This window comes from Spermophilus citellus (genome assembly GCF_964194105.1).
Source record: "Spermophilus citellus genome assembly, chromosome: 6".
Taxonomy (NCBI): domain Eukaryota; kingdom Metazoa; phylum Chordata; class Mammalia; order Rodentia; family Sciuridae; genus Spermophilus; species Spermophilus citellus.
The window spans coordinates 151,060,658-151,323,257 of NC_138187.1; the positions used below are offsets into that span (position 1 = coordinate 151,060,658).

Sequence of the window (262,600 nt, forward strand, 5' to 3'; positions counted from 1 at the left end):
GGGCTGGGCCCCTCTTCCTCTTAGGGAGGTGTCCGCAGCTTTCTCACCTCCTGACCCTACTGGGTACTGGGGCCTCCTTCCATCATCTCATTTTGAGTCTAATGGAAGTGGAGCTGGTTGAGTTCAGATTTACCAAGGGCTGGAATGTTTACTTGAGGAGTAAATTCGCAGGGAAATTTTGAATCAGATTATTAAAATTTGGTAGCAACTTTTGAGAAGTTGCTGTCCCTAAAATGACAAATGGGGTAGGAAAAGCTTTTAGAAATTCCACTCCTAACTCTGACACAGTAAAGGATTTACATTTGCATCTCAGACCCTGCAATGGGGGGGGGGGGGGAACCACCCAGGTAAAGAAGGGTAAAAAAAACTAGTAACTAGTGCCTTCTAAAGCTTCCTCCCAGGAAGTCCGATTAGAGTGTTCAGGTTCTTCTTTACAGGTACCATAGCTATAACAATTTATAAGATTGGGAAAGTGGCAAGGACGCACAGAGACCCAGGGCAATATGCAGAATATTGAAGAGCAAAGGGAAGGGCTCTGCAGGCCCGGAGCATTCCTGCTGTCTCTGGCTCCAAAATGCCTCCTCGAGTTTCGGGTCACTTCAGGCAGGTCCACCCTCTAGGAGGGTCGAGGTACGATGAGCTGCTCTGGGCCTGTTTGGGCAGCCCACTACTTTTTCCTTTTATTCTGTCATAGGTTTGAGAGTGTTTCCAGTCTTCTAAAGAAACTGTCTTTAGCTGAACACATGTGTGCATGGAAAGGTGGAAAGACACATTTTACATGCATTTACTATTTCAGGTAGCCTGTCATTAAACATAGATCTCAGTCATCATGTATTGAGACTAAACCAGGCGTCCAGTGAACTCCAGCCCGCAGGCCCCTGACCTGTTTCTGTGAGCAGTTTTACTGGAGTACAGCCAGGCTCATGTGCTGACATATGGCCTAGGGCTGCTTCTGTGCTACAAGACCGAAACTGAGGGGCTGCAACACAGACTGAATCTACAAGCCTAAAATACTTACTGTCTAGCTCTTTTACAGAGAAGTCTGCCAACTTAAGGACTATATTGAAGTATCCCAATTTAAAGAAGGTATATACAAAAAAAAAAGTCTTAGATTGTTCTCAAGAAAAGAGTTCACCCAAAGACACAACGAATAGTTTTTCATTCATCATATCTTTAAGAACATCTATATATCCCCAGTACCACACTCAGGCCACACCAAATTGAGGGTTACAAATATTCAGATTTTATTATAAATAAAATACTGTTCTTTTTTTTTTTAAACATAAAAAATGCCAAGTGTTGTGTTTTTATTAACCACCCTGGAGAGCATGACTGTAGAGATTAAGGCAAACAGCTAAAGTGAAGGCACATACAAAAGGCCACAGTTGGAATCAAAAGGGAAAATTCCAGGGAAAAATAACAGTTTCTATCCCCTGTGACACCCAGCAATCTGCAGCAGCCATCTGTCCGTTTCATAAGACAAAGACAACTGCAGCGATACAATAAAATAATGGCTATATTGCAGGAGTGGAATTAAGGTATTGTCTTGTAAAGAACTTTCATTTTAAAAATAAAATTCTGTTTAAAAATATACCACACAGATGGAGGAGAAAACCTCTCAAACAAACCAAAACAACAACAACAAAACCCCACCATGGCCTAAGACTTGCTGGAGTGAACCTGTCCCAATTGTCCTTTCAGTCCTTTCTCTGCAACTGTGACCAAGATGCACAGGTAAAGTTGTGGCCACTTAATAAGAGGAACCAGCCGGGAACCACTGATGGGAAAACCTGGCAAGAAGGGGCCATCCCTCTGTGGTAACAGAATGGGCAGAGGAGAGCAAGAGTGAAAGTGTGGGCAGGCCCAGTCAGGACCTTATGGGGGAGTGTGGTACACCCCAAGGAGACGGAAACAGGAAATGGGACCAAGAAGTGTGCACACCACCCCTCCCGCCTCCCCATCAGCAGCACGGCCCCAGATGCCCTCCAAAGCCCGTCATAACGCACTCCCTTATCAACGCCTTGCTAGAAAGGGCATTTCTAGCTCATTCCTGGCTAACTAGATAGATCCCCCTTGGCAAACTTTCCTGATCCCATGCATACTGGAACGGGAATTAAGAACAGTGAGGGGTCCTGGGGATGCCGTGGAGGAGGCCCGACTCCCTCTATGGAGGAAAGCGTGCTGATGTCGATGTTAGACAACGGACAAGCTGCAAACACGAGGCGGAGAGCAGCGTCTGGGACACAAATACAACCCAAGGAAGTCTAGATGGAAGGAGAGGCGGCAAGGCAGGAATGACAGGCCGGTGAAGAGGAAAAACTGAGCCAAGATGTGAACAGACAGTGCTGTTCTAGAAACAGGACCAAGCATATTTACATAAATTCCTTACTTTATAATCATGATAAACGAAAAAAAATTCACACAAAAATATAAATTTGAAATAATTAATAGCACCAGTGTGTCAGATAATAGTTTCTTTCCCCCCGCTACACAAAGTACAAAGTTGCATAGTGTTAAAGGCTATATGTGAATCTCAAAGGCAGGTTGGTAGGAGGGAGGGGGCGTGGTAGGGAACTGTCACACTGTGGTCTTAGAAAACCACAAAGCTGAGGACCGAAGGCTGAGAAGCCCACTAGGAAACTCCACACAAGGTTCTCCCCTCTACACCCACAGGGGAGGTCTACAGTGGGTGAATCACAAAGTGCAGGAACTAGGGTGTTGGCTGATGCATGAAACAGTGCAAGCATTTGCCACCAGGATTTGGCAGACAACAATGTGTTCTGAGGAATTCCAGAAGGCGGAAAAAGAAGAAGACTGGAGCTAAGGGTCAAATGTTCCATCTCTCTCCAAAAGAAGGAAAAAACATGCACATGTGAGGTCCCGACACTATAGGTTCCACCTACGTTTCATCCCTCTGCTAGAAAAGACTAGGACGAGGAGGTTGTTCTTGTGTTTGTCAAGATCTTAGGGACCAAGTGCTGTCTGACAGGTATTTTAACACTAGTTCCAAGAGTAACATACTAAAATAGCTCTGGGATGTTTGATTTTGAAAGAAACTTTAGTGGTTATCATCTCCCTGTTTCTTCAGAGTAAGGTCCATTTATAAGAATATCAGAAGAGGTCTACTGGTCTAGTGGTGAGTGCAAGCTGCCCATCCAGATTTAAATTATCAGCTGCCCAAAGATCTGAAAAAAAGCTTATCTTCCTAGTCAATTATTAACATAAGAGAAAATCTTCAGCCTTGTCAGCCACGTTCTCCTGGGACTCTCATAAATAACTATACCCTGACCCATGGATGGCTCAGTTCCTAAACTTAAACAGCGAGCAGGACTGATGGGATGGCTACCCACATTCTAAATGACCAGTCCCTTTGGCACAGGATATTTATTTCCTTTTGCTTATAAGGAGGAGGTCAGAAGATGCAGACGCACTTTCTTCATCCGTGGACTGGGTATACTGGCCATCACAATGCTACAACTAGTAGCCAGACTTCTCCTTCATAGAAACAAGAGTACCGAGACTGAGGAGCTCTGCTGGTGTCGATGCAAGAGGGGAGGGATGCTGCCCTGGCATTCGAGCATTCACAGGACACCAGTGCAGGATGTCACGTCCTCCTGCAAACTGGAAGGGAAAATGTGGGTAAGGTAGCAACAGGAGTGGAAGAGAGACTTTATTAGATAGAACCCTTTGTTCCCAGTTCAGGATGTTTTAATTGCTTCTCTTTAAACTCTGACTTTTCCTGGTTCAAAAGGACAGTGATGAAGAGCAGCAGAGAAGTGGGGGTCTGAAAAATGTAATCTTTGTGTCAAGGCACTCTGTGGCCTCACAAATGGTCCCCCAGCAGGGGATGCTGTCTTCTAGCCCTCTCGATGCTAGGGCTTCTCGATGGACGGGGTGTTGAAGCAGCCGGACGGTAAGGTCTTCTTGATATCCTCCAGGTTGTGGATGTCCTTCAAGATCTCCTCGATATCGCGGGTGTAGTCCATGATGGCAGCCTCCTGCTTCCTGGCTTCATTCTCCAGGTCGGACACTTTCCTGTCAAGGTCACTGGCCTTCATTTCGTCTTTGGCTTTGTTCAGGGTACCTTCAATCTCATTGAGCTTGTTCAGGTCCACTGTGTCCAGCTGACCTATAGGGCCAGAAAGCATAGAGAAGAGTACAGACACCTTCAGCAAGACCTAGAACCTCACTCGGGTACCTCCGGGAGCCTTTCTCAGCATTAACCCAGCAGCTGCCACCACACCATGGCGGCCCTGACCTGTGGGTCATCATTGTGTACAAGGGCACAGACACTGCAAGCCAAGCACAAACACTGACCCGGCCCAGCAGAGGTGGGTCAGAACTTATATAAGATATTGGGCCAGAAGCTTTTTTCTGAGAAGACAGTTCTTTGCAGAACATTTTCTCAGAGCACAGCTACAGTGTTCTGTACCCTACACTCCAAGTGTGGTTCGGAAGGTCACCTGGTAACATTTAATGCCCTTTCCAGGTTTCTACAGGTAGTCTGTGTGTCATTTTAGTGCCATCTGAAGAATGCAAAAATTCCAAGGCAGGGAGAGCCTGAGCCCTCAAACTCCTAGATTCCAGGGAGGATGGGCTGGCTGGCTGGGGCACTGTCTGCTTTGGGGAACTGGTCACTGTTGGGAACCTTCCTATGGAAAATGGCCAAGGCTGAAATGCTGACATAATTTCACCAAAACCTCACTTTGAATGAAGCAAGAAAAAAAAGGCTCTGTAACAAATGAAAGCAGATACAAGTGACAGCACTTCAGGCATATTCCAGCTGATCAAGTTCTCATAAGACCATTTACCTCAGTGATTCTCAGATATTAAATAATTTGCCCAAGTATGTATAACCTATTGGCCAAAAAGATTCTGACCCAAGTCTGACTAATTTTAAAGTCCAGCTCTTTCTTCCACGAACATCTCTCTCTTCTAGCTAACTTTCATTTTAAACCCACCAGCTGACACATTGTTTATTATTCTTGACATTTGAGACATTAAAAAAAAAATTCCCCCTCAAAGGGAAAAAAACAAAACAAAACAAAACAAATAGCACCAAACAAAACACACCAATCTGTAAAGGCTAGCAAATTAAAATACAATGCCTCACTCTGAAGAGTCCAGGCTAGAGTACTGCCACCTTGTAATGGAATTTGGTGACAAAAGTACATCTGTCCAAAATGAAGGATGCTCCCTATCAAGATGGGAACAAGGTTTCCATATGCTTATCTTTCCTTAACAAATCAAGTTTCTCTCTCTCTTTTGGCATAAAATAATTGTGCTTTAGTCGGCAAATGAACAGAATTCCAGGCAATGAAGTCATGCCCAGTTTAAAGTATTCTTTTATTTTATCACTGAAATTCTTTTAAAATTCCTCAAAGACATTCTGCTAATGGAATTAGCTAAGAAAAAAAAAATACTGATTAATTGCCCCATGAACCTGGACCAAAAATGAACCCTACAAGCTGGCAGTGTCTCTTCAAAATTTAAAGACAGTCCCCAGACTGTACTGTTTTCTTTGGATTAGGGTCCATAGAATGCACCTAGTAAGCACTAGTGGATTAATACATCTGAGTCATAATTCATTTTGCTCTTTAAAGTTGATGAACATGTGAATATTATAATTAATAATTCAGGTTGCTCTTAAAGGTTCCCTTGTGCAAGACACATACTTATTTTATATGGCACTTTTAAATAAGCAAGAACTAGAAGAAGTATTCATAATTCAATGGGTGATTTTAAAGGGATTCATATATTAGTCTGCCTTTGAGTGAACGATATCCAATCCCAGGTACAGTGTGACTTGTTCACACAGAAGAAAAGGACTGCGTGTGGTCACTTACCCAGTTGCTCCAAGAGGTCGTTGATCATGTTGAGGAGGCTGTTCACTGAGTTTTTGGCCTTTCTGGCGTTGATCTCAGCTTCCTGAGCAGCCTGGGAAGCCTGCAGGGGAAAAGGATAAGCCATACAAACAGCTCTGACGCTATGTTTTTTTTTTTTTTTTTTAAGTATTTATTTATTTATTTTAGTTTTTCGGCGGACACAACATCTTTGTTTGTATGTGGTGCTGAGGATCGAACCCGGGCTGCACGCATGCAAGGCGAGCGCACTACCAATTGAGCCACATCCCAGCCCCTGACGCTATGTTTTCATCTTCTTTGGGTATATTCTGTTGGCCCAGTGAGCCAATAAATCGAATTTTCAGATGCTTTCCCCTTCTCTGATCATGAAATAATGACCTCTCCCTGTAGGTTTTTGCTTTCCTGGGACCACATCTTCAGGTTGAGGGTACTGCTAGTTCTACCCCATGGAACCATCACCAAGAGGCAGTCAGCATGCCTACACTCGTATTTGTATTAAAAAACAACAACAACAACAAAAAATCACTATTATCCTCTCCTCTCAGGTTCTCGCTTGAGAACACAGGAAGGTGTATTCATTATAAAACCCATCACACAGAACAAGTTATTTTTTAAGGGTGAGTGTAAAAACTCCATTTTAGAACCAAAACATGTCCTTAAGGGCACTCTTAGGGACTTGATTATTAGAAACTACCTATTCTTAGAACATTTTCATTAGCAACTGAAGCTTTTCTGTAAATTCCCCCTCAACCTGCAGCCACCCAGCCACAGCCACACACTCCCACGCTCATTTACTGGGACAATACAATTTACATCTTCAAAACCAACCAAACATTGATATTTGGGAAAATTCCATGAAACCTGAACAAATACACTGAGCATGAGTCACAGGAAATAACAGTGGAAGAGGAAGTGTCTCAATATCAGAAAACAGATGCTCTCACAAATAAATCCAGTCAAGATAGAAATGAGTGGCTCAGAGCTCCCTGGTTCACTTTTCATAGTTTTCAGGGTCGAAGTATTAAAACACTTTGGGATCCATACAATGTGAAAATTTTAAACAGAAAAAGAAAGCAAGGCAAAACCCCCTCCACAAACACATGATTAATCTCTGCTCCGAGGGCAGCTGTTCTCACTGAGCCGCACAGGCTTTTCTGAATGTGCTAGGAGGAGACAGGACCCTGCTGTGGCCGCCAAGAGCAATCGCATCTGTCCCGTGGGCTGCAGCCTCCTCTCTCAGGAGCCACCTCAACCTTCAAGCTTCTGCTTTACAAAATATAGTTACAGACCCAAACAGTACTAGCTAAGTGCTGGCCTTTCAGACTTGATAGGAACACAGCGGGATAGTGTACCTGAGGGTTGTTTATGTTACTCAGAAGTTATTTACCAAAAGTAACAAAAGACGGATCTTCTTTCTATTCTTTAAACTAAATCCATACCCTTTTCTGAAAATGTAGTGTCTCTACGACCAGATTAAAAATGAAATCACTGACTCTCAGCACATTATGAGAAATCCCTATTTTTACCACATGGGAATTTCCACTTGAGCCACTCTGTCTCACAGAAAATTAAAACAATCCAAACAAAAAAGGAAAAAGTACAATAAAATCAGGTGTTTTCACAGAGATGCTTCCTGTATCAATTCTTCAGGCCTTGTGTTCCTCCTTCCTATCCCAAGGTGAAAATGACCCACAGTGAGATGCCCTGTTTTTCTTTAGCATCAGTGAAAGAAAGAGTTCCTTCCTGACACTGAAAGTATATAAGTCAACAAGTTCCTGAATATCATTACTGTGACTGCTACAGTCAACTGGGCAGGAATATTCCCACTCTGTGTCTTAAAGTCTTCCTGAAGCAAAATACAGCACAGAACAGAAAAATGGACCCTAATTCCTCCTTGTTCCTTGGGCCATGTGTTCATAAATCAGTTTTGTTGCCAATGGTGTTATGTACACATGTCCTTACAAAAAATAAAAAAGTTAAACTGAACATGAAGCTGGTGTGTTTTGGTGGGGTGATGGTAAATGCTACCTTCAAATTTTCTTATACGAAAGAAATTGATCTTTGCCTCCAGGGAGCCAGCCATGGGAAGGACTAAGAAGGGAACTGACTTTTCATTGCATTCCCTTTTATCCCTTTTGATTTTATACCACTTATGCATTACTCAATCAAAAATATAGACATTTTAAATGTCCTAAAACCCCAAGTGTGTAAAACAAAGTTTTGTTTTTAATTAAGAGCAGTTTTGGGACAGGACCATTGTGCAACAGAAGTCCTGGCAGAAGACCCAAATTCTTTGTCTTCTACGTAAGCTACTAACCCAATTCTTGACCAGCAGATGCAATGAAAAACAGACTCTGTATCAAAGACACTCTTCCCCTCGAGATGGGGATCTTTACTATTGAACACCCTTCAACTCTCTACCCACTCACAAGTGTGCCAAGCCTCTTACCATCCCTGCCATCATCATGTCCTGGTCGGCATCGTCTTGTTTTCTCTTCAGCTCTCTCTCTGCTTCCTGTAGCTGCCTCAACATACCGTTCACCTCGTTATCCAGATCTGTAACTTCTGCAAAAGTCCTTTCAGCTTCTGCCTTGGTGCTGGTAGCATTCTAGGCACAAGATAAGCAAATTGCTAATTTTTAAAAGCCTTCCCTTATCCGGAGTATGGCCCCACTCCTTTTATAATTTGTAAAATGTTTCAAAAATATAATTCAGAAAGAATAGCACAGTGATTTCTACCAAGGCTTCTACTGTATCACCTAATAACAGTTATTAAGAAAAACATGAATACCTAACAAAACAGCATTTTAAATTTTATAAAGTGCCTTTCTTTGCATTCTCTTTTTCAGTTTCTGAAGTTCCCTGTTACTGCTATTTTTAGTGGAGGTCACAGAGCTAGCAAATGATAAACATTTTATAGAGTACATTTCCAACCACACCGGGTCAATTAGATTCTTTCCCTTGGATACATTTTAAATTCAAAGCTAGCCTGATTCTTCTTGGCAGTTGATTATAATGTACAAAAAGGCCTCCATCCTGAAATATGAGTATATTATAAACATACTTAATTAAAAATCTTCTAACTGTTCTAAAGAAAGACATTTATGTGACCTGAGTTTTAGAACCAGCTCCAATCTTGCCTTTAGAGAGGATAAAGCCAGCAGAGAGAAATTACTGTTATGAATATAAAGGATCCCAGTGCAGCAGCTACGGAAAGTCTATACAGGGGGACTTGGGAATGACGATGTGCTCGAAAGGGGCAGGAAAGCTGTGTTCATACAGCACTCTACGGAACAGTGAGAAAGATGTCACCTGTCCGGGTTCAGGAAGTATGTATGTCTGGGAAGTGCGGAATTTTTTGTAGAAGGGCTCCAAAGCCCTCAGCAGCTGTCCCACTTGGACAATTTGGATTCCACACTGATTTACTATAGAAATTTTAAAGGGACCTTTTTACTGATTCTTCCTTTTCAAACAACATGGTTACCTACTCTAAAGCCTGGTTAAAAAATAAAATAGGGATGGGTCAGGACAGATTTGCTGGAGCTGAGAAAAGACTCTGCACAGGCCTGAGGGCCTGGACAGTGGCTGGAGAAGGTGTGAGGGGCTATTCTGGCAAGGAGGAAGTACACACCTGCTGGACGGCGCTGGCGATCCTCTCAGCCTCGTGGGCCTTGTTCTTGGCCTCGGTGGCATCTGCTGCTGCATTGCCCAATGCCAGCTGCACTTCCCTCGTCTTCTCGTTGGCTTCCGCGATGGTCTGGTTGATAGCGGGAATCCTCCTCAGTGCCTCCTCTGCAGCTGTCTTGTTATCGTTCACACGTGTATCAAAATCTAAAAGGAGTTCAGGGAAAGCATCAGAACGCAACTCCCAACAAGCAAAAAGGAATTTTTCAGGGACCTGCAATTATTTCACAAGCAATAAAAATCAGGAAAAAAATGAAAGAATGGCTTGAGTTGAAATCTTACAAAGCCAAGTACATGCACATCTCTACATAGGTTTCCCAAGAAAAGTTGTAAGGATGTGCACCTGTTTCTGGAAAGAGAATTCTCACTTGAAAATCTGTTTTGATGCAGAGTGTTTAGCATACCATTGCTACCACCCTGGTGATTTTACTATCAGGACAACTGAGCTAAGAGTTCTGAGTACCTGTGACGCAGGTGCACCACTTTTAAAAATAAGAAAAAAGGATGACAAAAGAGGTCAACGTGTGGAGCAGGACTCGAACCCAGGCCTGCAGACGCCACACCAAAGCCCATACTTACAACTATTATCCTATAAATCTTCCTTATTGAACCTATAATTTTTATCAGCAGAGAATCCATTGCTGTGCCGTAAATTGGGCATATTTCTTTTCTATCCAGGGTGAAGAATGAGATGTCAGAGAAAATGAAAGATGACAGCCTTCATTTACCAACATGGGTCAGCTAAAAAGGCAGAACTTGGTTATCAAGTAAGTCATTCTCATGAAAATAAGAATTTTCATTCTCAAGAAAATGCTTTTTGTTTGTTTCTAAATTGAAGTGTGCAGGGGTAAAATGACATGAGCATTGGGATTTTTCTTGGAAACACTTCAGCATAAAAAAGTAGTGTGTCAGAGATGAACTAAGTGCGGTGACAACTATGGCGACTGCTGAATCTAGGTGATGAGTAGATGGGACTCACTATGCTACTGTCTTTCATTCTGCATGTTTCCAGAGATTATCATTCTAAGAACTGAAGGAATGAAATGGCCCAAGTGGAAGAAATGTCCCAAGAGCCCCATCATGCATGACCTCTCATACCTTTCAGGTTGTTGAGAATGTCATTGGCTTCTTGTAAGGTATTTCGTCCTTTTTTAGCAGCTTCTTCAGCAAGAGCCTTGGCAGCATCCGCTCGGGCCAGGAGTTGATCGGCAGTCTGCAAATGCAAGGCATATCAGAGGACAACCTGCCAAAGCCACCCCTTCCCTCTACTAGCAGACAAGGTGCCTCAAAGCTTCTGTCCTGAGACGCTGCAGCATAGGGCATGCTAGCCGCCAGCTGGGACCAAGAAGAAGGTCCTGCACTGAACACTTTATGGTTTGCTACCTCTGCTGCTATTGGACTCAGATGACACCTGGAATGTTACAATGTTGCCTCCAGAAATGAAGCAACCTACAAATCAAACTGACCTGCTGTTCAATTTTTCCATTCTCCAGAAGGTTCTTTACTTCAAGCTCCTTCCCTCTCATGTCTTCTCTGAGGTCTTCATAATCCTTTAACTTCTGGTCAATCAGACGTTCCAGGTCCGCAGCTTCTTTCTTTATTTTATTTGCTTCATTCTGTGAAAAGCAAGGAAGATGACATAAGTGATATTTTTAGAAGAACAGCCCAAGTCAAGATTTTGTCAACCTTTTTAAAATTTAAAATGAGACACACTTTTCACCTAGTGAAATTCACAGTGCTTACATAGTTTCATGAGTTTTGACAGATGTAGTTACCTGTGTAGCACCACCTCAATAAAGATACAAAATGTTTCCATCACCCAAAGAAGTTCCTTTGTACCCCTTCCCAGCCCCTCCACCTGTCCCTCCCTACTATGGCCACTGTTCCAATATCCTCACACATTCATCAAATTTTGTGTGCACAGACAAGAGAGTACATGTATGGCTGCAGAGATCTAAACCTTCAGCTGTCAAGTCAACACCTCATATACAGAAAGAGAAACAGTGAATTTCAAGTTCAATGTAAAACACATGTTTATCTAGGACTTTGAGAAAGCATGATTAGAACACAGATATGAAATAAATACTGTCAATTCCCAAATACCTTTCATGCCCAGAGCATCCTGACACAGTGCTTTCATTAAACCATTACCTTTTGTTGCTCCTCATATCTCCATTAGACAGTGCCTGGGAGGAAGGGTCTAGGCATATGGTGCTTTAAGTAACTGAAATGTGCTATAATTTACATTTATATGAAAGATATAGAATGATTATTCATATCATTAAAGTAGTCTGCTATTAAACATTTATAATCAGAAGACTCTTCACCTTGATAAGATCTATTAGTGCACTTAAAATAGAACTTAGCTGTACTGGTGAGTCAGGGCTGAGGAGGGAGGAGTAGGGCAGTCACAGGCTCTTCTACAGACTAGAGGGGACAGCACTGGCAACCACATCATGCGTACCTCCAGAGCCTCTGAGTCCACGGGAGCTAGCTGAGCCACACTGGCGTAGATCTCCACAGCTTTGTCTCCAGCACGCTTGGCCTCCTCGTGGACTCGGGCGGCTTGCTTTTCTAGATCCTGTGAGATGTTCTTTGCTTGTTCATACCTAAGGAACAAATCATGAAATTTAATAAAAACAGCTCCTTTTAGCATTTTAATGTTAACCAGATTCAACACAGTTTACACCACCAGGATATCATTCCCAAAACCTCAAAGGAAATGCTACATTAAAAATGCTCTCATTTTAATGCCAACGTTTAGCTAAAATTTAATTTTGTCATCACTTTCTATTTATAACATAGTTCCTATAAACAGTTTGAGTATTCCTAATCCCCAAATCCATAATTCTCCAAAATCAAACCTTCTGAGCACCAACATAACCTAATAACGTAACAAATGAAAAGCTTTACACCTGACTTAATGTGATGGGTGACAGTCAAAATGCAGGCACACTGAAAATATGTATGACATTTCAGGCTATGTGTATGAAATGTATATGAACATAAATGAATTTTGTGTTTAGGTTTGGGTCCCAGTCACAAGTATGTCATTATGTAACTGCAAATATTCCACAATATAAAATAATCCAAAATTCAAAACACTCTGGTCCCAAGCATTTCAGATGTGATTCTCAAACTTGTACTTTCTTATTTAAGACCCCTTTAAAGATCTACAAGTATATTCTATTTGCTCTATTACATTTTCTCCCTTCTTTTTCCAGTTAGTATGTAGAATTTTAAGTATCATGACTAGTCTTATTATCATTCTCTACAGTTACAGTAATTGGATCAAACAAAATCTCTGTGGCTGCACATCCCCTGCTTTAATTACTCTGCCATTTCAAAAGCTCAATTAACAAAAGAAATCTTACTGCATGAATGCACATCCTGAATCCAAAGCATTTAATTCCTCATTGAATTGGTGTTATTTACAAGAATATTTGAGGGTCTGAAAGCCACTGTTAAATTATACTCACTTCCTATTAAGCTCTTCAATCTCGACTGCTGTCTGATTTTCTCCTGCCAGTGTTCTCAAAAGCAGATTATATGCCTCAGTTGATGTATCATTGGCTGTTTTTGCCACTCGTACAATGTCATCAGCTTCTTGTTTATGGCTAGACACATAAGAGAGAGAGAGAAAAAAAATCAACCACAGAAGAGACCATCTGACAGGAAAAGAAGTAAAATTTGGGTAATGCTTATTTGATTATATATGCGTACACTAATGTGGGTTGAGATCTCCAAATATTGGAAAATCCCATTCATTTGGAATTTTACAATCATTTCAGTGGGGCTAAGTTTACAAAAAGTGTTCTATAAATTGAAAAAAAAAGCGGGGGGGAGAGTATTTCCCAAGATGATTAATGATATAAAATTTATAGGGACAGTAAAGGGAGGTACGGGGAGCAAATATTTTCTACTGAGATATGAAAATAAAGCATTTTTGTTGTAAAGTTAACATGAAAAGAATTTAAAAATTGAATTCTACTGAGCTGCTTAGACTCTATCAACTTTAAGACTCTGAAGTTAAAAATCTAAAAAAGTATGGGTTTTTTTGAGATATGCAAATATAATCTTGCTACAAACCATTGTATTCTAACTCTTCAAGTGACCACTCTAACTTCAAAGTAGAAAGAAGAAGATGGTACACAGAGCTGATGACATCTCAGAAGGGAAAGTAAGTCTTTCAGAGGGACCCATCTGAGGGGTGGTTCAGAACACCCAGCTACACCCTGGGAAGCTACACCTTAACCACTAAACAGAATTACCGTTCAGCCAACTTTCGGGCCTCTTCTGCCAGAAGAGTCATGTTGTTTGGATCCCCTGTAGACTCCGGCTGAATGATTGACTGAAGAGGAAAAAAAGCATTTATTCTCAAAGGACTGAAGTGCTTAAATTTCAGAAAGCAAGTGTCAAAACTAAATTTTTGTTAGTGTTAGAGAGAAAAAAGACTACTTCTTATTTTCAGAGATCTTTATTAAATGATTTTACAAATGATTTCTATTTTCAGCAAAGGAAGATTAAACTGCCAGTGGCAGAGAAAGAATAAAGTGAGAGGAAACACAGGTGTCCCTTGTTTTTACCCAGTGGGTACTGTCTCGAGACAAGGAGGGACATGGCTTTCTGGCTCGGGGGAGCAGCAGGGGAGGAGCTGAAGAACGCATCACTGCCCCTAACACACTTGCCACAGTTTTCCAAAGGGCTCCCCAATCTGCCCTCCACCCCTACCTTCCCACACACTCACCACATTGGCAGCTGCGATTTTTGCTTTCTCAAGTTCTCTGGAGGCAATTTCAATCAGCCGCTCCGTGCTCTCCACTCGGGCCCGTGCTTGTTCAGCCAAATTTCCAGTCTCCTGGATGGTGTTCCGGATGTTCTGCAAACGGCCGATTTGGCTATGCAGAGTGTTATTCACCCTCTGAAGGCGATCCATCAAGTTCTGGTCCACATCTGTAATGGTATTGCAGAAGAGACACCATCAATGATCTGAAGTGGGCATGATGTCTCACGAGAAAACTGAGGCACTGTGTATCTTGACCCTTCCAAATCCAACCTCTTCCCGACAAGCTTCCCCACAGCAGAGCTGAGCAGTCTGTACCGCTGCCATCAATGGGTCTCCAACTGCCTGCCCGTGAGTCCCACCTGACTTCAAGGCCCTCTTTCCCACTCACCACTATATCCGCAGCCTTACAGAGAGGTTGGAAAAGAGAAAGCAACCAAGGATTTTTTTTTAATATTTATTTTTTAGTTATAGGTGGACACAATATCTTTATTTTATTTTTACGTGGTGCTGAGGATCGAACCCAGTGCCTCACGCATGGTAGGCAAGTGCTCTACTTCTGAGCCACAACCCCAGCCCACCAAGGATTGTTTGATGAAGGAAAGAAAAATTGATTTTGATATTCCAGCACAGGCCAAATTTAATCATAAATACACAATGTTGTTAAAAATGCTGCTAGTCTTGGAAGCTAAATGTACTTCAAAACTTGGGGAAAAAATTGTGTTTAAAAACATATCGACATACGGCATATTCAACTCACTTTGTATTTTGAATTAAATAGACTGTTGCTGCAACCCTTTCCCCCTTGTACATACGTAATTCTTTTAATTGGTCTCTGCTTTTAAATAGCTCTTTAAGTTGCTCTTATTAATAATACTCAACTTAATACCTGGATCCTAATAAACCAAAAGATATATATAAGCCCATGCAAACATAAGCCTCCCAGTATTTGAGGTTATATTAATACACAAAAACCATTGAGTAGCTGGGTGCAGTGGTGTATGCCTGTAATCCCAGCTGCAAGGGAGGCTGAGGCAAGTGGATTGTGAGTTCAAAATCAGCCTCAGCAATGGTGAGGCACTAAGCAACTCAGTAATACCTGACTCTAAATAAAATACAAAATAGGGCTGGGGATGGGGCTCAGTGATTGAGTGCCCCTGAATTTAATCCCTGGTACCCCCCCCCTAAAAAAAATCATTAAGTCATACTCAAAACTGACCAGTGAGGGGAACAGAATAGAAAGCAAGAAATAAACTCCACAACTTCAGCCAACTGCTTTTTGGTGAAGTTGCTAAGAACACATGTTGGAGAAGGGACAGTCTTTAATAATGGTGCTGGGGAAACTGAATATCCACATGCAGAAGAATGAAACTAGAACCCTACCTCTCATCAGTTACAAAAGCAACTCAAATGGATTAAAGACTTAGAGGTAAGACCTGAACAATGAGACTCCTAGAAGAAAACACAGGGGAAATGCTTCAGGACATTGGAATGGGGAAGAATTTTTTGGACAAGACCCCAAAAGCAGAGGAAACAAAAACAAAAATAAACCAATGGGATTAGAGCAAACTCAAAAAGCATGGCAAAGGAAACCATCAACAGATTGCACAGAAAACCTCCAGAATGGGAGGAAATATGTGCAAACTATCCATCTGACAATGGCTTGGTATCTACAGTATATAAAAACTCCAAAAATTTAATAGCAAAAAAACCCAAATAACCTGATTTAACAATGGGGACTTGACCTGAATAGACATTTTCAAAAGAGACATACAAATGACTAACAGGTATATGAGAAAAAATTCAACTTCACTAATCATGAGGGAAATGCAAATTAAAACCACAGTGAGGGGCTAGGGATGTGGCTCATCGGTAGAGTGCTTGTCTAGCATGTGCAAGGCCCTGGGTTCGATCCTCAGCACCACATAAAAATAAATAAATAAAATAAAGGTACTGTGTCCAACTACAAATAAAAAATAAGATATTAAAAAAAAAACATAGTGAGACAGCATTTCATCCCAGTTAGAATGGTTATAACCAAAAGACCAAAGATAATAAATGTTGATGAGGATGTGGAGAAAAGGGATCCATTACACACTGTTGGTAAGAATGTAAATGAGTACAGTCATTATGGAAAACAGTATAGAGGTTCTCCCCCAAAATTAATAACAGGCCTGCCATGGTGGTGCATGCTGTAATCCCAGCTATTCAGGAAGGCTGAGGCAGGAGGATCTCAAGTTCAAGGCCAGCCTAGGAAACTTAGTGAGGCCCTAAGCAACTTAGCAAGACTCTATCTCAAAAGAAAAAAACAAAAAGGGCCGGGGATGTGACTCAGTAGTAAAGAGCCCCTGGGTTCAAAATATAAATAAATATAAATAAAACCAGATACATAGTGCAGCAATGTTTATCTCTCTAACAAAATAGAAACCAGTATGTGTAAGAGCTGTCTGTGTTCACCATGAGTAAGAGATGGAAATAAGCAAAATGTCTGTCAACCAATGAATGGACAAGAAAATATGGTATGCATAATGGAATATTATTTGGCCATAAAAAGAATGAAATCTTGTCATTTGCAACAACATGGATGGAGCTAGAGATAATTATGTGAAGTGAAGTAAGCCATGCACAGAAAAACAATTACCACACAATCTCACTCATATGTGGAATGCAAAAACAGTTGATCTTGCCAGGCATGCTGGTGCACACCTGTAATCCCAGCAACTCAGGAGGATGACAAGTTTGAGCATCTCAGTGAGACTCTGTCTCAAAATAAAATAAAAAGAGCTGGGGGTATAGCTCAGTCATGGAACACTTGCCTAGTATATGCAAGGCCCAGGGTTCAGTCCCCCAGCACTACAAAAAACAAGAATAACGTTAATCTCATAGAATGGTAGTTATCAGAGGATGGAGAGAGTAGTGGGTGGGGGGAATAATGGAAAGTTGATAATGGGTACTAAGACATAGTTGCCTGGGAGCAGGAAGTTCTGGTGGGTATAACAAAACAGGGTGGCTATAGACAACAATAATGTGCAGTACAGTTCAAAAAGCCAGAAGAAAGGATTTTGAAAGACTTTACCCTAAAAAATAATAACATGTTTGAGGAGACAGAGAAGTTTAACTTGATTTAAATACCACATCATCTACACATATATCAAATAATTATATTAACCCATAGTATGTACAATTTATATGGTTTTAATAAATAAATTTAACTTTAAAAAATGAACCAGTTCTTACTTCAGCATGATGCTCAGTGTAAATAAGAGGTCAAAGTTAAAAACAAATGAGATTAATAGTTTTAGAAAACAGCATTTGAAGCAGGGCCACCAAATATATGTGCAAAGGTGATCCATTGCACAACCTTGGCCTAACCACACACAGGGGTCCTGCCTGGAATGTCACTTAGGCAATTCCTGAACAATCTTAAGAAAGTACTAAGAACACAAGCTTAGATCAGGGAAAATCATTTAGATTTAGGAGGGAGATGCAACCAGTAACATCTGAGAAGCCCCTTCCCTTTAGACCTTCAAGAATGCAATAGTTCTTGATCTTTTTGTCCAGTTCTTTACAGAAACAATAATATCTGAAAAAGGAACAGATAACCTAACTGGTAGGTTTGCTTCAAATGCCTTCCAATTTCAAGTGTCTACTTGCCAGACTTGAGGCATCGTATAATCTCCTTTTAAATTTGTACAATAAACACTAGGTTCAACTACAAATGAATACTAGGGGATAAAAAAGATAAATAATTACGAAGACACTTTCATTCTTGGCTAGTTTGAACCTCGGCAGGCAAGGGCAGCCAGGAACTCTGTTCATAACTAAGATCTTAGGGAAGGTGACACTAGCCCCACCTGACTAGGATGCTTCTAGAGCTTTCAGACGCAGCAGCCCACTGTACTCTGGCTCAAAGAGGTATGATGGCTCCCATCAGAGTTTCCATCCAACTTAATCCCCTTCTAGGGCAGAGGAAAAAAGGTAGCAATTGGAGCCAAAGAGAGTTATGGATAGCTGGGCTGCATCAAGATGCTTGGAATGTAGGTGCCCAAGCTGGGTCCCTTCCTTTCTTGCTCTTTGACCTACTCCCGTGGTTGCCAGTGCTGCACCAGAGCTGAGTACTAGACCCCTGCTCTTTGCTGGACTGATCAGCACTTTGGATATAACCCCATATTCAATTTCTCATATATATGACAAGATAGATGTGAATCAGCTGTCCTATCTAAAACCAATACGAACATATAAACACTTTATGTTAAAATAAGCTATTGACCTCTCATTATATTTTCAGTCTCTAAAAACTGACCTATGGAACAAAGTCTGGACTCTCATATTAAAATCAAACTGGCCCAAACGAGATACACTCAATTACTTCCTCCTCTTATCCAATAATCACATAAAGTAAAATTTCTATACATTTAAAATATTTAAGAGAAGAAAGGAGAAACGTATTGTTTGTGTTGACCTATGAAAGGAAGGCCTCTTCATGCAACTCCAAATGGACAGATTTATAAGCTCAATGGTGAAGTCAATCATTGCCGTCTCAAGTATACTTTTAATGTACATTTATTTTGTTCATCTGTGAACTCTTGCATATCAGCGATGGGAAGCCCCATAACATAGCTGGCCTGATGGAGCTGGGTCTTTCTATCTTTTCATTACTGGTGTGTTGAGCAAGTGCCTGGATTACTATGGTATTCAAAGAGTGCAAAAAGGACTTGCCTGAGTTTGAAAATGCTTAATTCAGGGCTGGAGTGGTGGCTCAGCTCTAGAGTGCTCATCTAGCATGCATGAGGCACTGGGTTCCATGCTCACCACCACATAAAAATAAAAAAGATACTGTGTTTACCTAAAACTAAAAAATAAATATTTAAAAAATGCTTAATTCACAGAGTCAGAAACAAGAACAAGACTTTGAAGTGATTTTTTTTAAAGCCAACAATCAATTATTCAAAATACTTTAATGTTTAAAAAACTAAGTTGTCTCTTAAAGTATATAAAATATTTTAAATTGTTTCCTACATCTTAAGCCCATCTCTTCTTTGTTATCAATCTCATCAGATAATGTGCAAATGACTAATTTAATTGCAAAGGACCTTAACGATAACATAAGATGAAAGCCTATGCTTTTCTATAATGTTACTAGTACATCTGTTTGCTAATCAAATGAAAAATTTCCTAAGAAGGCACTAGTTTGTAATGTTTACTAACTGTTGCATAGTCAGTAGCTAGATATTCAGTCAATGCTTAAAGATCATGATTTTTTTTTTATGAGCGTCCTTACTAAGGAAGTAGTACATAAAAAAAAAAAATTAACTTACAGGAGTACTTTAAACATTGAGCTTCATCTCCAGTCCTTTTTTATTTTGTTTTGAGACAGGGTCTTGCTAAGTTGTTGAGGGTCTGGCTAAGATGCTGAGACTGGTGTCAAACTTGTGATCCTCCTGCTTCAGCCTCCCAAGCAGCTGGGATTACAAGTACGCACCACTGTATCCAATTCAAACTACATTTAAAGCCATGGTGTAATGGAACAAATCTATGAAACATTTAAATCTGAATAGCAAATATTTTTGATACATTGGAAAATTACCTTCTATTATATCTTTTTTTAATATTTATTTTTTAATTGTAGATGGATACAATACCTTTATTTTATTTCTTACGTGGTGCTGAGTATGGAACCCAGTGCCTCGAACGTGCTAGGCGAGCGCTTTACAGCTGAGCCACAACCCCAGCCCCCTTCTATTATATCTTAAAGCATTAAATTGATGATTGTTTTTTGAAATACTATTCTGTAAAAATACATATTGTACAAGTAGTTTAAAAATTGAGAAAGAATTTTATAGAACCTTACTAATTAAATGAACTAGGAACTACATCACAAATTTACATTTAATTATGTGTACCTTTGACATCCTGGGCCTCACGAAGGAGGTCCATAACCTCTCTCTCTGCTTCCTTTAGCCTATCCTCAAAGGCTTGATCTGTCACCATCTCATCCCCAGTTCCAAGGTTTGCTATGAGACTCTCTAATTCCTGGAGTTTCACTCGATGATCAGCAACCTGAACACGATGGAAGAGAAAAGGGAATGAGCTCCACTGTACTTACTGCGGGAATTTCAGAGGCACTCTGTGAGTATGTGTTAAATAGATGTGATGGGTACTTTTCCTTTTGTTTCTCTGGCTTCAAAAAGAAGCCTTCCGGAGTGTCACTTCCTGACTTTAAACATCACCTGCAGACAGTTCTTCAGTTCTGTCCTTTCCCGAGTGGTAGATGATCTTCTTGATTTTTCCACTTACCTCTGACAGTATCTCGAATTTAACATCCAAAACCAGACCTCTAAATTCTGTTCTCCCTGAGCATCTCAGTGTATAGCATATCTAGCTACCCTAAGCAGAAGACTCAGGATCCATCCTTGAATCTCCTCTCCCCCAGTCATGCCCTTAACGCAGGCATTTATGCAACAGGATGGTGGTTCCTCTTCTGCCCCCCACCTATCACCATCCTAATCATAGTAGTCAGAGTGCTCCTCTTCAAATGCAAACTGGATTCCCAAGCTTGGAAGAGTTTTCCAGTGCCTTCCCACTGGATTTGGAATAAGGTGTGAACTCTATTCTAGGGTCACCATGGTCTTACATAACCTGTCCCTACCAAACACTCCAGGCTTGTCCCAAACTACTCTCCCTTCAATCAGGAGGCACCAGCTGCCCTGGCTTCCAGGCCCTCCCACGCCAGGTTCCTTTTGTTGGGAATAACCTGTGATTACTTGGCTTATTCCTTTTCACTTATTCCTTCGTACTTGGCTCATTCCTTCTCATTCTGAAGCTCTCACTTCACAGGAATTTCCTGAAAGAGGTCTTATACAAAGTAGTTTCCAACAGTTATTCTGTTTATATTCTTTCTGGCACTTATCTCAATATGTCTTGCTTATTTTTTAATTTTTTATTATTTCCCTCCTGACTAGAACATAAGCATCTGAGAAGAGGGATTATGTCTATGTTGTTTACCACTTTTTCTCTGGAGCTGTGTGTGTGCTAAGTTTTCATCCAACATCTGCTGAATGAATGAACGAACGAATGAACACACTATTGACAGCTTACCTTATCCTTTACCAGCCGGTAACAAGCTGGACATTCCTGGCAGCCAGGCCAGGAACGATTGTAGAAATAGTTCTCTTCGCACTGGTCACAGCGGTTTCCCACAAAGCCTTCTCTGCATTCACAGCGACCATCATCTTTGCACTGGAGTGAACGAGACCCCTCAGGATGACAGTCACAAGCTGCAGTACGGGAAACAGTACATAATAAGCAAAAGGAGGACAGGAACATTTCCTTAACTCAGACTGGTAACAATAAGCTAACTCTATTATGATTATAAGTCGACTTTGTTTTACAGACCTATTTATGAGAAACTAAATGGTTAAGTCCACTTATCAGAGAAGACAGATAATTTTATTTTAAAGTAAAAATAAGCCTTAAAGTAAAAAAGAGGTCAAAGTTAAGAACAAATGAGATTAATTTGTAAACATGCATCCTTTAGGACATGCTTCATGTTATTTAATAGTTACAGAAATTATTAAACTAATAAGTGCACCTTTCACGCACTTCAAGAATTCATCTATCTTCACCTCTCCACTGCCTAACATTTCTCTGAAGAATGAGAAAACCCAAATGCTAATGCTTCTCTTGCATTATTTTATAGTTTGTTTACTCACTTTGTTCTCTGAACTTAGTCAGTGACTTATGCTACATTCCACAGGAGAAATGAAGGAATTCCGAAAGCAAAAACACCAAATTTTTCCAAGGCCTAATTCCAGGCAAGTGTTTATGCCAAAGCGAAGCAGATGTTTATATGCAACCGTCCCAAAAGGGGCCCCAGGGTGGGAAGCAACCATGGCCAGTAAGTCAATGAGCACACTGCGAACAGGATCCTTCACTGTTTCACTGTCGGCACTAAGAATGGGACCAATAAAAAAAGCTCCACTAAACATAGTGAGCAAGCTCAGGAATCCAAAAAAAATAAAATAAAATAAAATAAAAGATTGAAAAGAATAAAAAACATTTAAAAAGAAATATGAATAAGGTAGTTGCAAAGAAATCAGGGACGTCCTTAATTTCTAGAGTTTTAGACAAGGAATATTCATGGAATAAAGCATCTATGATGCTTTAGGAATGGCCCTGACCATAAACCAGGGGGCTGAACAGAGGCTTGTTAAAGTCCTTTCTTCTCTCCTACTGGAATCAGGGGAGACTTGGCATTACATGCCACCAACATGTCTTACGTTTGCAGCCTTCAGGTCCAAACCCAAAGTGATTGACCTCACAGCGCTCACAGTGCTGACCAGTGATGCCCGGCTGGCACTCACACTGGCCGGTGCGGATGTCACACTGCCCGTTGGTGGAACCCAAAGCATGGCAATTGCACCTGAAAATGAACACAGGACACTCCTAAGGTAGGAAAAGCAGACTTTAAACAAAACTTTGTGGCTTTGTTTCAGGATAATATTGATTCAATCTGTATGTTTAAAGGTTGTTAAGACAGAATGTTAAGGGTTACTAAGCCCCCAAGGTTCAAGTTATTTTTATGAGAGCTACTTAGAACCTCTTTTTCTAGCTTAACCAATACCAGTGGCTCTCCACACTGGTACTGCATCAGCCCTGCCCAGGAGCTTTGAAAATAGGAATTCCCAGGTTGCAACCCTGGAGGGTTAGATTCTAAGTTTCACAGAAAGAACCTGGTAATTTATAACTTTATTAAGACATTGCTCAGTTGATTCTGACACAGCTGGGGCCACTTCTTTGTCCCATTAGCCTATTGACAACTGTTCAGTATTACCCTTAAGGGTGATTTTCTGTATCAGGCACTCAAATCATTCCTGAATAAAATCAAGCCATTATTAATTATAACATAAAAATTCACTTCTTAAAATACAAAAATAGCAAAGATGACTTCCACCTATCACCGATGCCTCACCTCTCACAGCCTTGTCCACTCTGTAGGTTGTAGAAGCCAGGGTCACAAGTACCACAGTCCCGGCCGGACACATGAGGCAGGCACTCACACTGACCGGTCACAGGATTACAGCTGCTCTGCTGCCTCACAGTGCCATATGGATTGCAACTGCAAGCTAGGGAAGGAAGAGAGAGAGCAAAGGATGGAAATCACCTGAGAGAAATACCAAATACAGAGCCACTCAAACGGCTTCCAATATGGAAGCTGCTGGGCACATGTGGCTGTTGAGCACCTGTAACGCGTGGGTGGCCAGTCTGAATGGAGAGGTGCTGTAAATGTGAAAACATGCTGGATTTTGAAGACTTAGTGTGAAAAAGAACATGTATCTCATTGATGATTTTTTATTAATTATTTGTTGAAATTATAATTGTTGGCTACATTAGTTTAAATAAAATATATTAAAACTGCTTTCTCCTGTTTTATTTTTAAAAATTAAAAAAAAAATGTGATGGCTAAGGGCTGGGGCTGTAGTCAGCAGCAGAGTACTTGCCTACCACATGTGAGGCACTGGGTTCGATTCTCCGCATCACATTTTAAAAAACAAAAACAAATAAAGGCATGTTGTCCATCTACAATTATAAATTTTTAAAAAAAAAATATGATGGCAGAAATTTTTAAATTATGCAAGCGGTTTACACTGTATTTTATTGGACAGGGCTGCGTTAAACCAAACAATTATGTGTATTTAAAGAGACACACAACGAATCTGCAGAACAAAGGTGTATACCCGTGACAGGATTTGACCAATGGCTGATTACCTTTGCATTTGTCTGCTGGATTGGGAGCCAGGGGATTTCCAAAGAATCCATCTTTGCACCGGTCACAGTAGAAGCCCGCAGTGTTATAGATGCATTTCAGGCACTCTCCTGTCGAGCGGTTGCAATTTCCCACAGCATTGGGATCAATGTTGTCATTACACTGGCAGAGGCGGCAAAGCCTCACAGGGCCATTTCTACCCAAGGGGTCTCCAAAGTAGCCATCATCACAGAGCTCACATCTCTTACCTGGGGATAAAACAATCTGATGTTATGATAGAAAGGTCTGGTGCTCAGTTACCTGGTCACAAACAGTGTAGTCTAGCTATCAGATGTGAGATGATATAGTACAGTGGGGGGTAGGAGCCCTGGGTTGCAGCCCCAGCACTGGGCCAGATCAGTGGAGTGACCCTGTGCACATCTCCACTTCCCCATGAGAAAGACAGGCTCTGGTTTGCCTGCCTCACTACAAATGTTCTGATAATTAACCAAAATCATATATTAAAAAGTGCTCTGTAAATGAGTCAGGCCCAAGGATTATGAACCTCTCCAGTCCCAAAAGATGGCAATGCATATATGTCAGTCTTGGCTGACACTACTAAAAAAGATGGAGTGCCACTCTCAATACCCTGGGTGTCCCAGATGACAGGTTGAGGAGGATCATCCTCTCAACATATAACAGGCCCTTGCTGTCTCTAGTTGAGCAGTGTCAACTAATAAAGAATCAGAGATTTCTTGAAGAGAACTTAGAAATCATACACTGCCACCTGCTCCTATGAGAGCTAAGGGCACAGACAGGTTAAATAACTTGCCCACAACCAAATAAATGACAGAAAGAGAAGCAAAGCCAGAAACGGGCTCTTTCGCCTGATACTAAACTCCCAGCTCCTCATTCTTCTTTTTCTAGTTTCTGACCATCATTACTCAGGTATTAAAAGTGCAAAGGCTCTTTCTATCTTTGTATTCAAAAGGGTCTAAATGAGCCTAGAGGTTTTGGAGAACTGCATGTTCATTTATTCAACAAATATTTACAGAGCATCTGCTGTAGGCCAGCATTGTTCTAGGTTGTCAGGACGATGCGAATGAGGCGGTCCTTGCTCTCCTGAAACCTGCTGCAGCTGGGGGAACCAACACCCAAACATCCAAATAAACAAGACTATTTCAGATAGGGATAAGCATAAAAAAAAGTTAAAAGAGCGCAAACAAGATAAGGTGATACAGTAAGAGTGACAGTGACTTTATATTGGATAAGAGGAAAGTCTCTTTGTGAGGAAACACAGGGATGAAGATGGAAAGTCAGAGGGAATAGTGTTTCAGAAAAACCAGTCAAAGCAGAAGCAGTTAAGAACCAACCCATGCAGGAGACTCTGCAATCTGGATTTCAATTTAAGTGTAGGGAGAAGCTCCTGGGGTTTTAAAAGTGCTGTGATCTGATTTACACTTAAAAAGGATTATTTGGGCCTCCACATGGAGAATGGTTCTTAGGGGAGCAGGTGAAGCAGGGGAGGCAATTCCAGGTGAGAGATGGCAGCAGCTGGAACCAGGATGGTGGCAGGGGAGGTGGTGAAAGTGATCAGATCTGAGACAGTTAAGACCTGCAGGCTGTTTCTGGGAAATGAAAGACAAAGGATCAAGGACAAGCCCTAGGATTTTAACTTGAACAACTAGGTAGATGGTAGTATATTTAATGAAATGAAGAAGATTAGGAAAAGAACAGGGTTGGGATTGGAGGAAAAAAGAGACAAAGATTTACCTTTAATTTGTTTACTTTGGGGATTCCTTTAGCTATATGAATCAAGATCACAGCAGAAAATAGTTGGCACATTCAAATTAGCAAGACTTGGGCAGAGTTTAATAAAGGTGCCATTACAGAGTCTGGGGAGTGTTGGAAGCCACAAGGATAGTGCAGCACCTCGAACAGGCTCCAGAACCTGCCTCTCAGGTGCAGATAGACCAACCAGGCACCAGAGCCTAAAGATAGAGCTGTCTGGAGAAGGCTAGCTGCCAAGAGCTAAAAAATTAAGTTTTGAGTCACCAACACAGAGGACCCCACAGAAAGGGGGGCTCAGAATGAATACCCTGCCCTCACTCTCCTCCTTCTCTTTGATCACCTGTATGTGCTTTCTGCCGTTTCTGAACGCTAATGGAAACTGGCTCTGATGTAGTACATACAGGTCTCATCCATAGGGGACAGAGAGTGGATATGAAGGGACAAACAGATGCGTCCACCCCATCAATCACCCAGGCAGGGATGGGCAACAGGTAGCTGGTGTTCAGTGCTAGAGATACAGAATTTACAGTCATAGGCTTTTGAATCCCAAAGAGGAGCTCTGACCGCCTCCAGGTCAAGCTAACATGAAAGCCCCTGTTGAGAAACAGGGGGGAAACAAAGGATACACAGAGGAAAGGAAGGAAGGAAAACAAGCAGTGATGTGGCATGGAAGGCAGGAGGGGACAATGTCTGAAGCAGAGGGTGGTCAATGGTGTCCAGCACTGTTGGGAGACCAGGTAGGATGAGGACTGAAAACTGACCCCTGGATTTGACAAACACCAACTGATAAGCTGAACAGAAAAAATGTGGGTGGAGGTGGGGCAAGAGGGGAAGCCATGTGGCCCTGAAGTAAACAGCCACCACACTCCTACTCAGATCCATCTCCAGATCAGCCCCAGGCAGCAGGCATTCCAGTTATGCTTCTCATCAGATAATTTCGCTATTTCAGATATGACCCGTATTTTAAAAGTTTTGAAACTAGATTTGAATAAAACTTAAACTAAGATTATGTGGAAAAGCTAAAATAGAAATGTCTAGTAGTCTGTGAAAACTCCAAAATACTCTCTGGCAGCTACAACTAGTCAACCTTATTTTTTAAAGTTAGCATCCAGGTTCAAGTTCTAACTGTATGACTTAAATCTGGGCAAGTGATTCACTTTTCTGAACCTCGATTTTCCTTATCTTCCCTCCCCTAGAGAGGAGAGGTGTCCTTTCTTCCCCCACCACTCTGGTGTACGCTCTTTTATCTGAACTAACTGTGCTGTATTCAATTATCTGTTTTCCTCCATAAATTTAGCCTCTGAGGAATAGGAACCATCCTTTCCTCATCTTTGTATTTCTAAAGACATGCACTCAAGTTTGCAGGAAAAGGGATCATTGCTATTTCTTTACCTCTGAAAACCATGTTAAATACTAAGTCACATGTAGAAGGATGCCACGTGTGATTTTTAGCAGCCAGCACACTTGAGGCACTAAAAGAAGCCCAAGAGGTCTGGGGCCTAGAGTGCAGGTTCAAGAGTGGGTGCTGGGGACTGAAGCCAGAGAAATCTGTTGGGTCATTTGCTTAAAAAAAAAAAAAAAGTAAGACACTGATGCATGTGTGCACTCACACATACAAACACACTGAAACTCACATGGTACCCTATTAACATATACAATTTTAAGTGTGCATTATCAGTTTGAAATAAAATTATAAAGAAACACCAGAAAGTCAGAAATATGAAATTTGACACTCATTTCCCTCATTTGCTCAATTGCCTTAAGCAAATGAGTAATTATTCTGTGCGGCCGTTCCCATGGTGCAGAATGAGTGTAGCACAGAAAGGTGCCATGTTGTGATGTTTCCTGGTGATACAGTGGCAGTATTTTCTAGAGGAAAAGCCTTTAACAGGGTCAAAGGCTGTGCCAGAAGGCTGGCCAGAACCTCTCCATTATGGTGCTGGTGGAGTGGCAGGGCAAGGGGAAGGCCTGAAGTGAGCCTCAGTCTGCCCAGCTGGTCAGTATGGGCAGTTGTCTGAGTAGCTCTGTAAGATAAAGTTTTATAATACTTTGAAAACAACAACAAAAACTAAACACATAGACCGGCAGAGGGACCTATTCAAAGCTATAAAATGCAAATATATTTTCTACCAAACGTGGTGGCACACGCCTGTACTCCCAGCCACTTGGGAGGCTTGAGGAAAGGAAGATGATAAGTTGGAGGTGAGCCTTGATGACTCAATGAGACCCTGTCTCAAAATAAAAAATAAAAAGAGCTGTGGATGTGGCTCAGTGGTAGAGTACCACAGGTTCCATCCCTAGTACAAAAAAACAAGCAAACAAACAAAAAACTCAACCAAATGTAAAGGACTCTGATGTATTAATATAAACTATTTTAAGGAATAATTTTAAAATCATCTCTTTATATCAAGAATTCCAGGACAATCAAGCAAACTAAAAGTCAAGTTTGACTTCTCATCTTATAAGAGCGAGTATGCTATAGTGATCATTATCTCTGGAGCAGGACTGCCTGGGATGGAATCCCAGCTCAACCACAACTGGCCACGCAGCCATGGACATGGGACTCCATGCCTCCGTGCCTCAGTGCTCTTGTCATATCATGGGAGGAATGGTAAACAGTTATGGGGTTTAATGAGGAGGTGTGTGTACGGTGCTTAGAGCAGCTCTTGGCCACAAATGTTAGCCGTAATTAGTAATCTGATGTGCATTTTATGAATCCACAATCAACCTGATTTCTACAAAACCTTTTCCTATGAGGAAAACCACAATCACCGAACTAAACAAAATACTCCAAAAACGGGGGGGGGGGGCATCCCCCACCCCTCAGAAGCCCTTTCCCCCAAGTCTTCTAAGATGGAACAAGACAAAAAGCACAGACTTACCAGTGGTACCAGTCGGACAGTTGGTGCACACTACCTCCTTTGTCTTGGGAACAACAGCACAACTTGAGCCCCCAGGACATGGACAAGGTTGGCAGTCAGAAGACGTGCCCACAGTCGAATCTCCGTAGTACCCATCACTACACTTCTCACAGTGGGGGCCAGCAGTATTGTCTCTGCAGTTACAGACACCTATTCAAACAGCAAGTGTGAGAGGACAGGCAAGAGTCCAAGAACATAAGACAATGAGCATTTCCTCCCCAACCACCAATGAAAAGTCAGGCCCAGCAACTGTCAATCATTCTCTCACCTGTCTCAGGGTCACAGGTCTCACTGTGTCCATTGCAGGTACAAAGCACACAGGGACTGTATGGTCCGAGACTCGGAGTTTCTCTTCTGTAACCCGGGAGACACATCTCACAGAACTGCCCTCCATAACCCACTGGACAGGTGCAGGTCTCCACCCAAGTTGCAGGGACCCCAGGCCCAGGACGAGCACTTGCCAGGGTGACATCATCCAGATATCCAGCACCTGTGTATACGGTGTGGAAGAGAGAATCACTGAAGTGCTTTCCATTCCCCAAAAGATTGTGAAAAGTCAAGTCACTCAAGAGTAGCCAAATTCCAAAGAAAATTGGTCACTGGCTTAATTTATCTGCTGAAGAAGATAATTAGAAAATAGCATTCAGGACAACCATGTGGTACTGGGTGCTAAATTTAGTTCAACATTTTTTAAACACACACACACACACACACACACACACACACACACACCCCACAGATTTGTCAGATTTTTGAGTTCTCCCAATCACTAATGTGAAAAATAAAAGCACTGAACAATCATTTGTGGCAAAAAGAGATTCAAGCAAGAGTGTAGAAGGAAAGAACAGTACAAGTCTATAGCAATTAAGTAGTGTTTTGCTCTTTTGCCATAAAAACAGGCAGAAACTACAAATTCAAGGATAAGAAAGAAGGGAAGCAACTGTACAGGTACATTAGGTTGTATTTTTTGCCCTCCATAGAATAGTAAAGATCAAGTAAATTAGGTCTAATGTGCACAATCATTCCAAAGCCAACATGCCATATGCTGCAATGCCTTCCCATTTTCAGAATGAAAACAGAAGCAGCCTTAAATCAACTGAGACCAATGTTCACGCCATCTGGCAGTGTCTCTGGCAGCAATGCTCTTTGGGCAAAGTGGGCCTTGGTGATCGCCACTCAGGTTCCACTCCACTGTAGCCTTCAGCAGTCTCTGCTCTAAGTAGGTTTTTTTATTTCCCCCATCCAAGTTACAAAAGATGGCTTGCTATTTACATAATTCACTTGGAAACTGACCACCTAAGGTTGAAGCACACCTCTTATATTACTGGCTTAATTTAACCTTTCATACATTTATGGCTTTTTTGCCCAGTCAGATCATGAGATAAGCCTCCAACTCTAAACATTCTTAAGTCTCCCTATTCTAAAAATACTCTCTTCAGTCTTGTTCCTACTCCCAAGTTACAGTGCGGCTCTTTCCCTTCCCTTACAGCCAAACTTCTCTAAAGAATAGTCTTTATTTTTCTTCTTCCCTTCAGTTACTTTTCAAAGCACTGCAATCTAAATTTAGTTTCAACACTTCTGAAAAAAAAATCAAAACTACAATCGACAAAAAGTCCCTTGCCAATGATTCCTTATTCAGCCAATCTAAAACCCAGTGGTGCTATCATCTAACCTGTTTATCCTCTGTAAAATTCCTTTCTCCTCTGGGTCTCAGAGCATGGACCTTAATTAACAGTGTTTCCAGGACTCCATCCTCTTTCTCTTTCTATATTTTGTATCACATTTCCAAATTTAAAAATTATTGCCCATTTGTTGACAGACTTCTAAATCTAGATCTATTGTTCTAACCTCTTCCTGGGGCCTAGGTTCATATTTCTAATTACTCCCAAGCGATTTTCATCTGGATATTCACACAAGCATCTCAAAAATCAATACGTCTAAGCCACTGATGGCACTGTCAACGTCATCCCACCACACTGACTCAATCTCCTTCGAATAGCTTCACCTTCCTAGAGAAGTACCTCATTAAAAAAAAAAAATTAAAGGAAAATAATTTAAAACATTATTAAATTCTTATTTAAAATTACAGCAAATGATTACTGAATAATCTATAATTTTTCATAATTTAGCCAATGATTCAAAAGACTTGATAATTACAGAGCAGCAAAAAAAAGAAAATGAAGAGTAAGCATCTTGAACCAGTAGAATTATTAGGTTTTTAAAGAAAATCTATATTTACAATAACTTCAATTGACTTACTAGTGACAAAAGAATTCTACTTATTAATTTTAGTGAATTTTCTCTAGGTCCATGAAAGTAGGTTAAAACTATATTATTTTCTATATAATTCATGTGTAATAGGGTAGTTTATACTGTTTCTTTATAATCAGTGTTACAGTAGTATAAGAGAGAAACTCTACATTATCAGGAATCCTTCTACCCAATTGTCTTAAACAATTCTTCTAAATGACATTACAACTCACTTCTCTCACTGTATGTCCCACGGATCTTGATAGAAGTCAAGTTGTTTAGTAGCTTCTGAAATTCAAAAGGGGAAAGAGCAGGCCTCCAGGGGTAATCTGTTGCTTCATGGAGCCTGGGGAGATAGAAAGAGCTGCCTTAACCTTTGAAGGATAACCCTGGGTGCCGGGAAAGCATTTCTCATTCATCTTATCCATTTATACCACCAACAATGCAATGCTCTGACAATCTTACCGAATCAGAAAGGAGATTGTTGGTTTGACAATACAACTGGAGGAGGGAAAGATAAACAAAGGAAAGCTCCCTTCTTCAAAGTCTCCTTGATCATCCAAAAGTTCTTTAACACACACTGGGGCGGTGAGTATAGATAGAGAGACCGCTTTCACAATGCAGGTCACGCCCGACTTTACAAAGAAGGCAGCCTCACCTGAAGATGTACTTCACAGTGGTCTCGCTTGGGTAGGAATTGCCCTGTGCAATCAATGGCACGGACACTCTCAAGCCGGCTCCCTCCAGCACCAGGTCTTCTGCAGAGAGGCGAGTGTCTCGTCTATCCACCCGGAAGGAGAAGGAGAGGTTCTGACCATAACTCAAGACCTGGTTGCCCAAGAACTTTGCTGGAAAGCAGACACAATGGTGGACAAGAACATGAGAATGAGGTGAAAGAGATGCACCCAGCAAGTCACACTGCTTCCCAGCCTCACTTACCAGGGGCAATGAAGTATCTAGGAAAGTAGCTATCTGAGATCACGGCGATATCTTGCCTCTCAGAGGACCACTCGAGAGATGCTTCAGAGCCATCCCTCTGCTCCACGCGCCACCCGTCCTCATCTGCAGACAGGATGAAAACACAAGCACTGTTACAAGGCAAACATCCTGAACCAGGCCCTCTATAATCCCACACGCAGGTACGGCTGCACCCTGCACACAGTCATCAATAAAAATTTTCAATGAATGTTTCCTACAATAGTACCTATGTATGCTATGCCCCTTAAGCTATATACCACTATATTATTTATGTAACGTTTGAACTCACTGCTCACCACAGTAAACTCTACAACCATATATATATATATTTTTTTTTCCTATTAAAGGACCAAACAAGAAAAATCATGCATGTTAAGTAACATGGAATGTTTCCTCCATCAAAAACTCTCAAAGAGGAGGGTGAAGTGGCACATGCCTATAATCCCAAGCACCTGGGAGGCAAAGGCAAGAGTCTCTCAAGTTCAAGGTCAGCCTGGGTAACTTAGTGAGACCCTCTCTCAGAATCAAATATAAAAAGGGCTGGGGAGGGTCTGGGGCTATAGTTCAGCGGTAGAGTGCCTGCCTAGCATATTCGAGGCCCTGGGTTCAAGCCTTAGCATCACATAAAAATAAATAAGTGGAATAAAGGTATTGTGTCCAACTACAACTAAAAAATAAATATTAAAAAAGGTAGGGGGGCTGGGGATATAGCTCAGGAGTGGAATATTCCTGGGTTTAATCCCCAGTACTGCAAAACAAACAAACAAAAACCCTTAAAGACTTACTAATTCAAAAAACAAAAATATATTTTAAATTACAGTCTCAGAGTCCTAGGGATACTGGGGGATAAAGTCTAAATTACCAATATGAAAGGTAGAGGATATAGAATAAACACTGTAGCCGATTGCATTTGTACAGACAGAAGAGTGCCCAAAGCAGAAGCAGGGGGTGCAACCCTTAGGATTAGATGGTTCCAGATTAAAAAATCCAGGTTTGCATCTGAAAAAGATTAAAATGCAATCAGTTATTTTTTTTTTACTTGAGATATGAAAACACAATAAGAAAATGATACAGCTAGAGAAAGATGGGCTACCTCTCACAATTGAAGCCTTCCACGTTGTCTTTGCAAACACACCTTCCTGTTTCCACGTTACATTCATCTATGCTGCCAGAAGGATTACAGGAGCACGGCCTATTCGATGGAAAATAGAATAAAATCATAAGAGAAGAGAAGGAAGGAGAGACTTCACCCTTAAGTCAACCTTTGCTTTACATGTTAATCAATTCTACACATGGAACAACATGAACTTCTAAAGTCATCTTTCTGTTGGGTTTGGTTTCAGTCCAGGATTTTATCAACTTAGAATTGAAACTGCTCATTCTGTATGAACCAAACTCCGAGCAGATAGCTCATCACCACTTCTAGTCTTGAATCTTGTTGATGATTACCATGGGGAAAACGTTCACACTGCTGCCAACAAGTCACAGATCTACTGTTATGGACTGGCCATATATAGATTCTGCCCCGTCTCTGTTTTGTTTTGTTTTGACATTTATTTTTTAGTTGTAGTTGGACACAATACCTTTGTTATTTATTTATTTTTTTATGTGGTGCTGAGGATGGAACCCAGGGCCTCGCACACTCTAAGCAAGCACTCTACCGTTGAGTCACTCACTCCGACTCCCCATCTCTACCTTTGAGAACATTTTACCTGCATCCTGCCTCCGTGAGAGAATGGAATCCAGGCTGGCATCGGTCACACTTGTCACCCATCACTCCTGGCTTACAGCTGCATCTGCCGTAACTATCACACTGTGTGCTGAGAGAACCTGAAGTTTAATGAGTTCACTGTCAACCACCAATCCAGATACGGAAGTAAAATCAATGTGTCAAAAGAAAGACAACTGGTAACTAAAAGAAATGCCTGACAACTGAAGTGTGATCTCTAGATGATCTCTCAAAATCCCACCCTTTTACTCCCTGACATTTAATCTTCCAGACATACCCGAAGTTGATTCTACTCACTTACGAACCACTCTGCCTGCCACGGCACACCTGCGCAAGACCTGTCACTTCTCTGGAGGTGAGCACAGGCCCTTTAAGGCTCGTGCCTAGAATTTAGATATGTACAGGAACATACAACAAAATGATTGTTAAACTCCTGAAAAGGTGCAGTGGACTGGATGCTGTGCACCTCTAGATACACACCAAATGCTGAAAACAGTCTGGCCCCTGAAGGAGATTAGACTAAACAAAATCATTAACAAGAAAGATCCTTTTACAGTCAAAGTTCAAATGGTCTGCATGACCCAGTTGCTAATTATTTACAGAACCATTGCTTGGGCCACCATGCACTTTCCTACACATCACGAGAGCATGCGAAAGCTCAGCAAGGTTAACGACAGTGAAGGTAGGGGGTAGAGGCAGATTCTGAGTTGTTACATGCTACAGTAATGTGTGCACCTCCGCTGATGGTTGTTCAAATGTGCAGGAAGCCAAGTTTTACTGGGCATTAGGGAACTCTTGTCTCTCAATCCATCAGGGTGAAATGGGTCCCTGCTGTCACCTACCAACAGGACTGCAGTGACATGGTGAGCAGGCTTCATTGTTCCCCAGGCGGAAGAAGTTCTCCCGGCACCTCTCACAGTGGGCACCATCAGTGTTATCCCGGCAATTGGTACAATGGCCGCCATGGCCCGTGGAACGGTAGAGCTCAGGGTCAAAGTAGCATTCCTGCGATCGGCCACTGCAGTCACAGGCTGTCAAGCAAGACACATGAGTAGTGTCAGATCCATGTACTTTAAAGAATGGCATTTTAAAAGATGTCAATAAAATCAAACGATAACTTCCCACATGTCTGTGAGAGATACGTGGTGACAGAATAAGAATGACCACCAGATGCATTGTTCCTTGGAAATAAAACAAAAAACCAGTATGTCAACAAAAAGTTTATATAGCCAGATTATCAGCTTACCAAGAAATATTCATCTTTATTTTTAAAAAATAGGGTTATCATAAAATATAAGGAATTCCCATGCTCAGAAAATAATTTGCCTCCAGGTAGCTATTCATATACAGGTAAAAGCCAACTCAAACTACAATTTTCCTGGCTCTTTATGCTTCATTTCCAATTCTAACTCCAAGAGCAAGGTGCCAATTTACATACAAGCACCAATTCTACCTTTTTAGACCTCAGGCAATTTAAAGACATTGAGACATTAACTTTCCAAGTGCCAGATTACTTGCATATCCATTCTGGGAAACCTGAGGTGCATGGACCAAGATCATTTCCTCTGTGGATGGAGCAGAATTAAAGGGAATATATGCTCCTGACACATCAACCTCCCAGGAGCCACAGTTCCAACAGGGTTGTCTGTTAAGTACAACCATATTTTAAGAACAAGTGTCTTTAGTCACAAAGTCTTTGCGACATTTATGTTAAGGTGATTTTTCTCCCAATTATTGATTCTGCCCAGAGTATATAGTAGTATCTTGAGTGCTAAATAAAGTTTTGTTTGATTTCTAGATAGAGCAGGACCTGTTAACCTTTTAAAAATATTTGAATATTCTTTTTTCCTTCCCTTCCATATAATCAGTTCTTTTGTGGTGTTGCAACTGAAAACATTTTTTTTTCTTAAGAAACTTGAATCACGGCCCAAAACCTATAATTTGAGTTTTGTTGTTAGTCGTATAGTTCCCTTTCCATCTTCTATTGCTCCTTCTCTTCCCTCAAGCTGCCCAATTACCCCTCAATCAGTCCACCCCACCTACGAGGTCTGCTGCTCTGAGACTATGAAGCAGAGCAATCTGTGTCCACACTGATCCAACCCAGAGCAAAAGCAGATCTGTGCCTCCCTCAACAACAGCTCGTATGAGAGAAGGAAGCTACCATTTTCTCTTCCCTAGCTTCAGCATCCTGACAGGACTGCAGTCCTATCCCAACTCCCCAAAACTTCACTCTTTGAAGCACCACGGTGTTGAAGAGAGACCAAGGAGGAAAGCAAATTGACTTACTTCTTCATTGAAAGTTCTTAACTAGAGCAGCCAGTTTGCTGGCTGTGGTAAGCTGGCAGTGTTTCATTTGCTTTTCTTATAATTTCCTGCGTGGACTAAAAATATAATACCATTAAGAAGAATACTTTCCAAAGCTATGAGGATTTCATTTTTGTCTTTTGCCAGCCTTTATTATATAGCTTCCAACACTGGGTACTTCAATACAGTGATGGAATTAAAAAAGCTCCACCAAGTGCACAGAAATGCTAGAGGAGGCTGTGAATTTTATCTGTAAGTCTGGAATTTGTTTGAGGGAAAGAAAAGATGAATAAGAAAATCTGCTCCAGGCACATCAATGAAAATACTCATGAGTCAAAATAAACCCTTCCCAAGGTTTCTGCCAATAATTTCTGCAAGTTCACAGTGTCTTCTTTCGTATTACATTTATTCCCAAGACAGTATGATGAAAAATATTTGTAAGGGCAAAAGAACATCATGGCTGTCTTAAAAGTTTGTTTGTGTTAATCCCTTGGCAAATGATGATTCCATGGTTTCTTTCCTGGGAGGTTTCTTTCTCTATCTGTTCAGAATAAATCATAACACTATAAAGAAATAAATAACGTTATCTTTTTCATTTTGCCTTTTTCAAGACTACAGAACCTACTCTTCCTCCCAAAGCTACCAGTTCTCCACAGTGGCAACGGGAAAATTTTCCCCACTGTACTTGTTAGTGAGATAAAGGAAAAACAAGTTTTGAGAAATAATCTTTTGATTAGTCTAGAATTCACTGTACCTGACACATGCTAATCAAGTTGTCTTTTTTGAGTAAATTAAATTAGCATTGATAGGAAGAACAATGTAATAAGCCTTCTGTATCTGTGGGTTCGAAACCCAGAGATTCAAACAACTGCCAATCAAAAGTGTTTGGGGGGAAAAAAAAGTGTCTGTATTGAACACATACAGATCTTTTTCCTGTCATTATTACCTAAACGATCCATTATAAGAATTACCTATACAGCATTTACAATGTATGGGGTAACAGAAGTAATCTAGAGTTCATTTTAAAAGCATATGGGGGGGTGTGCGTAGCTTACATGCAAATACTATGCCATTTTACACAAGGAAGTTAAGCATCTGCAGATTTCAGTATTTGAGGAGGGTTGTGGAACTGAATATTGAAGGAAGGTTGTATTTTAAAGGGCATTAAGGAAAAGAGTAGCATATTTTAGTGGGACCTGTATGTCCAGTATTTCAATCTAAGCAAATTTCCAAACCCCGATGCTGCTGCTTCTGTGCTGGTACTCACGAAGGAGACACAAATGAGCCCTGTTTATCTTCACAGCCAATTGCTTTTGTCTATGATTTTCCTCTGACACACATGCAATTTGCTACTCTCAGACTGCAGAAAGGATACGCCTTTCACAGTTTTCCTTTCTGGGAGGAATAAAGAAAGGCTGGTTCCTCCTTCTACCTCTGGAAGTCCTTAAGACAACAGGCAGACAGCCCAGGGGCACTCACGCAGGCACTCGCTGGCACTTTCAGCAGTTGCCCTCCTCCACGGCCGGTCATTGAAGAAAGGCAGGCACTTTTCACAGTCTACTCCATACGTATTATGTTTGCAATTACACACCAGCTTGTCAAATTCATTCTTCACACACTCGCTGGCATGTCCGTTACATTTACACCTGGAAAGAGAAGAGACGTCCCCAAGAATGAACTCCTGCAAGTTCCCAGAAATGATGCAGAAAAACTATGTATACAGAGAACCAGAAACAACCAAAGAATGCTTTTGAGTTTTACTGTTCAAAATGTAAACTAAGGAAATGAGCAAGACTAAGTTAAAAGAAAGAGTAGCTTTATTTAAAAGGGAAAAGGCCTTAACCAGGTGTGAGAGGAAAGCCCCTCACAGTTGCTGAGGACACCTGTAGGATCAATTCCTGAACTCAGGTGTGTGTTGAGAGGCAGCAGGGTACTGTGGTTAAGAAGGCTACAGTGGTTAAGAAGGGCAGGGAGCAATCCCAGCAACTCAGGAGGATTACAAGTTTCAGGCCAGCCTCAGCAATTTAGTCCCTAAATAAAAAATTTAAAAAGAACTGAGGATGTAGCTCATTGGTGAAGTACCACTGGGTTTAATCCTAAGAACCACAGCAATGTAAAAAAAAAAAGCTCGTGGAGTAGGAAGTCAGGCTGCCTAGGTCTGAAACCCCTGTCACTCACCAGAGTAACTGAACCTCACCTGTAAAGCAGGGATGACGACAATGTCTACCTTGCAGGATTATTGTGAGGATCAAGGAGTTGCCTCATTTATGTGCTCAGGATTGCACAGGCACATATATCATATATTGCCAATAATCTGGCATACTGATTTCAATGTGCAGGTGGTGAGACACTAAATTAGATATGTCATCCTCCATGTGAGTACCCAGGAGTGAGAATATTCCCTCAGGCTGCATGGGACAAGACTCCTTGAAGGATTCCCGAGATGCAGGTATGGTCATAAACTGGCACCCAAGGGCCCTCGTGAATACTAACTGCATGGTGGAGCAAGGACACTCCCTCACGAGTTTCCTTAAAGACTGTGGCCAGTTTCATAGCTCAACTATCATTTGAAAATACATGCAAACACTCTGGAATCATCTAAAGTGTGCCAGGATGAGTCACAAATTCAGATTTCCTGCTCTCGTCCTTCCCCTGAGCTGTTCTCCTTGGTTGCTGCACAAGCTTAGATGTCTACTGTGACCTAAAGTTTTACTTGTCTACAGCTAAACTCATCATCTCCACCAAATTAGCCCATCTTCTTCACTCATTGTGTTAATGATAGTACTTTTCTCCTAGATCACTGAACCTTAAAATCATTTTAGACTAAGTCTTGACAATCAGTCCTACATAAGAAAATGGATCTGTATATTCTTTTCTATTCCATTGTCTCCAACACCTGATATCAGGTATGTGTTACCTAACACTTGACTATACAGCATCATAACAGAAATATGAATTCTCTAATTATATCCTACATTCACTCTGCTTGATACTAATCTCCATAATCCACTGTTTTGATATCACTGCCTATTCCAGAAAGTATGCCTGATATCTCATTGGTTACAGTTTTCATTACTTTCACTAAGCATCATTACCAGGAACACAATGTGCAAAAATGATGTTTCTGCTCTTGATATGTCATAGGCTCATACAAGGTAAAAAAGTACAAGATTCTTGACGTCCTATCTAAGGTCTTGGGCCACTAAATTATCATTCAGGTTAATAGTTCTACAAACTTATATAAGACATTGTTATGGTTTGGATGTGAGGTGTGTCCCAAAAGCTCATGATGAGCCTTAACATAGTTGATGAATTAATCCCCTGACCAGATTACTGAGTAGTAACTGAAGGCAGGTGGAGTGTGGCTGGAGGAAGTGGGTCCCTAGAGGCATGCTTTTGGAGTATATAATTTGTATTTGGCAAATGGATTCTCTCTCTGCTTCCTAATCCTCATATGAGCCGGTTCTCTCCATCATACTCTTCCACCATGATGTTCTGCCTCACCTCAAGCCCTGAGGAATGTCTATGGACTGAGACCTCTAAAACTGTGAGCACCAAATAAATTTTTCCTCCTTAAAATTGTTCTTGACAGTTTTAGTCACAGCGGCAAAAGAGAGCTAAATGAACTAAAATGAACATTTTTCTTACTTCAAGTAGGTTTATACTCTCCCATCTCTGACTTTTGCTCCTGGCCATGGCCATCCTCCTGCACCCAGTCCAGATGTCTTTCCTCCTTATCCAAGTCCTACCCATTCTTCAAGGCCCAAATAAGATCCTCCTGCTCTTCTAGCCTGACAGTTCTGGGTCATTCTTGATATATGGCATTTTTTCTATTGCTGCTTGCTATTTTTATACTTAAAACATGTGACCATACTAGCACAGGTAGAACATTCTTATCCCTTGGGATGAGAAGAGTTTGGGATTTCAGATTTCCACAGATTTCAGAATGTCTGTATACACATAATGAGAAATCTTGAGGCTGGAACCCAAGTCTAAACATAAAATCCATTTAAGTTTCATATACACCAGGGCTGAAGGTAGTTTTATGTCACATTTGAAGTGTGCCTGCATTTTGACAATGACCCATCACCTGGGATCAGGTGTAGAATTTTGCATCATGACAGCACTCAAACAGTTTTAGCTTTTGAAACATTTCTAATTTCTGGATTAGGGACTTTCAACCAGTATTTAAATTTCTATGCATTCATTCATGACCTGCCGCTTTTATTTGGAAACTTCTAGAAGGTGAGGCCTTCTCAGAAGGCCAGTCTTACTCTTCCTTAGCAGTCTTGCTTGCCTGTGCTGGGGCTCTGCATTTAAATGGTCAGTGTGTGCTAAGGTATTGGTTTGACAAGGTTTTGTTTTCTCTGGAAACTAATCACTTAGTTTCCAGAGAAATATTCTAGGTTGCTGCCTGTCCTTCCAGATATGTATTATCCCTATGTCCTGCGACTCTTGCTGTTAGTAAGGAAAAAAAATCTAGCAACAGCATGGATGCAGCTGTAAACAAGGCGCTACAGTCACTTCTATAGCAGAGCACGTCCAAGGCAGATTTAATAGTTTGCTTACCTGCCACCCACAGCGAAATCAGAGATTGCATAATAATAGGACTTGAGAACTTTGGGGTCATTAAACACTTCATCTCCAAAAGTGTTCAGGCGATTGAGAGTCACTCTGATGTCAGTAGCTGTTACCCATTCCTGTCAGGGAGCAAACACAGAAATATAAGAGAGTACAGGAACTCTGATGAGAGACATAAAAGTGATGACGTTTTCTCAGTAGTTCATGTATAATCAAAGGTTTGTCCTTTTCTAGCACTAAATCTATTAAAATACTCAATGACTCCTTAATTTCCTGATGTTTTTCTCCTCCTAGATTCTTCCCTTCTTTGATTGACACTGTTACTTTAACATTCAGGCTAGAAGAAGCAAGACTAGTTTCTTCCACTAGACTGTTCAAAGGTTTAAGTGAAACACATATTTAAAAGACTGGTGTACGGGCTGGGGGTTGGCTCAGTGGGGAAGTACTTGCCTAGTGTGTGCAAGGCCTTGAGTCCCACCCCTCGTACCACAAAAATAAATAAAAGGCTAGCATATATTAGGCGCTCAATACATGTGTCACTTCTCCCCATTCCACATCTACAACCCAAATGCAGAGACCAGCTCAGAGGTCACAGACCACCACACTGTTCTAGATATGCCTCCCTATTCCTGTTCTGTACCATCTATCCCTCCCCTCCTGGACCCAATCCCTACTAACAGATCTGGGGGAAATACCCACGTGTGAACTTGGCATTGGTTTGGAACAATGAAATGTGGCCTTTTGTCTTGACCTTTCCCACAGCATCACCTTTTCCATGAGGTCTTCCCTGGCCACCCTATCTAAATGGCTATCCCTCCCCAGCTCCCTACTTTCCTTTCCTGTGCTATTTGTATCATCTGCTCCCACCATCTGACTATAAGCACCAGGTGGCAGGCAGTCAGTGTCTGTTTTGATTACTGTGTTCAGTGAACAGTAGGTATGCCAAACGAATAAATGAACCTGAAGAGCCCACGTCTGACCACGTTGGAACAAAGGTTCCACAGCTTTCCCCCAGGTTTCACCAGATCTGAGCCCTGACACCAAGTGCCCCTTCACTGAACTGACTTAATCAGACATTTATGTGCGTGGTAGACTGGTACAACAATGATCCCATGAATCCCGCCTGCCAGAACCTCGCCCTGTGCTGACATTTTCCACACTGTGCTTGTGTGTCTGGCTGGTTTGGGGGAGGAGACATCAGCAAAGGTGACACCAACAGGCTCGTCTAGCATTTACACACAAGGACCTGCCCTCCCGGGACACTTCCTCCCCTGCATGGGAAGCCAGGTCCTGCCTTCTGAGGACGGAAGATGACCTGCTGTGTGAGTGAACCCAGGCCAACTAGAATCACGGAGAAAAATAAACCACAGATGTTCAGAAACATTATGTTTTGGGATGGCAGATCATGTGTGACCACCCAAAGGTACCATTTCTGCTCTAAGTCCTGGGGACCTTCCTAGGCATGACAGGTCAGAGTCACCTTCAGAGGTGTAATGAGCAAGTGCAAAGGTGCAGGCACCTATGCTTCCAGAAGGCTCCATGTGAGTAGGGTGACACACCTCTGCTTAAGAACCACTGCCTTAAACTATGCCAAATTGGCACACAGAGCAACATGGAGAGCTCATAAAAGCTAATCTCTTTGACACTTTGAGTATAATTAGAAAGAAGAAGAGATGATGACTTCACTGCATCCAGTCTTGGAATTCCACAACAACTCCCACTCGCGGTCACAACAGTTGGAATTTGTTAGTTGTCTGTAATGTAAATAGCTAAACATACCCCTGCTTAATGCTTTTATAACTTCTACCACCTGCACCTTGATCACAGCTCTCCATGAAGGAGGGCTGACGCTAATATTGTTTCATCATGAGCATCTTAAAAAGAGCAGACGCTAGAGCTGGACTTCACAGGGCCTGAATCTCAATTCTGCCACTTAAAACTGTGATCTAGGGCAAGTTATAAGCTTTCTCAGCCTCTGATTCCTCATTTGTAAAATGGAGATAATGAAAGCAACTTACGGAGCTATTATGAGTTAAAAGAATCACTATCTCTTAAGAGCTTGGATTAGCACTTACCACATTATAGCACAAGTGAGTAATAAATGCTGTTATTACAACAATGTATGCTTAGAAATGCTTCTGTACAGTGAAAGCAGGAAGGGCTGCCTCCTCCATCTGGGAGCCTGCAGCTTCTGGAAGGAGAGGACATCTGTCTCTCTCCTCATGTCAGACCAGCTGACAATCCAGCCCACTCTCCTTGGCCATGGGACATGCGGACCACAGCTCTTACATCCAGAAACACATAATTAAATGAAATGACCAAATTATGCAGATGCCTATAGCATTTTTACCACATGCATTCTCATTAGTTTCTATGGGAATAAATAGCAGCAGATGAATTTCTACAGCAGGGGAAGCTGCTCAAGACACGTGACACTAAGACACATAGTTAGCACAGGCACCAAGAACCACAGCCACAACTTCATTACACATCTCTTGCCTGCTGACCACACTGTTGCCCGTCCAGGACAGGAAAACACAGCAATCTGCTGCAGGAGGAAATGAGGCTGGCAAATGCTTCCTGGTATGGCCTCCCCCCAGCGTTTGATCTTCTGCTTTTCCATCTATCCGAATCAACTGTTCTTTCTGCCATTCATTTTGAACATGGCCTACTCCCATTCCAAGAAACATTTTTCTGAAAGGCCTCTGCAAACATATTCACTGTTCACCATAACTTCAGAATTTACCAAGTACTTTCACATTCGCCATCTCCCAGCAACCCTCAAAGGAAGGAGGGAACTAACTGGACCCACCGAGACACATACTCTTTGATTCGGCACTGTTCAAAACCATACAACCAAATTAGTGAGAGTCCTTGAACATAATAAATTTCAGAGAGGAAATAATGAGAGAACACTAAAGTTTTCAGAAGACTCAGAAAAACAGCAGGATTTCCTATTTAGAAATCATAACAGGTTTTCATAAAATGTACCCAGCATTTGCAAATCCACATCCAGTCTTCCTTGTCTCAGTCGATGAACACAGGCCACCCCAGCTAGATGATAACCGCAGCCACATGACAGTAGTGTCTCCAACTCTGTGTTCGTGTGCTGAGACAGGCACAGGGCTCAGAACTCTTTCCCATTATCCAGCTAGATCATACAACAAGTTTACAGAAATCTAAGTAATAGAAGATTCCAAATCAGGGTACACAAGGAAAGCAAATATAGAATTGGTTAAAAAAAAATCTTTAATTTCTTCTGCCATTAGACAGGGAAAGGTTTCTATCATAACACTTAAGTGCAATACCATGGGTACCTAACTGGTACCTCCACTAACACCCATCCTTTCAGATGATGAAAAATTCTTATAGTGATTGGCAGAAGAGTTAGACAAGCCCAACCAAAATCTCCCTATGTAATAATGGAGGAAGGTGGCATTCTTAAGTATCTTGCTTCAACTGTTCCCCTTTGCTAACTTAAAAAAAAATGCTTTTTATTTTTGTCAAATCAAAGAGGTAAGAAAAGATGCAAGAGTACTTGGGTAGATTAGGTCCCATTATCTTCTTCCAAAGGTCAGAGGCAGAATATTTCTGCCTCAAGTGCACAGACTAAAATCAGACTTGTTCAACTTGTTAAAAACTTGTAGTGTCCATGCCAGGGTATCTTTGCAAGTACATAAGGACGTGAGAACAAACCAGGCGGTAGTAAGAAAATAATTTCCCTGGCACAAACAGCAGAAAACTCAGCTGTCCATCAGAAGTAGGTTCCACTCTGATCCCCACCTCAGCAGTGGGGCTCCAGGCCCACTACCTGACCTTCTAGCACCTGGTACGTGGAAGAGCTACCTGGTCCCCCCGCCACGCTGAGGCTACCTACCTGCAGCACAGGACTATTGTCAAAGTTGTAGGCACTGGGCCTGCCCTCCAGGGTCGAGAAGGCCACGTTGCCTCCGGTGAGGGGAGAAATGTCACTGAACTCATCGGTACACAAGGCCTGCTGCTCATCCCCTCCTGTCCTGATAAAGCCACGGCTGGCCTTCAGGTAGGTGTTCTCGCAGGAGCCACTGTAGTACTGGTAGGGGATCCAGGGCCCATCCTCCCGCGTGCGCTTGTAGATGGCGAAACTCTCGGGGCGGCTGGTATGGAACTTGAGGCGCACGTAGGTGATATCAAAAGCTTTCCCTGTGGGACAAACACACGAGAGTTCATGAGCCCTAGGAGTGAAGGCCAGGAAACCCCTCCATTCCTAGTTTGGTCTGGAGGATACAAATCTCCTGTGCACATTAGACCAAGACAACCCCAGAGCACACCACATGCTGGCTATGTCAAGTAGGACATCCTAAAACTGCAAGCAGTGTACATTTTCCCACAGAATGACAAAGTACAGATAGGTTCAAACATCAGCTCGTAAAGACCTGTTCATGACATACATTGCTGAAACTCTGTTTGCAATGAAAACTGGTTGCATCAGTACTTTAAAAAAAAAAAAAAACTAAATTAAAAACATTTATTCTTAAATCTGGTGCTTCAACAAAAGCTTAATTAACAGATACAAAAATATTTGCTGACTTTCTAAATGGTCTACTTGTAAGACTTTTAAAATCTCATTCTTTATTAAACATTAATGTCATTCTTGATGCAATACTATTTACTTATCCAAATTAAGAAACAGAGATTTTAGGAAGGGAAGTAGTGTATGGGAGATGGAGCAGGAAGTAGAACAGGAAAGAAGAAAAAAAAAAGCTCTCCTTCAGAAGTTCAACAAAGAGATGGGAAGAAAAGAGGCTTAAAGATTGTACTTGGATGTGTTCAAAAGAGAATACATGAGTCGGAAACTCTGAGAAGGGCAGGAAAAGGGAGGAGTCGATGGGCTGCCACCCCTCTGGAAGAAGAGTCACTAGGTCAGACAGTTCCCTGCAATAACTAGTGCACAGTCTTATGGTCAGGATGGCTTGGCTGCCAGCCAACGCGTTCAGATGGGTAAAAGAAAGAATGTGCAACTGTGTTTAGTCACCATTCACTCACACACTGGGTCTTTTTGTTTCTATCAATATCGCTATTTTGTTACTTTTATGTTATAGTACAGATCCCAATTTGGTCAATAAGTATAGTTGGGCAAAACTAACACATTCGGACCTGAGCCATATACTGGGGGACAGGAGAAGCTTATTAAACTTGAGACAGTCTTCTCACAAGTGAATTAGCTACTCAGGAATAACCATCCCGACCTCTCTGGCAATGCCCTCTTATTGGTGATAAGGAGATTCACGGTGTCTGTTCAGGCCACGCTCTTTAAAACTCAGCTTTATCCACAGCAAAACTGATATGATGAGCTAAATCTATTTTTCAACTGGATCATATTTCTGCTCTTGCCATTTTCTCTTCTGTAAAAATGAGGATGATAGTACTGGCCAAATTCTATTGTTATATTGTGTGCATGTATGATAAGTAACAACAAATTCCTCCATCATGTACAACTATAATACACCAGTTTTTAAAAAAAAAAGTAGGGAAAAAAATTAGGATGATATTCCCTGCTCCACCCACCTCAAAGGGTTGTAGGAAGGTCAAACTAAGACCTTGCATGTGCCTGATGAACTGGAAAACTTGATACAGATATAAAGCATTATTATGGTAAGATATATGGAAAAAAATATTAGACTAGGCCCCTGGATATGTTCACACATAAAGACTTTGCTGTAGCATGGACTACCAGGGTACAGGTGCCAAAGGATATATATGAATAAGGATCTGGCACCTAGGATGTAAGACAAGGCTTTGCCTGGACACAGACCACCTACACACAGTTAATGCACCTCATTAAAAGAATGCAAGTTTAACCTTTATTGTATCTATTGTGTCAAAAATGTCAAGCCCTCACCTCTGAATGAGACTCATTATCTCAGACATTCAAGAATGGTAAAACAGTCTAATTGTATGCAGGAGCAGTTAGCTCAGGATGTTCAAAGGTGTCCTCACTAATCTGTGGATTACAGATTACCTTGCTTTTCTATTCTCTCTCTTCCTTTTGGACATCCTATTGTTCTTTAGCAAGCTGACTGCAGCTGACTGGGCCAAAGGAGAGAAGGTAGAAAGGACCAGGGGATCTGTGTTCCAGATCAACTTCTGCCTCTTCAGGGAGGGGCCAGCAGCCCAGCTGAAGTCCCCCTCCACTGCACCATTAAAAAGCCATATTCTGAAGTAAATGGGCACATGTGGCCACTCTCACCGTGACCACATCGCACACCCAGGGATGGCAAAACATCCAGAAAGTAATTCTGCCTGCATCAAACTCTGGGGCGGCCTAGCTCACGGGCACTGGCCTGGCCTGGCCATCTCTGAGCATGTTTCGGAGCTGCGGTTTCCATTTTACCCTCTTGCACACGCTCTGTGGTGACCTCAGTGGAGGCTGCTTCCTCACTTCCCCCCAAGACAGCCACAGGCACTGCCCTCAGAGTCGCAGTCAATCCAGAGTGGACACAGACAAGTCCAATTCTGTGGTGATTCTAGAATAGGGGAAGGGAAGCACGCAGGGGGACCATGGAGGAAGGTCACCCAACCCAGTGCATGAGGTCAAGAAATGTTTCCTAGAGGAAGTGGCACCTAAATCCAAGACCTGAGGAATGCTTAGAGTTAGCTAAGCAAACAGGGGTCAGCTGCCCAGACAGATAAAATGCCCCGTATGAAAGTCTAAAGAACATGAGGCATGATCCGGGAAGAATAAGGGCTGCTCAACACATCAGAACAAGAGAGAGGCTGGAGGGAGTCAACAAGAAGCAGAGCACGGAACAAACTCGGTGCAAGGGTAATGGCCAGCTTCTGAAGGGCAGACACCAGGACACAAGGCCACATTTCATGCTGTGGGCCCAGCGTGGATATTAGAAGGGATGGAGCTGAAGACAGAGGTTAAGACAATGTGGTGGTGGGGGCAGGGGCTCAGGGGTAGAGCGCTTGCCCACTATGTGTGAGGCACTGGGTTCCATCCTGAGCAGCACACAAATACATAAATAAATAAAATAAAGGTACTGTGTCCATCTATAATTTATTTATATATATATATATATATATATATATATATATATATATATATATATATATATATATATTTAAAGATGATGATGTGCTGGTGCTCCAGGGGAGATGGCAGAGGCTGAATTTAAGGCAGGGACACTGGAATGAAGAGAAGCAAAAGGATCTCAGGAGGGGTAGGAGGAAAGCCCAGCTGAAGGCCCCCTCCACTGCACCGTTATCACTCTGCTTCCCTCAGCCGCTCTATCCCAGTCCATGAGGTGGAAAGATTAAGAACAACATTCAGTTCTCTAGTTTAAAAACAACCAAATGGAGAGTAGCAGCATTCACTAAAACAGAGAACAGGGCAGGGTAAGCAGGCAGGGATGACGATTTGGGGTGACTTCAAGTCACCTAGACAAGAGGAGATGAGTAGAAGGGAGCTGGATGTGGGTGGTCTGAAGGCCCAAGAGACTTCTGAAACACACAGCTTTGGGGGCCATTAGCATGTCAATGGATACTAAAGATCTGGGCAAAGGGATGATTTTCCCCATCACCCAGGCGTAAGAGCCAGCAGAGCAAGCTACAGGAGCAACCGTGGGTAAGAGAAGCCGAGGAAACTGACCAAGGAGCATCCATTGGCTGAGCCACAGAGAGGCCAGTGCTGCACCTGAAGCAGTTCCAAGCGCAGGAATCACAGACCCTGGAACGGAGGATGGACAACAGGAAGGTGCAAGATGCGTGGTCAGCCTGCTCTGGCACTGGGCCAAAGGGCAGCATCAAGAAGGGATGAAAATGGGGGGAGTTTCCTTTTCCCTTTTTCAATGCGCTTACTGCTGCTGTGCTGGGGTCCGCAGAGAAGGAAGTGCTGAAATACAGGCTGAGAAACAAGATTCTTTGCTAGTTGAAGGATGGTACTCACAGAGTAAATGTGCCTCTTCACTTTCTGGGTGCAAATGCAAGCAACTTTGTAAGTTTTAATGGACAGAAGTTGAAAGAGTTCTGATAACTTTCTTTTTTGGGGGGTGGGGGGTAACTGGAGATTCCCAGGGGCACTTAACCACTGAGCTAGATCCCCAGCCCTTTTTTATATTTTATTTAGAAACAGAGTCTCACTACATTGTGTAGGGCCTTGCTAAGTTACAGAAGCTGGCTTCGAACCTGTAATCCTCCTGCCTCAGCCTCTGGAGCCACTGAGATTACAGGTGTGCACCACCACACCAAGCTAACTTTTTCTTTTCTTGAAGTAAAAACAAAGGGCACCTGCACTAAGGGTTGAGGAAAATCTGGGGGGAGGGGGGGAATATTTAGAGAGTGTAAACTTTCTAATAGTCAGTAGAGATCAGCAAAGAAAACTCACTAGAGAAGAGGAGCCTTATTGTGCAGGTAGACAACCAAGAAGAGGCCATCCCTGGGGCGGTGTGGTCCTCACAAGAGCATTTAGCACCCCTTGCCAGTGACATGGAAAGACAATAAGACAAGGGGGCTGAAGTCATATCGAGGGACTTAGAATCTAGTCTGAATTAATAAGAAGAAAATACAGAAAAACAGAATGAGTTATCTGTGTTATCTGAGATGACCTGTAACCATGGATCATCAAGAACTGGAAAACTAACAGGTGCCACTGAGAGCTGCATGTCCTCTTTCTCTCCCACCCTACGTCCCTACTCTTCAAATGTCCATCCTACTCTTTCCACAGGTGACAAAATAAGAAGATCTGGTGTGAATCAGGTGAACAGAAAACAGGTCCCATCTTCCAAGAGTGACTCTCTAATTCTATCACTACACTTTGGGAGCAAGTAGTCGACAGTGTGACTTTGAGGTAAAGCAACCAAGCCCAACAATGAAGGAAATCAGTAAGTACAATCCTGGGAGGAATTCCAGCAACTCTACGAGTAGAACATCTTCCACTCCTCACCTCATGTTCACGCACTTGAAGACTAACATGGATGTGTACGCCTTGAGAAAGTACTTAGCTTCTGAATGTTCTACTGTTCTCCCCTGTCCTGCCTCACTGCTTCCATAAATTAAGAAAAAAAAAATCTCAAGTGCAGCCGTTTAGAATGAAGCACACAAAATTAACTAATATCTTTTGCTCAGCATCCCACTGTTCATGCTGGCTGAGGGAATGAGAAGGGCCTGACTGAACAATGAGAATCTATCCATTGTTCAAGCAGGGCCAAGCCAAGAATTCCATGTAAACCTCCTACGTGGGGAAGTATTTCTAATCTCTGAGTAGGAGCAAGACTTCTGCAGGATTGGATTCAAGTCCTGACTGCTGGGGAACATAAATGCTTCTCTGTTATGTGCAACTCAGAAAAATTCCATGAGAATCTTGTGACACAGCCTCTTTTACATTTTAGTAATGAATGACAAGAGCCATGCAGAATTTTACAAAATTTCAAAATGCCCTTCTATGGCTTGAATTAGAAGAAAATTAGCTCAATCTAAAATATCAAATTAGGAGTCACTGGTTCACCCTTGTTCTTCTATGCTAATTCTATAGAAATCTTTCATGCTGACTCTTTTAGAAAATGGAAGTTCTTCCCGCAGCCAGACTTAGGAATATAAAACTTAAATAAAGTTGTAGTACAAAGTCAACTGGAGATGGTGTATGTTTAGGCTACTAAATAGGATTCTCCAAACAGTTAACACAAACAGTAGACACAGAAAGCAACTATTTGAAAACGTTTTCAATTTTGTTAGCATAACTGCTGGCCGAAACAAGAGTTCCCAGGACAACATGTCCAGCTGCATACCAGCTGTTATTGTTCCACCTCAGCAGACGGACTGCACAAATAGAGCCTCACCAGTCAAGATGACCCAGAGCCAAGTTAATGCTGCAACTGGGATCCTCAAGCGGACCCGGGCAATCAGAACACCAAGAGAACAACTGAGCAAACATGGGAAGGCCCGAGGTGATCTGAGTACAGTGCAGCCTTTCCAACTGCGGGAAAACTCACCCTAACTGCGGGTTGGAGAGCTGGTTTCTACTGCCCCAACCCATCCTCAAAACCGAATGCTCTAAAATCTCACCCTGTTCCTTTCCCCTAAATTTCAGTGCTTCTTGTTCAAGGTCTCTCCCTTGTCAATCAGCCAAATGACCACAGTGCAAGGGGCTAAAAGTACACAACCATACAAATGACCAATGAAGACAAGTTACCTTTATAGCTTATTTGAGTTAATTGTTATAATTATGATTACAGCAAATGTAATGGAACTTATAATTTAATAGTCTCTCTAGAATCAACAAAAGGCTGACAGCCATATTTTTAGTACAAGCAATAAATACTTCCATCAACGACACAAAGACATGCTGAGATGAGCAGAGCTGGAATATGGAGAGACTCAATTCTATGTGGCCTCAGTGATAAAAGAAAAGATAAGCACTTTAGAATTTTTTAAAGCTAATAAAATCCTATACACCAAAGGCTCTTTATAAAAATAATGGTATGGTTAAAACTAAGGCGTCACAAGGAAAACAAGTTTTGAAACAGACTATGATTTTGGAGAAGATAAATCCGTAATCTCTTATGGAAACTAGATTTTTCCATAAAGATCAAATTTAAAGTTTAAGTCCTTTAAAGAATACACTTCTAATCCCTCTCTATTGTTCCCAAAATACCACTTGATGCTATCCTTCAAAAGTACAATCTTTCCGCTTGCATTACCCAAATACAATCTCCAAAAATGCCATATGCTCTTCAGCAAACTGAAGGGCCAGAATTAACTAAAGATGAGTTCACAGGACATGAGAACAGAGAGAATATGAACACAGAACATTCTTAACTGAATCCAGAATATCAAACATGCTTGGAGGGTAATGTAAAAATGGATGCAAATTAGTTAGAGGCTACGGACATTTTCTATTATCTAGACGTAAGGTAAATCTACCCCAACATACATGTTTTTGACATTTTACGTGATATTTTCACTGAAAGAGACAAGACTGCGAAGTGAAATTCTAAGCCAAGCACTGAGGAATAAGCCTTTTTAGCCCAAACCTCCCGCTCACAGGATTTAATACCAGCCCTAATTCAGGCCAGTAGGTCACAGACGCCTGCCATCCTCCAGCCAGGCAGGACTGAGGCTGCCTCCTCTCCCACTCACACTAGCTGAGCCGAAATCCCACACACCACCAAACACAGCCCTAGCTATGGTAACTGACAGACATGCAGGACTTGAGGTCACGCAGGACAAATACAGTAACACCAAGGAAACAAAACACAAAGGCAATGACACAGGAGCTATGTAAGTAAAACCTACATTTAAAAAAATGTATAACTGTTAAAATACAAAAGAAAACGACGCCGAGTTTTATAGAAGCTCTTTCATATTCTGCAACATTCACACACACAATTGATAATGGATTATAGTTTGGCTGGAGTCCATACAGGAAGGTGAAGAATGGTAAAAGAATGCTGAGAAAAGAATAACCTGATGAGAGAAAAAAAAGGTTTAACATCTGATCATAATAGTAAAGTAACAGACCAACTCTAATCACACACAAAATGCTGGTTAATAGTGTGCCTTTTTTTTTTTTTTGGTGCTGCTCGGGATTGAACCCAGTGTGTTGTGCATGCTAGGCAAGCACTCTACCAATTGCGCTATATCCCCAACCTTAATAGCATGCTTTTAATCATACAACGATTATTTGCTAAGAGAATCTGCCTGAAAGTCCACTGTGGCAGTACCATGCTCCTCCAATCCCTCGTTTTGTTCGAATGCCTTCTCCTCTCTAGATTCTTGAGCTCCTAATAAACTTGACCCTTCATCCCACTAGATCCATATACTATTTGCATCTTTCTTCAAAAGAAAAAATAGCTACAAACACCATTAGCTGTTTTAAATATACAAACGGCTCTCTTAGTTTTCACAGTGGCGTGTTGACTTCTCTAACGCCTCCCTCAAGCTCCAAGGCCAACAGCCATGATTACTCTTGATGACTGCTCAGTCCAAATTCTTCCATTCATTCAACAAATATTTACTGAGCACTGCTATGCCAGTCTGTCACCGTTCTAGGCACGGGGGCCACAGCGGAGAATAAGATAAGGTCCCCAACTTAGTAAGCTTACAGCCCAATATGGAGAAGGGTTGCATTAAGGGATGAACAAATTAGTAAAAATAAAAATTTTAGGTGTTAGATGATGGTGAATCACAAGTTGGGATAGACAGTATGGAGGAACAGTGCTATTCAACCCTGTGTTATCAGAGATGGCCTCCTTGACATGGATAAGGTGACAGCTGAGCAGAGACCTGGAGAAGGGGAGCACTGCACCATCTCAGAGGGCATGTTCTAGGAAAGACAAGTACAAATGCCCTGGGGCATGAGCACGTGGGGAGGTCCCTGGAAGTAGTGAGGAGGTCAGCCTGGCTGCCTCAGAGTGAGAAAGGTGGAAAGCATCATGGGAAAAAGTAAGAGGAGCAGGGCAGGTGAGGGCCTGCCAATCATCTGGGGCTTTGCAGCCCACTGTAAGACCTAATTTTTACTCTGAATGAGGTGAAAATCCACTGAAGAACTTTGAACAAGGGAATAACATGCTCTGGCTGCTGTACTGGCTAAAGACAACAAAGGGGACTGTAGAGAAACAAGAGGACTGGTTTGGTTGCAATAATTCAGGCAAGAGAAAATGGTAGCTTGGCTAGAATAGAAGTGGTGAGAAGTGGTCACACTCTAGTCCTACTTTGAGAAAAGAACAGATCTGTTTTACTGATAGAGGGGACACAGAGTGTACACTGTGGCTTCTACAACTGGAAAGACAAAGCTGCCACTTGCTGGTACAGGGATGGAGGGCGAGGAAAGCGGGAGTTCAGTTGTTGGTATAATAAGTTTGAAACATCTGAGTTGAAATGTCAAGTCAGCAATTAACACACGTAAGTCCACAGTTTAGGGACAGGTTCAGACAGGAGAGAGAAATCTGGAAGTCATCAGGACAGAGTTAGTATTCAAAATCAGGGGTTAGATGACAACCATCCTTCCTCAGTTTAACAGACAAGAGGCAGGCCAGGCAGGTCTTAGGACATATCAATTTTTCGAGTGGGGAGATAAGGAGGATCCAGCAAAGGAGACTCAGGAGAAATGGCTACTGAAGCAAAAAGAGTATGAATGAATTAGGCTCTCCCGAATGGTTACTTTGACTTTCCCGTGTCATGCATTTCAATGTAAAATGCATTGCAAGTGTCAAGTTTAGGCACCAACAGTAAACTAGAACAATAGTCCTCCATCTATCATCTTCTTCTTTTCTCCTTTTTGGCAATAATGGGTATTGAACCCAAGGCCTCATTCATGCTAAGCAAACATACTATCACTGAGCTATACCCCCTGCCCTATTTTATTTTATTTTTAGACTTGGTTTCAATAAGTTGCCAAGGAGAACTTCAAACTTGGACCCTCCTACCTCAACTTTAGAGTAGGTGGGATTACTGACGTGCACCATCATGTCTGACTGCAGTCTGTCTTAAGTCATGTACAGATGTTAAACTCAACAGGGGTCTGGCATGACTGAACCCAAACTCCCCAATGTTTTTCTCCATGCCAGTTTCCTCTTATTTAACTTAAATTCTCAAAGTCCTACTTCCCAGGCACTTAAAACTATACATTTGACTTTTAGAATACTATGCAGGTTTTCACAGTGGTATTCTTAAACCTGCAGATAGTGGTCAAGATTTCCTGCAAACCAAATCCCCCATGCCCTCTGGCCCCTGTCCTCCCCACCCGCAATTCCTAATGTGTTACAAAATAATCAAGGACCACTAGCAATTCTCAATGGTAAGGGACAAATCTGAAAGCAAAGAGTTAACTTCTGCTTCAGCACACTCAAAAAGATAAGAAAACACTTTTTCTTCTTTGTCTAGAAGCCTAGACTTGTTTAATCCCAGTCTGTGTCGGGTAGTGTTGGCATTTTCAGGGAGGGAGTTACACTCTCTGGGTTAAATACCAGTATAGAAATATTTATGTTCTAGAGAAGAAATTGCAGATATTTTAAAATATCATATGTATAGATGTTGTATATGTGTACGTGTGTAAACAGGGAAATTAAAGAACAAAGTACCTAATGCTTATATAGATGATAGAGAAGGAGGGGGAGGAGAAGCAGAGAGAGAAAGGAAGAAGGGTAGAGAATGAAGAATTAAGAACATTCTGGAAGCCCAGATTTCACATCCTGGTTCTAAGTTATTTCACAACATTCACACCTCATCTACAGGACATCCTCTCTTCCCCTTTTAGAAACACTTTGTGTCACTGATCCCACCTCCTTCTAGACTCAGGCCTCAGGATGCACCTTCAATAGCTGGGATCTAGGATGAAGGCATCCAACTTGTAGTCTGCCTATTTCTGTAAGTGGAATTGTACTGTACAGAGCCACATCTACGCACTGTCTAGGGTTGCTTTCTGGCTGTAGGGGCATGACTGAGCAACTGTGGGAGGAATGCATGGCCAAGAAGCCTAAAATACTTACGACGCAGCCTTTCCCAGAAAAAGCTGGCTGATCCCTGACCTAGGAAATCAAAGAACATAAGAACAAAGATCTCTACTCAAACGTCTTCTACCTCTCATCTGTGGGGCCCACTATTTTAAAAGTTGGCCCAAGAAAATCTGAATTTTTCTTCTATTATCACATACACCACTGAAGAAAGAAGTCTATTCAGAAATTTTACAAGATCAATGACAATTCAAATACACATGATACCCAGAATTACCTATTATTTCATAGAAGGGGGAGGGGCCTCTTTTTTGCTGGCATATAAACAGGCAAAAAGATTAGCAGTTAAATGGAGAGGGGATAGAGATTTGCATCATTGTAAAAATCAAATCTGTAATAATATCCTTTAGCTCTTATACAGCTTATGAAAATAAACCACTCAAGCAGAAACCCAAGGAAAATAATACTGTTGGAAAAAATGGCACCATCGTTCCAGTGATGCCCCCCTCCCAGGCCACCCAGAGAAGCAGCAGAGAAAGGAGGGAAACATTCGACCCAGCAATCATAGCTGGGAGAGCGGGAAAAATGACACGCTGAAAACTGCAAATAAAATGGAAAATGCAAGCAGATCTCATTTAGATCTCTAGAACCTCCCTCCCTTGTCCTCTGGGTAGGAATTCAGTCCTCCACACAAGGCCTTCTTGTCCTCTGCTCTTCTGAGCGGATGGACGATTTACATCACGAAAATACCCTGCCAGCTGGCACTCTCTCTACAAGCGACTGATTGTGAGCAGATGCCTTCATGAGATAAGTATAAACGAATACAACCCCTTCTTCATTTCTCATTCATCCACCCTCTCTGCAGAAGAATGGGAACACACACTACACACACTCCTTCAGAAACCAAAGTCTGTGCTCTCACATCCCGTCGTCTCTCGTGAGCTGTGCTTGGACTTGCTGTTACATTCCTGATTAAATTATGCCCCTGTCAAATACCTATGATGTAGGCAAACTCCACAGACTAGAGGAAGAGAATCTGACATTCCTAGATGCAAGCGTCTGTTTACCATTTTTCTAATGGCTTGGTTTAAAAATTGAATAATTTCTATTATAACCTCAATTTAGAACATTTGATAATCTGCTACAACAAAGAATCGAGGCTTCCAACTGAAGGTTAATCAAAATTATTGATGCAGTTAGTGTTATGGGTTCTACAGTCTTTTAAAAATATTTTTTTCTAGTTAAATCAATCACCTTCCTGTTGATGTGCACTAGCATATCAGAAACTATTAAATTTCTCTTTAACTGGATAGTAGTAAAGAGTTTATCAGATATATATTAAATAGCCCTTTTCAAAGCAAGGAGAAACTTTCTGTGATCACTCCCCAAACTCCTTTATAAATTATGTATACCAGATTCAGTGAGGGTGTGTTGAGGGCAAAGAGAAGGTCACCTGACAAATTACTTACACAGCCTATTTCAGGTAGATTCCCAGTACTTCAAAAACATGAGCCCTTTTTATCTGCTTTTCCCTTGGCATGAAGAGCAAGCCCTCAGCAGTGCTATCAGAAGAAATGTTCTTCCCATCTTCCTTTGTGATATTTCAAACAGACAGCACTGCAGCTCCTCTCCCTGGGAGTATCGCACATGCACCAACAATGGGACCTGTTCTACCTTTCTATTTACATTCTGGAGAACAGCCAAAGTCCTCTCTAGCTCACTTTGATCAGATGCCAGAGACTTGGTATCCAAAAACCACCTAGAAGGAATTCCCTTAGCCCATGAGCACAGGGGAGTTAGGATGGAGATGGAAAATATTCTATAAATTCACCTTCTATGGTATCATGCCTAGGCATCAGAATCCTTGCAAGTTACCTGATCTAATACAAACTCTCAGGCATGTGAGTGCAAGGCATCCATAAGCCTTGGATTTTCTATCTCCAAACCATAATCTAAAACTCTCCAACATAAATCAAAACCTCTGCTGCAGTCTTGCTACCTTCATCATCACACACCAGTTCTCGCCTACAAGCCATTCTCCAGCTCACTCCTTCCAAACCCCCACCCCCCATGACTTCAAGTATCATTGATCTCCAAGGGCTTCTAATTTTATTATCTCACTTTGTTAAATACACAGCACTTATCCTTCAAGCCACACATTTCAGTACTTTAGTATTCAAGAGTTGAACTTATTCAAGAGCAAGAAGCCTCTCTATAACTTTTGGTATCTTCTACAACAGTTATTTGTCAATAATGTTCATCACACATAGTAAAAACCACACGTCATATTGCAGGCCTGAGAATGAACATACACACACAACAGAAACTCAAATTTGACAAAAAAAAAATACTATTTATGATGCCATCTGATAGTCATTGTATTCTCTATTTCATGTGTTAGAAACTGTTGGTCACAGACCACTTAATTATTTGGTGGCATTAGGGAGTTGTAACCCACAATTTGAAAAACACCACTCTATGATTCCTGGGGCACTGCCTTTAGTATAACCAGGTGCTCAGTAAGTGTTGGGCAAGGCTGACTTGTGCACCACATGCAAGAGGTTGGAGTTTTACCATGAAATGCTTTCTGGATATCAAAATAAAGCTGGATGAGCATGCCTTTCGAGACCTTCTTCCATTGATTTTTAAATTTTTTTTTTTAGTTGTCAGTGAGCCTTTATTTTATTTATTTATATGTGGTGCTGAGGATCAAACCCAGTGCCTCACACATGCTAGGCAAGCGTTCTACCACTGAGCCACAACCCCAGCACCTCTTTCACTGATTTTTAAAACAGAACAACTAAAAAGAGAACTTTGATATATGACAACCTTTAACAAATCCAAAGATGATGTCCTTCCTAAAGCTAAACTGCAAAAAATCCATTTACTAACACAGCATCCCAAAGGGGGCCTGAAGCCTCCAACCCTGCATTAATTAATCTTTTCAAATAAGTTGTTTTTAGCAACTCTGGTTCCCACATCTGCTTCAGCCATGAGCATGTGGTAAGCCTCCACGGCAGTAGCAGGATTTCCTCTCTGTGGGATAGATGGACTGATGCCCGATGCTTGGGGTTAGATTTCTACTGAAGTAGAGATATCTGGGTATTTATTGGGGAGTTCAATTCCCCATGTCTTGTGTTCATGACACTTTTTTCAAGGGATTATCAATACCTGTATTTTTGGATGTATTTATCCTTTGCATTTAGTGTATGTCATACATATACAACTATAAGATTTAGAGTTCCAATACTCTTGTCCTGTCTTCCTGCTATCTCTTTGAGATATATTTTTGTTGCCTTTTATAAGAAGAAAAGGTCTGACTTATAAAATAACCAGCAACCCAGTGGGAAAGTGAACCAAATTGAATCAGGTTTGTTGCTAGATACATTCATTTTATAAACATACCCTAAAGCTTACTGTGTGCCAGACAGTAAATTGAGCCCTGAAGACACATGAATAAAATATGAGTGGGTCCCTGCCTGAAAGAAATTCCAATCGATAGGTGAAGGGAAACACAAATAATGAAAATACAAATGAAAGAAGTACTATACCAGGAAGTAAGGAGCAACTATACCTCTGCTTTCTCATATGTAAAATTGTTTACACAAGTTGAATTTTAATGAATACATTAAAATGTTGATCCTACAATCTTACTGTCAGGATCAATTCTGAGAATACCTCCTCCACCAGATTTTTTCAGTGTTTTCCTTTTTCATAGTAATGTTCTAAAGAAATGCCATAGGAACTGATTTGACAAAGATGAATGGCATCTAAGACAATGAATATCAGCAGGTTTGCAATGAAGATCAGTTCCTTAATGACTTAAATAATCTTAAGAACCTCCACAATGCTTTGCCAGTATTCTCTGCTCAATCAAGTGCTACAAAAGATAACAGAAGGTTCTATTTTAAAAGGCAAGATTTTCTAAGTGACTGAGCACAGAGTTCTCCAACAGTTGCTTCAGTATTTGAATGAGAAAAAGATAACTCTTTTCTTCTATATCCATAAAAAATCACTCTCCAGCCTCCCAACAAATAAATGTCTCTATTTACATTCAACCATGAGGGACAAGTGACATGCAATGCTTTGGAATAAGTTCTTCAAAAGCAAGAGAGAATGGATTTTCTGCTCTTGCTTCTATTGCTTAAAAAGTAAATAAATAAATAAATAAATAAATAAATAAATAAATAAATAAATAAATAAATAAATAAAAATAAGTTCACCCAATCTACAAAACAGGGGACCTAAACTGAACTTCCTCTACTACTTGGCTCACACATCCTTCCACAAGTTTGGAGCAAAGACCCCACTGACTTTCGCATGTAGGTGGATTAGAACTGCAACTCGGCCTGCAGCACATCACTGCAGTGATTCCACCCTGACAGGTCCAGCTATGCCTCCCACTCTCCTTCTTTCCACAGAAGTTTAGTTTAAGGCAACCACTTAATATAGTTGTGCAATTTAGCACAGAACAGGCCTACCTATGTATGTTTTAAAATAGACCCAGCATTCTGGTTTTCATCTGCCCGCTCATACTCACTGCTCTTCCCAATCCATCTTAGAGCGCTCCTAAAAGGCCAGACTAAGTGGACACAAATGCATGTTAAGAGCCACATACTCCAAGTTCTTAAATGCCCAGTGAGAACCTAAAAAGAAAAATATGACTGAAATGAAAGGCACAGGAGAAGGGGAAACAGGGCCAAGTGGCAGCAGAGCACCACTTACAGTTTGATAAGGTATGGAGGTAGACTAATTACCAACAATTTTCTGTATCTTTAGAATTTCTAAAGCACATATTTTTTTTTTTAGTAGCACTTACTTCTGAGTTTAATTCCCAAGCATGCACTGAATGCCTACAATAATGGAAATTGTAAGAAGGACAAATGCACTCTCTGCCATCAAAAAGCTCACAACCCACCAATAATAATAATAATTATATATATATATATATATATATATATATATATATATATATATATATAACACAGTATCTTAGCTTGTATTACTATGGGGCCACCATATATAAACAAACAGTGTCTTAGCTTGTATTACTTTGGGGCCACCAGCCCATCACTACAAATGACTTCATGTCACTTTCTCTATTATTATGATGATGCCCTTTGAGATCTATATGCACAAAAGAAATCATGTACAGTAAAAAATAAAGAAGGATTTAAAAAAAATTCATAACCCACCAGGCACAGTGGCCCACGCCTGTAATCCCAGTGGCTTGGGAGACTGAGACAGGAGGATAAAAAGTTCAAAGTCAGTCTCAGCAACTTAGCAAGACACACTCTCTAAATAAATAAATAGGGATAGGGATTTGGCTCAGTGGTTAATTACCCCTAGGTTCAATCCTCAGCACACACAAAAAAGTTTACAACCCAGGGAAAACACCAACTAAGGTGCAACTGAGAGCAGGGGTGCTGAGGGTTAGGAAGGGTACAACAGGGTGAGCTGCACACAAATGGATTTCACAAACTTTTAAAAAGTAGTTGCCATCAAATTTAGATTTCTTCTTCCGAGTAGGTAATGAAGTATGAGTGGGTGGCTTTGACACAATGGAACAATACAACACACACCCTCAATGGCATTTTCTTACAGTGCTTCTCCTGATGTTTTAGTATATGAATTTTTTCAGAATATTTGCATTGAGCAAAATGCCTGGTATTGTCACTCTTAATGCCAGAATAAAAAAAGGCAGCATTGTAAGAAACCCACAAAGAAATTATAGGAACATATGTACAGATAAGAACAGAGACCAACACTAAACACCATATGTTACATGAATATAATGAAATACTTTCTCTCTTAAAATATCCTTTAAGAGAAGAGAGAGCTGCTCTGCTCTGTCTTCCAGTTCTTATAAAACTCCCCAATTACTTCATTTTAAACCACATGTTACCGTGGAAATCAAGTTAGCTTGAAATGACCTCAAATAAATAGAGGTTTTGGAAGTTTATATAGCTTGCATCGTAGAAGGGTTTTGGTTTTGTTATCTTTTAAGCGGCAAAGAAATGAATTCATTTATGGAATTACTCCTGGGTAATATGGCTTTTAAATTTAAAAGCGCTGAAAATTATAAATAATAAGCCTTTTTAGAATATAAGGCAGGGCAGTAAGTGGTTACATTGTGAAGGCCCCACATATAAGTTTACAGGGATTCCATGTGAAAACTAACCAACATTTAACTAGCAGCACCTACTCCAAAGTTCTAATCTCAGAAGACACAGGCATTGTGGGTAGCAGGCCAGCCACTCGCCCAGGAATGCTCTTACTGTTCTCAGATAGAAGTTGCAAGTCACCCAGGGGAAGGATGCCTTGCTCAAGATGCTTCTATCCCTTCCCACTTTATTCTTTCTTTACAAAAGGAAAGTCATCTTTAAAGACAGATCAATCATCATTGACACTAACACAATCAAAGAGCATCTCTACAGAGCAGCAGTGCAGAATCCATCCTGAAAGTCTCTCGGTCTCTCCCTCCCTCCCTCCCTCCCTCTCTCTCTCTCTCTCTCTCTCTCTCTCTCTCTCTCTCTCTCTCTCACACACACACGCACACACACACACACACATGCACATCAATTTTTTTTCTTTATCTGCCCTGCATCAATTCAAAGAATGACTTAACAACTTTCTTCAAGTCCTCCCACCTGCACAAGTCATGGTGAAGGCCAAAAATGTTGAAAAAGTTATCACAGATAGCAGGAACAAGACCATTTGCCTAACATAAAGCTGTGTTACCAAGGCCAGAGAGCCCTTTCCACTGCATCATTAACAGTACAAATAAACTTCACAGGCATTTGTGTCCAGAGTCACAGTTTTCACTCCAACTCCCAGCACTGGGATGTGGCTGCCACATAGTTAACAATGATCCTAAAAACCCTAAGTTAAGCCATCTTTTACCAGGGATTGAACTCAAGGGCACTTGACCACTGATCAACATTCCCAGCCCTATTTTGTATTTTTATTTAAAGATAGGGTCTCACTGAATTGCTTAGTGTCTGTCTGTTGCTGAGGCTGGCTTTGAACTTGTGATCCTCCTGCGTCAACCTCCTGAGCTGCTAGGATTCAAGCATGTATGCGCCATGGCACAGACAAGTTAAGCCATCTTTAAAGGCCCAGACATATACCAAAAATAATAGAGGTTTTACATCATCAACACTAGTAAACAAATAACTTCAATGATATAATAACATTGACGTGATTCCATTTCTGACAATGACTGAAACATAAAACAGTTTCTGGATGAGCTGCAGTAATTTTCAGAATAGAAAATCTTTGGTAAATCCTTACCCTTCAATCCCCCTTTACTAGGTCCCCTGTATCATCCCTCATATGCACACATACATACACATACTACAGTCATATATCACAGGAATGCACTTTACCCTGATCCTTTGAACTTCATGTTTCCTTGCCATGTTGATATCCCTATAAGGAAGTAATCAAAACACATTTAACATACCAACTTCTTTAGGATTCAAAAGCATTACTACTCTTTCATTACTAGTGGGATACAAAATGGTATAGCCACTTTGGAAACCAATTTTACAATTCCTTACTGTGTGAATATGAGGTGCCCCAAAGCTCCTATTAATACAGGAATATCCAAGGCAGATTAGTCCATCCTCATTTGAATGAGCCAGTGGTAACTGTAGGCACGAGGGGTACAAACAGAGGAGGTGGGTCATTGGGGGGCATACCCTGGAAGGGTGAATCTTCCCTGTGGCCTCTTCCCTACACACACACACACACACACACACACACACACACACACACACACACATTCTCTCCCTCTCAGCTTTCTGACCCTTCCCCCATGCTGTGCTGCCTCACCTTGGGCCCAGAGCAATGGAGTTTGTCATCTATGGACTAAGACCTCTGAAACTGTGAACCCCCAATAAACTTTCCCTTCTCTAAGCTATTTTTGTCAGGTATTCTGCTCACAGTGACACAAAAGCTGACTAAAACAGAAATTGGTACCAGGAGTGGGGTTGCTGCTGTGACTAACTTGATCATGGGGTTCAGAAATCTTTCAAAATGGTTTGCAGAGGAATTTGGAAGAGTGTGAAAACAGACTGGAAAAGCCTTAGAATGTAGTAAGTAGAGATTAATGGGCAATTCTGGTAGGAACTCAAAAGACCAGGATGCCCATAGGAGTGTAGACTGTTTATAAGGTTTCAGAGGGAATTGAGACCTCTACTGGGAATTGGACTAGAGACCACTGATGTATGCTTTGCCCCTGTCCCACAACTTTGTCTGAGGTTGAATTTAAAAGTTATGGACAAATTAATTTGGCAGAGGCCATTTCAAGGCACCACAGCATTTAGTCAGTGGCACAGATATTACTGGCAGCTTCTATCCAGGCTTACTGTGAGAAATAGGAGCAGAGAAAAGAGCTAAAAAATTTTTAAAAACATGGAGTTTGGCCAGAAAAGTTCATATAAAGCTGGATCCAAGGAAGGGATGCTTGTTACAGAGATTACAGTTGCTAAAGAGATGCTAAGTACATTGCACAGAAACAAAAGGAAAGATGCTTCAATAGCATCTAGGAATTTGCAAGACCACACCCATTACAAGCTCCAGGGTACAGGAAGAGAAAATTCCTTTGAGAAGGGACCTTGGAGGTGCCTTGTTTGAAAAGGGTTGGCGGGGTGCTAGAAGTTGTTTCACCATGCTGAGCCATGCAACCACTCAGAGGCCACTGCAGTCATGATGCCAGTAAGCCCAGGTATTGTGTAAGCTGGCAACAGACCCTGGTATCATCCACATGGTACTATTTCTGCAGAAACACAGGATATTAGAATTAGGTAGTCATGGAGTCTTCCACCAAGATTTCAGAGGAAGGCCTGGGAAGTCAGGCAAAGTACAGCAGGGTTGGAGTCCCTGAAGGCAGCCTCTGAGCATGCAATATATTAAGTTGTGAAGGTGATACCAAAGCTGGAATAGAGACCCCAGGAATTAAGAGGTGCCAGTAATGTGGATGGTGGACATCCCCCGCCCCCAAAAAAAAGAAAAGTTGCTGGCTGCAAAGAGAGCCAGGCTAAAAGAGAGCTCCTGGGCACAGCAACCAGCAAGACCAAATGGGCAGGGCTGCCCAAGCCTCTTGGAGAGCACATCACCCAGCCGTGTGACATAGATGTTGTACATGGAGTTTCAGGACCCATTTGCCCAGCTGTGTTTCAGTCTTACTTTGGACCCATCCCTCCTTTCTATACCACTTTTCCTTCCTTTTTGAATGGGAATGTTTATTCTATGCCACTGTATGTTGGATATATGCAACTTGCTTTTGATTTTTACAGGGGCTCACAGCCAAGAGTTTGCCTTGAGTTTCACAGGAGACTTTGGACTTGGGCAATGCGTAAGGGATTCTTGGGGATGGACTAAATGCATTTTGCAGTTTGTGATATGGACATGAATTCTGGGAGGCCAAGGGCAGAGATGGATATGAGGTGTCTCCAAAAAGCTACTTTTAATGCAGGAATATTCAGAGCTGAAATTATTGACTTATGAGAACTATAACCAAATCAGTCCATCCTAGTTTGAATAGGTGGTAACTATAGGCAGATGGGGCATGGCAGTAGATCACCGGGCGGGGGGAGGGGGGGGGCGCACACCCTGGAAGGGTGGGACTTCCTGGTGGCCCCTTCCCTACTCTCTCTGTTTCTTAACTGCATCATAAGCTGAGCAGCTTTCCTCTGCTGGGCCCTTCCCACATGATGTGCTGCCTCACCCTGGGCCCAGAGCAATGGAGTCAGCAGTCTATGCACTGAGCCACTGAAACCAAGCCTAAATAAACTTATCCTCCTGTAAGTCATTCTTGTCGTGTATTTTGGTCACAGCAACACAAATGCTGACCCTTCTGATTCAGCAATCACGCTCTTTGGATTTGCCAAAACTTATATCACCACATGAACTTATACATGGAAGTTTTTAGAGAAGCTTCATTCACAACTGCCAAAACTTGGAAGCAACTTGTCCTTCAGTAACTGAATGGATCAATAAACTGTGGTGCACCTCCATACAATAGAACATTAGTCAGTAACAAAAACAAAGAGGTCATGGCAAAGGAAACAATCAGTAGTGAAGAGACAGCCTAAGGAACGGGATAACATCTTTGACAGCTATTCATCTGACAGACAATTGTATCCAGAATATATCAAGAACTCAAAACATTAAACAACCAAAAAACAAGTAAGTCAATGAATAAATGGGTAAAAAAACTGACCAGATACTTCTCAAAAGAAATTCAAATGACCAATAAAACTATAAATACTCAATACCTTTAGACATCAAGGAAATGCAAACCAAAAAAAAAAAAAAAAAAAAGGAGTAAGATTCCATCTCACCCCAGTCAGAACGACCATTGTCAAGAAAACAAAAATAACAAATGCTAGTGAGGATGCAGGGGGAAGGAACCCTCATACACTGTTGGTGGCAATGCAGATTAGTACAACCACTATGGAAAACAGTATGAAGGCTCCTCAAAAAACTAAAAATAGAACTACCACATGATCCAACTGAACACTCCTGCGATCACCGAAAGGAATCAAAGTCAACATAAAGATAACTGCATACCCATGATTACTATAGCACTATTCACAAAGATCTACTTTAAGAACCAGCCTAGATGCCCATCAACAAATAAATGGTTAAAGAAAATGTGGCATATATACATAATGGAGTATTACTCAGTTATAAAGAACAAAAAAATCATGTCATTTACAAGAAAATGGGTGAAAGTGAAAATCATCATGCTAAGCAAAATAAGCCAGACTAAGAAAGATAAGTATTTCATGTTTCCTCTCATATGTGGACTCTAGGGCATTAAAGACACTAATTAAATGACAATAATGATAATAGAATGGGAAATTAGTAGAGAAGAGCAAGCAGATCAGAGGAAAGAAAGTAGGGAAGGAAAGGGAAGTCACTAGAGAATAAGGTTGATCAAATTGTGTGCATGTACAAATATGGCATAATAAATCCAGTAAAATTATTAACTATAATCAAGTACAATTATTAAGCATAATTATACTGTACTAATGAAAATGTATAAAATGTTATATGCATGTGTGAAATTGTCAAAATGAGCCCCATTATTATGCACAATTAATATGTGCTAATAATTATAATTCTAAAAGATTCACCAAGTCAAAAATAATTAATATGGTATGTTCAGTAAGAAATTTTAAAAAATAAATAAGCCATTAAGCACAAAAATATGTGGAAGAACCTTCAATGCATATTACTAAGTGAAAGAAACCCATCTGAAAAAATGACATACTGTATAATTCCAACTACATGATGATCTAAAAAAGCAAAACCATGCAGAGAATAAAAAGATCACTGATTGATAGAAGTTTGGGAGGACAGAAGAATAAACAGGTGGAGCTCAGTGGATTTTTAGGAAAGTAAAAACTCACTACTGTGAATGACATCAGACTGGTAGATATTCGTCATTATACACTTGCCCAAATTCACAGAATGTACACCACCAAGAACAAATCCAAACCAAGGGTTTGGGGGATAACAATGTGTCCATGGTTTATCAATGTTAACTGCAACAAACAGCCCTCTCTGGTGGGGGATGGTGATCACAGGGGAGGCTGTAGGTGGGAGCCGAGGAGAGCTGTCAGCACTTTCAGCTCCATTTGGCTGCACATCTAAAAAGGCTCTCAAGTCTACTAGTTTATAAAAAGAGCATAACTAGGTTTTACTTAAGACTTGTTTTAGGGGGCTGGGGTTGTAGCTCAGTGGTGGAGTGCTTGCCTAGCTTGTGTGAGACACTGGGTTCGATTCTCAACACCACATTAAAAAAAATAAAGACATCGTGTCCATCTACAGTTAAAAATATTTTTTTTAAAGAGTCTTGCTTTAGAAGTCAAATGAATTTTGTTACAGCCTTATAAAGGCAGTTTGCCTTCAAAAATATTAAAATCAGAGAACATTAGTACTGTCAAAATGTTGCCCTAAGGCCAGCTTTTAAGTCCAAATAGCAAATGCTAAGAACTGTGCAGAAAAAGACAACTAAAAAATAAAATCTTACCACACATTCTAACAACCTAAATTTCTCCATTTAACACAGTATGAAAATCTCTAGCATTGGGCTAAGGGTGCACCTCCAAGGCAGAGAAGGCGCTGAGCATATGTAAAGCCTGGGTTCAATCCCCAGCACCAAAAATATCAAAGGAAGAACCACTAGCATCACACTATAATGGTTAAGATTCAGCTAGCTACCATATATTAAAAAAAATAAATAAACAGGAAGAAACAAAACACCTGACCTCCAAAAGGCAGGACTCAACCCACAGACCATGAAGTCCAGGGGTGTTACCAAAAGTCCTAAGGCTCAAGACTGCAGTCCCAGGAGGTGAGAGGGATCCAGGAGGCCTTAGCTTCCTTTGGGAGGACCAGGGCAAAGTCGTGAAGGTGAAGGCAGTGGTGCTGAGCTTCTGTGGACTCCAGGTATCCCAATCTGCAGCCCAACCCATCCCACCTCTTTAGCAGCAAATCAAAAACAGGTATCTACATCTCCACTGTCCCCTTCTCTGGAAGTGGATCATGGATGAAGCCTAGAAATTGTATCTTGATACCTTAAATATCATTGGTGGGAGGAAAAAGCAAGTAAAATTAAAAAAAAAAAAAACACACATTTTCATGGCATTATCATTAGTGAGATATCCTGTCATTACAAACTGACTACAGAAATAAAAATCTTTTTCTTTCTGTTTGGCAGATTCTGTGGCATCTATTGTAAAGACTGGTAACACTGGTTATTTATTTTAAGTAAAACTACCTGATCAACAGCTTTGAAAATTCAGAAATTCACTTTTATCAATGTCTCAAATGCTGATTACTCTACAGAACTGACTTGTGCTAACTAAACTCAACCAAGCTGATTGTTATGACATAAACAACTCCATGTAAGTTTCCAGCGAAAGCTATTTTTGTCAAAATAATGGGAGCAGATATCTGCCCAGGGCAAGTCCTCACTGAAGACCAAACTGCAGATCAGAAAGCTGCTTGTCTTTAGAGAACTGAAGCAAGTGAGATTCCAGCATTCTTAGGCAACAGTTCTACCAAATAATGGCAAAATGCCCTCCTCTGCTCTAGCAATAGTTCTCTAAAAATAATCGACTAAAATTAGAGCAGCCTCTCTCCCAGAGAGTGGGACAGAAATGAAAATTTTTATTCTTCATTCTCCATCTTTAATACTCCTTACATATCTCTCAAGCTCATTTTTACAGTTCCTTACATTAATTACATGCCATGATCCCCTTCATCTCACAATGCTGCCTTGAAACATTTAACAGTATAAGGATGAGTTAAAATTACTCCATCTATTAAAGGTTTAATTTTCCCATCTTGGCACCAGACTTTGGGATTTGAGGGTCCTATCTCATTAATTTAGCTTTGTGGCTTAAGTGTATTTTAAAAAACACAACTAACATTCCAATGTGATAGATATACACCTTTCTAGTTAACGCCTTATCTCCAGATGTAGAAAATTATAGAATCTATAAGGAATAGCAAATTCCTATTATAAATAACCTTTCTGAACCAATATCTTTTATAATTTCAATGTGTATAAGACACCAAGGAAAAAAGTACACTAAGGCACACACACACACAAGCAAACAAAAAGCAAAAAACAACTCTTAAAGATTAACAAAATGACCCTAAGTACATGTTTAAAAAATTTTTTTAAAAAAGTTACACAAAACACATTAACTCCATAGAGAAGACTGGTAAGCACCAGTCAACAAAAAAACAGTGCTGAGAAGCAACTTGACTTTCAGGGAAGAGGCTATAGGAAAAAGGCATTCTTACAAAGTTGCTACCACAGCCTCCCAGCTCCAAAACAACACTCGATTTTTCTTTGGGGTCACAGTGTAAAAAGAAAATGCTATTGAAGTATTCTGCCAGGTACTTTAAAGAAATCCCTACTTCTGTAAGATTTAAAGCAAATGTACATACTTTTCAAAAATCTAAGAGACGCACAGGAGCAGTCTGGGTTTGAGACTATTTTCATTACCTTGTTCTTTCTTCTGCTTTCTCTAATTAGGTAACCATAACCCTCACTATGCTTCAAAATGTTTTTTTTTTTTTTTCCGTTTTGATACTGGGGATTGAACTCAGGGGCATTCAACCACTGAGTCACATTCCCAACCCTATTTTGTATTTTATTTAGAGTCAGGGTCTCACTGAGTTGCTTAGCACCTTGCTTTTGCTGAGGCTGGCTTTGAACTCACCATCTTCCTGCCTTAGAATCCCGAGTTACTGGGATTACAGGTGTGCACCACTGCGCCTGGCTCAGAGTAGCTCTTAATTATGACAGTTCCCAAACGAACTCACGAAGCACCCTCTGGGTTACTTCTAAAGACCTTAATGAAAAGGACAAGTCACCAGGTAACAACTAAAGTCAACAGGACCTTCCTCATCTAGTTGAGTATGAAGTTAAAATATTTTTCTGTGTTTAAATATTTAGGGTAAGGTATTAGAGGATGAGGGGCACACCAGGGAGTCTAAGAGAAAAGGTGAACTTTTTTTGCACATGTACAAGTGATTTTTGCAAATGCCAAATGATTTTCCATGAAATTTTTTTTTAATCAAAGCTTCAACAGTTAATGGTAAAACCCACAATATTACCGAGTATCCACATGATAAACTGACAACTGAGACACTGTCTAATCTACTGATTCCAGATGTCCCTGGTGCCAAGAGGCTCAAAAACTGTTACTGAGCTGTCAGAAGTAATACAGCACAAGGAGGAGCATTCCCTCACATCTCTCATTCTTCATAAAAAATTAAAAATTAAAAAATTTTAAAAATCCCATGACAGCACTCTTCTATTCCTTGTTGCTAAAAAATAAAAACAACAAAGTTCAATAAGGTAAAATATCCCTCTTCCCTGGTCAGGGGCAAAGGCTAATCAATGAAAGGGAGCTGAAAGCCTTAATTAATATGAAGAGTGCCTACAAGCAATGCAGCAAGGGCTTCCAAAGGGTGGATGGATTTCTCACTTCCATCCGGATCTTCCACTAGGAAGGCATATTTATAGGTGCACCCACGGAGAGGAGCTGCTCAAGAGAGAAATTAAAGTTTCCTCTTTACTCGCTACTGTAAGATCTGGTAAAATGACAGAATGAGGCTTTATCATACATTGCTTATGACAGCTGAACAAACTTTTATAGAAATTGGCCAGACAACATGATGTCAAATCTACCAATTCCAGATGTCCCCATGTGCCAAGAGGCTCAGAAACTGTTACGGTGTTATCTGTAACTCTTCCTCTCCATACGGGAGGCGCTGGAATTCACAACCCAAATGTCTCAAGCACCCAGAATTTGAGGATTTGTTTGAAAGGGAATGAAATTTTTGAAAACTCTCCCAGGATATGAGAGCACTTTCCTCCATCAAGTGCTTGTAGCTATTCCTTCCAATCCACTGTACCACACAATTAACCACATGCCTGAAAAGGCTAACTCTGGAAGACACAAACTCCCTGTCCCTCAGGGGAAAGAGAAGGGAGGAGTCCAGATCACTGGTATCCACAATGAAAAAAATTCCACCAAGCAAATCATGGTTGAACATTTGGACCATGTCCAACTCAGGCAAAAGTTGAGGACTTGTAGATATCTGATTCAAATAGAGCACATGTATCTCCTCCATGCTCCTCTACCACACAAGAATCTAGATTAAACTCCACAATCAGTATTTTTAGTTTGACACCATCTAATCCTTTTTTAAAGTTTTCACATATATTTGATTCTTAAGTCTAGTATAGAAAAAAATGTGTTTCAGATAATAGTAAATGAGACAGAGAAAGCATAGATGAAAAGTGAATTTAAAAGAGCAAAACTCCAGTTGTAATGCTATTATAAGAAAATTCTGCACAATGATGTCACAAAGACGTCAAGCTCACTCTGTCCTCTCATCTGCATCACTCCAAAGATATTCATTCCCCCACACATACTGTCCCACACCTCCTAGTTCTAACAATAACATGAAAAGATTCTCTCCCACCATTTCTCAGCTTCAAGTGAGACATTCCCTCTGGAAATGACCATCCCCATAAGGGTTTCTGCAAAAGGAATACAATGTCAAAAGCAAGTGGAAGAAAGGACTCCTTACTGTCCACTCAGGACCTCTAAGTGAAGCAGAGATATACACAACAGTCAGCCAGGACTTCTGAAGTTCAGGGTATTCAAAGAGCTCCCTGGAAATCTTGGAAGGCCTACTTGAATCAAATGTCCCCAGACCCCACAGTCTTTGGAATGTGCTGTAACAAGATTTCATCAAGGTCAGTTTGCTATGGTCAGTCACATTATCACAAATGGTGCCCCTAGAAAACAGACTTAAGAAGAGTTCAGAAAGTCTAAACTTTACATTAAAAAAACAAACTAACTATGTGCTATTATTTGTTTTAACCTACAAGCTAAATAGTTCCTTTAATTTTCAAGAGCCAATTTTAAAAAATATACTTTAAAAAGCATAAAATCATCCATGTTCACCACACCTCTTAACTATGACTAAGAATTCTATGACTAAGGATCTTTCTCTCCCCCGCCCACCCCTGAACTTCCAATAGAGAGCCTTGAGACAGGTTTCCTGGATCAGCCTTTTGTGAAACAAAATAACCAAAACCAGCTTCCTGACATATAAAACACATTTCCTAAACAGCCATCTTTACATGTACTGTTACTTTGTATAGTGACACAGCAGGTGGCAGGCTGGGATGCAACAGGAAATGAAAATGAGTGTCTCCCACGCACTTGCAGACCACCAAGGGGACATAGGAGCGCAGGATTCCACATCTCCCCCATCCCACGGCCATCATCTGTAGGACTTCTCTTCCTTTAATTCACCCCTGCCCACTCTCAGTTACCCTTCCACCTGTCCGGCAATTCTTTATATATTAATCAAAGAAATTTGACAAGAGTGACATTACAGTGGGGGAATGGAGAACTATTTTGAGAACGACCCCATTGAATGCAAGTACAAAAAAGAAAAAAAACTAAAAACTAAATCTCCTTCAGCCTTAAATAAAAAATACCAATAGTTCAAGGGATGGTTAAACTCTCCTTTCCTAACCGCTTCCAAGTAAGATATAGATATAATACTTATTCTAGTTTTTAAAATGCAAATCTGGTCATTTCATTCCCTTGTTCAATAATTTCACAAAGCACTTTGGGGGAAAAAAAAAAAAAGATGGCCAAGTCTAAGAGCCTCTTACCTAATTCTCTACACACCCCACCATCCAGAACCTCCGTTTATCTGTCCGCTCACCACTACTTGAACAATTGTTGATGGAGGGTCCTTGTGCCTGGGCACTGTGCCACCCCACCAGGCCATTCTCTTCTGGGGCTCGGTACCTTTGCCATACTGTCTACCTGGAATGGCCCCATGACTTTTCTCCTCTTCCAGTTTGATTTTCCACTGGTGGTAGCTACCTGGAGAAGTGCTCTACAAAGCAAGCTATCCCAGGAAGCAATACTGAGACTGGCAAAGACCTGACATGGGTTGGGGTGGTGCCAGGAGCATTCGGCTCTCCCCTCAAACTCAGAGTGGCTGCTGCAGCTGGACTTACCCAAACTCTCTGGGATCTATTTCTATAAGCTGGGACATTCAAACTCTCAAGGCAGCTGGATTATATACTCACCTTCAGAAGGAAGCCGTCCCCAACACATGGGACCCCAGATCTCTCCCCAGGCTTCCTAGGTAACCTGTCTTCCTCTCTTCCTCCAAACCCCACTGGAACAACACAATAAACAGAAGAGTATGCACCTCCAAAGGAACTGCAATCTGCTTGAGGACGACTGGACTTATTGTTCTGGAACCTCCCACTGCACAGTACAGTGGGACATTAAACTACATTTTTAAGTGATGAGGTTTCTAAACCTTGACGAATAGCCACCATCTGTCTTGCTTTGAACATGCATTAGCACAAGAGATAACAAAACACCATGTTTTTGGTTTCCACACATATACAAAAAGATTTTGTAAATATGACAAAAAACACTAGTTAAAATGCCCATATGTCAGTATACAGAAGTACCTGGAGTCCTGACAATGAGCCTAAAACCACTCACTGAGCTGTTTAGAAGTTGCTGTAATATGCATTACACTAGGTATAGGCCAGTTTGGGATAGGAAGATACATACAAGTTTTAAAAATACATAAACTAGGGCCCATGATGTTCAAAATTAAAAAAAAAAAAAAAACTTATCATGAGTTCAGTCCCTAAATTAAATCTTCCTAAAATGGGAATAATTTTAACCTTATTGGTTCAAGCAAACTTTATTTTTCCTAAAATTCAACCAGTAAGTGGTAAGGTTTACTAGCAATTTGATCACCAAAGAGTAGCCTACCACCTGGGTATCATCTCAAGTACTCCAAGCACCACAAGGCTGACTACCACATTTACAGCAAGTTACTCCTGGAGAGGGCTTTGCTTTTGGGGTTGAAAGATAGTAATGTCTAAAATTAATAATAGCTCAAGATTAAGGTTACCCCATTCTTGAGTGACACAGAAGACATCCAAGTCCCTAACACCCTAGAGTCCTCTTTTCCCTCTCAATAAGCTAAACCTGAAGCTTCCCAGGTTTTTCCGATTACAGAAACCCACACTTTGGGCTGGAGGCCTGGGTAACCAGGGATTGAACTCAGGAGCACTCAACCACTGAGACACATCCCCAGCCTTTTTTTGTATTTTATTTAGAGACAGGATCTCACTGAGTTGCTTAGCACCTCATTGTTGCTGAGACTGGCTTTGAACTCGAGATCCTCCTGCCTCAGCCTCCCAAGCTACTGGGATTACAGGCATATGCCACCATGCCGGGGTTCATGCTTTACATTTTGACAAACCCTTGAAATATAATTTTGAAAGCCTTTTAGGCCCAGCATAGGCATTATCAAAGTAGAACTAGCATAGTGTTGGATTCATTATTTCTCTCAAACATTTTCAGTCAGCACAATGGCTCTGAGACAGTATTTTCCAATTGTTGTCTTCAAGGGAATCTTTCATTCCCTTCAATATTTTATAAGGGTCCTCCAGAGGTACAGAACTAATAGGATACATACACAAAAATAATAAGGAATTGGTTCATGAGATTATGGAGACAAGCAAGTTCAAAATCCACACGATGGGGCTGGAGTTGTGGTGGCGCACTTGTGGGTTCGATTCTCAGCACCAAATAAAAATAAGTAAATAAAGATACTGTGTCCACCTACAACTAAAAATATCCACAGGGTAGTCCCTTAATTGGAGACTCAGACCGACGTGATTCTGCAATCTGCATTTGGGGTAAAATTGGGAGTTCATAACCCACTTCAATCTAATGTATGAAGTATGATATGTCAAGAGCTTTGTAATGTTGTGAACAACCAATAAAAAAAAAATTGGAGACTCAGGAAAAAGACAATACTACAGTTCAAGTCTGAATGTCATCTGCTAGCAGAATTCTTTCTTGCTGGGTGTGGGTGGGGAGTCTTGGTAAGACCTTCAATGATTGGATGAGGCTCATCTATACTATAGAGGGCCTCTGATTAAAAAAAAATACCCTCACAAAAAAATCCAGCATAGGGCTGGGGATGTGACTCAAGCGGTAGCGTGCTCGCCTGGCATGCACACAGCCAGGGTTCGATCCTCAGCACCACATACAAAGATGTTGTGTCCGCCGAAAACTAAAAATATATATATTAAAAAAAATTCTCTCTCTCAAAAAAAAAAAATCCAGCATAATGTTTGATCAAATATCTGGGTACCAGGACCCAGGCAAGGTGACACATAAAACCAACATACCTAAGAGTAGGACTGCTGGGTCATACAGTAACTGTTTAACTTGTCTGCCATCCTATCTAAGAAAACAGTTTTCCAAAGCAGGTGCAGTATTTTACGTTGCTGCCAACAGTGAAGAGGGCTGCACTTTCCCCACACCCTCATCAGTGTCATCTTTTTGATCACAGCAACCTTATTGGGGGTAGTGTGAGCCTCAGTGTGGTTTGGACTTGTGTTTTCCTAACGACTGAAGCTGAGCATCATTTCATGACCTTGCTGGCCATGTGCATATCCTCCCTGAAGTAATGTCTACAAAAATCCTTTACCCATTTTTAAATTGGGTAAAGGATTTTTAAATTTTTTAATTACCCATTTTTCTTAAGTCTGTATATTCAAGGTTCAAACATACCTGTTAGTGTTGTCATATATTCTGGATACTAGGGATCCTTCTTGTATATATGATTTACAATTCTTTTCCAATCTGTGAGCTATCTTTTCACTTTTTTAAAAAAATTTTCTTTTAGTTGTAGAAGGACACAATATCTTCATTTTATTTATTTATGTGGTGCTAAGAATCAAACCCAGTGCCTCACGCAGGCAGGGCAAGCACTCAACCACTGCCCCTCTTTTCACTTTCTTAATGGTGTCCTTTGAAGCAGGATAGTTTTTAATGTTGATGAAGTCCAATTTATCTGTTTTTTCACTGGCTGCTTGAGCTTTAGGCATCTTACCTAAGAAAACACTGCCTGATCCAAGGTTAGGAAGATTTATTCTTTTGCTGTCTTCTAGGAGTTTTATAATGTTGCCTCTAACTCTTAGGCCTTTGTGGTGTAAGGAGTCCATCTTCAGTCCTTATCACACGCACGAGGATATCTACTTGTCTAGCACTCTTGTTGAAAACACTATTCTTTGCCCATTGGAGAGAACATTATTCTTACTACAGTGACCATGGTGACCTGGCGGTTTTGAAACCACTGGTCCGGGAAATCGGGATGGATATAGGACACAATGGTGATGTTACTGATGAGAATTCTTATCATTTTTAAATCAATGGGTCATTTAAACATTAATCTTCTTAGCAAACTCCTACACATCCCTCAAGAAGTTAAACCTTTTCTAATACCCCTTGGTATCTAGAGGTGTACTCTGAACATTCTTCTCATTGAACTCATCCAACTGCGTAAGAGTTCCCCATACAGGAGCTTTCTGGGCTTAATCCCTGGAAGGCATATATATTCAGAGCTTCCTGTAGTACCTGGCACATACCTAGCTTTCAGCAAGTATCTACTCTATTAATGAATATTCAAAAATCATGTTGAGAATAAAGTTTAAGATCTAGGAATATAGGGCTGGGGATGTGGCTCAAACAGTAGCGCGCTCGCCTGGCATGCGTGCAGCCCGGGTTCGATCCTCAGCACCACATACAAAGATGTTGTGTCCGCCGAAAACTAAAAAATAAATGTTAAAATTCTGTCTCTCTCTCTCTCTCTCTCTCTCCTCTTTCTTTAAAAAAAAAAGAAAAAGAGAAAGATCTAGGAATACAAATACTTTTTTTCACCTTTGCTAATTCCTACTCTCCCTCTAGGAATTGTTTTTTTAAAAAACTTGGAAGTTACCTTTTGCCAGTTATTCTTTCCATTATCTGAAACACAAATATTCAAATGTATCATGATTGGTAACAGTAACAAGAGCTAACACTGGGTCTGCATGATGTGTCAGGGACAGTTCTAAACCCACTGCAAGTATCTCTTCATTTAATCCCTCCTAAGAACCTTCCAAAACAGGAAGTATTACATTTTAAACATAAATACTGAGAGGAAAGCTGGACATGAACCCAAGAAACTGGGCTGTAAAGCCCTCAAAGATTTTTCCCCTAAGAATCTACTCTGAGTTCTGTCAATTTTTCCCATTCAAATCCAATCAAGAAATCGAATTCTAATTACATTTAAATATGGTCCAGTCTATTCCCAAGGAAAACACTATCAGATATGTTTTAAACCTTGAAAAACAAAGTAACATGTTAAAAACTATATTGTTTCCATATACAATCTAATAAACATGTACCAGTTTACTGTCAACGAAACTATGTGGGCATTTTGTGAAAAAGAGACAAAGAGATCAAACTAACAGTGGAAACTAACAGTGGAAATTTTCTAATTAAATACTCTCATGGGCTGAGACCCTAAGTTATAAAGAAATTTTGAAAGTATGTGGAGTAGGAACAATATATGTAGAAAACAACAAATGTAAATTTTATCCACAGTACTGAAATTTCTCAATATTGCACTAAGACTGGGTCAAGATGCATATTAATATAGATGGAAAATGATGAAGTGGGAAAGCCAGTACTGTTCTGTCCCAGAAATTCAATGACATATGGGAAAATCAGACACTGAGGTAACGACAAAAGGTAGAAAGAGAATGAAATAACTTGTATGTATCTCCTTATTCCAGAAATACCATATCTTGTGCACATGCATGGCAAATATGTTCAGAAGATTATTTTTCAATGTTGTTACTTTCATAACTGTAAAAATAGAAACACTGACCCATAATCCCTTATCCTCAAATCTGAAATCTGAAAAGTTCTATAAATCAGGCGATGCCGGGTTCTATTTTATTTTTTTTCTTTTAAATTAGCAGCAAACTCCTTTGGCAGGAAACTCATTTGTAGCCAAACCTGACCTGAAACAACATGGAGCTATTTATAGTCATTATCTCACCTAAGTGTGGATTTTTCTATACCTCACTGTGGAATGAGTCATGTGTTCAATTATGGGTGCTTGGCTAAACACTGCTGGGGGGTGGAGAACACAATACAAAGTAAACACCTTCCATCACTGTTCTAAAAATCTAAGAACCTATGAATTTTTGAGATGCATTTTGCTCCAAGAGTGTTGGCTACATGACTACAGACCTGCAATAATTAAATACCCACTTTATTTAGCGGTTGTGAGGATAACGAACATTCAGTACTAGCACAGTGTTTGCACACAGTAGGTCTGCATGAGGCATGAGTGGCTGCTGCTAATCCTCCCAGACAGATCTGAGGAACACTAATATCCCTAAACCTTTCTAGGTTTGATTTCTTTATTCCCACCTCAACGGAGGTAGTTAACCTACTCCTTTGCTTATATACTATAAGTGAGTGCTTGCTTATTATTTTTTTAAAAGAATGAATTTATGGTATGTGAATTATATTTCTTTTTACCTTATTTTTATTTATTCATTTTTTTATGTGGTGCTGGGGACTGAACCCAGGGCCTCATGCATGCAAGGCAAGCACTCTACCACTGAACTACAACCCCAGCCCGGCTTATTATTTCATACCTTTGTAATATCCTAGGTGCTACTTCAATTTACCTTTACACTTCAAAGTCATTTAAGTGGATGAAACTAGGACAACAGTACTCAGTGTCATTACACACACACACACAAAAAACCTTGGAATGGGTTACCCAGGAAACTGTAACATCATCTTAGGCAAAAAGGTGTAGCAAAGCCTTTCTTGAAAAAATATATCCCATTTTCAATTTGGTACTAAGAAACTCAGTACCACCAGATACTCTTGATCCAGCTCCTAAGCCTCTTGAAGGTTCCTAGGAAATAATTCCCATATGCCTTGGGAGCTCAGGTTAGCAGCCTCCAATCCACTCACTTTTTGGGAGATTCATCCGACGCAACAGTGACAGTGAAATCTCTGCTGCCATTCATCTTATCATATCACCAAAAAATGGATTTTCCAAAGTCCTATCATGATACTACCAACATTGTAAATATTAATAAGGTCAATTTTCAAAAAAGATAATTTCAAACAAAATTGAAATATGTTATAGATCAAAGATTTTTTTTCTTTTTGATTTCTGAGCAAAATCCCATAGCAAACCAGAAACTCATCAATAATTAGGGATTTCACAACTAGGACCTTGCCTAAGAGTATGATCTGCCTTAAAGCTTTTCTAGGAAATACTGTTCCATTTCTAGAAAATACTGTTCCATTTCAACAAACAATGGTATCAAAACAAGAAAGGAAACTCACCATGCCCTCTTAGAATGTACTTAACAATAACCCATGACTTCAGAAAAATTACCTGCCAGTGACTAAAGCACAATAAACCAAACACTGTTCCAAGCTATGCTTTTTCAGGACACTTTAGTTAACCTTCACGCAGCCCCCTGAGGTCACAATATCATTCATATTGTTGAGTTGTTCAATTACAATATTCCTTTAAAAAAGGAAGAACAAATTAAAAGATGCTAGACTTTTATACCATTTTCCCCAATAAGCAATGCCAAGTATATTCAATAGTACACTTGTACACAAGGCCATAAAATGAAAATGACAGAAAAGAAATAAGAAACTAAAACATCGTATAAATATAAATCTATAATAATCAATATGATAATGATAGGTTACCATGTAAATGCCACTATATTTCAGCCACTACAAAGGAGTTCTGCAAGCATTCTGTCATTTAATTATTAAAGTAGCCTAATGAAATAAAACTTCCCTTTATTAACATGGAAACTGAGACTCAGGTTTAAGAAATATGACCAAAGTCACACAAATTATAAATGGCAGAGCTGGAATTTGAGCCCAAATCGCCCAGCTCCAAATCCTTGGCTCTTTAAATAGCATCTGTCATAGTAAGTAAAAACTTTGTATTCTTTTAAAGAGCTCTGACCTTCCACAGACATCCACTGAACGAAATTTAATTTTTAAAATATTTGCTTAAAATCTTATAATTAAAAATACACTCCGTAATAGCTAATCCTATGGATCATCTTGGCTAGGATATGGTAGTGTCCAGCTGTTTGGTCAAACAATAGTTTAGATATTGCTGTGGATGTCTTTTTAGATGTGATGAGCACTAAAATCAGTAGACTCTGCATAAAGCAGATTAACCTCCATAATGCAGATGGAACTCGTGTAATCAACCAGGGGCCACATGAGCAAAGATGGAGGTTCTGGAAGAAGGATTCCTCTGTGTTCCCTAAAGGTCCATGCGTTAAGCACCTTGTCCCCAGCTTGGCACTATTGGCGGGGGGTGGAATTTTAAGAAGTGCGACCTAGTGGGAAGTCTTCAGGTCACTGGAGAAGTGTCCTTGAAGGGGACTGAGGGACTCTGGTACTCACCTTTCTCTTGCTTCCCAGCCATGAGGCAAATGGTTTTGGCCCGCCATGCATTCCTGCCACCATGCACTACCACAGGCTCAAAGCAACAGGGCCAAATGATGATGGGCTGAAACCTCTGACACTGTGAGCCAAAATAAACCTTTTCTAAGTTGATTATCTCAGCTATTTGTTGCAGTGAATGCAAGCTGACTGGCACATGCCTCCAAGTGCAAAACAAATACTGGCCAAGTTTTCAGACCCAAAATGGCAACATCCCTAAAGATTTGCCAGCCCCCAGTCTTAAGATTTATCTCAATTCCTTAAGATAAATATGTATTACATACACACACAAACACACACACACACACAGTTTCTCTAGGGAACACTGACTAATACACACACTTAATACATTACATATAAAAAATTAACCACCAAATACATTCACTTGCACAGACAAGTCTGCTTTTATGTAGACCTGGAAAACCTCTTCATCTCTGCAGTATATCTGAACTTATTTAATTAGGTAGGTCTTAGTTCTGCTTTGTCTTCATGCGAATTCAGTTTGGGGCATGTTCTCTTGTTTAAATTTTATTTTTATTTTTTTATAGTTGTAGATGGACAGCATGTTTTATTTGTTTATTTTTATGTGGTGCTGAGGATTGAACCCAGTGCCTCTCATGTACAAAGCAAGTGCTATGTCACAGAGCTACAGCCCCAGCCCACTTGTGTAAAATTTTATAAGCACATCATGATTGCTACACTTATATGCCACACTCAAATGCCAGGGAAGGCTCAAACACACTTGCTCACCTGAAACATGCACCTACCACAGTTAAAGAGTCGATTCTACAATAATAAAGTTTACCCATTTTGCTTTACAATAATTGAATACAGATTTCAAGTTTCAGGCTTCACTGTCTTTTTGTGCTTAAAACTTGACAATAAAAATTTAAGTGCTTTTAAGTACTTTTTCATTCAAAGTAAACTGCCATATCACAGAATGAGCTACAGGAGAGGCAAACATTATTCAAAGAAAGAAAAAACTGCATTGAACATGATGAATGAGCAAACTATTATGGAAATAAAATTAATAGCATTATCTCATTATACCACCCAGGGAAGATTCCAAGAGAACCCTGCGCATTTGATAAGTCAATTTCAGACATCAAACGAACTTAACTCTTTATAATGATTCGATTGCCCTGATGAAACAGATGTGCCTCTATCTTGCTTGTTTTTTTACCATGTTTCTGTGGAAACAATATAAGGGAGATTTATAGGTTATTACAGCAGACTATCTAAAGCAATGCTAGGAAAGATCACGGGGGTAGCACAGGCCCCATCGGAGCATCTGCTGTCAGCATCTTCCAAATAGTAACAGAAGATGCCAGAGAGCTGTCGGTTTCACTGAGGCATCTCTGAAGGGCTTGCCTTCCCTAGTATCTATACCCATAAACACTCCTACATTTTTTTTAATATCTAAGTTTACTTGTTCTGTGGCAATGTGCTCATTTGAATATTTATAAGGAGGTTTTGGGTTAATTACTATTAACTATCTCTGAAATAAAATACATATGCATTAAGTTACCTATCTTGCTGAATAAACTCCAATCTCACAAGGCTAAGGACTGCAGAAAAGTGTCCATTGGACTCAACAGTCAAAACAAATTTGACTATTCCAAAACTTTGAAGAGCTGACAAACTTTTGATATTAAATAACCAAGAACGTCTTAAAATATTGTAAAGTATATTCAAGAACTGTTTTCTGCCAAACAATACTGAAACTGGATACGGAGGCACTCACCAATCCCTTGCCTACTTCTCAAAAAGAACTTCACTAAATAACATACACATCAGTAGATACAAGTAACTTTAGAACAGAATTTCCTCCTAATTATCTTTCAAGTTTTCTGGATCAGGGTAATCAAACACTGCCCTGAAATTTCAAAACAAGCTACTCAAAAACTTATTATTGAAAATTTTAGCATGTTCTGACAAGAATAATAATACTGAAGCAGCAAAGAAATCCTATTAGAATTCTGGTAACTGTGTGACTTTGAACTGTGTGACTTTGAAATTTTGCAAATCAAATATACAGAAATAGGTCATAAGATGACACTTGACTACAGGCTGAAACGTGACTCTTAGCCTCGACTTCATGTGCCAAAAGCACACAACTGAACACCATCCTCGTCTGTTGTATGTGATGGAAGCCTGATTTCACGGGATGAAGGATTCTGTTCCCAAGAAAGTGTGGGAAATGTGTGTAAATGTGCAGCCAACTGGCACCACCATCAGAAAAAGACAAAGAATTCCTTCTCTGCCATTTCCTAGTTATGCACATAGAGACAAATTAACTGCCCAAAGCCTTCATTTCCTCAGTAAAGTTGATTACTAATTTACTTTACCTGCTGGTGTGAGCATTCAAAATAAATAATTTGTGCAAGGCCCAAAGCTGGGAGAAAAGCCACTTATTAGCTTTCCTTCCTTTTCGTTCATGGCTTGTATGTTTTTTACCTCAATACTAAATACTAAAGAACTCATTAAACCATGTATTTTTCAATGTGGAAACTTACAGAGCAAAACAGATTTCTGATGAGAATCTGACATTTTTCGTAATCCATGGAAAAAGACCCTTCAGGAAAATATCAAAGGAAACATAAAACTTTAAAAATGTAGGCACTAAAAAAAATAAAATAAAATAAAAATTAAAAAAAACTAGGAAAAAAGACCAAGGTGCTATTTTCTAATAAGCACCATCCACAAGAGCCATGTCACAAAGCCATGTTGTAACAAGACTATAGGAACATCTTGTAAATGCCAAAGAGAACTGACAGACTATTACCTGAGTTTCCTTCTGGGCCCACAGCCCAAGAGAGGAGCCTGGGGCAGGGTGCTGGGGAAAGGAACTACCACCAAAACAAATTTCAAAAGACAAAAGTTATTCTGGAAAGAACTTTTATTCTTTAAAAATTAGAGTAGACAGTTTAGGATTTAATGGGCAGGACATGACCTTTGAAGGGGAAGAGAGGTAAAATTCTTGGCAAACCAAAACATGAGAAAACTGAACAAGAACTAGTTTGCCAGAGCTTGGCAGCAGCTGTCCAAAATACATTTCTTCTTGCCTTTCTGATTGACATTACCCAAGTCCCAATCCCCGTTAACCCATATCTGGTATTACAATACTGTACCCAGTATTCTGGGATCCAAACGTTTCCTCATTCCAGGCCCCCCAGACCCTAGACTGAACTCCTGTAATTCTGCTATCAAACCATGTCACTTCTCTGACAAAGACTCTAAAATGGCTTCCCACTGAGGTACATCTCAATCTTCTACTTCATTCAAAGCCTGCCAGGAAGTGATCACCTCTCCCTAGTCCATCTTACACAAATCTCCCTCTCAACATGAACCTTCTTTCCAAACTGTCTCATTCCTCCCATCAAAGTAACTAAGTGTGCACCCTCATCTTTGCTCCTGCTATACACCGACTTAGGATAACCTCTATTCTGCTGCTTTTCACGCAATCAGACAATCATCCAGTGAGCACCTACTATATGCTTGGCACCAACCTCTAGTAGCAATACAAAGGTGACTAAGGCCTAGCCCTTGTCCCCAGGGAATGCAATGGTAATTAAATGAGTCAGACATGTAAACAATTTGTTAGGACACAGCTTGGTAACTGCCCTACACTGTGTACAGGGTGCTATGGAAACACAACAGGAGTGGTGATTCACAGGAGGTAAGAGACGGCAAAGCCTGCTCCAAGAGACTTCATAGAAAAAAATGAGATCCAAGTAAGTCTTGAAGGGAGACAAATGGCAGGTGAGCATAAAAGGGGCAATTGCCATGTAAGACAAAAATGCACATTCCAGAAACTGCAGGAGATTCAGCATAACTGGAGTACAGTATGCAAAGTGGGAAAGGTATATCCCAAAGACTTAAACTTTTAGAGAAGCCAAGGGTAACTTTCAAGCAGTGACATGAGGGCATGTGAGGTTCCTAAGGGCTTATTCTAAAAGGACGCACCTCTCCAAGTCAATGGCGCCCTCCCTGCTGTTTCAGGCTTGTCTTCCCTCCTCACATCCCTCCCTGCGCTGGGGCTCAGAACAGTAATGGCTGTATTATCCATACTTGCTGCAACCTGGGCACAGTGACACACACTTCAGACATGTCATCTCATTTAGTCTTTACAACATCTCTAAGATAAAGGAATTCATTCAGAGAAATTGATCATCTTGCTACAATGTCACACATTTTCAAAGTGATGGATGGCATCAAAACCAACTCCGGATTCCAAGAGCTCTTTCCATGATGCCACACACAATCCTACCCTGCACTACAACCCTCCCTGTCCTCTCTCTGGTCCACCTTTGCGTCCCCTCCATTTTACCTATCTTGTAAACTGATGACGAGTCTCTAAGCCCAGGGCTGCCCTTAATAAGCTGCTCACTTACACTGGCCAAGACTTAACCTGGCTATTACCTAAGATGAGATGAAGAATGAGATCAAGTGGCCTCTCAGATCACTTCTGTTATCTCCTGCTAAACATTCAGGGTCACTAATACAAACCACAAATGCTGGTGCAGAACTGGGCAAGAGGGCTGCTCCAGCCCGGGATGTCTGGTCCACCGTGACATAACTTATTAACAGCCCATCCACTGGCACGTATTTAGAACCTCTCTCAAACCAGGAAGCCAAGCGTGAACTAACGAAATAATGCACCACGGAAGCCTCCCCTCTCACGTCTGGTTGGCTTCTTGCTCTGCTAGCACAGCCTCCTTGAAGCAAGCATATTTGGCTTGTGAAGACTTGAACTAGAGGCCGATTCACTACCAGGTGAGTCTAAGAAAAGACACAGGTGAGGCTGCAAGGAACGCAGTGAAAGCAGTTACCCAGGTTACATTCATGGTAAACTGAGACACAAAACCTCAATAAACCCTGCCATAGTATAGCTACTTTTCAAGAAAAATTTTGGGAGTATTTTTTTCCAATGAAATTATATGTTGCAGAACAGTTTGAAGCTGATGGATTTTACCCTTTGAAAACAAAAGCATGTAAACATGAAGGTATCTTTTTGTTGGTAGCTTTTTGCAAGATTTTTTTTCTCCTCTATTAATCATCTTCTCTCACCTGCCAGGGAAACCAAGTAGGTGGGCAAAAATTCCTGGATGCTTTCTGGAAGGTACTTAGAACACCCACACCCTCAGACATAAGGATCACTTCCAGTCTACATAAACAGTCTCAGGAGGGAATCTGGTCAACAAAGAACATCAACATGAGTGAAGATAAAATATTTACCCAAGTCGGCGTTACAGGAGAACTGGAAGAACATATCTGAACTAGAGAACCCTAACCTGAATCCTTTACGATGTATTTGCTAATACTTCTTCACATGCCAGATTCTGAAACCACCAAATCCATCATTCAACACTAGTATTTTCTGGGGACAAAAAAATCACTATGGGTTTCTATTATGAAGTAACTGCAGAGGAGAAACAAGACGAGACTCAAATATAGACCTGATAAGCATATTAACATAGCCACAGAGAAATCTTTATCACAAAAAAAAATGATGTGTTTATTTCAAGAAGCAGACAGACATAAAGATGTAAAAAACTGCAAAGCATCATAAAACTAAATTGCCCCAATATGCCATGCCATGGGCATGGAATAAGATGGACCAAAAACTCCTATCCCTTCACACACATGATCAGCAGGCCGGAGATAAAATCCCTACGCTGCCTCTTTCAGTACATTTCCAAGAAATCACATTTAGAACAGAAATAAAGCAGCCAATAGAGGTAGACTTTTGGAAAACTACATCATAGACAAAAAATAAATGTACTCCCGTGTTAAAAGAATGGGAGACAGGCTCTTTTTAGACGGCTCAGATATATTCAATGACATAAACTGATGGTTTATTTTCAGAAAGCAGTGAAGCCTGCTATTATTTGCCAAACAAAAGAAAATCCTTCTAAGGATGACTTTTGATTATGATTCAGTTTCTTATGTGTCGAACTGCATATAAAAAAACATGAAATGTTTAATTAAGACACATAATATTTACATAAGAAACAAAATAGAAAAACTTCAATACAGATTAAGAGAAGGTAACACATATAATGGACATTTTTAATTCCCAACCCTGCCAGCTTGGGCTACAGTTTAGCAGCTGGTAAAATTTTTAAAGAAACTTCTATATGGTTTGGAAGTGGTTCAGGAAGCTTCCAGAGAGACAGGCTGCCCAAACTGGAGCCTTGCCTGCATCACAAACAAAACCTGTTCACCCATAAAGATGGCTCAGTAAGGGGTAAGGAATGAGGATTGACCAAGTAAAGTCCCTTGCCACATCCAGAAACTAGAAGGTGGGCATCATTGTGGCTCTGATGTATCAGTAAACACATCTGCTACTAGCAAACACCTTTTCTTGGCATGACGGAGAGAACAAGCTAAGAAAAACCAGCTTGTGTTTCTCTGAATGTCTCCTTTCCATTCCTATGAGAAACAAGGGTGACAAACTCAAGAACTCAACCCTGCTCCAGTCTCTGTATCCGCGGGTTTTTTGTTGTTGTTGTTGTTGTTGTTTGTTTGTTTGGTTTTTTGGTACCAGAGATTAAACCCAGGGGCACTTAACCACTGAGCCACATCCCTAGCCCTTTTATTATTTTGAGACAAAGCCTCGCTGAGTTGCTGAAGCTGGCTTTGAACCTGCAATCCTCCAGCCTCAGCCTCCCGAGCTGGTGGGATTACAGGTGTGCCCATGGTGCCCGACTCCCCAGAGCTGTCAAGTGTTCCAGCCGGCTATGGGCTCCCTGGAGGTACAGACTCTCTTATGAAGTTCACAGCAGATGCTCAGTAAATTATGATTATTAATCTTGTGTTGTGGATTATAAACAAAATATTATACTTACCAACTGAAGTAAAACAGGTATATAGCTTGTGAGCAGGATGCAGGATGCAAACCCAGAAGAGGATCTCTGTGCCATAAGGCACAGGTCTCTGTATATAATCTCCTGTTTCTGGGATTTGAGGAGTGTATCCATGTGTATGTGTGTGTGCATATGTGTGTGCATGTGTGTGTGCATGTGCACATGCAAACGCACACTCACGTATTCTTACTGGCTCAAAAGGAGCCTGGTACACAGGGTGGTAGATAGAACACTAATTCAGAAGCAAGAAATCTGACCTTAGGCAATCACACCTCCCTGGAGATCAGTTTCCCAAAAGAGATAAAATTAAAGTGGTAGGTTAGATGACTCCAGAGGTTTCTGGGGACCCTTTATGCTGCCTCACAGGGCTGCTATGTACCAAAACAGCAGTGGTGCTACAGAAATTCAGGCAGAAGGTCAAGGTCAATGAGGAAGATGGGGGAACAGGAACTGAAGGATGGAGATGGCCCGAATCAGGCCTTTGAAGTTGTCCAGCATACAAAAAATACACCATATTTTGTATGATTTTCCAAGGGAAAAGGATCTGTATATGAACCATAGGTACCAGAGGAGTGTGAAAGGAAACCGAGAGTAGGTCAATAGTGGGGCAAGTCCTATCAAGACTCTTCTGTGTTCATATCTCATTTAATCCTTACAATTCTATAAGGGAAATACTATACTATGGCTCACTTTTAATACCAAGGAAATTAAGGAACTCGATACCCAAAGAGACCTGTCAAAGATCACATGGCGGCAAGCAGCTAAAGCAAGACTGGCATGAGGTCCATTTGCAGATATAGCCTGTGCTCTTGCCACCACATGACATTGCTCTTTCACAACACTGGGCAGCCATACGAATGACTAGAATATAAAAATATGACAGTACCTAATGTAGTATATTTTTAAATTGTTCCCAACTAGACAACCAATTGTATTAAGATCATTAAAAATAATCAGAGATGTTTGTTTTGTACCAAACACCACACAAACACTATTAATGTATTTATTACATTTAGTCCTCCCATCAAACCTATGTACTGGGTGCTATTATTGCCTCATTTTTGCAATGGGAAAACCAAGTGTTAAAGAGACTAAGTCACCCTCAGCAAGTGTCCAGAGCTTAGCTCAGTAATTACTAGTAAATGGCTGGACAGATCTGCCACGTCACTTCACAAACTAGTGAAAGGAAGGTTTGAGACAGAACCCGAGGCCCTCAATAAGCAAAGGAATGAGATGGTAGAGGAGGCAGCCAAAGCGGAGCACAAGGAAGCAGGGTCTGGAACCTGGGGGAGCCACTCATGGCCCGCTCATGTCCCAATCAGTAAAAGGGAGGCTACACATGAATTTCTGTAGTTTCAGAGCCAGTTATGGTATCTAGCACAAATAAATAAAATGTTCAATGTCTTTCAACCAAGAAAACTTCAAGCTCTGAGAAACTTCAGCAAGACATCATATATGATAATACAAAGTAGAATAACCTTGAACCCCTAAGCAACACCATCTACTAAAATATCAAGAGACGTATTTATCTTCGATTTATTCCCAATATAATCCTAGAATATCAACATCAAGTTTTGGTTTAGCATCTCTGTCATTAGAATGCTGGAAATGACCCCAGATTTTAGGAATGAATAATAAGTAGCATCAGTCCCCAAAGCCAAGAAGAGCATAAATGCATTTCACAGGAAGCCTTTTATTCTAAGAGAATCACAGCCTGCTACAGAGAATGGCTCTGTGTCCAAACCCTAAGGTACACATCCTATCTCCCTCCAGACAGATGTGTGACCTCTTTGTGCCTCAGCTTCCTCCTCTGTAAACTGGGAACATTCACCATCCTAGATGGGTCATTCTAAGTATTAACGTAAGAAAAGCAACTTGGCACCACATATGACACATAACTACTACTCAATAAATGTTAGCTCTTAAGTGCTGGTACTAACAATGCTAGTGCTTTGAATGCACCTAAAAATCAGTGACTTGGAAATGAAAACTGGAGGTAATAAAATTATTTAGGAGAAAACAAACCTAAAAAATAAATAAATAAGTCTGCCTTGGGGGCAGTGCTTTGACTTTGTTAGTGGTCATGATGAGAAACAAAAAGCTCTCCCTGAACAAAGACGAAAGAGTCCACCCACTTTATAGTCCTTCTTAACAAGAAAATCTATGGTTTTCGTATGACAATTTTGACTTACATGATGTCTTCATAAAATGTGACTGTTCTGACCAGAATCACACACCAATGCAATCTTTAAAAGCACCCATTCTCCCCAAGATGATTAGTCTCAGAATCAAATCTTTAGCACATCAAACATCTACCTCAGTATTTTCAATTACTTTAACCTAAAAAAGAAAAGAAGGTCAAAACTGCATTTAAAAAAAAACTAAAAATTAGAACAGAATAAAGAATAACAGGTAAAATAACAACAAGTCTTGACTTGAGAAACTTGTTTGTTTACACGTATTGACCAGGTGGCAACGTGAAACGTATGTCATGGTGGGCCACAGTAAAAAATATCTGGAGCAAACTCATCTATTTCAGAAACCAACTTTTCCAAGTTTTTACATCTAATGTGCTATAAAAGCTTAACAAAAGATTTGATTTACAGCATTTTTGTCCCATAAATTTAAACAAATAAATTCAGAAGTGACCGATCTTCCCCTTCCTGGACAGGAAGCAGGATTACAGAGAACCCCAGCCAACACTAGGAAGAACAGAGCAGCCATTGTGTGAGTCCCCTGCTCTTCTACCTGTGTTTGCATAAGGAAACCCACAAGCTCTCAAGGCAATTGTTCCTTAAGTTCCCTGCCTCTGTGCACATCCTCCCAGAGAATATTTATGTAGGTTTTTTTTTGAAAGAAGAAAACGCACATATAGAAAAGGTTTCTACTTAATCCAAATAAGTTAATGAACACTCTTACCCATTATTAATGAATAAGACCTTTTGTGTCAAGCTGTTTATAATCTACTAAGGGATATAATATATGATACACACCCCAAAAGCCAAGCAGACTGTGCTCAATATGAGGAAGGACAAGGGACAAAGAAATGAAAGATTTTTTTAAAAAAGAAAGAAACTGAAACGAACCTTTCAGTATGAGAATAACATTAGTACAGTTTGGCAGAGACTGGAGGAGTGGAAGGTGCAATGCTTTGGAAGGAGGAAAGAAGAGTAAGGAAAAGGCATGGACGTGACACACCCATGGACAGGGGACCAGTTCACAGGTGGAGCACAAGAGAGCTCAGGCCCTGGTGGCCACAGTGCAGAGTCTTAGGCAGCCACCTGGACACCAGCATTCTTGTTGACAGGTAATGAAAGAAAGGTTTTTGATTAGGGAGAATGGCAGGAACCCATGGACACCAAGAATCTGAACACAGCTTGTTTCCTTGGTTACTCTACTCCCGGCTCTGTTTGAGATCAACTTGCAGATGGGTCTCTGTACCTGTCTCCCATTCAGAAGAAACAAGGTATTAGCCAGAAGAATCAGATTCTTATGATAGTAAGAACAGATTCCTATGATAGTAACTCAGTTTGAAATTTCTGCCAAGCTCCAGTCTCACACAAAAATGCATAGCCTCAGGATACCTCTCCTCTCCCACGGCTCTCTAGCTGAAGCCAAAGGGAAGTGCACCTTCCGCTGGAAGACCACAGGTTCTTTTCCAGCAAGCACTCCTGGAAGGAATAAAGGCCACTGGGGGGGGGGGGTAATAACCCAAGCCTCCAACTCAGTAACCCAGACACTCCAGCGCTGTTTTAATTTTCAATCACTGCATACCAAGCTACTCCAAAGTTAAGTGACTTAAAGCAAACACCATTTTAATATCTGATGATTTTGAGTCAGGAATTTGGGGAAGGCTCAATTGGGTGACTGCTGCACTCGCACAGCACAGACTGATATCATCTGGTGGTATCCGGCTGGCAGCTAGGCTGGTCACGCCTAGTGCCTACGTGGGGATGGATGGAAGACTGGACACAGCTGGGAACACTCTTGAGCATGCCCACCCGTGTCCTCTCAAGCATAGAAACTCCAGGAGACAGACAGAAGCTTGCAGTCCACTAGAGGCTCAGCATGGAACTGTCCCACCCTCACAGCTGCTATACCAGGTCCACGAAAGAACTGCAGGCCAGAGAGTCCACAGGCACAGGGAGGAGTGCCCAGAAGCATTCCTAGCCATCTTTAATGCATCACAAACACCAAAAACCAGAGCCACATCCCAGGCAGCCATGACTTGCCAACTACTGAGTAACTTGAAAACTCAGATGAAGAAAAATTAATTTGACTAACCCACATTATAAGGAGAAGAAAGAAACTTTCAGAGCAAAAGATATTCTCATATCCTGCTACTCAAAGTTTAAGACTGTAACACCCAAAGGCCTTAAAAATATTCATCCTTTTAATTCAGTAACTCCATCTTTTAGAATTCAATTTAAGAAAGCAACCAGAAAGATACATAAAAGTTAGGTAAATATATTAAATAATTATTTACAATAGTCATAATGTAAAAGGAATTTACATTTCTAATAAGGGATGGATTAAATGTATAAATACAGATTATAAGACTAAACAACAATGTAAAGTTTACATGGAGATGAGCAGGTAGTAAAACCCTATACAATGCAACTCTGAAGCCTGACTTTTGATAAAAATCAGATGGTAGGTAACACCGCCTAGAGTGGGGAGTTGTATATGTAGCACTTAAGATGCTACAAGCAGTAGGCAAGGAGACGGAATTTAAAAGAATGATGTGCAGAAACACATAAAATGCCTCTCACTATAGATCCAATTTGCTGTTGATACTTCCCAAACTGTCCCTGTTACACCCAAGCAACTGACACAGTTTAATAGATGGTCCAGAATAATGTCTTTTTAATTTAGTGAGGATGGGAAAGTCTGGTACTTAAGGAGATAAGAAACAAATTCCCTCACCAGGAAACAAAAGCAAAAACAGACACAATTAACCATATTTTAAGTTAGAGAAAACAGACACGACACGTGCGCACGCACACACACACACACAAAAAAAAAAACCCTCAAAAATATAGTGCTAACATAACCTTTTTACATAAACTTAAAATTCAAGACTTCTTTTACCTCCATTAAACAGATTTTTGAAGAAGAAGACTTCTTCCACAATTTATTCTAATACAACAACTTCAATCTGACCGGTATAAGGCCTTTCCATTTCTAGGTATCTTCTCTAACTGGAGGGGATATAAATGTTATTCCAACAAGACTAATATTAAGATGATATCCACTGAGGAGATCCATTTAAAAAGCAGTTGTAGGGGCTGGGGCTCAGTGGTAGCACACTTGCCTGGCACGTGTGAGGCACTGGGTTTGATTCTCAGCACCACATATAATCAAATTAATAAAATAAAGGTCCATCAACAACTAGGGAAAAAAAAAAGAGCAGTTGTAGGCTGCCTTTTCCTCTGGAGACAGCCTCCATTCTCCCCTGAATGCTATTTCTCACTTTTCCCTAAAGGCATCTCTCGAGATGGCCCCCATTCTCCCTTAAATTTGTATCCACTTCAAAAATAAACCTGTCTGTGCCTTTGTTTGGCTCCTGCTGAAATTATTTTCCATACCAAGAACCCTCCCTGGTCCTGATAGAGCTCCCCCTCCCTTCTGGGAACTCTTTGGCCCCTTCTCCAGAAACATCTTTTCTGTGGCAATTCTTGGTGGCCAAAAGGGGATTTTCAGAGGCATCAACTTTGGTTAACAATACAGAACATGAAGACTTTTTTGCCACTTTTCCCACACAAAAAAATTGCAACCATTCCAGGTTAAGAGGATGGCAACTCAAGAATTCCAATCCATCGCCACTAATGAGACCAGTGTCTGTCTCCTTTAGATCAATCAGGATGAGACTTGTGATCCCAGACTAGGGAGGATAATCACCACTTGCCAGCCTGAAGCAGCCACAGAAGATGGATCTTTATTCCTCACCAACCCTTAAGATTAAGGGATGGAATTCTCAGAGGGGCAGCAGGGATATGAGACAAGGATTTAGGATAGAGAGAAAGAGATACTGACTTAAAGGAAATGCCCACAAGCCATTGAGTTGCAGAAAGCACAGCTGTAAATCTTGAGTGACATGGCCTTGACCCATGCCCCTATAAAATGAGGGAAATGCGCAAGCAAAGGGAAGAGGACTCAAAATTGTCTAACCCCACCCTCCCCCTCCAGGCCAGGCCTTTAACACTGGCCCTCTATAAATATTAACACCCCACACCAACGGGTTGCCATCTCTCCCTTCAGACACAGCCAATCTGCTCCCTTGAATGCGTTCGTATTCCTTACTTTACCAAAGGTGTCTCTCTTTCAAGACCTTCTGCATTCTCCCTTGAATGTGTATCCACTTCCTAAATACACCTCTGTCTATGCTTTTGGAGGGGGACAGTTATATACAACAAACACAGTATTTAGTAAAAAAAAAACAGATTTTTCTCCAAATTTAGTTTCTACTCTAAGGGCAGGCAGGTAGATTCTTAAGAATATACTGGATACAAAAAACTATGTTATAATGGAAATACAAAGAAATCCTGGATACAGTCCCCACCTACCATGTCTCCTGCTGGCCCAACAACACATACATCAAAAAGTTAATCTGAGATAACACATTATTGTTTAGGGACAATAAAAGCAATCTAAAGCAAGACTAACATAAGATCCAGGATTGTGGATTCCTGGGTGAGAAGGGTGTGAAGAAACACTCCCGAAGTCACTTGTCTACTTTGTAGGGAGGCTTTTATTCCATAATTCTGTTCCATCAACTTGTGCGCTATAAGAGAATGCATGCAGAACACTTTACCTTTACCTTGTATTTACCTGCAAGTACAAGTCAACAATTAATACTAATCAAGTTTATCACCTATATTAAAAAACAGAAACAAACTCCTGAGACAATTCTACTTGTTACTGGTAAGTGCCGGAGAACCATCAGCATAGGTAACTAAGATTTCCCCCTGAGGAACCATCCTTGGGTTTACTAGCAACCAGCATTAAGAATTTACCGGGAAGTGGGCTGGGGATGTGGCTCAAGCGGTAGCGCGCTCGCCTGGCATGCGTGCGGCCCAGGTTCGATCCTCGGCACCACATACAAACAAAAACGTTGTGTCCGCCGAAAGCTAAAAAAATACATATATATTAAAATTCTCTCTCTCTCAAAAAAAAAATTTTAAAAAAAAGAATTTACAGGGAAGTATTACGTTGTCATTACCTTCCGATGACATGAAGAAAAAGGTTTTAGTGTTCCTTATTTAAAAAAAAAAAAAGTATTTGAACACCAACTTCATAGGGCCCTTGTGTGCATGCACTGGGGACTGATCCCAGGGCCCCACACTTGCTAAGCACACACTCCACCACCAAGCCACACTCCCAGCTCCTGAGAATTTCTAGTTGGTGAAACAGAAGCTGTTCAAGTCTCAGACTGAGAAACTACTAAGCTAAAAAAAGAAAGATATTTAACTTGGCATTGTGGGTCCTGGAAAGAGACTTCTTTTAAAAAAAGAAAAAAAAAAGTATGGTTGGTTTCAGCTATTTTCTTGTTCTCAAAAGAAAATCCAACAGGACAAACAGGCAGGTCTTCTATTATAACTGTCCACAACAAGGAGGATGGCTTCAAACAGCTCTGTGGACTTCCTCCAAAGCTCAGAGAATGCAGCTCTTTCACACACTTCCAAAGCCATGCTTGGGTCATATTTAATTGTTGAATTATTAGCCCTGTGCTTCTCTGTCAAGTTTGCAATCAATTCTGATTCATAAAGACAACCAAAGAATATTCAAATGCCTGTCACTTCACAGGTCAAGTACCTAGCTCTAAATTACTGAACTCTTGGTTTAAAATATGGCTCCTACCTCCAATGAGCTCAAATTTAAAAAGATAAATACACATTTAAAAGATTCCAAAAGAAAACAGAATGCTCAAGTGACTAACAAGTGGTACAGTAAGTACTGCTCTATCACTGTCTAGAATGTGTGGAAGAGTTTATGGAGAAGGAAATTTCCTTACAAGAGAAACCACAATGCTAAAGCCCAGAGGACACCGCAAAATATTCTGAGCAAAGGATGATAGTAAAGGACTCTGAGAAAATAGAAAATGAGACTGACCAAGAAAGAAAATAGAAGTCAATTCAAGATCACAGTCATTTAGAAAGAATCCTCAATTTGGGGGGGGGGGGCTGGGGTTGTGACTCAGTAGTAGAGCACTAGCTCTTCTGAACACCCAGGGACCCTGAGAGTTCACAGAGGGCACATTTGCTATTGCCTCAGGTCCATTTCTAAAACTGTTAGCCACAGAATGGGATCCTCTGAAGAAGACTCTCCACACAAGACCAAAACAGGAGAAACAGGACTTGATGGCACAGGAGTGAGAACTCACAACGCCAGGGCGGAAGGATTAGTGGGGCAGAGCCGTGTGCCCAAATCTGTTCTTCCGTCACTGTAACAGACAGACAATACAAATAAGGTCTGACACTTCAGGTCTGCCATAACGTTTGGGCACACATTGCTCAACAGTATGCTCCTATATGGAGCATGGAGAGCTATGCCCTGGTGGCTGTCAGAGCCGTCACAAGCTCCGGAGCCCCAGCCTTTCTGTACGGAGAAGAGTTACCTTTACCTGCTGCCCTGAACGGCTTCCCTCAGGACTAACTCATGAAAGAAAAGCAAATGCCAATGCTTTCTGAACTAGTTTACTGTTGGGGCTTTTTGGTGCAGTGGCTCAGTCTTTACCCAACAAAACTAGTTCCCATTCCACCCATCCAATTCCAACAACCCTATGTAAAATGTTTTCCATCTTGGGAAAACCTAAGCAAAACTGCTGTTTCTTATACTTACTTCACAGCAGTAGAAATTCATTCACTCAGCAAATTCTGTGGGCTTCTACCACCACATAAAAGTACTATGCTATACACCAGAAGCATAAAAGACAGTGGGAGGGGAAAGCCAACGCAACCCTACCTGCTCAGGTCCTCTGCACTGTATGCCTTTTACCCAGAATGTGAGCTATGGTCTTCTCTACCTGTCCCCAGCACTTTGCAATGCCTTTTGCATAACAGGCACTCAATAAATACCTGTTGGATGGATTAAGAAATCAGTGAACCTGTCTCGTCCTCAGTGAATCCTGTACAATGGGGGAAATGGAGAAAACAATCCAATGAAGCACCTCCTCACACACAGGCACACAGTGTGCCCACTGAAATTCAAAAGTGGATGGGTGAGTGCTGGGGTTGTGGCTCAGTGGTAGAGCAGTGCCTAGTAGGTGTGAGGTACTGGGTTCAATTCTCAGCACCATATTAATTAATTAATTAATTAAAGATCCACTGACAACTGCTGTTTCTTATACTTACCTAAACAGAAATCCAGAGCAGAGGAAGGCACCCGCAAAACTCCTTGGAGTTTTGAACACTGCTGTTTCCATGAATTAGGCCCAGCACCCTTATCCCCAGCATTTCTATCACCCCTCATGCTTCATGTGAACTGCTGTGAGCTTGGACGTCTCCCTTCTTTACCTTCCAGATTTAATCTTCATTTTTAGATCTACTAGTTTCAGGAAGCCCTCTGCCATACAAAGAATCTCAAGATGGGTGGGAATCCTAAAGGTCACCAGATGAAAGTGGCGGGAGGTGCTTATCTTGATGGATCAGCTACAGTCCTTTCTCTTCTGCAGGCATGGGCTTTCGCCCTTCCCTCCCAGCTCTCTGCACAGAGCCTCGGAGTGTGCCTCGGAACTCTGAGGACCCACAGTCCTGCTCTCCCACTAGACCCTGGGCTCTTTCGAATGCAACCTACACATTCTTAGTCTTACATTTCTCCAGTGCTCAATAATGAAGACTCTGCATCTTTTGATCCACCCCTCCGCTCTGGCAGTCTCTGTAAACTCCACAGTCAGGATGAGGTGCTAGGGCCCCCTCCCAGACTGCAGCACAGCCTCTGCCCCATTTTTAACCCCAGTGCCACATTCTTTCTTTTTTTTTTTTCACCTCCATTTTTGTCTATTCTATGGATTAGGGGTTAATAGTTCAAACATTTCTTCACTGTTTAAACTTTCAATAAAGTTTTTTAAAAAATCTTTGGGACAAGTTTCAAATAAACTCTGTCCCCTTTGTGAGCCACAGAACGTCTGCATCTCTGAAGCCATCAGACATTTCCCTGCAGATGTTGTCGGTCTCGAATCATCAATGGCCTTTCCTGTCCCATCTGTTGTTCTTCTGACAAGGTTACTGTGCTTCCTCAAGACTTCCTGTTTGAATAACCACCCACTTGGGTGTTCAAACTCCCATGTGTCCATTATTCACCATAAAAGGGACCCGAGGAAGGAACCAGCCAGTTGAACACAAAACGACGTATGAACAGAACAGCTGTGTGCAAGCAGGACAAAAAGACAGCGGGAGCTAAGCAAGGCTGCAGGTTTCAAAACAAGCTCTATTTAGTCGGGCTCGGTTAAAAGGCTGCTGATCCAGAGCATTAGAGGCCCGTTTTGTAACTGGAAATCACTGGAGATGTGAATAAGTCTCTTTTTAGTTACTTCAGAGGTCACGCCCAATGCCACCCCTACCAACAGCCTCTCTCAAGGAAACAAAGCGGCCTCTCCTTCCTCTCACAGAAATGTCAATACCAACTCCAAAGGCTTCTCCCCAAACTTAATTATCTACTTTATTTCCCAGCACAAAAAGCAGGTTCCTCCCCACTTCCCCAAGGGAGCCATGAGAGTAAAAACAGAGGAAAGCACAAATCGACACACAAGAACACACAGAAAGCAGCGCAGAAAGCAAAGGAACATTCTCCAGACATCTGGAAGGTGTGCTCATTTCCAGAATCAGTTCCTATGGGGATGGCCAGGATTCGCCACCGACTCTGTGCCAGGACATAACAGCTTTAAAGTGAACATAAGTTTAAAACCAAAACCTTATTAGAATAACCACAAAACTAAATGACTCCCAAGTCCACCAGGAGTTGATGCTAACTTACTCCTTGCCATGTGACAAAAATGCTGAAAACAGCAATAAACAAGAAGGCGAGAGCCTTTAAAGCAATCCTGATAAAGTAAACAAATTTATTACAGCTGCATTACAGATGTTCCCACCAACTTTCATAATCTGTAGAATTCTAGGAATTTGTAGTCTCTAGCAGACTTTCTATCCCATGAATTTATCTAAAATATTCACTATAAATTCAAAATTATGTACAGAGTTCTTCTGAAGGTTAATCCCAGACACACAAGCCCACCAAACACAGTCCTTTTCCCAAGCAGAGGCAAGCACGCCCTCAAAGCAATTAAAGATACTGCTGTTCTTCTGGTTTTCAAGTCCCCTCCTTCCCTGAGCTCCTTGCTTCTCATCTCCAAAAAGAACATTTTCAATGAAAATTCCAGAGCGCTCACCTGTAGCAAATTGTGACCTGGCACGAAATAATAGTCCAAGGACTTAGCAAAGGTGGTATCACCAGTCCTATCAGAATAGTGTCCCCAACTCGCAGGAACCACAGGGAGAAGCAGCACAACTGCTAACCTAAGCAACTACGCCTACCTGAACTTCTTGGTAAGAGATTAAATCGTTTAAACCAGGACCCATCCTGGAAACATTTTTTTCTTTTACATTTTAAAATTTACCCTAAGTTTCTTTCAAACTCCAAAATTTCATGATTTTATTATGCTAGTTAGCCGATGTGCTAGTCCATTTTACACTGCTATCACCAAATACTACAGACCAGGTAATTTACAATGAACAAAAACTGATGTGCTCACAGTTTGGAAGGCTGCAAAGCCCACGAGCCCAGTGCTGGCCTCTGGGGGGGCCTTCTTGGTGTGTCCTACCACAGGGAGGGCATCACATGGGAAAGAGTACCCAAGCAAACAAGAGGGGGCCAAACTCACCTTCACAACAAACCCACTCCCCCTAACAGCGAGAACAGACCTAATCCCCTCTTCAAGGTCCCACCCTCAACACTACCTCTGGGGATCAAGTTCCAGCACCTGAACTTGGGGGGGGACACAATCAAACCATAGCAGCCTCATGTTTTAAAATGTCCACTGAATGCCAATATTCCCAAACACTAAGGGACTCGATGTTGTAAGGGATAGGGGCAGATAGCTTGAACCCCAATCTTGATCCAATCTTTGTATGTTACCAAATTAATCCAATTTAGTCCTTAAGAGCTTCTAAAGACAAGGAGGACATGGGCTTGAAGAACATGTGGGTCAACCACTCCTGCCTCTAATTAGGACTTGTGCTGCCAGAGCAGGAAAACACCGCTTCCCTATTCCTGCCAGTGAACAGAAAACTCAGAGAAAAAGAAGCTCAATTCACTTCATCAAGCTGTCCCTACCCGCTTTCTGAAAGCTGTAAAGTTCTTCTCTGAGAAATAGTGAGGATCTTGTCATCTTAAGAAAATTGATGGAATCACTTGAGAAAATAGTACATTTATGTTTCTATATTTTATCAATGTGGGGGGCAGAACCAGGGGGGGTTAAACCTGACCTCCTCCCTCCAATAGAGCAGCAGGGTGCATCCCACCCAACCTCCTCACAAGCTGGGAAACCCAGTACAAGCATTTAAAAATCCTCAGGTCTCCCTAGGCAATGTGTAACCACATTCATCACAGAAATGCATAAAATACATATTAAGCAGGTCTTAAAGTGTGAAAGGCAGAAGGACAGTGACAGTGATACCATAATCAAGCAGCAAACTCACACCTGTATAGGTCTAGGGAGTTTTGCTTTATTTTATTATTTTTTTTAATGTTAGGTCCTAGAAGTAGAGGTAGAATTGGTGGGGAGAAGCACAAAATAGTAAATACACTTCCTAAATGGGGACTCCTTTGACAGATAAATAAAAAGGGAGGGAAAATGCATGGGAAAGACTCAAGGAGTGGGTGTTGACTAATTGATCGATCTGTATACACAGGAATCAAAGTGAATGGCGCCACTTCTGGGTCTGAAAGTTGGAAATGGTGACAAAGAAAGTTCTTGGGGCCACAGCAGTTATCTAGCCATCAATCGATAAAAGGTAGGTTAGACCTATTCAGTTAGCAAATTGACTAAGAGCATTAAAAAAAAAAACACTATGTAAGGGTTTACTCAGAGCAGAGAGGAGGAAACAAAATAGAATCTGGAGATCCACTCTTATCTTTGACGATGTCAGATTAAGTAAGCAACTGCATTGAACCCAGCAATCCTCAACAACCAGAAAGCAGTCATGGATAAGGCAGAAAGGAGATAAGGAGGGAGAGTCCCCTGTGTGGCGTAAGCACTGACCACCCTTCAAGACATGGGGTATGGCAGTTTTCCTATCAGTACACACTGACAAAACCCAGGGCTTCAATCTGAAATTCAATAAATTCCTTAGAGATTTCCAGAGGCATTAATGCTGAATAATACACAACTAGAAGAAGTACCCAGAACCTAAAGTTCTTCCCTTGAAAATAGCCCTCTGTCTTTCACAAATATGTGCGAAGCCCCTTCTGCAGGCAACTCACCCTATGGCAAAGTCCTCCACCCATGTCCTTTACATCTCATCAAGACCCAGGGACCTTCGGCAGGCTATGCTCAGTCCACACTCTACAAGGTGCTCTGTGAGAATTCCCTGCGCACTTTAAAAAGTTCCAACAGTATTATTTTTCCTATATGTGAATGTTTTTATCTTGTCTCCTCAAATACATTACAAATCACCACAGGATAAAGAAAATGTCTTCAATAACCACTGATTCTCACACATCCCATTTACAATGCCCCAAAATGAAGAATTTTCTCCCCAGCTACCTTATTTATATGACATCTTTGTCCGCTAATTAGAAGCCCAATGCAATATGCTCATCTCCTCTCCAGAGGGCAGGTCTTTTCACACAGGTACAGAAAGCACCATAAGCTTCCCCAAGAAAGCCACACAATTCAAGCTTCAGACTTATTTTTTTTTCCAAAAGGCTCAGTGAGAAGTAGCCACTACCTGGTACCTATTAAAGGAATGAAGACGGTGTCCTCAGAACTTAGACTGAATCTGTGGAACACTTAGGTTTTATTTCACCAAATAGCAAGTTATAAGACAGACACTGTGACCATAGCACAAGCCACATTCTTAAAGAATTCTCTATGCCTGCAGCAACAACCACAGCCTTGCCATTCTGCCACATCAAACCATGAAGCACTGATCCAAACCACTACCTGCTCTGAGTAGGTGAGAAGAGCCAAGATGACTGTGCCTCCCGCAGGCTCCCCTGGCTGCCTCTGCAAACTCCACTGCTACTTCCACTCAAACAGCGGACAGCTCAATTAGACTCAGCAGGCTTACTTGTTGGCTCACTCAACAAATATTTGCTAATGCCTAGTAACACCAGAGACTTCTGGTAACGAGGAAAAAGATGGTTTAAAAAAAAAAAAAACTTGTCTGAGATGTGTAAGCCTCAGGTTCTGTGCTCTCCTACATTCGGCCAAAAATCATACAATAAATAATCAGATCCCTTACATATTATTTTTTACTAAAGTGTCTTAATTCCCTTTTGAGGAATAATTGACATGCAACGAGATGCATGCAAATACATATAGCTCTGAATTTCTCCAGATCAAGATGCAGAGCACAAAATCAGAACCAAGAACAACAACAACAAAAAGACTAGCCCCTAACCATGTCTCTGGCAGCACTGACAGACTGTTCATCACTGCCATGGATAATCATCTGGTCAGCAGAGAGCTTCATGTACATTGTGATTTATCATCATGAAACAAAAGGTACCGAGTCCCTAACTCTACGCAGGAAGGACCATGTGCCAAACTCAAAAAATTCAAATTAAGAAAAAGAAACATGAAGGCTGATTTTATATAAAATAAAAATCCAAAGAATAACAGTTCAGTCTTTCCTTTAATATAACAGGAAAGAGCCACCAAGATGGAAACAGAAGGTAAAGGAAGAGAGCTGAGGAGCTATCATCCCTAAAGTTTTAAAAGGAAGTAAGGCAAGGCCCTAATTCATCCCTCAGACTCTCCACAAGGTCCTCCTCCCACAAGAGATCTGAGTGCCATTGTCCAAGACAGAGATAAGTTGCTTTATTTCATGAATATGTAGCTGCAGAAGGCACCAGACTGACGGGGGCCCAGTTATTTTCAGCTGGCCCTCTGGAAGGGTACATGGAAAGAAAGTCAGACACTCTTATTTAGTGTCGCCAAAGTCTGGAGCCATACTCTAAAACCTCAGGGACATTTCCATAAATGAGTTCTCTAATAGCCTCCATTAGCAAGCCATCAATTGAAGGCCCAAATGAACAAACACCTAATTTTATTATAAGAAAGATGCTTACAAATGCCAGCAGGGCCCTCTTACAAATCTTAGGGCAAGAAACCCCAGTGCACAATCATCTTGAAGTTTTACCCTCTGAAACTGTTTAACAGACAAATTAATCCCCAATTTTTAACTCTTCCCAGGAATCTGAGTAGTAAAAAATAAACAAACAGCTCTGCTCTAAACTTTGACACATTTCCATAAAACCCAAACAGGACAGCAATGGAGCTGTCAATCAGGAACAGCTGGCGAGGAAAAACAACTAAAGAAGCATGTTGGGCATGAGTCTGTTAAAGCTGGACAAACAAGATGACACCCGGCTCCCTGCTCACCTGAGTGTGGGCCACAGTGGCAACCTGTAACCCATGCTTACCCTCACGTCCTGAAGACAGGGCATGCCTCGGTATGCACGTCTTCTAATTCTACTCCTAATAGACTAAAGAAACTAAGAAAAGATGCAAATAAGACATTACACAAAAATCTTCCTCCCCAACTACTTAACAATCCCCTTAAAGAGTCTTTTCCAACAATGAACATATACATTTCCAAAAAACTTTCTTACGACCATTTCTAAAGAAAAAGGCAAATTAACATTAACATTTCAGTCATACATATTTACAAGTGTGAACTTGTGAGTTTTCTCATAAAATTGATCTAAAATGACTTTAATCACATTAACAGTCTAATTTTTACTCAAAATAGTCACGGATCTTTCAATTTCATATCACTTTCACAACTTACTCAGTACTTTTCTAAAAGCTATAAAAAGAAAACCACCACATACCACACTTAATATTAGCTCCTACAGTGGTGCATACCTCATGAAATGGAGAGATGGCACCGATAAAAATAAACACAAGTCAAAGGTATGGCTTCAAAGAATTTCAGTTAATGGGCAATGTGCTGGGACATTTATAATTCAGCTATTGGCTTATTCACTCACACTACACCGATTTAAGAACACTCCACCAGACGTACTGCTAAGCACTAGAAATACAGCACCTCCCACCTCCACCCAAATGGTAAATTTAGTGAATCTTCTCTGTCTGCATTTCTCACTTAGAAATTATATGAGCATTCTAGTCAAGAGCAGAGGTCACCAAACTTGTGCACTGAGGGATACATAGTAAGTAGTTTAGCCTTTGTGAGCTGGGACATAAGGAATCTGTCACAATTACTCAATTCTACATGTGTAGTACAAAAACAATCATAAACAACATGTTATTCTATGGGCTTAACTGTGTTTCAGTAAAGCTTAAGATTTTTGTTTTTTTGTTTTGGTACTAGGGATTGAACTCAGGGTCATTTTATCACTGAGCTGCATCCCAGCCCTTTTTATCTTTTATTTTGAAAAAAGGTCTCACTAAGTTACTGAAGCTGGCCTTGAAGTTTGATTCTCCTGTCTCAGCCTCCCAAGTCACTGGGATTACAGGCCATTCATTCAATTTTCAAGTGTCACACAATATTACTCACCTTTTGACTTTTTTTCAATTAAAAAAAAATACTACCATACCTAGCTCCCAGCCCACACAAACAGGTGGCAGGGCTAGGCTGAATTTAGCCAGGGGGCCATGATTTGCTACCCCCAAATCTAGAGACATAAATTTCATTTGACCTTATCTGTTATGGTTTGAATATGAGGTATGCCCCCCAAAGGCTCATATGTTCAGCAATGAGTGTTCAAAGATGAGATTATACTAGATTATAAGAGCTGTAATATCATGATTGGGTGAATCCATTTGATGGATTAATAATTTGAATAGACACCTGGGTGGTAACGTAGGCAGGTAGGGCATAGTTGGAGGAAGTAGGTCACCAGGGCATGGCCTTGGAGATGAGAACTTGTCCCTAGCTCCCCCACCTGCTCTTTTCCTGCCTCACAGCTACTATGAGCTGAGCAGCTTTCTACCAACCATGCCCTTCTGCCATGATATTCTGCCTCATTTTACGCCCAGAGGAATAGAGTTCGCTGTCCACAGACTAAACCTCTGAAACTGTGAGCCCAAAATGAACTTTTCCTCCTCTAAGTTGATCTTGTCAGGTATTTTGGTCACAGCAAAGAAATGCTGACTAAAACATCATCTAAGCCCAAGGTCAGGGCAGCATTCTATAAATCACTATCCATCCAAGAATCCACTTGGTGCCAAGGCACAAAAAGCAACAAATTAAGTGTTAATCATGTTATACTGAACTCAAAGTTGACTAAATCCCCATCCTGTCTTTAACCCAGGTTAGCTGAGTACAGTGGTGTGCCACTCAGCATACTGAGGCAGAAAGACCCCTTGACTTAGGATTTACTAGCTTTACAATGATGTGAAAGTGATACACATTCAGTAGAAACTGGACTTTGAATTTTGAATCTTGATCTTTTCCTAAGCTACCCAGACACAGTACTACAGATTCAAGTGATGCTGGGGTACTATAAAGAACCACAGCTCCCTCTCATTCACAAGAGTTAACGGATACACTAGCTGTGTTGCTAAGCTATGATGTTGGAGAGACTGGGGATATAACATTACAATGTTTTCAACTTAAAACAGATTTATTGAGACATAACCCACAAGTTGAGAAGCATCTGTATAAGGAGCAAAACAGGAGGAAGAAGACTACCAGACAGGAGGCCACTGCAGTAAGCTAAGGCTGGGACAAAGAAGATGGAAAGATAAGCATTTAAGAGCCACAGTGATAGGAATAGGAAGCAAAGTATATTAAAGATGGGTGGGAAATAAAGGAATGGAGATACAGCCGACCAGCCTCACAGCGGTCACCCTATAAGCTCACCAGAGTAATCTTTCCTGGTGAAAGCCTGTCAAGCATGGTTCTATTTCAGAGGTGACTTGGGAAGAACTGGTTGAGAGCCTCAATGTTAGACAGTAATGCATTCCCTGATACAGAAAATCCAAAACAGCTTCAAGTTAGGTGAGACAATAAGGAGTGAATTTAGTTTCGATATGGCCTGTGGACAAACCCCAATTAATCATATACAACAAGTCTTTAGGTCTGCAGAAAAAAAACTAGAAATACAAAGTACAAATTGAAAATCTATAAACAGTACATAAACCTTGAGATTAAAACTAATTCATTCAGGGACAGGGACAACATGAAAACAGGACCATAGGTACAAAGGAACAGGCCAAGGAACGTCAAGGAAGATAACCAAAGGAGCCTGATGTCACTGAATCAGGGTGTACATAAACTTTTATTTTAAAGTTGCCACGGAATAAACTAAACATTCTTTTGAGAGATGAAGCTACAAGCTGCAGGAGCTACTGTACTCAACTACAGAGCAAGACCTACCTCCACTATGACTTTTGGCAAATCCCAACCACAGGATCCTCATCTTTGCCTTCACTGAGTTATAAAAAATCTAGTCAGTGATAAACTGGAGGCTTTATAAACTTCAAAATATTATAAAGATACCCTTGGTTTATTATTGCAATAACATTACAACTGAGTGTGTAAATTCCACGTAGCAGAGAATAAGCTCCTGAAAACAGGGCCTTCAATCTTCTACATCTTTCTATCAGGCACAGTGCTATGTATTTCATAGATATTTTTAAAACATTTGCGGGGTACTGGGCAGAGTAACATGAGAATGTATGCAGGGAACAAGGAGTGCATAGCAAAAGGCATAACCAACTTCCTAAAAGGGTTTAGAATTGAAGTGATCAAATTTTATTCCTTCCACAAATGCAATTAATGACAAACTGATGGGATAAAGGGGATGCCTGATAGTTCTGACTCCTCCTCTAATGTGTGACTTTTTTTTTGAGTGCCTTAGAATGGGAAAGGAATTTGCAGAAAAAGCAGTGAACTATAGGATAGGAAAAACAGCCAGCAGCAACTTTTATAAAACTGTTCAACAACTACTGGTCATTAAAGAACATCTCTTTAACTTCTCAAGTTGAAACCTGCAAAATGTAAATCAGGCCTTTGTGAGACAAACTAAAATAGTGTCCCCTCAGGGTGCACAAATACCACAGTGAAGTCACCAGAGCGAGCTACTCCCTGACACAGTCAGAGCGTACCTTGTAAAGATTTTCCTGAAGAAAAAAACTGCTATTCATTTCAGGTTAAATACACTCATCAGAGGACCAAACAGAATAAAATGCTATAACCTTATGTGTCAATCTTCCTAATTTATACACACAAAAGGAAATCCACATATGAAGAATTTTGTTTAATCGCAATTCATTCCTAAAGTTTATAAGGAACTTGGAAACTAATCTGGTCTCTGTTAATTTTGAGTTCCATAAACTTTGATTTGAGTTGATTTTATAAGCACTCTTTCCTTAACCTAATTGTTTCAAGAAAGAAGGAAAGCTACCTTTCTCCAAGTTCAAGAACCTGTCTGCCAACTTTGTATCCATAATGTTTATCAAATTAATAAAAGGGACTGTTTAATAAAAGACAAATCCTCAGCTACACTCTTACAATCTTACCCTTGCATACTGATAAAACTTATAACTTATTAATATAAGACATAAATGTCAAACTTCCGAAGAGCAATTGAATGATCCATACAGAATTTAGAAGGAAAACAAAATAAGAAAAAATTATTTTTAGAAAAGGATACCTGGCTGAGCAATTTAACTATATCTGAAGATAGTCTGCACCCTGGATTACTGTATATGGAGCTTAAGACCTGATAGCATTCAGAATCAAGGCTGATTTTCCTGGCTTTTGTAACAGCAAGTGATGATACTAGTACAATGATCTAATTTGTTCCTGCCAGACATTAAAATATGTCTCTGCCACTTCCCAAAGAGGTACCAGTTAAAATGATCATATAATCTGATATGTGTATGCATAAAAAAATTTTCTGAAGGGTTACATAAGAAATCATAAACGGTGGTCTCTGGTTGCTAAGCAACTGGAGACAGACCACATACTGTATTCACTGTTTGAGTATACCATGTCATGTTTCATTTTTATAACAAAAGGTGACTTACGACCAATGCCAAAACATGTGTTTCTTAAAACTACTTAAGTGTGATATAACTAGGCTTATTTTACAGCTTACTGTGTTTAAAGTTCAACATCAAAAGAAGGCTAGCACAGTGGTGGCAAGACCTAGTTCTTTTACACTGCTCACTTGGAGTTTCACATGCTCTGTAAGGGCAGAGCACAATATGCATCACTTGTTGAAGGGTATGTGAAATTTGAACTGGGTGGGAGATTTAATAGATGCACAAAACAGTCATGGTACTTGAATTCATGGGAAATAATTAGTTAGCTAGAGCCCAAGGAGTAACTGAAGTTAGGTAGTGAATATGCTGAATACCAAAACACACACTGATAAATAAAGCCTTGCCCACTTACCACAAATTGTTGATCATAACATTCATGCATACATATGTCCTTGTCATCAAAAAGAAAGTGAGGAGAGAAATGAACATCAACCCCACTACCTACAAATCTCCCTCCCCCTTCCACCTCCTCCATCACACACAATTTCCTCTAGGACATCGCTTCTGATCCAAGAACAAGCACAGTAAGTTCCAGTCAACTTTTATATAAACCAACTAAAAAGCTTAAAGTACAAATGATAAAAAATTATATCAAATATTTCAAATAACTTAAGATTTTAAATCTATAGTTTTATGAATGCCACTTAGCAAAGATATTACCAACAACTTAAGAATATTACATCAAAAACAAGTCAAAGCACAAAACATTTTTAGAGTTAAAAAAAAAAAAGAGTCCTAACTAAATGTACCCTGAAGATCTCTTTTGAACTCGTTATCATCATGATCCAAAGTTAGTATCTATCTGCCCCCCAGCATTAGCAAATTAACTTGAATGATACTCTCTTACTCTACCACATTGTCTCTGCAACAAAGAAGTGAGCATTGAGTACTCCATCTACCTCTGCAATCACCTGAAATAAATGTTAGCTGAAGCCTACAACAGATTGACAACCTATTGTTCAGGACTCAACAACTGAATCTCAGGCATTCAGAAACATCAAGGTAATGTCTTTTCTTTGAAATTTTTTAAATTTGAAAATGGATAATGTAAGAATTCAAGAGTATTCAAAGGTGAACACAGGAACTTTAACAAGCCAAAATTCAAACAAAAGTAATTGGATATAGGGCTTGGGTTGTGGCTCAGCGGTAGAGCATTCACCTAGCATATTCGAGGTCCTGGGTTTGATCCTCAGCACCACATAAAAATAAATAAAATAAAGGTATTGTGTTCAACTACAAGTAAAAAATAGATATTTTTTAAAAAGTAATTGGATATAAATTACAAAACTAATGTTGGCCAACTTTAAAAACATAACACTTGGGAGAGACAGTTAAGACAGCATCCCTTCAAGATCTTGGGAAACCCTGAGTCTCTTGCAATGCCTTTAGATAGGTACTTTTCCAAGACACCACTGCTTCTATAAATTTCCAATACCTTTAAAAAACTGAACTCAAAGTAGTTTATTTCTTCAACAAGTTGAAAAGCAGGTGCCACATGGATTCATTCATGAACTTATTTCCAAAAAGTTTCATCTTCCCAATGACTCATCTACAAACAAAACCTTAATTACAATAAAGGTGTTAAATACTGCTTTTCTAAAACTTATTCCACTCACAGTAATTTAATTACACTTCTCAAGCACTTTCCCTGTAAGTATTCCTTCTCTGGAATCTTAGTAACTTATGCAAAGTTTAGTGTGCTAGAGATCAGTACAAAGGAAAATACAAAACCATGATCAAAAGAACTATTTGCCTACAAAATGTCCCTTTCAAACATCTCCCAATGATGTTATGAGTCCTATAGAATCACCCTGCTTTGACAGAAGAATGGCTTGGGGCAGTCTGTTCTCAGGAACTTCATTAGTACCAGCTACTGGTAAAATCAAGTCTCGAAATGCAATGAAAAATTGAAGCACTATAAATCAAATGTCAGTTTCACATACATGTTACTTTGTTAAACACAATGAAATTTTTTTCTGCTTGTTTCTATATCTTGATAATGAAGGAAAAATTACCAAAATCAAACAGAATTTCTGATACTTTCAAATGAATGTCCTTTCTCATCCACAGCCCTGCCATGCAATTTTCTAAACATCCCTTTCCCAATGTCTAAAAAGGTCACTTAGGTGTGTTTCGGCACTTGCTCTGACTCAAAGCAAGAGGAAGACAATGTGGAGAACCTTTATACAAGGGGACAAAACTGTTCCCAGCAATTAGTGAGTAGGTCACTTACTTTTGTTTTCTCTCTACCAGGATTAGCAGTGAAATAGCTTCGTGGCTCTTAATTAAGGCTGAACAATAACTTTTAAAAGTGAATTTCTATTTTAATTACACCTAGGCAATATAGGCAGTAAAGGTATTTGCTCCTCTCTAATGCCCCTAACAAACAGCAGTCATCTTCAATTCTGGAGAAAAAGCCACATTTAAACTTTTTAAAGGCAAAAGGTGGATCTTCCTTTCTCTGATCCAAGCATTCAACCATGCCTTCAGATGGCCTCGCTAGTACAGCTAAAAGGAGAATGGGTGTTTTTGATTAAAGCTTCAGAAAAAAAGGGATCACAATCCTAACTGCTGAAATGGCAAAGAATTCCTTGAAGAAGCAAGAATCCCTTTAAGTTAGAAATAATAGGAAAGCAAAGAGACGCAGCTGAGAGCATCTCGGCCCTCACCGGATGTTAAGGGATAGATCAATTATAGAAGTTGGAGAAAGGAATTTGTGTGGTCCCCGCTGGGGAGCAGAGAGCCAGCACGCGGCGTTTGGGCCCCTCATGCTGGACCAGGGAGTGGAGACGGCCCGGGTGCAGAGTTGTTAGCGAGCAGTAGTAAGGGACAGGGCTGTCACCGCTTACCCAGGTGCAGCGTGAGGTTGATGGAGTTGGGGTACTGGACCCCGGCCAGCATGGTCTGGCTTTGCCACCAGGTGGTGTCGGCCTGGTTGTTGTAGTCGGTCAGGAAGGCTGCCCCGTGCTGCAGGTGGGGCTGCCCGGCGTCGCACAGGTGACAGGACTTGGTGACCCCGGTCACCCCGGTCTGCACACAGTACTCCTCGGGCGGAGTCCCACACGTGTTGGTGGCCACCACGGTCACGTTGAAGGCGGCGTTGACGAACTCAGGCATGCAGCGCTGCGGCCGCCCGCCCTCGTCCGTGCACTCGTCCATGGCTGCCCCGGCACAGCCCGCCGCGGCTGCCGCCAGCACAGCCAACACCGTCCAGAGCCGCCCCCGGCGCCTCAAGGCCAGCGCGGCCCGCTCGCTGCCCCTCATCCCACCGCCCGCGCGCTGGGCCACTGCAAAGGCCAGGGCCGGCGCGTTCCCCTCGCCCCACGACGTCCCCGGGAGGCCGCTCCGCGGGCTGAGCCTGGGGGCCCCCGAGCCGGACTCTCGCGCGGGCAGAGGCTCGCACGGGAGAGACTGGCGGGTGGGCGCCCCTAGCGAGGACTGTGCGGCTCCCTGGCCACTGCCCCCGCGCACCGCCTCTGCGCCTCCCTCACCCACCCTGGGAGCAGCTCGCACTCTGAGCCGACCCCCGACTTCCGAGCGCGCACCCGAGCGCGCGCTCCGGGAAGGAAGGAGCAGGGGGTGGGATCGGCCGGGTGGGGTGGGGTCCGGCTGAGGAGAAAGCCCAACCCCGGCCTCCTCTCAGCACCGCGGCCCCCGTAGCTGCTCCCCCGCCCTCAGCGCGCCAAGGACTGCGCGTCCGCCCAGGCGACTAGCGGCGGCGGCGGGGGCGGTGGCGTCTCGCGCTCAGGCCCGCAGCGCGCGGTCGGCGGGAGGGGCGCGAGGGTGGGCGGGGAGCGGGGAGAGGGGAGGAGGAGGGAGGAAGAGGAGGGAGGGGCGGCGGGGCGATGCATGCCGGGAGGCAGGGGAGGCCGTGAAGACCCGGCAGCCGGCACCGGTGGGGCGCGGGGTCCGCGGCTCTGCGTCCTGGGGAGACGCTCGGTTGGGTAGGGAGCGCCTAGGAGGAGCCCTTAAAGGGGTGACGCGGGTCCGTGAGGTCGCTCGGGGTTGGCCTACCGGCCTTAAGGCAACTTGGGCCGCGAGCGGCTGGCGATTCCCCGCCCTGCCAGGTGTCAGTCCTCGAGTCCACCGCCCCGAGGCCATGTCCGGAGGGACGCATCAGTGGGGCTGTCTGCGTGCCCCAGCTCTCGGGTGCGGTCCCGGGGAGTGTCCTCTGCTGCGCGGGACCCGGCTCTAACCCCCTACGAGGAGAGAGAGGTCCCGGGTGTCTAGGGGCCTGACACGGTCCCTGGAGAGTAAAGGGCCTGGTCGCAGCATCAAAATGAGTTTTGTGAAGCGATTTCCTGCCGCTAAATTAAAGTATAACCAGTCGTTTAACCCGAACAAGGAAGGAAGCGAAAAGGCTGGGAATGGAATGACATTTTTCCCCTGGGTGCGCAGACCTACTGTGAAATTCTTCCACTGTGTTGTTTGTGTTCCCCAGCTTGCCTTTAAAAGACTTGAAATTATCTGGATTCTGACGTCCTCCTTTTCGGGCCTGCTGAGTCACGGAATATTCTCAGTGCCAGAATGACTCAGTTCGCAGAACCTGAGCCAGAAGATCATGAGTTTTAGTCCCAGATCGGAACCCAGGCACTTACCCAGTGCTGATAGGGCAGGCAAAGAATGGATAGGGCGGGTACCTTGGTTGGACCAGCCGAAGACAGCGGATTTTAAACCCCCAAGTGGATGCACCAAATAAAACTTTCCAGGTCCTTAATGACAAAATGACAGTAATACACAATTTTAGACTCAGCTATCCCCTTAAAATAGGGACACAGGATTTCTGAAACAATAAAATGTTAGGTGGTTAGGTGATTATGATTAGGGTCAGTGCTAGCCCCACACAGTTCCTAATTAGGAGGGTCCTAAGGATAATGATCTATGGGGATGAGGATGAGAGCCAGTTTACATCCAATACACAATGTTCCTTTTTTTGATGAGACAAATGGAGTTTTGCATGGTTAAATGTCTCTAACTCCTCACTCCTGGCACCTTCTCTTTGGAAGAAAAAGGGGGGCTAAAAATAATGTTTTAATCTTTCATATTTGAGTTGAAGCAAAATAAATATATTCATTTCTACCTAGAGAGGATGATATTCTCTCAACGTTCTAAATTTGAGAACTAACAAGGGCAATATAGGTCACAGATAAGGATGTAAGTTGTCAATAAAGCTACGGATTTTAAGAAGTACGTTAATAAATATATTAATGCATTTGCCTTATTATAAATTTTCAGTACTTTATTAGATATTGATAGACAATGGATGGATCTCATCTGGTTTTCTACTAATAATCAAAACAGATGAAAGAAGACCCTAAAGGCTGCAAAATCAACCTAAATGTGTTTCCTTGTCACTGCTCTCAAAGTTAATTTCAAGCCATTATTTATGCCTGCATGCTCCATAATTTTTTTTTTACCAGAACCTCATCTGATATTTGCAAAGCACATAAAGAGACCTTGAGTGACTCTCTAAATTTTATTGTTCATGGGAATGTGTTACAGCAACAAGGAAGTACCTATTTGAAAAAAGGTAAAATGTAACCAACCAGTATGCTGGATGATAAAAATTCTATTCCATTGCCTGGCCCTGGATTCAAACAAACCAAAGATTTTGTTAATAGAATTGTAAAGACAGTTCAGAAAATCTTTACACCAGGTATTTGATGCTATCAACAAATAAAATATTTGTTGGAACCTGGGGATACCATAGTTAACTAAACACACCTGGTATTTGGGGGGAAAAAAGCAATGACAAAGTGTGAAGGTTTTGTTGTTTGTTTGTTTGTTTACTGTAGTTACCCTGTTTTTTAGAAAATCCCAGAGCCTTTTAAACACATCTTCTTAACTGCTTGAAAACTTTTATCTACTATATAGATGTGGTGTTCAGAAGAAAAATATGAAGGTGTGGGGAAAATTGGGTTCAGATCTCTCAAAAGATGGTCTTAGTGGCCAATCATCAATGCCTCCGTGCCACAGACAGACAGGATGAGGTTATGTGGTTGTTTACAAACAGGAGAGCCCCAGTTTTGTTTTGTTTTGGAATCAAAATTTTTTTTAATTTTTAAAAATTTGTTCTTTTTAGTTATCCCTAACAGTAGAATGTGTTTTGACATATACATACATGGAGTAAAACTTCCCATTCTTGTGCTTGTACATGATATGGAGTTATACTGGTAGTGTATTCATTCATGAACATGGGAAAGTTTTGCCTAATTTATTTTACTGCCTTTCCCATTGAGAGCCCCAGCTTTAAAAAAAAAAAAAATCCATTTAGAACTCCAAAGAAAAGAGGATCAGGATCTATATGGATTATTTCAAGGAAGGATGCTTATTGGTCTGGCTTTGGTTTCCTGCAGATCCCTGAGCATATCCCGCATTAGAGGTATGAGATTGTCAGTCCACCAGAATACTGGGGAAAGCAGTTCAAAGAAAAAGCCGCTGTTGCCAGGAAGGAGCAGGTTACAAGGCAGAAAAAACAACAGATGTCTACTACATCAGGACTCAGAATGCATGATATAATTAGAAAAATTGTTTAAAAGTTTGTATAGACCTTTCAAGATTACAACGTTGTCCCTTTTTAATCTTTTGTGGTTACCAATTTGTTTATTTTTCTGTTTTTTAGTCTTTCTGACCTCATTTCCCTATATTCTTCCCAAGCCCAAGCACTAGGATATTATTATATGCTTCATCTTTCATATTTAGAAATGCAACATGTAGTTATTATTAAAAATATAAAATGTTTGCCTATGTTTACATATTATTTTTCACTTTTCAAAATCAGACTGAAGCAGGGGATGTTATTGCCTATATTGACTTTTAGAAACTAAGGTTCCAAGAAATTAGCCTCTGTAGACTAGTGGGAAGCAAAGCCGGACAAGAGCCTGCCCTTTCTGGCTGCCTGTCCATAACTGTTTCCTTCAGTTGTGTAAAGGTCACTCATGATAGGGGAAAGGGTAAAGAAGAGCTATCATATACTTCCAAGGTTTTTAGGCCATCAAATGGGAATTTTAAATTGGTGAAAATTAGTATAATACTGAAAAGAATTATAATTCCCCTCTTCAAAGTTACAGTAACTATGCATGCTACTTTGAGTTGGGTTTATAGATCCTACTGAGTCCTTGGTACAAGTCCAAACATAACAAGATAAGATATCTTCTGTGGCCATGCTCAGGTAAAGACAAGATTCCTCTTGCATGAGGTAAAGGTCTTGCTTCCCACTCAGCCCAAGTGCAGGCCATTTTACATTGTGATACTAGTTTTAAAAGGGAGGGAAAAAAAAAGGACACCTAATTCATAAGATTTAAAACACAACTTCATTTATTCCAATATACAAATACAATAAAAAAGAGGTATTTCCAAAAACAAGTAGCAAAACCCACCCCCATCCAAAATCTTCCCATCCAGAAAAGAGAGAACTTTAGTTCTCAGGCATTTTTTTCATTTCAACTAAATGTGAACTACATCTCAACTATAGAAAAAAAGAGATTATTTTTATATGCAGAAAATATGATTGTATCGTGGGGACTCAGGATATCTTTAATAAATTCTTGACCCTAATGGTTAGTTGCTGTTAAAAAGAAAAGAATTCTTTTGGGGGAAGGAGGTACTAGGGATTGAGCTCAGGAGTTCACATCCCTAGTCCTTTTTTATTTTTTATTTTGAGACAGGATCTCCCAAGTTACCTAGGGCCTTGCTAAATTGCTGCGGCTGACCCCTGATTTGTGATCCTCCTGCCTTAGTGTCACATATTGCAACAGGTTTGTTTTTTGTTTTTTTTAAGAATATGCCTGGAAGTTATGTTGTTTCAAAATTAGAAATTCATAGCTCTTTTAGTGATATTCTTTTGGGAACTGTGGAGGAAGATTATAACAACAGGTTTAAATTTTTTCCTACTGAATTTATTACAATTCCTGGCAGAACTCTGGCGGGCCCACAGAACTCATGGGCCTACATCTCTAGTTTATATGCATATTTGAGCAAATGCTAAATTAATTTTCCTCCACCTGTATTTTTATTGTAACAACCAAATTAAATTAAAACAAGATATTTTAATTTTTAAAGCATAATTCTGCTACACTAAAATGACTTTTCATTTATCAGAATTACTCTCCTGGGTTAACGGTATAGCTTAGTTGGTAGAGTGCTTGCCTCTTATACACAAGGCCCTGAGTTCAATCCCCAGTAACTCACACACACACACAAAAAAAATCCTCTCCTAACCCAGATAATTCTTTTTTTCCCCCTTTTTTTAATTCTTATTTTATAGTTGTAGGTGGACAGAATGCTTTTATTTTATTTGTGGTGCTAAGGATCGAACCCAGTATCTCACGCATGCTAGGCAAGAGCTCTGCTACTGAGCTACAGCCCCAGCCCTTGTTCTTTTGGTACAATAGGCACATCTTATTGAAATATGATATACATAAAGAAAAATGCACAAAATCAAGATATAGTTTGATAGATGAGATATCACAAAGTGCACACACCTGTGCGATCACCACCCAGGTCCAAAAATAGAGTTTCCCTAATCCAAAATTCTTGTCATGTCCCTTGCTGATCCATACCCCCACTTCCCCAAAAGTAACTTCTACTCCAGTGTTACAACACATTATTTCTGCTGTTTTTTCGATGCCCCTTAATTGAAATCACATAGTACTTTGTGTGTAGGTGACTTCTTTTGTTCAAAATTGTTTTTGACTGTGTTCATATTGATGGATGTAGCAGTAATTCAACTGTTTGTTATAGCATATTCTCATGTATAAATAAACTACAATCTATTCATTCTACTGTTGATCAGGACAGTTCTGGAGTTTCTAATTTGGAGCTATTCTGAATAATGTTACTATGTTATTATCATCATTCTCACTTGGCCTTTGGAGATATATTTTACACATACACACACTCATACACACATTGTGGGTGGGTAGATACATTGGAATGGAATTACTGGGATATAGGCGTAGGAATATATTCAAATTTGGCAGACACTGCAAAACTGTTTACCAAACTAGTCATAACAGTATCCCCTTCCACCAGCTATGGAGGAGTTGCTTCATCACATCCCACCAACACTTGGTATTTTTAATCTTAGCCATTCTGGGTTAGTGTGGGTTTTTCTTTTTCTTTTCTTTTTTTTTTTTTAGTTGTTGATAGAACTTTATTTTTATTTACTTATATATGTGGTGCTGAAAATCAAACCCAGTGCCTCACACATTCTAGGCAAGTGTTCTACCACTGAGCCACAACCTCAGCCCCTGGCTTAATGTTGTTATGGTATTGTTACAGAACTTAACATCCTCTGGCTCTACTTTGCTTGTATCAGTGGGTGTGTAGTATTGAATTGTGACTTTAATGTCTAACTCCTTGGTTACTGATTGGCTTCACCATTTCATATATTTATTAGCCCTTTGGGTGCTGTTTTGTTTTTGTTAATTTTTCTATTGAGTTGTCTTTTTCTTCTTGACTTTAGGAATTCTTTATACATTTCAGATATGGGCCCTTTTTCTGGTTCTATATCTTCCTTCACTATGTGGTTTCACTTCTCCCACTTTGATAGTGTCTTTCCTTTTTAGACTTGTATCATGGGAAAATTCAAACATAAACAAAAATTCAGAGAATCACGCAAAGAAATTCCAGCTTCAACAAAATTCATGGCCATTCTTATTTCAGCTCTGCTCTCTTTCCTGTCCCCCACCTTATTCCAAATACCACTTGATTATTTTGAAGCAAAATCACAAATATTGCACCATTTCACTTAATGGTGTTCTTTTTTTGCCCAGATGGCGGGGTGGAAGTGGTGGGAGGTAGTACCCAGGACTGAACTCAAGGCACCATTGAATCACATCCCCCAACCCTATTTTGTATTATATTTAGAGACAGAGTCTCACTGAGCTGCTTAGCGCCTTGCTTTTGCTGAGACTGGCTTTGAACTCCAGATCCTCCTGCCTCAGCCTCGAGAGTCCCTGGAAATACAGGCATGCGCCACTTCACTGGCTTAATGGTATCCTTTGATTAAAATAAATCCCTCATTTTAATGTAATCCAATCATTGCTAAGGTTAGCAATGTTTCTATTTTCATTTAAGAAATCTCTAATGTCATTAATATATTCTCCCTCTATGATCTGAAAATTTTATCTTTCACATTTAAATTTGTTTTGGCAAGAGATGGTGTCTCACGATGTGCCCAGGCTAGCCCTAAACTCCTGGGTTCAAGTGATTCTCCTGCTTCAGCCTTGCAAGTAACTGGAACAACAGACACACACCACCACATCAGGCTACATTCAAATCTTTAATCCAGAATTGACTTTTGTGAATGGTGTAAGGGAAAGATCAAGGTATATTTTCCATGTAGCTACCCTATTACCAAATCATCTGGGCTGAAAAGACTGTTCTTTCCTCCATTACTCCATCACCTATCCAGTATTAAGAGGTCTGTTTTATTGTTACTCTATAATAAGGTTTGATATCTAATACTAGTACAGATTCTCCAGCACCTTTTTTTTTCTTCAAACCCATCTTGGCCCTTTTCATTTCCATATAATTTTAGGATTAGAATTAGGTTGTCACTTTCTTTTTTTTTTATTTTTTTATTGGTTGTTCAAAACATTACAAAGCTCTTGACATATCATATTTCATACATTAGATTCAAGTGGGTTATTAACTCCCATTTTTACCCCAAATACTGATTGCAGAATCACATCGGTTACACATCCACATTTTTACATAATGCCATATTCGTGACTGTTGTATTCTGCTACCTTTCCTATCCTCAACTATCCCCCCTCCCCTCCCCTCCCCTCCCATCTTCTCTCTCTACACCATCTACTGTAATTCATTTCCCTCCTTGTTTATTTTCCCATTCCCCTCACAACCTCTTATATGTAATTTTGTATAACAATGAGGGTCTCCTTCCATTTCCATGCAATATCCCTTTTCTCTCCCTTTCCCTCCCACCTCATGTTTCTGTTTAATGTTAATCTTTTCCTCCTGCTCTTCCTCCCTGCTCTGTTCTTAGTTGCTCTCATTATATCAAAGAAGACATTTGGCATTTGTTTTTTAGGGATTGGCTAGCTTTACTTAGCATAATCTGCTCTAGTGCCATCCATTTCCCTGCAAATTCCATGATTTTGTCATTTTTTAATGCTGCATAATACTCCATGGTGTATAAATGCCACATTTTTTTATCCATTCATCTATTGAAGGGCATCTGGGTTGGTTCCACAGTCTAGCTATCATGAATTGTGCTGCTTAGGTTGTCACTTTCCACCAGAAAAACTACCCAGCATTTTGCTTGTGATGGTATTCAGCCTATATATTAATTTTGAAAGAAGTAACATGGATGTAATATTGATTCCTCCACCTCCTAATATCTGCCCCTTTTACTTAGGTCTTCTTTAGATTCCCTTGGTGATCTTTATAGTTTGCTTAGAATCTTTCATCTTTTATTCATTTTATTATCATTTTATTCATCTTTTATTAGATGCTTTGCTAGGTTATTTGCTTTTTATCTTATTTTTTGTTATTAGAATATAAAAATACAACTGGTTGTAGATATAGGTCTTATGGCCAACAATCCAATAACCTGCAAAATTCACCCATTATTCCAATAGTTTGTAGATTCTTTTAAAGTTTTCATCTACACAATCAGGTCATTTGCACATAAGGACAGTTCTTTTTTTAATATTTATTTTTTTAGTTATACATACTGAGGATTGAACCCAGTGCCTCACGAATGCGAGGTGAACGCTCTCCCTCTGAACCACAATCCCAGCCTCAAGAACAGTTCTTTATCTTTTTTTTTTTTCAATTTAAGTACCATTTAGTTTTTTTTTTTTTTTTTTTTTTTTTTTTTGTCTATTTGGCCCTGCTTAGAATAAAAATGGTGACAGTAGACACCATTATCTTGTTCCTGATCTCAGAGGGAAAGTTTTCAACACTTCGCCATTAAGTGAAATGTTTGTTGTACATTTTCTGTATTTACCTTTTATCAAATTAAAGAATTTCCCTTATGCCCCAGTTTGATAAAGAGTTTTTTAAACTATGAGGAATGTTGGAAATGGTCATGATTTTTCTGCATTTGTTGAAATGTCCATATGATGTTTTTATTATACATATCATATATTATTTTGTTAATGTGGTGAATTACACTGATTAATTACTAAATGTTAAACCACCCTCATTCCTAGAACATACCAAATTTGCACTGTTATGTTTTAATCTATCACCAGACTTTGAGTTTCTAATCATTTATTTAGGACTTTTTCATCTTTGCCAGTGAGAGAAATTACCTTCTAGTATTTCTTTTCTAAAAAAAATAATAAACATACCTATAAGGATTGAGCATGAAGATTATGCTGGCCTTCCTTACTATTTTCTGGAAGAATTTTTAAGTGTTATTTCATCTTTAAACATTTGGAAGTTTTTGTCAGTGACACCCATCTGGGTCTATTTTTTTAAATTTATTTGTGATAGTAGATTCCTTTTTTTTTTACACAAATATAGTACTATTAGAGTGCTCTTCTTGAGAAGAAGATCAACATTAAACAGGGATGAGAGGTGGGAGGGAAAGGGAGAGAGAAGGGAAATTGCATGGAAATGGAAGGTGATCCTCAGGGTTATACAAAATTACATATAAGAGGAAATGAGGGGTAAGAGAAGAATAATACAAGTGGAAGAAATGATTTACAGTAGAGGGGGTAGAGAGAGAAGAGGGGAGGGGAGGGGAGGGGAGGGGAGGGGAGGGGAGGGGAGGGGAGGGGGGATAGTAGAGAATAGGATAGACAGCAGAATACATCAGACACTAGAATGGCAATATGTAAATCAATGGAAGTGTAACTGATGTGATACAGCAATCTGTATACAGGGTAAAAATGGGAGTTCATAACCCACTTGAATCAAAATGTGAAATATGATATATTAAGAACTATGTAATGTTTTGAACGACCAACAATAAAAAATAAATAAATAAATAAATAAAAGAGTGCTCTTTAAAATTTTTATTTCTTCTGAAGTTGGTTGTTGTTATTGTTTTCATTCATTTTGTGGTTGTTATTTGGTAATGGGGATTGTACCCAGGACTACTCTGCCACTGAGCTACGCCCCCTAGCCCTTTTCATTTTGTATTTTGAAGTATGATCTCTCTAAGCTTCCCAGGCTGGCCTTCGATTTTCAATAGTCCTGCCTCAGCCTCCTGAGTTGCTGGGATTATAGGAGTGCACCAACAACCTCAGCCTACAATCAGTTTTAGTAAGTTGTATTTTTAAAGGAATTCATCGATTTCATCTATATTTAAAATCTACTGGCACAGAGTTATTCATAATAACCTCTTACTTTCTTTTTAACAATGGTTGGAATCCTCTTACTTTCTTTTTAACAATGGTTGGAATTTTATTCATTCTGGACATTGGTGTTCTCTTTTTCACGTATTAGGGTTTATAAGTTTTATTAATCACTATAAATGACCAACTTTTGGCCTTATAATTTTCTCTATTATTGGTTTATTATATCATCCATTTCTGGTTTTTTTATCATTTCCTTTCTCAGACTTTGAGTTTGATATCCTGTTCTAATTTCTAGACAAAATCATAGATGATTAATTTAAGCCATTCATTTAATTCATATACTTATGAATAAAAATTTCCCTTTGAGTACTGCATTAACTACATCTCCTAAATTTTTTGTGTATTATTATTATTATTATTATTATTATTATTATTATTATTATTATGGACCTGTGGTTTGAGCAAGTTGGGAATTGAAGACTGGCACCAGCCCATGTCTAACCACCACACTGGGCTCTACTTCAGGTGAAGTAATGGGTTTTATAAAGCAGAGAACATTCATCAAAGTGGACCCCTTGAGACTGAGTAAAGATTCCTGGACTTACCATGACATGGGGACCCCCCAAAAGAAAGACATTCTTATAAAATGCAAGATGGACGTTCGCAGTCATTACTACTAAAAATATGTAACTCTAACTTATTCTCCAAGATGTTGAAACAGGATATAACATTTTTCATTTGTATCATATTTATCATTTCATATTTCTTTCACTCTTCAGGAAACATGTCCATGGTTTGGTCTCCCTAATGTGATAATATCCATAGCTATTGTTCACTCAGTTAGGCCCTCTCCTAAGCATTTTGCCTGTTGTTTCAATTAGTCCTCATATTTGTTACTATCTCCATTTTCAGTTGAAGAAACTAAAACAGTACAATATTGAGGAAGTTGACCAAGGTCATTGGACTCCTGGTGAAGCCTAGATTCAAACTCAGGATGTCTGGCTCTTTGCTAGCTGGTGACCATACCTAGACTTGCTTTCCTCCAACACACCCTTCCGCCATGATGTTCTGCCTCACTCAGGCCCAGAGCTATGGAGTTGGCCCATCACAGACCTCTGGAAATGCCTTCAAACAAGCTAGAAATAAGGGGGATCCAAAGATAATGTTTCACAAGAAGTATCATGGCTGTATGTGGTACTTGTGTACTGGTTGTTCTTTTGAGAGTTCAGTTAAACATAATTGGGGAAATATTTTACATGCACAGAACAGCATTTGGCCAAAAAAAAAAAAAAAGGCACAATTTTTCATGAATTTCAGATTCCAATACCAGTGTTTATCAAGTATTCCACACCTCCTTGGAGACAGCTGACAGAATTGATCAATGTCAATAAACAAGTTATGCAGAAGATTTTAGAAGATCCAGATTTTAGTATGGTTTTGAACACCTGTTTAAACTGAGGTTTTAGTAGACTTCTAGACAACAGGGCTGAGTTCTTTCAATGAACAGATTATGCAACATGGTAACTCCATGAATAATCTTTCCAGTGTCAACCTGCATTTAGCTAAAATAATCCCAATAATAAATGAACAAACAGATCCATTGGGTTTGCAGTGAAATACCTAGTCATTTTGCTCAGAATCTGTTGATGATGGAGCAAGTGAAAGACTTTGCTGCTAACATGTACAAAGCCTGTAGTGCCCCTCGCAATTGGAGAAACAACTTTTCCTTCAAGAAAAACTATAGTGGGATTCACTTACTTTTTAAAAATACATGGAATAAATCAACTATACCTAGAGTGACAGTTTGTTATGAAAATGCCTAATAAAAATACCTTCTTAACCAAACTCAGGATGTCTGCCCACAGCCAATGTTCTTTCACACTGCATCATAATAACAAGTGCTTATTTGATATTTTCTACATAGCAATACATTTTAAGTGTTCTGTATACATATTGCTATACCCAATCTCTGCAGTAATCCTATGAGTAACATATTTTTTACTATTATTCTATTTTATAGATGAGAAAACAGAATCAGGGAGGCTCCATACTTCACTCCAGATCACACAGCTAGCAAGTATCAGGCTGAGACTAAATACAGGCAGTCTGGCTATAGAGTCTTAGGGCCTCTCAACCTACACTGACTCATCAAAGCCCTGACAAGTGTCAAACATCAGTTTACATGGATCCCCATCCAATCATCACAAATGAACATCACTTAGGTTTGATAAACAAGTCAGAAATGATGAGACATTTATTTCTACCTGGATGTTTTACTTGCCAATAAGATCTTCATAATTTTTAAATTTTAAAACATATTTTACAAAATGGATTGAAGACCTAGGAATTAGGCCAGAAACTATACAACTCTTAGAAGAAAGCAGAGGGTCAACACACCAGCATAGAGACATAGGAAATGTCCTTCTCAATAGGACTCAGAAAATAATGCCAAGAGCTAATAAATTGGATGGTATCAAAGTAAAAAGTTTCTGCACAGCAAAGGAAACAAGTAGGAATGTGAAAAGAAAACCTACAGAATGGGAGAGAAATCTCTGCTAGCTACTCTTTTGACAGAGGATTAGTATCCAGAATATGTAAAGAAATCAAAAAATTTGAGGGCTGGAGATACAGCTTAGTTGGTAGAATGCTTATCTAGCATGCACAAGGCCCTGGGTTCAATCCCAAGCACCACCAAAAAAAAAAAAAAAAATCATAACATCTAATCAAATAAGCCAATTAATAAATGGGTAAATAAATTAAGCCAGTACTTTTCAAAAGAAGAAACACAAATGGACGACAAATACATGAAAAAATATTCAACATCAGTAGCAATTAGGGATATACAAATCAAAACTACACTGAGATTTCATCTCATACCAGTCAGAATGGCATCAAGAACACAAATAATGGGGTTGGGGTTGTGGAGCACTTGCCTGGCATGTGTGAACCACTGGGTTCAATTCTCAGCACCACATGAAGATAAATAAATAAAGGTATTGTGACTATCTACAACTAAAAAATATAGACACTATTTTAAAAAATAACAAATAATAAATGCTGGAGAGGATGTGGAGGAAAAGGAGCACATTCACACTGCTGGTGGAATTGTATATTACCACAACTACTATGGAAATCAATACGGAGGTTTCTCAAAAGACTAGGCATGGAACCACCCAAGACCCAGCTATACCAGTCCTTGGTATTTATACTAAAGAATTAAATTCATCGTACTGTAGTGTACATGCATCCCCATGTTTATAACAGCACAATTCACAATAGCCAAACTATGGAACCCATCAACAGATGAATGGATAAAGAAAATGTGGCCAGGTGTGTTGGCACATGCCTGTAATCCCAGCAGCTGGAGAGGCTGAGGCAGGAGGATGGCAAGTTCAAAGCCAGCCTCAGCAATAGCGAGGTGCTAAGCAACTCAGTGAGACACTGTCTCAAAATAAAATACAAAATAGGGGTGGAGATGTGGCTCAGTGGTTGAGTGCCCCTGAGTTCAATCCCCAGTACCAAAAACAAAAAGAAAATGTGGTATATATACACAGTGGAGTTTTATTTAGCCATAAGGAAGAATGAAATTATGTCATCTGCAAGAAAATGGAGGAATTAGAGATCATTATGTTAAATGAAATAGGCCTGATTTAGAAGGTCAGGGGTCATATTTTTCTCCTGTGGAAGCTAGAGATGAAAAAGGAAAAGAAAGGTAGGGGACAGGGATCTCATGAAAATCACAGGAAGATCAGTAGAGGAAAAGGGACAGGGAGTAGGAGGCAGAGAGGGAGGGGGAAGTGCTTGGGAGAGATATTGACCAATTTATATCATTATACTGTGCGTGTACGACTGTAACAACAAATACCATCATTATGCACAACCATAATGCACCAATAAAAAATATGGACCCAGGTGCAGTGGTATACTCCTGTGATCTCAGAGGCTCGGGAGGCTGAGGCAAGAGGATCGAGAGTTCAAAGGCAGCCTCAGCAAAAGCGAGGTACTAAGCAACTCAGTGAGACCCTGTGTCTAAATAAAATACAAAACAGGGCTAGGAATGTGGCTCAGTGGTCGAGTGCCCCAGATACCAAAAAAAAAAAAAAAAAAAAGGAAAAAGAAACATAGTTTATAGATATAATAGAAATAATCTTCACACTATAATATTGACAAATATCAGCACCACATAAAAATAAATAAATAAAGATAAAAAAATTGATAAATATCATTACACAAAATATTCATTACTTTCTTGGTTAGTATTTGTGACAAAAAGAAATGACTGTTATAGATAAGATCAGCTGAGGGAATGCAAAATTCAATTTATGTTAAATTATGCATACAAATTATTATTTATTTTATGATTGCAAACTGAAGTAGTAAAGTTAAACTTTAATGTTAAATGCTAGAGGACTTCATAAATATGCTGTGGTGCCAAGGCTTTCTTAGTATTGATTCCCAGTGAAGCAAAATGTCTCCATTCTCATCCAAGTTTAGATAGAGCGCTGCCTCATAACCAAGTCCGTTTAATAGCAGCAAAGCCAAACAATCCTCTCCCCCCACATCATGTTTTTTGAACTGTCTAGTAAATTGTGCAGTAACTGAAGTCCTTAAATTGTAATAGAAAGCTCTTGCTTTTCAGTTATTTGTGTGCCAATTTTAGACACAGGACTTCAAATCCTTTACCCAATCATTTTTGACTAGTGATAATTTTCTACTCAACTTTCACCTTTTATCTTTGATGTGTGTTCACTATATCCATTTGTAGCCACGTAGGGTATGTTCTTCCAAAGCAAGGACTCGTACTGACTCAAACTGATTTTATAGAAACCTCATAACAGGAAGTAATTGGACATCGGAGAACTCACGGAATACAAGAATGACATTTTCTCCCAAAGAGCTGGACGGTCTTGGGGATGTCCAGTTTATACAAGGGTCGGTAGCACTTTTCAGGCGTAAGGCACCTTGTTTATCTTTTAATAACATCTGAATGTTAGTGCTAATGGCAGCATTGATGACTTATTCTGGATGAGTTATGGAAAGGATAGTCCTAATAAAAGAACCTCGATGACATCGTTGCAGTTTTGGCCAAGAAAATAATCCAGTCAATAAAATAGGAATATTGTGCAATCACTGTAAAAAGCTAGTAAACAAAAATATCTCATGAGTTTTGAAATCTTAAGCAGAAAAAGAAATAACCACCTCTAGTCGGGCATAGTAGTGAACACCTCTAATCCCAGAGACTCAGGAGGCTGAGCCAGAAGGATAGAGCAAATTCAGGGGCAGCCTCAGCAAGTTAGTTGGACTGTGTCTCAAAGAAGAAACTGTTTTCTAAAGCCTGAGGGTATATAGTTCAGTGGTAGCGTAGCCCTGGGTTCAATCCCCAGGACAAGAAAGAAGAAAGAAAGAGAAGGGAAAAAAGGAACACCCCCCACCAACACCAAATGATTTTTCACAGTGTAGCACCAAAAAGAACCCATGACACTCAGCAAGGTCACAGCAAATAAAAAACTCTTTAAATGACTGGACTGAATGTTTGTGTGCCCTCGCCATGTGTTCAATGTCCAACTCCCAATATGATAGCATTTGGAGATGGGACTCTGGGATAGTAATTAGGGTTAGATGAGGTCATGAGGGTGGGTCCTAGTCTGATGGGATTGATGTCCCTGTAAGAGAAGATCAGAGAGCTGTTTCTCTCTGTGTTCACAATGTGAGGACACAGTGAGGCTGTCTGCAAACCAGGAAGAGAGCCCTCACCAAGAACCAAATTGGTTGGTACCCTGGCCTTAGAACTTCCAGTCTTCAGAACTCTGAGAAGAAAATTTTGTGTTGTTTAGGTTACCAGTCTACAGTATTTGTTATATGGCTCAAACTGGCTAATACAATTATTTTTTAAAAATAACTACCTTGCAAGTTCAGGAGCCAAAGTGAACCTGTTACATCTCAGAATTGTGACTCTGTGTGTATTAAAGATGAGCCTGCTTTTTTCCTTAATCAGTTGTGAAACATAAAAGTAGAAGTAATTAATCTTAATATGCCACAGTCTGTCACAGCCTAATACTCCTTGCCCTCTAATATACCAATAAAAGTTGTAACTCAGTAAAGCTCAAGTGATTATCACAACAATAAATCAAAATACTGTGTGCCTTTAGCTCTAGGTAAGCTTCATCTCTGAATCTTCTGGTTTTAGGTATTTGAAGTTTAATTTTAGTAATTGTAAGAATGACTTTCTTTGCCCAGGATGTATAAATTCTATTTTTTTCCATACTTTTCTTGGTGCGTTATAGTTGTATATAACGATGGGACTTGTTGTTACATATTCATACATACACACAATATAGTGATATAATTTGCTCAATTTCATTCCCTAGTATTTTCCCTTTTCCTCCCCACTTCTGATACTTAGTTTCTTCCCTCTCTCATACTGATCTCCCTGCAAATTTTCATGAGCCCCCACACACACATCTTTCTTCCTATTTCCTCTTTAACTTCCACATATGGGAGAAAACACTTGACTTTCTAAATTTGAGTTACTTTACTCACCATAATGGTTTGACGGTCAGGATGTACAGACTTAACATTGTCATGCAGGTGAGGTATATGAGCTCTGAAAAGTACTTTTTCTTCATTATAAGATCATTTAAAGCAATAAACAGTTTTATATTATTCTGAAATACTGAAATATTTCTTATTCTGGAACTTCCTTCTTAAGATACTCATTATAAAAACATCCTATCAATGTCTGTCAAGCGTATGAAAGAATCATTCACTAGGCTGCCCTCTCCATCAGTCTTATCCCCTCATCTGCAGTATATAATTACTTGGTGGCTCTGAAGCTACAGAAAATGGAATGCTTTCCATCCCTGTGGTGAAACCGCCAAGGGAAAGGTTCCCTTGGCACAGACAGGGCAGGGCAATGACCAATGACATCCAAAGAATAAATTTGCCAGGATGCCTAATTTCATTCACATGATATGTCTCAGACTCCACAAGAAATTTGGTGTTTGTTTTGTTTTAAATATTGATAGTACAGAGAGGCAGGAGAAAGGTTATAAGAAAAAAAAATAAGCTAAATGAGATCTCAATGTTAACTTATTTCTAATAAATAAATGAAGTTTACCTGGACTGTTGCAGGTTTTCAGTAAATTTAAAATAACCTTAGAGACACTTAATTTTCTTCTCCATTTTTGGTTTTCACTCGTCTTAGTCTAATAAGGATCTATTAAATATGATTGGGTCATTAAAAAATGCATCTTGAACTAGAGCTCATCAAAACTAAGACAATGAACACTATGCACAGTATACCTCTGACTCAAGTCCCAGAAGTCAGACCCAAAGTTCATTTCAACTCCAAGGCAGAGCAGGATCCATTCCAGTGTCTAACTGCAGAGCATTTTCCCATCCATGTTTCACACTCACAGTCTGACTGCTCTAATCCTGCCATCACTATTACTAAGGGATCTTTGTATGCAGAACACAAGTCTAGGAGCCTGGTGCTTAAGGGAGTGGGGAGATGCCAGCATTTCACATCACAAAGCTCCTGGTTCCAATTCTAGTGGAATTTACAGTTCAGTCAAGAAGATGGAGTATATAAACATAAAAAATATTCTAGCATATTTACAAAATAATATAAAATTCTCAATGATGTTATGTAACTCAAATAGAGGTAGGCAAGAAATAATATGATGTGTCTCTTTCCCCAATAAACGAATACATAATGAGCCCTGGATTTGAATTTTAGAGTTTGCAAGGGCTATAGGTTGGCATAAAGAAGGGAAAGACCATTGCCAGTAACAATTTGTACTGATAAAATGCTTCAGAATGTGTTGAAAGTCCATATTTGCTTGAAGATATGTGGTTGCTTATCTGTTCAGTAAGTACCTATTGAGCACCTACTGTTTTCCAGGTATTCTTTCATCCATTCATTCAATGAATATTTACTTACTACCTATTGTATGTCAGAAGCTAAATATATGGGGTGGGGTTGTAGCTCAGTGTTACAGCGCTTGCCTAGCTTGTGTGAGGCACTGGGTTCAAGCCTCAGCACTGCATATAAATAAACAAAATAAAGGTCCACTGACAACTTTAAAAAAAAGATAAATATATAGTGGTAAGCAGGCAAGACGGGGCTATACACTGAACACACTTGAAAACTAATGGGGAGGATAAAAATTTAAATAATTACAATAAAATAAGATGATGTATGATATAGAAGTATAGAGACTACTATAAATACAGAAACTACTGAAAATTATTGAAGAGAATATTATATACTAAATGACAAAGAAATATTTAAGCATGGAAGTAATGTGTTAATAGTTGCAAATTTTAAAATTAATTTCCCTTATTGCAGAAAAATAAGGAATCACAAAGAAGCAGTAAAAGAAGCCCATTTAGAAGGCTCATGACTGCCATCCCAGTAAGAGAGAGAAAATGCTGGATACAGAATGGAAAAACTTGGCAAACTCAAGACATATTTAGGAGGCAGAATAAGAACCTCCTAGGTATTTCTCCCCTGAAGAAGCTTAAGAGAACAGTAAGAAAGGTGTTTCTGAAATCAGGTTGGTGGTGACACCATTAATTGCTAGCGGAAGCCCTGGAAGGAGAAGTTTTAGAGATTAAACTTGAAGGATACTGAGCTCAATTTTCAACAAGTCCTGTATGGGTCGTAACATTTTGTTAGATGCAAAATAAGGTATAGCATCTGAACCTGAAAGCTCCCAATACAAGAGAAAAATACATTATCATAACTAAGTATAATTAAAGGTTAAATACAGACATGTAACATGTTGAGTTGGTACCAATAAACCCCACAGCTCAGTGGTACCAATAAACCACAAAACAAGTTATCTCAGATAGTTTATATTTTGCATATATGCTGTCTAATGCAAGTTCAGAGAACACTCCAGAGCACCTCCCCCACCGTAGTGTGTTTCGTTCCATTTCCGTTGTGTGGTTTTGCTCCTATCACCAGACCTTCCTAATTGCCAATAGCAGAAGGGAGTTGGAAGTTCATGTACCAACTCTTCAGGGTTTTGGACAAAAATGTCACAACTTGCTTCCACTCACAGCTCTGACCAGAACCAGCCATGGTGCTCTACTTCATCAGAGGGCAGCTAGGAAATATGGGGTATCAAAAGATCATTTAGGGGCTGGGGCTGGGGCTCAGTGGTAGCACACTTGCCTGGCATGTGTGAGGCACTGGGTTTGATTCTCAGTACCACATAAAAATAAATAAAATGAAGGCCTATCAAATATATATATATATATATATATATATATATATATATATATATATATATATATATATATAAATTTTTTTAAAAGACCATTTAGGGAGGAACAAGTTCCAGCCACATGGTAATCCCAGCTACTCAGGAGGCTGAGGCAGGAGGATTGCAAGTTTAAAGCCAGCTGGGACACTCAGTGAGACCCTGTCTCAAAATAAAAAAAATTAGAAGTGCTAGGAGTGTAGCCCAGTGCCCAGGGCTTGACTAGCCTAGCATGTGTGAGGCCCTGAGTTCAATTCCCGATACTGAAAAAAAAAAAAAAGAAGAAGAAGAAGAAGGAGGAGGAGGAGGAGGAGGAGGAGAAGAAGAAATGAAGAAGTCTCTGCCACAGATGTGAAATGCGAATGATTACTTATGTGGGGGCATCAAGATATGTGTCAAAGAGGCCACATGTGGGCTAGGATTTGAAGGACACCTCAGGGGTTAGCCACATGATGAAGACAGAGGCAGGACTCTGCAGGCTAAGGGAACATCACATCCAAAGACACTATAGGCAAAGGTAAGTGACCGGTGCTTTTAGGGGATAATAAATAATTTTATCAAATTGGTGAGGGAAAATAACCAGAAACAGGAGCAGCGAATCCTGCAAGGAGACAGTAATATTGTCCAGGCAAGAGGTGGAGAGACAGCCTGCAGAAGAGGCCATGGAGCTTAGGATGTATTATACATGTTGATACCCTAAGATTTTCTACTTAGAAGATAGGATGGGCATATGAAGAAAGCCACTGACCTAGGACAAGGAGGGTAATGAGCAATGGAAAAGGAATTTGAGATTTCTAGCTTGGTCATTTCAATGGATGGTGAAGCAATTAACAGAGGTAGGAAAAACAGTCATGGAACAGATTTAAGAGTAAAAATAACTGTTTCTACAGTTAGAAATTCAAGCACCTTGGATCATCCTTTGTTGAAGTTGTTTACCAAGAGCTTATCTATGACTATGTTGTAATAATATTTTTCTTTTATAAAAAGAAAATCATTGTCTATGGAAGAATTGACTGTTATTAGCTAAAAAAACACCCCCTTTCTTTGAGTTTTAGCCCAGTTTCTCCTGTCTACTAGATCCAATGTGGCGTGGCTCATGGAAGCATCTGGAGCAGCCACATTTCCTTATTCAGGCCAAAACAAGTTAACTCATCTGTGGCTTATCTCACATCCGCCCTGTAGATCTCATGGGAGGATACAGCCCTTATTACTAAATAATGTGTAGAAAACAAAAATAGCAAGGAAAGAAGCTTCTGAACATGATATGTAGAGTCGATTTTCAAAATAATTTACTCATATAAAATTAACATAGTGAATGCTTTGTGTTTAACTCTTGCTTGTTTTTCATAAAGTGTCATCATGATTTTTAAGAAAAGTTTGGTATTCTGATGGGTATTAATTTAGCTTTGGAGGGATCATTTTTTGTAATAAAAACGGAAGCCCCTAGATTGTTTTTTTTTTCCCATCATTTACTGACTTTATAACTTGTAATAAGTCATTGGACCCTTGGACAATTAAGTCCTTGATTTTGAAACAAGGAAAATAATGTTTAACTCTCTTCCAATTGGATTTACTCAACCAAAGGTTTTTAAACAATACTGTGCCCTTGGGGGAAGTATATTCCTGCATACTAAGTATGAATAATTACTGCCATTTACTTTGGGTCTAATAATTCATTGGTCCATATTAATGGTCCTCTGTTTTATAACCTAGTTACTGAAGATAAAAAGAGAAATAATAATGGTTCCTACCTTCGAGGAATTCCTTGTTTTAGTAGAGGAGATTAACAATGAGATCAAAAGGTCAGCAAAATGGAGCACATTTCCATGAATGATCAAGTGAACCACCGGAAGAAAAAAGGGAAAGAGGAAAAGAAAAAAAAAATCAGAAAGATCACCTGAGCTGGCTCTTCTAAAAAAACTTCAAGAATCTTGGTTGGCTGTTTTCTCAACTACCAACTTGTAGTAATTTCTGTAGCTTTCCCGGGATGGCAAGCTGTTTGAGGCAAACCTTGTTTTTCAAGTTAATACCTCATTTATCACAAGGAAGTGGTTAGGAGAACTGGCCTGGATCTAAACCACGAGTATTGTAATTGCCGGTATGTGACCTTGAGCAAGCTTCTGAGTCACTTAATGCCACAGCTTCTTTATCTGTTAAATGGAATAATGATGCAACACCTTTTAGAGTAGTTGAGGTCTAAGCAAGTTATACATGCGAAGTGCTTAAGTGATTGCCACAGTCAGCTACAGCCTCGCTGAGAACGGCTGTACTTGGCTGGGGTTTAGCAGTGTTTGATGTGGAGCGGAGATGACAGAAATCCCTTGGTATTATATAAAACAGTGCTTCGCAATCCGATTAGACCCAATGCCCCCCTTTTTGGATAATTTTGGTAGTCTTACCATAAATATGGTAATACCCCCTTTATTATTCTCAAATGAAATTCAGTTAATATAACCTACTCATATACATTATTTTAAAATATATTTTCTTAGTTTTCAATGAAACTTTATTTTATTTATTTATAGGCGGTGCTGAGAATCGAACCCAGTGCTTCACGCATGCTAGGAAAGCGCTCTACTACTGAGCCACAACCCCAATCCTCACATACATTATTTTTAATTGGCAGAACATCCTAACTATAACATATAGAAGAAATGAAAGTATTATTTCAATAGATGATTATTTAGGCACAAATCTACCAGAAAATACGACAATATGTCTGCATCAATATATAGAATCACCTTGACTATACCATCTCTGGATGCAGACTGATACAGATGTGTTCTTTTGAAGAAAAACTTTTGCAGAATTTGTTGCAGTCAATGATGAAATTTTTTCCCCAAAATGATGAGACAACTAGATAAAATTCTGATCGAAACAATATATAGATACCTTTATTTAATAACTTTTGCATTCCAGAAAATTTAGTGTATATTTAAAACTCGAAGAACACTTTCTATTTATATATTAATTGATGTTATAGGGTCTGGGTTCAGATTATTATAAGCAGATTTTTTTTCACGGGAAACCATATATAGTGGACCTCTGGACAAGGGAAGGGATATAGGACAACTCTTTGTTGAATGAGTCTCTTCCCATGAATTGTAAGACGTTTCCTATTCCAAGCCCCTGCCAACAAATGCTAAACAACATCTCTAGTCATTGTGATATCCAGTGTCCCTGCAGATTTCCAAAATTCCCTCAAGAAGTGACTCCATCTCAGGACTCTTACAAATAGGAAAGAACAAATCAAAAGACCCAGGCAGCTGGGTATGGTGGTGCACACTTGTAGTCCCTGCTGAGGCAGGAGGATCACAAGTTCAAAGGCAGCCTCAGCAAAAGCGAGGCACTAAGCAACTCGGTAAAACCCTGTCTCTAAGTAAAATACAAAATAGGGCTGGGGATGAGTATCAGTGGTTGAGTGCCCCTGAGTTCATCCCTGGTACCAAAAAAGAAAAAAAAAAAAAAAAGACCCAGGCATGCAAGGACATTGTACTTGATTGTTAGTATATGACCAGATCAACAGCCCCCTACTTGGTCCTCTCAGGAAGTCCCGAGGGATATTTCCTTTACTTGGGTATGAAAAAAAGCTTAAGGAGAAATTACTTTGGCTCCTCTCTCCTCTGAGAGGGAGTAACTGTCCTTTCTAGGCTAAGAGTGAGGGAAGGAGACCCTGCTATTGAAATGAGCTTCCTAATGTCCCCTGGGCTGGTGAGATGCTGCAATGGCAGAGCTAGCTGGCAGCAGTGAACATCAGAATGGGCTTAGTTGTTGTCGAGCAGCGGGAGGGAGGGATCATCAGAATGGCTGATTCTCAGGGGACTTTCTTAATTCACCATGGAGTCCTGAGGATTAAAGAGCTGGGCAGCCCACCCAGGTCCTACATGACCTCTCTAACCAAGGCACATTAGACCACCAGAAAACACTTTAGGTCTAATGTACAGAGCCTTATTTGAGATAACCCTATTGTCATGACCCCTCCCTGTTAATACTGCTTCCGACTCAGAGCTCCTAGCTTTTTCTAAAAGGCCCTGTGTCATTTACTGAGGCCCGGTGTCACTACTGTGCTGTTTACTGGGGAAAAAGAAAAACACCTTCAAGGGATTATTGGGCACTGGCAGCGCTATACTGCTGAGAAATCCTGGGAACTGAGATCATTTCCGTGGTCATTTGATTGAGTTAGACTTAATTGGAGTCAGAGGGTCTTGCCATGATTACTTCCTGTATTCCATAGTGTATTACTGAGATCACATCTCAGCAGCAGGTAGAAGTCTAGCACTGGCCAGAACTCAAGCAGTGAGGGTTATAGTAGAAAGGATCGGGAAAAGGGCCCCTCCCAATAGATACGGAAAATCAAAAACGATCTGTTTTACTGGGAGAATCATAGAAATTAGTGCATGAAAGGGTTTAACAGACTTTAAAAAAAAATCATAATCCCTGTCTTTTTCTGTTGAATTTGACATTGACCCATGCCAAAGACATACAGGTCTTGGTATTATAAGAGCTTAATCAGGAAGTTTACGGCTGCAGCTATGATCTCTTTACTGGATCAAATCAACAAAATACCATATGTTGCAAGCAGCTGTTTATCTGATAAATGCTTTTTTTTTTCTTTCTTAATAAGTAAAAAAAAAAAAAAAAAACACTAGAATGAACTTACTGTCACTAATGGAAAAACCATAACACCTTAACTATCTTGGTGAGTGATATCACACCTAAGTGACATAAGAGTACATGGTCCTGCCTTGTCAGACAAGTTTCTTGGATTCAATGATTCGAGTCATATCAAGATATCTCCTCCAAAAGGAGAGATACCTTGTTGTGCTTTGCAAAGTTACTCTGAGAGAAAAGGCACAATCCTTGCTAGGACTGCTTACATTTTGAATGTGCCATAATTGTGTGTACAGCTTTGACCCTTTTTGAGTAACTATAAATCTACTGATGTTGAATAAAACCTACTAGAATAAGAAGGCTGTCAGCTAATTCCTGCTGTATGAAAGTTCTTGGTCCTTGAGACCCAGAGGACACAATAGTGATTGACGTACGTGTGGCTAATTTGGAATGTGGCCTAGGAACCTGTGGCAGGCCTTAACAAGAGAATCATATCAAAGCCCCCTTTGAATTTTATCACAAAGACATTCTCTCTTCAACAAATAACTACTCTCCTTTGGTAAAAAAAACCTCTTAACTTGTAACTGAATCCTGATAGAGACTATATTATATGCCTGACCATAGGACATGGATTGATTAATTAGCTTGGTTACTCATCACAATCCATGGCTGGTTTCTTATCTAATGCATGATAGTGTAAAGCTGGGCATGACCCACTGCATTCCATCATCAAGTAGAAGCAGCCACTGAGAGCGTGGTATGAAGTCGGTCCTTAAGGCACAGGCAAGTGGCGCTTGGGTCCAATGCACCCCTCAGGCTATGCACTGGCTCCCCTCCCTCAATCCACACATATGGCTTAACAAAAATCCAGTGTCACTAGTTAACTGAGGAAGAAAAACTAAAGATTGACTTACCAAGGATTCTGAATTTTATCACAAAGACATTCTCTCTTCAACAAATAACTACTCTCTCTTCAACAAATAACCAGCACTGGCAAGTTGACTGATATCGAGTTAGACCTCCACCCCAAAGTGTCTGTGAAAGATAATCCTCCTCCTGGTGGGAAGAACTCTAAGCAGCAATAGGTTACCTGCTTGGCCAGGAAAGATGGATAGCCAAAGGCTAAAATCAGCAATGATTTTGGGGGCACTATCCAATGGTTTGGTTGAATGGCCAGGGACTTGGGAATAATGCCCATTGGGAGGATTAGTAACAAGGAAGTTTGGGGAAGCTTTGTACAGTACATGAACTTCTCAGGCCAGATAGATAATCTGAGATTATTTGTGCCCCTATGTGAATGATCATCTAATTCCCTACCCCAAAGAGAAAGCTATAAATAATCAGGTGAGCATCCTGCTTTGTGGATGTGAGGCAAACTCTTACCCCAGCCCTGTAGTGGATGTTTAATTGGCTCAAACAAAATTAGCTATGATAGGAATAATGGAGATTGTGTATGGGCTCAACAAAATGGATTCTCCTTATCAAGGCTGGTTTGTGATCCCCTCTAAGTACCTGTACAGGTTAGGTTACAATTAGGTTGAAATTACAGTAGCGTAAACAAGGCAAAAGAAATAGGAATTTCATAGTGTATTTCTTTCTCCTGTAAAAAATCCCAGTAGGTAATATCGATTTATATGGCAGTTTTAGAGTGTTAGGGGTCCAGACATTTTCCTGCTGGTTCTTCTGCCACTTTCCTGCTTACATTTCTGGATTTCATTTTGTAATTCAAGGTGGCTACTCCAACTCCCACACCCAGTTCCACACGTTAGCCAGTTTAAATTAAGAAAAAGGAGAGGGGAAACCACTACTTCCCTTTAATGGCACACTGCTTATGCTCATGTCTTATTTGCTAGGACTTAGCTGTGAGGTCAAACTGCAAGGGTAGCTGGGAAATGCAAACTTTATTTTGGGAGTGATATGAGTAGGTCAAAATTCTACTGTTGTATAACCAAGGCAAAACACATTGGGGACAACTGTGTCTACCAACGCTGAGTGCTGCAGAATCCAACTCTCAGATCCTGAAATGACCCACTCTTGGGGGTCCAACCATTGAGACCTTCCACTATGGTGAAAATGAAGGTATACCACGTTCAGAACAAATATGGATTTCTCTTCAGTATCTAGCCTGCTCCAGCCGGCAATGCTATCTACACATTCCCTGGATATCTTAATCCCCATCATGGTATCCCACACAACATTGCTTCTGTCCAGATAATTCATTTTACAGTCAAAGAAATAAAACAATGATCCTGATAATTTTTCGATAAGGTTATCTCACCATGTATTTATTTCCCTCAAAGCAGCTGACCATATAGAATAGTGGAATGAACTGTTTAAGATTCAGTTATCTCCAAACTGGGAGATAAAACTTTTTAAGCTTATAATACACCCTCCTCAAAGTGATGTGTGATGTGGTTTCTCCCACAGCTAGAAAACGTGGCCTCAGAAACCAAGAAGTGGTAGTGGCACTTGTTACTGCACCAAATGAGTCACTTTCAAGGTATTTGTTTCCTAACCTCACAACTCTGGACTAGGTTAGAAGTCTTAGTGGCTCAAAAGGAAAATGTTTACCTCAACAGTTCCATTACACAAGCTCATGAGATTCTCACCTGGTCACGTAGGCTTTTTCCTGCCACTGGATTATAGACAAATAGGAGAGTTAGTTTGTTAGTTGAGGCAATTATAATTATTGCACACTGGGCCGGGGAAGAATATGTCTAGAACACAGAGCGTCCTCTGGCATGCCTCCTGGTACTACTATGTACAGTTCTAAAACTCAATGGAAAACCAACCCCCTCAGTATTGATAGGACCCACAGAAGTTCAGACACCTCAGGAATAAAGATTTGTTCACCCTCCCAGGGAAAAACCTTCAACCAGCATGAGAATGACTGAAGTCACAGGAACTTGGAATGCTTATGGAGCAGATGGTGGTGAACATTAATTATTCTTCATAATCAGTTACAAATATTGGGCAGTAGGGAAATGGATGGCACTAGAGCAGATTATTCTTAGTGAAGCTAGCCAATCCCTAAAAAACAAATACCAAATGTCTTCTTTGATATAATGAGAGCAACTATGAACAGAGCAGGGAGGAAGAGCAGGAAGAAAAGATTAACATTAAACAGAGACATGAGATGGGAGGGAAAGGGAGAGAAAAGGGAAATTGCATGGAAATGAAGGGAGACCCTCATTGCTATACAAAATTACATATAAGAGGTTGTGAGGGGAATGGGAAAATAAACAAGGAGAGAAATGAATTACAGTAGATGGGGTAGAGAGAGAAGATGGGAGGGGAGGGGAGGGGGGATAGTAGGGGATAGGAAAGGTAGCAGAATACAATAATTACTAATAGGGCATTATGTAAAATTGTGGATGTGTAACCGACGTGATTCTGCAATCTGCATTTGGGGTAAAATTGGGGGTTCATAACCCACTTCAATCTAATGTATGAAATATGATATGTCAAGAGCTTTGTAATGTTGTGAACAACCAACAAAAAAAAATATTGGGCAGTAGTACTTTTGTAGATTTTCCTATGTACATATTTTTATATAATGACAATTTTCCTTTTTCCTCATTTCCACATTTTATGGAACATGAGTTTATTTAATCCACGCGTCACAGGTTATTAAAGGGGAGGATCAATAACTAAACCAGAGGAGGAAAGAACATCACTTAGAGATGGTTGCATGACCAAGAAGATTTTGGGTCTCCTTTTTGGGGAAGATGATGAGGATATTTTCATTTATACAACCTTCTACTGTACTTGCATTATGTTTAGTGGAATATCTTGATGGGAGTTTCGACATAGGAGGAAGGTGTATATGGATATTTGGTAACTAACAGGGCTGTGGCACGTACCATGGAATAGCATACACAAAACCTTTTCAACCTGTCTCAGAGTGTCTTCCTGTAATTCAGAAACTGGAAAGCTGAAAATCAAACATCCCAGAATCCCTTGAAACAAAGTTTCCGGATTCGGATTATTTGGATTGAGCCAAGCAGATATATTCTTGAAAATTCAATTTGGAACTGAGGGTGGAGACATATAGACTGGGGACAAGTGATATGGTTCTAGAATGGCAGCTGTGGGTAAAAGCATGCTGATTCCCAGACATCCTTCTGCTTTGGCAGGAGGATTTCAATTTGCAACCTCTGTTGTAGTAGTGGACTGGTTCTGGTGCCAGCCATGGTGGAAGCAGGTTTCTGACTCAGTGGCTTCCTGGCTTCCTGATGGTGGTCCCTTCCTTGACAGGGCAGTTCTATGGTGTGGCCTTGTGGGAGGTACTGGAAGCTCCACCTAAAGGCTCTTCCTTGAGCTCTTTTAATGATTGTATAAGCCAAATAAATCCCTAGTGAATCTGTCAAAGAACCATCCTTTAAAACATATAAATCAGTTGTATACAATTTATTCATTTAGTTTTAATAATTTCTATGCTCTAGAAAATGTTCAGAAATATGCTTAAAAAATACATGTTTAAAAAAATCTTCTGACACATTCTATCAACCTGGTATTATCACCAATTTAGTTTTATAATATAACTATAGCACACCAAAAAATAAAATTACAGGCCAATGTCAGTGCCTATAATGTCAGTGTCGTGACATTGTTCAATGTCATGAACAACGTTGTGAAAATGCTAAATAAAATAGTAGCAAATAAGATCTGCAGTGTATGGAGAGATGAATGCATTTTGCCTAACTAGTTTTATCCCAGGAACTTTGTAGAATCTAAGCATGTTATTCACTACATTAACAAATTAGAGGTTAAAGAATGGTTCTGTCAAAAAATAATACAAAATAATTTAATAGAATTCCACACCTGTAAATACCTTTATTGAGTTAAGACTATAACTTGATAAAAGTAATATATTAGTCTTTATGGCAAACATAATTTTTAATGGTAAAATATTTAGTTAAATGTAAGTTGATCCCACACAAGGCAGAAAAAAGGCAAAGATTGATGTTATCAGCGTTGTATTAGTGGTCCTTTTTTTTATTGGATGTTCAAAACATTACAAAGCTCTTGACATATCATATTTCATACATTAGATTCAAGTGGGTTATGAACTCCCATTTTTACCCCAAATACTGATTGCAGAATCACATCGGTTACACATCCACATTTTTACAAAATGCCATATTAGTGACTGTTGTATTCTGCTACCTTTCCTATCCCCTACTATCCCCCCTCCCCTCCCCTCCCATCTTCTCTCTCTACACCATCTACTGTAATTCATTTCCCTCCTTGTTTATTTTCCCATTCCCCTCACAACCTCTTATATGTAATTTTGTATAACAATGAGGGTCTCCCTCCATTTCCATGCAATTTCCCTTTTCTCTCCCTTTCCCTCCCACCTCATGTCTCTGTTTAATGTTAATCTTTTCCTCCTGCTCTTCCTCCCTGCTCTGTTCTTAGTTGCTCTCATTATATTAAAGAAGACATTTGGTATTTGTTTTTTAGGGATTGGCTAGCTTCACTAAGCATAATCTGCTCTAGTGCCATCCATTTCCCTGTAAATTCCATGATTTTGTCATTTTTTAGTGCTGCGTAATACTCCATGGTGTATAAATGCCACATTTTTTGTATCCATTCATCTATTGAAGGGCATCTGGGTTGGTTCCACAGTCTAGCAATTGTGAATTGTGCTGCTATGAACATCGATGTGGCAGTATCCCTGTAGTACGCTCTTTTAAGGTCTTCAGGGAATAGTCTGAGAAGGGCAATCGCTGGGTCAAATGGTAGTTCCATTCCCAGCTTTCCCAGGAACCTCCATACTGCTTTCCAAATTGGCCGCACCAGTTTGCAGTCCCACCAGCAATGTACAAGAGTAGCCTTTTCCCCACATCCTCGCCAGCACTTTTTGTTGTTTGACTTCATAATGGCTGCCAATCTTACTGAAGTGAGATGGTATCTTAGGGTGGTTTTGATTTGCATTTCTCTGACTGCTAGAGATGGTGAGCATTTTTTCATGTACTTGTTGATTGATTGTATGTCCTCCTCTGAGAAGTGTCTGTTCAGGTCCTTGGCCCATTTGTTGATTGGGTTATTTGTTATCTTATTGTCTAATTTTTTGAGTTCTTTGTATACTCTGGATATTAGGGCTCTATCTGAAGTGTGAGGAGTAAAAATTTGTTCCCATGATGTAGGCTCACTATTTACCTCTCTTATTGTTTCTCTTGCTGAGAAAAAACTTTTCAGTTTAAGAAAGTCCCATTTGTTGATTCTTGTTATTAACTCTTGTGCTATGGGTGTCCTATTAAGGAATTTGGAGCCCGACCCCACAATATGTAGATCGGAGCCAACTTTTTCTTCTATCAGACGCAGAGTCTCTGATTTGATATCTAGCTCCTTGATCCACTTTGAGTTAACTTTTGTGCATGGCGAGAGAAAGGGATTCAGTTTCATTTTGTTGCATATGGATTTCCAGTTTTCCCAACACCATTTGTTGAAGATGCTATCCTTCCTCCATTGCGTGCTTTTAGCTCCCTTATCAAATATAAGATAGTTGTAGCTTTGTGGATTAGTCTCTGTGTCCTCTATTCTGTACCATTGGTCCACCCACCTGTTTTGGTACCAGTACCATGCTGTTTTTGTCACTATTGCTCTGTAATATAGTTTGAAATCTGGTATCGCTATACCGCCTGATTCACACTTCCTGTTTAGAATTGCTTTTGCTATTCTGGGTCTTTTATTTTTCCATATGAATTTCATGATTGCTTTCTCTATTTCTACAAGAAATGCCATTGGGGGGCTGGGGATGTGGCTCAAGCAGTAGTGCGCTCGCCTGGCATGCGTGTGGCCCGGGTTTGATCCTCAGCACCACATACCAACAAAGATGTTGTGTCCGCCGAGAACTAAAAAATAAATATTAAAAATTCTCTCTCTCTCTCTCTCTCTCTCTCTCTCTCTCTCTCTCTCTCTCCTCTCTCACTCTCTCTTTAAAAAAAAAAAAAAAGAAATGCCATTGGGATTTTGATTGGCATTGCATTAAACCTATAGAGAACTTTTGGTAATATCGCCATTTTGATGATGTTAGTTCTGCCTATCCATGAACAAGGTATATTTTTCCATCTTCTAAGATCCTCTTCTATTTCTCTCTTTAGGGTTCTGTAGTTTTCATTGTATAGGTCTTTCACCTCTTTTGTTAGGTTGATTCCCAAGTATTTTATTTTTTTTTTTTGAGGATATTGTGAATGGAGTGTTTTTCCTCATTTCTGTTTCAGAAGTTTTGTCGCTGATATACAGAAATGCCTTTGATTTATGTGTGTTGATTTTATATCCTGCCACTTTGCTGAATTCATTTATTAGTTATAGTAGTTTTTTTGTAGACCCTTTTGGGTCTTCTAGGTATAGAATCATGTCATCTGCAAATAGTGATAATTTAAGTTCTTCTTTTCCTATTTTTATGCCTTTAATTTCTTTTGTCTGTCTAATTGCTCTGGCCAGTGTTTCGAGAACTATATTGAATAGAAGTGGTGATAGAGGGCATCCCTGTCTTGTTCCAGATTTTAGAGGGAATGCCTTCAGTTTTTCTCCATTCAGAATGATGCTAGCCTGAGGCTTAGCATAGATAGCTTTTACAATGTCGAGGTAAGTTCCTGTTATCCCTAGTTTTTCTAATGTTTTGAACATAAAGTGATGCTGTACTTTGTTGAATGCTTTTTCTGCGTCTATCGAGATGATCATATGGTTCTTATCTTTAAGTCTTGTATTAGTGGTCCTTACCACTGCAATAAAAAATAAAATGACATACAAATTTTGAAAAACTAGTCACTACTTACAGATAATAAGTTTCACAACAATTACTCAGAAAATGTAATGAAACAAACAGTGACAAAACAATTAAACATGCAGAAGCTCATGTAAAACCAAAGATGAAATATATTAAGACAGGGGCTGGGGATGTGGCTCAAGCGGTAGCGCCCTCGCCTGGCATGCGTGCGGCCGGGGTTCGATCCTCCAGCACCACATACAAAGATGTTGTATCCGCCAATAACTAATAAATAAATAAATAAATATTTTTTTTAAAAAAGAAATATATTAAGACATGAGTAAGACCCTATGTGAAGGTAGCTACACGATTTTACTCCAATCCAGGAAAGACAACCTGACCCATGAAAAATGGCTCATGTTCCTGGATAAGAAGACAAAAAAATCATGAATGTTCATTCAAAAAAAATCTATAAACTCTATCAAAGGGCATTTATTTCCAAAATTTCATTCCAAGTTAAATTTCATATGTCTCTGTGAATATTGACACGATCTATTGCTGGTCTAATTATCTTTCCTTTTTAAATAAGTGCTTTTCTTTCTTGAAGGATATAAAATTTCTTTATCTTGATTTATAAATTTTTGATATATTTCTTTATAACGTTTTTGTTGTTTATTTTTACTTCTCTTCATTTTTTTGCTTCATTTTTTAAGAAATTAAATTACTTACATCTACACCCTATGTTTTACCCTTTTATCTAATTGTTTCCACCAGTCTTTTTGTTCTCCATGATGAAAACACTGACCAAGACCTAATTTACACATTTAATTTTTCATAATTTTGGGTTTATTTAGTTACCTTCTATTTCAACTGGGCTTATTTGGAGTGTATATTTTATCTTTCCTATTCTCAAATTGTTCCCTCTGAGCAGGGGCAGAGCCTGTCACTGTATAGACTGAAATCTCCCTGAAGCAAATCTCCAAGCAGCCTTCCTCTTTTGTTGAATGGTTTGAGAGCAGAACTGGGCTTGTCCCTCCCTGGGGGCAGACTATGATGGCACTTCCTCCAAGGTGGGAGGCTAATAAGTATTTATGAGCCAGCCAGTTCTCATAGCAAGTAAAAAGGATGTGAGTCAAAGCTATCCTTCTTACCTTTTCCTGGTAGAAATGGCTTAAGATACATCACTAGTAGTTTGGCTTCTTTCTCCCTTGTTAGCTCAGTGAAAATCCTTGAGTCTTGAGATATATAGGTGAGGTAAGTCTTTATGTTGTAAGGCAAATTTTATCCTCTGTAGCAGGTACTTGGAAAGAGAGGTTACCGAATGCCTGGGCTTAATTTACTATTCTGGCTTCATCCTAGAAAAAATTTGCCCATATCACATGATATTAAATAAAAAATAAAAAAGATGTGCAATTGGAAAAACAGTAACTCTGGTTTATTTTTACTTTTTTGTTGAAGTATATCATACATATTATAAGGTATAAAAAAAATCTTAAGTTTATCCCAATTAATTTTTTACAGCATTAACACACCTGTGTACCCATCATCCAGGTAAAGAGGCCATTAAAAGTGTTGGCTGTGTTCTTTGTTTCTCTGGGAATCCAGCCATCAGGCTGAAAGAAGCTTAGGCTAGACTCCTGAATAATGGCGCTCCATGTAAGGGTTGGGGTGGTGTAAATGGAGGAGCCAATGATCAAAGACTTCTTGGAACTTCCAGCCCAGACTATAGCTGAATGCAGCTGAGCTTGGACCTCAACGTTTGCTACATGGAGCACAAAACTGTTCACCTAAGTCCCACCTGAATTCCTGACCCAGAGAATTATAATAAAGTCGCATTCTTTGTCTTTGTACATCATTTAATTTTGATACCATCTGAAACTTAGAGAAAAGTTGCAAGTTTGGTATTAAGGACTTAAATTTTAATTTGAGAGTAAAGTCAATGCCCCATCACTGGGACAACTTTATGAATTCATAAACCACACTACCACCATCAAAATGGCTAAATTGACACTTAAAATCTCCATTATGAACAATGGGTTCAATCCAAAATAACCTATTAAATTTACTTGTGATGTCTCTTTACACTCCTTCAGTATCCAACAGTTCCTCAGTATTTTCTTGACTTTCATGGCCTTGATATTTTTGAGAATTACTGGCAAGTTTTATTGTAGAATGTCCTTCAATCTGGATTTGTCTGAGATTGTCTCCAGAGTTCAAAGATTGTTATCTTTGTGAGAAACATCACAGAAATCATGTTCTGCTTCCGTGCATCCACGAGTACAAAATTTTTATTTTTTTTTTACATTTAACTCTGATCATTTGGCTAAAGTGATGTCTGCCAGGCTTCTCTATTTATCAGTTACTCCTTTTCCCTTCATCATTAATAAGTATTTTGTAAAGTCACACTTTGAATCTGAAGTTTCACCAAGTCTTCAATGTGTTCATTTATTAATTTATGTAGGTATTGTCTCATGGATTTATAGCCTGTTACAAGTCTGACTTACTGGGCTGTTCAACTAGTCCTTATTTTTGGCCAATGGAAACTTCCTGTAAATGGGCTTCTGTGTCTCTTTGACATGTCTTCATCTTTTTTTTTAATATCTTTTTTAGTTTTAGGTGGACACATTAGTTTTATTTATTTCTTTATTTATTTAATATGGTGCTGAGGATCGAACCCAGTGCCTCACACACGCTAGACAAGCACTCTACTGCTGAACCACAGCCTCACCCCTGTTTTCATCGTTTTTGAGTGTTTCCTTTCCTTTTGGCACAATGAAATCTTCCAGACTCACCTTGTACCTTCCCTGTACCAATCCAGTAATCAGATACTTTTAGAAAGAGTCCTGGTTCTTTTTAGTGGAAAATGGTATATAGAGGAGGCAACTTCGGACACTTGGGGTTCACCGCTATCTGGGAGTTACTGCGGCACACAGGAATTAGGGGAAGCATGTATGTTAGGTCTACATTTACTTCTATGTAGATCTGAAATCTTCAACTTGACACCAATACTTCTAATTCAGTGTTGGAGTTTTTCCCTTTTTGTAACTCTGACAGCCACAAAGCTGGCACCCGTCACCATGAACATGTTGTTATTTGGTGGATACCCTGTAATGCAGCCATTCTGCATTACCTCTACCGCGGGCCTAGTTTGCTCCAGGAACAGAAGGAGCAGGAAAGTGAGGGGAAATGAACATGTCACTAGTATTCTAATATTAAATCATCTAACAGGTATCATATAAGTGTTAGGTAAATTTAACTCAAATGAAAGGTGATTTCTCACACAGGCTTCATCTCTACGCATGTACATTTTCCTCTGTGTTTTGTCTTTTTTAAATTATTCTTGTCTTATTCATCTTCATAATACATAGCAACTACCCTGTACACTTTTTATTATTTAATTGAAATCTAAAATTTGAATTTGTGCTTTAAAAGCATAAATGAGTGATGTTTATTTTCTACATTGGTATTTTGACTGATTTTTTTTTTCATAAAAGGACATAATGATTTGCAATATGATTTGCAATTCAGAGGAAACTGGCTTATTTTTATATATTCTTAAGGTTTTCTTTTTTAAGCATTCTATTGTTTTTGAATATGTACCTTAGGCTCTTAAAAATAACATTTCCTTCCCCTAAATACCAATGTATTTACTTTTTTTTTTTCCTATTTGGCAAACACCAATTTAAGGCTTCCAAGGTTTACAATAGAACTAAAATCCACCTACATCATTCCTGAGAATTAAAATTAAAACAAGGGCTCTCTTTTCAGAACTAGGTAACATCTTCTTAATGCTATAACTTGTTGAGAAAATGTATTTTGTAGAATATAACAATAGCATTCAGTCAGGAAATGGAAAACACCCTAAGAATTAAAACAAAGGGACTTAAATACAAGGAATTGTTTCTGTGGGTGGCAGAGGAACTGAGAAGCATGTATCCTGGGGGACAATGTGGCAACCCAGGTGTCAGCAGGGGTGACGTAATGGGGAGGCCAGGGAGTAGCGGGGACTAGTGAGGGTTGCCTAGGGGATGCTGGGACCCAGCAGGAGAGGCACATCCAGCAGGCACAGAGAGACAGTGACTGCTGGAGATGGCACCTGAAGTAGGGTGAGAAAGAGGAAAGTCCCTCAGTTTCTCCCTTCTTCCTGCCCTCTGGTCTTTTACCAGTGCCTCCCACGTGGATGAACCTCAGTGGTCAGCAAGGGAGCCTGGGGAATGAACTCCCTGTGATACAGAACAGAACAATGGAGAGAGAAATGGACACGAGAACTAACAGCAAACCTGCAGATCGGGGCATGGCGTTCCTAGCTTTGAGTATACCCACTATGGCTAAGCAATGATTAGGGTCACTACTGACCACTCTGAGGCAGGCAAGGAGCAAAGACAAAGGAAGTGACTGGCTGAAGGAGGAGAAATATATGGAAGAAAATAGAAATTGGGAAAGAAATAGATATTGATACATTCATGTATTCATTCATCCATTGAATTAATAAATGTTTATCAAACCCCAAGGGGTATCCAAGCTATGCTTAGAGGTATGAAAACACAAAGCAAGCTAGCCATGTACCTGCCTGCCTACCTACCTGCCTATCAGGATGATGATGGGATTCATTATGCCATATTTACGCAAGTTCATAATTGATCAATCTCATCCCCAGGACCTTCCCTCTTCTCTCCTCTGATCCACTTGCTCTATTGGTTTATCTTCTATTCTTTTTATTTAGAGCATTATAATTAGATACAAAAATGAGATTCATTGTGGTGTATTCATACATGGACAAAGCATAATTTGGAAAACAATATTCCTTTAAATCTTCAATGTTCGCACAAGACAGGACAAAAGACCCTTTTGCAGCCTGCCATATGAACCAGATTCTGTAAATGGAAAGATTCATTTTCTCCTGGAGAGGTACTTGACATACCACTATGGAAGCAGTCATTGGATTTAAAACTCAGAGTCATAAAACAGCAATATCATTCCTAATTCTAAGATTTTTTTTTAATATTATATAATTTGTCCCCTGTTCCAGTCCTTACAGTGTTCTCAACACTGAGAAATTTAAAGGTAGCTCTTTCTCTTATAGAGGAAAGAATTCATGAGCTTCTTTGCAAACAATGTTTTATAAAATATGCTAATTTCACGAAATTGTAAAGTGCCAAAAAGCCAAATAAAAGAGGAATCCCACCATTCTCAATCATTATTAATATACTGACATAGAGCCTTCTGATTTCTTTTATACTCATAAATTATATTTTAAAAAATAAATGTGAGATGTTCTATATTCACGTTTTGTAATCATCAGTATTTATTTGCTAATAGATCAACAACTTTGCTATGTAATAGAACACTTCACACAGCATGGGGCAGGGAGAGGCCAACTTTATAGACCATACTTAGAAAGTCCAGGTAAAAGCTTATATTTAAATTAATCTACTAATATCATATTGTAACAAATGTTGAGTGGATACATGTTGGTGAGGAGACTTTCCCCTTAATTCAAGATGATCCCTGATTTTAGAATTTGCCTTAAAAAGAAAAAGACACATATCCATCGTTAGCTTTTTAGTACACTGGATTCTAAGTTCCTGCTTACTTGTCATAGGTCTGTTCACCAGTTCTACCCTGTGTCGAAAATGCCCTGGGAGTGGGGACAACATTGTAATAATATAGCCCCATTTCTAGGACAATGCTTAGAATAAATAATGGGGAGGCCATTATTTATTATGCTCAGTAAATATTCACAGAAGAAATGAATCAAGCATTTCACTGTTGTCAGTGCAAAAGGTGAGTCGACAACTGAGTTCCTGTTATGCCCGGTGTCGCATTATGCCAGCTTCTGGGGATGAGAGCAGGACTGGAGAGATAAAGGAACTGTATTTAAACTGCAACTAGAAGGCTAAAATTTGTGCAGATAGAAAATGAACATATAACGAGACGTTTCATTGAATCTGATCTAATATGTTAAATACCCACCACATTCAACAAGCATTTATGGAACACCAAGTTCTAATAATGTCTTTTCTCAGTTTTTCACTTAGCCTACATGTTATTCCACGTGTTCTTATTCATCTAAAAGTGTTTTCCTCACTTTCCAAAAATATGAATTAACTGGCATGATTTGTTCACTGAGTAGAAATCAAGGCATATTAAACTCATTTTCTTTCTTTCTTTCTTTTTTTTTTAAGTGCTATTCTTAGTAGTGAGAATAAAGGTGGGCATGCCTGTAATCCCAGTAGCTTGGGTGGCTGAGGCAGGAGGATCATGAGTTCAAAGCCAGCCTCAGCAACTTAGCGAGAGCCTAAAAAACTCAGTGATATCCTGTCTAAATAAAATTTAAAAAGGGCTGAGGATGTGACTTAGTGGTTAAGTATGTCTGAGTTCAATCCCTGGTACCAAAAAAAAAAAAAAAAGAACAAGTAGAAGAAGTAGTAATGTTAACCTGAAAGACCATCCCTTGCAAAGATTGAAGCCAAGCATCGAACACCCTTAAGCCCTGAATGAACTTCCCCAGCCTCCACACTTGTCAGAAGCAAAACAACACTGCGTATAGGAAAAGATATTATCACCCAGAGCCTTAAACTATCTTTAAAATTTTTCATACACAATATCTGGCATTCAATCAAAAATAACTAGACCTACAAGCCAAGAGAGGTGAGCTGGCATTAGAGACTCTTGTTTGTCATAATGCAACTGTTGACTATGAAACCAAAGTAAGAGTTGACAGGCTTCCCCCAGGTAAAAGGTAAATACAATGAAAAAGAAATTCTCAGAATTCCAGATATTGAATATAGTGATTCTACTATAACTGATATGCTCACAGAATTAAATAACAAGAAGGAAAAAATTGGCAGAGAGCTAAAAAGTAAAGATTGCAAAGAATCAAATAGAATTTCTAGAACTAAAAAAAGTTGAAATTAAAAAAAACCTGATACATATACATAATTGTATATTACTCAGCCATAAAGAAGAATGAAATGATGGCATTAAATGAAAGGAACTGAAGACTATCATGTTAAGTGAAATAAACCAATCCTAAAAAACAAACAAAAAAAAAGTTGAAATTAAGAATGAAAAGGGTATATTTAACAACAGAATAAACAGATTCAGAGAAAATTAGTGAATTGGAATATAATCAGAAGAAAACAGAAGATGGAAATATTAAAAGAAGGAAAAATACCAAAATGAGCATAATAAACTTATGAGACTCAGAAAAAGTCTAACATGCATAAATGTGGAGATTCAAAAGGAGAAATAGATACAGGGAGTGGGCAAAGGTGATATAGTTGGTCCTCCATATCCCTGGGCTCTGCATCCATGGATCAGCCTACTGCAAACTGTGTCCTATCTAATCAGGCCTGTGATTGTTTTGTTTTGTTTTTTTTTTAATATTTATTTTTTAGTTCTCGGTGGACACAACATCTTTGTTGGTATGTGGTGCTGAGGATCGAACCCGGGCGGCATGCATGCCAGGCGAGCGCGCTACCGCTTGAGCCACATCCCCAGCCCAGGCCTGTGATTGTTGTATCTGTGCTGAACAAGTTCAGACGAGTTCTGGTCCCTCAACAAGACACTATAACATTTACATACCATGTACATTGTATGATATTAGTAATGATTTAAAGTATACAAGAGGAAGTGCATAGACTATGCAAAACCTATGCCATTTACAATAAAGGACTTGAGCATCCACAGATTTTGGTACCCACAGGAGGTCCTGGAACCAATCCTCTGTGGGTATTGAGGGATGACTATATTTTTGTTCTATCATCATCATCATCATCATCATCATCATCATCATCATTATCATTATTAGAAAAGCAGAAAGGGCTTATTTAGTAAAATGAAAGTCATGCTCTGAGGTTGGTGGATGGGCAGACTGCCTCCAGGAGAGGAAAATGGCCAGGATGGCTATATTTAGAAAAGACAGCAACTGAGGATTTTCTAAAACTGTTGGGGAAAAAAATTAAGCCACAAGTTAAAAAAAAAAATAGAGTCCTTGGCTAGATGAATACAAAGAAAATCACACCTAAGCACATTGTAATACTATTGCCAAATATCAAATACACAAGAAAGAAACCCTTAAAAGAAGTCAAATAAACCCAGATGTCTGCAGGAGGGCAATAACAGGACTGATGACAGACTCACAATGGAAAAAAATGGAAGTTATAAAACAATAGAATGATGTCTTCAAAGTGATAGGGGAAGCCTGCCAAACTAGAATTCTATATCCAGTAACAATGACCTTAAAAACAAATGTGAAATAAGGACTTTCCTCCCACACACAGGCACATGCATGCCAAGAAACCAGTAGACAATGCTAAAGGATATTCTTGTTACAGAGGAAAGATGATGGAAGACAAATTTCTAAACGAGGGAACAAATTACAAAGCATGGAAAGTGTAAATGTGTCAGAAAATAGAAATCAATACTGACAGAATGAAATCGTAAAAATACCCTGAGGGATTTAAAAGCATATCTAGAAGCACATCATATAGTGATAGCAGCATAGAAAGCAGGAAGAGGGAACATGGAGGTCAAGGGTTCTGAGGGTTTTTGCCTATCTTGGAAGAAGTAAAAGTGATGATTTGAATTAGACTTTAAAAGGTCAAATAAGGTTCATCATCACTAATCATTAAAGAAATGTAAATCAAAACTACAGTGAGAGTCCATTTTGCTCTCATGGGGATGACCATTACTAAAAAAAATACAAATAACAAGTGCTGGCAAGTATGTGGAGAAATTGGAAACTTATACATCACTGTGAGAATGTAAAACAGTGCTGCCTATGGAAAACAGCATGGAAATTCCTCAAAACATTAACTGTAGAATTACAACATGATCAAGCAATTCCTCTTCTGGGTAGATACTCTAAATACTGGAGAACAGAGACTTGAAGACTTGTACACCCATGCTCATAGGGATAGTATTCCCAATGACCAAAAGGTAGAAGGAACATAAATGTCCATTAGAACAGTATTCACAATAACTGGAAGCAACTGACATGCCATCAACAGATGAATAGATAAACAAAATGTCATCCAGACATACAGGAAGAGCTTGTCAGCTTAGTAAGGGAGGAAATTCTGACATGTGCTACAGCCTGAATGAAACTTGCAGACATTATGTTAAGTGAAATAAACCACCACGAGAGGATAAATACAGTATGATTCCATGTGAGTGAGACACCTAGAGTTGTCAAACTCATGGAGACAGAATATAGAATGCTGGTTTTGGGGGGTAAGATGAAACATTCTAGAGATAGATAATGGTGATAGCTGCACAATAATGCATAGGTACTAAATGTCACTGACCTGCACACTTAAAAATGTTTCAAATGTTACATTTTATACTTTGTGCATTTTACATAAAAAAGGAAAAAAGTCAATAATACACATTGTTAATTTCTAGTACAACCACTAGAAGAATAAAGGGGATATAACCAGCAAGCTACTTGAGAGATAAAAAAATTTTAAATTCATTTTTAAGTGTCTATGTATAATGCAATAAAAATATATTCAGGTGAAAATATACTGAAATGTTAAACTAAAGTAAAAGTAAAGATTGTGTCAGGACATTGATATTGTGGGTGATTTGTTGGTCTCAGTTTTCTCAATTTTCTATACTATGGCTATCAGTTAATATATTACTTAGTCATAAAACTGCCTTTGTGATGTAAAAAGTCATGCTTAAAAAGTAATTTATTATTTCAAGTAGAGATTGGATCTGAGATTCTTGTGAAACAATTTTTAAAAGATCTACTCATGAACCCCATCATTTCTATTGCCTTTTGAAACAGGTTATCCCTGTTTCTTCTAATCACGGTTTGGAGTATGCTTCATTAAAAAAGTTGTATTTAAGCATTGTAGATAAAAGTAGGTAACTCATTTGGGTAATTTACTCATAATATGCTCACTTTTCATTTTCTAAAAATGTTTAACCAATATATGATCAGTACTAGTGGAAATTCAGTCCATGTATAAACACATTAGACACAAAAAGGCAAATTCCTCTCTTGTCTGTTGTGAATTCTCTTATTTATTTGCAGTTACAACACAAATGTTCAATTTGTTTAAGAACAAATCCTACTCTATGAAAAAGCATGTGTTGATTCTCTTCTAAAGACTGAAAATGGTAATGACCCATAATAAATGATCTGAAGTATATTATTTTATGGGCCTTTTTCCCTCCTCAATCTAATTCCTATCTTTTATAATAATGTGTTTTGATTTTACTTTAAAAAACAAAGGCTTCAGGCTGGGGTCGTGGCCAGTGGTAGAACACTCACCTTGTACATGAGAGACCCTGGGTTCGATCCTCAGCACCACATAAGAATAAATAAGTGAAATAAAGCTATATATATATATATTTTTTAAAAGTAACAGATGTTTAAACAAAAACAAAGGCTTCTTTCACTTGCCCAAATACCTGAATGCTATAATATTTCAAATTATAAAGCATAAGTGAAGGGAACAGAATAGAAAAACCAAAAACAGATTCATTAATATTTGGGAACTTGGTATATACTACGAAAAGCTATGTAAATTAACAGGGGAAGAAAATGATGAACTACTCAAAAAATGATCTTGAAACAATTATATAATTCATATGTATTTTAAAAACTATTAGATCTCAACTTTAAATCTTTTTTTAAGTTGTAGATGAACACAATACCTTTATTTTACTTATATATTTATTTTTATGTGGTGTTGAGGATCGAACCCAGTGCCTCATACGTGCAAGGCAAGCCAAAATCCCATCCCTTAACCTTAAATCTTACACAACATCAGTTCTAGAAGATTAAGGTTTAAATATGAATGGTAAAATCTTAAAACATTTATAAGAAATTATAGAAGAAAATTTTTATGACCTTAGAAGAAAAAAGTTTTCTTAAACAAGACACCAGCACTAGAAATCATGAATAAAAATGTCCATGTTTGACCATCTAAAAAGTAAGAATATCTATGTGACAAAAGACATCACAAAGTTAAAACACAAGTGACGGCCTCAGAGAAGACTCAACTTATGTGAATAACAAACTATTAGTATTCAGAACTTTTTTAAATTTTTTTTTAGTTGTAGATTGTCACATGTCTTCATTTTTATGTGGTGCTGAGGATAGAACCCAGGGCTTCATGTTTGAGGCAAGTGCTCTACCTCCGAGCCACAACCCCAGCTCAGTATTCAGAATATTTAAAAGCACACCACCCAATAGAAAATTAAGCAAAATACCTGAACAGCCAACTCATAAAAAAGGAAACTCAATGATCAATAATAAAGATAACCAACCTTACTTGTAATTAGGACAATATAAATTAAAACAATAACAAAACCAACAGTCTCCAATCTGGATGCACCAGGAGGCTTTCATTTCATACCCTGTTTTTGGTAAACTCCAACCTCATATGAGCCACTGGTCCCCTCGTCCAATATTATATTGTTCCTTTCCCTTTATCTTTTGTGCTTGTGAATTTATGACTTCAAAGTTCATACATGCATGTATATATTTTTCTGTCACTCCAGTTTGAGAGGAAACAAATGCAATCCGTTATTTAAACTCATTTAACTAATTAATTTAATTAATTTTTACCCCAAAGCAAACTCATTTTCAATGTGCAAATATTTTAACATGACCAAAACACTCTTAACACACATAAAAATACTTAATTTCTTAATATCATAATATACTATCATAACTTAGTATTCAAGTTTCCAATGATCTTACTATTTCTTTAAAAACTTTAGTAGTTTTGTTGGAATCAGAATCTAAATAAGGTCCATCTATTGAAATTGGTTGAGATATATTGTAACAGTCTTTGAATTTATATTCCCCTAACATCTCTCATTTCTCCTTTCCTAGTTTGTAGTTGCCCTTTTTGATGGAAAAAAAAAAAAAGTTGCTTGTCTTTTAGAATTTTCTCGGATGGTATACCTGTGATGTACGTGAAGCTTCTCCTCTGCTCCTCTAGAGGTTTCATGAGAGTTAGGTTCATTGTCTTTTAGCTTGAAAGACATCAGTTTGTGTTCTTCTATTGGGATGCACATTATGTCTGATTCTTTTTGTGAAGTTAGCAACAATTGATGAGCAATGCCTAAACTCATTAATCTATTTCAAATTACAAGATGAATTTTCCCATTTCTTTGTCATTTATTCTCTGTTATACTTCATTTACTATTTGGACAACAGTAATAGTTTATGTAAGCAAAACTGGATAAGTGTATTTGATGTGTTTTTCAATCCACTGCAGTAATTATCCTTACAGATGCTCAAACTTTCCCATCTTTGCCCATGGGAGCCTCTTCAAGTTGGCTTCTGTGTTCTTTAGTCTCAATTCTAGCAGTCCTGAAATCTTCCTTGCAGCCTTCTAGACTTATCCTATATGTTATTTGTCCTATAACCAAAATCAGCCCTTTTTCCAGAGAGTTCTTGTTCCCTTCAGTAGGAAATGGTACCTAGAGCCCATAGTCTGAATACTAGCAGTGCTTATTAGTACTGAGTTGGTCAATGTATTTAAGCTTATTAGTTGGGACCAAATTAAGTGTGTGTGTGTGTGTGTGTGTGTGTGTGTGTGTGTGTGTGTTTTATATATATATATATATATATATATATATATATATATATTTTTTTTTTTTTTTTTTTTTTTTTTTTTTGTACCAGGGATTGAACTCAGGAGCACTTAATCACTGAACCACATTTTGATTTTATTTAGAGACAGGGTCTCACTGAGTTGCTTAGGGCCTCACTGTTGCTGAAGCTGGCTTTGAACTTGTGATCCTTCTGTCTCAGCCTCTGGAGCTGCTGGAATTACAGGTGTGTGCCACAGCGCCTGGCTTAAGTAGATATTTTTTTTTAAATACTTTTTCTAGTAGATGGACACAATGCCTTTATTTTATATTTATGTGGTGCCAAGAATCGAACCCAGTGCCTCACATGTGCCCGGCAATTGCTCTGCCAACTGAGCCACAACCCCAGCCTGTAAGTAGCTATTTTTAATAAAATATTTTATATGCATCAAAAAGCATGTAGTTTAATGAATATATTTTATATACTTTTTTAAAGTTGTAGATGGACAAATACCTTTATTTATTTATTTATTTTTTATTTTTATGTGGTGCCAGGGAACAAACCTAGTGCTATGCAAGCACTCTACCACTGAGCCACAGCCCTGGCCCTGTTTAATGTATATTTAATAAACATATATAGTTTAATCCTGGAGCATTCCTATATGCCCCCAAATAACATCCCTTTTCAATTTTTATCATTTCTTTATTTATATACACTTAAATAATATATTGTTCAGTTTTTCATTTTTTGAACTTTATGTAAGTGAAATTACACTACCGGTATTCTTCCCTGTTGTGGTTGATGCTTGTTTTGGTCAACATAAACTTGGGAAGTCTACCCATGTTGAAGCATTCATTTTTGCTACTGTATACCATCCCTTTCTAAGAATATACCACAATTCATTTGTCCATTCTCATTAAGATACAAGTTTGGATCATTTGCAGTCTTTTGTCCCAGTGACCAAAGCAGTTATAAGATTCCTTTGTAAGTTTCTCTTGGTGCCCTCATGTAAGAGTTTCTCATTTGCTATAAATTAGAAGTAGAATGTGTGGGTTACAGGTTCTAATCCAAATTCTGTCCCTTCAACTACACGGAAACACCCTTGTCAAAGCTGGGCTCCCAAACAGTGTGCGATACAGCATTTCCCTCCTTGGGACACACCTGTGCCTCCAAAGGCAGCTCCACCTAATCCCTAGCTCAACCATTTCCATGACTCTAGGTACCATTTGTCTTAGATCCTAATTTTATTGCTCTTCAGTTTTCTTCACTGGACCCCAGTTGTAGAATGAATTGCTTAGATGACTCAGTCATCTCAAACTTAACATGCTTGAAGCGGGATTTTGAAAATTTCCCACAATATGCACAATTTTACAATAGTCTTCCTTATTCCAGTAAATAGCACCATCTTTCTCTCAGCCGCTATTGCCAGAAGCCTAGGACTAACTCTCCATGTCTCCCTTTCCATCACCCTACCCATCCAATCTGTCACCATGTCCCGTTGGTTCCACCTCTAAAACATATCCTGAAACTGATCACCTGCCCCCACCTTGGTTGCTACCACCATAGCTTCAGCTACTATCGACCTTGACCTGGGCCTCTCCACTTTTCCCATATCTGGCCCTCCCACTTCCATTTTTGCAATCCTTCCATCCATTCTTCTTACAACAGCTAAAATGACCTTCTCATCAATAAGTCATGTTTCCCTTTCCTTAAAGACTTACAATAATTTCCCAAACTTTTCCCACTGGCCCACAAGAACCTTTATCTACAAGAACTTTTTTTTTTTGCAAAAATCCATTAGTTAGATAAGAAATCAATTTAGTGGGTAATATTCAGCTTTAAAAATGAAATTATAGGAGCTTGCGTTGTGGTTCAGCAGTAGAGCGCTCGCCTAGCACATGCAAGGCCCTGGGTTCGATCCTCAGCATCACATATAAAATAAATAAAATAAAGGTATTGTGTCCAACTACAACTAAAATATAAAATATTAAAAAATGAAATTATAGAACAGAATAGAAAATATCATAGGCATTACACATCATGAGGGTAGGGTTTTTTGTGCAGATATTTTGTTTTGAATACTAAGACATAACATATATTTCCCACTGTGAGCCATGGTCAAAATTTTTCAAGAGGACTTGAGATGTAGCTTAGTGTAGAATGTTTGCCTAGCTAATCAATCTCCAAAACAGTAAAAAATAAATAAATAAATAAAATTCTGCCTGTGTTGTTCCTCCAACCAGCTTTTGGATGGCTTCTTTTAATTTTTCAAGTCTTATGTTGAAATTTCCCAACCCAGAGAGAACTTCTCTGACCACCCTATTTAATTAGTTCCCCTGTGTTATTTTCTATTTCCTCTAAAACATGAATAATAACTTGTTTAAAAAAATCTATATATTAAAAATATGTTTGCAGTTGGCCTCCTCCGTCAGAATATAAACCCCATGGGAGAAAGAGCCTACCATGCTTTTTGCTGCTGGTTTGCAGCATCTTACAAAGTTAAACTTGATGTTTAACTTCTCACAGTGAACATCTGCAGGCCACGGAAGTGGCTCTTTGCAGGTTTCACATCACTTCAGTTGGTGAGGGAAAGACAATGGAAAAACCAACATTTGATGTAGGTATCAGTCCCTAAAAACTTGACTGTTGTAAATAAGATTCACATCGCATCACCAGATATGCCAAAAAATGAATATGGCCAGGCGCAGTGGCACATACCTGTAATCCCAGTAGCTGGGGAGGCTGAGGCAGGAGGATGGCAAGTTCAAAGGCAGCCTCAGCAAAAAGTGAGGTGCTAATCAACTCAGTAAGACCCTGTCTCTAAATAAAATACAAAAAAAGGGCTGGGGATGTGGCTCAGTGGTCCAGTGCTACTGAGTTCAATCCCTGGTATGGGGGTGGGGGGTGACTATGTATGTTGTAATGTGGTAATGGAGGTGACTTTCCTGATAAATTTCTACCAGACTCAATCTATCTTGTTGATTTTCTTTGTCAAGAATGCTTGACCAGGGCTGGGGATGTGGCTCAAGCGGTAGCATGCTCGCCTGGCATGCGTTTGGCCCGGGTTCGATCCTCAGCACCACATAAAAACAAAGATGTTGTGTCCGCCGAGAACTAAAAAATAAATATTAAAATTCTCTCTCTCTCTCTCTCTCTCTCTCTCTCTCTCTCTCTCTCTCTCTCTCTCTCTCTCTCTCTTTAAAAAAAAAAAGAAAAAAGAATGTTTGACCAAAAAGAAGAAGAAGAAGAAGAGGAGGAGGAGGAGGAGGATGTTTATAATGGCTTCCCAAATGCCATTAAAGCCTTGTTTAAAATTCTATCTAACCTCTTAGCTTGGCCACACTGCACTGATCAAAGTTCAGTCCTGAGGAAATGAGGCAATCCTTTTATTTTCTTGGCCTGGAGTCCATCTGGACATCCACTAAGGGTCTCCTTGGTTGGGCAGTTCAGCTTTATGAATGAATAGCCCCTTTACCAACAAACAATAGCAGAGACCTGGCCATCAACCTGTTGTGAGGTGTTAATCTCCTTGCAGATAATTATTTCCAGAAATCTGGCAACTATTAGAATGTTTTGATTCCTACTATTTGTTACCAATTTAAAACACAAGTCAATGTTTTAAAAACTCTTTAAATATTGTGTGATATTTTTTCTGTTGTGAACTTTTTAGTTTCAAAAATCATGGTTTCATATTGAAATTCTCAAAGTTATAAATATTTTCCTTGTAATTATTATGAAGATTTAGAACCTAAGAGCCTGATTTCATTCATAATTTAATTTGCTTTTAACTCTAAATCAATCATGGGGACTGATACATAGATCAAATGTGGAGTTTTCCACTAAGACCTTTCTCTCCAACTGAAAATCCACAACATAAAAGCCACACCGAGGCCCCCCTTGCTGTGACCTGCAAATGTTTACTTCATGAAGCTAAACATCAGACTTGAACAGGGGTTCGTCTGCAGTTTATTTCTAATAGCTTGCTGACAAAGACAACCCTATTCCACATCTTTCTAAAAACCACTGGTTGGTTCCCATCACTTCGTGGTGAAAACAGCAAGTGTGCCTTCCTCAGTATCCCTGCAAACCATGGAGTCACTGAACACCAAAAATCAACTTTAGGATGAGAGAACAACTTTTCAATTCGACACCCCCACCCCAGCCTGTAAACCCAGGCTCCTCCCCCACACCTCCTCATGAATGGGAGCATTTCACAGTGAGTAAGAATGTGCTGGTAATGAACCACGCTGGCTTTAGTCCCTACCTGAAAAATACCACAACCACTCTCAATTGTTCAATGTATTTACTTTCTGGTTAGAAAGAATTTCCAAAGAATTTCTCTTTCTCTGTCTCTCTTTGTCTTAGGCTCTGGACTTTTGTTCACAGCGGTATCACTGTTTATGTGGGACTACAGTTGGTTCCAAAGCCGTAAAGGCACAATTAGATTTATCTAAAATATATCATCTGAAAATACTATTCATATCTTACGGGGTCTCGAATTCATCCCAGTCCATTTTTAGGCAAGATTTCTAGCAAACTGATTTAATGTTTAAAACCTCCTAAGACCTCAGATTAAAGAAGAAAAGATAACAAAAAAAAAAAAAAAAAAAAAAAAAACCCTAGCAGCATGTCATTTCTGATTTAATCTTGTTACCATTTAGATACTAAGCTCTTGTCCAGAACAAGACTTTACATTCCTTGGCAGCATCTGTCAGTATTCCATTAAAGGCCTGAGCTACTTTTGGTTTCCTCGGTTGATCTGCAATTTCTCTTCTGGTGATAAGCAAAATACAACTGCTGAGCTACCCACTGCCTTCCAACACTGATAGAGGGACGGCCTGAACACTCTCCTAAGGCGTGCCATGTCTAATATCACTGGCCCGGAGCATCCTCCAATAGGTTCCGTGATTGGTAACATTTCAGTTTGACATTTCCATTTGCATTTATGTAATCATACACTTTAATTTTTAAAAATTACATAAGTCAATATAATATGAGTGAAAAGAAAGAAAGTGTTTTGGTGGAAACTCAATTGAATGCTTTGGAAACAATCAACTAAATCACTTAAATTTGCTATTTCGTTTCACTGGGGAAATCAATATGGAGGTTCCTTAAAAGACGAGGCATGGAACATACTATGATCCAGCTAGACCACTCCTTGGTATTCATCCTAAATGACTAAAGTCAGCATACTACAGCATTACATGCACGCCCATGATTATAGCAGCACAATTCACAATAACCAAACTATGGAGCCAACCGAGGTGAGTATGGATGGATGAATGGATAAAGAAAATGCAGTGTTTACACACAATGGGGTTTTATTCAACCATAAAGAAGAATAAAATTATGTTATTTGCAGGAAAATGGATGGAATTTAAGACATTATGTTAAGTAAAATAAGTCAAATTCAGAAAGTCAAGGATCATTTGTTTTCTTTCTTATGTAGAAGCTAAAAATAAAAAGAAAGGTATGGGGGAGAATTCAAGGGAGATTACTTGAGTAGAGGAAAGGGACCAGGGGAAGGGAGGACAGGAGGATAAAGGGAACTAGTGGAAAATGGTGTTGGTCAAATTGTATTGTTACATTGTGTGCCGGAATGAATGTGTCACAGTGAATCCCACCATTATGTGTAATTATATTGCATAAATTAAAATACGGAAAAAAACAATTATTAATCCACTGATGGTGTTACAGCTCTTATAATTTAATCTTTTCACCTCTGAACAGTCCTGTTGTTCAGGGGACGCCTCATATCCAAACCATAATAGTTTCTCTGTTGGAGAAGCAGAACTCCCAGGCCACAGATTTCCTAGAAATAGCAAGAATGATCCAAAGATGCTGGGCAGCCTGCATGCCTATAATCCCAACTACTCAGGAGGCTGAGTCAGGAGGACCACAGGTTCAAGGCCAGCCTCAGGAATTTAGAAAGGCCCTAAGCATCTTAGGGAGACTGTCTCAAAATAAAAATAAATAAATAAAAATAAAAGGGCTTGGAATGTGGCTCAGTGATAAAGTACTCCTGGGTGAAATTCCTAATGCCAAAAAAATAAAATAAAAATAAAAAGCCTCCATCAACGATTTTCAATTTTCAATGGTATAGCTATACTTTTAGCTATACTTAGTCAAATTCACCTAATGCAGTACTTATGATATCAGAATTCATCAATTCCACGTCCAACATGTGACTTCTCATATCTCTGATTTCTCCAAAAGAATATAATAATTTAGATCATGAGTGATTATATGCTTCTCCTAATGATGAAGAGCAAGCTTTCTGGAATTGGACTTTCTGGAATCAAATCCCAGCTTTGCTACTTATTAGCTCTGTGAACCTTGAGCAATTTAAGCAACCTTCCAATTTCTGCAACTGTAACCTGGGGATAATAATGGCAACACTTTAATTTGGATATAGAATACCCCCAAAGGCCTGTGTGTTAAAGGCTTGTTCCCCAGGATAGTGCTATTGGGAGGCAGTAGAAATTTCCAGAGGTGTGATTTAGTGGGAGGTCTCTAGGTCTTTGAGAACCTACCCTCCAAGGGGTTTTTAGGACCCCAGTCTCTTCTTCTCCCATTTTGCTTATTGATTCATGAGGGGACCATTTTTGTTCTACTACATTCTCTCTGCCATGATGTGCGCCACCCCCCAGGTCCAAAACAACAGGGCCAACGATCATGGACTAGAACCTCCAGAACTGTAAGCCAAAATGAACCCTTTCTCCTTCTGACAATCTCAGGTATTTTGTTATAGCAACAGAAAGCTGACAAACACAGTAGCCAACCTCACACCACTGTTAGGGGTTTTAAATGAGTCAACACATGCAGAGCTCTTAGCTATGCTTCTGTGAATAAGGGTTATTGTTATGGGTGGTGAACAAATATTCTCAGGAAATGGGAATGGGCTGAACATATATATGCCCGGTATAACACCTGCAAAACTCACAGATGAAGGCCCAGGAATGAAAGATTTGTGATCTTTGCCTTCAATGAACTGGAAACAGTGTGGAAGACAAACACATAAATAACTATGACAGAAAACAGCAGTAATTGTACAGCACTGGCACACATAAAATATTATGGGACTATTAAGAATGGTAAGATTTTGCCAGGCACAGTGGTGCATACCTATAATCCCAGTGGCTCAGGAGGCCGAGACAGGAGGATCACAAGTTCAAAGCCAGTCTCAGCAACGGTGAGGCCCTAAGCAACTCAGTGAGACCCTGTCTCTAAATAAAATACAAAATAGGGCTGGGGATGTGTTTCAGTGGTTGTGCGCTTGCCTAGCATGTGTGAGGCACTGGGTTCAATTCTCAGCACCACATACAAATACATAAAATAAAAATCCATCAACAATTTAAAATATTTAAAAAATATATAGGGCTGGGGATGTGGCCAAAAAAAAAGATAAAAAGAATGGTGAGAGGGGCTGGGGATGTGGCTCAAGCGGTAGCGCGCTCACCTGGCATGCGTGCAGCCCGGGTTCGATCCTCAGCACCACATACCAACAAAGATGTTGTGTCCGCCGAGAACTAAAAAATAAATATTAAAAATTCTCTCTCTCTCTCTCTCTCTCTCTCTCTCTCTCTCTCTCTCTCCTCTCTCACTCTCTCTTAAAAAAAAAAAAGAATGGTGAGAGTCTTTTCTACAGGACCTCGTGGGACATTTTGGAATAGTCAATTTGAGTGATGCCTTAATAAAGATCATAAATTTGATATCAGGGACAGGGAGAGGAAGAGGATGTTCTAAGCAGGAATGAGGCAGTTTGAACAAAAAGAAAAGCCCAGAAGTAAGGGACAGTATCAAAGAAACCAGAGGACAAGGTGAGAAAAGGAAGCGTTGACCACCTGGTGACGTGCTCTACCTGCTACCCCGGGAGATGCACCCAGCTGTGAACTCCAATTACTTGATGCCAGGAGTCATCCTGATTCATTCTACCACAATCCTTTTTTTCCTGGTCCGCTAGTGACCTCCGGATTCTAAGCTCTTTGGAAAGATTCACTTCTCAAGGCTGCACGATGCACTGAATCACGTCTGTCATACAAACTGGAACCTTCTCTGAACTGGCCTTGATTGGGGCTTTCTTGTCCCCCTTCTTATGCTCCTGCCTGAGCTGACTAAAGGTGGCTTTGGTCATCTCCACAGGCAAGAGCCAGTTTAAAACCATTCAGTGATTCGAGTTTCCCAGCATTTATAAGGCAAAGACATGACAGCTCTTTTCATTCCCTCTCTTCTAGAATGCTTCTTTCCTCTTACTCCTGCTCTCTGAGATCAAAGAGAAGGGCATGGAGGGATTATATTTGAGTCAAGCAGTTCCTTATCTAAAACGTGTGCACTTCTCTTGTCCTTAGTGGCAGGTATGTTCCCTCCAGCAACAAATCGACAGCAAAAAAAAGATGGGTGCGTGACTCCTTGAACAGCGCTTGTTCACCTAAGTTCCCTGGACTTGAGTTCCTCGGCCAGGCGGGGTCTGGCAGGAGTCCCAGTCTTGCCCAGCGCCAGCTCTTCCCTCTCTTGGTGAGCCTTCCAAGCCTGCAGCCAGCAAGGGGACTTGAGCAATGTATTCACCACCAAACACACTTACGCCCAGACTTCTTTTTTTTTTTTTTTTAAAGAGAGAGTGAGAGAATTTTTAATATTTATTTTTTAGTTTTCAGCAGACACAACATCTTTGTTGGTATGTGGTGCTGAGGATCAAACCTGGGCCGCACGCATGCCAGGCGAGCGTGCTACCGCTTGAGCCACATCCCCAGCCCCCGCCCAGACTTCTGAAACATAGGAAATGAATCTGAGCTAAAGAGCACTCAGAGGGAAATAGGATTTGGACTTGTTAGTGATAGGGAACAAACGTGCCATTGTAAGGCCTTGGTGAGACTCTGCATAAGTCCACGCTCCATCAATTTGGTTCTATGACTGAAAACCAAAGTAGGAAACTCACTTGTTCTACCAAATACCTGGCTGCTTTACTAGTAAACACAATCTGAATAGTCAATTATTTTTTTAAAAATAGAGGGACTCACTGGCCCACATAATTGCAGAGTCCAGAGGGCGGGCCCAGCTTCAGGCTTGGCTGGGTCAGGGGTTTGGCTTTCCTTTCTTCCTACTCTATCCATGCTGGTTTGTACCCTGCTGCCCACCCTCTTGGTTGCAAGAGGGCTCTCAACAGTAGGGCACTTTTTGGAAAATGATTTTAGGCTTTACTGTAGGTTCAGTGGATTGCTTTACTTTCTCCTCTGAAATCCAGCAAGTGCTGCGTTAAACACGGCGGGGCTTTCCACAATTGGTTCTTCAAAGAATCAAGGGCTGAAGCACCGAACTTGTGGTGCAGGACAGGAAGAGAGGGTCTGGTCACTGTGGGTGCTGGGGCTGTCCTCCCTATCCAAGCTGATGTGCATCCTAATTCTGGAAAGCTCCGCTGGTCCCATGTCAGGGCAGCACCTGTGCCTTTGCTTATTGGGGAGCCCTGGCAGAGGACCAAGATTTCTTGGATGGCCACGAGGCCAATTCTCTTCAATCTCCTTAGCTGCTATTATAGACTATTTTAAAGGGTTTGGATAAGTAAGGCACTTATTAATCCACTTATAGGCATAGAGGAAGCCTAAACAATACAGTGAAAACTTACCTCTTACATGGTGGGGGGGGGGGGTACTGGGAATGGAACCCAGGTGAACTTGACCATGAGTTATGTCTCCAGTCCTTTTCATTCCTTCTTTTGAAACAGTGTCTTGCTAAGTTGCTTAGGGCCTCGCTAAATTGCTGAGACTGGCCTCAAACTTATGATCCTTCTGCCTTAGTCTCCCAAGTCACTGGGATTCCAGGTGTGCACCCCAAAACCTGGCTTCTAACATCTCATTTTAAAATGTGTTTCTGTATTTTAATATGCAGAGTTGCTCTATTCTGAGTCCAGTTGTTACTGAAAGAACCGTCAAGGCTTGCCGTAGGAGAAAATGCTCGTTTATTGAGGAACAGCTCTGCATATTTATAGAGCTGGGGGTGGTTTGACAGTTGGCATGGGGTGCTTTTTTATTGATGGGTAAGGATCAGGTGAGCAGCAGGGCTAGTCTGATTGGTGGGTAAGATCAGGTGAGCCAGCAGGGCTAGTCTGATTGGTGGGTAAGGATCAGGTGAGCAGCAGGGCTAGTCTGATTGGTGGGTAAGGATCAGGTGAGCAGCAGGGCTAGTCTGATTGGTGGGTAAGGATCAGGTGAGCAGCAGGGCTAGTCTGATTGGTGGGTAAGATCAGGTGAGCCAGCAGGGCTAGTCTGATTGGTGGGTAAGATCAGGTGAGCCAGCAGGGGGATGGGGAAGTTAGTCTTTGGAGCCAGGGCGATTCCCAACAGTTACCACACTCACTGATTACCTGAAACAGCACTCAAGAGGTTCTCTCTATGGTACTGCCTGGGTTTTCAGTGAGTCCATCTATGTATGTGGACTATGTAGAAGGGGGAAGGAGGTGAGAATTCAGTTCTGCTACTGATCCAAACAGAAGGTAACACAAACAAAGCACCCCGATGTGCCAGACACAATTTTAAGTTCTTTACACATATTATCTAATTTAGTTCTCCTAACTACCCAATGATGTAAGTTCAATTATTCCCAGTTATGGATACAGAAATTGAAGTTCAGGAAAACAGACACATCTCTCAAGGCTGCATAGTTAAAGAGGGCTCCACGATAATACAATTTTGTCTCCACAGCCTGGTGGATAAACTGCTAGCCTGTACTAGCTCCCACAATCCTTTGCCCTAAGGTGTACTGTCTGGTACTCCCTAATAACAGGACACAAGATGTCTTCGGCCTCCAGGTGCCCCCTGGAAGCCTTTTCCCTGGAAATTCTATGGTCCTCTAACTCAATATCTGGAATGTAAGAGCTTGCCTAAGGCTTCTTCCCTTCAGGAAATACTTCATTTCCCAAGGTATAATGGCCCTCTTCCCTTTCCATATAATCCAACAGGCTTCCAGGCTTAGACAAAGGGTTACTATTTGATTCTTTAAAATATATTTTTCTGGGGCTGGGGTTGTGGCTCAGTGGTAGAGCACTTGCCTTGCACATGTGAGACCCTGAGTTCAATCCCCAGTACCACATAAAAATAATAAAGATATTGTGCCCATGTATAACTAAAAATTTTTTAAATATTTTTTCTGATTGTAAAAGATATGCAAAATTAAAGTTTTTTTTTTTTAAAAAAGGCAAATTTGGAAATATGTAAAGAAACACGTAAAACTTCCTAACACTCCTGAGATAATAACTGTTACCTGTGTCATGCATTTTCTTTTAGCCTATATGGTTTCCTATTGTGTTTTCTTTAAACAGCGATGTGGCAAATATTCTTCCATAATTCTTGAAGGCAACAATTATGTGTATCTGACCAACATTATATTTTCATGGTCCTGCACAGCACCTCGTATAGAACAATTAGCACATAATTAGTCCTACTTAATTATTTGATTTAGTGGTTGTTGAATGAATGGCTAACATCATGTTCTTCCAGAATTTTTTAAAAGGTCACACAATTATGAAATCCATGAAATACAGCGTACTGTGAAATCACATTAAGATATGTGTAACTCATTTTTGGAAGTTTCACCAGAGTAAAGGACAACATGATGCAACAGGAAGAACTGGAGCAGGAGCCAGACAGGCAGGCTCCGGCTTAACTCAGCCCTAGCACACACAACAAAGCCCTCTCCATTCCACTTCTTACTGCCTCAGTTTCCTCTTTCATAATTTGAAGGAGTTGATCAGACTGCTTAAGATTCCCTTCTAAAATGGGCATGGTGGTGCACACCTGTAATCCCAGCAGCTCCGGAGGCTGAGGCAGGAGGATCACAAGTTCAAAGCCAGCCTCAGCAATTTAGGAGGGTACTGAGCAACTCAGTGAGATCCTGTCTCTAGATAAAATATTTTTAAAAGGGCTGGGGATGTGGCTCAGCGGCCCTGGGTTCAATTCCCAGTACCAAAAACAAACAAACAAAAAATCCCTTCTATTTTTACATGAAATCATCACTCTTTTAAAGGGTTCTCTTGTTTTTTAAAAGTCCAGAAGTTGTACACAAATATAAATGTTATGGTTGGGATCTTAAATGTCCCCCAAAAGGTCCCCCATCGGTGGGGGATGGCAGGACCTCTAGGAGGTGGTGCTGGGTAAGGGAGCTAGGTCATTGGGGACGTGACCTTGGAGGAGATACTGAGATCCCAGTCCCTTCTCTCTTTGCTTCCCAGCTGAAACCATGAGCCAAAACAAATCTTTCCTATTTTTAAGTTGGTTAGTTCAGGTATTTTGTCACAACATGTGAAAACTAACACATAGATTAATTTAAAATACTTAAGTAATACAGAATTATATAGGTAAAATATGAAATGCCCTTCTACAACCACCTCTGCTCCAACACTACTTCTCCTTTGCAAAGATTACAGCTGAAACAGTTTGCTCTGTTTTTTCTTTCATCCTTCTTCTTCGCTTGCTGTGTATGCCCAAATTCAAATATATAATTTTTAAAAAAACAAATGGGATCATATTATATGTATTATTCTGAAAATTGCCCCCCCACCATTTCCCCAGATCTTGTCTTTGAGGGGCTCTTTCCAAGTCAATGTATCCTAGGTTAATTTCACTGATTATTTATTCCAGTAACAAAAGACATAGGTTGCTTCCAGTTTAAACCTCTATAAACGATGTTATAATAAATACCTGTACTGCGTAGCATGGTACTTAAGAGAATGAACTTTAGAATCAGACTGTCTGTATTTGAATCCTGGCTCTACAACTTCATAAATGTGATTTCACCTGTTTCTGCCTCAGTTTCCTCACCAACAAATAAGGACTACCAAGTTTGTCTTAGACTTAAAATCAACCTATGTAAAACACCTGGCACATAGATAGCATCACTAATTATAATCATTATAAATAATATTTTTGTGCACATGTGGCAGCATTTCTGGGGAACTGATTTCTAGAGGTGGGATGGCTGGATTGAAGTTAAAAGTTTTGAAAGTTTTTGCCAAATTTCCCTCCTAAGGGCTTTTAACAGTTTCCACTTGTACCAACAGTATTGGGAGCACCTGTTATGTATCTCACACTTTGCATCACCTGTTGCTATCCATGTTAAGTGTTTACCCTATTGTTTATGAGATTTTTATTCTCTTTTCAAATAGCAGGCTAGTTAGCTGCTGTCAGTCATCCTTAGTGTCCCTTGCCTTGAAGGTTGAAATGCAAAATCCCTTAGGCCATTAAGCTTAGGCCATTAGCTTTTTACCTCCGGCTTTCCTCAGAGGTTTTAGGTTGTGCCTCCTCCTCCTACCCTCTCCTGCCTCTCATTAGTGGAGTTCTTGTGCTCTTAAACCTGGTTGGAGATTTTTTTCTTTCGTGTGTTTATGTAAAGTAAAATTAAAATCCTGTATTGACCTCAAAAAGAGCTAAGGACATAACAAGTATGAAAGGGTTGGCACACCTCGTTAAAGGCTGAGGATTCAGCAGAACATAAGGCTGGAGTTTAAGGAAAAGTTACACCTTAGATAGATGCGTCCGAGCTTGTCCCGGGGCAAGGCGCTGCTCGGTCGGCTGGGGAGCTGCTGGGGCGCAGGAAAGCTTCAGGCCCCGCCCAGCCCTTGGGGACCCGGCCGCGCCAGCCAAAGCTCTCCAGTGCCCCCCTCTGGCCAAAGTCAGGAGATACATGCTGCAGAGGTCAACGTCCAATAGGGGAGGAGGAAAAAAATAGTGTCCCAAGAGAGAAAAATAAATTATTAGAGAATAAATTGCTGGCTGGAATGTTTGTTAATACTTATTTGTCTGTTCCATTGAGGAAACATTAAAAAAATTAATTAATTCACAGCATCCTCTTGTGTGTACCTGCAAAATAGTAAAAACCAAGTCTCCACCATACAAAACTTGAAAATTCCTAGATCTTCAGGTACACTCATTTAGTGTTTTCCAGCCAATGTCGGAAAACTTCCTTAGGTCTTTGCCACATAGAGAAAGATGGAAATAAGATGTTAGTTGGCATTTACTTTATAAAATGTAGTTACTCCTTATTTGCCTATGTTCCTGATAACTGAACTGCCCTTTAGGAACCATTTGCTGATGGAAAAATACTTCACTTGAAGCTGTCCAAGTCCAAGAGTTTCTCTGAAACTCTTTCCCATCTTCATTTAAAGTCACCTTGTGGGTGAGAGCTTCCCCTCCCTACTCTACATAAAAATTGTTATTCCCAGGCCCACCCTCCAAAGCAACTCCCCCATTCCTGCTCTGCTCCACCCCCTCTGCATTTTTATCCTTCTGCAGGGCTCTCAGCATCATTCAACAATACTATATATTTAGCTTTTCAAATTGAGACATAAGGCGCGTAGGTCTAGCACACTACTCAACGCTCTCTAGTTTTCAGAGTCTTGCAGTCATCATCACAATAAATATAATCTATTCTCATCACCCCAAAAAGAAACCTTGGGCCCATTAGCAATCATCTCTCATTTCTTCCCACACTCTGTCCCTTCTCCCTCCTCAATACTCAATAGCCCTAGTCAACCACTAATCTATTTTTGTTTGTCTGTTCCAGACATTTCATATAAATTGAATTATATATTATGTGGGCATTTGGGACTGACTTTTCTTACTTGACATGTTTTCCAAGTTTGGCCGTGTTATAGAATGTATCGATATTCCTTTTTAGGACCAAATAATATCCTGTTGTATGACCATGGCTACATTTTACCAATCTCTTTGTCAGTTGATGGATGTTTAGGTTCTTTTTTGATTGGGAGTTATTATTAATAATGTTGCTACAAATATTCATGTGCAAGGTTTTTTTTGAGGGGGGATAGATACAGGGATTGAACTCAGGGACACTCAACCACTGAGCCACATCTGTAGCCCTTTTTTTGTATTTTATTTAGAGACAGGGTCTCACTGAGTTGCTTAGGGCCTCACTAAATTACTGAGGTTGGCTTTGAACTTGAGATCCTCCTGCCTTGGCCTTTTGACCCACTGGGATTTTACATGCAAATTTTGGGGTGATACATGTTTCCATTTTCTTCACAATTTTATGGGCTTCTAAAAATACATATATTTATTATCTCCCCTACAGGAAGGCAAGCTCAGAGCATTTTATGTTTTGCTATACCACCAACACCAAATACCATACCAGCAGAGTAGGTGCTCCATACACATTTGTAAATTAAATTAACTGTTGTTCTCCTTTCTCCTCTGTGAACACTCAAGCTTATTGTTGGTAGGATCCTTCAGTTTCTCTTAATTCTGGTCCTAACTCTTTACCTAAAGCCATTTTGGTAGTCATCAGAGGACAAAAGGAGAGGTTATCCTCCAGGCCCAGGATACTCCCCAATTCTCCAGGATACTCTCCAATTCCAGATCTAGTTATACAACACTCTGGTCCTGGATAGATCCACATCAAGTGGATCTGCTTTGCTCCTGACCTTGAGTCCCTATTGTAAGGAAATTCTGTGTCTAGCTAGATCTCTGAAATGCCAGACTCATCTAGTTATTTCTTTTGGGATTTGTTTACTTGTTTTTGTTTTTCATAGGGTCAACTGTTATTACTTATCAGAGTCTTACTATTTACTTCTAAAGGAAAAAAGATCTTGAAGAGTTATACATTCACCAGGGAACTACAGGGTGAAAAAAATTTACAAGCCTACTTTTTGCTTCGCAGTGAACTAGGAAGAAAAGAAGTTTTCTTCAGAAATATTTTTTCTGGTAGACAATAATGAGTTCTGAGTTTTGAATAAGGTTTTGTAACTTGTACCATTTCTATGTTGCAGACAGTCTATGGATTTAATCAGAGCTCCACCAGATACCTCCTTCCCCCAATATATACACACTGATCTGTAGAATTTAGTGTACATATGTTGACATGCTGTGATGTGACAGCCCTGAGCAGAACTTGATACCTGTCAAGAAGGTAACAATCTGGTAGGAGAAGAACAGATGTACATTTCTATCCAAAAGTTGAAAAAGAGGGCTGGGGTTGTGGCTCAGTGGCAGAGCACTTGCTTCACACGTGTGAGGCACCGGGTTTGATCCTCAGCACCACATAAAAATAAACAAACAAAATAAAGATTTTTTTAAAAAAGTTGAAAAAGAATTTTTGGTACTTACTGTGCCCTATTGTTATCCACAGCTTAAAACTTTCACCAGTTAAATTCCAAGCATTGTGTTAAGTATTGGGGATAAAAAATATAAATGTCCCGGGGCTGGGGATGTGGCTCAAGCAGTAGTGCGCTCCCCTGGCATGCGTGCGGCCTGGGTTCGATCCTCAGCACCACATACCAACAAAGATGTTGTGTCCACCGAGAACTAAAAAATAAATGTTAAAAATTCTCTCACTCTCTCTTTAAAAAAAAAAAAACTTTAAAAATATATATATATAAATGTCCCTGCAGTAGAAGTGTTTCCAGCCTGCTCTAAGAACATTCTGAGAACATGGAGGAGGGAAAGGTTAATTTTGATTAGGGCCATGTATTGGAAACTGGCCCAGAAGAATTCTGACAGGTGGAAACACACAGGAAGGGCATGCCATGTGAAGAAAACAGTGCGAGCAAGGTAGGAGCAAGGTAGGACAGTGGCTACTGGTCAGATCCCTGAAACAAGAGATAAAGACTCCCAGGGCCTTAGAATTCTTACATTCAATTCAGCAAAAACACAGCATCCCAATCAAGAGCCTTCTGAGAAACAAGGCCAGACCAGGAGGGTGTTGTTTGTTTGTTTTGGGGGGTACCAGGGATTGAACTCACATCCCCAGCCCTGCTTTGTATTTTATTTAGAGACAGGGTCTCACTGAGTTGCTTAGTGCCTTGCTGTTGCTGAGGCTGGCTTTGAATTTGCGATCTTCCTGCCTCAGCCACCTTAGCCATTGGGATTACAGGAGTGGGCCACCACGCCTGTCCAGACCAGGAGGTTTTGGCCACAAAAACCCAATGTGCAACTATCCCACAACTGCAGGGACTCAAGAGTCTCATGTTGCTTGTAGGCCAATCTGAGCCCTAATGCCCACTCAAGACCAGCAGCAGCCCACCCTTTCCACCTATGCCCCATGCAACTAGCAAGCTCATGCATCTTCCACTTGAATGTCAAGGAAGAGCTGGTACAAGGGGAAATCTCCAAGGCAAAAGAGAGGAAATGCCCCCTCCCATGCCAATAGCACTGAGGGCTTGCTCATTAGAATTGCTAATAAAATGTAAGGATTGCTTTGGTGGCATTCCTGTCAAATGTCAGGCACCATGCTAGTATACACAAAACTCATTAGCACAACACTGCCATTTAAGTCCCATTTTACAGGCAAAGAAAGCAAGGCTTTAAAAGAAACTTTATGGTTACACCATAGGCCATCGACCCAAGGCTGGCTGACCAGAGAGCTACATTCCCAACCCTATCTTGTATTTTATTTAGAGTAAGAGTCTCACCGAATTGCTTAGCACCTTGCTTTTGCTGAGGCTGGCTTTGAACTCAGGATCCTCCTGCCTCAGCCTCCTGAACCTCTGAAATTACAGGTCTGAGCGACCATGACCAGTGAGTTAATGCTTTTGATATAATGATACAATATAATTTCAGCAAGGAAATGAACTGAGAGAAAGCACTGGAGGAAAAGAGCAAGACATGAAACCAAATAAGACCAGCTTTCAGAACCTTCAGTCAGCCTTTCAAGTTCTTTGCATGTCTCCATCCTCTATTTACTTGAGTCCTAACCTAACAGATGGGGGAGGGGGGACTAACACTTTGCAGTCTTGTATAGTGGCCTAGTTTTTTGTCAATATCCAAACCTAAGATGGATTGGCTTCCAGACAGTAATCTCAAAAGCTCGTACTAACCCTGGCTTCCAGGCCAAGAGCTCAGATGCTAAGTCAGCATTAAATATACTTTTTGCCAAGTTCTAATCCCTCTCATATCCCAGGTCTGATAACTGCTTACAGTGCTGCGGTGCCCCAGTAGTCTTTTTAGAATGAAGACATTCACCCTCCTGACTGCTGGGATGGTAGATTGTTAAAGGCGCTCACAGAGTCCCTGTCTGGGAGGGGCCTTTGGCCTGTGGGAACTGATGAACAAGGTAACTCATCTTTTCTGCAGCCCTTATTAGATAAGGCAGCCCTTATCTAATGACTGGTAAATGTAAAGATGCAAAAACCTCCTCCTGGAGCTAGGTAGGAGAACTCCAAAGAGTCATTCCAGTTCAGCGCTCCCAGTAAGAATGCCTGAAAATGTGACAAATGCTTCACATTTATAAATAACTTCCACAACTTTCTCTGCCTATTCCTGTATTTCTTGTTCCTTTGCAGGTGAGATTTTCCAAAGCACTCCTCCAAATCCTCTTCTTGCAAATCATAGCTTTAGAGTCTGTTTCCTGGGAAACCCATCCTAAAACAGTTGGTGTGGAAGTAGATTATATGTTGAGGCTGCACAGCCTTGCAGCCAGCTGTCAGTGAGGATCCTGTCATTTTTCTGTAGAGTACATATTATGCAAGTGAAGTTGTTAAAATCCTCAGAGTTAGTGAAAGGAAAGGGAACGTGCAGGTGCTGTAGTATTTCAGGAGTGTGGAAAGCTTTGTGGGAGTAGCTGTTGCTATAAGGACAATGAAATCAAATGGCTCTTGCTGGGTCTTATTGAGTCACTGGCAAAAACAAAAGAAGGTTGAAGTGATTAATTGCCAATTTAAAGAGAGTCGTGAAAGTCAGAAGGTTTACTTTGTCTAAATATTTACTTTTCAGTTGTAGTTGGACACAATACCTTTATTTATTTATTTTTTATGTGGAGCTGAGGATCGAACCCAGGGCCTGGCACATGATAGACAAGCACTCTACTGCTAAGCCACAACCCCAGCCCTGAAGAAGACTTACATTTTAACACATAAAAATACCTATTTCCTGCTAACGGGTTAAAAAAAAAAAACCTGAGTTCTAGGTTTTTATATGGATAATATTGTTTCAGGGAAAGATAAGCACTTAGCCTGAAGAGGACTGCTACACCAAAGTCAGATTCTAATGGGGAAGAAATGGATGCTGAGATGGTCTGGGGACATCTTGATTGATGCACTTGAAAATATCCAATCCTTAGATTTCCCTGAACCTTTGAGCTCATTTCTCCCTGTGAGAGGCTAATATTCGCCATGTTTAAAGGTGAGGCATAGCATCTGCCTCTGAAGACCACATGCCATTATACCTGGGGATCTATCTTTGGCCACCAATCTGATAAAGAGGGTAAGGTAGCCAGGGAACTGCTGGGTTGGCTAAGGAGGGAAAAGGACTTCACACGGAATGGACTGGTCAATATGAGAATGGATACTGAGAGTAATGGAGTCGGGAGTGGAACACAACGTTGAATAAGGGAGTTTATCAATATGACTAGAGTTCAACAGTTTTTTGTTCCTTTTTTTTTTTTTTTGGTACCAAGGATAGAACCCAAGCGTAGTTAACCACTGAGCCACATTCCCAGCACTTTAATTTTTTATTAAGAGACAGGGTCTCACTAAGTTACTTAGGACCTCACTAAATTGCTGAGGCGGGCTTTGAACTTGCCAAACTCCTGCCTTGGCCTTCCTAGCCACTGGGATTACAGGTGTGCGCCACCACACCTGGCTTAGAATTCAACTTCTTAACATCATATGTATAACCCTCTGTGATCCAGCTTTTGCATAGCTTGCCAACCTGAGATTTTGTCCCAATTTGTTCTTTCTAGTTCAGTTATACCAATCCACCTAGACCAAGTTCTTTTATCTCTCTGTAAAACCACTAATTACTCTCTGCTGGAATGTTTACCCCATTCCACCTCCATTATGCCCCTGCCTTAGATTCCTATAATGTAATTCTCTTTCAAAACTCAAATTTCAGGACAGCTGGAAATTTTATCTGTCACGAGAAGTGTGTGTGTGTGTGTATATATATATATATATATATATATATATATATATATATACACACATACATACATATACATATATATTCCGTGTACATATCTAACTAGTTAGATAGATAGATATAGATATAGTTGGGTCTTTTTTTTTTTTTTCAGTACCAGGGACTGAACCCAGGGCTTGGTGCATGCTAGGCAAGCATTCTGCCACTAAGCAACATCCCCAGCCCCCCAAACAAACTATTTGTTTAAGGAACACTAGAGTAATAGATCTTAGTTTTGGTGAGTGAAATCTATATAGTTAGGTATAATTTTTTTTTGAAAAGTCCAGGACTCCTGACAAAAAGAATAAATTTAGAGTCAAAACATGATGCAGCTTGTAATTACTCCCTGAACTACAGCAACAAGATATTAATTAACACTAATGTTTTCCTCAAAATAAACTCAGAGTTTAACAGTGTCCTTCCAAATGACTGAGAAGGCTCGCAGGTGTTTTCCCAGCGCTCAGCCCGACTGTAAACAAACGTTATTCCAGGTGGCTCCGTGTGCATTCCACCGGTAAACTACCAGAAATGAGTCGTCTGTGTTGTTTTCTGAAATATGCTATCTTGGGCAGACTTTCATTGTGAGATTGTTTGCACACATTATTCTCAGCTGGACACTTGTGTCCAGTTGAACACTTACATAATGTACTATTTCATGTGAGAATTTTTGAGCAGCTCAACAGAGACAAGAAAGCAGACTAACTTGTTCTGCTCGGCATCACTACATCTTGACAAAAAGCAAGCGTCCTGATTAAAATGCAAAGGACATCTTGTTTGGGAACCCTGTGAATAGATACAGGGAAACCGAGGTAGGCTGGATCCTTCACTGGCGTTTGTCTAGTAATAACCAGAAGATTCCAGTCACAATCGCCTCCCAGCATAAAAATATTCTTCCTTCAGGTTGCGTTTGTGCAGATAGGTGTGTAGGTAGGTGGGGCATTGGTTAGGTCAGGGTGACTTGGAGGGTGACACAATCACCCTGAAACATGTGTGACCCTAAGAAACACCGGCTCCGGCAGGGAATCGGGGCTGGCAGGGTGGGAGAGCGAGGGTGGGGTGGGTGCCCAGCCGGCTGTGGGCAGCGCGAGGCGGGGGCACAGCACCGTCCCAGGCGCCCTGCAGCTGCCCGTGCCCGCGCGCCTCGCCGCGTCCCGCCGGCTGGGCACCGCGGTCCCCAGAGCCGGGCCCCCTGCCGCTCCCCGCGCAGGCGCGACCCTCGAGCCCCCGCGCCCGTTGCGGCCCCGGCGCCCGTGCCCACCGGCCGGCGCGGCCCAGCGCGGGAAACGCGGCTAACGGCTGCAGATGGCCCCGGGGTGCCGCGGGGATGGCGTCGGGGTCCAAGGCTGGCGGGCCTGAGGACTCGGTCCGCATCGTCAGCCCCGGCAGGCGAGGCGAGAAGGCTGCCTGCGCGTCGCCCGGGGCCTTGGCCACCCTGAAGGACGCCGCCGCGTCCCCGGTGCGGTCGGTGGTGGCCTCGCCGCGCCCGGTGAAGGGCAAGGCCAGCCGGGAGGCGGCCCGGAGGCGGCTGCAGCTCCCGCCCGCGTCGCAGGCCGCGGGCCGGGCGGCCGAGGAGGAGGAGGAGGAGGAGGAGGAGGAGGAGGAAGAGGAGGAGGAGGAGGAGGAGCCCGAGCCCCTCCTGTCGGCGCCAGAGGAGGACGCGGAGGAGGCGCAGCCGCTGCCCGCCGTCTTTGCGTCCCCCATGAGGGGAATGTGGCGGGACGAGAAGGTGGCGCTGTACTGCGACCAGGTGCTGCTGGGCTGTAAGGTGAGTCAGGCGGCCCGGCCGAGCGGACCGCGGAGCGCCTGCGCCTGGCAGAGGAACGCCCGCCTCCCCGAGGGCGCCGGACCGTCCCAGGGGACTGGACCGACGGCTCCAGGGACAGCCCCGGTGCGCGGGCGTCTGAGAGTCCTGGCCTACATCCCAGGCACACCCTGATTATTTTCAGTTGACAGTAAATTAAGCTCATAAAGGTGAGGTTGACTTGACTTTTCCACCGTGTTTTGCAAAGAAAATACCTGTCAACACCAAGTAGAGCAAAAATTGTGTGTTAAATATATATGTGCGATATATATGTGATATATCATATATATATTGGAGTTATAGCAGAAGAATTTGAATGCAAGTATACTCACTGCGGTGATATTATAAAATTTTAAGAATAGAAACTCAATTTCCAACAACCGTAAAAAAAAAAAAAATTTACAGTGGCTTCATATAATGGAAAACCATACAGCTGTAAAAACTGTTTTCAAGAATTGTAGAATGAATTGCTTTAAAAGAAGAACAACAACAAGACAAAACAGAACATTTCCAAATGGATGGGTAGATACATGCATAGAAAAAGTACTGAAAGAGGGCTGGGGTTGTGGCTCAGTGGTAGAGGGCTCATCTCCCATGTGTGAGGCACTGGATTCAATTCTCAGCACCACATAATAAAGTAAAATAAATAAAAGTAAAGGTATTATGCCCACCTACAATTTAAAAACTACTAAAAAATATTGAAAGAAAATACACCAAAATACCCATACCAGTTATCTTTGACTGCCAGAATTAGGAATGATTTTTGTGTGTGTGTATTTTTCAGAAACTTTACCATATTTTATAATCAGAAGAAATTTTTATTTTTAAAGGCACCATTATGGTAAAACTAGGACTGCAAATAACCAACTTACATCTGATATTGACTTGAGGGTTGGAAAAGGTCAAGTCTGTTAAAGGCAATAGAAAGATATTTACATAGATTTTTGTGTCATTAATCAGACAGGGTCTATGGACTGAGTTTTATACTAGCTTAGATTATCACTCTTGAAGTAGCTGAATTTCAGTTAAAAAAAATCAAAAGGGCATTTATTGCATGCCTCATGCTCATTTATTTTATAAAATGGTGTGCTATTTTAAATTTTTATGAATTAAATATGTTTTCTTTATTTTGGAAGGGGCAGAAGGATTGGGCATTGAACCCAGAGGTGCTTTAATACTGAACTACATCTTCAGTCCTTTTTATTTTTTATTTAGAGACAGGGCCTTGATAAGTTGCTGATGCTGGCCTTTAACTAGAAATCCTCCTGCCTCAGCCTCCTTGGTGGTTGGGTTTACAGGTGTGTGCCACCTTGCCCAGCACTGAATATGACTTAAATATTTAGGTCATAAATAATTTCTCTGTTTTAAAATATAATTGCTATGTTTTAATATGTGTAATTGCATTCCTTCTACTCAGTAGATTAATAAAACAAATGACTTGAGGACCCCAAATAAAAATGTAGATAGCCTGTCTCTGAATTACTGTGCCCAGTGAGTAGATCTCTTAAATTTATTTCAATTTTTTAAGGTTTATGATACTTTCCATTAAATATAGTTTCAATAAAAAAATCTATAAATTTTTTACATTTATCACTATTTAAGAGGATATTGATTCCCCATTTTTAAGTAGGAGTCAAAATATTTGTTTTATACTTGTAATTTCATATATTTTTTTCTTTTCTTAGGCAGAAGATGCTGATGAGGCTATGAGTAAATACTTATCAGAAAAGTTAAAAATAAAAGACAAGTGGCTTGGAGTCTGGAAGACTAATCCTGAGTTATTCTTTGTGAAATATGAAGAAACGTCTATCCCTTATGTTGGTATACTGGTGGAGGTAAATAATTTTACTTCATTTTTGTTCTTTGAATTCTGAAATTATCTGTCCTTTCAAAGACTGAAATATGACTATTAATTTGGGAGTTTGAGATTTACACAAGTTTACTTTGGTTTTAAGTTTCTAAGCAAGTTAAGATTTAAAAAGAAGATAAGGGTGAATATCAACATACGTTTTTTTTGTAAACAGTTATAATTAAGTGGAATCCAGTAGTATCAGACAATATTTATTAGCCTAGTCCAGTTGCTCCAATAACATAAAAACAGCAAAAATAATCTTGAAAATTTGGTAATTTAGCCTTAACAAACTTGGCCCATTGTTTCCTTTAATCTTCATTGATTGAATTATGAGGTTGGTTAGTTCAGAGGAGGAAAGAAAAATGGATCCAAAAAATGTTGGCATAATTTAAATTATTGAATCAGCCTAGGTATCTATTAATGGATGAGTCAATAAAGAAAATGTGTTGTATACACACAACGGAGTTTTATTCAGCTGTAAATGAAATTGTCATTTTAGTTAACCAGGGGGAGGGAAAAGGAGGTACCATGGAACAAATATAATTATATTGTTATATTTTGTGAATGTATGAATGTGTAACAATGAATTCAACTATTATGTATAATTATAATGCACCAATAAAAAACACAATAACCAAAGACTATTGGCAAAGTTTGAGATTTTTTTCCTTTGAAAAATACCTTTTTTAGTAAATAATAATCAATGTGTAAAACTGTCATCTAAGATTCTGCCCTGTTAGGTCTATAAGCTAAACATTGTGGCATATTTTATATTGTAAGTTTGATTTTCTTAAAGGTCAATTGTCTTTGTATCAAAATTTCTATTTATAAATACAACTGGTACCCCTGCCCAGGTAGATATTTCAAATCTGTAGATCGAGTCACAAGAAAAACTAAAACTCCTGACACCAGACAGTACTTGAAAACAATTTAAAAATACCTGTTCTATGGAAAAGTAAGTTAGTGGCAGTTTTGCAGATAAAGAATGGCATGTTTCTAGTCATAGAGATTACAAAAGAATACAAAAGAGTCTTGGAATTAATTTGTCAATAATACTGCTTCTTGGAGATTTGCTCATCTCAGATCCTGAACACTCTTTTCCTGGATTTTTTATAGCTTCTCTCACTTTCTTCATCTGGATAAAATAAGAGGAGAATGTGCTTCAGGAAACGGGGACTAGGAATGTAGCTCCATGGTAGAGCCACTGGGTTCAGTCCCCAGTAAAACACACACACACACACACACACACACACACACACACACGTAAAAGAGAGGGCATAGGGAAAAGCAGATAGTATGTTGGCGAGTTCTAATTCTTTTAATTATGTGGTAGTGAAACAAGATGAGCTCTTGGGACCTCTTGAGATAGTGCTGCACAATTCAGACTGCTGTTTTATGTGCCTTGACTTCTCTATTGTTACTTGAGCTGAAGTGTCAGCAGTGTCACCCAACGTGCTTCTGAAGCCACAATAATTTATTCCTATGGATCCCAGTCTGTCATATTTTTTTTGTTTTGTTTTTTAGTTACTCTAATATTTTTCTATTGCTGCCTCAACAAACTACCACAGACTGGTGGATTAAATAATATAAATTTATTATCTTACAATTCTTTGGGTCAGAATGTGGCATGGGCTTAACTGGATTGAATCAAGGTGTAAGGCCAGACTGTGCACTTTTCTGAGGCTCTGGGAGCCCTGTTTCCTTAGGTTTTCCAGCGTCTAGGAGCTATCTGCACTCTGTGGCTCCTGGCCGCCTTGTTCTTCAAGGTCCTCACGTGGCATCCCACTGTTCTCTACAGTGTGGAAACCACTCCTCCCACCTTTTTCTTGTTTCTTTCCTTTGTGGTGTGTGTGTGTGTGTGTGTGTGTGTGTGTGTGTGTGTGTGTCTAAAGATTAAACCAGAGCACATGGTAAGCATGTGCTCTACCACTGAGTTACATCCCCAGTCCCTTTTATTGTATTTTGAGATAGCGTCTCACCCAGTTACCCAGGCTGATCTCAAACCTGCAGTCTCCCTGATCTAGCCTCAGGTAACTGGGATTACAGGTGTGTACCACCATACCTAGCAATTTGCTCCTCTCTCTCTCTCTCTCTCTCTCTCTCTCTCTCTCTCTTTCTTGAGAAAAAGGAAAAAAAAGTTTTGTTATGCTAGCAAAGGAGAAACACAGGGAACTTCTGTTCCAAAGGCTGTGATTCTGCCTATCAGCAGGAACAGGGGGCTTTTAAAGAGGTGATTCAAAGGCTACTTTCCCACATGTTCTCTGTTAGAGTTGTAATTCACTTGTTAATTTGGGAGATAGTCATTTCTTCTGGTACCATCCCCAAAGTCTGGATTACTTCATTCCCGTGGTGGGTGAGTGCTCAAGGAGAGACAACTCTGTCTAGGATGGAGAAGAAAGGTAATTCTGTTTCCCCTGAGATTAGGGACAGGGAGAGATTAGGGAGGAGCAGGGAGAAAGGAAGACAAACATGCCCATTTTTAAAAAAGTTTATTTTTTGGTATAGATGGACACAACACAATGCCTTTATTTGTATGTGGTGCTGAGGATCAAACCCAGGTCCAGCCCATGTTAGACGAACACTCTACCACTGACCCACAATCCCAGCCCCTAAACATGCCCATTTTAAAAATAAATTGCAGGGCTGGGGATGTGGCTCAAGCGGTGGCGCGCTCACCTGGCATGCGTGTGGCACTGGGTTCGATCCTCAGCACCACATACAAATAAAGATGTTGTGTCCGCTGAAAACTGAAGAACAAATATTAAAAAAAAAAATTCTCTCTCTCTTTCTCTCTAAAAATAGATAAATAAATAAAAATAAATTGCAGTGGCAGAGTAGCAAGGTCTATATTCAAAGTATAAAGCAGACCCCTGTTACATTTCCCCACTGTCAATTTCTATATTCCATCTCTATGGAAAAATGGGCAATGACATCTCAAAGATGCTTTCTATTGAAAGAGGGTGAAGTCCTTGTTCTCTATCAGGTAGAGTGTGGACGGTTAAGGATATTCAGCATCAAAACAGTCCAAAGGTCCACAGTGGCAGATGGCAGGTGACTGGACAAGGACTAGACATAGAGCAGGGATCATGCCAAGACAACAATAAACAAGACAGCAACGCATTACTTTTTTGTAAACAGCACAAAAGCAATTAGTATTATAGCCAGTCTTTGAAAACCATAAAGACAATAACTCATAATCATATCAAACTTGATCTGAAAAACAGATCAAGTTTATCAATGTGTAGGAGGTTAGGAAGGTGTGTAGATCCATGAGATCAGGCTCATATCAACTTAGGACAAACTTGTAACTCTAGAGTTCTCTGTGCCATTATTATTAGGAACCAAGAACCCTTCCTTTGTAGCCTCCAACTTTACTTACTTTTGGTAGAGCTGACATAAGTGTATATCTTAAGTTACATTTAAAAAAAAACACATTGTTTTTCCTTTTTTAAGTGTCCATTTAGGACCGTATAGCTTAGGCTATACTCTCCTACCATGTGTTTAAGATCAAGTTGGTCAAAACTGACTTTGTTCCTGTCTACTCTTAAGAGTCAGCTGAGATTCCTCAGAGATCACTCTTGGGGATGTGTGTGAAGCCTCTTGGCTCCTTAGCTTTTCTCTACCAGTGGTACCATCTGCCAAGATGGGTCAGGGTCCTGCTGGCCATATGTGGCTTCTCTTGGAAGCATCAGGGACATTTGCTCTCTAATAACCCTCCTCTTTGCCAAATGTGCACTGATTGGCTTCATGTTCTCTAGGATCTTCTCGATCTCCCTGATTGGCAGATCGGGTGACTCACCAGAGTTACAAGGCCCAGAGAGGGGTCCCATTGTTCTCTGGGCCCTGGCTGACCTCAGAAGTTGCTCCCCTCTTAAAGAACTCTTGTGATTAAATTGGACCTCCCTAAGTTATCCAGGATAACCTCTCCATCTCATTGTTCTTAGCAGTAATCATGCCTGCAAAGTCCCTTTTGCAAAGTCCCTTTTGTAAGGTGACATAGTCACAGGTCCCATAGATTAGGCCATGGACATCTTTGGGGTCCATTAGTCTTCCTATGGCAGATTCATTCAATTAGCAAAAAATTTGGAAATATAATACTGTATTGGAAGGGAATTTAGCATACCCTTAAATTTGGCTATAAAGTGGTCCAGAAATTAAGGAAACTGTTTTTTTTTTTAACCTCTGTGGAAAACATTTTGGCAAGATACATCAAAAACTTTAAAATAGTTCATTTGATTTCTAAAAATTTATTCTGTGGGAATCAGAAATACAGAAAAAGATATACATATTAAGAATTAAGCAATATGTATAAAATTAAAAAATGGTGAATACCATAGCAAGTTTCTTAATAAGATCTGTACCAAATGAATGATGATCTCTACTCAAGGTAGAATTTTTTTTTTATATTTATTTTGTAGTTGGACACAATAATTTTATTTTATTTATTTTTATGTGGTGCTGAGGATCAAATCCAGGGCTTCGCCCATGCTAGGCGAGTGCTCTACCATTGAGCCACAACCCCATCCCTCAAAGTAGAATATTATGTAGTCATACAACATTTATGACAGCTGGGTGAGGGGTGGGTACCTGTAGGACCAGCAGTGAGGAGGCTGAGGCAGGAGGATTCCTGATTCCAGGAGTTACCAGTCTGCTATCATCTCATACCCATCTTGAACCAGCAAAAACTGACTTAAGTTAGCAAAATAACAGACTAGTGACTAGTGACTTAGAAAAGAGAGAAAAGGGAGTCTGGGGATGTAGCTCAGTGGTAGAGGGCTTGCCTAGCATATGCAAGGGCCTGGGTTAGTTATATCCCTGGCACTACCAAAAAGAGCACAAAAGGTGGTGATCTCTGGTGATGGAATCACAGTTGATATTAAAATTGTTTACAAACAGTATATACAAGTCACCATCAGTAACCTTTTTTGTAGATACCTACCCTCCCATCCCCAATTTTTTGTCATCATGCTTTAGAATTTTGTTTATATTCCTTGCTGAGGCCCAGAGAATCTTTGATATGGAGATGTGTAATGGATTCTGAAAGCAGTTGTTTTCCTGATTTTGCTCTGAGTTCTGACGACAGAGGTAGTCACCTGAGCTTATCTCCACACTCACATTTTGCATCCTGGTTATTTCCATACTTCTTGCGATGTCCAGTGCATCGAGGGATCTGTCAACTAAAGAGAGGGGTGAACCGGCTGGGAAATTAAGAGTCTGAAGAAATATTTAGAAATAAAGATAAAAGACAAAAAAACTAGTTTCAAAAGCAGGGGTCTGGTGGGTAGATCAGTCCTGATGGGTCTGATTCCTCTAACAAAGAAAAAAGGCCTGCAAAATCTTTATCTAAAGAGAAATACATCAAAGGGATTTCTTGTCAGGAAGGGTTCTTCAAGGTAAACAGAGTCAGCAGGAAGAGGCTGACTGGGGCTTATCTATTCACCCAATGTCGTCTTCTAGCTCCAGACAGCTGGTGCCTCAAGGCCCTTGAGTGTGCCCATATTTCTTTCACCCCAGGGCAGCAGGCATCTGAATTCAAACCTATCAAACCAGGCATGGAATCTGCCCTGTTAACAGTGGCCACCTGCAAACGGGCTCCATTGTATTGAAAGAATCCCAAAGAGCCAGTCCAGCTGTTCAAGGCTATGGAGTTCAAAGCAATGATCCATTTGTTGCTCCCAACACATACTCTCAACTTCAGTAGTGGATTCTTGTGCCTTTTTAAAAAAGATATTTTTTTTAGTTTTTGATGGACCTTTATTTTATTCATTTATCTATATGTGGTGCTGAGAATCAAACTCAGTGCCTCACACATACTAGGCAAGGGCTCTACCACTGAGCCACAACCCCAGCCCCTTTTTTCCATGTTTTTTTTTTTTATTGGTGCATTATAGTTGTGCATAATGGCAGGTCATTTATTAGGTATTTTAAAACATTCTTCCTAGAGTCAATAATAACCTTCCTTTTATTGTGTTATCTTCTACGTACTCCTCACTAGTTTATCCCAAACCTCTTCCCCGATTATGGAAGTCTTCTCAGTATGGTCAGACTACTGGTTTTGTCTTCAGCTTTTGCATTCTTATGAGTTACAGTCTGGACTGGAGATCTGTGGACCTGCTGGGAGCCGCCCAGTCCCCCTTCATCGCATTCTAAGAGTTTCTTCACCATTCTCATTTGGTGAATAGTTTAGGTTATGATCTATTCCCCAGATTTCCTGTCTTTGTTTTCTTTCATTTTGGCTGTGGATCTTATTCTGCTGACTTCATGAGTTAAGAGTACAAAGCAGATAAAATTATTTGCATTTTGCTTGCCTAAAAATGCCTTTTTGGTAACTTCATGTGTGTTTGATCTTTTGGTTATATGAATTCTAGGCTTGATTTCATGCTCAGAATTTGGAAAATGTCATTCCATTGTCTTCAAGCTTCCAGTGTTTCTAGTTGAGAAACCAATGTCATCAGTCCTTTGCCAATGTCTATATTTTTTTCCTTCTGAAAATTTGTAGTGTATTTTATTTGTCTGTAGAGTCTTCCACCAAATTAAGGACAAAAAGAATGGGAAAGAAGACAGTGGCAACAAGATTTAGAAAGTGCAAAGCAGATAAACGGCAGAATTAATAGAGCTAAGAAGTGGAATTGTGGCTGGGGATGAAGCTCAGTGGCAGAGCTCTTACCTAGCAGGCACCACAGTTCCCAGCACCACACACACACACACACACACAGAGTTGAACCACGACACAAAGAAAAGACCACCGACACCAGTTTAAATCAAATTAAAGCAAGCTTGTAATGTGTACACAAAAGCTGGCCAGCGACTGTCTCTCCTAAACCTGGGCTAGAGATTAGCCCACCTGTCAGGGAAAAAAAGGTTTATATAGCGCAAAAAGTTACAAACGGAGGGTGTCTTGGGAACTTACATCTAATGGGGTTTTGGCAAACGTAATACAAGGGCAGACAGCAGATTGATGATCTACATGGCATGATATTTCAAGGTAAATTCAGATCCCAACATCAGAATTTATCAGGTGCCACTGAGGTTTTAGAGAGGGTTGTAATCTGGTCAAGAAGATGCAGGCATGGGTGAGTTCAGAGCACAGTCAGGAATCCCAAACAAGTTTAGAAATCTCAGTGATTTATAGTAAAATAGAAATTAACTTTTCATGACTTTGTGACAAGATGACTCCCAGTCTTAAGATGGAATTAGGCTGGGTTCATCAACAAAACACCACCTTATTTACATTTCATAATCCCGAAAGGCTCACAAATTTGTTCTTAAGACTCTGGAAGTGGGATTGAAGATGGAGTTAAGAACTGGTTGAAAGGCTATTTAAGAAACAGGGACTTCTAGGAAGAAGGGATGGACAGATTTTCCCATTCCTTCCACTGAGTACCTCTACATACCCCATTATCAAGTTCATTAATTAAAACAAACACAAGAACAGTTGGCTAGGGACCCCATGACCCAAGGAATGACAAGGTGGTGAGTCGTTTGAGTTTTCTTTTGGCTTCATAGATGTTCGACTGAGTACTAGAAGAGTGACAGCCTGGAAATACTAACAGTGGTAGGAAAGAAAAACCAAAAATAATAAAGACAGAGGAAACCATTATCAAGTTCATTAATTAATGAAAACTCGATGGAAATTACCTACCCCATGTATGATATGTCAAAATTCATGTATATCTAAAAAGAACAAATTAAAAAAAAAAAAAGAAAAATAGAAATTACCAAATCTGAGCACCAGAGAGAAAACAGGCTGGGAAAAAAAAAAATTGAACAGAACCTCAGGGATTTGCTGGACTGTGACAAAAGACTAAATAGTGATGTCTTCAGAGTCCCAGAAGAAAATGAAATGTGGGTAGAGAGATTAAAAAAAAAAAAGATATATCTATATATCTATATATCTATATATATATAGATATATATATCGGAAGAAATAATGGCTGAAAATTCCCCCATTTTGGCAAAAGACATAAATTTCTAGATTTAAGAAATCAACTTTGAGAAGCAGGGTTGGGGGAGTACCCCACTGAGAGGAAGGTCTACTGGTACTGAATCTTGGATCCTCTGCCTTCGATCTCAGTCATCTGCTAGGATGCTGGCAGCTAAGGCAGATCCCTCCAGGCATGAAGTTTGGAACTCAGATGATCAGACCAAAACCAAAGACTGATGATATGCAGTGGCATTCCCACGGCAAGATCCAGGGGCCACCCCACGGGGAGACACGAGGAGGGTTGTTTACCCAAATACAAGGACCCTCCAATCACCTGTGTGGTGTTCTGCTACTAAATATGAGCTCATATTCAGGTCATCAGATATTTGAGGAAATGTTCATATTGGTCAAACCAACATAAAAGGAGACATTTGGAAAAAAACAGAAATGATAGAGAAAAAGGAAAAAATAGGTATTTAAAAACTCAATAACAGACATATAAAGAAAAGATAAGGCTCGTGGTATATGCCTATAATCCCAGCAACTCAGGAGGCTGAGGCACGAATCTCAAGTTCAAGGCCAGCCTGGGGAACTTTTTGAGAGGCTGTCTCAAAATTTAAAAAAATGAAAAATGTCTAGTATGACTTAGGCCCTGGGTTCAATACCCAGCATTACAAAAAAAAAAAAAAAAAAAAAAGAAAGAAAAAAAGAGCACCTGAATGTTCAGTACAAAGTGAATTTTGAGAATACTAGAGACAGAAGATTCCAATAAAATAGACTCATGTAAAGAATCAACAGGAAGAAGGGCATTGGATTTCTCAACAGTAATTCTTAATTTTAAAAGGTTCTGAAAATATATTCTGTGCCTGGCCATACTTTTAAGATGACTAGGGAGGGAAAAGACATTTTTTAATATGTTAGGCTCAAAAGTCAAGCCCTACCTACAGTTCCTCAGGAGGTCAGTGAATGTTGTCTGAAGTCAAGGGGGTCCACCTAGAAACCTGAAGGCTCCAAGAAACCTGAAGGCATCCGATTCAGAAGGCAGAGGCCGATGTAAGAGAAGCTAAGGGGGTTCCCAGAGTGACAGGGACAAGACTGCAGCTGTGTGCCTGGCAGACACACAGCTCATGTTGGAACTAGTCAGAGCACTGAAGAAAAACAAAACCAGTATTTCATTTCAAACACAAACTTACTGCGTCTGAACACACCAAGAAGAGATTTATACAATTTAAGGAATCTGGGGTCAGATTAGTGAAAGGCATATAGAAAATTAAGCAAATGAATCAGGCTGTCTCTTTTTCCCATTTTTAAAATTTTTTATTTGTATTCATTTATTGGTACTGAGGACTGAATCCAGGGGCATTTTACCATTAAACTACATCTCTAGTGCTTTCCAGTTTTTGAAATAGGGTCTCACCAAATTGTCCAGGCTGACCTTGAGCTTGGTGATCCCCATCTCAGCCTCTGAAGTAGCTGGGATTACAGGCAGGCACCACCGCACCGGGCCTGGCTTCATTTTATTTAAGTCTCTTCCTTTTCTCTATCAATGTAACCTGCCCTAGTGGTGGGGGTCGGACACGATGAACAATCTGGTCCAGACTGCTCCCCGATTCTAGAATCACAAATAAAGCCATTTAAGATTTGTAAAAGAGGGCTGGAGATGTGGCTCAAGCGGTAGCACGCTCGCCTGGCATGCGTGCGGCCCGGGTTCGATCCTCAGCACCACATACCAACAAAGATGTTGTGTCCGCCGAGAACTAAAAAATAAATATTAAAAAAAAAAAAAAAAAAGATTTGTAAAAGAGAGGTGGGAGGGAAAGGGAGAGAGAAGGGAAATTGCATGGAAATGGAAGGAGACCCTCACTGTTATACAAAATTACATATAAGAGGAGGTGAGGAGAAAGGGGAAAAAAAAAGAGAAATGAATTACAGTAGATGGGGTAGAGAGAGAAGATGGGAGGGGAGGGGAGGGGAGGGGAGGGGAGGGGAGGGGAGGGGAGGGGAGATAGTAGAGGCTAGGAAGGGCAGCAGAATACAACAGACACTAGTTTGGCATTATGTAAAAACGTGGATGTGTAACCGATGTGATTCTGCAATCTGTATACGGGGTAAAAATGGGAGTTCATAACCCACTTGAATCAAATGTATGAAATATGATATGTCAAGAGCTTTGTAATGTTTTGAACAAATTATAATAAAAAAATTTGTAAAATTAGATTTGTGCAATTTTGTCTTTTAATACTTTTCCAGTATATTAAGTGTTAAATATTAAGATATAATCAAATTGGTGGATGGAAAGCCAAAAGAATGTGGGTCTTTGTGGGTGAGAAATGAGACAACTGAATTCTTATTTTTCAGAAAGGGAAATCAATATATAATGCCAAACACGAAAACAAATCAAAACTACAAATACAGCGATAGATGTATATAATTTAAATAAATGTCAGGGCTGGCACTGAGGCTCTGTGGTAGTGCACTTGCCTGGCATGTGGGAGGCACTAGGTTCAGTTCTCAGCACTGCATACAAATAAATAAAGGACTATCAACAACTTTTAAAATATTAATAAATTAATGTCAAAATGATTAGCTAGAAGAATAGAAAATGGTTGTCTCTGAGGAGCAGGAAAAAGAGGCTGGTGGAAGACGGTCAAGAAATTCTTTTTTAAAGTAAATTTTTATTTGATGATTAGTGGTGGTAAATACTTGTGGGATATAATATGTATTGAAATGCCACTCCTAGTTTTTTTCTGTCCCTTTACTGCTTTAAAGAATAGAATTTCTATTTAGTAGGTTATAAAATTTGTATTTCAAAGCTTGGGTTTGAAAATATTTGAAATATTTTTTCACTGATTTGAAAATATTTCCTATATGTAAATGGTCATTGCCACACATATGGATTGTGTAACACTCGCTAGACCTGTTTGTTCATCTTACTTCATCACGACACAGTGATATCTCCAGTACAGATTTTCAGACAAGTGCCGGAGACATCTCTGTACGGTGGTGAAATAAGACAAACACAGCATAGCATATTGTTCACGAAGATTAATTTATTCAGCCTGAATAATAATAATAATAATAATAATAATAATAATAATAATAATAAATGTCCTACTTTTATAAAAATCTGATGGCCTTTCTTTCACAACTGATTTAATATAGAAAGTAAGTATTTTTAAACTTGATTTTGTGGCAGAATTAATTTTTTTTTTTTTGCTACTGCTGTATGAAATACAGAAGTCTGGCAACTCAAACCTAGAAATACAGTAAATAATGTAGGAAGAGATGTGCAATTTCTTGCGTGAAATTTCACATCTCATGTGTTTAAGAAGTAGAGTTTGAAAAACTGTTATTTAAACTTGAAATGGAACGGCCATTTGATCCAGTTATCCCACTCCTTGGTATATACCCAAAGTACTTAAAATCAGCATGCTATAGCCATTTGTGCACATCAGTGTTTACTGCAGCTCAATTCAGAATAGCTAACCTATGGAACCAAGCTAGTACCCTTCAATAGATGAATGCATAAGAAAATGTGGTACATATACACAATGAAATATTACTCGGTCATAAAGGAGACTATCATGCTAAGTGAAATAAGCCAGTTGCAAAACTCCAAAGGCGAATATTCTCTTTGATAATGTAGATGCTAACACACATTAGGGAGTGGGGGTAAAAAATAGAAGTTCATGAGATTAGACAAAGGGGAATGAAGGGAAGGGAGGAAGGATGGGAATAGGAAAGACAGTAGAATTATTCAGACATAATAACTTTCCTATGTTCATATATGAATACATAGCCATTGAAATTCCACATCATGTACAACCACAAGAATGGGAGGTTATACTCCATGTGTGTATAATATGTCAAAATACATTCTACTGTCATGTATAACTAAAAAGAACAAAGAAACCTGTTATTTAATATTTATTTACAGTTTTTCTTATATGTTATTAGAGAAGTCAAAAAATTAAAAGAAACTATAATTAGCTCACATATGAGAATCAAATTGTAGTCTACTTGTATTTGGAATTACACATTTTATAATATTTATCTTAGGTAACTTGTAAACCACAACCAAATTCATCATCTTGTTTCAAAGTTACTGTTTCGGTGGCTGAGCCCTTTTCTTCCAACATTGCAAATATTCCACGGGATTTGGTTGATGAGATTTTGGAGGAACTGGAGCATAGTGTCCCTCTCTTGGAAGTGTATCCTGTTGAAGGACAAGATGCTAATATACATGATGTTGCTCTGGCTTTGGAAGTTGTAAGGTAATAGGACTTTCTACTTCTGAAAATTAAAATTAGGATATTCAACAATTGATTTAATGTGTAAGCTTTGCTCGTATAAGCACTTTGTAAATATTTATCAATTTAATTTTTACTGACTGATGGATTAAATTTCCCTTTTTAAAAAAATCGGATCTTCCTGTGTTGCCCAGCCTGGTCTGAAACTCTTGGGCTCAAAGGTCCTCCCACCTTAGCCTCTTAGAGTGCTAGGACTACCAGGCATGTGCCACCTCATGAGGCTATCCTTTTTTTTGGTGGTGGTGGTGATTGAACCCAGGGCCTTGTGCATGTGAGTCAAGCACTCTACCAACTGAGCTATATCCCCAGCTCGGGCTGTCCATTTTTAATTAACATAATGCATTTGTAAAACTTTTAGTTACATTTATTTGCAGAAGTAGTATATATGAGTAATGAAAAGTTTGCTTTTTAAAAAATCTTGCATTTTAGAGTAAATTTTTAAAAATTCTAGAAACTTCCATTCCTATGTAAGTATCTTAAATATATTAAATTTCACTTGTTAGATGTAAGACATTATGAATACTAGATGTCATCAACCATATTATGATTGTTTCTTATAAGTTGATGCAGTTAGGGAAGCTATTCATAACAAAAATAAAGGATATTTTTGGCATGTTTTTGTTTTTCTAACGTTCTACCTACAAATTTTGTTAGATTTTACATAATATTTCTTTGTTGAACAAAATCATAGTCAAAACTATGACTGAAAATTTAAAAGTGAATTTTACATTACCACTTCCAGAAACATTATCTTCCTATCTGCAGAATCTAAAATAAAGCCCAGATTATCTAATATTGAAAGTTTTTTCTCATTTTTGGTTCACTGGAAGGTCATTTTAAAATATTTTTCATGAGAATTGAGATTTATATACATAATTTGACATCAGAATATTTAAAATTCTAAACACAATGGTGGTTTTTCTTTATTACTATCATCTTAATTTGGTTTATTATAGGTTTTTTTATGACTTTCTTTGGAGAGACTGGGATGATGAAGAAAGTTGTGAGAATTACACTGCTCTTATTGAAGAAAGAATTAATTTGTAAGTACAGTTTTTAAAATTATTGAGCATTTTATTGATAAGAAACCTTGTAACTGTACTGATACTTTTCAGGTGGTGTGACATACAGGATGGAACCATACCTGGCCCTATTGCCCAGCGTTTTAAAAAAACTTTGGAGAAATACAAAAACAAACGTGTTGAGCTCATCGAGTATCAGAGCAATATTAAAGAAGATCCATCTGCAGCAGAGGCTGTTGAATGTTGGAAAAAATACTATGAGATAGTAATGCTCTGTGGATTATTGAAAATGTGGGAAGATTTACGCCTTCGGTAATAATTGGCTCTATTTTAAATAGAAATAAAAGATTATGTTTTCTTTTTTTTATAATAGCACTTGTCATATATAATGGTTTGATTAAAATAGATTATAAAATTAGATGTCTAATTCATGAATTAAGCACAAGGTACAACTGTAAGTTTTAGAAAATTATATTTTATTGCTGAATTCACTTGTCTTATTTTTAGCAAAAAAAAAATTTCCATAATTCAGCCCTTTCCTTATTTATCATCTTTACCTTTTTTGATTGTGGTATAGAGGCAGACTTTTTTGATCATGGCTTTCCTAAAACATAAAAAAAGGACTAGGTGGATTGGCTCTACATATAATATGTGAAGTAAATAACTGATTAATTTTGTCGGCTTTATAATTCCAGCTTCTATAACCAACATAAGCTGTTTTTGGTGATAAATAAAGCAATGTATATGTACTCACCATAATTCTCCAGAATAGTTCACATGTATTAAAATATTTTTGTACTACTCTGCAATGAAGAAAATCATTATTTCTGTCTTTGTTTTATAAATAAAAAAAAAAAACAGAATCTTGCTCATGGTCCAAAAATTGATGGAAAATCTTGAATGGAACTAAGTGACTATTCCATACCTCAATTGTGTAATCCCTATGTGTGTTCATTGCCCTTAGGAATTCTGAGCCACTTTTTATTTATCTTGCAAATAACTGTTAGCCAAAATCTTTTCTTTTGGCATTTTTCTCCAAGCTTGAACTCTATCATTATTTTAGTGCCTATGTTTGATATTTTATCGTTATTGGTGTTACTGTGACAAACCTTAGGACTGCTTTGGGAAACCAAGTAGATAAGATTTTTTTTAAATCCATTTATCTAGAAATCTGCATATTCATTTACCACAAGTTGTATTTGAATATAAGTTTTCATCACTAGGTGTAAAATGGCATTAAGGTTTCTCTCATCTCAAAGGTTAAAATCACAGACAGTTTAGTTCCAGGAATAAAATAAGTGGATTGGTCAAACACTGCTACCAGATAACTGTTATAAAATCTTGACGAAATATGTTACAAGTATCTGACTCTTTGAAGGAACTATAAAGTTGTCAATGCAACAATGAGGAAAAAAGTTTAGCCTGGAAATTGGCTTATCCTTAAAATGAGTAAGAAACAGGAATCTGTGACTTTTTGGTCTGGGAGTGATCTCAAATTCCCTTAGCTCTGGCAGCAAAAGATACAGTCTTGTTTTTTTAAGGTGACCAAGAAGAGAGTTCAGGACTGGCAGAGTGGCTGCTGGAAGGTTAAGGAGGCTATCCTGAAAGCCAGAGACCTGCAAAAGGATGGGGTCCAAGAGAGATGCCACCTAGAGCCTTGACTGACTACTAGCATGCTGGCACCTGGAGGAGGGGCAGGGATGGGGGGAACCACAGATGACTGACAGCTGCTCTGTACCTCGTGGGAACGTGAGCCAGGCACAACTTCCTTCTAGAATACAGAGCTGATGACCTGTCATGATAAAAACTTTCCAAAAACTTGGAAGGGATTTTCCTAATCTTCATTAAGACCATCTACGAAAAACTGACAGCCTCACACTTGATGGTAAAAGAATAGATGTTCCCCCCAAATAATCAGGAACAAAACAAAGACGTCCACTCTTGCCCCTTCTGTTCAAATTGTACTAGAGGCTCTAGCCAAAACAATTAGGCAAGAAAGCAAAAGAGAAGGTATCCCAGTTGGAAAAGAAGAGGTAAAATTATCTATTCACAGACGACAATGACAAGATCTTGTATACAAAAAATCCTACAGTGAAATACTATTCCTCAATGTAAGGAAACATATTGCTAATACACACAGTAACTTAGACGGAGCTAAAAAAAGAAGACTGAGGCAGGGAGAGGGGGATACCAGACACAAGAAGGCAGATCGTATATTATTTCATTTAAAAATTCCAAGAAAGGACTGGGCATGGAGTGCATGTCTGTCATCCCAGCATCTTGGGAGGCTGAGGCAGGAAGATCTCAAGTTCAAAGCCAGCTTCAGCGATTTATTGAGGCCTAAGCAACTTAGTGAGACCCTGTCTTGAAGTAAAATATATGTGGCTCAGTGGTTAATCGTTCCTGAATTCAATCCCTGATACCCTCCAAAAAAAATTTCAAGAAAGGTGTGAAACATTGCTGATAGAAATGCAAAATGGTGTAGTCATTTTGGAAGACAGTTTGGAAGAATCTTACAAAACTAGATATGCTCTTAGCATATAATCCAGCAGTCATGTTCCTTGGTATTTACCCTTGTGAACTGAAAATGAACGTCCACACAGAAACCTGCACATGGATTTTTACAGCAGCTTTATTCATAATTTCTAAAACATGGAGGCAACAAAACTGTGCTTCAGCAGGTGAGGCATGAACAAGCTGTGGTGCATCCAGACAAGCGATTTTCACACGGCACTGAAAAGAAGGAACACATCAAGCCATGAGAGATCACAGAGGAAATGTAAATGTGTATTACTATTAAGTGAAAGAAGCCAATCTGAGGAAGTTATCTACTACATGACTCCAACTACCTGCTGTTCTGGAAACAGCGAAGCCACGAGGCCAGCAAGAGATGAGTGGTTGCCAAGGGCTGTCGGGGAGCGGGGTGAATAGGCAGAGAACAGAGAGTGTTTAGTGTTTTTGTGTCACTTTCAGTGGAAGTGACACTAAAGTGGTGGCTGAACCCCTAGAATGGAGGAGACCAAGAGTCAGCCCTAATGTAAATTGTGGACTTTGGGCGACAGGGATGTCAGTGTAGGTGCACCTGTTGTAGTTACTGTACCACTCTGGTGCTGGTGCTGGGTGCTGGCAGTGAGGAAGGTGAGCAGGTAGTACACAGGAATTCTGGGTACCTTGGCTTAATATTGCTGGGGATCTAAAATTTCCCTAAGAAATACAGTCTGATTTCAAAATTCCAAAGAAGGGAAACTTAGCTGGGCGTGGTGGCGCATGCCTGTATCCTAGCGGCTCAGGAGGCTGAGGCAGGAGGATCAGGAGTTCAAAGCCAGCCTCAGCAAGTTAGCAAGATGCTAACCAACTCAGTGAGACCCTGTCTCTAAATAAACATATAAAATAGTTCTGGGGATGTGCCTCAGTGGGTGAGTGTCCCAGAGTTCAAGCCCTTGTACTGCCCCCCAACAAAAGGAAAGAAGAAGAAGAGGAGGAGAAATTTATAATGATGGAAAACAGATGATCAGTGTTTGAACTGCTTGGTGTGATAGAAATTTTCCATGTCTTGTTATCATTGAGTTTAATAGGTGTGTACATTTGTGAACCATCATGGAGTAATTCACTTAAAATCAGTGTCTTGTATGTAAATAGACCTTAATACATTTTTTAAGTATTTTTTTAGTTGTAGTTGGACACAATATCTTTATTTTATTTATTGTTATGAATCGAACCCAGTGCCTTGCATGTGCTAGGCGAGTGCTCTACCACTGAGCCACAACCCCAGCCCAGACCTTAATAAATTTATTTTTTATAAAACACATATTTACCTTTGATTTTAAAACAAGGACAGAATGATAAACTATTGTGGTTTCCCGAATGTTTAGGATGCTTTACTCTTGGAGCAACTAATAATCTGGTATGTGATGAAAAAATATGCCCGATATATTTATTTCTCGAGATCAAAACTACTTGCTTAAATTGATATAATGAGGGGTTTCATTTTGAAATGCTTAGTGAAACTTTTTATTTAGAGGACATTGCTAATGTTTTGAAATTCAAATGTTGATTACTTGCATGACAACTTGTTAAAAAGTTTCCTAAAAGCATGTGTTTCACAAAAATATTATTTAAGATATAAGCTTAGGGCTGGGGCTGGGGCTCAGCAGTAGAGCGCTTTCCTAGCACTTGTGAGGCACTGGGTTCGATCCTCAGCACCACTTAAAAATAAACAAAATAAAGGTATAAAAAAAAGATATAAGCTTAAAACTGGGCGCAGTGAGGCACCCCTGTAATCCCAGTGGCTCAGGAGGCTGAGGCAGGAGGATCTCGAGATCAAAGCCAGTCTTAGAAATTTAGCAAGGCCCTAAGTAACTCAGCAAGACTCTGTCTCTAATAAAATACAAAAAGGGATTGGGGATGTGGCACAGTGGTTAAGCACCTTGGGTTCAATTCTACCCGCCCCCCAAAAGATATAAGCTTAAAAATATTGACACTAGGGCTGGGGATATAGTGCTCGCCTTGCATGCACCAGACCCTGGGTTCAATCCCTAGCAAAACACACACACACACACACACACACACACACACCCCACACACAAATAGCACTAAAGCCGCAATCCCTTGGCATCAAGCAGTAATCAAATCAAAGTGCTGCCGAGGATGAAGATCACACCCAGGGAGGTTGCAGGACATTGGCAAAGGAGTGTTGAGTTGACAGCAATAATAAATTCCAACAGTTACACTCAATTTTTTTTTCTGACTTTCTTTTGGAGATGATGATTCAGAGACAAGAAATATAAAGAGAAGTAGAAAAAAGAAAAAAGAATGGAATTAAAATTAGAAGTGCTGATGGCAAATAGCATAAAACCAACTGAGAAACTAGAATAATTCTGCTAGGCTGACAATAGCTAATTATTCTACAGAGACCACAGTTTATAAAACAAGACAACTGATAATTGAACATAGCATTTCACATTAGGTATGTCCCCAAATTTTCTTATGCCTCAGTGTCACAAAGACATAAACTACCTCTGCTTTCTGTGAGTTTTAAACTCTGGATTATGAAAATATGATCAATTTTTTTCTAATCTATTGAAAAGCTGAGGTGGCTGAAGTGCTGGTTGTAGTGGATTGCATACCATCTGCTAGGGACAGCCCACTAAAATGAGAAGATCTTAGAGTTTAAGGGTAAACACAATCATCCAAAAGACCTTAATCACTGCATTGCCATCCGATTGCTCACTCAGAGAACTTAAATGGAACATATTTCTCAAAGATGCTTAGTTATTTTTCTTTACTAAACAAGGATCGATACTTCTCCATATTAATTCAATCACAAATGTTTTTACTATAGAGTTCATGGACCTTTCTTTCCAAGAATTCTGAGACGTAGGAAAGGAAAAAGAGACTTTGGAAAGACTATAACACATATTGTAGCCAAAGTGATGACTACTGAAATGGTAAGAAATATACTTTAGTCGTATTTAAGTTTTAGCTGCATGTAATCAGAAAAGAAGCCCCCTGCAGGTAGAGTTGTTGCTGACTCATTACCGCCTTGTTCCCTCCATCATATCCAGCTCAGTGACATATAGGTACTAAATAAATGTTGACAACTCTTTATTGATACTTGCCTTTTGCCAGGTACTATGCTAGCTAGTTGCCATGGTAAGGATGAGACACAAATATGAGCATGACTCATTTAGGGGAGATTCAGCGTTGAACCAGACCATAGTTTTGTTTCAGCAAATTTCAAGTACAGTAGAGATATGGACCAGAAAATACACAATTACAATGAGGAATGATAAATGGTACGATGGGGTGTGTACAGGGCACATGGAATGGGTACTCCAGACAGAATCAGGAATTCCGGAAGTGCTAGCTGGAGAAAATAACCAAGTTTACAATTCACAATAGTTAAGCTATGGAACAATTTAGGTGTCCTTCAACAGATGAATGGATAAAGAAAATGTGGTACATACACACAATGAAATATTACTCAGCCATAAAGAAGAATGAAATTATGGCATTTGCCTGTAAATGAATGGAACTGGAGGCTATTATGATAAATGAAATAAGCCAATCCCAAAAAGCCAAAGGCCAAATATTCTCTCTGATATGCAAATGCTGACTCACAATAGGCACGGGATATAGTGGGGAGTGGAGGTCCATCAGATTGGATGGGAGGAATGAGGGAAAGGGAGGAGGGATGGGAATGGGAAAGACAGTAGAATGAATCAGACATAACTTTCCTATGTTCATACATGACGACCGGCATAACTCCACATCAGGTACGACCACAAGAATGGGAAGTTATACTCTCCATGTATGTATGATATATCAAAATACATTCTACTATCATATTATAACTAAAAAGAACAGGGCTGGGGATGTGGCTCAAGTGGTAGCGCGCTTGCCTGGCATGCGTGTGGCCCGGGTTCGATCCTCAGCACCACATACAAAACAAAGATGTTGTGTCCGCCGAAAACTAAAAATAAATAAATATATATATTTAAATAAAAAAAAAAAAAGAACAAAAAATAACCCAGCTGAAACCCAGAGGATGAATATAAATTTAGCCAGTTGAAGAAAGATGCATTTCTATGTTGTAAAGCAAATATTTCCATCTAACTTGGCCTCTTAGAAGCACTTCACAACTCTTTTTGAAATATTGTCTTTTTTTGTTTTATGTTATGATATTTTCCTGTTTTTTTATTCTTTCTGGCTGCTTTTTTTTCTTTCTTTCTCCTATTGTCATCTGAACGCTTGGTACTTGGGTCTATTTTCTACACTTTTTTGTCCTTATGTGATTTATCAATCTTCTCCCATGACTTCATTCATATATACTTATATTCCAGAAGACTCTCAGACTAGAATTTTTTCTAAGCCCTAAGCCTTTATGTGTAACTGCCTATTGCTCATTACCCTGACTGCCTCGTCAGTATACAGCTGAGTCTGCAATTCAATTCAGTATCTTCCCTTTACTTGCTCAGGGTCTACAGTGCTTTGTTTTAGTGAATGGCACCACCATCTACAGGGTCGTTATTACAGTTTTCTGAAAGTCATCCTAACATCCCTGTCACATTTACTAGCTCACTGGCTAGCTTCCCTGGCTAGCAGAATATCCTGCTGTGAGCCGAGTTGTTTCTTTTATGTGCTGACTGGCTGCCCATCCCTCAGACTTAAGTTTAAATGACATTTTCACTGAAAAGGGCCTTCTCAACCTTTAGGACACATTAGACGCCGTATATGATCATAGCACCCTGCTCTTCTCCTTGTTGGCACTTTCCCTTCTCATGACAGTCATAATGCTTTTGCAGTTGTCCTTTAAATGTATCTGTCTCTTCATTATAACATGAGCTTCCTGAGAGCACTCATCCAGTCACCAAGCATGACGTCTGGCACATGGTAGGTGACCAACGGTTTTTGTTGAATCAATAAAAGAATGTAGTGTGGCAAGAGAACACAGAACATGCCGGGTGTGGAGGCACAGACCTGTAATCCCAGCATCTCGGAAGGCTGAACAGGAAGATTGCAAGTTCAAGGCCAGCCTTAGCAGTTTGAGGCCTTTAGCAACTTAGTAAGGCTCTGTCTCAAAATTTAAAAAAATAATAATAAAAATAAAAAGAACTGGGGATGTACTCAGTGATAGAGTGTAGGTTAGATCCCTAGTAACGTAAAAAAAAAAAAAAAATAGAGTACATATGAAAAACTAAAAGAAGTCCACTAAGGCTAAGAGGAGTATATGAGAGAGAAAACTTTGTCTGCTATCCTATTTCTATTATTTTGAGCAAAATTGATTTTTTAAATTGCTTATTGAATGAGATTATTCAATAATGTTATTCTACCAACATCTTTGTAAACAGTTTTATAAAAAGTAGAGATTCTGTTCTTTTCCACAGCCTTATTTTATCATTTTTACTTCTCATTTTGTCCTTGTATCTGTCTAGGCTTCATTTCTTAATTTTCCTACAATGTGACAATGAAAAACTTCTTTGATTTTTATCCCAGACTGTCTTCATTTGTATGCCATTACCCTTGAACTTCAGAGACCAGCAGAATGAGAGCAAGGCCACTGTGAGAAGGCAGCAGTGTCCACTACTACTTACTTAGACCTTTGCTTTTAGATTCACCTTTGAGTTGACAAAATATTTTAGTTTGGTAGTAGTCATAGCTACTCACATTGCCTTTAACATTGTAAAGTTTGAGGATTCTGTACTCAGAATTCTTGCTCAGTATTCTCTCTTTAAACACTTTATCCATGCCCATCATCTTTAGGTTGGTGATCAGTACATGCTACATAGGAAAGGAAGGGCATAGACTTTGCAGTCAGGCAACCTGATGTTCAAATTCACCGTCTCAGGGCACTTAATATCTGTGTGACCTTGGGCGGGCTGCATAACTTCTCTAAACTGCCATTTCCTTATTTGTAGCAACTTTTTAAAGAGAGAGAGAAAAAAATTCTGTACTAAATGGGTTAAGAGCACAAGTCTAAAGCCCAAACTGCCTGGATCCCTGGTTTTGCCCCTTACCTATGTGATTTTCAACAAGTTATTTAATCAGTCTTCAGTTTCTCTCCTGTAAAATGGGGTAATAGTAATTATGTTCCATATTTATAGAATTGTTGTGAAGGTCAAATGAGTAATTTGTCAGTAATGCTTAGCACGTGGTAAGCACTCAGCAAATGTCTGCTACTTGTTCCAGCGCATGAACTGAAGTTGAACTTGAGCATTCTCCTGGGTCTAGGAAGAACAGTGCTGTCCCCATTGCAGTGGTGTTCCTTCTTTTAGTCTGGAGACACACAGTGTGGTAGTGAAGGCCAGAGGCTTTGAAATCACAACAACCTGGGTTTGGTTCACCATTTTGCTTCTTAATATTTGTATGAAATTAATTACATGTTTTCTCATTTCCTGATCTTGTAAAAGGGAATAATGAAATCTGTCCCACAAGGTGTTGACTGAAGTGAAATCATTTATATGAATCTTTTAACAAAATGCCCTGCACATAACTGTCAGCTCCTATTATCATCGCCATTTGTCATTCTTGATCCAATAATGTAGTCATCATTGCTGTCAGATTTTTCATGAATTGCTCCAAAAGGTGGTAACTATGTTGGAAAATATGCCAGGCGCAAAGAATTTAATCAATTCTCTTCCATCTGTACCATGGACTCTGTTGCCACCTGCCTCCTCAAATATATTGTATTGTTGATTATTCCTTCACTTTCCCCACTCCTTTTTTTTTTTTTTTTTTTTTTTTTTTGGTGGTAGTGGTGCTGCTGGGGATTGAACCCAGGGCCTTGGGCATGCATGGCAAGCACTTTACCAACTGAGCTATATCTCCATCCCCTCCCCTTTTTTTTCCTAAAAAAAAATTAAGGTGAAATCGAACCATTTTAAAGTGAAGAACTCAATGATATTTAGTACTTTCACAATGTTGTGCTGCTCTATTGTTACCAAACATTTTTAATCACCTCAAAATGAAACTCCATACTTTGCCCTGTCCCCCAGCCCTGACAACCACCCATCTGCTGTCTCTACAGGTTTAGCTCTAGCTCTCCTGGATTTCATTTAAACGAACTCACACAATACCTGGCCCTTTACATCTGGCTGCTTTCACTCAGCATGCTTGTATCACACGTCAGTACTTCATTCATCTTTATGGCTGGCTGAATAGTGTCCCGTTGCCTGTACTTGCTTCATTTTGTTATTCCACTCATGGGGTGATGGATATTTGAGTTGTTATACCTTTTCTTTTTTTTTATTCCCAGTGCTGGGGATGGAAGTCTGGGCACTTGCTGGGCAAGTGTGCTACCACTGAGCTTCATCCCCGGCTCGTGTTTCCACTTTTTGAGCATTGTGATGGGCTGGTAAGAACATCCACGGACAAACAAGTGATTGTTTCATCATCTATTTTCAATTCTTTTCAGTGCATCATGAGAGTAGAATTATCAGATCATATGGTGATTCTACATTGAACTAACTGAAGAACCACTAAATGGTTTGCACAGCCACCAAGCCATTTTACATTGTCTTCTACAATGTATGAGGGTTCCAATTTCTCTGGTCTCACCACATTGGCTAGTAACTGTTGTTTTTGTTATAGTCATCCTGGTGGGTACAAAGTGGCATCTCATTTGGTTTGATTTTCATTTCCATAATGAATAGTGATTTTGAGCGTTTTTTTTTTTTTTCATGTGTTTGATGGTCATTTGTGTATCTTCTTTGCAGAAATGACTTTTCAGGTCACAAGTCCATGTTTTAATTGGGTTCTGTATCTGTTTCTTCTTGATTATAAGAGTTCTTTGTAAATCCTGGAAAATAGACTCTTACTGTGTGTATATTTTGCAAATATTTTCTCCCACTCCATAGACTTTTTATTTTCTTAATATTGTCCTTAGATGCACAAAAGTTTTTAATTTTGAGAAGTCCAATTTATCAATTTTTTTTCTTTTGTTTCTTTTGTTCTCAGTGTCATGCCTAAGAATCCATTACCAAATTCAAGGTCATGAAAATTCATCCTCATGTTTTCGTCCAACAGTTTTATGGTTTTAGCTCTTATGTTATTAGGTTATCAATGTATTTTGAGTTAATTTTTGTATTTAGTGTGAGGTCAATGTCCAACTTCATTCTTTGTATGTAGATATTCATTTGTCCTAATACCATTTGTTAATGAGATTGTTCTTTCCCCCACTGAATGGCGTAGACTCTCTTGTTGAAAATCAATTTGCCATAGTTGGATGGGTTTATTTCTGGACTTCCAGAACAATCCCATTGGTATACATGTTTATCTTGTGCCAATACCACACCGTTTGATTTCTATAGCTTAGTATTAAGATTTGAAATCAGAAGTGTGAGTCTTCTACTCTCTTCCTCTTTTGCAGTATGATTTTAGCTCTTCAGGGCCCCTTTAATTTAAAGATGAGCTTTTCCATTTCTTCAAAACAGGCTGTTGGAATTTTGATAGAAATTATGTTGAGCTGTTAGATAGTACACCCAGCAGCCCCTCCAGGGCCCTCTCGCTCTCTGGGAGTTCTGTTTATATCCACACATGAATAAATCCTACTTTTACACTCACTCATCATTGTCTGTGGATATTGTTTTTCAAATTCACAAGAGACAAGAACCCAGACAGAAGACACTGGCAGTGAGCTGCCGGGCCTGCTGCAATACATGCAGGTGTGTGCTCCACCACTGAACCACAACCCAGCCCCCTTTTTATTTTTTATTTTGAGACAAGATCTCACTAAGTTGTCACCCTGGTCTTGTGACTCCTTCTCCCTCAGCCTCCCCAGTAACTGGGATTACAGGCATGTGCTACAAAGCCTGGAAAAATGTTTATAGCTTTTGGTTCAGTAATTCTGGCTAGAAATTTATCCTGAAGAAGTAACTGGAGATATGTATTAGAACTCTTTGTTGTAAAATAAGCCATATAAATAAGAGAAAATTATAATATAAATTATGACATTTTATTATGCAACCACTAAAACTAGGCTTTGAAAAAATATTTAAAGACCTGAGGAAATGTGATATAATGCAATTAAAAAGTCAGACTCAAAACTAAATATAATAAATGATATGATGTATTCATACATAAATAAATGAATATATAAATGGAAAAATATTAGAAGGGAATATCTATATAAACAGGTTTTTTTACATAAAAATTTGCAATTTTTTCCTTTCTATTATGCTTTTATTTTCTGTTTATTTTTTATAACAAGTACCATTTTTATTATACTGAAAAACAAAATGTTGACAGGCATTTATTTCAGAATATATTTTTACTTTCCAACTTATTTATTTACTTATTTTTTGTGGTGCTGGGGATTGAACGAGGGCCTCATGCGTGTGAGGCAGAGCACTCTACTACCAATGAACCACACCCTCAGCCCTCAAATATTATTTAAAGTTCATTAGGTCTTTATGACTAATAATGAAGTTCTTTCCTTCCTGCTTTTCTATTCCCAAAGCAAATTTTTGGTATATTTTGTATTTAGCTCTAGAAACTTTTATTTATAAAATTTTGTTGAATTACCCAAATTGGAGAATCAGTTTGAGTTAAAGAAAATGAGGTAGAACATAGAAATAGAATGAGGTCTGGTGTTATCTGGGGCTGAAGCTTGGCCTCACCACTTCTAAGCTTGTGTCCTTGGGCAATTCCCTTCATCTCACTGAGCTTCAAATTCCTTGTTGTTATAGCAGGGATATACTAAGCTCAAAGAATTGTTGTAAGGTTTAGGAGGTACTATGTCACGTTCAAAATGTAACTTCTGGTATGTGTCTCATACTCCAATACTTAAGATCTATAAAAGTGTTAGTGGTCAAAAGAAAATTTTATTTCATCATTCCCTTAATTGATAAATGGAATGATCATCTGAATAAATACTATATAGGTAAGTGTTTAGGGAAAAGCACATGTCCAATGAGTATCTGATTAAAATGACATGTTTCAGTTAACCCTATTGCTGAAGGTACACTCCTTTTCTTCTTTTTAGGTAAAGGACTTGTCTTCAGACACACTTCTCCAACAGCATGATGATTTGGATTTGGCTTTGGATAGTTGTTACAGTGGAGATACAGTAGTTATTTTTCCAGGGGAATATCATGCTGCAAATCTTGCTTTACTGACTGATGACATCATTATAAAGGGTTAGCAGGCTGCCCTTTGCAGTTTTTTACAGCAATATATGCTAGATAAATTGTCCAGTATAACTTGTCCTGTATATAAACAGATAAGCATGTTTAATGCAATTATTAGAAATTACATGAATTTATATTTTACAAAAATCCCTTTAGGGCTGGGGTTGTGGCTCAGCGGTAGAGTGCTCACCTAGCATGTGTGAGGTCCTGGGTTCGATCCTCAGCACCACATAAAAATAAATAAAGGTATTGTGTCCACTATAACTAAAAAATAAATATTTTTAAAAATTCCTTTAGTGCTTTTTACAGTTAAGATCTGTTCATTAGATTCTCCTTTTATTTTTGTTTTTGATGTTTTGTTACTAGGGATTTAACCCAAGGTATTTTACCATGGAGCCATATTCCCAGCCTTTTTTTTAATATTTATTTTTTAGGTGTAGATGGACGCAACACAATGCGTTTATTTTTATATGGTGCTGAGGATCGAACCCGGGTCCGGCCGGTTCTAGGCGAGCGCTCTACCGCTGAGCCACAATCCCAGCCCCTCCCCAGCCCTTTTTAAAATTTATTTTTATTTTTTTTAAAAGAGAGAGTGAGAGACAGAGAGAATTTTTTTAATCTTTATTTTTTAGTTTTTGGCAGACACAACATCTTTGTTTGTATGTGGTGCTGAGGATCGAACCCGGGCAGCACGCATGCCAGGCCAGCGAGCTACCGCTTGAGCCACATCCCCAGCCATATTTTTATTTTTATTTTTACTTTTTAGATTTCTTTTGTAGTTGTAGATGCACAGCATGCCTTTATTTTATTTATTTTTTTGTGATGCCGAGGATCCAACCCAGTGCCTCACACATACAAGGCAAGTGCTCTGCTACTGGGTTATAGCCCCAGCCCTATTTTTTAAATTTTTGAGACAGTCTCACTAAATTGCTCAGGGCCTCACCAAGTTGCTAAGGCTAGCTTTGAACTTGGCAATCCTCTTAGCTCAACCTCCCAAGCCGATGGGATTACATACAGGTGCGTACCACCACACCTGGCTTCCTTCCCCACCTTTCCATCTCTCTTTGTCTCTGAGAGAAGGTCTCACTGTGTTGCCCGGATTAGTCTTGAACTCTTGAGCTGAGGTAATTCTCCCACCTCAACCTCCCAAACAACTGTGACCACAGGTATGCACCACTGCACCTGAAAGTCCATCACATTTCCTGTGTGTGTGTACATCTTTTTATACCAAAAACTATCTTTTTCTTATCCATCTCCACTGCACATCTCTTAGTGATGTGAAGAAAACCTAAACGGAAGGTTATTCTAAAATATACTTAGCATTTTCTCAAAAAGGCAATTCACGTGAGGAAAAACAAACAGAAAAAACAGGATTTACTAAATTTCTTTTATGTTCTCAACATGTTCAGTAACTTTAGTTCAGCCCTTTTATTTTATTTTTTGATGCCAAGGATATTGAACCTAGGGGTGCTTAACCACTAATCAATATTCCCAGCCCATTTTATTTTTTATTTTGAGACAGGGTCTTGCTAAATTGCTTAGGGTCTCATTGAGTGGCTGAGGCTGGTTTTGAACTTGCAATCCTCCTGCTTCTGCTGCCCAAACTGCTGGATTACAGGTGTGAGCCATGAGGCCTGGCTGCCCTTTTAATTTTGAAGTAAGGTGTTCCCATTGTCCGGCCAAAAGAAAAGAAAGTTGACCTAAACTCCACCTTTCATTTAAAAAAATGAAGCAAAATTTTCACTATATTTCCATGATTGTCATCAGTAGTGTTAGCTAACTATGTGGGTAGTAAGGATCATGAATGTAATTTAAGACATCTGTAGTCTTCTTGATACTAAATTGAGATAATTGTTTTAACTATTCTAGAGCACAATTATTGGTATGATTATATTAGTCTAAGCTAATTTATGAGTCAGTCTTATATGATGGTAATTAATTACTATTTGAAACCAAAGTTAAGGTGTACATATATATATTTATTTACTTATTTATTTATATAAAAATATATGTCTATAAACAGATATTTTATATTCTAGACATTTGTACATGATTGCTGATTATAAAATTTAGAGAGCTATTTGTGGAATTAGTATGTTGAATAAATATTACAGGTACATTTAAATTGATTATAAGCCCAGATTTTCCCATCACAGCATCAAAATCAGGAAAAAAAAGATTATATTCTAGTTAAATATCTACTTAGTTAACAACTGAGTAGTCTATCTTGTTAAAATACATGAAAGGAATAACAAGTATTACTGAATGACTAAAGGTCTTTAAAGTTTTAGATTACTGATTTAACTATATTTTTGTCCCTCTGTATCAGGAGTTGGAAAGCGAGAAGAAATTATGATTACTTCTGAACCTTCTCATGACAGTTTTGTGGTGTCCAAAGCTGACAATGTGAAACTAATGCATCTGTCTTTGATACAACAAGGGACGGTTGATGGTATTGTGGTGGTGGAGTCTGGTCACATGACTCTAGAAAACTGTGTATTAAAATGTGAAGGAACAGGAGTGTGTGTTCTGACGGGGGCCGCTCTGACAATCACAGACAGTGAAATAACTGGTGCCCAGGTACTCTACTCTTTAGAAAGTATGGCTTTAGAGGACAACAGCTAACAACTTTGGGTGATCTTAACATACAAAGGATAACAATTTCTTTATCTTTCCTTTTGAATGGAACAATAATTCAATTTATAAACTGGTAGAAATTAACAAAAGTGAGCAACTGCATACTTCATAAAAGTGAATTGCCCAAGCGTCCAAGGTAAAGAGTCAATCTGTGATTTGAGAATTATTTTTTTAAAATTAGAAATCAGCACTTATGATCATGGGTCAATTATTTGATAGTTTATTTAAAAAGAAGTAAGTGGGGGCTGGGGATGTGGCTCAAGCGGTAGCGCGTTCGCCCGGCATGCGTGTGGCCCGGGTTCGATCCTCAGCACCACAAACAAACAACGATGTTGTGTCCGCCGATAACTAAAAAATAAATATTAAAAAAATTCTCTCTCTCTCTTTCTTTCTCTCCCTCTCTCACTCTCTCTTTAAAAAAAAATAAAAAGAAGTAAGTGCTTACAAGCTAGAAGAAATTGTTTTTAAGGTGTTCAGACTAGTTCTGACCATTTACAAATAACTGGAACATAGAAAACTTTTAATATTGAGATAAAAATCACAAAGTTCATTAAAGCATAGGAGAACTGAGAAAAATGATGAAAAGAAACAGAAAACACAAGCAATTTTTTTAGGATGACTTTTTGTTAATTTCCACTAAAATGAGGAATATACTATAGTGCATTATTAAGGATGTATAGTAGCAATAAATTTTTGTAACTAGTAAGACAATTGCTTAACGAGGTTTTGGCCTGTTTTTTACAGAATTCATTTGAGTAGAAGGGTAAGGTAATGGACTATATTACTCAACCTTCTTTCTAGACCTGTTCCCCAACACAAATATTTACTTTTCAATATTTTTAAAGCATTCTCTTACTTGTGATGGCATATGCCTATCTGTTATCCCAGCTTCTGGGGAGGCTGAGGTAGGAGGGTGGCATGTTCAAGTCAGCCTTGGCATTTAATCCCCAGTACCACACAGAAAAAAATATCTCCACAATAAATTGCTGTCTGCATTATCATGAGTTTTTATGTAGCTTGTGTTTAGATTGCTAATGCAGAATTAAAAATTTCAAGCTGGGGGTGTTGCTCAGTGGCAGAGCACTCGCCTAGCATGTGCAAGGCCTTGGTTTTGATCCCCAGCACTAGAAAATAAATTACAATATTCAAGTCTAAAGAAAATTTCATAGAGGGCCTTGTCTATGTGTACATGATTGTTTTATTTGATTTTAATTTATAGGGTGCTGGTGTTGAACTGTATCCTGGGAGCATAGCCATTCTGGAAAGGAATGAAATTCATCACTGTAATAACCTCAGAACTAGTGACAGTTCAAAAAGCACATTAGGTGGAGTTAATATGAAGGTATTGTCTTAACTCTTAATGTAGAATTGTCATGGGAATTTTTTTTTTTTTTTTTTTTTTTTTTAATATTTATTTTTTAGTTCTCGGCAGACACAACATCTTTGTTGGTATGTGGTGCTGAGGATCGAACCCGGGCCGCACGCATGCAAGGCGAGCGCGCTACCGCTTGAGCCACATCCCCAGCCCCATGTCATGGGAATTTTAAGTATTAGAAAAGTAATAAAATATTAGCTTTAGTCTTAAAAGAATAGTACAAGTAATAAAATATGTTTTAATGAGGCTGAAGGGAAATACATTTAGCCCTCTAGTTTAATAATTTCAACCTAAAATCTTAGAAAATAAGCTGGAATATGAGCAAGTAGATATGCTTTTCTCTTATGAAAATATTGAGATTTTTTTCATTGAGCATATCTAAAACATTTTGGAAAGTAAAACAAATTAAGAAAATAATATATTAAACATTTTAAGTCTTTCAAAATTTGTAAAGCAAAACAATGAATATATTATTAGCAATAATTTACAGGCAAAATGCCTTCCCACTCTTTTCTGGGAAACATCTTTTTAGGTCTCTCTAGATTTAGGTAGTTAACAATGTTTTATGTTGATGAAAATTTGCCTAAATCGCTATAATTCTATTTTGTGAATGCATGTTTTCTTTCCTCAAATAGATTTTAAATTACATAAAGGCAGGCAACAGGTTGTGTATCCCTTATCTGAAACAATTGGGACCACAAGTGTTTCAGAGTTCTGATTTTTTAAAATTTAAAAATATTTATGAATACTATATATTGGATATAGAACCCAAATATAAACACAAGATTCATTTGTTTCACACACACACACTTTGTATGCACAGCCAAAAGGTAATTCTTTACATTATTTTAAATAATTTTGTGCATGAAAGTTTCATGGTGTGGAGATTCACTGGTATCATTTTAGCACTCAGAAAGTCTTGGATTTTAGAACACTTCAGATTTTGGATTTTTAGATTAAAGATGCTCAACCTGTACTAGTAGACCTCCCTGCCCTACTGCCCTCACCCTCAACTTGATTTTGAACCCTAAGACAGTTAATTGGTTGAAAATAAAGTACAGGGGCTGGGGATGTCCCTCAGTGGCAGAATGCTCATCTAGCATGTGAGAAGCCCTACAGGTGATCCCCAGCACCACAGAGAAAAAAAGAAGGAAAGAAAGAATAGAAAAAGAAGGTACAAATGATCATTGGACACCATTAGAGCAATTTTGAAATCTGATTTATCTTAAAACATTTTTTCTGTTCTTAAGTATTTTTCAAATTTTCAATGGTTCTTAAATGTTAGTACACCCCAGTTTCTGATTAACTCTGGGGTGAAGCCTCAGGGTTTGTGCTAGTAAGTTCCCAGTGATGCTAATACAGCTGGTCCACACACAATTTAAGAACCATATATATCCCCCTGCTACTCAAAAGTGGGAGCCACTGGCATTACTTGGTAGCTTGTTAGAACTGCAGAATAGTGAGCCAGGCGTGGTGGTTCATGCCTGGCATCCCAGCTTCTCAGGAGGCTGAGGAGGATCACAAGTGTAAGCCCAGCCTGGGAAACTTAGCAAGACCCTGTCTCAAAAAATGAAAAGGAGTGGGGATGTAGCTCAGCAGTAGAGCTCCCCTGGGTTCAATCTCCAGTACAATAAACAAAACAAAAAAAAACCCTGCAGAATATTGTCGTACCCCAGACTGATCCCAATGTTTAACAAGATCCTCAGAGGATTTAAATATATACACTGATGTTTAATAAACTTTTTAAAAATATTTTTTTTTTTAGTTTTAGGTTGACACAATATCTTTATATTTATTTGATGCTGGGGATTGAACCCAGTGCCTCATGCATACTAGGCGAGCACTCTACCACTGAGCCACAACCCCAGCTCTGAAACTTTTATAAATGTTTATAAACTCTGACAAGACTGTCCCTGGCCTTCTCCAGCCTTCTCTGTCCACTCCTCCTCTGATGTATTATATTCAAGCTACACTGGCTCTTTTTTGCTCCTAGATATTGTGAAGCTTGTTCTGGCCATTATTTACAGACCTATAGGAAACATTCTTCCTATAGGTCTGTAAATAATGTTTGACAACTTTATTATTTATATCTGAACATAATCGTTCCTTTTCAAAGAAGCCATTACTATAAAGAACACCAGTTAAGTAGTGACCCCTCCCCACACTTCCACCAAGTCATGCTATATTATACTACCCTATTTTGTTTCATAATATATATTAAATTGTTTTCATGCTTTACCTGTTAGAGGGTCACTTAAAAAAATTTTTTAGACGTTGATGGACCTTTATTTTATTCATTTACTTATATGTGGTGCTGAGAATTGAACCCAGTGCCTCACACATGCTAGGCAAATGCTCTACCACTGAGCCACAACTCCAGCCCTAGAGGTCACTTTTATGGGCCATTGCTGTATTCCCAATTACAATCAGTGATTTTTATCTAAAGCTGATAAAAATAAACTGACAACTTCATTTAATATTTTTACATTAATCAACATGAGGAAAACATGCTTGTTCAAAACTTGTTATTGTAAAGTAACTTGTTAACATATAAGGTTAACTTGTTTATATGTTCTTTGTATTAAAATTATTTAATAACTAATTTCCTCAATTAATTTAACAGGTTCTGCCAGCACCCAAATTGAAGATGACTAATAATCACATATACAACAACAATGGCTATGGAGTAAGCATTCTTCAACCAACTGAACAGTTTTTCATTGTAGCAGAACAAACTCTCAACAAAGGAGCTGCTTCAGGAGATAAAAAAGATGATAAAATGCTCTCCAAAGTGATGCAAAACCTGAATCTGGAAATGAATAATAATAAGATAGAAGCAAATTTAAAGGGGGATATCAGAATAGTCACCAGTTAAAGCATCTGGATAAATATTAAAGTTTTATATTGTAAGAATTTGTTTAATAATTCTCATGTCCCACAGAAATGGTACTTCAATTAAATTCAAAGATGATTTAATTTAAAAATTAAAACATTTAAATGCTTTCATTGAATGATTCATTTTAACATTTTAAAAAGCTTTATTGATATGATTCGAATACCATAAAATTCATTCTTTAAAGTGTATAAATCAGGGACTGGAGATATATAGATAGCTCACTTGGTAGAATTCTTGCCTCGAATGCCCTGAGTTCAATCCCCAGCGCCATATAAACAAAAATAATAATAATAAATGTGTATAAATTAGTTTTTAGTGTATGAGGTATAATCACCATTTAACTCAGAAACAAATATGGCTTTAAATAGTGTTTTTTAGTGCCTAGTCCAATAAACAGTATTCAGTGTTCTAGGCAGAGTAGATAAAATTAATTTTATAGTAAATTCCCAGTGATCTTTACAATAATGAGGCACTATATTGAAATAATATTAGGTTCAAGTTAAGGAAATCCAAAATGAGAGAAGTGAACAATATAGAAACATGTTTGTCCCTCCCTCATGTTTAAAAAATGCATGTGCATAGGCTGGGGGTGTGGCTCAGCGGCAGAGCACTTGCCTCCCAAGTGTGAGGCACTGGGTTGAAGCCTCACTCAGCACCACATAAAAATAAAGGTATTGTGTCCATTTACAACTTAAAAAAAAAAAAAAGCATGTACTTGCTTTGGTGGAACAAAGTAAAATTGGAATGATATAGAGATGATTTATCATGCCTCCCTGCATACACATAACAAGCACATTTGTGAAATGTTCCATGTTTAAAAAAATGCAGAGGTACTCAGTGCAGGTCTGATACACAGGTGTTTAATATTGTCACAAGTCCAAGCTTCCATCTTGTTTTAGCACTGTATGGCTTCTGTTAAAAATCACCCCACATTCCAAAACAAAGATTGTTGCTCAAACCGCGACGTCCAGATTCCAACCAAGAAGAGAGAGGACCTTTCTACTAAAGTGCACACATTTCAACTTTCAGTCCTCTAGCTAGAACCTAATTGAATGGCTAGACTTAGCTGTAAATGAGACTAGACCATAAAATGTTTGTGAGATTACCACTTGTCCTTTAAAATAGGGGGTTGAACATCAATAGATTTAAAGACAAGAATCACATGATTATCTCAATAGAAAAAAAGAACAAATGAAAAAATTACATAATAGGGGTTTAAGAAACAACAAATGGTCTTTATCACAAAACAATTATATTGACTTAAGGATACTAAAAAGAGCACTCAGGCACAAATATTTAAACCTTTGACTTTTACAGCAACTATGATACTGGGGTTTAAACCTGGGGTGCTCCTTCACTGAACTACATGAACTACATTCCCAGTTTTTTGTTTTTTTCTGAGAGTCTAAGTTGCTGAAGCTAACCTTGAACTTGTGATCCTCCTGCTTCAGCCTCCCAAGTAGCTAGGTCTACTGGTGTGGGGCAATGCACCCAGCTAAGAGTTTTTAAAGGCCTAGTTGTTCTTTAGTGTACCCACCTCCCTAAAGAACATCTGGAGGCATTTCTATAAGTGTTGTTTATACAAGGTCTTTGTTTACACATGGTCTTATATGAGTTTGTTATAATTCCAGGGGTTACTCATGGGATCCTTAACAAAATCAATCTAAGAATTTGATGAGTAATAAGAGTAAGGACTTTTCTTTCCAACCCTCTTCTACCTTCCTCGGTTTTTGGTTTCAGAAGAAAAGATAGGGGCAAAGATCTTTGAGAGTGAGCAGAAGCAGCAGTAGGCTTCTGCTATCAAACTTCTTGCTCATTGATCATCCACCTCCATTCTATTGCTACTGTTGGTTTCTTTTTTCCCAAGCCAACCTCAGACTACATGATGCTGTTTTTTCTTATTCTTGCATCCCTAAGGGATGCACAAAGCATTTTTAAAATTAATAATTCTTCATCCTCCCACCTCTTTCCCCTATAACCCTATAATGAGAAACTTTATTTTACACACACACACACACACACACAGTGATGCTGTCATAAATTACCACAAACTTAATGGCTCAACACAAAGTATCAGTTCTGCAGGTTCAAAGTCTGACATGCATGGGAATCACTGAACAAATGCAAGGTGTCTGTCAATGAGTTTGGGTTTGCATTACTTATTTGATACTCTTGGGGATGATGTCTTCTTGTTCAGGTGAATTGGCAGAATTCAGTTCCTCAGGATTGGAGGGTAAAGATCCATTTCCCTGACATTTGTCAGAGGAGGGTAGGAGGGTCCTGGCTTCAACGGCTGACTTGGCTTGGCATTTCTTGGCTCATGGGCTCCTTTCTCTAAAGCTATCAACAGTGGATCAAGTCCCTCCCCTTTTCCACTTGTAAGAACTCGTGTGTTTATATTGAGGGCTACCTGGAAAAGCCAGAATAATTTCCACAACTCAAAGGTCTTAATCTAAATCACATTTGCCATGCAAAGTATGTAATCACAGAGGTTCTGGGGATTAAGACTTGGACACCTCCACCAGGACTAGCTATCCAATACACAGTTTATACATAATAATATATATTATACATATTTTATATAGTAACTGTGTATTGGATATAAACTGTGCATTGAATACCTGGTGTAGCACAGTGGCAGAGTCCAAATAAGTGCTGGGTATTGAACCAGAGCCTTGCGTGTGTAAGGTATGGACTCTACCACTGTACTACACTCATGGGCCCACAATGTGAATGCATTTGAGACTAATTTAAAAACAAAAGCAGAGATGATTCCCTATTTCTGTTATACATCTTATGGCTTCATAAAGATAAATGCACATATTTAGTTTTTCTACTAGGCTTTAAATTTCTTGTAGTATAGGCACTGGATTCATAATCATTATATCTACACTGTTCCGAGCATCAACAACTGTTCAATCGCTTACTTTTAAAATGCTATTGGTGAGTTTCTGCCCATGAAAAAAAGACCAAACTAAGATTTTACAATTAAGAACATTTTTTCATAGATGCCAGGGACGTAAATGGTAGAATTCTAGAAGTGAATATTGGCCAAATTGAGTTTAAAAGGGTGGCCATGAGCTGGGTACCCATCTGTATTCCTATCTACTAGGGAAGCTGAGGCAGGAGGATCGAAAGTTTGAGGGCAGCCTGGACAATTGAGACCTTGTCTCAAAAAATTAAAAGGGCTGCGGATGAAGCTCAGTGGCGGAGCACCCCTGGATTCAATAACCAGTACCAAAATGATGGTGATGGAGTGGGATAAGATTAGAACCTCTTTTTGCCTTTTCATGGTGGGCTCTCAGAGAGTGAAGATTTCCTTCTCCTGCTATTCTAGTAGCAGGTAGGGCAGAGCAACTGAAGAACAGATGGAATCCACAGTGCTAGAGCCTCTTCTCAGTTTACAAGGAAGTAAAAGTGGCAGGTGGCTTAAAGGCATGCTCAGGCAACCCAATTATGGGAACTGTTTTGTTTGCAAGTCTCCATTCTTTATGAGACATTTGAGTTGAAACACGTGCATATTATCATATATGTTAACAGTTACGTCCACTGGAAAGCAGTGAATTTGAACAGGTCTAATTTTCCCAATATATTAAAGCAAAAATAGGGCTGGGGATGTGGCTCAAGCGGTAGCGCGCTCGCCTGGCGTGCGTGCGGCCCGGGTTCGATCCTCAGCACCACATACCAACATACCACATACCAACAAAGAAAACTAAGAAAAAAAAAATATTAAAATTCTCTCTTCTGTCCCCCCCTCTCTATTTAAAAAAAAATAGCAAAAATAAAACAATTATATAGTTTGGGGCTGGGGTTGTAGCTCAGGGATAGAGTGCTGGCCTAGGATGTGTGAGACACTGGGTTCACTCCCTCAGCACCACATAAAAGCAAAAGAACAAAATAAAGATGTTGTGGCCATTTACAACTAAAAGTTTAAAAAAAAGTTTTCAGTACGTGGAAAAAAAAAAACATCTTCTTAAGCTGAAGTTCTTAAACAGAGTATGAACTACTTGAAATTCTAAATAAAAAATTTCGTGTACATGTTATTTAGTGGGGAATTTAGATTGTTTTCATTATATTCCCAAAGTGTCTTACTCCTCAGAAGCTTGAGATGACTGAACACATTGATCAATGTGTCCGTTTTAATATTATTTAATATTGACACCTAACAGTTATTTGTCTTTTAACAATGTGTGTTCCCTTCTCCAAAGAATGTCTAGTTTACTTAAAAAAATTAGGTCCTTATTTTTTAACAATCTGATTTAACTTTGTAACATGATGTATTTTAATAATTATGCTGTTACATTTTTGATAATTTTTCAGGATAACTTTGTGGCTACATATTCATTTATCAATGAAATTTAGAAGCCATTACAAATTTCATCAAGGTACTATGTTAATCTGGAAATCCCTATAACAATTATGAATGCCAGAAAAATATTTAGACCAACAGGTTAACCTAATCCTACTTATTATTTATTACCTAATAATCCTATTACTTTAGAACTATAAATTTTAATCATTTAAAATTACTATAAAAGTTTTAAAAGTAGGTGACAAGTACGTTACTTTTTGTTTATGGATATACTATTGAGAAACATAGCACACTGGATTATAAGACCATTTTCTTTAAATTTAATTGTAGATTTGAAAGAAATATAGGATTCCAAAGTTTCAAAATTCCTAAAAGTGCTTCCATTTAGGCGACCAACTCACCCTGGTTTGCTCAGGACTTATGGTATCTCAGGAAATCACAGGGTCCTAAGCAAATTGAGATATTTGATCACCTTAATTCAGTTTCCAGGAATTAAAAGTTTCTAACCTGTTTTCAAAATAATTCATGATAAACTCAGATTCTATCATGGTCCAGAAACCTTTTTTGTATGTAGTACGGCAGTCCACAAATAACAAAGTTATCAAATATAACTTAAAACTTCCAGTTTTCTGGACAGTAATAAAAACCTAGCAAATACAGTGAAATTCAAGTGCCTTTTCTCAAAATCAAAATATGTAGGTTTCTTTTTTCACATGGGATACACCACCACATCCAGCTAAAATATTTCAAATCCAACTATAAATTCCATTTCTGATGTCTTTACTATCTTCATGTTCCAACTGATTCCAAATTCAGAGGGACTATCTACTTCAATTCTCCACAATTGCCAGGCCTTCAGTCTCTGACTGGGGCTGCATCTTTGGTGCCTCTTGCTGGAGGCTCCAGCTTCTTTGAGCAGTTCCTCCAGACCTCTGTGTGCAGATGGCCATCATGGACTAAGCAATTTCTGATCATGAAAGCGAACTGTATAAATCCCTATTCTCATATATATACACACATATACATATATATGTACATATACATATGTGTAATTCCTTTTCATGCCACATTCAGTACAGAGGAAGCAAACAAGCTTAGAAGTGCAATGAAGGTACCAAGTGTACAAGCTACTCATGGACACAATGGGCTGCAAATCAGGTCCATGCTCAACCATCTTAACTTCTACAAGAGCTGACACAATTGTCCATGACAACTCACTGAAGCCTCAAACCCTGGTTTTTACCCCCAAATCCTCTCCAGTTTCCAGTCCCTTTCTCTCCAGCATGTTATCAGGGATCATTTTTTAGAAAAGTATTTTCTATGTGGACTATAAGGGGAAGTTGAGAAATGAAACACTGGTTGACACAAGATAATAATATGCCACAAAATTAGTCAACAAAGCAAAGCTTTGTGAATTTTCAGTTGTAATGAACTGTTACATAAAGATTCTCTGAATAAGGAAAACAAATGACACTTATCGTGCGTTTGGGAGACCTTGGATTCAATCACTAGAACAAAAAACAAGCCAACTATGAAAGAATCCTATGATGGAAGCACTTTTTGGATTACAGAGGGATAACACTACTGAGTTAGACCCAACAGTTTAAATTCACAGGGCACAGCACAGCAAAAACAAACTAATGGAAGCTCTAGAAACAGGTTCCAGGTCTTTAGCTTAGCTAAACACTTCTGAATGGTTCTTTCCATGTTTCCACTGGAAAAGTTGCTGGGGGCTAGAATTCAGTCAAGTGAGGCATTATTCATCTTATACCTCTTATGGTATTTTTCACAATCGTAATGTCAAAAGAAAGCAGAGTCCTCACAGATAGTCTTACTAACCACATATCAAACGTAAGTGGTAAAGAGATGTAGTCTACCTTAATTTAGAAAACAAAATGCTGATCTCAATTATGAAGTTTTTTCAGACACAGCTTCAGAGGAAGCAAAAATGTTCAGCCCTAGTTACATCGAGGTCCACTTGACTTGGGCACTGGTCAATATATGGTGAAACAGCAATTCAATTCCAAGACTATTTATTCTATTACAAGTACTAATATCACTTCCATATTTCTCAAAAAACAGTACAGAGTACAAAGAACAAATATGATTGGCATTGTAAACTTAATCAATTACACACAGTCGTCATTCAGTGGAATACTTTATTTTCTATTGTATTAAACAAAAGCCAAGAAAATATCAAGTTAATTTAGAAGGCAAATCTTTACTCCTTAAAGAAAAAAATACAAACTGTAGTACTTTTATAATAGATCATATTTTACATAATATAAACAAAAATCACTAATGTGTCTATATACTTGGTTTCCTTAAACTACAATGAACCACAGAATAGGTGGAAAATGCGTTTATTTTTTCTTTTGGTGCAAATAATAAACATCATGGGAAAACACACAGCATGCTTTTTTTTTTTTCCAAAAACGGTCTATGCACAGGCACTGACATAACCAAGTTTTAATAACCACCACCTCCTCTTCCCTGTCCAAAGTAGCCACCACCATAGCCCCCTCTACCACCACCTCGATGGAATCCCCCAGATCCTCGGTAGCCCCCTCCAGATCCTCTATAATCTCCACCACATCCTCTGTAGTCTCCCCCAGATCCTCTATAGTCTCCACCGGATCCTCTGTAGTCTCCACCAGATCCTCTGTAGTCTCCAAAGTTTCCCCTATAACCTCCTCGGAAACCTCCTCTGTAACCTCCACCACCACCACCACCACCTCCACCATATCCTCCTCGATAAGAGTTGGAGCCACCACCATAACCACCACCACCTCCATAGCCTCCGCCTCCGCTACCACCACCACCACCTCCATAGCCTCCCCCACCAAAACCTCCACTGTTATAGCCACCACCATAGCCTCCAGTGCCATAGCCTCCACCACCATATCCAGAAACTCCCCTTCTATATCCACTTCCATTATCATATCGGGCCATCTTGGGAGGTCGTGGACCATCTCCATACCTAGGAAAAGCACAAAACCACCATTTTAGTAAATCTGTTTTTTCCCCCTCATATGTACACGTGTTTTATTTATTTTGTAGAACTGGGATCAAACAGTCTTGTACATGTTAAGCAAGCAGTCTACCATTCATTAGCTACACCCTAATCCCACAACTTAACACTTCTGAATTACTCAACCAAATATATAAATTTAATTGTATTTGAAAATTTAATGCAAAACAGAATGTAGACCAAGGCACAAATACAAACTGAAATAAATCTAATATGCATTTTCAAAAGAGACAGTATCTACAGGCATCAACCATAAACAGTCTAAAATTTCTTCCTGCTTCGTTCTCGAAGGCCTTAAATTTTGAAAGTTTTGTCCTTACAACTTTTTTTTTTACTCAGTTCAATATACAATGTTCTAAGAAATTCAAGTATTAAAAATACACTAGAAGAAGTTCCTGGTACTGGCAATAAACCAAATATTTGGTATTTACCAAACACCAAAATTTTGGTATTCTCCTGTATTACCTCAGAAGTATTCTTGAAAAATGTCTTGACAATCTGTTTCATAGGGCGAATGAGGGCTAAAGGAAATCTGCACATCAAGATGCTTTGGAAAAACAATTCTAATTCAGCTTATTAATATGGAACACTCTGAAGACTGACACTAGCAATCCAATAGCTATCCAAGTCAGATACAACAGCTATGAATTCAGGTTACTCCACTGCTCACCTTCTATTGATTTTATTGGAAACCTATTTATGTAGTCAAATCCCCACTGCAAAGAAAAGCCATTTGAAAAAAAAAAAATTGCTCCAAAATGGCAGAGTGGTACACGCCTGTAATCACATAAGATCACGAGGTTGAGGCAGAAGGATTTGGGTTCAAAGTCAGCCTTAGCAACTTAGCAAGGGACTAAGCAACTCATTAGGAAGTGCTCCTAGGTTCATTCCCCAGTACCAAAAAAAAAAAAAAAAAGCATGAAGTACACTGATATAACGCCACCAAGTCTGCAACTTTACAAATTAAAAAAAAAGTCACAATAAAAAATTAGTGACCCTAAATGAAGACCACATGGGTATACATTTTATATTGTGCCTTTTCTGTAGGTATCAAATATTCCCAAAATAATAAGCTGAAGGCAAAGAAAAAAACAGGAGGCAAAAAAATTTTTTTTAATTAAGAGAAATTTCATCTTTTCATACTCTTATTTCCTTAAAATAAAGCCTGATGCTTTACATTTAAGAAACAATTTAACCTATCCACCTTTTTTCTTCAGAAATGCCAAAATAATGTTGTGATAAGAGAACTATCTAGGCTATATCACTTACCTGGTTAGGTGAACTACTCTGACCCATGTGCGTACACTTAAGGTTCTTTTCCATCTCTAACAGAGATGGGACAAGGTGAGGAGGTGGGTAGATGGTATTCTTTTGTTCTGAGTATGTCAGCCCAACTAATTTTTGTATTTAGGGCTTGCCTAGTTCCATCAACTAAACATGGGAATACTAGGTCTACAAGGAATATCCAGCCTCTGTTTGATTCAAAGAAAGCAATGTGGTACTCACCGTGCACTGCCAATCATAAGGTTTATACCAGCAGCTGATGGCCTAGAGATTTGGCGAATCATGTTAAGCATATGTTCATTTACAGGGTCCAACTGGCTGATGATATTAGGTTGTTTGCTTACTTCAACAACCAGAGCTTCCATTGCTGCTCTGAGGGCAGTGATACAGGCAGCGGCTTCATGGGATATTTGTAGTCTGATCCTAAAAATAAGAAAAACAAAAACTAAGAAAAGGACCACAAGCACCAAGACTACTTTCGATTCCTTAAATTCAGGGATTGCTTTTCATGGAATAAATCTAACTGTTTAACAAGTACAAGTGCTATATCCAAATGAACCAAGGCTTAGGCAAACACAGGTATGAGGAGTAATAATAATCTGTATTAACTTCTTAAAAAAAAACTGCTAGCTATTGGGAGTCTCATAACTCAGTCTCCAATAAATTAAGAGACTCAGAATGTTGGGATTGAGGAAGCAGCTCTAGTAAGACAGACTGCTTAGTATGCATGAAAACCTGGGTTCAATCTTCGTCACAAAAAAAAAAAAAAAAAAGAAAGAAAGAAAGAAAAAGAACAGAAATTAAGAATGGTGGACTCTTCTACATTATCCTACTGACTGCCCATCAAGCTCCATTTCATTATGGCAGAATGCACACCACAATGTCTTATAGAGCACATGGCACCCAAGCTCTAATTAGAGTCTACTTTGGTAATGACAGTATTCACGGTGACATAAGTGACAAATCTATAATGCATTTACTTCTACTGGGATAATCAATTTAAAATATACTTTAGGACTGGGGTTGTGGCTCAGCAGTTGAGCGCTTGCTTACCACGGGGCGAGGCCCTGGGTTCGATCCCCAACACCCCATAAAAGTAAATAAAGATATTGTGCCCAACTACAACTAAAAAAATAAATATTAAAAATAAATAAAATACACTTTACATAGAACAATATGACCAACATTTACCACTCTCCAAGAAAATATGTTATATAGAACCAAATATGGCCCACTAAGTCTTGCATTGTTTACTTTACATTGAAGTCAGAACAGAGCTGAGTTTGGGCATATCTCAGAATTCTAAGAATTCAGTTTGGAGGTCATATCTGAAAATCCATACCAGTCATCTACAAACACAATCTGCCCGTCAGATTGGACTCTCTTGGAAGCAAAGAGAAGCAACTGCAAGGGGGTGACTAAGGTCATGCCTTTAGCAGAGATGGCTCGGGTTCGAATCTGCAAATGGAAAAAGAGGCAAGAGGAAATCGCTGATATGCCAACTGTCAAATAATGCCTATAATAACAACGAATACTGTGAATATTAAAATTCACATTCACAAAAAGTGAAAAATTAATGTGCACAAAGGATAATAAAAAGAATTTGAATTTTTGAACTTTCTTAAATATACCTTTACTTACCTTTTCACCAAATACAAAGAAGGGAGAAGGGTACTTCATGTCTTGGCTGCTAAATGGACAATTAACAGATGATTTGTGGATAAGTGCATTACGCCCTTCGGTAGTAAGAATCTTTCTCTTTTCCTTATGATAGCATACATTAGGGTACACGCCAAAAGCCAGGAGAGAAATAACAACATCCAAATTATTATCTGGTCCAGTGTTAGTAAACACTTGTGTCAACAAACAATCTGTTAAAAAGAATAGTTTAACAAAAAGAAAAAACAAATCAGTTAACTGGCAAATCCTCATATCGCATGCAAACTAAATAGAATAATTCTTCCACTTTACAAATAACCTGGCTAAAAAACTTTCTTCTCAGAACCTTACTATCAAATTCAAGAAGGCCAAATTATATTCTGGGCAAGAACAAACATGCAACAACAAATCCATCGTGTACAACTCTAGTCCACCAGTTAAAAAAAAAAAAAAAAAAAAAAAAAAAAAACGAGGAAAAGAAAAAAATATTCCAAGTTCCAGGAGAAATTCTGCTTAAGTCCCCATAAGAAAACTAAAGTATCTGCATTCTTTTCTACACAAAACCAGAGCAGAAGCCAGGATGATTGCTGAAAATAATAAAAATCATCTACTCTCTGAATTCACATTAATCTGATAGGATCAAAATGTTTATTGGCTATTATTAGATAGCTATTACTTGTAGAAGATGGAGTTAGTGATAGATTAATCTAAGAGAATAAGGGAACCCACTGGAATGAGGGCTTTTTCACCCAGTCTATACATTTTGAATACATGATCACTAATAAGAAGCCTAACAGGGTAAGCTAAGAATAAGGATATATTTTGTTCTGACTAAATCTGAGTTCTAGTTTCACACCTCCTAATTAAATAAATCTGGATAAATAATTTAAACTCTGGTATTGGGTTAATAATCCATAAAAAGTGTTACTAACAGCTGAGGCTCAGTAATTTTTATAAAGAATCTAGCACATAAAATTGCCTTTCGCTTTCTGTTGAAAAAAAAATCCAGTCAGTTTACCACAGATGAGAACTACTTTATCTTTTCAGTAATGTACCTTTGCCCAACAACCAAAGGTTTCAACTAAACATGTCCTATTTATGATTATGCATGTCCTACTTCTATTTCTCAATGTTTAGCCTAGGTAGAAAACACCAACTTTTTATCAAAACAAAAAAAAAAATTTAGAATGTATCACACATCTTAATGACCCCTGTTTCATCTCTTAAGAGCTTAAATTCAAGTCACTTAAAAACTTAAATGTGGTAAATTTTACTTCAAATTGCAGCTAGCTATGGTGGCATATATCTGTAGATCCCAGCAACTTAGGAAGCTAAGGCAGGAGGATTCAAAGTTTGAGGCTAGCTTGAGCAACTTACAAAGATACTGACTCAAAATTAACCAAAACCACTTCAAATTTAAAAACGAATATACACTGAACTAATTAAATCACTTCTCAATGTGCACTGAACATCATGACTTTTTGTTTCCTTTTTAAAAGGGACTTCCATGTTCAAAGAACTAAGAAATAACTGGGTACATAGAGCACATGATTTGAGAGTGGGGTTGTACCTCAGTGGTGGAGTGCTTGTCTAACGTGTGAGGCGCGGGGTTCCATTCTCAGCACCTCATATAAATAAATAAAGCCCTATCAACAACTAAAAAATAAAAAAACAATCTGGGCATGATGCTGAGAAAGGAGGGTCTAGAATTCACAGCCAGCCTCAGCAAAAGTGAGGTACTAAGCAACTGAGACCCTGTTTAATCCCTGTGACCCCCTCCAAAAACAAAGAAGATTGAGCATATGATCTAAAGTCTGAAGGTTAAATATTCTATACTTTAAAATAGGCACATCAGTATCACTTCACAAATTACTGTAACAGAAGCTTACCTTCTGGAAATCCAGAATTAATCAGAATCTCTTTAAGCTGAACTTTGGCTTCCCAAGTCATTCTCAGTGTAGCCATATTGAGACGTTTATGTTCACAAAAACGTATCTCTGCTTCTTCTCCACTCATTCTATAAATTGGAATGGTAAAAAGACATTGTCAAAGAACAGAGAACTCCACACCGGATTAGAAAATAGAAACAGCTCACCCAACTTTTAGAACACTCTTTCAAACCCGTACCTCGCATCATCCCAGGCTTGAAACACTGACAAAAGGGCCACATGATCAGAAAATCTATTTCCAGCAAAGTTCCGATGGATATACCCCAGGCGCTTTCCCTCACTAATGAAAGGCTCAGGAAAGCAGGTAGCAGCAGAGATGGTACAGACAGCATCACCCACACTGAAAAACAAATTGACAGTTAAATTGAGACTAGATAATAACCTTGATGCCAATAGGTCAGGTAGCACTCACTGTGGGCTGTGGGTTTGAGTCTTTATTAGTTAAAATGATGCTTTTATCAGTGCTAAATTGGCTTAACCAGGAACATTTATATAGGCCCTTTCTCCAGAAGAAAGTGAAATTACCTCTGACAATAATGGCTGAACATCCACCATAAATTATGACCAAGAAACGTAATTTTCCCTTTCCCATTCTCTCAAAGAAATATCTTTTTATCTTCCAAACTTTATGATAATAACGTATCCCTTTTCATAGTACTATTTCCTTTCAAGGGACAACTAAACTAAAATCCTGGGGAATGCCATTCTCTTTTGAGAAATCAGTGCTTATCCCCCAGCTTGAAGAAATGCACTGGAAGAAAAAGGACTAGTTTTACTATTTGTCTTTGTATCTAGATATATCAGTTATTTTAACCAAAAAGTGTCTATTTTTCCTTAGTGGATCTTGCTTTCATGGGGAGTGGATTATGATTCTGAATTATCAACACTATCAACAACAATACAAAGTACTTACTAGAAAATACACCCCATTATCATCATTTTGCCAAAGCGAGGCTCAATGGGGAGCTTAGCCAGGATTCGTCCCAAAGGAGTCAACTCATCATTGACATCCAATGCATCAAGTTCTGTGGAAAAATATTTCTGTATGAGCAGAAATGGTAAGGAATACCCTTATATGTAAGTAAACATAGATTTGCTTCATAGATTAAGGGTAGGATAGGGAATTTAAGATCCCATAATTTTTCTTTTTTCTTTCTTTCTTTTTTTTTTTTTTTTTAGTGAGGAGAGAGAGAGAGAGAGAGAGAATTTTTAATATATATATATATATATATATATATATATTTTTTAGTTCTCGGCGGACACAACATCTTTGTTGGTATGTGGTGCTGAGGATCGAACCCGGGCCGCACGCATGCCAGGCGAGCGCGCTACCGCTTGAGCCACATCCCCAGCCCTCCCATCATTTTTCAAAGCAACTGCCAGCACCATGTCCAAAACCATCAATGCCCCACTTAACTTGCTACTATGGATTGATCCCAGGGACACTGAGCTACACACCCTAGCCCTATTTATTTGGAGACAGGTTCTCACTAAATTGCCAAAGTTAGCCTGAACTTGTGATTATCCTGTCTCAGGCTTCCAAGTACCTAGGATTACAGGTGTGTGTCACTGTGTCCCTCAGAGCCAATTCTTCGCACTCAAAAAGTAGAACAAAACTAAATTATAGAGCATCTAACATAAATGATACTAGAATTAGTTCTTGTGGAATATAAATTTACATACAGCCTACAAGAAGTCTATATAAACACAGTAATAATAATGGCATCATGAGTACCTATGTTCCATACCATTAGTCAAGACACAATCAGCTGATAATAATTTTGAAGAAAGCAATGAAATCTGGAAGCTTTGAGTTTGCACAAAAGGTGAATGCTTGATTCAAAACTCAAATGTGGAGCCTTCCGACTCCAATGCCCCTATTTTTCACCAAAGTACACTACCTTTCTAATATACTCAAAAAGAAAACAAATGTTCTAACACATGTACACCATACTAAAAACAAGGTTTAATACTATAAACCTTATTACCACAGCTCTTGTTGACTTTATCTTCATTCTTTAAAAAAAATTTTTCAGGGCTCAGTTGGTAGAGTGCTAGCCTTGAATGCACAAGGCCCTGGGTTCAATCCCCAGCATTCCCCCCTCAAACTATTTTTTAGTTGTAGATATGGTACCTTTATTTTATTTACTTAATTTTATGTGGTGCTAAGGATCAAAAACTATTTCACACATGCGAGACAAATGCCCTACCACTGAGCCACAAACCCAGCCCAGACTTCATCTTCATTCTGTTTCATTCAGTAAGTATTATCTGCTAATACTTCTGTGAGCAAGTCTGTATCTACAAGTACCTCTAAGAGTGTGCTCGGCTTCAATCACAGCATCCAAAGGTGGAGGTTCAATTGCCTTGGCCAGGAATTGGCCAATTCCTCCTAGACGCAGAAGTTTTATACTCAAAGCAATTTCATGCAATGGTGTTCGAAACATCTCTGGTGTCATGTGTGTTTCAAGTCTAAGAGAAAATAAATATAGTAACTATCCTGGTTGTAAACAGAAGTTATTCTACCAAAATTTTTGCAGAGATAGTCAGGAATATAAAGCTGCCCCCCGACTTTATTATTCAATACAAACTCTGTGGAAAAGTTTTAGTAGTTGTTTCTGACCTCACTCTTATAGCTTCATAGGTTTTCTCCCCACCCCCAACTGAGGAGTGAAGAAGAATGATATAGCTATACCAAATTCTTTATTATTAATCCCCATGAGAGTTAAAAATAGTTGTATAGCAAGATTTTTTTTTTTCTGGAGATGGGGGCAAACATCTTTCTACACAAACCATAAGTGCACATAATTTTAGTGGCTCCTGGAAAAGATCTTACAAATTAGTCTTTAAATTTCTAATAAGAGTTACTATTATAAATTTACAATGTCAACAATAAATGTTGGCTTTGACAAGATTACCACTCTTCTAAGCAGTTTACATTATTAATTCTTGTAATCATCCCAACAACTTATGGGTCAGATGACACAATACCTCCAACTTAACAACTGGACTCAAAGAAGTACCTTAATCTCAGTTTATACAATGGAAACAAAGACTTAATAAGTGTAGATGTATACGATAATGCAATGAATTAGTACTGCTGGCAAGACTTAGATCAACTTAAAATTAAGTTTACATAAAACTTTACAACATCTTTCCTCGCCTTGCTGAGAAATGAGCAAAAATTCCTTACTAAAAGGTAAATTTGTCATTGTTAATTTATTATTACTTTGTTTTAAGATTTTAAAGAATAACTATATTTCTATTTAGTCAAAGGACAATGTAAGTTTAAAAAAAGAACTAGATGGTCCCCAAATGCCACAGGCACTCAACAGTTCAATCTAATGCTTATCCATATATCTGTAATGAAAGTTACTTGTATAAAAACATTAAAAATCAAACTGATTTTTCTTCATATCATGTACATTTATGCACCTGGAGAATTTCTTAATGAATAGTTCCCATCCAAAAATGTTAAAAAAAAAGAAAGAAAGAAAGAAAAGGTCTATGTAATATAAATGAAAATGGATAGAACTGAGAGTTGGATTTGAGTCCTGACTCTCTCCAGTCTTGGTGAAGTCAGCTCAACTCCATGAACTTTGTCTTACCAGAATATCCTAAATTTCTCAGGAACATGAAATGCACTATGAAACAGTGAATTAATGGTAATAAAACTGAAAATAGAAATACTCTATAAATACAAAGGATCTTTTCACTTGAGTAACTATTTCATATCAGTAATTCCAAAATGACTTAAGTTATTGTTTTATCAAATAAGCTGTCATTAATTTCTTCTTTTCATTCTTACCACAATTTAATTTTCTAAGCTAAGCATCCTTCAGTTCTTGACTGTAGGCATGTATACATCAAGTTGATGGAAAGAAAAAGTACTTGTTAATCTTGTCTTACCTCTCAAATCTAGCTCGGCTACAGAGGTGAAAACAGAATCCAGGCCGCACGCGTCCAGCTCGGCCTTTCCGCTGCTCAAGATTTGTTTTGGATGCCCATACTGTAGCATAGTTGGTCATGTTATTGTGAGCAGTGAACAGTTTCACTTTTTGCCTAAATAGGAAAGATTGGTTTACTCGAAGACCCACAAATATTCCTAAAAACTATAGCCATTAACTAGTAGATGCTTTCCAAATAGTGATGCCTACTACTTGTAAATATCTATTTCTGATAGCACAAATAAGATCCAGGAATTTGAACTATACTCGCCTAGTTGTCAATCTACTAAAAAGTAATTTAATACAAATGAAACATTTATCACCTGTATTGCCATGGAAAACTTACATTATCAAAAATGAGTATGAGACTACCTACTTACAAGGTTTTTATAGACATAAGTGAAGCTAGCTTGGTGGTACCTTTCTGTAATCGAAGTCTAAGGTGGCTGAAGCTGGAGGATGTCAAGTTCAAAGACAGCCTTGACAATTACTGAGAAGCCCATCTTAAAAAGAACTCCCGGGCTGTAGCTCAAAAGTAAAGTGACCCTGGGTTCAATCTTTCCACCCCCATAAAGATTTTCATACATAAATTTAAAGCATGAAAATAAAATACTACACATGCACGTAAGAGAAAATTATCCAAGTTATCTCTATTCCAGTGTTAAATCCAACTTTTAGGGTTTCTATGATCTAAAGTTTATAAGCTGAGACAAAGCATATGGAACATCTCATACCCTACCTCATCTAATGGTGCCTGTACAGTATATGTGAATCCCTAAGTAATCTCATTTACACCTACAGGTAGTCAATAACTACAGGACTGGGATTAGAACAAAAGGCTATTCACCATTCTGTAAAATGCTCATTGGCAAATCACTTTTTTTTTTTTTGGCACCAGGGATTGAAATCAAGGACACTTGAACCACATCCCCTGCCCTATTTTATATGTATTCAGAGACAGGGTCTCAAGGAGTTGCTTACTGCCTCACCACTGCAGAGGATGGCTTTGAATTTGAAATTCTCCTGCCTCAGTCTCCTAAGCTGGGATTACAGGCGTGTACCACTATGCCTGGACAAATCATTACTAATAGCCATGACAGACTGGTGGACTCTATACAGAAGGAACACAAGGTTAGCCAGTAGAGGACTAAGTCTGGAGCCTTGTGCATACAAGCAAGCACTCTACCACTGAGCTATGTCACCGGATGATTTGATTTTTGAGTCAACTTGATTAGTTTCTAAGGCTGGTGATGAATTTGTGATCTCCCTGCTAGACAGGCTCCTATGTACCTGGGATTATAGTCATGTGCTATCACACTAGGAGAAATCCTTTAATTCTTAAAAGGAATGGGAGCATACTTAGGAAGAACATTTGTTTATGCGCTAAATGTCGGTTACCTTACATACCAAGCAGCTTTGATCAAATGAAAACAAGGAAAATGGTGGTGGTGGTGGTGGGGGGGGAACAGTGGGATGCACTTACAAGTTTTAATGAAAGGCTTTGTAACTTTGATTTGCGATTACCTCTAAACAGCATACACAGATGCCTAAGAATTTTCAAAGTACAAAAATACAGGTGTGTTGAAATTTAAGGTGTTTTTGATTCTATGCACAAATAGGTTTTTGGGAAACTTACTTGCAGGAATCAATGACATAAACAACATCATTTATAGTAATGCTTGTCTCAGCAATATTCGTGGACAAAATAACCTGCAAAAGATTCAAAAAGTATACTTATAGAAAACAGACATATCTGAAGCAATCATATATGCTTATATAGCAAATATCATAGTCTTTAAAAACATTTATACAATATTTATACCCTTCAATCCCATTAATAATGTTGACTGTTTACCTTGGTTACACCAACTGGTACAGGATCAAATACTTTGCGCTGTTCCTCTCGGGGTATCTGAGAATGCAGAGGTAGAATTTGATACCTGTGTGTTCCTATAATAATACAGAAACATTGAGGACTATTAATGGGAGCTGGTTTGAAACTTCATTATGGCCTAAGGTATATTTTCTTTCTCATATGTGAAAAATTCACAAGATTCATACCAAAATGTGGATTCATTTCCAAATGCTTTTGCATTGTATAAATCAAATTCCAGCCAGGTAAAAAAACCAAAACAGCTCCAGGAACATTGAGGGTTTCAATGTACTTAAGCAGAGCTTCAATGAGTTCAAAAGGAGTTTCCTTTTCATTCAACTGAGACATGCTCATTTTTGTTTCTGGACCATATTCATCTCCACAGATCAGGTTGCAATTTGCCTGAGAAAACAAAGGGGTGACACTTTTTTTTATTGTTTCAGTTATTACAGCTCATGAAATAAATCATGTAGATTTGTTCTTTAGGTTTGAATAATACCTAAAGTTATTACTATTATTCCTAAATGACTATAGTTATACTACTAGCATTAGAAATTTATTTTCCATACATATAGGAAATATATCAATACACTAAAATTTCCTGAGGACACCAAATTAATGTACCAACTTTTATATGATTTCATAAGCTATCTTGTAGCAAGTAAATTTCTTTCCTATGCCAATTAACCCTAGTTTACTTTCCTTATTGTCTTATAAACTAGTATGATGATGATGTGATCTTTAATTCACTTCATCTATTTTAAAATATAATGATTATGGGCTAGAGTTGTAGCTCAGTGGCAGAGCGCTCACATAGCACATGAGGTGATGGGTTCAATCCTTAGCACAAGAAAAATGAGAAAAAAGTTATTATAATTGGTCTTTTTCTCCTGCTATTTTCTAATTTGTTGCCTTCTGTTTTAGCAACTAACAGGAACCATTTCCTTAGAAATATGCCGTTATTTTTTAAAAATTATCTTCCTTCCAATTTCACCAATTTATTTCCTCATCTCTAACATCCAATTTTGGTATTTGAATATGTGAGGGGGAAAGTCCTTTGCACAAAATTATCTTTTGCTGTCAAGTTAAAAAACATGACATGTTTTACGTAAAAAGAAGATATAGGGCCAGGATTATAGCTCAGCAGTAGAGCACTTGCCTCTCACATTGTGAGATCCTGGGTTCAAAACTTGGCACCACATAAAAACAAATAAGTAAAATAAAGATATTCTGTCCAACTACAACTAAAAAATAAATATTAATAAAGAAAATTTTAAAAATGCAGACTCTGTCCTTCGAAGTCCTCCAGGTTCTTTTTGATGTGATACGGAGGAGGAACCTGTGAAACTTCAACCAGGCCATAGGACTGAAATTACCTGTAAAAATTTCTTTTTTCTCCACAGTTACTAGTAAAGGAGTTGAAAACTATGAAGCTACCATCTTTGTCCTTATGTATGCCCTTACCTTCTCAGAAGCTCCTCTCATCCCAGATCTTTTATCAGATTCTTTTGGGGATGGAACTTTTGAAAATAAAGACTTTCTTCCTTTGTCTTCAAAGTCAGCTTTGAATAAAACCTATTTTCCTGCCAATCTGATTCTCAGTATTTCTGACACAGCAAACATTGTGATGTTAAATTCTATTTAATTTGCATATAAAAATGAATTTTTAGACTTTTGTTTGTCCTCTTCTGAAATACACAGAAAATGTCTCCTTTCCTGTTCCTTCCCAGGATATTATTATTACTCCCACTATAGCACTCCCTTCACCTGGTAAAATCATTGCCTCTTTAATCTGTGACCATAGCTGCCAGGAATCACTTGGGATCTTGTTAAAATGGACTAGGGTTGTAGCTCAGGATTCAGGATTAGTAGATCTGGGGTGGGGCACAAATTCTGTCTTTCTCCAGTTTCCCAGATGTTCTCCTACACTTGGAGAAATAACACCTTAAAAAAGTTTTTAACCATGTAGGGTTTTTGAATTTTTTTTTTTTTGGTTGACACATATGCCAGAGATTATTTAACTGATGGCAGAAAAGAGCTTATAACTCTACCTACAAATAATCTAGAGATAGATAATCTAACATGTTTTTAATAAAATTAACTGCTTTTCTACATTGTTTACCCACACTGAAAATTCCAAATGAAATCCACTTACATCATCATCCTCACCACCATCATCCTCCTTGTCCTTTTTTTTCTTGTCCTTTGGTGGAGGAACAAACTGGGTCATCTGAATACAATCTTCCAGAAAATATTCTACAAGGAATATTTTAGTGTTAAGTCCAGTTAGTTATGTACATGTGATCTATCAACTTTCAGAATGTAGTAGTGTTAAATTCATTTGTTAATTCATATCTGAAGGTTCCTTAATACCCTTCAATGTGACTCTTCACAATTTCCAACATGTTCTAATAATAATTATCTTCTATTTTAATAGAACTTAGTAGTCTCTGCTCTCAGATCCTCAAGAACATGTATTATGCAAGCTCTCAAAAAGCCAGTGGAGGTTGTTTGTGTGCCAAGCATTCACCAAACTGCACATAAAGAAATACAATCACATCTATACCTATTCATTTCTTCCTATATTTAGCTAAACGTGAATCACCCTGATGCCTCTTAATTGTATTCCAATACCACATGGCTCACTCTAGCCCACACCCTTACTCACCTGTAACTTTTTCACCCAAAGAGTAAAAAAACCTGGCACCACCACTTCTATTCATTTGCTTGGTTTTTCAATTTCCGTACACAAACACAGCAGTTTTAGAGTTCATAACCCAAACTTATGTGAAATACAACTATCGTAACTTTTATTTCAGAGCTACACCTATTATTCAATTTACAAAATTTGGTATCCAGGCATAGCCATCAATTCATACCTACATTATTAATCTATTTTCATGTCTTCAATTAGACTGTGCTGTAAACTCATTGTAACAAATCTAAATGACAGTCTTAGAAAATAAATGGTGGTGATAAAAAATCTCTAAAAGAAACACATTATCAAAAATACTGTGTGGGCTGGGGATGTGGCTCAAGCGGTAGTGCGCTTGCCTAGCATGTGTGGGGCACTGGCTTCGATCTTCAACACCACATAAAAATTTAAAAAAGAAAAACAAAGATATTGTGTCCACCTAAAAAATAAATATTAAAAATACTGTGATATACTTCACTTCAAAATCTCTCTCTCCAACTCGATGACATTCTCAATGTGACCTAGACTGCTTAAATGTTGAATAAGTGTTCACAGAAATAATTACCTACTATATTTCTGATTTATACTTACCATATATATAGCTTTCCTCACCAAGACCTGGGTGAATATTTAAAATTTATGGTAGATCCTAACAATAAACAGAATCAAGAACGCTTTGATGCATCTAATATTCTAATTTTGCCTACATCCTAAATGACCTGTAAAAGTACTATTCTAATCTCTAGGATTTTAAAATTTTTGAACCTTCTGGGCAAAATATGCTCACCTTCCTACCCAGTTTCCATAAAATTTACCTTGAACTGGATAAGTCCTCCCATAAACTTCAATTATGGGGCAGTTGAAGAAATATTCACAGAACATGCTGGTATCAATAGTAGCAGACATAAGAACTATGCGAACTTCAGGATAAGCCAAAACCACATCACGCAGTACTACCAAGAGGAAGTCAGTCTATTAAAATACAAATAAAACAAGAAATCATTTAAGACATTTGGGCCATGAGATACATACACATAAAAGACTCCTTATGTTTTAAACACAAAAGATATTAACGAAATTCAGTTTATCAGGAGGCTGGCAAAAATGCAAAAAGAAAATGTTACAGTGAGCTAGAGTACCAATTTTAAGAAACTTTATATAGCCTAAAAGTTGTGGGGACTACAAATGAGTGCCTCGTGCCCTAGTGTGGTGGGGCACACAACCATAATCCCAGCAATTCAGAATCCTAAGGCATTAGGATTTATTGGAGGTGTGAGACACTGTCTCAAAAAGGGGGTGGGGAAGTGTTATTTTGCTTTCCATAATATTTTTCTTATTCCTCAACCAAAGAATTAACCTAAAAATTTAGTGAAATTTAAATTAGCAGGCACACAACTTTGGGAACAAAGGAAAAGTCCTCATAAGGCCAAAGTCTCAGTTGGAAAGGTAACATTTATTTTAAACCACCACCAAACCAATTTACTGCAGAAACATAAATCAACCCACCAATATTTTGACAACATTTTCATCTGGCTGCATAGTTGTAAATCTTCCTACCTTCTCCAACCATCACTATCCTGAATCTTAATCCTTTATGCGTGTGTACTAAAAATATACACATACATACTTTTTCTTTGAGAAGATCTCACTATGTAATCCAGGCATGCTTCAATCTGATAATTCTCTTATCTCAGCCTCCCCAACAGCAGAGATCACAGTTGTGCACCACTACAAGTTTACCCTTGTTTGCATTTTACTTTTTTAACTTCATGTATATTTTGTATCTTTTGGCATCTTTTTTTACCTTACTACAGCACTGCTAAGAGTGACCAATACTTGCTGCTATAGTCACTCTGAGAAGTGAGTATATTAATGCAAGTGAATTTGTGTGTTACTAATATCCAAGTTTCTTGCAGTCTTGTTTGTGTCTGTTGTGTATATCCAAGTTTCTAAGGGTAACTGTGCATAGAGAAATGCTGGGCTCTGTTATATAAATATTGAATTTACAAAAGATAAAGCTAAATTATGTCCTTTGGTGGCATTTAAATATCTCCCACAAGCCATAAGAAAGAAATTCTGCTAATCCACATGATCTCCAACACTTGAAATAATCATCCAAATTTTATTACTCCAATGTAGTGCCTTATCATAGAACTGATCTATACTATCCCATTTCCCAAAGAGACTAACAACTCAATTTGGCATATGTATTAGTAAAATATTTCTTCTTTTATCAAATGCCTGTTTATATCTTTTTTTTTTTTTTTGCAAGGACTACCACTGAGCAACACAACCCCAGTCCATTTCTTTTCATTTTTAATTTAGTGTGTCTCAAAGATGCCCAGGCTGTCTTTTAACAGGGGATCCTCCTGCCACATGGTCTGGTTTTTCTGGGATTATAGGCATATACCACTGTGCCTAGCCTTCTTTTTATATTTTACTCATTTTTCTAATAAGTCATTTCAACTTTTTAAAAAAATGGAACTTTAAGAATTTAATGTCTATACTACCAGTGCAGAATTGTCTAGCTTTATAATATCTTTTGAATAAACAATAATCTTTATTTTAATACAGACTCATATTACATTCTTCAAGGTTTGTGACTGTTGCTTTCTTTAATCATTCAAAGTCTAGAACTATGCTGCTTGGAATAGTAACCATTGCTCATATGACCAATCACATAAAATGTGGCTAACCTGAATTGAGATATGTTCTGAATATAAAACATACACCAGATTTTTGAAGGATTCATGGGGGAAAATTAAAACATTAATCTATTCTAAAAACTTGCTTTACGTTTAAAATATTTGACAAACTGGATTAAATGTTAAAAATTATTTTCACTATTTCCTTCATACTTTCCAAAATATATTAAAAGCAAACTAAAATTACTCATGAAGTTAATATTGTCATTTCTATTGCGTAGTGGTATCTAAAAGATGTTTACGTTTTTGAACTAACAATTTTCAAACTGTATTGTCATTTAAGTCAAGTCCTCAATCTACCTGGAATTGATTTCTGTATCTTTTTATGAAGCAGGGTTCCAATTTTATTTACTTCCTCATGGATGATCCACTAGTTTTCAGTACCATTTATTGAATAATCCATTCTTTTCTCCACTGATCTGACAGTTTTAAACCAAAACACACAACACAATTTTCTTTTCAACTGCATAGTATGTCAAACTCATGAACCACAATGAAATATTGTGGATTCAGAAAAAATCCTGGTGTCACCAAGGAAAGAAACTCAGTTTTGTTATTCTTTAAAAAGGGCCAGTCGTTTCCAGCAATAAATGGTCCTCCGGAAGCATTTATAACCAGTTTATTAAGTTCTGTGGAGAATCCTGCTAGAATTTTGACTGGTTTTGAGAGAACTTGATAATTGATCTCAAGTCTTTCTATATGTTCTGTTCTTCAACATTTTATAACAACTCTCAAAAGTTTTCCTATGGAGAGCTTACATCTCTTTTTGCAGGGGTTTAATATCAAGTACTTCATTCAAATCTTTACCATGGTAATATTGACATCTTTTAGATGTTTCCTGTTTGCTTAAAAATACAAAGAATGCAAATTTTATATCTATATACCTATATTAACGTTTTATTCAATCATCTTGTTTTAAGTAATATCAGGATGGTGACAATTTGAATGAATAAACCACACACTGAAATGTTGCAGACTTATCTTCATATAGTGTCAATCTTTTAATTCATAAAATGATATACTGTCAACTTCATATGCATTTCATTAAGGTCCAAAAGAGGCAAGGGCAGAATATCTGTAGTTTCTACTTAATTCTGGCATGGCTGTCATAAATATCTAAAAAGACCAGATCTATATAAACATCCCAAATGGTTAATTACCGTCAAATTAAAAATAATGGCCAGGCACAGCGGCATATGCCTTTAATCCTAGTGGCTCATGAGGATGGGCCAGGAGACTACTAGTTAACCGCCAGCCTCAGCAATGGTGAGGTACTAAGCAACTTAGTGAAAGCATGTCTCTATAAATAAAATACAAAACAGGGCTGGGGATGTTGCTCAGTGTTACCCTGAGTTCAATCCCTGATGCCAAAAAGAAAAACAAAGGAACAGAGGCTGAGCATATAGTGGAGTTGATAAAGTGCTTGCCTTACATGCACAAGGCCCTTGGGTTTCATCTCCAATCCCCTCCCCCCACAAAAACAACATATAAATTTCTAGTGAAAACTAATAATAAAATTCCATTACCTATTAAGTCATAAAATCATTAACTTAGGTGTTTAATTATGCCAGTTTTTAGATATCACTTTATATATACTTATTTCAAAATACTTATAATATTCAAAATACTTTGAATAACTGCTGTGCGTTTAACAGCAACAAAAAAAGAAAAAAGCTAGAACAGACTTGCTAAAAAGATCATCTTAGTTTTTAAAGTTCACAGGTGTACATAGTAGCTAAATGATATAAGCAGCGTGAAAAGAGAAAATAAAAGCAAGGCATTGTATTTTGACTTCTCTGCATTTAGAATGATTAGCTTTAGTACCTTCTCTCTTCGTTTAGGAAAATTAGCTTTAGCAACCCTTGGGTTCCTCACAATTTACTTACATTGATGTCTCGTTCATGTATTTCATCTACAATTACATGACTGATTCCTCGAATGCCTGCTTCTAATTTTCTGAGAAGCACTCCTTGAAAAAAAAAGGAGAGCAACAATCACAGATGTGGTTCTATGTTAGAAAAAAGTAGTAAAGTTCTGAATCAAATAAGCATATTTCAAGACAACTATACTTTAATATTCTGCTTATTATATATTTAGCATAATAAAAAGGAGGTAGTATATGTTGAAATATATTTTTCATAGACTTAAATTTAATTTTCTCTGTTATAATAAGCAGCAGATACAATAAAAAATGCTGAGTTTTAGTTTCGAAGAATTGTAAGACTGGCTCATTATTTAGAGTCTAATTTTTTGGTTACTCAAATTATTCCTGACAAACATGACAATACAAATGCTGAACAAGAAATCAAAACACATTGGGGGTGGGGATGTAGCTCAAGTGGTAGTGTGTTCGCCTGACATGCGCAGGGCCCTGGGTTCGATCCTCAGCAACATATAAAAAAATAAAAATGCTGTGTCCACCCGAAAACTAAAAATAAATATAAAAAAAATTCTCTCTAAAAGAAAGAAAGAAAGAAAGAAAGAAAGAAAGAAAGAAAGAAATCAAAACACATGACTCACCCACAGTACAAAACATTATACTGGCATGAGGACGGGGAAGTATAGACTCAAATCGAACACTATAGCCACAGCTTTTTCCAGGTTCTTCTCCTCTCTCATATGCAACTCGCTCTGCCACAGAAACTGCACTAATTCTCCTGGGCTGAGAGACAGAACAAAAAAAAAAAAAAAAAAAAAATTAAAACCACAGAATTGATTACACTTATACAGGTTTTTCAAATTATCATAGTAAAACTGTCTACTTAGTAATTGAAACATAAAGCAGTAATGATATCTTCCTACACTCCCCAATTATTTTAAGATATTATGAAAGACTATAGTAACCATTTAATTCCATAGCAGAGTTATTTATTTTATATAGAATAATTTTGTAATTTGCTCTTTTTTGAACTAATGTAGATTGAACATATGAATGCTCTAACAATGAGCTAAACATCTCACTAAAATTATCCAGGCTGGCCTCAAACTTGCAATCCTCCCACTTTAGTCTTCTGAGAAGCTGGAATTTACAGGTGTGCGCTACCTTGCTAGACACAGTGTTTTAAGAACTTTGCTAACCATCTACAAAAAAATCCCATCAGACAAAAAGGTGGAATAATTCAGTGTATCTTCTACCTCGACTCAATATCATCCTATGAACAGAATAAAAACATGCATTCAATGGATAAGTGAAACTGATTTTCATGAATCAAATATAAAATAAAATTTGATCCACCACTGTACCATGTAGTTCACTGTTATACATTTGTCATAGACATACTCAGATAAAGTTTGATATTTGCATTTTACAAATAAAATCACTGAAAATGTCCAAATTGTTTGGGAAGGGACGCAAATTAGTAAGCAAATAATAAGATGAAAGGCAATAAAAAATTTATTTTTGTTTGAACAACCCAGTTCTGATATATCATGCAGGCACTGAAAATAATCCTTGTCATTTTGGTTGCAAACAACCTTTGAAAAGATTTGTCTTTAGCTCATTGGTTATATTCTGTTTTTCCCTATGACTGGACTGACTGAAAACAGGGTAGTAGTGGGGAGAACAGAGCAAAGTTAAGTGTTCCTCTTTAAAATGGTAACCTCTACAGGCTGGTGCTGTAGCTCAGTGACAGAGTGCTTGCCTAGCATGCGCGAGGCACTGGGTTCCATCCTCAGCACCACATAAAAATAAACAAATAAAATAAAATCATTATGTCCGCCTACAACTACAATAATAATGATGATGATGATGATAATAATAATAATAATAAGAAGAAGAAGAAGAAGAAGAAGAATTAATAAGACTTGGGAAGGAAGAAGAAGAAGCAGAAGCAGAAGAAGAAGAAGAAGAAATAATAAGACTTGGGAAGGATTAAGACCCTGCAATGTTTTACTGCATCAGGATCCTGGGCAGTTGAAACTTTCACCATGAGGCAAAAGACTCACAGCCAGTCTTGATTTGATTACCAAAATCAAAGAACATTTTGAGACAAAAAGATTGTTGGGATTCTCTAAAAACAAACTTACAAGTGAGTACTCATTATTAGAAATGTTTAGGACAAAGAATATTTTAGATTTTGGAGTGTATACAACCATAATCAGAAAATTAAGAAATGGAATTTGATACTTTCATGTATATTTCATAGACCTTAAACATAAAGACTGAGGATGCTTTTATGCAATAAAATGCAATAACTGCATTTTGAATGTGGTCTGTTAGAAAATGGAACTGATTTTTCTAGTATGAGTTGTCATAATGGTGCTACAAGTATTTCATATTTTGGAGCATATAAAATTTCCTAGAGAAACTTAATGTGCAATTTTTATTATTTTTTAATTATTTTATTATTTTATTTCAAGATTTATTTGTAAGCGTCCATTGGTTAAGAATCCCTAACAAGTCTGAACCCGACTGAGGAGCAGTATCTGGTGATTTGCATGCTCTCCATCCAAGTCTCAGAAGTACAAGGTTAGAGCTGAGCTGAGCACTGGGATAACTTGCCAGCACCGATTATTGAAAGTACAGTATTTTAATACAATTAATAAAAGGAAGACTCCTGAAGATAGGCATTTTGTTTTGAGTTCTAGTTTTATTCTGTGTTAACCTTGGGTCTATTAAATTATTCTGGGCCTTAATTTATTTAGTAAGAAATATTAAATAAAAGCTACCTATACCTTAAGGACATTTTGAACTCCAAAGAAGTTTTTAAAAACTCAACTATTTAGAATAGATTCTAGAATACAGGCAAGCTTTCAGTAAAAGTTCACCATTACCTGGTTTACTATCTTGCCTGTTCTTACTCAGAAGTTTTTACTCAATCATAAAATGATAAAATTGATAAGGCTATTATTTGCTATGAGCCAATTTTCTCCTTAGAAAGAACTCTTCACTCCTGTTTGATCCCAGGACTAAAACCTCCCTTTAGCATGGGATCCACTTTAACTTACCACATACAATACTGGAGATTAGAAAAACATCTAAGCTCTTTTTTTGGTTTTGTGTTTGTTTAAAATTTTTTACTATATTTATTTTTAATTTATTTTTGTGTGGTGCTGAGGATTGAACCCAGGGCCTTGCACATGCGAGGCGAGCACTCTAGTGCTGAGCCATAACCCCAACTCCATTGTCTGTTTAATTTTAAAGGGCACAAGCTGGACACGTGCTTGTAATCCAGTGGCTGAGGCAGGGAGATCACAAATTCAAGGTTGGCCTTAGCAATTTAGTGAGACCTTGTCTCAAAAAAGCGCTTGGGTGCAAGCTCAGAGGTAGAGAGACCCCTGGATCCAAGCATTAGTACCCCAATAGTTTAATAAAAAACTAAAACTGGAAAACAAACAAAATACAACTGCCAGGTGTAATGGCCCACACCTATAATCCCATTGGCTGGGGAGGCTGAGGCAGGAGTCCTTAGCAACTTAACCCCGTCTCAAAATAAATAATAACTTAAAAAAAAAAAAAAAGCTAGTGATATGGCTCAGTGGTTAAGAGCCACTGGTTCCAATCCCTAGTATTAAATGAATAGCTGGCCTATTATACTAGAGCTTTCAGAGTCTTATGAGACTACAAAGGGGGAGATATCAAATAATCAAATAGCAATAACCTGATTTCCAGGTACTTTCATTTCTTACTTTATCAACACACCTCATTGGGTTAAAAATTTGAGTTACTTACTTGAGTTACTACGATATTACACTCCGCTGCTCGGTCGTTCTGGATAAAGTCATCCAGAATGAACTGTGGAACCTGTGTGGTTTTACCACATCCAGTAGCCCCTCGGATAATGACAACTGAATTTTGACTAATTGCTTCCAGGATTTCACTTTCAAATTTCTTCACAGGTAATAACTCTCTCTCCTGCAAAACCTATTTTATAAAAGTTACATGTCAGGCAAATTCTACTTTTTATTAGGAGTAAATATATGTTAATTCCTTAATAAAGTGACATCTCTATATAACACTCACTTCCAATGGCTTAATACTTAAAATACTTTTTCCATAAACTAATATTTTATCTAATAGAATTCTCTTTTCTAAATTTCCAAATAATATTGTAATATTTTCTACACATTGATTTTCCTAGTTCTTCATGACCATTCAGCAAGCATTTCCCCTTACCATTTGTTACACAATGTTAATATCTGTTAGGTAACATCTGGTATTTAAATGACAACACAATGTTGTTTTCTTTTTGAAAATACAACTGACCAATTAAATTTATTTTTGTTTTACATTAAATTATATGGGGGGGGGTGTGTGAGATCTGTTCCTAGTCTTCTTACTCATAGCAATTACCCACAGAGGTAGCTAAGATTGGTAGTTTGGTGCATATCTCTAATCTACTTTTCTAGGAAGGACAAAATACAGTATTTTTCATTGTCCTTTTACCCATACCTAGAATGTTATGAACCTTTAGGCACCATGTTTAAATACTTCAAACTTACTGCTTGCAAGTCATGATCCTGTTCCAGCTGGTACATCAATTCATTCTTGAGGTCCAAACTTATTTGTTCTGGAGTAGCCTGTAAAATTGGAAGGCAATATTCAATTTATTGTCTAACATAGACAACCTAATGAAATATATTAAAGACCTCTCAAAAAACAATGCTGTACTTACATAAGCCAGGGGACCCTCATCAATGTTGCTACTAGTCCAAGGATTCCAGTTGGATTGTGGAGGTGACCAAGGAACCACACCCACTTGGTTTTGACGTTGAGATGGTTCAAAATGAGCCAATTTTCCAATGTTGAGCATAACTGGCATAGAAGGATCAATAGGCTATTAAAAAAATAAAATCCCCCCCAAAAAAAAAGAAAAAAAGAGAGAAAAGTTGCATGAGTCCACAAGTCCACTTGTCTATTGAGAGTTGTTCTATATAATGTAAACTAAAAAGCTAAATATGCTTACTGGGGGCACAATTTCAAGATTTAGCTCTTGAATCACATTTTGAAGTTGATGCTCTAAATCTTGAGAGATGTTAACTCTGTAAGGCTCCACCTACAGAAAAAAGATGTTGATAAAAATCATGTAACGTATACAGGAATACAACACAAACTTACAACAGTGGGAATAAGAGTATGCAACTGATATAAACATCTCATAAACCCAGAGCTAGTTTCTTTTTAGTAAAGAGAATTGGTTCAGCCTAGTGTCATGGCAGGAGGCTGATCTCAGGTTCAAAGCCAGATTGCAGAGGCTGGAGACTGAGCTCTGCTCTGTGCTTAGGCACCCATTGGTTCAAGCTCTGGTTACCAGACCCCAACCTGCTTCAATGATTATTTGTTCCCTGTTCACTATAAACACAGGCCATATACAGATGATGAGCATGGTCATTCAATTTACTGTGTAGTAAGATTTCACAAAATAGGAAACTAAGCTTCTTTTTAGCCAAAAGATTAAATGTAAGCCAAGTTTAATCTTACTACATCTCACTGGGCTAGGTTATTAAGTCTAAAGACTTACTGTCTCTCCTTCTTTCTTCTTTGTAAGTCCAGAGTAAGCTTCAATCACTCCAAGATGATAGAGCTGTCTGACAAGTGATAGGGCACAGGACTGTGCTGCCAATTTCTTATTTGATCCATGTTCACGTGCAAAAATCCCTGTAATATAAGGTCAGGATTACCAAAGCAGAAGTATAAAATGGAAGAAATATCATAAACAACTCAGCACTTAAAACCAAAGAAACCCTAAATACAGATTAGGCACAACACGCTTCAACTGTTTTATTTCTTAACCAAATGCAATTCCACAATAACTTGTGGACTAAGTAAACAACCATTTTGGTTCTAGGCTTATTAAGACACATAAATCAATGCAATGAAAACAACCTATTTTAACAAAGCTGTCATTATTACCACCATGAGGCAATAAAAGTGGATGACACCACATTTAACTTTTGAAAATAAAAATTGAACAATCATTTTGCATGGTGGTGCTAGCCTGTAATCCCAGGGAATCTGGTGGTTGAGGCAGGAGGATAGAAAGTTTGAGGACTTCCAGAGAAGTCAGTGAGACCCTCTTAAAAAAAAAAAAAAAAAAAAAAAAAAGTGTGGGGGACAAACACAAACACACAGAACAGAGGATGAACCTCTGTTGTAGAGTGCCCTGGGTTGAGTCACCAGCACTGCCACCCCACTCCCCACCTACAATTTAATGAATCACAAAATAAAAACAAAGATTTAGATTTCAGGTCTAATGACTGATGGTTGCAGGGGGGCGTGGTGCGTGTATAGTCAGACTGAGACAGGAGGATTCCAGGCTGGGCAACAAACAGAGACCCTGTCTCATAAAAAGGAGTAAAATATATATTTTAGGCTTTGCAGCCTTGTACCCTTTGTTAGTCTATCTTTAACATGTGAAAGCAGCCACTGACAACATTTAAATTAGGGTTTGATAAACAACAGGCCAGGGAAACTGTTTTTTATGTTTTAAACAGCTGTAAAAATAACAATGTATCCAGTCTTTTACCAAAAATGTTTGGTGTGCCAAATATCAAATGAATGGCTGCTGAGGTGTTCCAAATAGGCAGTTGGATTTGACTGGAGGGACACAGCTACTGAAACTATCTCATATTGTTAAAGAAAATACCAATGGACAATAGAGGTTTCTCCCCTATCATTCAGTTTTTGGACTGATGACTACAAAACAAAAAAAGGGAAACAATGATTGCCTTCTATTTACCGGAGTTACAAACTAATCCTAGTCAATGTGTGACAACAGACAACATTTAGAATGCTTTTATCCTCTTTTCCTTAACAAAGCCCCATCTACATAAAAATAAATTATTTTCCATGTCTAGGATAAGAAATTCAACATCTGATGAACTACTTAAATGTTGACACTATCAGCAAAGATTTTCCTCTGGTAAATTTAAATCAATAGAGTAAGTTAGAATTTTTAAGCTGGAAGGAACCTTAGGCCATTTCTCTCAATTTGCAGATAGGTAAATTGAACCCCACTTATGTCAGGTGTTAAGTTATTCAAGGTCACCCAATACCTACTACTAAAAAAAAAAAAAAAAAAAACCCCAGTTTTTTTTATCTTTCAAAACTTGCACAATGCCACTTCATTTCCAAGGAAAAAAAGCATATAGGCGTTGCATTTTAGCCTTTTAAAACTTCCTAAATGAATAATCCCAATCTTTGTGGGTAACTCTCACATTTTCTTTTTTCTTGGTATTTGGGAATGAACTCCCTCGAGCTTTGCCACTGAGATACATCCCCAGCCATTTTCATATTGAGAAAGAATCTCAAAATAAGTTGCTGGGTCATATTTACCTTGACTTTATGACTTTCGGAGTCTATTCATATAATATTAATATTCTTTGAAATATACATACTTTAAAATGCCTATGATAAAAAACTACAAACAGTATTAAGATTTAAAGGCAGCCATCTTGTAAAAAGAAATTCATATCTATAAATGAAATCTATCTCCATCGGTGAAGTTAAGAGCAAATACAAAGCATTTAAAAAAAATTGGGGGCGGGGCCCGCTACCAGAGATTGAACCCAGAGGTGCTTTAACAACTGAGCCATGTTTCCCAGCTCTTTTTATTTTGACAAGGTCTTGCTAAGTCAAGTGGGACTGAATTGTTGAAGCCAGTATTATAGAAATTGCTTGGATCACAGTTGTTTACCACAATATCCAGAATAAAAAACCTACTCTTCCCCACCCCATATCCTTTTGGTGTGTAGGAAATGCCTTTCCACTGGAAGAAGAGACTTGGGTCTAATAACTGGTCCAGGTCCAGCCATCATCATGGGTGGCTGGAGGACTTTATAACACGACAACTCTCATACTGTGAGAGCCTCATTCCTCTTTTCCTCATCCACCACATTCTTTCCTTTAATCTCTTTTAGCTTTAATCTAGCCCTCATTTGAGTGTAGTACTTTATATACTGCTATTGTGATTCTGCATATTACTAAATTCGTTAAAATTCTTTTCCTGTACATGAGTCTATTGTGTTTATTTTATAGACTAAAATACAAATACTTAAAAAGCACCAAGGAAGCAGTAACACTTACTTCTGCCCAGCTGCTTGATATAAATGGTCATTTCTGCAATAAAGCTCCTGTAACAACACATACAAACACGGTTAGGATTTTCACTGTCAGAAATAACTAAATCCAGATCTCCCAAGTCAGGCAGGCTTTCCAACTGCTTTAGGCCAAACTTAGCAAAGGAACATTCTAAACATTTATTTCTGTCCAATCCTAGAACAAAGTATGTAAACTTCAAATAATATACCACACTGCATAAGATATTTATAATCAAAGTTGATGAGCCAATGGTTCATGAAAAGAAAATGTTAGGGTTTCAGATTCTATATTTACTTACTTATTCCAAAGGCTGGAGCCTAATAGCTAGAATACATTCAATGTTAGAGCCCCCAAAACTCTTCAAATTATAGTTATGGTTAACTTAAAATCCCTGCGCATGGGATACTTTGTTTGGAGGGTGGAGGGTGGGGTGGTGCTGGAACCAAAGGTATGCTACCCATTAAAGACTACTGAGATAAACTAACACATGCAAACTCACACATGCACATACACTAAGGCAGAGTTCCATTATCTCCCTACAGTTGGAAGCAGCCTTAGTAACGAAAAATGTGACCTATTTACACAGCATTTACTTAAATCAGGTCCTAGAAAATAAAACTTACAGCTAAAACGTCAGGGGAGTCTACAGAAATTACATATTCACACAAGGGAAAAACTGCCAACTGAAAACTAAGCACTCTAGTCCTTTCACTGATCAGGCACATTCTAATCTTGTCTGCGTGCTGTGAATAAAAGGTTAGGTAAGGCTTAAGAAAAAACTGTTAGACTCCTTCCTATATCTCTTGTGAACTGACCTTCAGGCACAGCGGCTTCAGGGATCAAAGGCCACTGGCTTTCAGGGGAACAACATCCACCCTTTCATTAATGACACCGATGACAGTATGTTTCTCAGCCAGGCTTAAAGTCAGCACTCAATCTCATTCTCCTCCACCTAGGGGGAACAGCGACACCAGAAATCAGTTTACAATAGTATCCCATGTGATTGCTTAGTTCAGCCTAAGCAGCAGCACATGTGTGTATGAACACAGACCTCTGGTGTTGCTGTCTGTTATGCCTTTTAATAAAGGACATACAAAGAGCAATGCTGTCCCAGCTCCCCCAACTGTCTCTGCCTCCTACGTTGTCATGTCCTGAATTCTTTGCTTCTATGTATCAGAATTCAATAAGATTCTAATATTAAAAAATGTTTGCAAACAATGAGCTTCAAGTACACTTAGTTATCTTATTCTTAAAAATCACCAAGTGCTACTAAGCCCAATTAGTTCAGAACAATTTATTAAAGAAAACCAATCATTGACAAGTGTTATCTTTCAATTATATCCATAAGGTTTCAGAATATGACAGCAGAAATAAAGTATAAATTTGAGAATTCAGGACTGAATAAAACAGTGGGAAGCAGGAGGAGCCATGCTCTTATCATTTGGATTGAGTCAAAATTTCAATTTGGTAATTATTTTAGGGTTGCTAAATGCATCCAAGATTTTCAAGAAAATGTTTGTAATTTATTTTGACAATTTATTTCATATAATTAAGGACAGCAAATTGAATCATCTGGAAAGTTTCCATTAAAACTTTCACTCTCTTCCAATAAAAATAGTCCCCCCAGAAAAGTCTAATCCATATGAGCCTTCCTGGGAGTAATAATTACTACACCCTGGAATGCTCTTAGGAAGAACAGCAAGCAGGCTGAGAAACATACTGTCACATTAACAACTTTCCTTTATGTTCAGATTTATACATTAAACAACAAAAAAGTATGCTAAACCACATATAGTCTGAGGTCATCCTTAACTTTACAGCCCTTAAATGCCAACAACAGAACTCTCAAAGAAAGCCGGCGACGTTCAACCTGAAATAAAATGTGGATCTAGATGCAATACAATCAACCTGAGTATGAAACGTACATGTAATGTGACCCATTAAACACACAGTACTTAGAACTTCCTCTAAGAATACCACAATGAACAAAATTGTCACCTCTAGCTGGTTTTTAACTCAATTAACAAGCCACTACTAGAGGCTGTTAACTTTGGCCACTCAGATTTTAAATGTGAACGTTAAGTCTAGCATCACAAACAATGCCAATGAACTACTTAGTACTAGTGGCTGTAACTTTGGCCTCAGACTTAAATGAGAACCTTAAAAAGTCCAGCATATCCAGCATATCTTCTTACAACCACAACCACAGTAAACTGCTGATCCACACAATAAACCAGTTAACACAAAAATAGAACACATTCAACAACAAATATTCAAAACAACCTTAACGCTATAGAAAGAAAGAGCGAAACAAGCAAACCTGTTGTGATCCGGACCCACTTGGGTGTATTTATATTCTCCTTGGATCTTTTCTTTTTGGAAATACTGGTTCAGGCGAGCCTTAGCATTTTCCAAGGTCCAATTTCCATGAAGTCCAGCATTTAAATCTACTTCTTCTGACTCTAGAGTCTGTGGAACCAGTGATAATTAAATCTGGCTGCACCAATTTTAGTGAAGTTATTCATACTTAAGACACAAAAATGTTAACAGTATTTTTGTTTTAATTTTAAAAATTTGTTCTAATTAACGGTATCTTCTTTGCACTATGTTTTATAGTATAAAAGTTTCTAACCTTAGTCAAAACAATCAGAATCCATTGTGGTTTAAAAAAAATTGTTTTTTGGTGGTGTTTTTTTCTTTTTTTGGAAATGGGGTTGCATCCAGGCTTTGTGAATGCAAGGCAGACACTTGGCTACTGAGCCACATCCCAGCCCAGAATTAATTTTTAATGCACCCGAAGATCCTGTCTATCAACAAGCTATTGTATAGTATTGTATACTGTTTATTAATTGTTCCAAAACTGACAATTTTTGTGCTCACTACTTTAAATGTATTGAGAGAAAGAAATGTATTATTAATATATTTTTGCTTTGTGCTTATGAAGTGAGATTTCCTGAGATAATTACATTTCCTATAAAGTAGAAGAAATTTTTACATTATCACCAGGGATAAGTACTGTTTTTTTTTTCCATAGGAAATCTGCCCAGATTTAACTAGTAGTTTAGGTTTATGGTAATTCATGTGAACAGTCTTAAATAATCATTTAAAAGAGGGGCTGGGGATGTGGCTCAAGCGGTAGCGCGCTCGCCTGGCATGCGTGCGGCCCGGGTTCGATCCTCAGCACCACATACCAACAAAGATGTTGTGTCCGCCGAGAACTAAGAAAAAATAAAAAATATTAAAAATTCTCTCTCTCTCTCTCCCTCTCTCTCACTCTCTCTTTAAAAAAAAAAAAAAAATCATTTAAAAGAGTCACTGAATTATTAACTTGTTAATGTCATAAACATTGCTGTGAGTCCAGTCCCAAATTACATTTCCAGAAGTGAAAATAGTAGGTAACTTACCGCTTGTACTTCTTGTTCCTCCTTTCTTGAGTAGTAATCTTTCAAGTTGGCTCCCCGGTCCCAGGTTGGTCCAGGAGCACCACCAAAGCCAGATGCTCCCCCAGAATTATTTTCTGTTAAAGAAAACAATTGTCCTCTTGATGAATCAAGGTTAAAAAAATGAAAAGAAAAAAACTAAATATTTTAGAGTCTTCCTAATGTGGATTTTGGCACTTTTTAGAGAGAGAGAGAGAATATGAATTTCTTAATACTTATTTTTTAGTTTTTGGTGGACACAACATCTGTATTTTATTTTTATGTGGTGCTGAGGATCAAACCCAGCGACTCGAGCATGCCAGGCACACGCGCTACCGCTTGAGTCACATCTTCAGCCCCATTTTGGCACTTTATGTTTAAACTATTGGCGCTTTAAGTTTCAACAATTTGTTAAAAGACCTGAAATCTTCACAATTTAATTGAAGTGTTATATTGAAACATAGATTTAAATTGCAAATTTCCAGGCTGATGAAGCTATTTTTTTAAAATTATGAGCAACAGGGCTGGGGATGTGTCTCAAGCGGTAGCGCGCTTGCCTGGCATGCGTGCGGCCCGGGTTCGATCCTCAGTACCACATACAAAGATGTTGTGTCCGCCGAGAACTAAAAAATTCTCTGTCTCTCTCTCTCTCCCTCCTCTATCTTAAAAAAAAAAAAAAAAAAAAAAAAAATTATGAGCAATAGTTTGTGACAAACAATCCAGCATGTAAAGATTTGTTTTAGACTTTTTACAAATATGTAATAGATTCAATGTTTGTTTCTTTACTAAAGAACCTGACAAGAAAGTCAACTGTAGGACTGATTGCTCGAGGAAATAAGATGATGAAGAGGTGTAAGAAAGTGATGACTTTTTTTAAAAAGTCACCAGTGTCCCTCCCTCACCTTTTAAAATTTTGACCCTGGGTGTCTCACTAAGTTACTCAGGACCTCACTAATTTGTTGAAGCTGGCCTTGAACTTGTGATAACTCTTATGAGAAAGCATAACAACAGTGCTGATTACTAAAGTTGACTACTTTAGTAATTTTTTATTTACTCCTGAAAGCAATTTTATTAAGTAGATGCTATTTCCTAAATTTTTAATCTAAAAAGAGGGCTGAGGATGCAGACCAATGGTAGAGTGCTTGCCTACCATCCCCAGCATTGGGGGGGAAAAAAAAAAAGAAAGAAGGGGTTGGGGTTGTGGCTCAGCGGTACAGTGCTCGCCTAGCTCCTGCAAGGTCCTGGGTTCGATCCCCAGCATCACATAAAAATAAAGGTATTGTGTCCAACTAAAACTAAAAAATAAATATTAAAAAAAAAAAGAAAAAAAAATGGATTGTTAGCAATCTGACCAAAATCCTACTTATTCTTCCTTACAGTAGACATCCCAATAAAAGTATATGCAGAATCTGACAATGTTTGCTTACTTAATGGGTAGTAGATTTAAGGGCTGATTCATATGTAATATTTGGTCTACAATATAGCTGGTAGAATGAAAAACAAGAAAAAGCAAGCTAAGGGTTTAGTTCAATATTGAGAGAATTTGCCTAAATATGAAACCAGGTACGATTTACAGCACCTCCCACTTGAAAAAATTCTAAGACCCTTTAAATAAATGTTCTAGCCTGTACAAAATTTTTCAGAGGCAAAAATTAATAAAACACTTATGTTGTAGAACATTTTTTAAGAAAAATAAAATGATCTGATAGTAACTGACAAACTTAATGGGTCATGTCTCTTAACATCTTGAGTTTACTCTAGTTTTTTCCTCTCCAAATGAGAAAGCTAAGATGATAACCAAGAAAGACTTGAGTATCTTTAGTCATGCACACATATTCAAGTCCCTTACCTGCCTTGAGAGCCAAATGTGGAGGAAGAGGTCCTCCCATGGTTGTTGGTAATTCTCCTCCAGTACTTGCTGTGGTGTCAGATGTCTCAGCAGGAACAGTGGGTGGAGGAGGGGCAATCTGTGAGAGGAAAAGTCAAAGCAGAATCAGTGTTTTTATGTTCAGGAACTAGAAAATTCTTTTAATGTACTAAGGAGGTGCATGTGTCTTACCTTCTTCCCCACAATATTTTCCCCATCATTTAAAAATATTTTTAGTTGTACATGGACACAATACCTTTATTTATTTTTATGTGGTGCTTAAGATCGAACCAACCCAGTGCTTCACATTTGCTAGGCAAGCACTCTGCCACTGAGCCACAATCTCAGTCCCATCTTTTTTTAAGTCATCACAAAACCATTCAGTTCTCATTTCAGGCAGTAAAAATCATGCATAACTTTTCACCTGAGAGTGAGAGTGTGTTAGTGTACACACATTTAAAAATTATCTTTTTTTTGGTACCAGAGATTGAACTCAGTGTACTCAACCACTGAGCCACATCTCCAGCTGTATTTTATATTTTATTTAGAGACAGGGTCTCACTGAGTTGCTTAGTGCCTCGCCATTGCTAAGGCTGACTTTGAATTCAGGATCCTCCTGCCTAGGCCTTGTGAGCGGCTTGGATTATAGGCATACACCATTGTACCTGGCTCATTCAGTACATTTAATGAACAAACATTCAGTTAAGTATCTTTTATAGGTGCTCCCATGAACTAGACATCATTCTAGAGGGAAGATATGACAACAAAAAAAGGCAGATGTTTTATCTCCATGAAACTACATTCTAATGGGAAGAACTAGATAGAAGACATAGGGAATGTAAACGATCACTATTTTGAGTAAATATGGAAAGCCATGCTTGTGAAGTCAGATCTGTGAAAACATACAATGGAAGGAGCCAACTAAGGGCATATTTGAGGGGCCAAACATACCAAAGAGAACATCATTATGTATTTAATGAATTTCCTACTTCTTTAAATACTGATTTATGTAAATTTTAACCTTACTGATATGTTATAAGGATATACATACCCCAAGCAATAGCATATTGATGGACATTTGGATTGTTGCCAACTTTAAACATAAGAAAAAAATATTGCCACGAACCATTTGGACTTTGATCTATCTTCTTCAGGATAAAAAATTATGAAAGTTAATTTCTTGGGTTTAAAAGTGGTGGCACACACTTGTAACCCATCTATTTAACTAAGGAAGATGCTGCAGGAGGATTCCAAATTAGAGGTTATATGGGCAACTAGGGAGATCTTGGCTCAAAAATAACAACAGGTGGGATAGAGAGCAGTGGTACAGTGCCCCCGGGTTCAATAAATAGCCTAGGAAAGGAGAGAGGGGGCTTAAGAGATACCAATAGAAATCATTTGAAGCACAAGTTAAAACTGTAAAAGGAAAGGAAAAATGTTTATAGAACTAGAAAATCAGGATATTAATTGCATATTTAATGATATTTTTTGCTTTTTTGTCTATTTTTGATATAAAATTGATATGTTTAAACAAGGAATGATCTTTCAGAGGTCTAAAACAAATGATAGGATTTACTTCAAAATAACAAAAGGGCCAGTGTTGGCTACGCTGAAAAGTAAACATTGGGGTTTATTACATTATTCTTATTTTTATATACATCTCAAATCTTCCCCAGAAAATTTTTTTTGCAATATCCTTTATGCTGAGTAATTTGTAGGATGAAAGAACAAGTGCAGGACGAAATAAAAAATCTGAATAGGATATGCCTGGAATGGGGAGGTTAAACAGGATTTCTTACCTTGGTTTGACATTTTAGGTCAACTACTGTAGGAAGCTGTGGAGCTATAGTATAGGATATTAGCAGCACCCCTGATCTCTAACCTACTATCAAACAGTAGATCCCCTTCAATTATTACAAATATCTCCATTACGTTGCCAAATGTCTTCAAAGGACTGGTAGTACTGGTTTGAGCTAATAAATACTACATAGAAAAATGGAGGTGTATGGGGATAACACCTTGGATGGGGAAGATAAAGGTGGTAATTAAAATAGAAATAGACTTGTGATGTAAATTTTTAGTTTTTACTGGGGACTGAACCCAGGGGTGCTAAATCCTGAGGCACATCTCCACTCCTTTTCGTGTTTTATTTAGAGACAGGGACTGATTGCTTAGGGCCTTGCTAAATTGCTGAGGTTGGCTTTGAACTTGGGAGGATCCTCCTGCCTCAGCCTTCCGAGCCACTGGGATTACAGGCATGCAACATCAAGCCTGGCTTTAATAGGATAGATAGGTTAAGGGATAGTTTTCCAGGCAGAAGGAAACCTTAAGTACAAAAATTTTGAGGCATATAGGTGATGAAACATTACAGGAATTAGAATACCAGTAAATTAGAATACCAGCTAAAACAAAGGAAATGAAAGTAGGGGATGCAGTGACAGGAAAGATCAGGGCATGTTAAAAGACTCACTTCTGAAGTTAACATTCCAGGGGAAATGCAAAAACAAAACACAAAACATCCCAACTATGTGCAAGCACTGAAGAGTGAAAAGTAGGCTGATTCTGGAGGGCAGTTGAAATTGGGAATCAGGTTATAACAAGGGTGAGAAACCACCGAAAGGCAGCTTCTCTCCAGCTGAGAGTCAAAAAGTTTAAGGAAATTAAAACTGTTAGAAAGTGTGAAAGGGAACCTAAAAAGACAAGAGGAAGGAAGGAGGAGCCTCAAATTTTGTTTGAAAAATAGTCCAAATTTTTGGCTAAACACTGAGCCTCTTGTAGAGGGCAAACTCTAAGCCAATCGGCAACAGTTTTCTAATCTTCTAACATACAAAAGATTGTTTCAGTTTTCATCTAAAACAAAATTAATTGCACCTGATAAAACTACCAAATAAATACTCTTTGTAAGGAACTAGGGTTGTAACTCAGTGTGCAGAGTGCTTTCCTAGCATTCATGAGGCACTGGGTTTAATCCTCAGCACCACATACAAATAAATAAGTGCCCAGGATACAATCCAAATTTTCTGACAGAAGAAAATATGTAACCAACTCAAGGAAATACAATCAAGCCAGGCGTAGTGGTGCACACCTGTTATCCCAGCAACTTGGGAGATCCAGGCAGGAGGAGTGAAGTTTGATGCCATCTAAGTAAGAACATGTCTCTAAATACAAATACTCTTCCAGAAAGACGTCAATAGAAAAGTCTTCTGAAAGAAAACTCAAGACAATCTGCCACCAGAGTATCTACACTATAAAGCAATAGATAGGATGGATTTTAACAAATGTAGCAATAGCCAACGACTTCAGATACTTGAAAGGCATTTGCTAGAATTTTTTTTTTCCTTAGCCAGAAATCTTCCTTAATTCTTTTTAAATTAAAAACTTTTAGGTCAAGCAATGGGAAGACCTGAAACATGCATTTTTAACTTCATAAACAGATTGGAATAAATTCAGGGAAAGTGAGAACCCTATTAAAACTAGTATAGTACTAAGAAAAAAAACTAATATAGACAATATTCTTAAATATTGTATTTTGTGGTACTGGGATTTAAGCCCAGGCACAATCCACCACTGAGCTCCACACCAGTCCTTTTTTGAGAGAGGTCTTGCTAAGTTGCTGGAGGCTGTCCTTGAACTTGTGATTCTTCTGCCTTAGCCTTTGGAGTGCTGGGATTACAGGACTGCCCCACTGCACCAGGCTGCCAAAACCCTTTTATAAAAACCATCTTTCTCTTTGTTATCCCAGAGATTTCACATAAACCACGTCAACAATTCCTCAATATTTTGGAAAATGCTTAGCTTCATTTTTTAATAAATAAGAATTAAATTTAATTAAATACCAATAAAAAAAGATGTTTGGGTATTTGTTTTATTCTCACATAATACAATTAAAATAATTAGATGAGCAAAAAAATGATATTCCACTGCACAAAACACTTTCCCCTCTGCTAAGTGAAAAATTATGAGTCTAGGTCTTCCATACATACTGAGATTGCATAATCTTACAACTGAAAGGGTCCAGGAAGTGGCACCACAAAATATGCATCTTTGGACTTGAGGCGAAGGGCACTGGGAACTATCTGCCTATAAGAGGGACACCCCCCCCCCAAAAGGAACTCAATTGTCCTGAATCCTCTCTTCTCATCAATCTGGTAAAATTTTACAGTATCACTGGACAGGAAATTAAAGGTTGGCAACAAGCCCAGACAGACCACCTCTTCTTCTGAGGATGCAGAAGGATCCTCCTCAATGTATGAGGTTCTTACGTTACAATGAACTCATTGTAAGGCAAAAGGTAAAAAAATGAATTAATACACCTAAGTTACTAAACTTAATAGCTCAGCAACAGTATACTGTAGAATATTAGCTGTTTACCCTTGTGATCAGAGAGATGACTGGGAGCTGTGAGTTTCTTATCCTGTATTATTGGTAGTCTGGCCAAAATTCAAAAGTTGAAGTACCATTTCAAGTAGAAATGGTCAAAAGCCAGGTATCATCTGTACAAGCTTTCAGAACTCATTGAGTTCTGAAGTATTCACTGTTCATTCTAACTTTAGTATATGTGCTGTTCTTCAGTTATGCTCCTGCCTGTATGATAAACTGGTATTTTTTCTGGTAATCTGTTTTATATTAGTTTAATCTGACTCCCAAGAACCTAGAAGGATGAAGGGAAGCCACTTATCATTCCATTATACAACATACATATCAAGTACTTACCCCCATAGCCGGGACTTCTTCACTCTTTACTTCATTTATTCGAACCAAATAGTTAACAAAGTCTCTGGCAGCATTGCTCTGTGCATCTTTTTTATTGGTAGAGTTGCCCATGCCAGTGTAATTAAACCCTTCTACTCGAACCTTCAAGAGTCAAGGGAAAAAAAAGTGTATTAAAGCTGGGTAATTCTACTTAAAAATCTTATAATTCAAATAGTCCATTAAGAGATAAACAGCTAACTTTTAGTTAAGTACTCTAAAAGTACACTAAAAACTAACACACCTGAGAACACAAAGGCTACCCTATAAAAAAAACTTGAACCGTACTACTAGTGAGAAGCTAAAATTATAATAAAAATATTCATTTAAGTGGCTCAGATATTCTCATGTAACATGTTTAATCACATTAAAACCTGATTTGATAACCTCTCCAATTACTCTTTCAAGCACTTTGTTTCTAAAGATGTAGTAAAATTACAAACAGCTTATCTAACTTTTCTAATTTTTACTACTGTTGAGGAAGATTTAAGTTCTAGTTAGAATTATTTATCTATTATATTTTTCTATAAATAATGCTTTCTTGGAAATGATTTATAATGAAAGAGAATAGCAGTCAGTCACAATAAAAGAACTATTCTTCCCCACTGTGCAACCGATTTCTAACATTCCCAAACAAAAACATTCTTATTTTAACCACAAAACTAGCTTTATAATTCACATAAAGAAACTGTATTCTGTAGTACCTCACACATGAATTTCTGCCTGTTTTTGTTCCCTACTGCTCTAATTTCATACGCTGGGGTCATCTTCCTTTTGCCACACCAGGCATACAGAAAATTTTTAACGTCACCCATGATTCAGGAGTCTTCTTTGGACCTAAGAAAACAAAGTTGGTTAAAAATAGCATGATACCAAAACCTGGAAATAAAACATCACCTGGAAATTACTAAAATCTAGGTCAACAGATCAAGGTTGTAAAGAAATTTCCCCACAATGGTTATCTTTGGGGTCTAGTAATGGTTTTTATCTCTTCTTAAATATTTTAGGCAATGTCCTACATTCTACAAGGAGCATCTATTGTTTTAATTCATTTACTGATCAACAATGGAATTTATGGCACATTCTATTACTGTCTACAGAGGAAGAAACTAAGGCTTAGAAAACTTTAAGTAATTCATTCATGATGGAGGCATAAATTCAAAATACAGAATATTATATTAAAAAATAGGCTGGGTGTGGTGATGCATGCCTGTTATCCCAGGGAGACTGAGGTAGGAGGAATTAAGTCCAAAGTCAGGCCCAGCAACTTAGTGAAGCCCTCAGGAATTTAGGGAGACCCTGTCTCAAAAAAAAAGGTGGGGTGGGGATATAAAGTGGTAAAGTTCCACTGGGTTCAATCCTTGGTACAAAAAAAAAAAAAAAGAGGGAAGAAAGAAATGGCCATTAATAATTTTGTATAGTTGTCTCCTCTCTTTCTGACAAATAGCAGACTATCCTTCATGCTGCAGAGTACATATTATCTTGGGACATCCAAATACATTAAGCATCCCTTTCTTAACTGAGGACAGTGACCTATTAAATGTTAGGCACCAAAACTCTTTTAGGAATAGCTTGTAGAATTGCCAGGTGTAGTGGGTGCAGTGGGGCATGAAGTAATCCAAGAGGCTCAGGAGGCTGAGACAGGAGGATCCCAAGTTCAAAGCCAGCTTCCCAGCCTCAGGAAAAGTGAGGTGCTAAGCAGTTTAGTGAAACCCTGTCTCTAAATAAAAATACAAAACAGGGCTGGGGATGTGGCATAGTGGTCCAGTGCCAGAGTTCAATCCCTGCAACTGGGGAGAACTGAGGCAGAAGGATTGCAAGTTCCAAGCCAATCTTAGCAATTTAGAGAGGTTTGTCCCAAAATAAAGAAGCCTTGGGATGTCTTTCAGCAGTTAAATGCCCCTGGGTTCAATCTCTGGTACAAAAACAAAACAAAAAACCCTGTAGGAAGTAAGTTTCCTTGAAACCCAATGTATCATACTTGTTGGCACTTGTCCTCTACTCCAGACTATAAAATACTAAAAATGATGGAGAGTCTAGAATGATAGTCTAAATAATTATCAAAATATAAAACCAGAGGGAGGAATAATCAATTTAGTCTGCTGAGAAAAAAAAAAAAAAAAAAACCATTACCAGTGCATTTTGCTAGCATTAAGTCTAATAACATCAAGCTGGTCCCTACTATAAACTTGCCAGTCATCTGGTGAAGGGAATGGAATATCCCATTTTGGGAAAAATTGTGGAGATAAAGATGTCTGCTATGGTTCAGGTAAAACTCCAAAGACCCACCCAGTAAAAGGTTTAATTCCCACTCCATGGCACTATTGGAAGGTGGTGGAACCTTTAAGAGGTGGAGTCTAGTGAAAAGCCTTCCTGTAATAAGGGGAGAAGGAGCATGCCCTTGAAAAAGGGTATAGGATCTCCATCCCCCACCCTAGAAGGAGGTTATATTTGTTTTTTGTTTCACCAAGAACTCTCCACCATGTGCTAAATCACCACAGGCCAAAATGCAGTGGAGCTAATCTAATCCACCCTGGACTGAAACCTTGAACCAAAATAATCCTTTCTTTTTAATCAGATTATCCCTAGTATTTTGTAACAGTGATTGTAAATAATGCCCACCTGTAAATTCCATCCCTGTGTAATTACTTAAAAAAAACCAACTCAGTAAATGAGTAATTCAAAATATTAAATACTAGATCACTAAATTCATTTCTCTCTAGGTAGTCTCATCTAACTCGGTTATAGGGCCAAAATATTAAAAAGTTTAATCTACTTTGTCTTCAAGTTCCAAAGTCAAATTCATCTAAGCGCTCACATATCCATCTGCATGCAAACTTGGCATCTCAATCAAAAAGGAATTTTAAATTTCCTTCCCGGATCTGTTCCTACCACCCTCCATATCCATTAATGGCACTACCATCCACTAAATTAAATCAAAATTCGGGAGTGGGAATTCACTCCCTGAAAATCTTTTACTATGTGCCAAACATCCCCAAGGGATCATTTTAAGGACTACTTTTAAAATTTCACCTTTGCAATAAGCATTACTACGATTCCCTTTTCTCTTAAAAAAAAAAAAAAAAGAGAGAGAGAAAACTGATACCAAGAATAATTTGTCCCAGAAAATAGACCCCATCTGAGAAGCCACAATTTCATGAAGATGGAGCACGAAAACTGCGTGGTGGCGGAAACTATCTGTTCACTCCTCTCCACCTTCCCTGTACACCAGGCAACCGTGCTGCGACTCTCGCCACCTGAAGCCCGTTCTCTTAAGTTCCCCTCTCCACCCTCCAGGCCCAGGTCTCGGCCTCGGCCATCACTGACGCCGCCACCGCGCGGAGGCGGACGCAGCCCGGGCCCGAGGCCCCCTCCTCCACCCTCCCTAGGGTGGTGTTCCCGCGCACACGCTCAGTTCCTCTGCGGCGGGCACACCAAGACCTTTGTTTCTCAGCCGCCTGCTCCTCACCGCACCCGTCCACCACAATGAGCGAAGGGTAGGGGCCGTATCCGACCCACCGGGCCTGTGCCGATTGGTCGCGTGAATGAAAGAAGGCCCCACGGGCCCTGGGCACGTGCGGCGCTCCCGCGACAACCACCGTAGGCGCTTCACCCCCACCTTCCCTCGGCCGCGACCGCGCCCCGGCAGGCCCGGAGGTAGACGCAGCGGGTTTGGCGTGCAAGGGACTAGAGTGAGGGGGACAGGGAGAAGGCGGGGGCCTGGGCCACGCCAGGCCCGCGCACACCAAGTGCGCCACGGCGGGCACGCGCACACTCGCGAGCTGGGCGCCGGCCGCCCCTCCCCCACCGCCGCCGCCCGCGCTCCACACAAAGCCGCCGCAGAGCCGCGGCCCCACCACCCGCCCGCCACCCTGCCCGACGCCAGAGTCTCTTCCTTACCAGCCTCCGCTTCCCGGTGCCCGAGAGCACAGCCCTCTTAAGACCGTCTGCGACTCCGGTCTCCTTCAGAGACCGCTAGAAAGCACGCGGCCTCTTGCACCCAGGCAGCGGCGAAATGGCTCCGACCGCGGAGCTCGGTGGGCGGAGTTAGCGAGTGCACGCATGCGCAAAAGGCGAGGTCGGCCGCGAGGGCGCCCCGCGGGAGGGGGCGGGGCAGCAGCCCTTTCGCGCCTCAAGGCCGCGGTCGGCCGGAGATCGCAGCGCGCGGGGCTTAGGCCCTGGGTTGGCCACTTCCGGGAACGAGCTACCGGCCCCTGAGCCTTGTGGGGAATCGAGGGCCTAAGCGTTGTGATGCCCTAGTGTCTGACAGTTTCTATCACAGCAGCCCGTGGTACCTCAAAATATGCCACCCCGGAATATATTTCTTGGGCGCGTTTCAAGATGGCTATTCTGAAAAACTGCGGACCAGACTGAGTCTAAAAGGCTGCCCTTTTGTAAAAGAACTTCCATCTATAAAGGAAATCTGCATTAGTGAAGTAAACGGATGTAAACAGGCTCTCCCCTTTGAAACCCCTTTCTGACTAAGAAAGACCTTTTCAGAGAAAGGGGCGGGGGTCTGATCCCTGGGCCGCAGATCTCCACCCATCCGGTTGCCTGGGAGATTCAACTTCGTAACCGGGCGCCACAGGGCTTCCACACTTCCTGGCTGCCCCAGGTCCCCAGCCCTTTGTTCAGCGCTATCTAAATTTCAACTGTGATGCCCTCCTTTGAGTCCCTGTTTGCAATTTATTAAGCTGTTTTTGCACATAAAGAAATTTATTATGTTCCCTCCCCCAAAACTCGAGTTAACCTATTGTCAGTTTATTTCACAGATTAAAATATCAAGAGGCTGGAGGCGTGTGGCTCAGTGGTAGAGCACTCCCGAGGCTCTTGTACCGATTAAAAAAATAAATAAATAAAGTGTTCAGGGTTATTGATGTTTAAAGTAGATGTCTCCCTCCCTGGGGGTGTATTTCAGTGATAGAGTGACTGTTTAGCATGGAGGGAACCTTACACAAATTTTCAAAGCACCGATTGAGCAGTGAAAGGGACTTATTCCTGGTTAAGACTAGGATAAGTAGAAGATAAAATTGCAAACCAATTTCCCACCCTTGGGGTGTTGTGAAGGTATGGATGTAGGGTAAAAGAAATAATGGTGAGGAATATTGATCTTTTTTCTGGGAATGGGAGGATACTTCCCTAATTTCTGCACCACCTCATTTTTGCTCCTTTTGTGTTTATTTCTGGTCATCCATATGGCAGTTTTCAATTCTCATGGTGCTTGGGGGAAGGGTGTTACTTAGCATGTGGGTAGGATTATAATGAAGTTAGAGATTGCATCATGGCCATTCTGGTAACCATCTTGCATCCAACCAGTTTCAACTAGCCCACCTGAAGAGGGACTCTGGCTTCAGGATTCTTGTCCTCAAAATTGGCAAGATTACGCCAGATAGAAATATAGCCAAATGGCCTAAAAATCTGAGATTAGGGCAGGTTAGCAAAAATAGCATACAAAAGGGATTTAATTCAGTACCTGGCACATATTAGGTGTCCAATAGGTGTTTTGTAGTCATTCCAATACTATAAAAACCAAGGTCTCTTGAAAGAATTAAGCACAAGTTATGGCAGGGACACTTCTTGGTCACTCACTGAAGTGCCTGGAATACTAAATTCTCAATAAATTCTTGTTTAATGTGTAAATAAAATCTGTAAGTTTTTTTTCTTAGATATCTTTTTTCTTTGGAGTATTTGGAATAATTTGTATCTGAAACTGTTGTAATAATCACTGTTAAATTTTGCTCTCTCCCCTTTTTTGTGGCACTGGAGATTGAGCCCAGGGGCACTTTAATTTAACAGTGGTCCACTTTATGCTTTGAACATAGCTCTTGCTCCCCTGTCACTGCAACTTTTTTGTAAGGACATGTTTCTTTCTCTTCCTCTTTCCCTAATTTCTCCTCCTCCCTACTCTCAGGCTCCATCCCAGGCAGAATTATCTATCCTTGAAAACACACACCCACCACTGGAACAAAGTAATTCAGACTTTTGGGATGGCACAGAAGATCTCAGAAATGACTAGTGAGTTGCAAATCTGACAGAGAACATGTGGGTCTTAGCCTTTGAATCACCTCTTTTAAAAGGCCCCTCTTCCTGATGATGGGCAGAATCATAGCCTCTGGGACAGGAGTCCCCTGTGCTTCTCCTTTGCTAGCAAAGCAATAAACCTCCTTTTTCCTTTTTCTCAAAACCCTGTCCTCCGTTATTAGATTGGCATCAGGGACAAGGACCACGCTTTTGGTAATACTCCTGCAAGTATTATTTACTGCTCTCATTGACTGACGTGCTTTAGAGGTGCCCATTCACTCAAGCACTAACAGTAAATCATTTGGTTTCACCATGGTCCAAGGACCCCAAGAAAAAAGTATGTGGTAATGTCGCGAGCAGCTCCCGAAGCTGGAGCGGGCCTTGGTCTCGGAGGTCAACCGCAGGCGAGTCCCCGGCCGTGTCCTACCCGGACCAGAATCCCCGGCGACACGAACACACCACACCGACTCACGGAGATGTCTTTCCAATGCTTCGTTTATTCTCACAGCAGTCCTCACACAGCAGCAGCGGAGCAGAGACCGGACGGACCAATCAGGTGGCTGGTGTCAGTGCCTGACCTGAGAGGTGCTGCCTGTCCTCCGTGCCTTATATTTATACTAAGCCTAACTTGTTTACATCTTATTGGGGTTTTTCCCTTACATCATTTGTTTTTCACTACCTTATCCATACCTAACACACTTCGCACTCATCACTATCTTATCTATACCTAACACACTGCACACTTGTAGCACAACATCAAAACATGTTTACCTAAAGTTAATATTATCTATACCTAACATGCTGCACACTTGTAGCACAACATCAAAACATGTTTACCTAAAGTTAATATTCACTCCATACAATACCTAATACTTATTTAACTACTATTCACTCCATACAGGTAATTTTAACATCTTCCCCAATTTTCAAAAGATAGGGCACACTGGACTTGGAATGTAGGTTCCGAGAAGAGAAGCTGACACACTTCCCTGCTTATGGGAAGCCATTTCCAGGGTCTCAGAGATAATTAGTCACATGCTTACAAATGAAAATGTGACAAAGCTGGTCCCTCACACCAAAAGTTAACTTTTAAAAATGCCTCTGTGCTTAAAGGGCCTCAGCCCACAAATGGCTCAAATGTAGGACATTCACATTTATAAAGAGCATTCTACCTGGGTGCGGTGGCACAGGCCTGTAATCCCTGTAGCTTGGGAGACTGAGACAGAAGAATTGCGAGTTCAAAGCCAGCCTTAGCAATGGCAAGGCGCTAAACTAAATAAAATTAAAAATAGGGCAGGAGATGTGGCTTAGGGGTCAAGTACCTAAGTTCAATCCCCAACACCAAATAAATAAATAAATAGAAGGCGTTCTAGCTGCTGTGTAGAAAATATACCAGAGGTCAACCAGGATGGACAGCATCCTCAGGTAGTTCATCTGGCATGAACTTGAATATTCTGGTAGCTGATAAGCAGATAAAGATAACTAGTCCTACTGAATACAATTTCCCTATGCGGTGTGTGGATTCTATTCCATTATATTTACTAGTTGTGTGAAAAAAAAATTTCCCGAAAATTCTTTTTTTTTTCTTTTGGTTGTTTAACTTAAATGCTAAAGTGTGCCCAGTAGAGTGGCATATGCCTGTGATCTCAGTGACTTGGGAGGCTGAGGCAAGAGGATTGTAAATTTGAGGCCAGCCTTGGGAATGTAATGAAACCCTGTCTGACAATAAAGGACTGAGGATGCTGCTCAGTGGTAGAGCACCCCTGGGTTCTATCCCCAGTACCACTGATACTGCTGGTTACCAGTCACTAGTTCTGCTCCCTCACATGTTGAAATATAACATTAGAGAAGCATGCCGAGGCAAGCATATAAAACAGGGTTTATTTTAAAAGGGGTAACATAAGACTTCTCCCAGGAGGGAAATGGAGGCCTTAGCTGGTACCCTGGTATCCCAAGAAGTGAGGGGTTCTGCCTTTTTTTAATAAGTCCTAGTCTTCCTTTATTTCCCTGCTCTCTTCCCCTCTCTCTCTCCTTCCTGCTTACATGACTAGGCTCAGGAAATGCTCAGTGGGATGGCCAAAAAGTGAGAAGCAGATGGATGGGGGAAAGGGCCAGATGGAGCAGCCCAGCATACATTAATTAACA

The 262,600-nt window shown here is 39.2% G+C and overlaps 3 protein-coding genes across 4 annotated transcripts; 1 reads left to right on the forward strand and 2 right to left on the reverse strand.

The window, feature by feature from the left end:
- Nucleotides 1-1,220: 1,220 nt before the first annotated feature.
- LAMC1 (laminin subunit gamma 1) lies at nt 1,221-112,311 on the reverse strand. The gene is made up of 28 exons (XM_081298475.1): nt 109,978-112,311; nt 44,507-44,811; nt 40,618-40,748; nt 37,528-37,694; nt 34,587-34,775; nt 33,728-33,845; nt 33,109-33,207; nt 32,878-33,014; nt 31,977-32,099; nt 31,696-31,885; nt 31,271-31,383; nt 29,056-29,277; nt 28,749-28,937; nt 24,099-24,344; nt 23,302-23,455; nt 22,610-22,752; nt 21,429-21,607; nt 20,234-20,390; nt 14,295-14,500; nt 13,819-13,898; nt 13,027-13,164; nt 12,012-12,156; nt 11,014-11,163; nt 10,646-10,760; nt 9,495-9,694; nt 8,314-8,472; nt 5,847-5,946; nt 1,221-4,129 (listed from the first exon to the last, which is right to left on the reverse strand). The coding sequence occupies exons 1-28, from the start codon at nt 110,390-110,392 to the stop codon at nt 3,873-3,875; spliced, it is 4,827 nt and encodes a 1,608-aa protein (XP_081154601.1). The 5' UTR covers nt 110,393-112,311; the 3' UTR covers nt 1,221-3,872.
- A 63,463-nt stretch (nt 112,312-175,774) lies between these two features.
- SHCBP1L (SHC binding and spindle associated 1 like) lies at nt 175,775-210,884 on the forward strand (the record flags this gene model as incomplete). The annotated part of the gene is made up of 10 exons (XM_081300343.1): nt 175,775-176,227; nt 177,949-178,098; nt 190,099-190,313; nt 191,306-191,392; nt 191,465-191,683; nt 196,713-196,818; nt 203,853-204,006; nt 206,327-206,577; nt 207,854-207,976; nt 210,633-210,884. Exons 1-10 carry the CDS (start codon nt 175,787-175,789, stop codon nt 210,882-210,884), a joined length of 1,998 nt encoding a protein of 665 aa, XP_081156469.1. The 5' UTR covers nt 175,775-175,786.
- Nucleotides 210,885-217,362: 6,478 nt separating this feature from the next.
- DHX9 (DExH-box helicase 9) lies at nt 217,363-258,490 on the reverse strand. 2 transcript variants are annotated; one of them, XM_081299705.1, is made up of 28 exons: nt 258,335-258,490; nt 255,139-255,271; nt 254,399-254,539; nt 249,668-249,785; nt 247,804-247,916; nt 246,720-246,868; nt 244,385-244,431; nt 241,821-241,957; nt 241,266-241,355; nt 240,975-241,136; nt 240,802-240,879; nt 240,032-240,223; nt 236,881-237,022; nt 236,247-236,329; nt 232,471-232,627; nt 231,116-231,216; nt 229,149-229,362; nt 228,943-229,037; nt 228,724-228,797; nt 227,050-227,202; nt 225,452-225,612; nt 224,054-224,165; nt 223,319-223,480; nt 223,081-223,208; nt 221,174-221,403; nt 220,875-220,990; nt 219,755-219,955; nt 217,363-218,197 (listed from the first exon to the last, which is right to left on the reverse strand). In XM_081299705.1, exons 2-28 carry the CDS (start codon nt 255,247-255,249, stop codon nt 217,687-217,689), a joined length of 3,978 nt encoding a protein of 1,325 aa, XP_081155831.1. In that variant the 5' UTR covers nt 255,250-255,271; nt 258,335-258,490; the 3' UTR covers nt 217,363-217,686. The 2 variants fall into 2 exon arrangements, with proteins under 2 accessions (XP_081155831.1, XP_081155832.1); XM_081299706.1 differs by lacking the exons at nt 246,720-246,868; nt 247,804-247,916; nt 249,668-249,785; ... (1 more) ...; nt 255,139-255,271; nt 258,335-258,490 and adding an exon at nt 245,215-245,350.
- Between the last annotated feature and the right edge of the window lie 4,110 nt (nt 258,491-262,600).

Bases quoted from the DNA above. Each gene is read 5' to 3' on its own strand.
- LAMC1 (XM_081298475.1), bottom strand. From the start codon at position 110,392: ATGAGGGGCAGCGAGCGGGCCGCGCTGGCCTTGAGGCGCCGGGGGCGG. The intron at 24,345-28,748 runs GTAAGTCTGTGC...TTTTATCCCCAG, and splicing joins CTGTCCGACTGGTACCACTG to GTAAGAGATGTGAGCTCTGT. The intron at 20,391-21,428 runs GTAAGCTGTCAA...CATCGTGTTCAG, and splicing joins ACCGGCTGGTAAAGGATAAG to GTTGCTGATCATCGAGTGAA.
- DHX9 (XM_081299705.1), bottom strand. From the start codon at position 255,249: ATGGGTGACGTTAAAAATTTTCTGTATGCCTGGTGTGGCAAAAGGAAG. The intron at 232,628-236,246 runs GTAAGTAAATTG...GTATTTTAATAG, and splicing joins TACATGAACGAGACATCAAT to ACTGACTTCCTCTTGGTAGT. The intron at 225,613-227,049 runs GTAAGACAAGAT...ATTTTCTCTTAG, and splicing joins AGCCGAGCTAGATTTGAGAG to ACTTGAAACACACATGACAC.